This window comes from Rhynchophorus ferrugineus, unplaced genomic scaffold, assembly GCF_030347505.1.
Source record: "Rhynchophorus ferrugineus isolate W39M unplaced genomic scaffold, kcgeb_rfMv2 rfM2, whole genome shotgun sequence".
NCBI classification, from domain to species: domain Eukaryota; kingdom Metazoa; phylum Arthropoda; class Insecta; order Coleoptera; family Curculionidae; genus Rhynchophorus; species Rhynchophorus ferrugineus.
In genome coordinates, this window is record NW_027472581.1 from 77,895,244 (window position 1) to 78,117,769 (window position 222,526).

Sequence of the window (222,526 nt, forward strand, 5' to 3'; positions counted from 1 at the left end):
GTGTTATTTAATGTTATTGGTGCTTGTACGATCTGTTTATAGGTGAACTGCACATGTACAGATTTACTTTCATTAATCCTTATTTTCCAAGCTTGTGTCCAATTATTTATATTGTCACTTGCCTGTTGTAATTTTCGTGAAGCTTCTTCACTATTGTCTCCTACAGCTATAATCGCAGTATCATCAGCAAATGTATCCATCGTGAATTTATTCGAGTGATTGACAATTTACAGTTACAAGAGACCGTCGAGTTTTTTCCCCCTTATCCAGGATGACCAGCTAGAACCAAATGGTCTTTTGTTGATGTCGCTTCGTGTTCAGGATAGAAAGGATTTGTGGGCGACAGAGACCCTGGAATACGATTAGGATTGTCGTATGTGGTTTAACTACCGTGGTTTGTGGATCGGTAGGGATTTGATCAGGTAGGTTTCGTATTCTGAGGCGCCAAGAGAGAACCTCGCACTAAGAATGCTCGTGAAGCTTTTCACGAACGGGATGCCTGATTCTAGGTGTGTATTCACGTTACTCATAAATCATGGGGCATTGAATAAAGCGCGGGCTTTTTTTGGACTGTAACGGATCGCTTGTTCGCCAAGTTTGGAGAGTGTAATAATCAGACTGTTTAACCTAGGGTCAAAAGGATTTGACTTGGCTTTCTTCTTGAGAAAAACGACAAACGCATGTTTCCTATTTTTTGGGAAAGACTTTAGCGTCAAGATGGAGTTAATAATATTGGCAAGCTCTGAAAGTTACTTGCTGGTGAGATTTTTCTAATGGTTTAGTGTGATTCCATCTGGGCCTGGAGCTTTTTCGAAGATAGATGTTTTATTGAGAGCTGGAGGTCTCTAGGAGAAACTATGCACTTTAGAAGATGATGTGATCGGGGTTTTTATAGGTCCAGCTCCATCCTTAGGCCCTTGATTGAGGGCGGGACTTGGATATTTTCTCTTTTAGTGTTGATAATTCTATAATTCTGTACAAACCTTTTGTCTCCGAGGGAATACCATACTATTTGCAAAAACTAATTCAGATTTTAGATGATTTTACCTAAACTTGTTGTAACTCTCTAACCATAGTTCCAACAATACCGCTTAAAATTAAATAATCTCAGTTAATACTGTTTTAATGAGTTTCCCTCTTAATATCGTTTCAAATATAATAATTAGGGATTTGTCTTCCAATTTACAATTTCTCTGCCGGCATATTTTAATAATTTTGAATATTCGGCTCCCCCATGTCCTCAAATAGCTTCCGAGTTTTAAAATAATTAATCAGACTCGTGGGTTAGAAATGATGTTTAAACACTATAACCTCGCTACATTCGCATCTCTTAATGTTTAGTTCATTGCAATTCGAACTAAGAACGACAGTTAAAAACGGTTTAAATACTTACTCATCTAAACAAACCAGATTGATCGATGATGAAATTAAAAATACAGTAACTTTTTGTTGATACATTGCCACCTGATGGACCTGTTGTGATTTGGCATCGCTCCATATGAAACAATTCTGCTTTTTATGATAGTCAACAATGCGCACCAAAATTCCGACATTGCATAACAAATAGTCATGTTGTTAATAAAGTTTCAACATTCTGAAATAGTGCCACATATCGCAATATATAGTAACAGTGCAGTGCAGTAACTTATCGTGTTAATTTGACATCAAAACCTGTATACTAGCGATTCCTTCTTCCTGAAAGTCTAATACTAAATTTATTCACAATGTTGATATATGTTAGCTACAACAATTAAAGATAGAAAAATATATATATTTCAAATATGTTATAATAAAGTTTTTATAAACTTTATAATATATGATGAATGTTAAGTTGTTTTATAGCAGCTAAGGAATGAAATGTTATTCCTGTTACAGTGAACGATGTGTATTAAGATCCAGATATAAGATTAATTAGTGTCCAATTAATCCCAAACCTAATTAATGTTTGATGCATTTGAATTACATATAGTTTCAAAACACGCCAGAATATTCACACACAATTTAACTATATTAGTTTAGTAGGTTCTGGTAACTTCATCCTCCAGTTAAGTATATGGTTGTCGAGCATTCTGTTCATGTAATCTCACTTGGTGTTTTATCACAGACCGTTTAATATCTTCGTTGACAATTGGTAGCCCTTTTTATTGACATCTTTACGTCTAATATACCATGGTTTGTTAACAATGCTTTGAACAGCATCCCGTGTTTTGTTGTGTTCGCACACGGATTTATTTCAGAAACAATTATCACTGCCAGAAAATATATTTATATGTCAAATCCGCATGTGTTTGCAGACTTCCCAGAATTTCATTTTATTCCACTTAATAATGTTTATTGACAGCTATTTGTGTACTACTTACAGTGGTATCAACATGGTTACTTGTAGCCAGTAGTGATATTTCATCAGCAAATATGACCATTGTTACCCCTTTATATGTCGATATCATTGATATAGAGTAAATACAATATTGGTCCAAGAGTACTACTTGGTGGTACACCCGCATAGATGGGTTTAAAATTTGAATATTGGTCACCGTATCTTATTATGTAATGATGATTATAAATGTAGGATTAGAGAATCATAGGATTAGAATATGTCATAATATGTCATACCATATTAAGGGCTTAGTTCACGTCTAGAAACACATTTTCTTTTATATAGAGTTTTCCAGAATTCAAAATTGGTAAGCCTGAATTAGTTGTGTCGAATAAAAATGCAAATTTTATTAGACTTATACTTGGCAGATATTTAAATACTGATTTAAGTTTAGATAGTATCTCTAAATCTTTTTGAAATGAATTTCATTAACAATTTCTTTTGGAGTTGTCGGATTTATAACTCTGTTATTATTATCATTTCATTCATTATTATTTGAACTAGCTATATGATTCTTGGATGCTATACCATATATTTCTTTGTTGGTTCTTTATTGAGCATAGTACAACTATTTTCACGGTATAACTAAACAATCCAATATCATATACTATTCAAATTGTTAAAAGCGGTTAATAGATGGCTGTGAATGTCAAGTTGCCACTTGATGTACTCAATAAATTCAATATTCTTTTACAAATTTAGTTAAAAGTTGGATTATTTTCACCCGTCGTTGGTATATTAAATACCATAAATTGTTTCAATTAAACAAGAAATTAAATTAAATCTCAACCAATAACCATCGTAAAATGAAACAATCTATGAATATATTCAATTTATTTTTTAATGGGTTGGCACACATTAAAAAAAAAAATATGTATTAGGGATTTTTGATCAGGGTATCTTATTCTGAAATGACGATTATAAATGTAGGATTAGAGAATCATAGGATTAGAAAATGTCATATTATATTAAGGGCTTGGTTCACGTCTAGAAAAAGAGCTAAAATTTTTCTTTTATATAGAGTTTTCCAGAATTCAAAATTGGTGAGCCTGAATGATTTGTGTTAAATAAAAGTGCAAATTTTATTAGACTTATTCTTGGCAGATGTTTAAGTACTAATTTAAGTTTAGATCGTATCTTTAAACCTTTTTGAAATGAATTTCAGTAACAATTTCCTTTGATGTTGTCGGATTTATAATTCTCTGCCTTTATTATCATTTCATTCATTATTATTTGAACTAGCTATGTGATTCTTGGATGTTATGCCATATATTTCATTGTTGGTTCTTTATTGAGCATAGTAAAACTATTTTCACGGTATAATTGAAGAATCCAATATCATATCCTATTCAAATTGTTAAAAGCGGTTAATAAGATGGCAGTGAATGTCAAGTTGCCACCTGATGTACTCAATAAATTCAATATTCTTTTACAAATTGGTTAAAACAATACATCTTAGTTAAAAGTTGGGTAATTTTCACCTGTCCGTGGTACATTAAATACCATAAATTGCTTCAATTAAACAATAAATTAAATTCAAACTCAGCCAATAACCATCGTAAAATGAAACAATCAATCGATATATTAAATTTATTTTTTTAATGATGGGTTGGCACACATTAAAAAAAACAAATATGTATTAGGGATTTTTGTACAACAATAAAATGATAATAAATAGAATCACAAAATGTACACAAATCGTAATTTAACAACTACAACTTAAATAATACCTTAATAATTAAAAAAGAAAATGCAAATTATTGTTCTGTAACTTACAAACCGTACTATTTATCGATAAGTACATTTCTTATTGTTATTCATATGTTAAAAATCATGCGTGTATAAATTGATTCTTCGTCCGAATTGAATAAGTCGAGAAAACATTTTCGTTTTGTTTCGTTACACTACAGCAATACAGGATTTTGATTCTCTTATTCATGATTTGATATGTTCCCGAAAAGCAAGTATGGAATATCGCTCTCGAACGCTGGATCTTCTCGCTTATTCAATGGACGAAGCACAGAAAGAAAGGGCAATAAGTACTGACTATTATGTGTGTCATATCAGTGATTTCTACATTTTTTTTGCGCTAAATCATCTACGTAGAGATAGTGACTAATCGTTATTTAGCTCATATATTTATACAACAATATTTATCCTCTTTGGTAAAAAATTATAGTTAATGAGCAATAAATTAAGTATGTAAACAAATTTACAATAGTACAAATTACAATTTTACTACCTACAGAGCCAAACAGGATATATCTTTCGTTGTTCAGCGTTAAATATACAATTTTTTTAGTTTGTTTATATCTTTTGACAAATAGTTTCCACTACTCATTTAGTAAACAGTAACTGGATAAATCATTATAGTTTTCTATAGCTTCTAAAATTTAGATTTACTTTGTGTGTTCCGTGTGTGTCTCCCTCTCCCTTTTCAACACTTTCTCTATCGTGTTTCGTTCAATAACAGCTCAGATCCCTATTTATTTTTACGTTTCTTCTATCGTTGTCCGACAATTTAACGTGTAACGGTGGGGCTCTCGACGTGTCCCTTCCAACTCTCGCCACCACCTCGTTTACAAAACAACTGAACTCTTACGCATATAAAAAAATATTAATATATAGTTAGCTGTTTTTTTTCTTTCATTTAAATCCCTATATTTCAAGTAGTTGTCGTAAAAAAGTATTTCTAAAAGTTTCATTATAGCATTAGAGGACATCAGCAGCGACCCCTGACGAGGAGCGCCGATGCGTTGTTAGTTTAGGTCGTTTGAAATCTGGTCCTAAGTTCAGCCCGACTCTCTTCTATTATGTACAACGCGATGGAGGCGTTCGTCGAACCCTTTCGTCCTTGTCGGGTTGAAATTACGACCAGACCCAACATCTACATGGTACTAATACCACTTCAACTGTATAAGTATATATATATATATTTATATATCTAAGCCTACACATACGAATATAAACAGTAATAAATCTTAACTAACACCTAAAATAAAACTAGCGATTGTGGAACTGAAAAAATGGGGTGAAATAAACCAATAAGATAACATCCAAGCATTATTACCCTTAACAGTAATACGTATAAATTAAATAAATTCACGTTCGCATATCTCAGGAACTAATAGTAAAATGGAACAAAATAATTATCTATTATTTAGTCTCATAATTATGATATCACAATTCCTATATTGCAATAATATTGTTACATCTAGCTATGCCCTCGAATATATTAAACACAAAAATCCTCTTGCTGTGTTAGTTACCCAAAATTGAATCGTACGTCATCAGAGGATATCCTCGATACAATAAAAAAGACAAATACCGTCTACCGTCGCGCGTTCAACTAGAATATGTGTAAATATAATCCAGCTATCTCGACGACGAGGTCACAACATCTTTAAAAAAAAAACCTTCGTCGCCCGTTTTTTATGGCCATCCACCACCTGTTGCCGTCTCTGGATGACTTTTGCCCAATTTTAAGCTACAATGCGGGTTATTCTAAACATTGACCGTAGAGGCAAAAGGTTGCTGATGGCTGGTGATAGCACCGACTAATGAAAACACCACAAATATTGTCACTATCATAAGCAAAGATGAGAAATTAAAGGCCAATCCAACAGGATCTCTTGAAGAACACATTTAATTCATTTTAGGATCAGTTAATTGTAGTCTACTTAACAAAAACAGCGTTTGGAAGTGATACTTGATGATACTGCGGTTTTAACTAGTAACAATTGTTCATCAAAAGTCAGTAATGCTACTTGTTATCGTTAAATAGACTAGTAGTAAAAAACCGTTTAAAGCCAAAGAACATGTATGCACATTAAAATATTCATTATTATACAATAAATATGTCGCAAGATATTTTTTTAACGGGAGCTGATCAGATGATATCATCCGAGCTTCCCTCATAGTCCAACACTCATATTCCTAGAGTCCTAGAGTCATTAAATATACACGAACTTATATCAGGATCAGGATGATTAGGGAGATTATAGATATAAGGATATACATACAGAAGGAACTAGTACTTTATAAACATCGTATAAAATAATACCTAACGAAGTAAAAAGTAAAAAATAAAATGACACCCTTAAGTTTAAAGAGCATTGTCACTAAAAAAGCAGCAGTTAGGTATGTAGTCAGACATACTTTTTATAAAATTTTGATAAAAGTAAAGCGAATTCATTGTGTTCCTTTGCAATTAGGCAAAAATTCGTTGTAAAATAATAATAATACGAATTATTCTAGATATACAGATATTAAAATATGTAGATAACTATAGTACTATATTGATTTACTAAGAATAAAGATTCAATAAACATATTAGGTTGAAGATATTTTCTCTTAGGAATTGTCTCTCAATAGACAAATTGTTAAACAAATAAATTGATAAATGCTGCTTAGATGCCCTATTCGGCTTTAACAATGTTTATGAATTGTTTGAAAACTTATTTTTAGTTACTATATATAGTTAAAATGAATTATGTTAAAACTATAATAAATGTATACAGGCTTGAATTGATCATTAAAAATGAGAAGCAGATTAATCTTTTTCGTTGGTTTATTTCTTGATTATTAAAATACTAGTAAATTGTAATCTGTTATTCAATCCTAGTTGTTGGGAAGCAATTCCTATTAAACATAACATCATCATAACAATATTAAATATATAATTAAAGTAACAATACCGCAAAAATATAGTACTATGTTAGGTAGCAAGGAACATTTTAATTAAAAAAAAGAATAAATTTCAGTTCATCTAATAATTAATAAAACATAATTTAACTGAAATTAAGTACATCAATTTTTGATCGTTGCTTAAGTCCCACGGTAATTAAATATACGTTATATAATAGAGGATGGGGAGCAAGGGGGATTAGGTAAGCAGGGTAAAGGAAGAATAGTACACATTTAGGAACTAGTACTTTACAAACATCGTATAAAATAGCAACTAACCGAGAGAAAAAAGGGGAAAATTATTACACTTAACATGGCGCGACATGGACGCCGGAGAAATCAGAATATTAGCTAACAGTTCCTAAGGGTATTGGTACACACAGTCAGACTTATTTTCCATGTAATTTTGTTAATAACAAACACCAAAATTGACCAACGCGTAGCAGACGATCGAAGTGAACTCCTGCTAAAAAACGTCCGAAGCACTGTATCTAACAACCGGGGGTTCAGTCGCCTGGGGGAAGGGTTTGGGCGTTTTGCCGTCTCTTTTTACCACTAACAGTACTACCGCCGCCAGATGCACTATTCGATTGACGAAGACGTTGAGCGGCGCGACCATTTGAAGCCATACTGGACATCTGACGTGCCGATTGGATATCAGATGGACTGCTTGCCGGAAGAGATGAACGACGGCTGTCCCTGTTCGATACCACCAGTCCGTCATAGCCCATCGGTTGTGGAGGAGAGTTGCCGCAATGATAGTTAAAATTGCAGCATAGTTCCCCATCCTGCGAACACACAGATTAATATGATTAGTATTCAGGCGTCCGTCAACCGGCCAAAATAAAACTGTGCGTGATATTTGCAAATAAATAGAATCGCATGTGAAATGATGATTTGCCGTATCAGTTAATATCAACCTTTGTGTGATGTTATAAACTAGGTTAAAATTTGTCAGTTTTCTTTACCACTAGGTGACGAAAAGTTCAAACATCTCTTACTAAAAATATAACTCAGTCACTTTAGTCATTGAATTAAAATATATATAGACATGAAAAGGTATCTTTAAATATCTTTCTTGATGCTTTAATAAATGCATAAATATTATTCTTTTTTTTTTGTTAGATAATTTTCGTTAAATTTTTTAAGGAAATTTAAGGATTCTAACTTTGTGCAAACTTACTTCATTATATGATTAGAAACAAATTTTAATCAAAAGAATTCGTTCTCTAGATAGAGCCTACTCCATCGATCTAGATAATACAGAGAACAACATATCTTTCCGATAAATTGAACGACTTAATCATGCATTATAATATTTTCATCAAGACATATATTTCACCTATTGTAAACACACTTTGCTGTGTCTTATTTAATCAACAGTGAATTTTTGTTTCTTCTTCATACGAAAGATACAATATTACATTAAATGAAATTGTTTTATTGAACAACCTGTCGTGTAATATTTTTTAATGAAAAATAACATACAAATATATAATTTAGTTAATAAATATATCAAATTGGCTAAACTCGATATTGATGACCAAGTCCAAAAGCTTAGAATAGTGACTTTGACGGTATTTAGTGGATCATTGGGAAAATTAGAACGAATATCACAACAAATACGAACCAACAATATAGTACATTAAGCACAAAATGTAGCCGAAAGTATCAACCAGTAATACGTTCAAATATCTCCGACATCATATAGTAGACCAAACAATTTTCTCTCATTAAATGCATAACATTACCTATGCTCAAAAATATATTAGATGCTTGTATGATAATGTACTGTGATCATTTAGTTCGCTGAATGCATAAAAATTACTAGTGGAGTTGTAACACCGTATCCCTCATAACTTTTGAAAATGTTATAACAAGAATGTTGTCATTCAAGAATATCATTTTATAGTCTATCCAAAGTAGCAACTAACTAAATTCATCTCAATTTAGGACGTCAAAACGCCACACTATTTTTAATTTTGATTTTTAGATCATACTAGCTTTTATATATTACAACATTCTAATGCAAATAAAATAATGTAACAAAAATCTATTACTCACTAGTGCTGGTCTTTTTTGGAACTTTTTTCGCTCGCATTACATCTTACGTTTAAGTAAGTAAAATTAAGCAATAAATCCGCAATATTTACAAGGCTCCTAATGGCATTTTTAGTCAATTCGTTTATTAGGCAGTCTCCCTTATTTTTGTCTTTCCCATTGCATATAAAACATTTGAAATCAACTGCTAAATTTTCTAAAAGCTCTTTGAGATTTTGAACTGGGTTTTCGCCTAACAAGTATTCCAATTAATTGCTTGGAACTTTTATTCGCACACATAGAGCAACATCAACATATGCGTCTAAAAGTATTTGGAAATAGCTTTATTCAAATCAAATAAAAAATAATTTTGAACGTTCCATGATTAGACTCTGTATACATTGAACAACTCAATAATATTTAATAGAAAACTATTAGTTTTTGCAAAAAAAATGTCAAAATCGTCGAACTTAACAGTTAGACTTGGTTGTTTAACATATTTTGTTCAACAAAAGGGAAGCACTTCGGTTATATTACACGTGCATTATCTGGGTTTTATCCGATGTTTTTTTACTTTTACAACTGCATTTGATATTTATTATTTTATTTTATGTGCTAAAATCTTCGCTCTGTAAATATGGAAACTATTATTTGTATGTTAAACTTGATGAATTATGTTTGTTGCAAATGTTATCACATATATATTGTAAAAACCATAATTAATGGTATTTATGAGTACCCAGGCATATAAATCTATCACTTATAAAATGTACAATTGCAAAAGACTCATTTAATAGAGAATCTTTATTAACGAAAGGGTAAAATATATAACTATTTAGCTATTCGTAGAAAAAAACTTAATCATACCAAATAAACAAATCAGATTTGATGGAAGTACTCACCAGAAAATGATAACTAACTAAACTATACGTATTAATATTTTGGTGTGTTAAAAATTATATAGCATATTATAAAGTCTGAAACAAACCTCGGATGCTACAAATATGCACAACAACAAATTGAACTTTTTTGATGAAGCTCGTTTTCACTGTGAGAATCTGAAAACACAGTATTTGATGTTGCTGGACTGTTTTTATTTGATTATGTTGAGCAAATGTGGTACTGAAAGAATTCCTAAATAGGTTACATACTTACACTAAACTATCTTTACAACTATTGTCGTGTTTAAAAATCAAAATATTTAGTTTAGGTGAATAAAAATAGACGCAAAACTGACTAGAAAATATGCAGGTAAAATGTAGTTAGGTAAAATTAAAATATAAAAAAATTAAGTGATACAATTAAACTGTCAAGTAAGAAGAAAAATACTTTCATCTCATGTATATTATATAGTTAGTCAAGTTTTTTTTGAGATTATTTTTGAAGTATTTGGTTGTTTCTGATACACCATTGTCCGATACAAAATATGTTAATTGAGCCTGGTAGTTAGACAGAAATTCCTCATAATAAAGGCATAATTAAGTTCCTCACAATTAAATTCACGACGAAAAGGTGGTAAATATGCTTGGGGTGTCATTGTATAGGAAATTAATTTGTATATAAAATAAAATACACCAGCTACGTTGAGTTAAATTAAGATATGGCATTGTTATAATTTTTGTTAGGTTATTTATTCGCTGTTTCATTTTTTTACAACTATTACTTTTTTTGAACTAATTTATCTTTGTTAAATGCTTATTTAAATAATTTTTATGCGTTTTCATATCGATTCTTCTATTATATGTCATTGTATAGGAAATTAATTTGTATATAAAATAAAATACACCAGCTACGTTGAGTTAAATTAAGATATGGCATTGTTATAATTTTTGTTAGGTTATTTATTCGCTGTTTCATTTTTTTACAACTATTACTTCTTTTTGAACTAATTTATCTTTGTTAAATGCTTATTTAAATAATTTTTATGCGTTTTCATATCGATTCTTCTATTATATCTAGAAGTAAATACCTAAATTTCGTATGAAACAATTAAAAAGTAATTAATCATCATTTCACATCGATCCAAACCTAAAAGAAAGTGAATAAACGTGCTTTAAATTCGGGTGCGTCCGATCCAACGGTCTTCAATTGTTTTATTCATGCTGAAAACGGTCCCACCGTCACGGGCAACACGACATAAATTTTGGTAAACAGTAAAAACATCGATCGAATATCTGTAAGGAATGTAACGATCCGACACTATCTCTACAACCAAAACAAGTAACCGAAATCAAATAGAATTAAACGAAAATAAGAAGAGCACCAAGCAAAACCTATCTAGAAAATAGAAGAAACTAAAGGAACCAAAAAATAGCTATGTCTCTAGATCTAGGAAGCATGCTAAATATTCATAGCAGTACACATCTATAGAAGTGCTCTTAATGTTCGTCATTCACTGTGTGGTTTGTTCAGAGTGTAAATGTTGTTCGAACGCTACAACCGAAACGGCAGGCAACCCAAAATACATTTTGGTCGTAACATTTTTATGCCACCTACCTAACTTCTTTTAACCTTATATAATTGTTTACTTGATTTTTTATGAAAAACACATATTATTTTTATTTAATAGATTAAACAAATTGCATTACAAAATTACTAACAAGTTCTATTATTTATTATATTAAAAACATTCCAAAATGTATTTATATAAATATTATTTTATATTTGTTGCAACAATAGTGTAATAATAATATTTTATAAAACAGTATTATTTTTTCTTTTAAATCTGCTTCAAACCTAATAATAATAAATAAGATATTGCTATTATTACTTGGTGTTTGTAGATATGTATCTACAAAATAAAAACTACTTAATTACTAAAATTAAACGTTGAACACAATTCTCTTTTCTATAGTTGATCAATTAATATAAATATAAACCAAGACTTAAGTAAATTGCACGAAAATTAATTGAAATTCAGGTTAAAATTTTGTTGTTTGTTGATAAAACTCACTAAATTATTTAATAGCATACACATTACATGCTAATTGTGAAGTTAGGTAAGTATATAGTGTCTACGGTTAGTGTTTTAAAGTTTGTCATCAAAATAAAAGCCTAGACGATCGAATTGATTACTTAAAGATAATTGATATTTAATAAAAGATAACGTCTAGGATCTCATTTGGCGACTTAAAAATTCAAAAATACGACCAATATAGGACTAATCAGGCATATGGCAATAAAACGTTCTCGATATTCTGCAACACCGGTGGATCTTAAATATAAACGATACAATAATGAAATATTTTGTTTTTCATTTGTAATTTTAAGTAAAAAAAAACTACTATGAAAGACACATTTATGAACCATTAATTCATTTTAAAAATATCATTAGTTTAAAAGGGAATATGAAAAATATAGAATACTGTGTGTTTTATTATTGTAAATTGGATGAATTTTTATTTCATGATTATTAAATGCATCTTGAGATAACGCTAAAAGGCAACAAATTTCCTAAAAACTAGTGATTGGACTACCCAAGTATAGGGAACTTCTTGAGGCTGAAATATTTCTCAAATTTACACATTGGTACTTTATTAAAGCTGTCGTCTAGCCGTTGTTAGTTATTTTTTGTTAACTATTTATTTTCTTTCAAAATGTTGAAAATGTGGACACAAAATCTAATAAAACCAATATATATAAGAACAGTTTCATATCAATAATTACTTCAAGGAAAAGCTTCCTTTTGTTAAGTTTATTCGTCTCAAAAGCAAAACATTTGCCATATTTTAAAAGGATTTTTTTCTTAACTGAGTATGAAAAGAAAGGAAGTATTCACATAATAAGATTTTCTGTGGATTCCAACTCTAATTTGCAAGTTTAATTTTATAAACAATACAATACATTACTTATTTTACCACCTGATATTAATGGTGTCTACATAATTATGCTTTAACCTGGATAACTTTATATACATATTGTCAATGATCATAAAATTTAGAAAAGCAATTATTGAAAAAAACTAAAAACTAACAAATAATCAAATAGTACCAACAAGTCCTACCAAATAGATAAGAAAAAGAAGGATAATAACACAGAGTATATGTCGCAATAATTATAGTCGATCAGTATATATTTTTTCAGCCAAAAGAATCCATATATTTTAGAAAAAACAATGAAAAAATTGGAACATGATTATATAACTGATAATTCAAATTTTTTAAGGCTGTCGTGTATATTTAAAAATCGCCGAGTGTTGAGAGAACAAGAACAAAAAGACTCATTAAAATTTGACCACGACCATCTTTGTCGATAGGTCTTGTCTTAGGTCAGGCACTACTAGAGGTGTGTAATGTCAGAGAGTGTGTAACAGAGTGATGTGATTACCGATGTACACAACACGCGGTATTGCTCACCAATTCTGCGCAGAACGGCACCTGTAAGGGAATGGAGTGTTAATTGTTAGTTTGCTAGCCTATGCCTAGCGATTAGTAGCCAACCTTGGCCATCTGCACCAAATTTAACACGCAAAAACGATGCACTATGCAGCTATCTAAATGGACTAACAACTATGTTCGTCTGAATATTACACTTCTATATTCAACCCTGTAATTGAGCTCGTAGAAAGTATATATACAGTAACTGGCAACCTATATCAATTAACCTAAACTAGAGTAATAAATTTTTATATAATTCCATCTCCAAGAAAATATCCTCATAAATTCCTCATTTGTGCTTAGTTTAAATTACGCTTATTAATAATTAAGTCAAACATTTTCAATTCGATTCAATAAGAAATTATGGTTTAAAATTATACATTTCAGTGGTAATTATCCTCCAACATTCGAATATAATAGCGCCTATCAGACCTGTACTTTCGAAGCAACATTTAACATTCAAAATTTGTATCTCCGGCAACAATTTTAACAATAATTTGATATACTTATCAGTATTAGTTTCATGCATCCGCCGATAAATATATTTCAAGCATCTGTCATCAAGAAATCAATCAGATGACGAGATACAAACTAATTTTTTACATTTAAAATAAAATTGAATGAAATAGTTAACAGTTCAAATAACAGACAGTAACCGAAAGTTATTGAAGAAGACTTTTGGAAGTTTGCGAACAAAAAATATTTTATATAGAAAATATATTTTACGACGCATGATTCTGAGCACTCATATTGACTATTAAATCTGATAAATATACTTGATGAGGAAGCAACAGTGCATACCTGCATTGTTTTGAGGGAAAATAATATTTCCTTCAATAAATGCGGGCGATTTTTACTTACACCATTTATGATCCTGCTTAACTGTTTCTATCTCGTTGGTAAACTATGATTAAGACATATGTTGTTAATTGCAATAATATCTGAATAATTAGCATAGTTTATATGAGAGCAGACACTATATAGTCCTTTCAATAAAATAGCTAATGCACGTCATCAACACCGTCGAACACATTACCAAATTCAGTTTTAAACTCAGACCATTTCTCTTTCTCTTTACGTGTTAGCATTATTCTTGTTAGAAAGCGACAGAATGCAGTCTGGTGCGTTTGAACATGTAACTAAATCGGTCTATAAAATTCGATTTGTGTTGGTACTGCTCGACACCGTTGTCATTTGTCAATATAAATATAATAAGGCAACTCTAACCCACAAACTATTATGGCCGTTTAATTGCCTGTAGTTTACATACTTCAATAAATATGCGTTAGATGTACTATAATGTTAAAATACATTATATTTTAAAACGTTATCTTTGTTTCATTATTTTATTTACATTGGTATTTTGTTGTCACAGTTAAAATAAATGAAAATTTAAATTCGAAGCGGCAACGTTGCATTATAAATTTCGGTAACGTGCATCGGATGTTTTATTGGAGAGACTATATATAATTTTTTTGGTTTTGAGAGCTTATACATCACATATTGTGGTTATATACATTAAAAATAACATCGAAGTAGTTAAAAGCATTGCTTCTTTAATAGCTGTAGCCAAATTGAAAGCATCAAAAAATATGTTGAATCAATTTTCATAACAAAAAAAATGACTATTTTTTAATTTACTTTGCCCGAAATTAAAGCGCGCTCCAAATCTGCAGGAGGTGTAGTTGTTTTGGTCGCACTGGACGGTTTGAATGGGTACAGGTCTTATTTCTACATTATTTTAATAATCTTGTATTATGATTAAATAGTATATCATGTATCAATGGTGTCAGGGCCCCTAAGGTAATTAACAAGTGTAAAAAGTTAGGTAATCCCTAAGTAACATAAGTCCAATATCAAATATCAGGTTTCTTGTAAATCAAATAGTTAAATGGGTTGGACTGCACCAGGTTAAGGGTAAGTGACATATATTTAATTGAACAATGTGATTTTATCAAATTTTTACAGCCTGATGCGTATGTTATGGCAGAAGTTTCAGACATTGCGAACAATAACAATTGAAAAGTCCCCAGCCTACCATAGTAAAACACATTTTTTTGGCAAAATTAGTTTTTTATTTAACATAATTTCCTTCAAGGGTGATACACTGATTATAGCGATTCTCCAACTTTTCGATACCATTTTTGTAGTACGATTTGTCCATTGCTTCAAAATAAGCATCAGTTTCGGCTATCACCTCTTCATTCGACGAAAATTTCTTCCCAGCGAATATTTTTTGAGATCCGAGAACAGGAAGTAGTCGTTGGGGGGCTGATCTAGGGAATACGGTGGATGGGAAAGCAATTCGAAGCCCAATTCATGGATTTTTTCCATCGTTTTCACTGAACTGTAACACGGTGCATTGTCTTGGTGAAGCAGAACTTTCTTTTTCTTTAAATGAGGTCATTTTTCAGCGATTTCGTCCATCAAATAGTCCAATAACGCTATGTAATAGTAGCTGTGACGGTCCTTCGTTTTTCAAGGTAGTCAATGAAAGTTATTCCATGCGTATCCCAAAATATAGACGCCAAAACCTTACCAGCCGACTGTTGCGTTTTCCGACGCTTTGGTGCGGATTCATTGTGTGCAGTCCATTCGGATAACTGTCGATTGGACTTTGGAGTGAATCGAAGCTAAAACTCGGGTTTATTAGGCTTGATCATCTTCAAACACTGCTCCGAATCATCACGTCGTCGTTGTTTTTGGTTAAAAGTGAGCTCGCGCGGCACCCACTTTGCGCAGAGCTTTCTCATACCCAAATATTCGTGAATGATATGATGTACACCTTCAGTTGATATTTTTAGGGTCTCTGCTATTTCATTCAGTTTCATTTTACTGTAATTCAAAATCATTTTTGTAGATTTTTTAAATGTTTTCGTGGGTAAAAGCCTCTTTTGGGTGTCCACTGCGTTCACCATCTTCGGTGCTCATTTCATCACGTCTAAGCTTATAATACCAATCCTTGATGGTTGATTTTCCAGGGGAAGTGTCCAGAAACTCGGCATCAAGCCAAATTTATACACGTATCTTTTGAGGGTTAAGGCTAACTAAAAAACATATGGATTTAATTCTAGTAGCGCTATCTATATGTCAGGCTGGGGACTTACTTACATACAGATAATATATGAACTAAATTTTGTCATTGAAGTCAAGCAAAGTACACGATACTAAGCAGGTATCTAGTTGAATTACTCATAAGAAAACTTGATATGTAAAAATTAGTCTAAAGGTAGATTTTGCAAACTAATTGAATATTAAAAGCTAATTTGAAACAACTTAGAGCTGCATCATCAAATGTATATAATTTAAACTTTTTTGTGTTGGAGTAAATAACACTGTTGATAGCATTTGAGTTTGGGCCTAATATATTTTGTTTATTGTGTATATGAGTCTGTAATAAATTTGTTCAGCTATCTAAAATTAATATTTTTGTAGCCCTGTCAAATACATTTGCCTCTGTATCTTAAAATTATCACAAGAATTTTTTTAGTATGCTATGACTTCAATGAAGTCATGTGCAGTTCAGTTTCCAAGTGCCGATTGTACTATTATTACTTCATCTTTAGAGTGATTACCTACATTTATTAACTGTCTTGCTAAGTGTTATGCTGATAATATTTTTACTTAATGTTCTTCAATACCCTACCATATTTCAAGGTTAATGTGTTTGGAATACTCACTCTCTACAATTCTATAAAAGTTCTAGTATTCTTCTTAAAATTACCACTTTAGGTACAATCACCATCCACGAATCGATTATGTTAATTTAGGTCATTTGCCTTGATAAACCCCAGTTAAATTTTTTCAATTATCTTTTCTTTCCGTTGGTTACACAAAACCTTTTTTTTACTGTGAAATATAAGATGAATAATAGAAATAAAATCGAAGCGCGCTGAAAAGCTCAAATGTTGGATTGCGGAAATAATGGTTAGGAAACGGTAACTGACGACAATTTTTCTTGGCTCTTCTGATGAGTGTTTGAGTTAAAATAGAGAATTTTTATTTTTTTTGTATTTATTTATGGTAAAAGCAAAGATTGGTTCGTCTACCAAAGTACTAACATAAATATATATAAAGAATAATACATATATTTAGTTTATTATATTTTGACTTATGTTATATAGTCATATATCAGATATTTTTAATTAATTGGTTCTGATGGGTAATTGATTTGTAAATAAACATCAGTTATATTTACCTTAAATCATATTGAAATACACAATGTTATAATTAGACACTCTCAAAACATTAATTCTATTCCATTGACCAATTTATGAAACGTTTTGAAATATTATATTCAAGCTCGTTATGCAGCATTATATAATTGTGAGACTAGAAGAGTGATATAGCATAAAATTCTCTACATATTATTCTAGAAATTGGATATTCAGTAATTAGAGTCAAAGGAATAACCAACCAATACTGATGTCATACATATACATATTATATTAATTTAAAATGTTAAATTTACACTTTTATCGCTATATTTATTCAATTAACATTACAGACTTCACTGTAATTTATTAATATTTCAGCACTATATTATTTAATGAACATATTATTGAACCCAAAACACTTTCTAATGACATATCTTTTATGAAATGGAAAAAGAAAGTTTTATAAAATAAAGCGTATTACTGCCAACATTTATCAAATATATAAGTTCGCTCCTGTCACTTATATATATGTCCCGTACTTACCTGGCTTCGGCCACTAACCTCAGTTCATTACTACCCAAATTGTTAACATTGCAACTATTTAGTTAGTTTTGTTAATTAGTATTCAGTAAAATGCTACGAACATAGTTGTTAGTTCAGGTTATTAATTAAAACCTTCCACAAAATTTGCTCAATTTATTGCTAACATCTTAAATAAAGATGAGAGTTATGTCTTGAATTTAAAGTACCATTTTCAAAAGCTAAACGAATAATAAACTATTTTGTAAAAGGCTGTAATTGTTCCTAATATGTTAGACATAATGGGATATGAATCGAATGTAATGACTAGCAACATTGAGACTAACGATTAGCCATAGTTATGCATCAAGCAAATAAGTTAGATAAACCACTTTACTAAAACCAAAATACAGAGACTTATTAAACATTTGTTAATACATTCCCATTCCATTAAATATTTCTTTATATGCTAAACATTTTAAATTCAACAAATTATATTAAACATAAAAAGGTACATAAAAACTTTGTATTAATATTTATGTAAATGATATATGTCATATATAGATAAATGAAGATATATTAGGAAGAGCAGTATAGTATTACAATTAATTAAATAGTAATATATTGTAATTACGCTTTAACATGTAATATGAAATAAAACTTTTGAGCAATCTTAAAAATGAAAAATTAAAATCAACATCACACAACAAGATAACAAACTCATGTTGCCATCAGCTATCTAACAGTTGTGTTGATAAGGTACTAGCGCTATTTAACATATCAATACATTATGCAATATTATCACATACGTTCAAAATTATATGCATATTTAGTTCTATACAGATCATTCTCCAAAAATGATAGTACGAGCTTTTATATCACATCTCAAAGAAATATGTAGGGGCATTTTAAATCAGTGTAAAACAATTACGAAATTACTGAAACGCTTGTTACCGTGTATTGATAATTAAGCTGAATAGTTAAATGTTTTGATATTAAACAAATAGAACTAGCGTCATTTTTTAGTCTGTAAATATAGAAAGTTAATAATAACAGTTGAAAAAGAAGGCCCATACTATTCTCTCCTATGGATTGTCCAATCAAACATAGCAGCAAGGAAGAATATTTGCGTGCCTTAATACAATGGTAATAGATTTATTATCTGAGAAGACTAAAACGCTAAACATCTAATGTATGGATCAGGATTGATAGAATAAAAGGGTAGAGGTTTAGTCAGAACGACGAAGACAGAAAAAAATTACAATAATTGGGCTAGTAACAATAAATAAAAGGCTGAAATTTTCTTTGATTACTTAAAAACTGTATATAAACCCGTCCTGCGCTATCTAAAGTTAAAGGAAATAAAATTATCGACTCTCTAAATTCCCCAATTCCAAATGCATTAATCCCAAGGGAGTAATACTGTCAAAGGAGTTACATAAATGATAATAATGGAAATTAACAGTAAAAAGCTCCTAGATATAATCTAATACGTACAAAAATTCTACAAGAACTCTCAGAAAAGCCTATAAATTTAACAACATATAAGGCAATTACTTCCCTACTTTTTGTAAAGTAGCTGAACTTCTTACTATTTCTGTAATAAAATGAAACAGCGCTGTATCACTCTAGAATCCACAACGAGTTAAATTAAATGTGTGAAGAAATTGGAGTACCAGAGTAACTGAATGTATTTTAAATCGATTAAACGCAGGTAATGCCAGTAAAGTTCGTAGGCTAAAATGTTTACTACCCTCCTATCTGATTAATACACATATATAGACTTACAGACAGAATATTTTCCTAAGGATAATAACAAATATATTGTATATTTCTAAGATCTGCATTTTGGTTTTAACAAATGTGCTTGTTAAAATTATTAACGAACAAAAAAAAATTAACGATATACCTTTGAACCACAGCAGTAATTGTCATAAATAGCGTCAAATAAAAAGTATTTGATAACAACTCATGACCGATCTCGCGCGCGTTTTACCTCCTGTTGCTTACCTTGCATTTGCAGGTTGTGCATGGGTCTTGCGGGTCCAGGAAATCCGATCCGGACTGGTACAACACACCTTTGAAGGTGCAGTTCCTACCAAGGCCTAAGGAATAGTTGCCTCCTATCGAGCACAGGTCGCCGCAATGGGGACAACAATCACCGGGAGATTGAATAGGGTTCGAACATATCAGGGGTGGACATTTCATTTCAAAACAGTCCAATTCACCATAGAAGCACTCGCAGGTTTGACACTGGTAGGACCACCTGGAAATTAAAATATATAATGGTTTTACAAAGTATAGCAACGTATTTTGTTTATAAAAATCAATTGTTGTTCGCTAGTCTCGTTAAAACTCAAAAACGGCTTGACAAATTGTAATCATCTCTATTTTGTTTTGTCCCTCTTAATACAGGGGGTAATAATCCCAAAATTAGTAATTTATTCCGCGCCATGGATTATAACCATAACATAACTGAAACTGTATTTTCATAGCAGCTTATAATAGATGGGGCAAAAGTCCCGCTACCATTTTGATCGCTTTAACCATTGTGTTGTGTAGATGTCCAAAAGAACGAGCAGAAATAGTGACAATATTTATCAAAAATAAAGTTCCTTTATTGACACTCAGCGGAAATTGCGTCAAAAATATTCGTGCAGTACCTCACAAAACAACATTTTATCGTTTACATGCGAATTTTCGACAGTACGGTACGACAGCAAACAGGCCTCGTTCTGCAAGACAACGGACGTCTCGTAACCCTTAAAATGTGTCTCTGGTGCGCGATAGTGTTGCAGAGTCTTCATAAACATCAATTCGGAGACATGGTTCCCAGTTACACATTGCTGCACGCAGCTTAAAGCGAATTTTGAGAACTGATTTGAATATGTTCCCGTACAAAATTGAATTAGTCCAAAAATTGCTACCGAGAGATTGTGATCAACGTATTGAGTACAGTAATGCAATACTAAAGCTGTCTCGTGAAACTGAATATTTTTCGTCTAAATTGATAATGAGCGATTAATCCCAATTTCTTCTCAGTGGCAACGCCAATAAAAAGTACAGTCGGTTTTGGGTATCACAGAATCCTCAATTAATTCATGAAATATTATTACAAAACAAACAAAAACAACGGTATGATGTGGTATTCATGCTGGAAGCATCAATGGTCACTATTTTTCTGAAAATGACCAGGGTGTTGCAGTTACTGTTACTGCTGAACGGTACCAAGACATGATTCGAAACTGTCTTGTGCCTGAAATGGAATAGTAAGAACTAGAGGACATATAGTTTAAGCAACATTGGGCCACAGCACACACAGCTCGTTTAAGAATTCAACTATTGAATGACCTTTTTCCACGAAGACTAATTTCGCGAAGTGGCGATTTAGCATGGCCAGTCATATTTCCGGATTTAACAACACCAGACTTTTTCTTATGGGGTTTTTTTTAAATCAAAAGTGTGAATTAGCAATGGCGTTTTCAGTTGTGGTATTCATCATTTCTGAAAATGACCAGGGTGTTGAAATGAAAGAGCAAGGACTAGAGCACATGTTGTTTCAGCATGATGCCTAATTTCACACGAAACATTTTTCAGCACGAAGACTAATTTTGCGAAGTGGAAATTTAGCATGGTCAGCCAGATCTCCGGATTTATCCAGACTTTTTCTTATCGGATTTTTTAAACCCAAACGATTCAACATCATAAAGACAATATTCGTCATGAAATGGAAGAAATTCAGCCTCAGATGTTGCAGGATATCATGAAAAGGCCTTAAAAGAGCTGAAAGTTGCATAGCGAATCGCGGTCACCTTTTAGCCGATATAATTTGACAATTGTAATGAAAAAAAAAATGTCAAGACTAAGTAAACCTTTATGAACACCAAATTTACATATCTTTTCTTTCAGCAAAGTTATAGGTAATCAAAATGGTAGCGGGACTTTTACCCCACGTTATAGTACACTATACGTTGCTGATACCACTATTAGTCTCGCTGCAAAACTATACCCACGATTATTCCGCTTCAGTCTCAGCGTGAATAACTGTCCTGATCTAACGTATAACTTCTTGGGTTTAAAATTATCGCTATAATATATGAGAGTATTTTGAACTGGGTTTTGTCCAATAAGTCTTGCAACTGATTGTTTGATATGATCACCATAGATTTCTAAAAATATTTAATAGACTTCGATAATAGATATTTTTAATCAAACAACGAACTTAATAAATACTAAAGATGTAACTATGAAATCAACAATACTCTCAAGCATATAAATAAAATAAACAGGGAGTGTTATTGTATATTAAAGAGCATCGGGTACATTTGTAATTAACTTCATGTTAATGCCTCACCAACAGACTTAACTTTCCAGTATGTCATTTCGAAGTGTGAAAAAAGAGTGTTTTAGAAGATTTACTTTCTTACTTCTATTTGAAGAAAAAAGTCGGCTGAAGTTCATCGAATGCTGTGTGCAGCTTATGAATAGCATGCTCCATCAGCTTCAACATACGAATTCTAGTTTAAACTTTTTAAACCGATATTTAACTATAAATCTACAAATTATAAATATCCTTTAAAACTAATTTTTAAACCTAGTAATTCTGGCATTCATCTTTTTTGTCGTACACATCATTCTGTTGGGAATCAGAGTAGCAGCATCACCGTGAGTTTTTAAAATTTTTTGATAGGCTTCGGTAGCAGATTTCTTCAAATCAAACAACCATAGTAGTAAATGTCGAAGATATAATTTGAGTTTTCCATGCATCTATACACACTGAATAACTCAATTCACTAAATAATACTAAAGGGAAAATTGTTATGTTATTTAGAAAAATGTTAAAGCCATCGAATTTAAGATTTAATTAATTATTATATTGTTTATATTTCCACCAATAGATATCGCTTATTAAAATACATGCAAGAAACTAATATTTCACTCTCTGCTCATTAGCTTGTTTTTTTATTAGTTTCCTATTTCAATTAATGTCTATATTATTTTATTCATTGTAGATACATGATAATATAGGAATGTAACTCATATGTACCTTCGAAATCGATAATTAACTAGATATTGATATACTCTGATCAATGTAATTATTTTGTTGTCGGCTTTTCGTATACACCTAGCTCTTAATATTATTTCATTCGTTAAAATATTATTCTAAGATTAAAAACCAAGGAAAGCATTATTTTGTATCCTCTGTAGTATTTCCATTATTCCAACAGTAGTTGGAACATTTGCCGACGACACAGTTCATGGCATCATAGCAAAAGATACATCTATGTCTAAAGCTGCACAAAAGGTACAAATAGCAGTTAATAAGATCTACAAATGGACTAGAGACTGGTAAATACAGCTTAACATTTCCAAATCTGTCCATGTTAATTTTGCGTCGCGGTGAAATGACAAAAACCTACTTATATCGCTTGACGGAAGCGCGATGCCTCAAGCAGAATTAGTTAAAAACCTTGGCATACATTTCGTTAGAAGGTTAAATTGGAAATATCATGTTAAATAAACAGCAGAATAAATTAGTCTCAAAATCAAGTAACTGTACTGGTTAGTCGGAAGATACTATCAAATTGACCTAAAATGAAAGAAAATGGTTTAGAACCATTCATAGAGCCAATTTGGACTTGCCGGGTTCAAATATGGGGTTGCAGTAAAATGTCCAATGCCACTAATATTTGTCGTTACGTAACTAACGAAGAGATGCACGATGACCTCGAAATAAAATGTATATACGATGTGATTTAAGCAATACAATAGCTACTGGACAACACGCAGGAATTCAAAAGATTGAAGCCAACCAAACCACACGAACTAATATAGTGTAGAATTGTATTCTTAACTTTAGCTGCAGTGGTTTAGTATTATTTTAATCTGGGAAACACATACTGATACATTAATCCCTTACTCGCCTTGATTATGTATCGATGCAAGTACAGCAGAACTGTAGTAACAAACAGATTAGAAAATTAAGACTGTACTAAGCATATCTAATAAGAAGTAATTAATAATAAATTTAAAAGAATATATTTTTTCATATATCTGACAAGGCGTTGGAACACCATTTTAGTCGTTACTTTTGAACCTGGAATTTTTACAATTATATGTCAATTTGTAATTATTGTATTACTACTTTTTTATTCGCTTTTTGTCTATATTTTAAAACTATTCCTGTATTCTGTGCTCTTTATTAATTTAACTATTATATATCTAACCATAAACAGACAATATAGATAACATTTTAAAATAATTTACCTTTCTCCATGCATAAAAATCACATCGTTCAATTCCTGGTGCTTGCAAGTGTAACGAGAGTCACACTGCGGACAGCAGCTGTCTGTCGACGACTTCTTGCAGTCGCACTTCGGTTTCTCGCAGGTTACCACGCCTTTGTTACACGTACAACTGTGACACGGATCATTTTTAGACTGCACGGTGATCCCGTGGGCAATCTCCCGTTCCTCGAAGATGCAGCTGTAGCGACAATCGATGGAGCCAGCAGGACAGGCGCACTCAAAACCACCATCTGTGTTCACGCACTGAGCCGTTGAATGGCAGGTATGCTTCGATTCTTCGCATTCGTCAATATCTACAAAGAAGTCGATATTAAATTCAACCACGTACCTGTTATAGACTATAAATCTTGTGTATCAATATGCCAATACAACAACTTACCAATACATGATGTTCCTAAATTGTTATCGCTAGTTGGCCCTTCATATCCTGGTTTACACTGACAGTAGTACCATCCTATCATGTTGACACAGATGGAGGAATTGGTACACCGATGAGCATTAGTAGCACACTCATCCAAATCTCTTTCACAAGCACTTCCTGTATAACCTCCTGGACAAGAGCATTGGCCAGGTTTGACGCAAACACCACCGTTCAAACAACCTGGCGTACATATTGCTACAAAACGTGTAAATTTATTTAATAATAATACCTAGACAACAATATTCAGATATATATTAGACAATTTGGTAGACATTAAAATATAACACTGTTTATATAATATCAATAATATTAAGTTAAAGCCACGACATTGGATTGTTCAATAATGAATGAAATTTCATCCCAACCGTTCTTTGCAATCGTTGTCGAAATTATCACTTTTAAATCATTGAAATCAAAACCGAGTTGGGATATTACGGATTATTAGCATCACCATAATTTCCTGAAAGCGTTTGATGAGCTTCGACAGTAGATTTCGCTAAATCAAACAACATAATAATAGATGTCGAAAATGCTATATTGAACTTTTCGTGATTAGTGTATGTATACGATGAATAACTTATTAATACTATATGCAAAATTGTTATCTTATGTACAGAAATGTCAAAACCATCGAGTTTAATAGCTAGAGTAGGTTGATTAATTAGTTACATTAATATTTCCAATTTTCGCCAATAGATATCATTGAATAAAATAAGTGTGTATATTGAATAAGCATGAGAGCACATGTAAAATTTTATGAGTTAACACTATATATTAATCCAATTGTTTGGTTCCAAAACAAGTTCGTATTTAAAAAACGATCAAGAAAGGAAAATGATTTGAATATAAACTTAATGTCGTCAAATTTAATACCAATTTGATTGACATTTTCGAAAAAGGACCAGTTTACGGAAGAAACAATCATTTTCTATCTAAGTAAAATTTGTGTGAGCTGAAAATCGTCGTTAAAACGCCTAAATTAAAATAAGAATTATATCAGGACCCAACTTTTTAGCTTTCCCTAATTTCTAGTTTTTTTCATCCAACAAAAGGAAACTTATAAGTAAGATGGTCGGAAGTGGTGTTTATTGAAATATTATGCCTATAAATTAGCTTTAAAGGATTTTCGTTAATTTCAAGCTTTATTTTGAAAAATCGGTACAATGTATTTTATTCACAGTACTGTCCATCAAGAGCGATTTTCCAGTCAATTTACAGACTCCATCTCGAAAGAACGATGTATGTTTTGAGGCTATTCACTAATCGATCATTTTTTTGTTACCTTCATAAGAAACATTTGGATATTTCCAAGTATGTTTTCACCGGTTTTGCAACAAGTGATCGAGTAGAATAACATTGTTGTGTCTTTGCTCGTATTCCGGCAATTTTTCGCGAAGTGTTCGACTCAATCCCCATGGCTAGCTCCATTAGGTTTTGGCAGCTCATGTTATATCACATCAAGTTGATCGCGTCAAATACAGAGCATTAGCTTGGAATCATTAATATTCTGATCAGATGGACCCCACGATTTTTTTTTTTGGTTTGGATTATCGAATGGATCCACTTTATCATTAGAAACGTTAGTAGAAGTAGCAGTTGCAGTGAAGTAGTTAGTAGTAGTTGAAGTAGCATTTCACACATGACGAAACTTTTTCAATTCATTTCTCACTTCACTTCGTACAATACGAAATATCCAAACTTTTGGCTCATTCTCATATCCTTCAAGCGATTGAAAATTATTTCTTGTATAACTAACTAACTTGTTTCTTGTAATAACAATACTGAATATTCTTCAGAACGCTCTTTATATTTGGTGTTAAAATCACTATCATTTAAACGTCTAAACCAATATTCACATGTTGTAATCGATGAAGCATGATTACCATAAGCTTCACACAGCCTTCATGGCCATATTCGTCCATCTTCTTCAAATTGAAGAAGAAAAGAAAAACTTTCCGCAAATAATATTTACTAGATACAAATACAGACATGAAAATATTTTTTTAACGCACTGAAAACATTTCTTGTTCACACTTCGACAAAATGACACATGAAACTGAAAATTGAAGCTTCCATCATGAGACTGGTCCTAAATGTATCCGATGAGATTTAAAATAGAGTAACACCATTTGTTGTAGATCTTTTTAAATTAATATATAGGCCTGGTAATTTGGGAGAAATTATATTGAAAAATGATTAATTTTAGCAAACTTATTAATCAACCTACTTTATAAAGAAATTAAAGATACTTTTAAAACTAGCATTCAAATTTGTTTAAAAACGAAATTTCATCTCTTCAAACTTTTCAAATAAATAAATATATATACCAATTAGCAAAAACATATTTTCCTACAATAGATAATAACAGAGCGACACATTATGTGTCTATTAAGAACAATAAGAACAACATTAAATTTAATATAAATATATAAATAAGTAGATATTTATATAATTATCGATAACCATGAATATAAAACATATTCCAATAAACTTTATCAATAATAATTGTAATAAATAATGTATCCAACAATTTTCAAACAGGTAACACAAAAGCTAATGTCGTCAAAAATACTTACGAGTACAATGATATCCATCACCATCATATCCATCTCTGCACTGGCATTTATAACTACCCTCTGTGTTAACACAGTCAGCATTAAGATCACAATTGTGATGGCCGGTGGAACACTCGTCCAACTCTGCACAATTGAAGCGATCGACACGGACGTATCCATCGAGGCACTGACATTCATAAGAGCCTTGAGTGTTGACACAAATAGTGTTCGAGTGACAATGGTGTCCCTCGCGTCCTCCTTCTTGCTGGCACTCATCTATATCTAAACATAATCAAAATTATTAAATCAGTAATGTTAGCTAGAGAAATGAGCAATATTTTTATTGGTGTTCTAAATCGTTGTGATCTGAAAGTAAACCTAAATTATTATCGAGGCTAAAAATGAGGCAGTTATAGAATCCTTTAAAGATGTGTTATTAAACGAGGACATGGAGATGTCGGAAAAAATAGTAGTAAATAATACAGTGATCAATAACACAGATCTTCAAAAACTTTGCTATGCTAAAAAGCGAAAATAAGGTGGAGAGAATTCAAGTACGTCAAAATTTTTAATACAATCCAGTACGATATAGTACAGTGGTGTCTTTTCATAGATTCGTCAAAAAGCCTTAAAGCAGTTGGGCTTCGCAACAGCGGTTTTATTTTGTTTCCATTTCTGTAGGTAATTACGTAGACTTCAAAGAAACCAACGAGCATTTGGAATTGGTTTCTGCAAATTAAAATATGAAAACATAGAAAGACATATAAAGATATGGAAACATTTTCAGGCAATTATAAATACCCTAAATATAAAAAATCCAAAAGCATATCAAACCTTAAGTTGCCTAATGAGCCTAAAAATAGTGCTTTCTTCTTCATTCACAGTGAAGAGTTTGGTGAATTATTTTACCCGGAAATTAAAAAGACGGAAAAATATAGTAAGAAAAATAGAGAGTCTCCATGAGATGAAACTGCCGTTGTACTCTTCAAGGATACCTTTTAGATTTTTTTGAAGAAAAGGTTTTAGTGTATGCTAGTGAACGTATATTAGACAAAAAATGCATATCGTTAACGATTTGTAAATAAAATGCTGTTTTTGAAGTCTAATTTATTTGATTTTAATATAATAGCTCTTTCAAGATAGTTACCCATTTTCGGATTCAGCATACCCAAAAACATAAAGATTACGACACAAAACCTAAACACCCCTTACAATCATTTTGCAGATCTTTCAAACTACACAATATATGCAACTTTAGAATTGACAACTCTTAAATAATTTCTAATATGATGAACTACTAATCTACTTTCTGAAACCTTAATATTAGTAATTTCCTATGAACCTAAAGTTGTATGAATTAGATTATATACAGCAAATTGTCTTAAAAATCATATTTAGTGTTCTTTGTAAAAAATTATAAAACTGTGAATGACTTTCTTCAATTGTCATATCTAGTGTAGGTCTTGTAAAAGAAACACAATGTTTTTCCAATACATGAACTTAATAAATTATATCTCGCGCTCTAAGAGCCTAATCGGATTGCAATAGATGACATCAGAAAGCTGACACTTCTTATTAAAACAAAACAAAGTTGACAACAACATATTTGACAGTTTTGTGAACGGTTGACTCACGCTAGCAAACAGAAAACACGCTATATTTTATAATTCCTCTTGGATAAAATAAAGACGAAAACACAATCCGAGAAGATTTGCTGAGCGATTAGTGGTATTGATAATCAATTAAATACAATGAATTGTGACCACACTATTACTATTATTGCCTGTACTGGGACCAACTGGACGGTTTGAACTAAACAATCATCCATCAGAGATTAATTTTGGTTATTAGAACAGGAGCTGTGTTTCATCAGCCCAAAGCCAGGCCACATACATTCATCCTGTATCAGAATAAGTAGCGATAACAAAAATCTCAATTGGTCTTTGCAAATAGTATAGTATTCCCCAGGAGACAAAAGATTTTTACAGAATTATGGAACTCTCAACAGTAAATGAGAAAAGACCCAACTCCCGCCATGAATCAAGGACCCGAGGATGGAGCTGGACGTAGATATTCGAAGACTTCTTCTTTCTCCAGACTCCCTCGAGTAACTGTGTCGTCTCTTCACGGGCTCGGCAGAAGCTGCTGAAGCATGATTGGAACGTTCTTATGTATTCGCCTTATTGACCGGAACTAGCACCAAGTAATTACCACCTCTTCTTGTCCATGGTAAACTATTTTTCTGGTGAAAAATTAGCATATAGAGAAACTTGTGATGTTGTTGACGGTCCCAGTTTTTGACAATAACGAGAATAAAAGAGGCATAGTGGAATAATCTTCAAAATGGCAACAAATTATCCAACAAAATGGCGAATATTTAACCTAAATTGGATAATTCCAGATATCTTAAATAAAGTTGTCAGAGTCATGCAAAAATAATGGATTTCTTTTTACTACACCTATTATGACATTCTGAACCACTATCGACATTATTACTTCTTCCCTTATAACCCACTGAATTAGTCTCTTGAAAATGTCAATACTAAGTTCATAGGGTTTTCAAATAGACAATTATGCATATGGTAAATATCGCAAACATTTTTAACATATTTAATAACATAAGACATACGGTATTATTTAGTCAAGACATTAAAAAACAGTTCAATCTAAAAAGAAAACTATATAAATGGTCTTCACCATCATTATTCATCACCATCTAGTAACATTATAGCAAACAAACGGGAATGATTAGATATAAATACACACAATGATCAGATGGAAACATATAAAGCAACAAAAATATGTGTAATGATAAATGATAAGAGTTAGTAATGATAAGAAAAAGTTAAGTTACCCAGGCAAAGTTTTCCATCTCCTCGGAATCCTTGGTCGCACTGGCAAGCGTAAGTTGTTTGTAAGTTGCGACAGGTGGCGTTAGCATGACAATTATGACCCATAGCGCAGTAGTCACTACCTGTTAGAATGGTTAGTTATGGTAGAATTGGTTAGTAAAAGCAACATATACACATTAATGCTTAAGTTAGTAGAACGTTCATTATGTACAACGTATATCATTTAGAAAGTATATTAAGTATATTTATCCATTGATCAGTCATCATCAACACGCTAATAATTATACTTACTATAAAGAGTACTTAATAAAATAAATATAGCATATAGCATAACTAATAATATATAATATAATTGTTAAATATTAACTTCTTCTTCCGTCCTCTTAGTTTAGACTAAAAGACTCATGATAATATAGAGGTAGAGCTAGATGCAGGTTCGCAATATTGTAATCTTTCTTAGTTTGGAAGAAAGGTAATTATATCCTTGATATTTGCAGAAGTAAGGTGTGTTACGTTAATTTGTGTTAAGATATAAGGTTAAGTTAATAGTAAGAATAGATGAAACAATGAACTGTACATAAAAATTCTGTCATCTAGTACCCTATTTGCATTCTTTAAATTACTAAATAAAGTATTGAAAGTACTTTATACTTTGCTACGTTCTCAAGAACTAAAATCATTTACGATAAGTATTTTTTCTATATATTACTATATAATAATAAAAAACTAACATGACATTCAACGTGTCACATTTTCATTCGAGAATAAATTGCAAGTTGATTCTATAAATTCTTAATTTGGCTCATTCATCACTATACAACATACCAAAATCATGTACAAAAAAGGTGGAACAAGGCTGTATATCTATTAATTATTTTAATAACTGTTAATCACAATATATCTGCGTTAATTAAAGTGACATATTTTAACCAGAAACTGAGTATGTTCTAATTTTCCACAAATATGCTTCAGAATATGTACCTGTTATATTTTTAACACGTAGTTTTAGTTAATTAAATTATATTGCAAGTTAAATATTTTCATTTAAGCGCCGTTCAATTAAAAACGTCCATTCGGGTTATTAAGTTCGATGCAGTGAAATAAGGAATTCAACCCCTAGTTTGATATAACGTCTAAACTTTATAAATAGACCATAAAAATGGGTTATAAGCAAACATCGCGAGTAATTAAGAAAGAAATATAGCCCTACATAATTCGAACTGAATAAATAGCATAGAGCGCATACTTATGTATAGTTAGGCATGGCATTATATCATTATTTTTATGGGTATTAATGTATTATTAACTAAAACTATATGACATATGACTTCATATTTGTGTCGATTTCATCCTCGCCGTCCTCTATTATAGAACAACTTTCTTCTATCCAATTAGAAGCTGATGCTATAGCCCTTTATGTGACACTATACTAGACTATGTATAATTCAATTTAGTCTCCAGCAAAGACATTTTTTTAGATATTTGCCTCTATTATTAACATACCTTACTCAAAGAATAATATATTCATTCCAATGATATCTTGTTTTATAGTAATATTTTGTTGGTTTGGACAAGTATAATTTGCCAATGTGTTCTGACTAAATGCTTGTATATTACTGGGAGGCTGAATTTCAAGAGCTGTAAGAGCATTAAATACATTTTCCAGTATTTATCGCAATTTTAAGGGAATCAATTGATTCTATATTATTTAGGTAATGATGGTTTAAAATAATTCATAAATAATGAAGTTTGAGTAAGCGCATGTAGAAAGTGTCCACAAATTCGAGCGATTTCGTCGGATCATTTCATGTAAATAGTGTTCAACTTGTACAATTCAACATCTCTTCTAGGTGTTTTAAAACTGTTAAACTCGTATTTAACTCAAATCAGATTCACCGATATGGAAATGCTAGCTATTACAAAAAATTTAAAAATCACAAAAGTTTAGAAAACATTTAAACAGTTTTCAAATTTAGTTGTGACCCGTACCGGTGCTCGCCAAAGAGTTTTCTTTCAACATAGTAGTGGGTGCAACTATAGTATTTCAAAACGCAATCCAAAAAGGGATAGCACGCCTGCTATCTTTTCTGATCTGCCCTTCTAGCGGACTTCCCATCTCCATCAAATTCTTATTTTACAAGATGTTAATTCGGTCCATACTCCTCTACGGATCTAATGTATACTTCAAGTTTGTTACACCCAGCCAGGTGAAACGGCTACAAGTTTTCCAAAATAAGCTCTTCAGGAGAATATTAAATGCTCCATGGTTTGTCAGAAATAATCAAATTCATAGGGAAACTGACAATCCAGAAATCAAGCACTTCATATTTCAATCATTTCACAAACAACAACTCAGCTCAAGTTCCTCTGAAAACGCGCTTGTTTCCGAGCTGTCGACATGCTGGGAGTTTAGCATCAGGTCACCGCTAAGCTCCCCCCTTTTTCAGGCTGAAACGACCTCATCCGTCTCTACAGTCATAACTTTTGCCCTCTTACGACAGTATTCAGTCGTGAGCTAACTCAGGTTTGCGAATCAATAGAATCGCCGGGTCCTCGTGCCCAATAACGGCTGCCCGATCAGCGGGTGCCATATCCCCAAATTTAATGCAGTAGCAGTAGCGATCCACAGGGGTCAACTGTGAGGCGGTTTCGGTTTAGTGTATTAGTAAGCCCAGAGGCAGTCCCACATAACCCACTCCAACTTGTCACTCCAGGGCAAGTCTCCGCGACCAGGTATGCGTCATGTATTCCACCGCTGGGTTTTAGGTCAGAACAAAAAAATTATATCAAAAGAGACATGCCATTCAATATGATGCTTAAAACTTCTTGGCTGATCTAATGTTCACTGACGATGCAGATGTTAAAGCTTGTAGAATGGTGTGTAAACTCACAAACTTCTGTGGCGAAATCGAATTGCAAATTGCAAGGAAGAAAATATAATCATTAAGGGCATCGAAAACGATTTGAAAAATAGGATACCAATATTGTCCGAAGACATAACAGCTACCGCCGATCGCCAAATGAACCGAGATTTAGTGAATAATGTTCGAAGTTCTGTGACTCCAACAGCATTGATTGAAAAATAGATACTCTCCCCAAGTTATGGATTGATAGTTCTATATATATCCTGTATGGATTGATAATGCTGACAAAAAAACACTTTTTATAATTTTCTCTATAAACTTGTCATGCAAAAACAAAAAAATACTGCCAATCGAACCAGCAAAGCTAACGAATTCCCTTTACTTTTTCATTTACGTATATTGTATAAGTTGATATATATTTTAATCAAGATCAGAAAATTATATATGTATTAAGTAATCTTCTCTAACCAACTTCAAAAATACAAATTCTATTTATCACAGCAAAAGTATATTTTCATTCATTAAATATGAAAACTGATCTAACATGAATTAGTTTAACAAGGTAAACTGCATCAATATCAATTAACAGATATAATGGAAAAGATTCGTTGAATCTGTAGGTAACGAAACTTCACAATTAGCGTCCATGATTGATGATGACAGAACAATGAAGATAAATAGAATGTTAATTCGAACAGATAGACTTGCTTCAATTGAGACGCCTTTCAAAAAATGATTAGAATGGAAGTTAGGATATGTTAATAAATTAAATACGACGAACATTACAATACCATGATAAGTGAAAAGGGTTTAGAATTGTGTTCTTTCGTTTTCCACCGCCATAACGTAATCATCACGCAACTTTATCCGAAATAAATTGAATTCATAAATAACGTCGTGTTCTTTCGTTTACCTTCCGATCGTTAATCATATTTACTCGAAATAAATGTCACAAAAACGTAAATAGTTCCAAATGTCAATAGACACACGGAATAATGATTGCTTAATAAAATATATAACCGAGAATAGGCTACAAAACTATAACGAAATTACCAGTTCGTTGTGTTTTATAATATTAAGGACATATAAATCAACTTAAGTTAATTTAATTTTAAATACTTTAGAATTAAATTTGAAAATATATCTAAGAGCACTTAATTAAGGTAAAATAGTATAAACATTATTAATTTTAAATGCTACAAAAAACTGCTCTATTTTGAAGCCAATAACAGAAAAAGTTTGAAAAAATTATTACATTTAGTCGCGCATTGAAGGAAAACCTCTATTTACCCCGCCCTATTCACCTAAGTTAGCTCCGTAAGACTTTTGGCTGTTCCCTCAGCTGAAAAACAACAGTAAACAAAATAATATGAACACCTGACATATACATGTTATTTCAAATTTATTGATATGATGTTGGGCTACGATTTACTTTTCAAACATCTGAAATCCTTGTACCTTAACAATTGCCAGTTTACTCCCCAATCTCTGCTCGAAAATTCACCATAACGGTTAACTTTGGTTATTACAACAGGAGCTGTATTTCATCAGCCCAAAGCCAGGCCACATACATCCATCGTGTATCAGAATAAATAACGATAACAGCAATCTCAATTGGCCTTTGCAAATAGTATAGTATTCCCCAGGAGACAAAAAGGTTTTTACAGAATTATGGAATTCTCAACAGTAAAAGAGGAAAGACCCAAGTCCCACCATGAATCAAGGACCCGAGGATGGAGCTGGACGTAGATATTCGAAGACCTCTTCTTTCTCCAGGCTCCCTCGAGTAACTGTGTCGTCTCTTCACGGGCTCGGCAGAAGCTGCTGAAGCATGATTGGAACGTTCTTATGCATTCGCCTTATTGACCGGAACTAGCACCAAGTAATTACCACCTTTTCTTGTCCATGGTAAACTATTTTTCTGGTGCTCTACAAAAAACTGCTCTATTTTGAAGCCAATAACAGAAAAAGTTTGAAAAAATTATTACAGTTAGTCGCGCATTGAAGGAAAACCTCTATTTACCCCGCCCTATTCACCTAAGTTAGCTCCGTAAGACTTTTGGCTGTTCCCTCAGCTGAAAAACAACAGTAAACAAAATAATATGAACACCTGACATATACATGTTATTTCAAATTTATTGATATGATGTTGGGCTACGATTTACTTTTCAAACATGTGAAATCCTTGTACCTTAACAATTGCCAATTTACTCCCCCAATCTCTGCTCGAAAATTCACCATAACGGTTCCATTATGTTGAGGCCTGGCAAATATATTGGTCAGTGGAGATATAATAAATTTTTCGAATGTATGGGCACATAATCATCCTGGAATAGGCTAGTCTTTGACAGCAATATGTTAGTCATAGTAATAACTTCATCAATGGGTATATCGAGATATTGATTCGCAGTAATCCGGCCAGTGATGTGAGTGGGAATATGAATGAAATAATAACGAAACCTCTCTCATGCTTGAGTTTAGAAATTCTATACTATTTCTCTTTGCTAATGATGTTTTACCATATTTTGTGTATGTCGTTATTACAATGGACGCTGAAACTCATGAAACATTAAACAATCCAGCTACTTTCATTAAAGACGCACCCGCTAAGCGATCTTAGTAGTTAACAACAAAGAGCAAATAATAGGTAATTAGAGATGTGAACAGGAAAACTAAGGAACAACATAAACTACATCCAGAGTGACTCAATTTATACAAATTTTTGTGATAGTTATTTCCAGAGTAAAGGAAGTACATCGTTCAAGAAGACTTGGATGTATCATTGTAATATGTTGATGTTGTCGTTGATGATGTTGATGTTAAACAACCAAAAATTGATTGGACAGTAACTAATGACACAATAACTTACTTAATTAAATTAATTGACAATTTCAATCTTTATTGCTGATACTGATGCCTAAGCAATTAGTAATATATATATATATATATATATATATATATATATATATATATATATATATATATATATATATATATATATATATTATTATATATATATTATATATTATTATATATATTATTATTATATATATAATACAATTATTATATATAATTACAATTGAGTTAATATAAATATAAGGAATCAAAATTGGCATCAACAATGCAGAAGAAATATGTTAATTATACCTTTTGACCAGCAAAGACTTAGATATTCATTTATATTATAACATATTAATTACAATTCAGTTATTGTAAATATAACAAATAAAAATTGGCATTAATAATTCATAAGAAATAATTATACTTTTAGTTCCATTTCTAATATATTAATTACAATTGTGTTAATATAAATAAAAGGAATCAACATTGGCATCAAAATTGCATAAGAAATAGTTGTACATTTTGTCGAGCATAGACTTGGATATTAATTTATATTATAATATATTAATTACAATTCAGTTAATATAAATATAATGAATAAAAATTGGCGTTAATAATTCATTAAAAAAAATTATACTTTTAGTCCAGCACAAACTTGAAAATTCTTTTATAATATATTTATTACGATTCATTTAATATAAATATAACGAATCAAAATTGATATGAATAATTCATAAGGAATAATTATATATTTTGTCCGACACAGACTTGGAAAATTAACCTTTAATATATTAATTACAATTTAGTTAATATAAATATAAGGAATCAAAATAGGCATCAATGCATAAGAAATATGTTAATTATACATTTTGTCCAGCACAGACTTGGATATTATATTATAGATTATATTATATTTTGTATAATTGATATTATACATAACATAAAAATAACGAATAAAAATTGGCACCAAAAATTCATAATAAATATTTATCTACAAATATGAGAAATAATTTTTATTCCCAAATTAAGAATATATTATATCCGGTATTGTAATGTTCATCGACTATAGTGTTAAACATTCTTAATTACTGGTTTATATCTTTCATATGATTACATATGATTGACCAACAAAAATACTTACCTTGACATATTTTACAACAGCTACCAGATACGGATAATTGTTGTTCGACGGGACAGCTCAAAACTGGACAATCCTTTGGATCCAGGACCTTACAATCCATCGACCCATCTATGCAAGTACAGTCTTTGCATTTCTCGATCGTCACTACATCTCCATGATCATACATTTTACCGTTGAAGAAACATTCTTCTACAAATCAGAAAAACAATGTCAGTTAATTAATAGAACTAACTAGTTCACTATATTTAAAAAATTATATAATTAATTTGCATTTGTTTCAGTTGGTCATAATAAGTAAATGAGAAATTGTTGAGAATTGAAACGAAATTCCTAAATAGAATATCGTTGCTATATAAAATTTAGTACAAAAATAGTTCAATAAATGTTTGAAGAAAGTAGGAAAAATATAATGAACAAATATGTCATTTACCGCAAAAAAAACTAAACAAGTATTATTTTGTTCAAAGAGTGAGTGACAAATAAATTGCTAATAATACGAGAACCTTTAAAACCGAAGCATAAAATAATTTGGAATACATTCATAACAATCAATGGAGAATGCATCACTAAAATCAGATAGTGAAAGATGAAAAATGTTTTTCAAAATTACAACTTCCAATAAATAAATAAAAACAACTCTAATATCAGAAGAGTTGGAGATCGTCAATAATAAGTTCTGTTACACTTAACAGTTAATAGATAAGAGCGATACTATTTCTTTTATAGTTTAGTTCATTACCTTGTAATTCTGAATATAAATTGCTAATTAAAAAAACATTTCTGGAATTGTATCTTAATTTACTGAAACGTTCACTTTTAAAATGTGGTTAAAATAGGGTTAACCTTATCAGGCTACATTATGCAAAAATACTCATTTGCTATTTTAACCCTGTTGTACACATTCATGAATTTTAAAGCAGATAAACCTATTTTAAAGTAGAAAACGTAATAGAACTTAACAAATAAAAGTAATAAGTATTTTATAGACTAATTTAATTACTAATATGATCAAAAATTTTTATATTAAATTTTTTTTTATTTTAAAATTATTTATATTCTAAAATGTCAAGGAAGTTTAATATCAATAACTTACTTAAACACGTTTCACAACATTGTCCTTCAAGTCTAACTGGATGCTTGCAATCTGGTATGGCACATTTTACAGGATGACATTTTATTTCTCCTTCCTAAACCAAAACAAGAATTATTACTATAACGTATATACAGAAATGACTTATAGACAAAAATATATACAATTTAATGATTATTACATAACGCATGGGTTGAAAAGTCCCGGGCGTAACAAGGAAACGTGTTTTTATTTGTGCACAATTGGTTTTGTTCATCAACGTAATCACCATCAAGAGCCATTCGGTCCAGCGCCGCTCTAACATTTCAATACCACTTTTGTATCGTTCTACATCTATCTCTATAAGAACTATCTATATCTCTATATTGTAACTATCTCTTGCCTCAAAATAGGATTGTCACCAGTCCAGTGAAGTGATGGATCCGTGTTTCATCCATTATCACATATCGATGCAAAAATTCCGGTTTGGTAAGTTTAAACATGTCTCTGCTCAGAATCGTCAACATGTTGTTGTTTTGGTCAACAATGAGCAAACGCGGCACCAATTTTAAACAGCTTTCTCACAGTCACATGCTCACGCAATATAAAGCCAATACATTTTTTTGATATCTTACGACATTAACTCATGCAACTTCATATTTCGATCATTCAAAAGGATTATTTTGGAATTTTTTGATGTTTTCTGGTGTTACCACCTAAGTTCCGGAAGTAATATGATATTAAAACACGAAATTCTTTTTGATTCATTGTTTTGAAAATAACAACAGTAATGTCACTCTTACCACAATAACTCACAAACTTGTGGGTAGAATATTATGAAATTTTAACAGCTTTCTTTTAAAATTTAGTATTAAGTAAAAAGGCGGCGAATGAAATAAAACTAGCGCCATCTATATGTTATGCCCGGGACTTATTTTTATATTAGGTATTCCCATTCTTATACTAAAACTAATTTTTATACGTTTTACCAATCACAGCTATTCTGAAAGTTTTCTTTAAATTATTAGAATTTTATTTATTATGTATACAGTCTAAGGTAGTCGGAATTTATGAAATGCTTCATCATAATCCCAGCTATTTAGTCTGCCTTTAAAATTGATGATTTTGATACCTATAATATGAAAGTCTCAGTAAAAGACAATAATAAGTTCGAAGATGATCAGTTGTAAGGGTTACTGAATCCAAATGTGGACTCCAGATAAACCCCATGATTTAGGAAGCATTATGCAAGGCATTTAAGTATTCAAAATTCATTCATATCAAACTAACCACATCCCACCATGGTTTTTTAACAAAAAAATTATAGAAGTTTTTCATTTTATATTGTATATTACTTTGTGGTGAAAACTAGATCAACTGTGATAATTCGTTTTGAAATGTGCACTTTGATGGAATTATCGAAAAGGATACGAGCTGCAATAATATCAAATGAAACCATAATTGTTGAAATGTACCAAAGTCAGTTGAATACTATTAATGAAGAATTGCTGCAAAAAAGACTAGTAAAGCGAGAACAGATTTAAGACTTTACTCTTGCGTTACAAAGTTCGGCTGCAGGTCTTAGGAGTTTTGAAAATTACTTTACTGAATTTTAAATAGAAATGTTCAGCACACTCAGCATATATACACAGTATATTTACTGAATTTGGCGCCTTCTGATTAAATCATTTTTGTCCTGGAAAAATCCCTGGCGTAACAAAGAAAACGGGTGTTCTTTTTGTTCAAAATTGATTTTATTCATCAACGCAATAATCCCCATCAAGAGCCACATGATCATTCCAGCGCCGCTCTAACATTTTAATACCACTTTTGTAGAAGGATTTATCTCTTGTCTCCAAATAGGCTTTAGTTTCAGCAATAAACACTCGAGCATTTTTTTGTGATCTGCGAACAGCCGGTAGTTGCCGAGAGCCAAATCTGGCGAATACGGTGGATGTGGGAGCAACTAGAAGATCAATTGATGCAGTGTTGTCATTATTTTGATAGACTTGTGACACGCTGCGTTGTCTTGATGAAGCATTTTTTTTCTTTGTCATATGAGCTCGTTTCTTTACAATTTCGGCTTTCAAATGCTCCAATAACGCTATATAATATTCACTATTAATGGTATTTCCGTTTTCAAGATAGGCGATGAGTATTACACCACGCACATCCAAAAATACCGAGGCCATAACATTACCAGCCGATTGATGTACATTCGGGCGTTTTGGACGAAGTTCACCGATGCAAAAATTCCAGTTTGTTATGTTTAAACATGGCCTAGCACTGCTCATAATTATCAACACATTTTTGTTTTCGGTGAGTCACATGCTCATGCAATATAAAACTAACAAGTTCTTTTGATATCTTTACAATATTTACGCTAACCCACGCAACTTCACTTTTCGATGATTCAAAATTATTTTGTGATATTTTTTGATGTTTTCTGGTGTTACCACCTCATTTGGACATCAACTCCATCATCGGTGTCTCTACGACCACGTTTGAAGTCAGAAAACCAACGTTTTATTGTTGCTTCTGATGGAACGGTGTCCTTGTAACAGTTTTCAAGTCATTGCTTTGCATGAACGGTATTTTCCCATCGAGAAGTAGTGTAAAATTAAAACACGAAATTGTTTTGGATCCATTGTTTCGAAAATAACAAAATAGTGTCACTCACAAATACTCACAAACTTATGAGTAGAATATCATGAAATGTTAACAGCTCTCTTTTGAAGGTTAGTGTCAACTGAAAAAACGGCGAATACAATAAAACTAGCTATGACTATATGTTAGGGACTTAACAGCCTTTGTGGTAGGACCATCGATTTTGGTAGATACGTTATGAAGAGAATCAAAACCCAAACTATTCCATCCACTTTTATAGAAAATCATGCCAGATATTTTGAGTAAGTCAAGCAAATTCTTCTCTATAAATGCCTCTTTATAATAATTAATACACAATAATTATACATAATAATTAATTCATAATTTATAGTATACGTTACTTATATGTTAAAATATATAATACCAACAGTAGATGTTAAATAAAGAGCCATAAAAATATTTACGGCTGATATAATCCCGAGATATAACATAGGATAATGTCATATAAAATTATGGTTCTATATTTCTGTTGCTGCTGACTTTTATTCCTTATATACTGGAAAATGATAATACTGTTTTATTATTTCCGATTAAATTTATAACATAAATTTATAACGGAATAATCTAGAAACAACAATAAAACTATTTCGTTTTATAACAGTATTTTTTCTTTACAAAGTATTTGGATTAAGATTCTTTAAAATATTTTTCCAGACAATCTAAATGTTTAGGATATTTGATATAGATGTGAATACGTTTCGGAGCAACATATTTGTTATTACAATTAGTTTTCAATTTTAACAATACCTTGATGCTTGAGTCTCTAGGTATCTATTAATGATACAAATATTGTTGTAATTTTATGGCAGTTTAGATGTTTTATAACGTTGATTTAATGTATTAAAGCATTATTTTGTATTGTGTGCTGTTGATACGACATATGAACATAAAATCGTCTATAAAGGATATTCTGACAAACTTGCTTCAAATAATAATAAAATATTCATGATAATAGAAGAAAGCACCCAATATTGATAAATAAAATAAAAGTGATCATCACCATTTTAAAATACCAATAAAAGTAGACTAAGCCGAAATAAAGCATAATTAAGATAATAGATCGAATAATATGGATTTACTTATTATAATTTTACTGACTAACGTAATTCGAACTTTTAAGATTTTACAATAAATTATATGAAATTATTTTATATTATGTAGCTAGTAACTAATAATATCGAATACCTTATTCGCTTATCTCAATTATGATCAACAAGAAAATATACTTGATAAAATTTGATATACGAGTCGTTTATAGAAATTAAAAAGGCATTTGCCAATTTTCTTATCTTTAAATCCATTAAAAAGAGCATCTATAAGTTGCAGTAACTTTGTATTTCCATTGATATAGCACTAAAGAAACTAATTTTATATATGACACCGTTATTATGCACTGATATCATAAGTGGTTAGACTAGGTTGGGAGCAAATAAATAGCACAAAATAATTTTACGACACACAAGTGTTTAGAGACGTAATTAATATAATTTATTGTATTCGTCTTAGGGATGCCTAAAAAATAACAATATGTATATATAAGATATTTTTGACTTATATTATTTTGACCGATATATCGATATTTTCTGCAGACAATATTTTTCCATATATTTAAAAAAAAATTAAAGATATTTCCAACATAAAAGTGGTACTTAATTTTTAAAGGCGATATTCCATTATTTGACTGACTTTATACGTTTTTATATGGTCTAGTTGAAAAACGCTTCTCTTCTTTTATATGGATAGCTACCAAATTTCACGTCAGTACATTAATTTTTCATAAAGCCTTAAATTTACGAAAATATCCACAAAAGTAGTTCACGGTCCTATAATAATTTTGTGTGAATTTTCACTCATTGCAATTTTGCATTTGCAATGGTAAAATATAACTATTATAGTCATAAGTAGACTACTTTCTAGGTGTATGGTTATAACAACATCTTACCTTACAGGAACATATATCACAATTTCTTTGCCATGTTGATCCGTCAGCGTGTATCGTGTCATTCAGTCGACATGATTTTTGACAGTCACAATCTTCCACCATCGTTAGTCTCATCTCAGCGTTTGCTAACTAGAAGAACCCATTATGTAGAACAATATTACGGGATGTGCATTGAGTATTGAACATTACTTGTATTAAATTAAAAAAAGGTATTAATACATTACCAGTTTTCTAGTAATAGTTGGTATCAATAAATTACTTAACGAAAGTTATAAAATATACAGTGATTAAAAATAGCAATACGTAAAAATCGTAGTAATGTTCATTACATATTTATTCTGGCAGACCAAACAATTAACAGGGAATAATATAATAGAAGTCTATAAATAAATTTTAAAGATTTGCGGCGGATGGTGTTACTGTGTATTAAATAGTATCAAACGTAACAAAATGTCTTTTCAGTGTGTTGAGAATGTCCGAACTTGTGCCGAGTTTACAATTCAAGAACGTTTACAGAAGCAGCTCGATCATACGATCAAGTGGTTCAAATTTTGGAGGTTGCAAATCAACCCCCTAAAAACCCAGGACATCATTTTATATAAGAAGCGTTACGCCCTGCGCGTCTCGCAACTTAAGTTCGACATCGCAACAAATACATGGCTGGATAACGTCACGTACCTAGGTCTCCACTTCGACCGATAGTTGAGTTGGCATTACCAAATCCAAAAAACAATCCAGAAAGGTTCAGGGATAACAAACCTGCTATCTTCTCTGATGTGCCCTTCTAGCAGACTTCTCATCTCCATCAAATGCTTATTTTACAAGATGTTAATTCATAATCAATAATCAATCATGATCAAACTCAGCTCAAGTTCTTTTGAAAACGCGCTTGATTGTGAGCTGATCGACATGCTGGGAGAACTCTGTGAGCAACGCTTCACTCTTATGAAGGCATCAAAAAATTGGCGGATTTATGGATAGCCTCAAAAGATACAACGATCTCTTGGGATAGAATTGCCTAAAAATATATTAATTTGAGTGAAGTTATTTGTTCCAGGATGTCCTAATTAAAGACAATTCTTTTTCCTTCCGCAACGTCCTATTCGCCTATTTTATCTATATCGAGCTTTTAAATATTTTAGATTAAGTTCAAAAGGATCGGCTTGAAAGAAATTTAAATCCGATTACAGAATTCGAATTCAGCAACTGAACGTTTTTGTATGTTTTTAATTAAAAAAGAAGAGCTTTCGGTTAAATGAGAATAAAGCTGAACAATCCCTTCTTGTGTATAAAATAGAGAACCATTATATGTTAACCGAAAACCAAAAATATCGCTATTGTCACAAAAAGTTAGCTACATAAAACTTGATGTGCTTAAATGTTTAGAACAGGATTTCTATTTTTCTGAGAATGGTGTTTATCGAAGCAATAATCATTATAACTCGAGATGCAAGATAATAAAACCATTATTTTCTAAATTTATAGAGCAAATATAATATTATAACCCCTATGTAGTTCAAAGTCTGTCATTTATTAAATCAACAGTTTTAATAACATATAAACTAAGCCAGTCAAATATACTAGTATAGATTTAAATTTAATTAACTTATAAAATAAAACTACATGATAAATACTTTTTAAAATATCTTTAGCAGAATTATTATAAATTACGATAAATGTTCGTTATAAGTATGTATAATTAATATCAATAATTTATATCCTAATTAAATAATTAGTTATTATTGCTTTAATTATCAATTAAAATATAAAATCCTTCAACTAAAGTTTTATAATCTATAGACTGAAATTTGGCAACAGTCGTTTTATCGTACCTTTTGAGACAACTCTAAAAGTTTTCGTTCTAAGCTCTGTACAGCGTTTTGAACAACTAAAAATTGGCCACACGTGGGACACGTGACGTCTAGTTGGGGACACACAGCCAAAACTCCATGGGAGCCTTCAATTAGCCTCAAGTCTTGTAGAAAACCCTGGAAATAAGAAGAAACTCATTTTAAAATTATTATTTTGCGTAATATCTATATAATAAGAATCCCTTATCACTAAAATAAATTGCCCGAATATAATTTCAATTAGTTAAATAAATTGCATATTATTAAAGTACTTAATTCTAAATTATCTGAATCTAGACATATTGAATCCCTTCTTGGTTATGTATTTTGATGGCGAAGAACCGGCATAATAGTAACTTATATAGTGTCGTAAAAATGAGCATAAGTAAAATCTAACTTTCAATATGATTTTAAAATATCAAGTCAAGAAAATAGCTGCAACTTTATATCGAATAATGGGGTCATAGATCTTTTACAATGTTAGCTTTAACTCATTTGATTGATGCCTTTCATAATCAGTGATCTTCAGGTTAACTTCACCATTTTATTATATTTTAGCATAGCTTATTTCGTAATATATCATATAATTTGATATCATATAAATCGGTCTATTTTAGAATGCAATGAAACAAGTTTCGTGTGAGTTATTAATAAAATCCTTCCTTGGTCAATTTGACCACGTACGCCACAGCTTCTCATCGTGAAATGGAATCGAGTGGGTCAATTTTCAATGATACTATCGCATAGATTCGACAGAATTCAAAAATTATCCTGGGTTATAGATCAGCGAGTTCTTGATAGCCAATTCATGTCAAGGGATGACCATTTCCTTAAATTGTTCATGGAAAATATTCACTGTAGCATCTGTTTTGGCACAGAACTATCAGTTACCATAGTTCGATTACTGTCATTATTGGCAGGATGAGAAAGTATGAACCAATGAGATCACGGACTCAAAATCTAGTTTGATACTAGTGAAACTTATGTAGGTTGACGTTGATTCATATACAGCAATTGTACTTATTACCACAAACATCCATCCAAGAATGTCCTGTTTCCCAAATTGTTCAGCCGAAATTAGGGTGAATTAAATTAGGGTTAATTCTTAAAGTTTCCACAAATTGGAATACATTAACCATAGTAGAGACTACTGGAAAAGAGACTACTAGATATCGGAGACTATATAGTTATATATTAAGGAGATATTTTCGATAGATTTTGGTCATCTCTTCTGAATTTATTGATTTATTGGTGAATGGCATATTGTGATCATATCGGTATGAATTTTTTCTTTTCTTTAGGTGAACAGAGAGAGGAAACATCATGGAGGAAATCAATGTTTATGTCTTTAAAACTTCTATAAAATCTTTAACAAAATTAAGTGCTGTAAAAAGAAATCCACTACTTTTGAATTAAACTCAAGGCTTTATTTCGTAGACCTAGAATTATCTGATTTGCAGCCTTTTTCAACTGGTCTTAAATGTTTAACATCTGAAAAATAGTGAATATATAATGGTAGGACACAGCAGTTTCCACAATTTCGACAATTGACCTTCAACAGTGCGTAGTGTAGTTTTGACAATGTTATTATTGAAACGGAATCAAGAAAACAAAAAAGGCCCAACATTAGTTACATTTTCAGCTACATGTATTGCTTCATCGAAGATTATCGAATTTTATGCCGTAAAATTCAGCGAATTTTTTCTTTGTAGATTTTTAATTCCATCTAGTGTAAATTAAATAGTATTAAAGTTATCTACTGGAAAAATATTCATTACTTTTCCTCAAATGGACTTACCGCATGAAAAATTAATCGTCAAAAAAGTTAAACAAACAATAATAAGAGTGATTAATGTTTAAAAAGCTCCTGGTTATAATTGTATTACCGGTAAAATTTTACAAGAACTACCAGAAAATGGCATAAAATAATTAACATTTATATTTAATGTTATGCTACGAATTAATTACTTTCCTGGCATCTGGAAAGTAGCTAAAATATTAATGATTCCCAAACCAGGAAAAATACCAGAAGATATCACCTCGTACCAGCCTATATATTTATTACCGATAATCTCGAAAGTTTTTGAGAAACTTTATATAAAGAAGCTAAACTATATAATAGAAAAAAGAAAAATTATTCCATAACATCAGTTTGGGTTTCGCAATAAGGTTGATACTATAGAACAAGTGCATAGACGTAAACAAATTAAACATGGAATTAAATGCCAAAAGATATTGTTCGGCTGCTTTCCTAGACATATATTAGGTATTTGACAAAGTATGGCATACGGGCCTCATCCGGACTATCAGTTACTAAAATCGTATCTCATTGATTTAACTGTAAAACAATATATTCAGGAGTTCCGCAAGGCAGTGTACTGGGTCCAATGCTATATTTTCTATATGGAGCCGATCTACCCACTACAAAAATAACTGGCAATACAATACCACAATAACCTGGAGCAAATAAACTGTGGTTAAAGACATGGCACATTAAAGCCAGTGAAAAAATATCCACCCATATAACTTTTACCTTGCGTAGAAGAACATGTCCACCAATAAATATCAATTTCGGTATGCTTTTAGATTGACGCCTGATCTGGGAGAAGCACATAGTCACTAAACGAAAATAACTTGGACTTGATTTATATCAAATGTATTTGCTCATCAGACGCAAATCCAAGTTATGATTAGATACAAGGTATTGCTTTATGAGTCTATACTCAAGCCTATTTGATCATATGGAATCCAACTATGGGGTACCGCTAGCAAATCTAATATATTCATCATTAAACGGTTCCAAAATAAAGTGTTGCATACCATTGTTGATGCTCCGTACTATGTTTCAAATGACACGATAAAACGCGATATTCATTTAGAACTTATAATGAGTGTAATAAGTGTTTCGAAAGAGTGTCAGTGCATTCCAAGGTTCTTGCTAATCAGCTAAATAGGCGACGTGATTATGAAGTGCGTAGACTCAAACGTTTAGCAACATCTGATTTGATTATTAGATATATATACACTCTGGAATAAGATATTGAATAAGATTAATTAATTTAAATAGTATTTTATAAAGGAGATCACTTAATGAAGTGATTTTCTACATGATATATATATATATATATATATATATATATATATATATATATATATATATATAAATACTTTCCCTCTTAGTGGATCTACTACGTCACATGTCTTTAGAGGATTTAGTATTGACAAAAATAGTTTCACATTATACAAAATGGGAATATATATATTCGAATTTTCGAAGTTCCTTCCTTGGTTAGGTTAACCAGGATTTTAGTAAAATGTACCAAAACCATAAGAAAATATTTTATAAAAAATTAACATTGGGAAATTCAATTATTTCTTTCTTTAATTCTCCGACGAAAAATGACAAAACTATAGCCAATAATGCACCATACTTTGAAATAAATGTCAATGCCTTGATCATAAATATATATTACTAGATAAATTACATATACTATGTAAGAAATAAGAGACGAATACAAATTACATTTCTTCTTGACGAACGATAGTGACTCACGCTCATTACAAACAGCATAAACTTAGTGGGAACCCCTTTTGCAGGGAATTGTTAGATTGATCTGGCCCCTTGTATTTTTTCAAATATAGGGAACAAGAAACATTCCGCATAATTTTCCCATTGCTTGGGGTATGACTTCAAGTCTCGTTGCAATCAGTATATAGAAACGATTTTTTCAATCAGATTTATTAGTAACTGCAAGTTGTCTAAATTAGCTAAATCACTTTTAACTTTCTTGAATCAGATCATTTTCTTTCCCCTTCTTTAGTTATATAACCACGAGAATCATTTTGTGTAAAATTATTTAAGAAATTATAAATTATTAACATATTTACGTATATATATTTACATATATAAGATTAACGTACAAATTATCCATTTCAAGATTAATTTTAATACTAGTGCGATAAAAAAAATCATAAGAGGTAAAATAGTATGTTCATTAATGGACCCAAAGCGGTGTTTAGAATTTAGGGAATATTCATAATGAATAAAAGCAACATCTAAAAATATTTTTTACAAAAAAATTGAACCGGCTTCAAAAAATAAATAAGGAACTCACTAAAAATTAAATCAAACTTAAATCTTTAACACAAGAAAACATTTAGAATAAAATATCTACATAGTAATCGTGTAAAGATTACATAGTAATCTTGTCAATAAAGATGTAATACCGCTAACAAATATATAATTTACGAAGATACTTTGTGTTGCTTTGTGTGAGATCTTTAGTTATAGGTTAAAGTAATAAAAGTACGAAACTGTGAACTCAAAACCGCCCTGCAATAGAACCGTGAAATATTTTTTTGAAAATTTTCTAATAAATGGCATTATGTGATGAAATAATTTATAGTTTATAAGTAACCATACTAATTTCACAAGTTTTGTTTAATATTATAAATTATTTTACTGATACTAAGATACGAACGAATTTTTCATCATAATTGAAATACCAATGTTACATCATTGTGTCAGTAAGTCACTGTGTATTGTAGGACGTTACGGTGAACTTACTAAATCGATAAAAATCAGAATTATTACAAGAAAACATTATAGTTAATTAAAATTAATCTTAATTGATGCGTTAACGTTAAACATTGAAAAAAAAACTTGGTGTTTTTTAAGCACAAATGTTTAAAAAATTTATTTTTGCAACATAATTACGTTCAGTCCTATATAAAATTCGTGAAAAAATCTCTCCCACTTTCTTAGTGCCTTAAAAAAGATGTTCTGCTCAATGCTAGATGACATTTCTGTACAGTCTTAACATTCTTATTCAAGACACCCGAAAACGAAGTGATTTTTCGATAATCTTGAATTATGAAAGTATACATTAATGGTAAGAAACATTATAATCTACAGCAGAGGCTCCAAGATTTATTTAGATCCCTTATATCTTAAAAAATTCCAATAAATATTAATTTTTAAAAGACAAATAAACTTATGGTACTCAAACTAATTAAATATAAGTTAAAACTATCATTACATTAACTTAAATAAATTTTTTGATAGAAAAAATATTCGTAAAAAGCGTAAAAAGCCTTAAAACATTAATTATTTTCTAAATTAATATTACTTACATATAGATAGAATTTACAACAAAAAATCGTATTTTTAATTAATCTATGTTTAATTATTAAATTTCTTAATCCTCAAATTGATTAAATTGTATATATAAAATGTAAATAACATATATACATATAATGAAACTAAAATAAAAAAAATCCATTAACGCAAAATGAAACAATATAAAATTCGTAAAACTGTTAGATCGAAGTTTCGTGCCTAATATTTATTCTTACTCGGACCATATTTTCAGAATTATTAAAAAAATATATTCTAAGAAAACTGGGAATGCAAATATCACGTTTGTATTAAATTTTCGCTTTTTTTAGAAATGCAACCAATAACTATATGAAATTTAGTATATTAGTTTTCATAATAAGAAAAATTGAAGAGCTCTTATTCAAGAGTAGTATATAATAAAATATGTAAAACGGACATAAAAGTTAAATAACTCTTGGACAAGAATGAAACAAAATTAAAAGTGTTTGAATAATTTGTGTCCTATTTGAAATACCGGTTCTGAAAAGGATAATAAGAAAGTCGTATCTTATACCAATATAAGTCGAAATCCTTATACTTCACTGCCTGTTAATTATTCAATCCAATATGAAGGAAACTGACAATATATGAAGTCTTTCTTGGTCAACAAAAAGTATTTGAAAAGTTTCCATGTTTAACAGTTTATGTGAGACAGTAAAATTAGGGATCAACAGTGAACCAAAAAAGAATGATGCATAATAAGAAGTTTGACACCCAACAAGAAATACTGTGCATAAAATTCTAATAGACTCCAAAAAGGATTTTTCTACCACCAATACACATATAGTAACTTAATGGAGCAATGTTTGGATGTTTTCCCAAAAATTGGTGACTGTTTTGAATATCTTCGTTCCACATTGGAAGCAATGATTAATATACGGGGAAATGAGGCATTTAAAGTGTTTGGGAATTATGAAAGCTCTTAACTGTGAACTTGTAGTAACTAATGAATTCAAGACTGTTGGTTGCCCAAGGAGCATTACAATTCTGAAGATGAAGTTATCTTGACTTGTTCATGAATACTTCAGAATCAAGGCATAAAGAGATGACAACAATAATCAAATATGGCTTCACCCAAACAACCGAAATACATAATATTAAGGTAATTTGATTTTAAACATTTTCAGAAACATTTCTTCAGAATCGTACTAATCATCAGTCAGATCGGTCATCAATGGACTCAGAAAAGGAGAAGGGAAACTCAAAAAAACATTAACCCTGTCTACATTTCTAATTTTTTTTAATAAAGAAGCTTTATTTCTGATAGCTTAAATTAGGTATGTATCTTATGCATATTTTGCAACTGTGTAGGGTAAGGTTTTTAATAAAAGGTGATATTATTGATCAAGCATGTATATATAGCGTACCTTAAAGAAATAATGTTTATGTCTTTGACCAAGCCATATCTGATAATGATCACTGACATTTCGATCGGGCTGTCCAGGCCTAAGGACTCTCTTATACAGTGGATGGCAGTCGACGAGGACCTCCACTTGAGAGCCGCTAACGGTCACCGCCAGATGGTGCCACATGTTGTCCGCTAGCCGATAATGGAATGTTTCCATGTAGATGCGCCTATCTTGGAGCGATGTGTAATGCAGTCGAATCTCATTCCTACGTCCACTGGATTGAACCTGTAAGAAATGGGTGTTACAATAAATATTTCAATGGAAGACATCAAAACTTTCAAAAGCACTGTCTTAAGCATTTTACATTACATAGCATCATTAAATTACCTGAAGGTTAGGCAAGATGTATGGAATCAAATGGCCAATATTTTGAATAAATAAATGTGGCCATTTTCTTGAAAATTATGTAGTTTTTTTCCGAAAGAAAAAACGGTACTGACATTTCGATACATTTGGTAATAGTTCAAATGGCCAAAACAACGACCGAAATGAAACATTGTACCACAACACAATGTTAAATCTCTCATAAAAATACTATTCGTACAACTTACCTCTAAAAACCGTAAAGGTCCATTGGAAACACTAAAAATTGTACCCGTATTTTCTACTTCCTGCCGCAACCATGTACCAATCGTAAATTCCGAGCCATGTCTGAGCAGGGTAGCAGCTTCCTGAAAGGCGTCAGGTGGTAGCCTTAAATCATGCCTGATTCCTGTAACCAAACGTACAAATATAATTGACCATCAAACAAATATGTTAATGACCAAATAATTCAACTATGTAATTAATATATCATATCAAAGGAGATTTTGTAATTTCTTAAATAATTATCATTTTAACAGAAATTATCATGATATCTAACACGTCGGGTTTTATTAGGATTTTTTATTCCCTCAATCAAAGAGTCTGTATTTAATATGAATGGAAAACAACTAATATATATTTATTACACTAATAAGACTATTTGAAACATCAGGAGGAACATTGAACAAGTTGAAGTTATAATCTAGATTCTTAATTATATTCTCCTATCATTTTTCACAATATTTTTTAAAACTAAATTCAATATACTTTTTGTTAAAATAATATTCATATTATTCATATTCAAATAATTATTAATTAATATTATTAAACAGTGTCAGAATTATATCCAAATATCATTTCTTATCTAGCTATATTCTGAGTATTAACGGAATACTTCAATGATACCGACGTTTAATGGTCTTTGAGCTGATGAAGTAAGATTGCTAGCCCCCTCCAATAACTTCAGGATTGGCAATGAAACAAGCAATATCTACTAGCAATTAATCTTTGTTTCTAATAGTCATGTTAAAGATAAAGGGTCAGAAGGATTAGCATGGCTGTTTAATAGAGAATACTTAAATAAATATTGTTGAAAATATTACAATGAATTTAAAAATATTGAATATGAAAAGGTTTACGTTATTATGTGGACTAGTAGATTCAGTATTTTGATAATTAATTTGAATTTATATGATTAATAAAAAAATACATCCAAATATACTAAAAAACTTAATTTTGAATTTAATAGAAGTTAAATCAATTAAAGCTTTTAAAAAGAATTTTAAAGTAACATTATTGTCTAATCCGAACGATAAAATCCCCTGTTTAAGAGAATAAAATTGCATGGCTGGTCTAACGTGTTGCTGGTTCGTTATATTGTGACTAAAAAAAAGACGTAACTTAAGAAAAAGTATTTCTATGCCTATATATATCAAAATTCGTCCATTCAAGACAAAATGACCTAATCTAATGGAATTTATTAAAAATCGTTGCAGTTTAATGGGTACAGATACTAAAAACGTAGTGAAATTATTCAAATTATGAACTTGGTTGGTCCCCATATCCCAGCTTATTAGATTTTGGGTGGTAAAATTAAACTTCCTAGAGCATAGCCCAAATTACTAATACCCTCCAATATCATATGGACTGTTTTCCAAAAATTAAAAGATCATTCTATAGCCTGTATAATATAGTGTATGAAGGCAAAATTTATAATAAGAGAGAATATTATTACAAATGAAACATGTCCGATGTAACGTAGAAAATATTTTTATTGTATGTTTCCATGGGAAAAGAACGATAAAAAAATTAGTTTTATTCATGTGAAAATTATCAAGTGAACTTTCGTGATAGTTTCATTCGATTTGGATTTTTGATTCCCAAGCGCTGAAATGTTCATAAATATTTAATTAGTCAAAGCTTTTGTCAACTAATTTAAAAATATCATTTTTGGGAAGTACATACTGATGTATTAATCTCGTACTCGCCATGCTTGGGTATCAAAGTAATTACAACAGAAAAGTAGTAATAAATTATTTGTAAGATGTAATTAATAAAAAAAAATATTTTTAACAAAAAAATTGCACCTACTTCAAAAATTATATAAGAAACCCACTAAAAATTATAAAATAATAAAAAAAACTATGTACTACACATATTTTATATTCGACTATATACACAAAATTTAGCTTAATACCTACCTAAACCTTACCTTACCATTTACAATATTGTTTGAACTATTAATTTAGATTTGATTTGTTGGAAATTTAATTTTTTGTATGTATCACAAAATTATATTATTTTTATATTAATTTGAAATATTATTGTAAATAGATAAATAGGTTTAGGTAGGTATTAAGCTAAATTGTGTATATATTAGAATATAAAATAAGTGTAGTACATAGGTTAAATAAGATTTTTTGTTTATTTTTATTTAGTCATTACAACAACTATTAAATATATATTTTATTTTATGTTTTTCTTTGTGCAAATATTCCAGTTTAATTATTTTTTAATTTTTGTTAGTTCATTATTTATTTTTTGAAGTTGAAGTGAATTTTTTTAATAAAAATATTTTAATTTTCTCTATTTAGTATTAAATATTTACTAAATGAATTACACAGTTATTTACTTTAATATTACAATGGGTAGGACAAGTAAAGGGGCAGCCCGTATGAGGAAAAATGAGAATAAGGAAACAATGACTGAAGTTAAGGAGTGCTTCAGGCCCCCGGATTCGCTACTTAGTCTAGGCGATTTGATAAATATTTTAACTAAACAACGCGCGACCTCCGCGAGCTAAACGCTTTAACAATTACATCATAGAAGCACTTGTGTACAATATTTCTATCAAACTGAACAGCTTTTGCACTGAACGATTCCAATTTTCCGTACCATCAGCTAGACAATAACATTATACACAAATATCTGATTATTATAGATAAAAAATATGTGAAAACATTGTACATGCCTTTGAAATTTGAGCGTTACCCTCGATGTCGCCCCCTTCCTCACAACAGATCCTGATTTAGTTTCAATGGGACCACCTCGGAAGATCACTCTTTTCAATAAAAAAAGAATGTTGAGAATCGCCCTACAAATGACGGAGAAATCGGCGAACATACATTAAAAAAGAATATATAGCCCAGCATAAAACCTCCTCTTTTTCGAAGTCGGTTAAAAAGAAAAACTAAGCCGAATTAATTAACAATATCGGCGATATTTCATGATTTATTATGGAATCTCTCCCCCGACACACACAATTTAACCATTCCCGATATTACGGAGCAGGAACCATTGTGTGCTTTATGGCAGACATTAACATTTCCTGACCTCTTGATCCGAATAATAACCAAACGAAACTGAACACGGACGACGTTCATCCAGACGTAAACGCCTCGAGCGGGGTTGTTTTATTTTTACTTCGACACCTTCCCGGAAAACCGACCCCGACGACCACCCACCCCCGCCCCTTTCTCGCCACTCGATCCCCGAAAACCATCAATTAAAGGGTGGTGTTTGTTCTGCTCGAACGAGGGTGTAACAGCTCGTTACCTTTTGAATTTTGAACGAAAGCGCCGACGGAATTTAACAGTGGTAAAGGCCCAACATCAACAAATTGGCCTTTATTAATGATGTATATATTTTACAGATCAAAGCTAATAAATTATCTATGTTCTTGACTACTTGGTCGAACAATTTCCTGGCTGTTTTCTGAACTAGAAGACTGTTTTTACTGATTAAACTGCTGATATTAAAAAAGCATACACGGTTTTGGATTTGGATAAGACAAATTGTGGGACTGAACCCAAATCAGCAGCCCATTTTTTGAGTTGATTCTAGTTTTCAAAATGTTCAATAAATTCATTATTTTTCTATTTTTAGCCATTGACGGTCACTTAATTAATTAAAATGTTATGTTTTTGCTGATAATACTGCTGACATTGAAAAATAATATATGTTTTGGACCAGGATAAAATAAATTGAATTGAATTGACTGAATCCAAATCAGCAGAATAAATTCATTATTACAGTAACAGGTAAATTGAAAAGTCCATATGTTTTTTAGTTAGCCCTAACCTCAAAAGATGCGCGTATAAATTTGATGGCTGTCGGATAATTAGTTTGTGAATTATAGCATTTTAAGTGAAGCAACTTTTGTTATTGTGAAAAAAGTGGATAAAAAGGAATTTCGCGTGTTGTTAAAATATTGCTTTTTGAAGGGAAAAATTACAGTTGAAGCAAAAACTTGACTTGATGCCGAGATTCCGGACACTGGCCCATGAAAATCAACCATCAAATATCGGTATGTTAAGTTTAGACGTGGTGAAATGAGAACCAAAGACGGTGAACGCACTTGACGCCCAAAAGAGGTTGTTACCGACAAAAACATTTAAAAAATCCACAAAATTATTTTGAATGGCCGTAAATTGAAACTGAGTGAAATAGCAGACACTCTAAAGATATCAACTGAACGTGTACATTCACGAATATTTGGGAATGAGAAAGCTCTGTGTAAAGTGGGTGCCGCGCGAGCTCACTTTTGATCAAAAACAACGACGAATTGATGATTGGGAGCAATGTTTGAAGATGATCAATCAAAATAAACCCGAGTTTTTGCGTCGATATGTGACAATGGAAGAAACATGGCTCCATCATCGAACTCCAATCGACAGTCATCCAAGTGAACTGCACATGATGAACCCGCTCCAAAGCGTGGGAAAACGCAACAGTCGGCTGGCAAGGTTATGGCGTCTGTATTTTGGGATGCGCTTGGAATAATTTGTATTAACTACCTTGAAAAAGGAAGGACCATCAACATACTGGCGTTATTGGACCGTTTGAAGGACGAAATCGCCGAAACTGCTGCTTCACCAAGACAATGCACCGTGTCTCAAGTCAGTGAAAACGGTGGCAAAAATCCATGAATTTAGCTTCGAATTGTTTCCTCATCCACCGTATTCTCCACATCTGGCGGCCAGCTGTTCCATCACATCTCCTGTTCTCAGATCTCAAAAGAATGCTGACTGGGAAGAAATTTTCGTCGAATGAAGAGGTGATTGCCGAAAATGAAACCTATTTTGAAGCAACGGACACATCGTACTACAAAAATGGTATCGAAAACTTGGAGGGATGCTATAATCAGTGTATCACCCTTGAAGCGAATTATGTTGAATAGAAAAAAACTAATTTTGCCAAAAAAATGTGTGTTACTATGGTAGGCCAGGGACTTTTCAATTGACCTGTTAATTGATGATAACGCCTTAGTCCCAATATCCTTGGTATCTTGCCCTTATCCCACGTCTCGTCCAAGTTTTGTGGAAAAAAATGAAGATGTGAATGCAGAAAATGTATTTCGAGAGATGTTCGAGCTGAAATCTTGTGGTAATTTTGCAAACAACAAATTACCAAGCACGTAATCAGGTAATTTGTGGTTATCAATAATCTTATGAAGAAAACTTTGAAGATATGCCCATGATGCCGCTTCACCAGGCATTAAACATTTTGCAAACTTTAAACTAGACATTTGATTCCGAACAGATCCATCAAATATTCCTTAAAGCATATATTGTACTTGTACCTGGACAACTTGGCAATGGATCACTGTCAGTACGTAGAACTTCGCCCGTCTTCACACTAATCATATGTCAATATATTTATACTGCTAATTTTTACATTTTTTAACAGACTTCAAAAAGGGAAGAGGTTCTATGTTCGGTTCTATATATTTTTTAACGTATGTTTGCCGATTTCTCCGTCAATTATGGACCGATTTTCATATGAAAATTTATTTTTATTCGATAGAGGGCATTTCCGAGGTGGTCCCAATGGAACCAAGTTAGGTTCTAATGGGAGAAGGGGGGTAAATCGAGAGAAAGCCACAAATTTCAAAAGCATGTACATTGTCTTCACATATTTTTTATACAAAATAATCAGATATTGGTGTATAATGTTATTGCTGAACTGATGTGACGAGAAATCGGAAGTAGTTCAGTGTAAAAGTCAGTTTTTTTTAACCTCTAACCATATCATATGATACGTCGTGGAAATATTGTAGGCAACTCTTTCTATGGTGTAATAGTTAGAACGTTAAGCTCACACGCGGAAGTCACAGATTCGATTCCCAACAGAGCAGCAACTTTTTGGATTCTAGTTTGATTGGAACATGTGTCAAATCGCCTAGTTAGCGAAACCCAAAGCCTGAAAGCCTCCTTATTTCCAATTATTTCAATCTTTATTCCTATTTTTGCTCATACGAGCTGTACTTTTACTATCTATTGTAATTCTTAATAAAATAATTGCCCAATTCATTGAGTAAATACCTAACTCTACAGCATTATATTTAGTCCTCATCTTTTGCTGGTTGAATAATTGTTATCGTTATAATAAATAATAATAAACAATTTATAGAAATATGGTAACATACCTTCTAATAGATACGCTGGTTTGCCTTTGAGATATCCGGGGGCCATGGAGACCCCCGGCCACGATACATTAGACAGCCCCATTGCGGCTAGTAAGTCCAGAGATTGAAGTGGAGGACCTGGCGAGCCGGCTAGGGATCCCAACGGGGCCAAGCCGGTAGCTGCAACAAAAATAAACCGTATTACCATTAAATATTCATCTCCATGCCACTTATTTATTTAGAAATAATGAAATTATCTTCAATTCGACCTAAAACTAACATTTATCATAAGACATTATCGAACTCTATTAATAAAAACAACTGAAAACTAATTATTTTATAATAGTTTTTGTTATTTTTACACAGATTTTGTGATTTATTTAGTACTAGGTAGGTTGTAGATGTAGACACATTACATACTAGTCCAATTATAAATGAATAATTAACATGATATTTTAACTTAGAATAACTGGTGTCCTAATTGTAATTGTTTGCTGACAACAGATAACAGATATTTTCATATAATCCTTCGAACAGATTGTAGATGCCTTAACATGATCCTTCGATCCAAATTAAAATATATTGAAGACGGACCTCCTCTAAAAAGGAGGTCCGTTATAATTAGCGTTGGGAACTATCGACTGAAAATAGTCGAAACAGTCGAGAGTCAAAAAACTAGCGACTGAAAATGGTAATTACTATTTTCAGTCAAATGCACGATTCGACCGGTTTGTTCAATTCGTGATGTCAGACGAAGATGTACGAACCCTTTCCTATATAAGTTGTGAGAGAGGAAAAGACGGAGATAATTGCTTGAAGGGGTTAATTTTATATGTGCTTATATTTTCCAACGGTAGTTTAAGCGAGTCGGAGATGTACATATTCCTTCACGTACTAACTGCTGTATATTAAAATAGTAAAAATGTCTGAATACTATTAACATGCAATTAATAATTTCATTTTAAACGAAGTAGAATTACTTTTACATTTGAATGTTCTGTAGATCTGTAAAAAGAAATGGATTTTTTTTTTATGAAATGGAATAATACCCCACAAATGTTTTATCGTATTTTAATATGTTAATTGCTAATTACAAATAATATACTATAATAACTGTAGACAATATAATAGAACTTAAACAAAACCTAAAATCTAAAGATGTACAATAACCATAAATACTAAATAAAAATTAAACGTATACCTAATCATAGAAAAAAACTAATTCAGGGCATAATTAATAATTATCGGACAATAAATACTAGAACTTTTTAAAATAATGTAACCCTATTACATTAGCAATCTTAAAAAATATCGTTCCAAAGTGCTGCTATATTAATATACAATATGTTGTTATTTACATAGGTTACATTTAAGCATAAATAGACACACAGACAGAACTAGAACGTTCAAAATCAGTCGAATGAAACTAGTCGATAGTAAATAGTAATAAAATCAGTCAGACCCAAAATAGCGACTGAAAAACAGTCGATAGCAAAAAGTAGTCAATTAATAAACAGTCGATAGTCGATTTCAGTCGATAGTTCCCAACACTAGTTATAATATTTTTATTAAAACAAGACGCAAAAATATTCATTCACCATTTTATCAAGAATTACTAAGCATTTTAACTGAGTTAGGAAGCAAATATAATATTAAAAAATCATTATATTTAAAACAAAACCATATTGAGTCATACATTAAAATGTATAGTGATGATATATTAGGATTTAATAATAATGACCCAATAATAATGACCTAAGGTAATATTAATGAAAATTAAGGAATGTTCTCGATTTCTCGATATTAAACATTTTATTTATAATATAAAATTAAAGCAATATTATTGTTTATATATCATATAACTATAATACTATATTTAATATTTTAAATGCCTTTTATATTGTTCATTTTTATGAACAGGGGATATTACTGAACATTTTATTTTGTTATTTTGTTGTCCTATAGTTACAGAAAGATTTTTTTGTATATATATATATATATATATATATATATATATATATATATATATATATTGTGATCTCCGCTACTGATTTATTCTCTGTTGTTGTTTACGTTTTCAACAGGGGATGAAGGAGATCCCAAGGGATGTAGTCCCTCAATTACCCTCTCTAACTATACAGAATTTAATTAAACGATGAATTTCATATTACGCTGAACGCGCACAGATTAGGAATGTTTAATCTCTGAGGGCTAATTGATGAGTTGATGCTGTAAATGTGACGACTTTTTAATAGGGATAAGCGATAATGGAATTTTAAATAATAAAGGGACACGTGCTGGCTTAACAAGAGAAAGAACGAGAAAGCTCAGCGTATGAGCACTTCATTCATTTTATTGAATATTTTGTCAGTAAGAATCTCAGCGTAATATGTGAAAAGTTGCAGGGCTTTCTTAATACTTAATATATTTTTTTCAAATATAATATCATTTATTTATATTCCCTTAGTAGATTCTTAATTAGGCATTAAATTATTACTATAATTCATTCGTATTTGGACCAATTCATAAGCAAGACGAGTTGCGCTTTACTACCAACTTAAAAGTAAATTAGAAAAATTTAATCTAATTTAATTACAATTTATCCACGTTCGTGTTGTCTGATTCGCTTCGATTCTGCAAAAATCTGATTTAAGGCAGATTGTCCAGTAGTTGTATTGCCCCCACGTTGTTTCGATTCAGTAGCCTTCTATAGTATTTTACGTCGAAATCTTGGATAACTCCGCGGTTTCATTTGATTTAGAGATATTTTTGATTTTGAGATTTGTATCGCATAAGTCCAAATAGGCTTTATTACGGCCTAAATAATATAATATCTTTGATATTAAATCGAATTGGAATTGTCTTCCTACTAATGAGTTCTGTTGTTTAATTTTGGTGTAATCTTCTCAGATTTTTTCTGACATGGCTTTTCCAATTTAATATAGCGTTGAGTTAGATGCCGAGGAATTTCGCCGATAGGAATATAGAAAATATAACTTTTTTAATGCTCAAAATACACATAGATCGTTTTCGGGCTACTAAACTTTGTTTTTCATTCTTCACTCTATTCGTGGCTCTTTTGTAATTTGTAAATTTTACAAAATATACAAACAAACAATATATTTTGAAGTAAACTAAATATAAAACTGCTAAAACCAAAAAGTCAAAAACTATATTTGTACCAAAAAATCTTTCTGTAACTATAGGACAACAAAATAATAAAATAAAATGTTCAGTAATATCCCCTGTTTATAAAAATGAACAATATTAATTTAAAATATTAAATATAGTATTATAGTTATATGATATATAAACAATAATATTACTTTAATTTTATCAACTACGACAGTAAATTAACAATATTAGATAACTCTTAAACAATATATTCAAACATTTCTTATGGTTACCAGGTTTTAACAACCCATGAAACATTATATTCTTCTTCTCATCCGATGAAATATCTATTATAATTCTGCGATCTATGATAAAAAAATTTTTTAATATGGAGTCATATTTCACCAGAATTATGCAATAAACTATATTCTGATTGATAAACTATATTCATGAAGATCATGTAGAAATGAATCGGATTGGTTTTGGATACGTCGACAAGTCTCATACCAACTACAAATACTGCTATCAAACTATATAAATTCAAATATTACAATCCAAAAATGTATGTATAAAACAACATCACCTTACAATGAATAATGAACTTCAATGATTAAAATATGTAATCACCACAAAAACATTTATACTATATATTCTATTCTTAATATCAATACATATTAACATTTCCATTAGTGGTTAACATTTTCTCGATGGGATAAAACTGACATTAAAAACCTCATTCAATATATAGACAATGATAAATGATTTTCAGAAAAAAACGACATTGAAAAAATTGATATAAAACGTTTGATTTAGTTTGCTTAATAATAACAGTAATTATGCAAATTTAATATTAAAGTTAACTTTAATAACTAGAAAATTATATTGTGTTATCCATTTGAAGTTACAACTTCATTGTATTTTGACAATGTTTCATTACAAATATCAATAAAAAACCCGGTTCAATCATTCTGTTATTTGCCGGTTGGTTCACTTCATTCATTGTGGATGTTGTTGATCAATATATAGTTTAAGTTGACATTAGCAACCTATAGTAAATTATACCACGTTGATCCCATCAAGTACTTAAAACTGCTCTGACACTATAATCAAAAAACTTGAAACAGCCATTAGCAAATATATCTTCATGTTTAATATGGCCATTTTTGATACGATAACATGTTCTGTAAACATTGTGAAACAATATTAGAAACAATTAATAAAGTAACTAATTCCAACTTCAGTAAAATTTTCATCCATTTCACCAGCATCTTTCACCCATGTAATGTCCAAGCCATTGTAATCTGCATCTATGGATTTATTTATCAATTATGCACTGGCTATCTAAACCAATTACTTCATTTCTAATCCGATCTCATAGAGAAACATGTAGCGTCACTTGGTCCGCTCCAACAGTTTTACCACACCTTACAACGGCGTTCGTATTTCATCCAGTATTGGATATTTAGCCAAATTGGCTCATTGTGTGACTTTATCAAGGTTCCGTCTATTTCGTGAATATTGCCGTTGGTAGATTTACTTCTGTTACTCAATCTCCTATTTTAAAATAGTCGCACTAAATGTATCTAAATTATTATTTATAATAAGAAGTGGGACAAAACTCCCGCTACCAATTTCCATCCACACCATCTTGGTTATATGACGTTTAGCTCAATCTTGCTTTAACCATTGTGTTGTGTAGACGTCCAAATTTTATTGTGGATAAATATACGCCACAAGAACGAGCAAAAATAGTGACAATATTTATTGAAAATAATCGTTCCATTACTGGCTTGCAGCGGAAATTGCGTTAAAAATATTCTAATCGTCCAGCACAATTTTCGACGGTATGACAGCAGTCAGGCCTCGTTCTGGAAGACATCTGACGTCTCGTAACGCTGAAAATATGGCTCTAAATGTTAAAAGACATGATTCGAAATTTTCTGGTGCCGAAGATGGAAGAGTAAAGACTAGAGGACATGTGGTTTCAGCAAGATAAGACCACAACATACAGAGAGCTTTCAACAATTCAATTATTGAATGACGTTTTTCCATAAAGACTAATTTCGCGAAATGGCGATTTAGCATGGCCAGCCAGATCTCCGGATTTAACAGCACCAGACTTTTTCTTATGGGTTTTGTGAATGTGAATGGGAATTCGTCACAAAATCGAAGAAATTCAGCCTCAGATGTTGAAAGATGACATAAAAAAATGCCTTAAAAAGAACCGATAGTTTCATAGCGAATCGCAGTCACCATTTAGCCGATATAACTTTCCAATCATAAAGAACAAAAATATAAAGACCAAGTAAACTTTCCTATGAAAACCAAACTTACTTATCTTTTCCTTGAGCAAAGTTATAGACGATCAAAATGGTAGCGGGACTTTTGCTCCACATTGTATGTATGATAACTAGTATTGTAAATATTTAAATGCAAACGTTTCACAGCATATTCAACTCAGCAATAAAATAGCATATTCAACTCAGTAAGAGATAAATACTTGTCCATGTTAGGAACATATGTTGTAACTTTATGTAATACAAATACTGGCACAACAATCAAATGAATTTCAAGGGTAAGTGAAGCATTTCGAATTTAAAATATGGTTTACCTAAAATAACATTGCCTCTATAACCAAACAATTAATTATTTCAAAAACCGGATTTAATTTGATGACCGTCGTCAATTAGCATTAGTCCGTTTTCGGTCAACATTATACGCCCAAGTATGCTCAAGAGTTCATTATGTTACATTGCATTCGGTATCGTTTTCCGCCATATCGATCTATAAGCTTCTGAGTACGACACAGACCGTATGTCACACCCTTGGCGAAAAAGGGTCAACACAAAACCTACGTTTTACAGCGAGCTATTACCGGCCTGCAAACATTGACGGAGTTTCAAACAGACATTTCATTTAATTGACGAGAAACAACCATTAAAATTTAATGATGCACAACAAAGATTAAAACAACAATAAAAGTTGCAAGTTCTTTCAGTTGAATCAAATTTCTTAATAAAATAATGTTATATTACAAAGTTCAAATGAGATGATAAACTTTATGGGGTTATTATACAACCAACGAGTTAAATTTTAAGATTATAATAAAATACCCAAGAGTTACTTGGCAAAATGGATTATCAGATCATTAAAGTTCATCAATTTTAAGGACATTAAGTTAAATTTCAAAAAGTCAATTTTTAAACTCTCTTTTTCCTTGCAGAGTATTAAAGCGCGTTGAATAAAGTTACTTTGTTGCAGTGTGAGTTTTTAATAAAATGTATCAGATAGATACCGTCAAGGTACATAAACGTCAGGCAGGAAAAATGAATCCTCAAGGCCGGAGAAATAAAATTTACTCCTGTCTTGACAGACAAATGAGAATTAACACACTCATAATAAACACACGAAAAGAAACAAAATTCCACCACCAAAGACAAGGACAAATAGATCCGAGCTAAAGTAAGATTGTTCAGCATGCATGGTGAGATTGCAGAACATAGATATAGGAAAATAGCTTATGTCTCGACTAAGGCAGATAAGTAAGCTACATGTTGAGACGAATAAAATTATTCTCATGTACAATATCAAAACAAACAGTGGGAATTCTGTGAATGGAAAAACTACCTAAAAACATAAAAAATATCCTTATTATTGGCAATACTAATTTAAAAAAGAATGATGGATTGACTGATCAAGAATCTGGAATGTTTACAACTGGTGCTAATACTTAAATAGTATTAGTAGCCCATCAGCTCAAATAAAACAGTTGCAACAACAAGTAGCGACCTTGAGCTGTAGAGGATTACAGACACAAAGTAAAAGTCACAGCCGAAGCAGATCTAATTTACACAAAATGGGTCTCCAATGAAGGAGGTAAATATTGTTAGATTTATTTTAGGTATGGAAATAAATATACATCAGATAAATATAAATCTTAAAATGGAAGTGATAAAATTAAAGCACCAATGATATAAGCAATAATCGTCTCTTATTTGTGAGAGATAGAAAGACAAGAATGCGCTTCTTCTTTGATAGTGAAGCTGACATTTTGATAATACCGCTCAGTCCCAGAATATATAAACTGTATGATGTAAACTATATTGCGATGTCAACATACGGAACAAAAATCCTAAGCGTAGACTTAACATTATGCGGAGACCGCATTGACCATTCACAGCAGCGAAAGTAAATATTGGGTGCTAACTCAAGTAAGTTATGACGCTTAAGCATATTATATTAAATGAAGGGCTTTTACCAGAAAGTTGACAATAGGCCATCGAGCCAAACACTATATATATTATTTATTAATGTTTAATATTTATACGGATAAATTTATTTTGGAAAAAAATTTTCCCCGTACCACTATATTTTTATTTTTAAAGCATTGTTTATCCCTAAGCACTACTTTTTCCAATTATTCTGATAGCTGTCGAAAGTTTTAAGCACTATCTTTCTTTAAACATTAGAGATTAAATTTCCTATGGATGCTGTCTTATTAGCTAGTAAATAAGTAACACAAATACAACATAACGCTATATAAGTTATTGCAAAGCCCTCAAAATTGACTAACCTAATTCTTTTAGTCACAAGTTTTAATAAATTAATAAACTTCTATATATAATCAGAAGCACATATTATTAAACACAATTTAAAAACTATAGTAATACATATCATAGTGAACAAAAAATATTTAATTTACCTAATAATAAAAATTAGTTACTAACAATTTAACACAAATCAATCTTGGGCTAGTTACTACAACAATTATTCAATAAAAACGCACTGAACGCTAGTCAGAATCTTGAAACTAGCCAAGGTACCATTGACAACAATTTCTCAGAACTAATCTTCTATCTCAGAAAATAAATTTGTTCACGTATATCCTCTAAAGCATTAATTGAAATTATTACTTTGGCCATTTGGACTAACTGGGATATTAGTTCTAAAGGCTAATTCACAGTAAAACTAGTTTTCATCGATAAGACACTGATTCTCACACAGCTAAAAAAATATAGTAGGAATAATGAGAATATCTGCCCTGTTAACCAGATTTAGCATCGTGTTTCATTTCCAGGTGTATACATACCTCCAAAAATTGTTCAATTCATAAAATGGTTGACATCAAGGAAAGAAACTATTTTTTTGCCAAACTACGACTGTTCTAACACACTAAACTTTTTTAATCATCTTTTTGATATTTACGAATATTGTAAAAATAATAAAATACAAATTTTGTTATAGTTTTATATTGATGAGATCATATCAACCTTCTCGAAAAAAGGTAGTTAAAACGTAAAAAAAAAAACGTAAGCGTTAAACAGGTGTTAAAAGTATCGTTTCTAGAAGCCCCAGCACTAAAAGCCATTTTAAAGACTTTTTCGAAAATAAGTTAAATTTTAAAATATACTCTCACGGTCATATTCTTGAATAGTTAAGTTTTGAAAATATGAAAAAGCTTTCTTCGCATTTCTAAATTAGAATAATAATAGTAAAAATAATTAGATATAGATAATAAAAATACAAAAATCTATAGCACAAAATTCAATAAACAGTATGTAAAACGAAAGAGTCATTACACAGAATCCACCCTCCATGAAAACAGAATATCTTATCTGTACCAATATATCTGAAACTTATTTAAGTTAGTGCCCCGTTATATGATGACGAATAGTATTCTTCTAGCTATAAATCAATCCAAGAAACTGAAAAAAGTTATTACTCGGAGTTCTGTGCCATACTAGACAAATGATTTGAATTTAGTGAGAGCTTTTTTGCAGAGAAAAAAAAAGCAAAATGTCCCCTATTTTTAGAAGGAGAAATTTTTGTATCGATTATTTAGTCATTCACATATATGACAATAACAATTTTACTTCCTTAATATGTGTATCCTATTACGACAGTTAAAACGTTTGATGATCTAATATGACTTATTAAAATGTAGGGTTTGAATATACAATATTTTTGAATTATAGAACATGCTAAACTAAGAAATAATCATAAAAATTGTCACTTGATGCCAAGAGGCTCTGTTTTAGTTTATAATTATTCAACACTAAAAATCTCGGTGCGATATATGATTATTCCACATTACCACTCTCACAAATTACTATTCTATTTAATAACCGTACAAAAATTTCAAATATATACCGAATATGACGTATGAAGTTTCTTTGTTTCTTGAACATGTTAGTGATTTATTTTCTACAATATACATTGACAATAAATGAATGCTGTACCAAAATTTTTGAAAAAGATTATCCAATCCATTTTTTTCATTTAAATTTTCCAAAAATATTAACAGGGCGATAAAAAAGTATGCCATATTGTTAAGATTATCTGAATCTCAGTCGAACAAGTGTAGAATATTTTATGAGTCTCCATATTTTCAACGAATATATCATATTTCCAAGAATGAAAAATATCCCGAAGAAAATAAATATATTTTAACCATTAGCTTACTACTGTAGAGTTAATGGATTAAATATAAAAAATTTTTATTCATTTTCTATTATACAAAAATAATATAAATTTAATATAAATGTAACACAATTATACATAAAACCTTAAAGTAAAGAACCAATACAAACAGATGTATCTAAAGACACAGAAACAACAATAATATGTAATATTTTGTGAAATATCACTAACAATTCATCATCCCATAATATATTAATACAATGCAATATTTACATAGATTTTAAATGAAGAAATGTAATATATACAGTAGAGGTAATAAATGCCTGAGTCATCTCAGTTATATGATACTCTACTGACATTGTAGGTAGAAGCCAGGTGGGGTCAAAATATTAGATTAAGACACCAATAAATTCGCGTTAATCACGTTATTTCACCATTATGTCCACCTAGATAGTATTATAGTACAATTAATGTAAAAATTGTTCGGAATTGTTAAATGAAACTGAAAAAATGTATTCACCAATATGTGTTTGTCTCCCAAAGTACGATCTTCAATATCAGCGGTGAATTATCTATAATAACTTCACTTACCTCAAAATATCTCCATTAAAAAGTTAATTTTAGTTTAACTCAGCACACGAAATTTGAATTAAAAATATTACCTTCCCGTAAATTTTCCTAAAAAGGTAAAAAAAAGTTTTTGTACAAAAGCAAAAAAAATTACCAAGAAATGGATTAAAATTAAGTTACTTTTTTTACACAATATCTATATATGTTTCATGTGCAATCGATAAAAACATTAAAAAAAGAACTTTTTTTTAAATATAATGAATTTAGTAAACAGCAACGTAAGTAAAATGATGATAATCATTTCTTCATATAATAAAATTCGTAAATTCTATTTTGAATACAACACTTTAGAATACTACTATATATTCAAAATTATCCAGAGCGTATCGAAACATTTATTAGCGTTCTGTAAAAAGTGATTTAAACAGACAACTACGATAACATTTAATTAACAATCATACTGAGGTTCAGATATTTGCAAGTAGACAAGTATCACCAAACACGACAGTCATTATCGTAATTGAAAATCTATGTGTCATTGACATTGCCGCCCCTGGTGACTCAAAAATACTTGAAAGAAGAGACGAAGGATGAGACGAATACAATCTGGATTTAAAAATGGATGTAATCACGGTAGATTAAATATAAAACAGTAACGAACTTGTAAAAACGTTTCGATCTTATATTATCTAGTTTAATACTGATATAAATAGAAGACATAAATCACATAAATCTGATATTTAATGATAACTTAGGGCTATAGGTGTTATCTAAGCTAAGTTTTATAGATTTATTTAAGTTTCAGAAGCTGTAAAGATAATTGGGTATACTTAAAAGGTAAATTCTACCCCATCCAGATATTGCTACTTCCAATGAACATCGCCTGTCAGGACAGAAGTTGTAAAAAATCACTCCATGCATTTTTCTATCCAATAATATTTTTAATAATATTTTTTTAAAAATTTACTTTAATCAAAAATAACGGGACTGATACCCACTCCTTTCATCCACTTTCCTTGGTATAGTTTAGTGCAGTTTAGCCAAAAGTATCGTAGCTGAAGCTGTAGGATTACGAGGTAAAACGGACTGGAAAGGTGCTTAAAAACTTTTAGCCATAATTTCGAAATTAACAAACACTCAAGCTTTTGAAAACACCCCTAGTTGTTGTGAACTAACACATTCTTCCCGAATTTGGACAGAAGCTTGCAGTTTAGGGTTTATGGCAACCAAAAGAGGATTGTGCTAGCTCAGTTTCTCAGCCGTAGCTGATCAGATGAGACAACGATGAGATAGAACTAGATATTACATCTCGCGCAACGTGCAACAACGCAATAGCCAGATTATATATTCGAAATAAAAGCACCATCCTTGTTTATATTAGGACCGAATTGCGTAACAAATGATGTCCCTAGAGGTAGGGGTTTGGTCTATGTTAGAACAGATTTAAACCCTCGGTGTCGTTTTCGATCGTCGATGAAAAAGTCGCCAGTACTTCCAGTAAAATAAAATAGCCTTTCAATAAAAAGTAGTTCATTTTATTTTAAATATAACTAATAAACCACTGTGACCAAAGATAATAAGACTATTGAAATAAAATACATACAATATATATCCATATTAATTTCACTGAAACTGAAAAAAAAACAGTTCTCTTGACAAAATCAACAAGGAAAGTATTTTGAGGTCTAACAAAGAAATCAAGACGTTCAAGGACTGGTGTTCAGGAAACATTCTTATTAGTTGAGTCGTATAAGTGTATAAGTCTCTATAATTAAGGTTTCAGCAATAACCGGAAAATCAGAAAAAATGGCAAGTAATCTCTTCTCTTCATATACTGTCTTTCCTTCACAGTTTCATGAAGACTTGAACATACGTCCAGTATCTCCTACTGCAACCAACATCTTCATGGAACAATATCAGAACAAGACACTAGTCAGCACCATACTAAAGTCTTCCCACAGGAGGATATATCAAACTCTTCCTAACGCCAAAGGTATAAGTGTCCACTGTGACTGTAACAATGTTTGTACACAACAAATTGAGAGGATGATAAGTATATGGATAAAATAATATCAACAATGTATATGGGAATATGGGACACACGATCCAGTCAGCTTTGCTTAAACATTGGATGGACTGGCTCGGTACATAATTTGATAAATTCGTGGTTTATTTTTTCTTAGATTTGAGACTTATAATTAACACGGTAAAAAGAATTGTATTTATTACAAATGTTATTTCTTAAAATAACTTGAAATACTTCTCTTATTGTCGATTTTTTTCGCGATTTTTAACAAAATTGATTAATTAATTTAATATTTTTCGTTATAAATAATAAACAGTAATGAAAAACAATAGAAAGTGCACTTTTGAAGCTAGGCAAGCCCTGTAATAGTTATTCAAAATACTTTAATCAAAACTTCTTTTACTTCGTATCTACGATCTTACCATAACATGTAAAAGCTTTTATCCAATTCCTTAAGTTGCATTTTGTTTTGACTGAAACTGTCCAACAGCGCTCAAAAGCAAACAACATCTTCCACAAGCAATTTCATTATATTATATTCCGACTCGCTTCAGAGATAGTTTAAAGTTGCTTAAAGTGATTGATTTCATTGCATCATGGTGTAAAAATAACGTTTACGTCTAAATTAGATCAATCATACTAAATGGATGGAGTATTTTTAGTTTAATTATCCTTAATGGACGCGATAAATATAATTATAGAGGAATAGGAACTATAGAGTTTTCTAGCAACCAAGTTTAGTTTTACTCTGCGTAATTTTACAGTTACAAATATATATAAAATAGTATATAGTTGTGGAATATTTTACGTACTCTACTGTATCCTTTCTAAAATACAGCAGATACGATAATAGAGATATTTAAATGACATTCTTTAATATTTACTTACTCAAATTAACTAATATATAATATACTCTACAAAGAAGGAAATATTCCAATATCGCATGAAACATAAAAACTATAATAATTGAATTATTATATATAGAATAAGTGGAGAGGGTTGAATTCCTAAATTTATTTGTATGGTAATGCAATGTACTTTAATTATAAAGTCCATTACATAAAAAAAGAAAAGAAAATGAGATATTCTCATAGTCGCATATATTATTCTGTAGATCAACCACAATATTTGATAAGGTTTAAGATAAAAATCTAATCAACTAATCAAAGTTCTTTGCAATGCAATACTAACATTTCTTAAACAATTTAATAATTTCTTTAAAAAAATTAAATTAACTACATTAGTTCTAATTCACTCGGAATAAAATACTCACATTTTCGAATCCCAAAAGTTACATAGAATTTTATAAAACTGTTTATTAATATTATAATTTAAGAACGAGAATCAAAATTTAACCCTCTTGCTTTCTCTATAATTAACAAGAATATATATGAGAAGTGCGCGACTATTTCTGCCATTAAAAATCTATGTGGAAATATTACATAACAAAAATAAAAATAAAAGTTATCATTAGATATACATCATACAACGGTTCCAAAGTGTTGCAAGTGTTGCGTTCCATTGCCGATACTCCGTAATATGTTTCAAATGAAGTGATACAAGGCGATATTCCTCTAGGACCAATAATAAATGTAATTCAAGGTTTGTATGAAGTACTTCGAAAGAGTGTCAGTGCATCCCAATGTACTCGCTACTCAGCTAAATATGCGAAGTGACAGTAAAATGCGTAGACTAAAACGTCTAACACCATCTGATCTGATTATTGGACATATATAGACTTTAGAATAAGCATTAGAACAACACTAATTAATTAAAATGAAAAACTGAAATTAAAATAAAGTGATTTTCTATAAGCCGTTTTTTTATAATATAAACATAACAAATACTTATTGGGCAGATTGTGGAACTACTAAAAGTAATAAAAAGAAACTACCACAAAATCCAAATAGTTAATAATGATATCAATAAAAACTATTACATCTTATCATACAACCCTCGTAAGCATACTGTATAATAATTCACAAAATTGAAAGTATTCTTAAACAAATCTCATCAATACTATTTTTTATTAAAGCGAAACAGTTCGTTCGTTATTTCTAAACAAATTGTACATTCATGGAGTTCTTGATTAATGCCACAACTTTTAAACCATTTGTTAAGTCGAATATCTGCGAGAAAAGCTACAAAAACAGACAAAGTATATTAGACGTTTTACAAATAACGACATTTGTTATCCTTATGTAACAAAACGAAATAACGAATTTAAGACAAAATCAATATCATGAATCACCATTAATATTTCCTTTTACTTCGTTATATGAAGGCAAGAAATACGTTTTTTTTTCTGCAAAATAAATCTCTATATCTCGAAGACTTAATAAGCTCATTTAAAAAGAACTTAGATATGTTCAAAGAGATCTAACAGTATTTTTGATAAAATTATTTAATTCCATTCTATAGATTGATATACATTTTCGGAATTTTTATTTTAGTGATACTCGATCTTATTCATCATATCAACTAAGCCTTCAGCAAAAGCTAACTGATTTTTTGAATCATACTAAAATGAGGACATTGAAACGAAGAAAGGGGACATGGAATTGAAATATAAAATAGAACAGTACAACCTAGTCCGATATGGACCTATCTATATGGAAAGTAATATAAATAAGTTACAATATTTCAAAAGTTCAGATTCAGGAAGTAACAGAGTCATTTTCTCAGATTAGAAAATATGAGACCACAGAGTTAAACCATCTTGATTTCAATTTGGTCTTTATAATAATTTATAAATCATAAGTAATACGTTTGGTTTCATCACAATGAACAATATCAGTTGTTAATTTATATTTTGAATTATTTAAAAACATATTATCATTAATTATATCAATTTCAGACGATAAATATATCAAAGTCTTCGACGATTTGAATAAAAATTATCGCCCAATCTCCACAAAGACTTATCGAAAACCATATCGAAAACCAAGAAATATGCTGGCTTCATTGGCGTTGGGTATTTCGTATACGAGAACAAACCAATTTAATTGGTGTGTTATAAAACATCAAGAATAATCATTACACTTTAGACAATACAGACAAGAAAGAAAAATAAAATAATTTTTCAGTGCAAAATGACATCTATCTCGATGGTAGGTTAAATTGGAAACACCATGTCAGATAAAAAGCAGAGCATATTATACTCAGAGTCAAGCAACTCTATGGGTTAGTCGAAAGATACTCTCAACTTGACCTAAAATCAAAGAGAATGGTTTATCAGTCAATCATAAAACCAATTTGGACCAATGGGGGGCAAATATGGGGTTGCACTAGAACATAAAACCAACTAGTAATCCAACGCAGCCAAAACAAAGTTATAAAATTAATTGACAATGCATACCTAACCTACAAAGAGCTGCATGATGACCTTGAATGATACAAGATTTCGCTTCAAAACATGAAACAAGATTGCTAAATCACAGCAACGACGAAGCACTCAGGAAATCAGAATACTGAAGCGAACCAAACCTCACGGACTTGTATAGCGTATAAGTGTTATTGTTAATTTTAGCTTAAGTAGTTTATTTTTATTTTAATTAGGGATATACATACTGATGTATTAATCTAGTACTACACTTGCTTGTCTATTAATGTTTAAGGTAAAATGATTTGGTTCGGTGAATGGAGGTAAAACGAAATGAAACAGTGGTGTTTACATTATGTGGCCGTTATTTATTGGCAATATAAAAAAATGTAGAAAATACAAAATAGATGAAACGGATGGCAGCGGTGTTGCCTGGTAACGAGGCTTAGGCAGTCAAAACCAAACGAAGGTCGGTTACTGAATGATTGGAAATACCCTTCAATAACGTCCCAGATAAACGTCTCGGGGTTCTAGTTGGCACTGCTTTGGTTGGCTCCCCGCCCGTGTTCAGCATCCTGGATTATATTTCTGGGTATTTTCTAGACCTTTATTCCACTATGTAAAATTCTACATGTCTTAAGGTCGCTACAAATGCAAATACAATAGAATAGAACAGCAATAACAAATTAATTTGTAAATTAAGATTGTACTGAGCATATCTAATCTAAGATGTAATAAATAAAAACGTGTCGCTGTTTACTATTGAGTATATTCTACGAAGATGTATGTGTTGTTCTTCAGCATATACTCGTGGAACTGATTGTTATTCATCTAATTCGAAAAAAACAATATTTTGTAAATTTAATATACAAATTATTCCTTAGTATATTAAAATCAAGAAACACTTAATACCATATAGGAAATAATAAACAAAAATCTTTATATAAATAGTCTACAAAGTAATCCTGCTATAAAAAGGATTAAACTTACACCTTTAGTGAGTTTAGATGTTTCCAAGTAGAGAAATGTTAATTTATATATGCATAGAACTAGTAAATAAATACTTCTACATCTCCTATAATTTTAGCTAAACTGAAGGCTATAACAATTAATGCAAAATCTATGGTGCCATTAATGTTCTTCCTGGCTGGCAAATACCACTACTGTCCGGTTATTTTAAGCCCTAGTAATTTGATGAATTTATTTAAGCTCTTCTGAATTCATACGAGATTAACAAGTAAAACAACACACTAAATAGCATAGTCGAATCTTTGTTATTTATATTATTATATAATCCTATAAATAAAAACCAAGAATAAACTTTATGATGAGACAGATTATAGCTTCATTTTTCCGTTAATAAAGGAAACAAAGTTTAGTCGATATTTACAGGATTTTTTTTACAGAAATTTATTTTTTATTGATATTTATAGAGTGTTTTACTTTTTCTTCATTTTCCTTTAAATTTCGAATATCCAAGTCTTATTTATGATAATGTGCTGATAAAAATATGATGACATTTTATTGTTTCCCTGATTACAGCTGATCAAGTGAAGCAGGTCCATCACAACCATTGAGGGAGTTATGCGTTTATCTGAATAAGTTAGAAAGATTTGATTCGTCATAAGTGGCAGAAAACATCTGAAATTGTAATGGATTATATGATATCATAGTTTCAGATGGAGTATGTATTGAATATATTTACACAGTATGATTTTTCATTGTATAAACACTAAAAAAACATAAAAAATAAAAAAAGTAAAAATAGTAGTTGTATTAGAATACATTCACAGCTTTCCAATAATATACACAAAGACTTTGTTACAGCAAAGCGTACAGATTAATATAATAAAAATCAACAAATTTCGGGCCAAAAATACCTTTACGTTTCCGTCTTTAATTGTGAAAGGTAATGACGAATATCTCTGCAAAAGTGAAATACCCTCAATAAAATCTAAATAAATACTTAGTTATTAAAGAGTTAGCAAAGTTATTTTTGTCCAATCGATATTTGGTCCTATAACATCAGTTCTAAAGTCTAATATTTAAGCTATAATAGTAGGTAATTATTTAAGTTACTGTTTATTTAATACATTATTTTATTATTTATAGTTAATAATTACAAAATTTCCTATAGATATAATCCAAACTCCAAAACTATATCTCATTATCCATAATATTCTATTAATATATGATGAATTTAATTTCTAGGCGTAATAACAGAAAATAAATGTATCATACTGTTTAATTAAGAATTAGCAGTAATTAGCCGTAATTAAATAAACGGAAACAGTTCAATTTTGGCAAATTAATAATCCATTTTTTGTTATAGTTTTTTTGATATTTTATTTACGTAATATGTCCTATATAGTCCAATGTGCTATTAAGGTAATTGGTTCTGTCTCTAGGTTAATAGCCACGAAAACTATGTAAAGTTCCGAGGAACGTTGCTTTTTGGTGTTAAATAATCAATAAGCCACAATAATTGAGGTTAACGGAACATTTCGTGTATATAGTTTTCCAAATATTTAATCAACATATTATAAGGACTATGAATTATTTTTAATGATATCTATATTCATGTAATACTCTATCATTCGATGTTTCTTCCCTATTACCCTAAAAAGTCCTGAAGTTGACAGCATATATACAATCGTGACAGTCCTGTTAAACCAAAAAGTTCAAACAACTGGAATACTTCAATAAAATCTCAATGTCAAACTCAACAGCATTTTAATTAAAATTCTCTAGGTCTAATTTAAAATACCACAAATAGCTTATTATTTATATCAAAAATTGAAGCTAAGAGACTGAATAGTTACGTTTAATAGATTTTTTACCAATGTTAATATAACGAAAAACTTCAACATTAAGAGTAAATAATTCCTGGGACGTGTCCTAACTGAGAGTGGAAAACGGATACTCTACGATTTTCTTAAGAGTAAAAAATAAAGAGGTTTGTATTATGAAGCATCAATATAAAACACACTTCAGGATACTTCATTCAAAATATATATTTATAAAATGTATTAAAACAAACTAAATTTTAAATGACATGAATCGCCTAAATTTCAGAGTCATTCTTTCAGCATTATGAAATACAAACCAATGTATCCGATATGAAAATTCAAATACTACCATAAAATAAAATAATAAACGTGTCATATTATAATGTCATCTTAATTAGCTTTCGATTATTTTATTCAAAATAGATTAAAAACATACACAGACATAGAAATATATTTGGCATTGATAATCAAAATACATGCAACCACCTTATAATTCTATAACTTCTTATATTCCGGTTCAGACTGTAAAGCAGTGTAATTACAATTGCAATCAAATATAATTGAAAGACATGCCTTTACTTTCATATTTTCCAGTACTTAAGGATATGAATTGTTAAACTATCCTGCAGACAATATCAAGAACTGAAGCTTTATTACTATAAAGATACTGATGATGTTTTTATATATTTTAAAGTCTCCTCTTGACCCACGAGGATTTATCTGAACTAATGATAATTTTTATTTCAACATTTACAATCATAAAGCCAATTTGGATATATGGGCTGCAAATATGGGGATGCACTAAAAATTCAAATCAACTAGTCATCCAACGCTCTCAAAACAAAATTCTTCGATTATTTACCAATGCCTATCGCTACGTAACCAACAAAGAACTGCACGATGACCTGCAAATCAAATTGATTTGCGAAGAAGAAGAACTTATATAAATTTATATAAAATTTACGCCTTTAGAGTAAAGTATAGCTTAAGTTATTATAATTTTATAATTGAGGAATACATATTGATGTATTTATCTCGCACTTGTCTTGCTTGTGAATTAATCCAAGTAGAAATGAATTGTAGTAATAAATTAATTTACAATTAAGATTGTACTAAGCATATCTAATAAAGATGTAAAGAAAGTTTGGTTTGTCCACAAAATCCTCATTTCTACATAATCTGATAATGGGTGTAAAAAAGAAGTTATATATACAATACCATTTAAAAGAAAACACACTTAGTTTAAGTAAGATGGAGCAGATCTATTAAAACAAAAAAGAAGAAATTAATTGTAAGATAAATAGTATGTGTTTATTTATTTGATACAATCTAAAAGATCTATTTCTCTTTGAGTTGTTAAAAACTATTACAGATTAGACATATCTTTAGGGTAGATTAAAAATGTTAATGGAATAGGAAGTTACGTGATTTAAAGAAAAAACATTTTTCTCAACTCACCTATTTCCGTGATGTTTAAGATGTGTAATAAAATAAACCTGTTTCATAAAGTAGTTTATCTATCAAATTAACCAATTTCTCAAATGACTCGTAATAAAGTTATATAACTTACTACTGCTTATTAAGGTAACTTATACAGTATTATTAGAATTATAATACAGTTTATTACAAGCTTACTATCATTACTAGTAACTTTAAATTTAACATAACTTAATTAACAACTTTATACATAGGACAAAGTAGTGTTATGGAGAAGGAAAAAAATGATTACAGACAGATATAGGGTGCGGCAAAAATCCCGCTACCAATTTGATTGCACGCCGTTATGGATATGTGACATTTAGTTCGGTTTCGCTTTAACCACACGCTTTGTCCAAATTTTATTGTGGATAAATACGCCACAAGAACGAGCAGAAATAGTGACAATATTTTTTGAAAATAATCGTTCCAATATTGCCACTCAGCGGAAATTGCGTCAAAAATATCCTAATTGTTCAGTGCCTCACAAAACCACAATTTATCGTTTACATACAAATTTTTGACAGTACAGTACGACAGCAGACAGGCCTGGAAGATAATGTACGTATCGTAATGCTAAAAATGTGTCTCTGGTACGCGATAGTGTTGCAGAGTCTCCAGAAACATCAATTCGGAGACGTGATTCCCAGTTAACCATTTCTGCGCTCAGTTTAAAGCGAATTTTGAAAATTGATTTGAAAATGTTCCCGCGCAAAATTTAATTATTCTAATAATTGCTACCGATAGATCCTGATCACCGAGCTTAGTACCGTAATGCAATCCTAAAATCTGGTGAAATTGAAGATTTTTCGTCTAAATTGATAATGAGCGATGAAGCGCATTTTGTTCTAAGTGGCAATGTCAATAAACAGAACAGTCGGTTTGGGGAACACAGAATCCTCATTATTCATTCCTCATTTTTTTTTGAAAATGACCAAGGTGTTGCTGTTATTGTTACTGCTGAACTGTACCAAGACATGATTCGAAATTTGCTTGTAACTGAAAAGCAAGAGAAGAGCAAGGACTAGAAGACATGTGGTTTCAGCAAGATGGGAACAACTCGTTCAACAATTCATTTATTGAATGACGTTTTTCCATGAAGAGTAACTTCGCGAATTGGCGATTTAGCATGACCAGCCAGATCTCCGAGTTTAACAGGACAAGACTTTTTCTTATGGGATTTTTTAAAATCAAAAGTTTATGTGAATAAGCCACAAACGATTCAACAACTTAAAGGCAATATTCGTCACCGTTACTACTAAACCGAGATTGAATTATTGTTTTGGGGCTATTTGAATCATGAAGTTCAAACAATTATATTAAAACAATAAATTAAGTGAAATTTTTGCTTACAATCTGTTGAGTTTAAAGTGGCAAACCAATATAGAAAGTAATTCAACAATCTGTCAAAGATAGGAAGAGAAATAAGTATTTGTTATGTTTATACTATATATCTCTATGGCATATGGAAAATCATTTAATTCAGTGATCTCCTGTACAAAATAGTATTTTAATTAATTAATTAGTCTTATTTTAAAGCTTATTCTACGCACAGTTTTAGTCTACGCACTTCACTGTCGCATCGCATATTTAGCTGATTAGGGAGTACATTGGGATGCAATGACAATCTTTCGAAGTACTTCACAAAAGACATGTTAAATTATAGTCGTTATTGGTTCTAAAGGAATATCGCGTTGTATTACTACATTTGAAACGTACGGAGCATCAACAATGGCACGCAACACCTTTAACCACACGCTTTGTCCAAATTTTATTGTGGATAAATACGCCACAAGAACGAGCAGAAATAGTGACAATATTTTTTGAAAATAATCGTTCCAATATTGCCACTCAGCGGAAATTGCGTCAAAAATATCCTAATTGTTCAGTGCCTCACAAAACCACAATTTATCGTTTACATACAAATTTTTGACAGTACAGTACGACAGCAGACAGGCCTGGAAGATAATGTACGTATCGTAACGCTAAAAATGTGTCTCTGGTACGCGATAGTGTTGCAGAGTCTCCAGAAACATCCATTCGGAGACGTGATTCCCAGTTACCCATTTCTGCGCTCAGTTTAAAGCGAATTTTGAAAATTGATTCGAAAATATTCCCGTTCAAAATTTAATTAGTCTAATAATTGCTACCGAGAGATCCTGATCACCGAGCTTAGTACCGTAATGCAATCCTAAAATCTGGTGAAATTGAAGATTTTTCGTCTAAATTGATAATGAGCGATGAAGCGCATTTTGTTCTAAGTGGCAATGTCAATAAACAGAACAGTCGGTTTGGGGAACACAGAATCCTCATTATTCATTCCTCTTTTTTTTTGAAAATGACCAAGGTGTTGATGTTACTGTTACTGCTGAACTGTACCAAGACATGATTCGAAATTTTCTTGTAACTGAAAAGCAAGAGAAGAGCAAGGACTAGAAGACATGTGGTTTCAGCAAGATGGGAACAACTCGTTCAACAATTCAATTATTGAATGACGTTTTTCCATGAAGACTAACTTCGCGAATTGGCGATTTAGCATGACCAGCCAGATGTTCGAATTTAACAGCACAAGACTTTTTCTTATGGGATTTTTTAAAATCAAAAGTTTATGTGAATAAGCCACAAACGATTCAACAACTTAAAGGCAATATTCGTCACCGTTACTACTAAACCGAGATGGTTTGAATTATTGTTTTGGGGCTATTTGAATCATGAAGTTCAAGCAATTATATTAAAACAATAAGTTAAGTGAAATTTTTGCTTACAATCTGTTGAGTTTAAAGTGGCAAACCAATATAGAAAGTAATTCAACAATCTGTCAAAGATAGGAAGGGAAATAAGTGTTTGTTATGTTTATACTATGTATCTATATGGCATGTAGAAAGTCACTTCATTCAGTGATCTCCTGCATAAAATACTATTTTAATTAATTAATTAGTCTTATTTTAAAGCTTATTCTACGCACAGTTTTAGTCTACGCACTTCACTGTCGCTTCGCATATTTAGCTGATTGGGCAGTACATTGGGATGCAGTGACACTCTTCGTCACAAAGGACATGTTAAATTATACTCGTTATTGGTTCTAAAGGAATATCGCGTTGTATTACTTCATTTAAAACGTACAGAGCATCAACAATGGCACGCAACACCTTATTTTGGAATTTTTTTAGTTTTTTAAATTTGGTAGAGTTTAAGTCCAAGTTCGTTTGACGAATATGTGCTTCTTCCAAGTTAAGCATCGATCTAGGTGCATACCAAGATATTTAGCATCCTCTGCTTGCGGGAGTTGAGAATTATTGATATAGACTGGTGGACATATTTTCCTACGCGTATTTAATTTAGGTGTATTTGTAGGTTAAATGATATTCTGTCTGAATCTTCATAGGAGGGTAAGAATGCCGTGTCGTCTGCTTATGTTGCCACAGTGGTTATTTTTTTTAGGTAGATCAGCTGTTTACAGAAGATATAGTACTGGACCTTGTGGAACTCTTGAATATATTACGTGTCATTATGTTCATCATCTTGTTTTACAGTAAAATGACGATCTGGGAAGTCAGGTTTTAATAGCTCATAATCCGGATGAGGCAGAATTTTCTTTAATTTAACCTACAATCCCTTATGCCATATTTTATTAAAGGCCTGAGAAATGTCTAGGAACGCAGCTGAAAAATATATTTTGGCGTCCATGTTTATTTTGTTAACAAGTCTATATAGGTGTGAGTTCATCTTGTTCCTAGATTCTGCTATTCTATCAATAATGTCACAGTAATTTTACATAAGTCTTTGAAAATATAAATTTTGTTTGACTTTTCCTTTGTATAATATGCAATAGTTCTCAGGATATTTTTATATACTTTTAATTTCTAAAATAATTTGTAATATAATAAACCAATAATATAATATATATATATATATATATATATATATATATATATATATATATATATATATATATATATATATATATATATATATATATATATATATATTGTATATTATATTAATATTTCACAATAAATCTGTATACTTTTATATATAGTATATATTGTCTATATATACATTTTATGCTTTAAGCTTAAGCTTTTTTAAGTTTGTCTTGAGAATTTTGATTTAGTTTTTTATTTCAATTTTATTGCTCAATAAAATGTGACATCAGGGGTCATGAAGTCATGACGTCACGTGAGGCATCTGCATGATAAAATCTGTTTAAGGACCAATCACATGCCTTCACAAGAAAATATTTTCTTTATATGTATCTATAATGCATATTTATTCAAACTATCCAATCGAATTACTATAATGGCGATCAGAGCACCATTTAGTTATTGAACGCGAAATTATTCTCCATTGAGTTTAAAACGTCTTAAATTAGTTCTCGTTACTTCCATGTCTCTTAATGTAATATTGGGATACTTAGAGCCTGCAGAATTTTTGCCGTAGTTTACATGTTCATTCATAGGTTTAAAAAAAAAGTTTAATGTCCTTTTAATTGGAAAAGATTGATATGCATGTTATAAACGGTCGAATTATACAGTTTTCCGTCTGCCATTAAACCTTTCCATGGCAAAAATAACCCTTTTCCTTTTTTGATATCGATCATCGTTTAATTGTGCCGAAAATAGGCGTCTGCTGCAGCTCAGACGGCTAGGGTTCGCGTGCTGGAACTGGAAAATACCGGTGTCTTAGCAATCCACCCCTCACCTGCCCCACCGCCGCCCACGGGCCGCCATCACTTTCCATTATACGGTGGTATTTTCTACCCTAGACAGTTTTCCTTTACCTGGGCATTAGGGAACAACAACCGACTTTAATCATGAAATAGAACGTGAAATTTCGTTACTGCTGGAATTTCGCATCGCTTCTTGGAAGGTGAATACTGTACGCGGTGGTAATGGGTTGTAGCGCAGTTTCGTATCTGTTAAATATAATACAGCGATGAAGGAACGTAATCTATTCTACGTCTAATTAATAGTTTCAGTTTATTTTTAATTATTTGTTACAATGTTACTAGTCGTTACCGACTAACCTACAATTTGTCTTTGCAATAACCTAAATCTAGGTAAATATTAGCGTTGGGAACTATCGACTGAAAACAGTCGCAATAGTCGATAGTCGCAAAACAGTTGAAACAGTCGATATTCAATAAAAAAAGTAATTACTATTTTCAGTCAAATGTACGGTTCGACTGTTTTGTTCGATTCGTGATGTCAGGTGAAGATGTACGAACCATTTCCTGTATAAATTGTGAGAAAGGAAGGGACGGAGATAATTGATTGGACCAGTTAATTTTATATGTGATTATATTTTCCAACCGTAGTATAAGCGAGACGAAGATGTACATATTCTTTCACGTACTAATTTTAAAAAAGAAAGGAAAAAAGCAATTACTGAATACTATTAACATGCAATTAATAATTTCATTCTAAACGAAGTAGAATTACTTGTAAATTTGAATGTTCTGTGGATCTGTCAAAAGGATCGGAATTTTTCTATCAAATTGAATAATACCCCAAAACTGTTTTATCGCATTTTAATATGTTAATTGCTATTTTTAAATAATATACCATAATAACTATAGACAAAATAATAGGACTTAAAACCTAACAACTAAAGATGTACAATAAGCATAAATACTAAATAAAAATTAAACATATACACATAATCATAGAAAAAAAACTAATTCATGATATAATTCAAAATGACCGCACAATAACTACTAGAACTTCTTTAATTATATTGAACGGAAATATTTTTAACAAAAATTGAGAGAGTAATCGAAATATTACCTATTTTTGCCATAAAAATAGTCAAAACTATTTTACTATATATTATTCACAATTTTATTACATTAACAATCTAGAAAAATATCGTTCCAAAATGCTACTATATTAATATACAACATATTATTGTTTACTTTACAAGTACACTACCAAAAAAATCATAAAACTATATATATATATATATATATATATATATATATATATATATATATATATATATATAAATCCATGTAAGCATAAATTGGGTACATTTTTGTCAAGGTCGCAACTAGGACAGAGCCAGAACGTTAAAAATCAGTCGAATGAAACTAGTATAATCAAAAGTAGTAACTAAAAGTACACGACCGAAATAGTCGTTAGTAAATAGTAACAAAATCAGTCGGGCCGAAAATAGCGACTGAAAACAGTCGACTGAAACAATCAATGGTAAAAGGTAATACAATCAGTCTAACCAAAAATAGCGACTGAAACAGTCGATCGTAAAAAGTAGCCAATTACTAAACAGTCGATAGTCAATTGCACTTGTTAGTTCCCAACACTAGTAAATATCTAGGAGGGCCCATCGGCTCTCTATCTTAGTCTCTAGTGTAATAATATTTATCTATCAACACTGCTGATTTTTTTATTAAACGCACCTTACTACACTACACTATACAATATCAAAAGAAATGTGTAGCATCACATTGAACTGTATATCTCTTATTAAATATTTCCCCATAAATGCAACATTAGCTCAGACTCATGCAGCTAACGGAACTATTATAAGATACCTGAAGAAGTTCAATTTCTTTAGAGAAACATGATCTAAATCTACATAAAATTAGTACCAGTGTATAGTGGTCACTAGCAGAACGAGAATCGCACAGTTTTAACATCTAAGATACGTTTTATAAATCATATAATGTAATATATATGTAAAATTAGAAAGATATAAGTATAATAACAAATAAACAGAAAACGTATACACATAACCATATTTCATTCTTAGCTTTGCTACAATCTTGAACTTATTTAACATAAAAATATATCCTTTGTTCAATAACAATGTACAAAATTAGTATCATAAAATGATATTTTACAAATAATTCATATCTCATACAATTAATTTCGCATTATCTGCCGCTAATTTTGCCTATGAAATAATTATAATAACAAAATGTGAATACCAAATTAACCTAAAAGTGACTTTTCACCACAACTATGGTAAACAAGGCGTATATAGAAAAGGACGCGTAGTTGTAAAATCTGTCAGGCCAGATTAGAACAAGTGCGCATGTGCAGTTCTAGCCAATCGAGACTTGTATAGGCATGGATGTGTAGGTTTTTTATTGTCGTTTCTTATGTAATACCGGCCCAGAGTATCCGGTCATCTGTACCAACGTTTAATACAATATAATACAGCTATTTAGTAATGTTTTATTTAGATATCAATAAATACAGTTAGAGCTAAAATATTTTAATTAAATAATTATATAATATGTTGCAAAAAAGCAAAAAATGAAGTAAATGTTTAAAACAAGAAAATACAAAAGAAAAATTTATAGTCTCTTACATATCCTATCAGCAACATAAACACATCCGAGAAAAGAAATATGCACGAAGTTAAGAACATAGAAAACACAGTTTTATAGAGCGGCAATTTCTCTATCTCGCCGAATTCAATTATTTTAAGAAGATACTGGCAGAGACAGTTCCAAGTACCTATAAAAAATGCGAACGTTATCCAGAAGTATGTCGTGCATTTCATCGATTTCCGTAATAAAATGCGTTTGGAAAGTTTCAGAGAAATAAACATTTGCCAAGTCTTATATAACTGTTATAAAACATGATGATCTATATAGGCGGAGTTGCGATATTAATATTAATACTTTTCTGTGTATTACAGGTATATATTGAGGTTTATGTCTCAATAGTTTACTGGATTTATTACCGAGATTCTCTGTAATATTTAATAAATTGGGTAAAGTCTTCTAATTAAGAACTTGTTCTTTTAAATCCACTTAAATTCACAAAATGCCCACACCACTATATTATCTTATAAATTGTTAATTGGTATAATGTAGTCAATGATAAGTGTTTCCGTGTTTTGCTTGTCTTTGTAATCTCTAATCAGAGCTTTATTTCGTTAGGGCATTTTATTCATCCACGTGAAAATACAAATCAAATACGTGAAAATATCGAGTAACGAGAATGATTATGATCTTGCTAAATAGCTTCTACGATTCATCGGCATTAGATCATCCCCACCATCAGAACATACCTTAATAATAGTCATAATAGCCTAAATAATAAAATAAATGTCGATCCTTTGTGACAGTGAAGTTATTGATGACAGTGACAATGGTACTTGGTTTTGGAAAACAAAATTGTTATTTTAACTATTTTTTGCTCAACTGTTCCATACTGGCATACGGGTTTGCATGTTAAACTAAAGAAACTTCTCCCTCATCCGGACTATCAGTTACTAAAATCGTATCTCACTGATAGACATTTTATTGTAAATCAAGGCGATGAACATACCGAATTAAATACCATATATTCAGGAGTTCCGCAAGATATGTACTGGGTCCAGTACTGTATCTTCTGTATACGGCCGATCTGCCCACCACAAAAATAACTACTGTGGCAACATATGCAGACGATACAGCAATCTTAGCATCCCAAGAAGATCCAGTCACAGCATCAATAAACCTATAAACATACCTGGAGCAAATACAATTATGGTTGAAGACATGGCGCATTAAAGCCAATGAAACAAAATCCACGCATATAACGTTTACCCTGCGTAGAAGAACATGTCCACCAGTGAATATCAATCATCGTCATCTCCCCCAAGCAGAGCATGTTAAATATCTTGGCCTAACTTGGAAGAAGCACATACTCTCTAAACGGAAACAAATGGGACTAAATTTATATCAAATATATTGGCTCATCGGGCGCAAATCCAAGTTATCATTAGATAACAAGGTATTGTTGTATGAGTCTATACTCAAGCCTATTTGGGCATATGGAATCCTACTATGGGGTACCGCTAGCAAATCTAATATATCCATCACTCATCAACGGTTCCAAAATAAATTGTTAACTGCCATTGCTGATGCTCCGTACTATATTTAAAATAAAGTGATACAACGCGATATTCCTCTAGAACCTATAACGAGTGTAATTCAACGTGTTTGTGTGAAGTACTTGGGAAGAGAGTTAGTGCATCCCAATGTACCCGCTAATCAGCTAAATATTCGACGTGATAGTGTAGTGCGTAGACTAAAACGTTTAACTCCACCTGATCTGATTACTGGACATATGTAGACTTTAGAATAAGCTTTAGAATAAGACTAATTAATTAAGATAATATTTTATACAGAAAATTGCTTAATGAAATGATTTTCTACATGCCATGTATATATAATATAGACATAAAAAATACTTATTACCATTAGGGCAGATTGTGGACTCACGAAGAGTAATAAAAAAAATATTCCATACTGTTTCACAATATAAATAAATGCAAACCTTCGCTGGATGTTCACAAATATTGCAAAACCAAAATTAGTCCAATCGGTCCAGTCGTTCTCGAGTTTTAGCGAGACAACGAACAACTATTTATATATGTAAATACATATTCTCTATGATATTGACCCATGTCCTTTTCCAACCAGCTTGCCCTTCTTCCATATCATATCATCCATTTAAATGATTGATGATGATGATGAAACCATATAATTCTGTGAAGAATTCGTTTACCTTTCGTTTGACAGAAATTTTCAAACCATCGTAATATGTGCCACCATTCGTCGAAACAGGATCATCCCCACTATTAGAAAATATATTAAGTATCTTTCAATGCCACTGATCAAGCCCCGCACACAACATTTCATGACATTCCTGATTTTTTAGCAACATATCTATCATGTCATTATAGTTATTCTACTTATACTGTCCTATAATAAATAAATAAGTCCAGTCCATACACGAGAGGGTTGTTTCACATGCCGACTTCTTTATACCATCTCCTGAGGGGATATCATCAACAAATCTAGGCGATTTGAGAGACTGTAGAAACTGTCTTACTCGAGACAATACTGACAGTTGATGTTGGGTTTCCCAGTGAAATTAATCATATCCATAAAAAGAAATACGGTCATTTGATTTGATTGAGTAGTTGTTTCATCTAATCTCTGCTTAATATCAATTTAGGGTAACTGTTCGCTATGTAGATTCTTCCACTGAATCTTATACGATTGGGTTTGAATACCTACTTCAAACTACACAAAGCGTTCCAAGGACTTGAAAGACAAGAACACAATGTATTTTCTTTTTCGATTTGTTTGCATAATATGTTGAAAACTATTTAGGCATTTTTATATCTATATGTCAAGTAAAATATGTATCAATATTTTATAGGTTTTATATTCATCTTGTACAAATTTTTAATTTTTAAATTTTATACATCTATAGGGGATGAACAAAATAATATAAACACCTGACATATACACAAGATTTATTTATCAATAAGGTGTGGGGCCAATATTCGGTTTTAAAATAGCTGCAATTTTTCTCAGAACAGATTCAGAATAGTTTCCAATGGAAGGTTGTCCCATTCTTGTCCCAAAACATCCGCCAATTACTTCATTGATGTGGGAAGTGGAAATCTACTTCTCACTCTTTGCTGCAAAACTCCCCATAATAGTTCAATTATGTTAAGGTCTGATCTTATTCTGATGCTCCTCAAACAAAGACAGCCTTTTTGGAAGTGTATATGGGCTTATTATCTTCTTGGATTATAGCAGTGTTCAGCGGTAATATGCTAGTGATGTTCATAATTGAGGATGTCGAGATATTTTGTCAAGTGATAAGAATGGGAAGACAGCTGAATATCATGAAAATGCCACCCAAATTATTACGTAATCTCCCCCATGCCTGACTGTAAGCTATTCCATACATAAATCAAAAGTTCAATCAAAAAAGTTCAATCAGATTCTGTTCTTTTTCTGCCTTAGATGCAATGCATTTTACTATCGTTAAATCCTTCAAAAAATTGTTGAAATTAAAGGTGATTTAAATTGAACTTTAATCTCATTCGTCTCAAAACAATACTATCATAACTATATATCGAATAGAACCCAAGCAAGCTATAAGGAAAGCTACAGAATAACATGAGCTGTGTTTTAAGGAAGTCCCAAGTCTAAGTTCCGACTTCTGGATGAATAAAAGATAAATAGCTTTACACAACCATTAAAGCAGTTTTAACAGATTATTGAAGCACACGTCTTTCGAACTCAAGTTGATACTTGTTTTCGCATAAACTTTAACTTCACTATCTTGCGAAAAAGTTTTATAGTTATGAATCATACTCATTATTTGATCATAAAAAACTAACTACACACCAAATTTATCATCTATCTATATAATTTAATGTAAAAATAAACCGTCTATTAATCTTGATATTAAAACAAAAATAGTTACTTCATTAAAAGTTCCTTCATTGATAAAATGTGATAATAAAATCTGATTTACTACAAAAAGATCATATATCAAGATAAAAGGAATAGGAAAAGAGAGAATGAGTCTCATGTAAATGTATAGCAATAAAAAATTAATAAGAATTTAATTAAAATTAAGTTATTAAGTTATTTTATTAGATTAAAAAATGTAATTATTCTATGAAAAGATGTAGTATATTTTAGCAATTCAGGTACAAGTATTGATTTATTTTAATTCTGACTATATAATAATGCGATAAAAATGTTATTTAAAGAGAAAACAGATCTGGGCAACATTTTGAGTTTACAATCGAAAAAGAACTTTATATTTTACAAACGGATATAAAGTCAATTAATAGGCAAGGTAAAGAGCATTTCGTAATACTAATGTTGGGAAACTAAAAAATATTATGAATTGAAAGGATTATATATTAAATAACGTATATATTGCATATACAGACATTTTTTCAAAAAAGTATTGAAATATACTCAATTCTTAGTATTGATATTATCTTATTAGGTATATTTTAGCGTTTTCGTCACAGCATTAAAGTATCATGCTGTTATAGTATTATCGAGAATAATTTTCTTCAATTCTATGATATTCTTCGATCGAAGAAAGTTGAAATTTTGCCATATCCGATGATTTTTCATCTCTTTCAGTCTGATTTCCATGACATGAATCTTTGCTTTGATGTAGCTGTATGTGTTACTTCGCTACATACGTTCTTTACGCTCTAACCATGTCAACCTTTATATCAATAAATAATCAGTCTTTAAATACAATTTTTGGAAAGCACTATTTTTTCTTTCTAAGGCTAAGTTTCATTCTAAGAAGCCTGTAAAAAATAGTTGTTTATAAAAGAAAACGTTGTAAAAAACTGTACGATTACAGTTTTTTACATATACATATATATATATATATATATATATATATATATATATATATATATATTTATATATATATATATATATATATATATATATATATATATATATATATTATATATATATATATATATATATATATATATATATATATATATATATATATATATTTATATATATATATATATATATATATATATATATATATATATATATTATATATATATATATATATATATATATATATATATATATATATATATATATATATATATATATATATATATATATATATATATATATATGTATATGACCCAAATTTCCATCTATCTTGTTAATTTAATTATTTTAAGATATTAGTTTATCAAGACAGTTTCGATTGTCTAAAAAGAAACAAAAAAAGGAAATTTTATACTTCGAATTCAGCCATCGTAAAAAGAACGCAGAACAATATAAAGCCGAAATTCGGGTTAATAGTCAAATACATTAAAATAACAAGCTCTCCGTAAAATCGAACAGTTACGGTACAATGTTTGTGACAGCTTATTACCAGAGCGGCCGGTTCCCATTTGGATTGCTCCAGTTGGATTATTAACAGTGGATTCGAATCTTTTTCGTGTTTCGGACTTGGCCACGTGCCATTATCGATCTCCTAGTCCCAGGTGAAAAAGAAAAATCGTTATGGAAAGACAGAGAGAAACACTATGCCGGTAACAGGCAGCGTTGTTGCTAGTTGTTTTGCTCTGTTTAAATTTCTCAAAAGATATTACGAAATGAAAAGATCTCAGTAATTGTTCTTTTTTGTAATGATGTGTCATATCATATCACCAAATATATATATATATATATATATATATATATATATATATATATTAGAAATTTTACAATTTTGGCTCTGCTTCTAACTTTGGCCAAAATTGTAAAATGGTCTTATGAATATGCAATTTCATTCCAATTCACATTCCAAGCAATATTCGGCATGCTAATTACGTTGTCGATTACCAAACTACATTATCTCTCATAGTTTCCGAGATATAGACTATCGAAATTTTACAATTTTGGCTCTGCTTCTAACTTTGGCCAAAATTGTAAAATGGTCTTATGAATATGCAATTTCGTTCCAATTCACATTCCAAGCAATATTCGGCATGCTAATTACGTTGTCGATTACCAAATTACATTATCTCTTATAGTTTCCGAGATATAGACTATCGAAATTTTACAATTTTGGCTCTGCTTCTAACTTTGGCCAAAATTGTAAAATGGTCTTATGAATATGCAATTTCATTCCAATTCACATTCCAAGCAATATTCGGCATGCTAATTACGTTGTCGATTACCAAACTACATTATCTCTTATAGTTTCCGAGATATAGACTATCGAAATTTTACAATTTTGGCTCTGCTTCTAACTTTGGCCAAAATTGTAAAATGGTCTTATGAATATGCAATTTCATTCCAATTCACATTCCAAGCAATATTCGGCATGCTAATTACGTTGTCGATTACCAAACTACATTATCTCTTATAGTTTCCGAGATATAGACTATCGAAATTTTACAATTTTGGCTTTGCTTCTAACTTTGGCCAAAATTGTAAAATGGTCTGATGAATAAGCGATTTCGTTCCAATTCACATTCCAAGCAATATTCGGCATGCTAATTACGTTGTCGATTACCAAATTACATTATCTCTTATAGTTTCCGAGATATAGACTATCGAAATTTTACAATTTTGATTCTGCTTCTAACTTTGGCCAAAATTGTAAAATGGTCTGATGAATAAGCGATTTCGTTCCAATTCACATTCCAAGCAATATTCAGCATGCTAATTACGTTGCCGGTTACCAAATTGCATTATAGTTTCCGAGATATGTACGAGTAGTACGTTTTTTTTTAAATAGATTGATTGAAAAAATTGAAAGAATTAATTTTCGAAATATTCATTATTTTACTATTTTTAGGTATTAATCAAACAGTATAAATAAAAGATTAAACTGTGTTTTTTTTATACTGCCTGGGATCTTTTTCACACATTAGGTTCCAGCAGTTATGGGTCATCATGCCTTCGTCCCAAAATCAGTTTCTAAGTTTCTACAGACAGACATAATATTTCTATTATTTTGGGTGGTACAACCCGAGAGTTGAACATCTTAAGGTCACGCTGGTTTCAAGACTTATAGGTAAAGCAAAAGCTTATTATATAGTGACAAGGTTAAATATCTAGCCAATAACTAGTAAATTGTTTTGTGCTTCAACCTAACTTCTTCACATTTTTTTTAACACCTGAGTTTAACATCAAGAGTCATGCCAAGATATTTGGGTATATTTCAATAAGGGATCCATTACTACTTGCTGATATATAAATACTGGCTTGTGCTTGATTATTTTGAATGAGTATCGTTTTGGACTTATTTTTTGATATAATCAATATAGGCATTACTAATATTGGTTTAATTTCATATAGATATGAAATATCAAATAATTTTTAATTTATAATAATGATAGGCATTCAAGTAAGTTAAAAATTACGATATTAGTGTAAAACAGTTTCATATAATTCTAGCTTATAGTTCGGTTGACTTTTAGATATTTTCAAATACAAAATATAGAACTGCTGAAATATTGCATTTTTTTGGAGAAGTTATATTATAGATATATTATGGATATATTAAACAAAAGCTAAATCAGATAAGGAAGAATACATTCTAAGGTGATTTCTTTGTTACTTAGTCGTGATTTGGTTGTTAGAGGTAGTAGTTTGTAGCTAACATTCATAGTTCAGAAATAGTGTCAAACCATCGATCGAGTGATTTGTAATCATTGGTACTTCAGATGTTTCTCATATTTGGTCTATTCATATAAGAACTTCCGAATTGGATCAAAGGTCCAAGTATAATAATAATTTACTTTACCAATGTAATCTATGAACAAAATTTCACCTAACTCGTTTCAAAATCGAAGTACCGGGGTTTATAATCATAGTGGTAAATCCTAGTCATAATCATAGCCGTGATATGAAAAGCAAATTTTTCTTTCTCTCTCCAGCAATTAATGTATTAAGTACTTGTATAAAAATAAAACACTTCAATAATCTATCAGTCTGATTTCCATGACATGAATCTTTGCTTTGATGTAGCTGTATGTGTTACTTCGCTACATACGTTCTTTACGCTCTAATCATGTCAACCTTTATATCAATAAATAATCAATCTTTAAATACAATTTTTGGAAAGCACTATTTTTTCTTTCTAAGGCTAAGTTTCATTCTAAGAAGCCTGTAAAAAATAGTTGTTTATAAAAGGAAACGTTGTAAAAAACTGTACGATTACAGTTTTTTACATATACATATATATATATATATATATATATATATATATATATATATATATATATATATATATATATATATATATATATATATATATATATATATATATATATATATATATATATATATATATATATATATATATATATATATATATATATATATATATATATATATATATATATATATATATATATATATTATATATATATATATATATATATATATATATATATATATATATATATATATATATATATATATATATATATATATATATATATATATATATATATATATATATATATATATAAATATATAAATATATATATATATATATAATATATAATATATATATATATATATATATATATATATATATATATGTACATATATATATTTATCTAGTTGGATTATTAACAGTGGATTCAAATCTTTTTCGTGTTTCGGACTTGGCCACGTGCCATTATCGATCTCCTAGTCCCAGGTGAAAAAGAAAAATCGTTATGGAAAGACAGAGAGAAACACTATGCCGGTAACAGGCAGCGTTGTTGCTAGTTGTTTTGCTCTGTTTAAATTTCTCAAAAGATATTACGAAATGAAAAGATCTCAGTAATTGTTCTTTTTTGTAATGATGTGTCATATCATATCACCAAATATATATATATATATATATATATATATATATATATATATATATATTAGAAATTTTACAATTTTGGCTCTGCTTCTAACTTTGGCCAAAATTGTAAAATGGTCTTATGAATATGCAATTTCATTCCAATTCACATTCCAAGCAATATTCGGCATGCTAATTACGTTGTCGATTACCAAACTACATTATCTCTTATAGTTTCCGAGATATAGACTATCGAAATTTTACAATTTTGGCTCTGCTTCTAACTTTGGCCAAAATTGTAAAATGGTCTTATGAATATGCAATTTCGTTCCAATTCACATTCCAAGCAATATTCGGCATGCTAATTACGTTGTCGATTACCAAATTACATTATCTCTTATAGTTTCCGAGATATAGACTATCGAAATTTTACAATTTTGGCTCTGCTTCTAACTTTGGCCAAAATTGTAAAATGGTCTTATGAATATGCAATTTCATTCCAATTCACATTCCAAGCAATATTCGGCATGCTAATTACGTTGTCGATTACCAAACTACATTATCTCTTATAGTTTCCGAGATATAGACTATCGAAATTTTACAATTTTGGCTCTGCTTCTAACTTTGGCCAAAATTGTAAAATGGTCTTATGAATATGCAATTTCATTCCAATTCACATTCCAAGCAATATTCGGCATGCTAATTACGTTGTCGATTACCAAACTACATTATCTCTTATAGTTTCCGAGATATAGACTATCGAAATTTTACAATTTTGGCTCTGCTTCTAACTTTGGCCAAAATTGTAAAATGGTCTGATGAATAAGCGATTTCGTTCCAATTCACATTCCAAGCAATATTCGGCATGCTAATTACGTTGTCGATTACCAAATTACATTATCTCTTATAGTTTCCGAGATATAGACTATCGAAATTTTACAATTTTGATTCTGCTTCTAACTTTGGCCAAAATTGTAAAATGGTCTGATGAATAAGCGATTTCGTTCCAATTCACATTCCAAGCAATATTCAGCATGCTAATTACGTTGCCGGTTACCAAATTGCATTATAGTTTCCGAGATATGTACGAGTAGTACGTTTTTTTTTAAATAGATTGATTGAAAAAATTGAAAGAATTAATTTTCGAAATATTCATTATTTTACTATTTTTAGGTATTAATCAAACAGTATAAATAAAAGATTAAACTGTGTTTTTTTTATACTGCCTAGGATCTTTTTCACACATTAGGTTCCAGCAGTTATGGGTCATCATGCCTTCGTCCCAAAATCAGTTTCTAAGTTTCTACAGACAGACATAATATTTCTATTATTTTGGGTGGTACAACCCGAGAGTTGAACATCTTAAGGTCACGCAGGTTTCAAGACTTATAGGTAAAGCAAAAGCTTATTATATAGTGACAAGGTTAAATATCTAGCCAATAACTAGTAAATTGTTTTGTGCTTCAACCTAACTTCTTCACATTTTTTTTAACACCTGAGTTTAACATCAAGAGTCATGCCAAGATATTTGGGTATATTTCAATAAGGGATCCATTACTACTTGCTGATATATAAATACTGGCTTGTGCTTGATTATTTTGAATGAGTATCGTTTTGGATTTGTTTTTCGATATAATCAATATAGGCATTACTAATATTGGTTTAATTTCATATAGATATGAAATATCAAATAATTTTTAATTTATAATAATGATAGGCATTCAAGTAAGTTAAAAATTACGATATTAGTGTAAAACAGTTTCATATAATTCTAGCTTATAGTTCGGTTGACTTTTAGATATTTTCAAATACAAAATATAGAACTGCTGAAATATTGCATTTTTTTGGAGAAGTTATATTATAGATATATTATGGATATATTAAACAAAAGCTAAATCAGATAAGGAAGAATACATTCTAAGGTGATTTCTTTGTTACTTAGTCGTGATTTGGTTGTTAGAGGTAGTAGTTTGTAGCTAACATTCATAGTTCAGAAATAGTGTCAAACCATCGATCGAGTGATTTGTAATCATTGGTACTTCAGATGTTTCTCATATTTGGTCTATTCATATAAGAACTTCCGAATTGGATCAAAGGTACAAGTATAATAATAATTTACTTTACCAATGTAATCCATGAATAAAATTCTACCTAACTCGTTTTAAAACCGAAGTACTGGGGTTTACAATCATAGTGGTAAATCCTAGTCATAATCATAGTCATGATATGAAAAGCAAATTTTTCTTTCTCTCTCCAGCAATCAATGTATTAAGTACTTAAACCCTTCAATAATCTATCCTAATTGTAAATTTCGACTGTTTTAACATTTCTCTGTAAAAATATACATAAATATTTTTTGCTCTTGGTTTCCTACAAATGAAAAAAAAATCAATGCTGCAAAACAATAACTTCGATAAGTACTTCAGCGTATAAAGACCCTAATTATAGAATACTCCAAAATTGCACTTTCGACAAAAAGCAAGTCCATCAAACACTCACATCATATTCATGTTATATCATGATACACAAAAAACATTTGAAAATAAAATATGTAGATAATAATCATTGTAATAACTAAATAGTTCCTAATATTCATTATTCTGTTTAATGAATATAGTACAATAGAAACAATGTTTGAAAATAAGGAATGCATCGGCCCCGGGGTCCTCTATCTAGCCTAGGAGATTTGACAAATGTTAACAACTAACTAAACTAGAACCTAACCCGCGACCTCCGTCTGGACGCTAAACGCTTTAATCATTACACCATAGAAGCAGTAGTCTGCAGCATTTCCACGAGGTCTTATATGCAACAGTTAGTGCTTAAAAATCAATGTGAATGGCTTTTACACTGAATGACTTCCGATTTTATGCCGTATCAGCTCAGTGATGACATTATACATAACTAAATATCTAATTATTTGAGATAAAAAATATGTGAAAACTTTGTAGGTGCCTTTGAAATTAGAGCGATTCTCTCGATTGCCCCCCTTGCCCCTCCAGATCCTGACTTGGTTCCAAAGGGACCACTTCGGAAGTGCACTCTTTCTAATAAAATTTAGAAAATCGGACGGAGAAATCGCCGAACATACCTTAAAAATTATACAGCCGAACATAGAACCCCCTACTTCCTCGAAGTCGGTTAATGAAAACTAAGTTACAACTATTTCTTATAAAGTAGAAAACTTTTACAATCTATCGTATATTCGAAGATGTAACATTTAATGTAATAATCAATAAATGTGACAATGTAATCACACAAAAAGAAATTTCTTAAGAATTTAACATAATGCGAAGAAATATTTAAAATCACATAATCTTTAAAATCATATCTCGCTCTATATCTAGTTTAGTATTCAAGTATTTAGTACCGCTAATACCAGGCGATTTATATTTTAAGGCCTCCCAACACTTGACGGTTAGGCACGAATTCTAATTTATTTCATACATTACGACAAGCTGATAGAAGACAGGTCCTATTAAACAGATACCGAATCGACCGAATATCCATCAGAACCAGCAATTGCAGAGCGGAATTATTGCCAACGGTATCTGTTCCAGTCGCTCGGTTGCATAATAAACCCGAGATATAATAGTTGACAATCAACGATGCTGCTCTACCCTGGAAAAATGCCCGCCCGACGTTTACACAGCTTTTGAGTTATATACTGGAAGTTTATTTCTGTTTCGTCGCGGTATCCAACTTCATTTGTCCCGAGGCTATGACAATATAGAATTTCGCTAATATGATATATAAGCTAAGAAATGGGTTTAAAACACAAAACTATTAATTTACTTAACAAAACATTTTATTTTATGGAAAGAAGAGGGGACTTCTTAAAGTGCTATACAAAATGACACATAGGGTTTTTATCTATCACTACATGACCTGGTGAACTTACAACTAGTTTTCAAATTTCTTCCGACAATAGCAATAGCTATTTCGTCGATATTCGGTGATATAAACGTCCTGGGGTACTCACCGGCGAGTGTTTTGTCAGATCTGCTGACAATATTATATCTGTCAGATGCTACTTTGATTATTTTAACTAAATTGTTGTCTTTTGAAGAAGCGTCCAAAAATTGATGATCTGCATTTGATAGTGGTAACGTTTTTTTCTAATTATTTAATTATTACACTGTTACTAGGCGTTTCCGACTAACCTACAATTTGCCTTTATGATAACTTATGTCTAGATATATAACTATGAGAACCCATCGGCCCTATCTCAATCTCTGGTGAAATAATGTATGTACAGACTACTACTGTATTTTTTATTACATGCACGTCACTACACAACACTATACAAGTTCAGATGGTTTGATTCTTTTGAGTCTATGTCCTGTTCTGGTGGTATCCAAAAGCTGCAATACTTCAATATTCTCATGAGAATGGAGTATTTCCTCGTACCCCCTTGGAATTCTCTTGATTTCTTGACTGACTCTGGGAATCTGAAGGTGTTAATGTAGATAATCAGTCCTATAGTATTTGGGTGCGTCCACATACCTCTCAGGACTTTGTTTTGAAACATTTGTATTTTGTTTATTTTACTCTTTGCAGAACATCCCCAAAATTGAATTCCGTATGTCCATATAGGTTTCAATATTTGCTTATATAATAACAAATTATTATGTACCGATAATTGTGATTATCTTCCAATTAGCAAGTAGATTTTCCTGTATTTCAATTCTAGTTCTTTTTCATTTTCATTTCTTCTTTATATGTTCATTCCAACGAAGTTTTGCATCTAGATTCATTCCGAGATATTTAGCGTTGTTACTATATGAAATGCTAGTATTATTTAATGTTATTGGTGCTTGTACGGTCTTATTGTAGGTGAACTGCAGATGCACAGATTTACTTTCATTAATTTTTATTTTCCAAGCTTGTGTTTAATTATTTATATTGTCACTTGCCTGTTGACATTTTTGTGAGGTTTCTTCACTATTGTCTCTGACAACTATAATCGCAGTATCATCAGCAAATGTAGCCATCATAATATTCTCCATTTGTGGTATATCACAAGTGTAACGTTAGTGATAACGTGTTTAAGATTTTATCAACTTATTTATGATACAAATTTAAATATGATCTAAACACTTTTATTGTATAATACCTTGAAAGTGGTCACGAAATTGTCCTGTACAATAAGTGTGGAGCCAAACGACGTCATTTTGAAACAACTACTATTTTTGGAATAAGAATGGGTTAGAATAATTTTCCATATTAGAAACTAACGAGAACAATAGATCTGGAATTCCCGACCAGATGTGCTAATTTTGCTTTTCCATCGGCACAATATAACCCAGTAGATCACTGTTTTTTAATGTCTTACGACATTGATAATATACTATCGTTTTCTCAATTGTAACTGATGTGATGTCATCAAAATCTATTTCCGGATCGTAGCTGCTCATTCCTGCTTCATTCCTGCGGCATATGTCAATGTCGTTGTATCGTGTCCGCTGTTGTTATGATAGGTTTGTATGAACTCTAACTATGCTGTAATCTAAACCTATTAACTCGAGTTCCCATCACTCTCAAATGTAATTGTGAAACAATTATTATAATTTTCTGTCTTTGGCTAAAGCGGTTAGTTCATGAGGTGTTGCTCGTCACATATTTGATTGACTTCAACGATCTAAGTCAGGTTTTCTTCTTGGCATTGTTAATAGTTATTTTTAAAAATGTTCTCGCCGCATTGAATTTGTGACTAAATAATGACAAATATGAAATATATTTACATAGTATGTTTTGTCATTAACACTCACTATATATATATATATATATATATATATATATATATATATATATATATATATTTATATATATATATTAACTCTATTTTTGGTATTACTCTACCACAATTAGAATACGATTTGAAATTACCATTAGCACAAACTCATATAATATTTGACAGATATGTCATTATATTTCACTTGATCTGAATCATAGAGATATGGATTTAACTTAATAGGAAATTTTGGACAAATGTTTCGCGACATCCAACATATAGATGTCGCTACTTTTAACTTATTACTTGCTTCAATCGCTACACTATAAGCCGCGACGAAATCTGATTGGCTCACTTCGTTTCTATGGTACCTTTGTTATTTATTTATTTTGAGCGCCATTTTTAGTATGGCTGTCATAAGAAATAATGCGTTTAGAGATTAAATTATTAGTTCATTAGTATATAAAATTCGGTAGTACAAAAAGTAAAGTGAATCATTGATCTAGGAAGTTTTGTGTATGCAGATAGTAAAGAAATGCAGAATCGTTTTCGTTCGAAGAAGTATTTGGATGTTATTAAACAATGGTTGATAATGTTAAAAATCCTAAACCTAATGAATTAAGTATTAAAGAAATATATGATCGTTACATCACGTTTTGTTTTTGTAAATTGGGGTAAGTTTATTCATAAATATTCAAACATCAAATATAGATTTTTTTAATTTTAGAAAATACTCCCCTTTCAAAAGAAGCTATGCAACAATAATTGCATATCCAATAAAATAAATAGTAGCTCCAGAATGCAAATATATTAAGAGTAGGTCAACTAATATTCAATACACAAGGAATATTGCTGTAAAATTTATTGCTCAAGTAAGAACAAATTTGTTAAAGTGACATCAATTTAACAACTACCTTGAGGGGTTCTTTTCATTAAAGAAAAAAAGTTTAATTATACATATAAATATATTGGCTTAAGGGTATTTAACCAAAATAGTTTTTTTTTTCGACCCAGCTAATGGATACAGGAATACACATCCTCGGCTAGTATTTTTTAGAAGTGATTTGAATCGCTTAACATAAGTTAATTTTTTTCATCTCATTGGCCTTTAGAAAATTGTGAAGAGGAAGGACATGAGGACTCTTTAAATAATTACAATAACGTGGGATGACTCTATAACTTAAATTCCAGATGTTCCTATATGAATAGACAAGCCAAGGAAATATCTTGTGCCCCAGAAAATTATATCATTGTACTGTCAGTAGGGCACTTTTAACATCTTCTTTTAATTAATATTTAATTTTTAAACTCTTACTTTACCCGCGATATTGCCACGTCGATAATATAACATATTTTTGTGAAATATCTTTAAAAAATGTAAATTCAAAACCTTTTATTTTAATTTTACACACGAAGTAATTTTCCATATAGAATATTACAAATAATAAGGTGTGCTATACACTTTTGATTAAACTCATAATAGATATCTAATAGATTAAATTGATGGCACTAAACAAATATGAAAAAGGGAAAAGACGGAAGAGATAATTTCGAATGTCTTAGAGTCTTACACATATATTTATTGTTATCGGTTATATTTATATTTATTTACTTTTACATATATTTATATTTAATTGAATTTTATTTAATAAATTTATTTGAGAAAAAAATTGTTCTTGATTTAAATTTCATCGGTCAACTAAATATAACCTAAAAGCTGTCACGTGCCTAGCATTACTAGTGAGCCAATCAAATGTCTTCACACTAAAATATTTTTCTTAGAGGTGCCTCTAATGGAGATTTAAATTAACCAATCAAATTACTTGAATGGCCAATTATGCCACCTCTTGATGTTGGGCAAACCAAAACTTTGCGCCAGAGTCCCCTATTGAGTTGCATCTCTATTACTCTATGATCTTAATATTATAGAATTCATGTACCTACAGTAATGAAAAAATAGCTACAGTATGAAATAAAAATCGTGTTAAAGTGTTAAACGGTCAGATCCAAGAAATGATACTTCAATGTTGAATATATTGCATATTCTAATCGCTGATTGATAAAAGTGCCAGATATTTTTAATCAGTATTTATTTTTTGTCAAAAAACAAATTTCCGAAAACACCCTTAAAATTTTAACAACCAACAATAATGTCGATCCTTTGTGATAGTGATAGTTTCACACCATATTTTCTACAGGAAAACTAAATTTGTGTTTTCAATAATTTTATCGCAATTATTCCATATCTTCTCGCCATACAACCCGTCCCTAAACTTCCATAAATATTTTAAAACCGCAATATATAACAGCAATTTATTTTTAGGTATATAAAAGGCAGAAGAAAAAGCCGGTAAAATTAGTTTTGAGTGTTGCCTGTACCTTCGTCTGTTAGTTTGACTTTTTTTCATATAGACTTGTTTCTCAAGTTTTAGTGATTTAAAATTCCAATAGTTTATGGATGAAGCTAAACTAATGCAATCTACCTTTGGTGGACGTTCACGTTCAACTTCAAGCTTCTGTTGAAATTCTTACAGACTATGTTAATTCATAGCCACTTTCAATTTTGATGGCCTTATACCCTGAACTATGAGGCTTATGTCGTAAGTCTACTGAGCGTGTTTTTTACACGTGGATAGTTCCAAATTGGAATAATGCATGGCTAAAGATCACCTTCAATCCACCTCTTGTGGCCTTACAGCTTCAGCTTCAGTATTTTGCCCGAACTCTATTTAACAAAACCAAGGAAACCTTTGAATAATTGCGGAACGATTATCCATCCAACGTCAACCTGTCTTCTTTTATTGATAATTATGATGATTCCGGTTAATTAAATGAACTCAAAAAGAACAGACTTATGATCTCCCCAGAATACCATCTACTGGGCCAGTTAAGAAATGTGAAAAGGGTTTAAGATACAAGTCTATTAATTTACTTTAAAAAAACTATTTAATTTTATGGAAGGAAGAGGCGATATGTTGAACGGCTGTACAAAACTGCAGTGATGCCTTTTAGCTATTATAAATCAGATAAAAACCTATATATATAAGACCTATATAGTATATCTATCGGAAATCAATACGCAGTGTAGTCCATTGCCAACATATATCATTAAAAACAGAAGAAATTTTAGGTAACATTTAAAATTGTTAGTTACTATAACGACTGTAATTCATTATTGCATGAAATGCTTGTATAACGTAAGTGGAATGTTTTAGGAAACCTTCTAATTGGCCCGTTGAATAAAACAAACTATTCAAATTATATGCTGTTCCCCAGAGTGTTAGAACTGTTACAAAATAGTTTCTATTGATTAGTACTTGGGGTACTGCACTGGTTAGCCCGAAAATAGTCTCAACCCGACCCAAACTTCAAAGAGGTTCGTTTATCAGTCTGCTATAAAACTTATCTGAACTTATGAGGTTGCACTAAAACATCAAAACCAACTTTCAACCTAATAATACCAAAATAATATTCTTCTATTAATTAACAATGTTTTTCGGAACGTAACTAACAAAAAACTACAAGATTACCTCGGATTTAGAAAATTACCCAAGATTTCACATTAAAATATGAAATAAAGTTACTAAATCACAGCAACGTAAAAGCTATACAGCTACTTGACAACAAGCAGGAAATCAGACGATGGCAGGGAACCAAACCAGATGAACTTGTATAGTGTATAAGCCTTTAATTTCAACTTTAGGTTAAATAGTTTAATTTAATTTATTTTGGGAATTACATACTGCATATGTATATTTTTTACCCACACCTGTCCTGCCTATATATTGTTGCAAGTACAACTAAACAAAAATAATACATATTTTTTATAAATTAAGACGTAACGTAATTAGTAAAAAATCTGTTTGAAGGGGATTGGATTGAATCGGATCGGAGGACGATCAATCATTCAGGGTGACTTTCAAAATAAGGCAAAAGATAATATAAAAGGACACAAATAATAATCACCCATTCATCACTCATCATGCATTAACTTTCATTAACATTCACTTTACTCCTTATACCTTTATTTAATAAAAGCGCCTTTTGTACTACTAAGTAATGTAAGAATATTCAAAATAACAGTGAACACACGTCATAAAGATGTTTGATGTATTGCCTAACGTAAATTGCAAATTCGTTTTAGAATCGGACAATGTTTTCCTAGTATCCATAGAAAGCTTAGAGATATGCAGCTCTCTGAGGGCTGTAGACCATCCTTTCATATACTGTTAGGTAATAAAGGATTTAAATAGTGTAATTGTGTACATTGCTTTTTTAAAGAATATAACCTTCAAAAGCATATAAAAAAATCAACGAAAAGGTACTAGTTAAATTTGTGTATTTATATGAGACATGGCTATTTCAGAATGGGACCAATATACTTGGTTACTCATGACAAGATTATAATAAAAATAGTGTTAAGACAACAAAAGCTGATGCAGAAAGGTAAACGCTGCAATATCAACTGATCACGTTTTAATTGTCATAAAATGTATTGATAATTCATTGCAGATATATTGTTCTTCATGCTAGAAACAGGAATGGTTAATAACACCTTCGGTTAGGTTGAACTGGATCAGACACATTGAAGAAGAAAGTAACAAACGATGGAAACGTGAACAAATATATAGATTGGAAGTTAAGAGATTAATTATTCACTTGAATGATACTTTCTGAAAAGTGGATTACGATTCAATACTGACAATTCCCAAGACAGCGTGATGAGAATGGAAACAACTAAAGGTATGTATATAATTATTGTAGATCGTGAATGATTTATGTACACAGATATGTATGTAATTGGTCAAAATATACAAGAACACCTGGTTAAAATGTGCGAGGAGAGAAAGAATTGGAGATATAGCAAATGTATTAGGGAGAATGTAGTGATTAATTCTTGTTTTATCAACAAAGATATATATAAACAGTAACAGAACAATCTAAGGAGATATACATGATAATTAATAAATAAAATTTTTGGATGATATCAAAATTATTTGACAATTTTGACATTTCTTTACGTCTCATCCTCTCCAACTTTGTTATACCCCTGGCACTCCCAACTTACTTGTATTCCTTCTTGACGTCTTCGTACAGAATGTTAGTGTTAGTCTATAAAGTGCTTTATACATTTTCTGTTTGTTATTTGTTCTCTTTTTGCCGTATAATTAGTCAACTACAAGTAGTTGATGTAGTTATGCAACCAGTAATTTATTGTACTCGAACGTCTATAGTATAAAATAATTAATTACAACTGCTAGATAATGCAACATTTCGGCTTAATTGCTTTGACTTTCGATAAAAGGCACCCCGTAAAATATGTTTCATGTCATGTAACGTAGGAAAACTGAGCATTAATTAATAATCTAGTAGATAATTCAACAATGTAGACCCTTCATGAAAATTTTAAAGTATCAAACAGGTCCGAACTATTTAGGTTAAACGGTATATAACATATTTCCCTTTCTTAGTTATAAATAGAACGAACTTTATCTGATTATTTATGAGGATTTTCCGCCTGGTTAGACGTAAAGATATATCGCTCCGTCGGTAAATTCGGTTGTCTACTGTTTTAACATAAAGCACAACCATCGAGATAAAATGATTTATGTTCAACATTTAACGAAAAATTTGAATTGCATAACTGTATCAATAAAAAATGCGTCCGTATGAATGTATATTTGTATAAGGCAAAATTGCTTTAAAATGTTGATGAAATTGTTATGTTTGAAATTTTCCGCCATTTATGTCATTAAGTATCAACTCAAAAACAAATAGTTTGACAACTAACGCTTTAAGGTTAGTAAAAATAGTGCATGTAAAACATTGTTGAACAATATTTCACAAATAATACTCAATTTTTGTACATAATATGGTCAAGATATTTATTAGGTAAGAAGTTGAAATAACAACTGAATTTTAGATCGTATTTTCGACCAAAGTCATTCTAATACACGAGTTTTGTCTCATGATTATTAAAAAACTAATGCATGCTCAACGTATTATTATTTGGCATTGATTTTGAACTAGAGTAATAGTATATGAACTTCGTAAAGATGAACTTCTGGCTTCTTTGAAAATGAGGCTCATCAGGTCGATTTTCTATCAGTTTTTGGTATCCGATTTTAGAACATGATAACTGTGTTCTCTCTTTATATTCTTTTCTAATTGCTACACATATAACTTTATCTTATATAGTTTATCATTCATGTCATAGTTTATCGAAATATCATTTTAAACTCCACCTTTTTAGTGCGTTTGGCTCATCCAAGTGCTTGCATTGCTTCAATTAAATAGCAAACGTGGCTGAAAGCAACTATATACTTCTGATGTTTTTACGAAATTTGATCTCAATAATAAAAGCTACGTCTTCCATCGAAAAGGTAGATTACGATCAAATATGTAGCATAACTTGTAGTATGAATGACTATAGCATCACCAACTTCCATCGGTTCGTAACAAAACACCCTGTTCAGATTCTACATTAATATTTTCCTCTTTGGAAAAATATCTTCAACATAGCTATATAAGTTACTTTTAACCGAACTGCATAATTTTGGTGCACTTGCATGAAGTTTTCATCCCACAGATATTAAATTTTCGCATATTCAAATGTTCATATCTGGCAAAAGCATACCCGCTCACTAAGATGGAAATAATCACTCTTGGACCATTCGTATCATTAATTACACATATTATAAGATAATACCAATACCAAAACACTACAGTATTTCTCCTTCATCGTACACCATATTAACCGGTGTCTTCTGGACACTGCCCCAGGAAAATCAACCATCAAGGATTGATATGTTACGTTTAGACGTGGTGAAATGAGCAGCGAAGACGGTAAACGCAGTGGACGCCCAAAAGAGGTTGTTACCGACGAAAACATTTAAAAAATCCACAAAATGATTTTGAATAACCGTAAATTGAAATTGAATGAAATAGCAGACACTTTAAAGATATCAACTGAACTTGTACATCATATCATTCACGAATATTTGGGTATAAGAAAGTTCTTTGCGAAGTGGGTGCCGCGCGACCTCACTTTTGACCAAAAACAATGACTAGTTGATGATTCGGAGCAGTGTTTGAAGATGATCAAGCGTAATAAACCTGAGTCTTTGCGTCGATATGTGACAATAGATGAAACATGGCCATCATTTCGCTCAGAAGTCAATCACAACAGTCAAATGGCAAGTTTATGACGTCTGTATTTTGGGATGGAATATTTGCGCATGGAATAATTTTCATTGACTACTTTGAAAAAGGAAGGGCGGTCGACAGCGACTATTACATAACGTTATTGGACCGTTTCAAGGACGGAATCGCCGTAAAACGGCTGCATTTGAAGAAAAAGAAAGCGCTGCTTCACCAAGATAATGCACCGTGTCACAAGTCGGTGAAAACAATGACAAAACTCCATGAATTAGGCTTCGAATTGCTTACTCACCCACCGTATTTTCCAGATCTGGTTCCCAGTGACTATTTCCTGTTCTCAGATCCCAAAGAAATTTTCGTCAAATAAAGAGATGATCGCAAAGGACAAAAGTGGTATCGAAAAGTTGAGGGTCGCTATAATCAGTGTGTAACCCTTGAAGGGAATTATGTTGAATAAAAAAACTAATTTTTCCAAGAAAATGTGTTTTACTATGGTCGGTCGGGGACTTTTCAGTTGACCTGTTATAACAATAAACTTAAATGTTAGAAGATAGAGACTATAACAGAAAATTCTAAGATGTCACAAGCGCAACAGCAAAATTAATGGTTGCGTATTCATAAAAAAAAGTATAAAATAAATCAGTAGTGAAATATCGTAAAAACACGTAAATAATACGTAAATTAAGTAAATAGTACGGACGGAATAGTGAATAATAATAATGTATTATATATTTCAATAAAAGTAACCAATCAATTTCAATAACCAATTTTCAGAATTACATATATGTTAACAATGAAACATCATAAATTATAAGTTGCATACGCACATTAAATTGTAACACGAAGTAGATATTGTAACTGAAGTTCATAAATCCCAAATAATATATAGAATAGTTAATTATAACAATAATATTATGTAGAATAATATAAAGAGACTAAACATCTATTTCACCCTGCAAATCGTGTGATTATTGACAACTGACGGTAAGAGCGTGTGTATTTCCTCTGTAATCCGATTACTCGACAGCGATCTATGTTTCCATTTCCTTGTCCGTTCGAACGTGTTGATATGCTGCAACGAAACACTGACATCACCATAACATTAAAGTTGCGGCCTCCAAAATCGATTCGATCTCGAAACTGAATCTTAAATAAGTCCGATTTTTAAATATTTATCCCAGATATCCCAAGAAAAGCAAACACCGGCGGGAATACTTGACTGTAGATATTAATCTTGATTCCCAACTGTTGTTACTACGAGGAATGCGTGTAGATATTTTTGGATTTAGCGGGATTTTTTGATGATCTAGGGAATACCCTCATCATAATTAAACTTAACATACGAGGGTTTATCAAATAATTATCTAAATAAAAAGTACGAATGGATATTGGTTAAAATTAGCATTGGGAACTATCGACTGAAAACAGTCGGAACAGTCGATAGTCGCAAAACATTCGAAACAGTCGATAATCAAAAAAATAGCGACTGAAAATAGTAATTACTATTTTTAATCAAATGCATGGTTCGACTGTTTTTTTTTTCTATTCGTAGTGTCAGACGAAGATTCGAGACGCAGGTATTCTTGTCTGTATAAATTGTGAGGGTGTTTTTATTTTCCAAGGGTAGTATGAGCGAGACAGAGATGTATATATATATATATTCATTGGCGTGATAACTTTTTTCTATAATTACTAATTTCTGTTAACATGTAATAAATATTATAATTTTAAAGGAACTAGGATTACTTTTATACTGAATGTTCTGTGGATTTGTAAAAAGGAATGGAATAAAAACACCACAAATGTTTTATCGTGTTTTAATATATTAATTGCTATTTTTAAATAACATAGTATAATAAAAATAAATAGAACAATACAACTTAAACAAAACCTAAAAACTAAAGATGTTCAATACTTTTAGTTCTAAAATATTCATAACGAACCTAAAAATGTACAATAACTACCAGACCCTTTTTAAACAAAAGTTTTATTTATTTTTGAACGGAAATATTTTTAAATTACTCTTCAGGAATATTATCATATTCAACTTTTCTTCCGATTTCTTTGATTGTTAATTATTTGGCCAGATTTTGAAAAAAACTCGTTCCGAGGGGACAGATTTTGCGGGTATAGAGGAATATTTTACATGTAACTAAATTCAATGAGTTTTCTAAACGTCCAATAAATGGCATTTCCAAATACTGCTTAATCTGTAAAGTACTTGCTGCAGTACTTGAAGTAATTATTTCTTTCATTCTAGCCATTTTTTTTATCAAAATATCTCCAGATGTCAATACATTCTTGATCAGTAGTTGTATCTTGAAATTGAATTATAGAACTATATTTGTATTTTTTTTAGTTAGTTAGAAGTTAGTTAGAAGAACTTTTTGTGTCACCTCAGCATTATTTTGAATATCAAATACTGCTTTTTTTAATCTAGGATCTAAAAATGTGGATTTCCCGCATATCGTGTTCTAAAATTGCCAGTCTAATTGCCACTGATGACATCTAATAGACAATTTTGTATCTATTTTCCCCATTCACTTGTTAAAATCCTGGATTTGATGGAATATTGCAGTCCTCTTATTAATGGTATAATTAAAGATATCGTCATTCGATATATTATATATTCGTGTCATAATTTCAATGGGCTTTAAAAGTTGAAACACATTCTGTTAAGATAGTCCATTCGTCAACAAATATAAACTATGGTGCTATTCTTAATAACCATCAAAATAAATTGTTGAATATTAAAGTAGAGTTTCCCTATCAGAAAATGTATTTATTACAACCTAATTTTGGTTTTCAAGATTTTAGAAAAAACCACATATATTACATAAAAATCTATATAAGCATAAATTCGACGCATTACTTTCAAGGTCGCGGCTAGGACGACACAGCCACATTGTTAAAAATCAATCGAATGAACTAGTAGAACCGAAAATAGTAACCAAAAATAGCGACTGAAACAGTCGATAGTAAAAAGGAGGCAATTACTAAACAGTCGATAGTCGATTTCAATCGATTGTTCCCAACACTTGTTAAAATGAATCTTAACACCATAAATTTTTTCCATAAAATTTCATAATATTTTTCCAGTTGCTGTGCAATAATGGAAGTTTCAAATATATTTTAATTTATACTTAAACCACTATATATTGTATATGTTTTACCATGTCCTCAGTAACTTATATAAAAGTAAAATTTTGAAACTAAAAAACGTATACACATTTTTTTAAGGCAAACAGTGTTGCCATGCGATTTAAAAAATTAATAAGATAAAAACATTAATTATCAAGATAGATAATACTCAACTTCAGTTGAGTATTAGCACGTTTTCCTCGTTTTCAATCTAACCCATTTGATGTAAATGTCTTTAATAAATTAATTCGCGAACTTCTAAGCTGTTTGGCTTTTTGGTACTTTGAACTGTATTTTCATCAAATAAAACTTTGTGTTTGATCCAAAAGTATCTAAAAGTGTTTGATGGGCTACGACAGCCAATTTATTTAAAAACAACAATTTTCAACGTTCTATATACATTGAACACAACAATACAATAAATTTCAATTCACTGTATTCAACATTAACTGTAACTTCTGTAACTGTAGCTGTATATGTAATATATATATATATATATATATATATATATATATATATATATATATATATATATATATATATATATATATATATATATATATATATATATATATATATATATATATATAAAATTCGTTCAAAATCAAAAATGTTGGTACATCAACTTTGAGTTTTAGTGTATTTTGTCTTTGACCTATAACAAAATTCTAATCTAAATAAAATAATACTAAATACAGTACATAAATCAGGTAATATATAAACTAATAATATAGTTAATTATACAGCCTGAATAGTTCATAGGTTAGAGTTATAACCTCTTATTACGATTGTTTTCAAGAATTTTGCATACGTTTGACAACCGGATGACTTTGAGAGGCTAGTTCGGTTACACGTTCGAACTTATCAGAGCATTGTGTCTCTTTTTAACTAGAATAAAATAAAAATATAGGAAAATATTGTCTTAAACTGAAACAAACTTACATATTGCGCCAGGCAATACATTAAATATCTTGATGACGTATGTACAAAACAACTTTGAATAGACTCTATAAATTTATGTATATAAGCCATCCGGTCTTACCCAGCCTGGTTACTGGCGTGACTTGGAATATTTTCTTTGTCGGATTTTGCACTCTTGCCTAGGACAATCACAAATATTAAACAATCACAAACATAAATTTACGACTATGCCCCAGCAGGATTCGAACCCGCGACTATCGCAACAGTAGGTGGACTGTTCTGTCGCCTTTACCGCTGCGCCAAACAAGCCGACTATAACTTTTTTGATAACACTGATCATTATTTGTCATTGACATGAAAATCCTCAGTTTTAAATCTTTGATACCTGATAACAGTTTACGGTGGACTGTGGCTAAATTTATGATGAATCAAAATAGAAGGGAAAAGAACAAAAGAAAGCACAGGTAATCCTAAAAGATAGTGTTACTTATCTCCTATAAAAAATAATAAATTTAAATAAAATAAATGAACTAAATTTTATCAGTTATTTAACATTTCCTTTATTCAACTAGAACTTAAGTTTTAAGACCTAGATTTCGGGCAATAGTTTACTCTGTGAGATCTAAAATCGATAAAAAACTAATATAATAAATTAAAAGGTTGTTAAACAGTTAATACAATGTTTTAAATATGGAGCGCTTCTTGAATGAATGAATAGAAATAGAATAGAATAAATCGAACATATAGATGACACTACTTTGAATTTATTACTTGATTGAATCATTATGTTAAGACATTTTATCGGTTCATTTCTTTTCTATGATGGGTTTCTTATTATTTTGAGCGCGATTTTATGCATACAATTCCATTTAAGAATTTTCCAAATCTTATTTAAAAAATAGATCACTTAAAATTCCCAAATTATTTGGATTAAACATTGTAACATTGTAAACAGTAAACATTGTGTATATATATATATATATATATATATATATATATATATATATATATATATATATATATATATATATATATATATATTTATATATATATATATATATATATATATATATATATATATTTATATATATATATATATATATATATATATATATATATATATATATATATATATATATATATATATATATTTATATATATATATATATATATATATATATATATATATATATATATATTTATATATATATATATATATATATATATATATATATATATATATATATATAAGCCTTTGTGTATATACACGCATAGACTATCTTATAAAGTGAAAGTATTTTTCACCTTATTACCAACAAATGGGCTGTAGTTGTAAAAATACTAGCGAGAGTATAAATCCCAAATATTGCATTGCATTTTAAACATATATGCATAGCTTATTAAAGTAGCATCAATTTTTAACAGGTTAATTTATTTAAAGTAGTATAATTTGTAATATATTAACAAAAGTATCTAAATAAATATATTGTAGCATACCTAATAAAGACAGTTTGGATTTTTGTTTTGGATCTACAAGAAATATTATGGTGTCAAAAATATACATGCCCCAACACATATTAAAAGAAGAGGTTACATGCAATATTGGTTTATAATACGTTATAGATAACTCTGTAGACCAAGTTGAGGTAAAATGAATAGAGGCAAGATAATACCTCTCATGCTACACTTAGCAACTCCGTCAAGATTGTTTTATTATATTATAAATACGTCTTTAAGCTATCTGCATAAGGAACGGAAGGATGAGAAATTTGTTTCGAAAAACTTTACTTTATTTTACTTTTATTTATCAATTAAATGTGACATCAGGGCAATAATACAATTAAACAATCAAATCAATTCAGCAATAGATATCGCCGCTCAAAATACAAGTAAGCAGCTCTGCAGAAATAGCACCATCTATGAGTGGTCTCAAGACGAAAATGTCAATGTTCAACGACAAATTATTTTAGTAGGAAATTAGAGGTTGCATAATCATAGGGCAATTGGAAAAGAGTCGAAGACCTTGCAGTCCTACCGAATATAACAGGACGATGTTATAAAATCGGCGGCGGTATCACACCTGCGAGTGAATATCCAGACACCGCAGCCGGTGTCGATACGTCTTATTTTCGTAAGTACTAAATTTAACGCGTCATGTAACAACGAAAGGCCACGGCACGGGTGGTCGATCCCGAGTCAAGATCCTTCCTACGGATTTACCGGTTGCCGAGAGAGCCTCCCGAATAATCCCAAGTCAATGGAGTCAAGTTCACATTCATTTGTCGTCGGCCGACGTCCGACCCCGATTTCCGTGCGCGGGGACGGACCGGCCCGGCTTCAAAGCCCCCCTTGACGGCCCGAATAAATTATGCCCGTCAAAGAAATCCGCCGGCGTATATATATATATGCGTGTATGTGTATATGCGAATTTAAAAATAGAGTTATTTAAAAATACACCGACGATGGGTAGGCGTCTTGTGGTCTGATACGATTTTTATATCAAGGTGTGCGCGTAACGGTGTTGTCAAACTGCCCCAAATAGTACGAGGCCTTCCCACAAACTTAGCCTACAAGTAATAATCCCTTGTTTTATATATAACTATTTAAACGGAAACTAAATATATTATTTGGTTATTCAATAATATGCATACGGAAACAATCACGTGAAAATAAATGTCAATCTTTTGTTGTTACATTTTAGAACCTCATTTTTACCAACTAGGGTTTATCTGGATTGGCAATACTGCAGAAAAAGCAAACTTTATCCAACAATCCCCAAAAAGCCATTCCGTATAAAATGCTGGTCCAAACTGCCTTTACGGAGCACAGGTACATCTCCGAGACTGCTCCACTACTACTAGTACCAAGTGTGTAAATCAAAAAAAGTGCGTGCATTATTCAATGCCCCATGGTTTATGAAGAACACAAATACCCATCTAGAATCAGGCATTCCGTTCGTGAGAAGCTTGACGAATATGGTTAGTGTGAGGTTCTCCCTTGACGCCTTACAACATCAAAATAAGCTGGTAAAATCCTTACCCATCCATAAATATCGATAGTTAAAACAAATACGGGAAACCCAGACGTATCCCAGGATCGCTGACGACCTGGACCCGAAGCGATATCAGTAGAAGACCATTTGGTTCTAGCTGGTCACTACCGAAAAAGAAGAAAAACTGTTTAACATGGGCTCCGAACAACGCTCCTCGGTATTAAGCCTGCCCAGAAGATGTCCGATCTTACACAGCCTGGTTACTTACAATCACAAACATAAATTTACAATCATGCCCCAACAAGGTTCAAGCCCGCGACTATCGCAACACTAGGAGGACCTTTCTATTTCCTTGACCACTGAGCCAACCATGCCGGCCGCGGCCAATTTTTAAGGAACAATTATTTATCTATATATTAATCGGCTTAGTGAAAATGTTGCCTCCCTTTTTAAGGAAAATGAGTACACCGGGAGGAGTAATATTTGACGCGGTTAAAGCTTATATAGAGAAAGAATTTTTAGACCTAACATTGTTGGGCAATATGTCCTACAAATAAGTAAATTACAACAAAACGAAATACCAAGAGAAGCAGAAAAGTAGAATGTAATAGAATAACGAATATAGAACCGCAGAAGGCAAATTAAAGATAGAATATTATATAAAATTATAGCTAGAGATATATAACTTTACTGATAGATAAAAAATAGAACAGCTATTGTTCTAAAGATCAAATTGTGGACTAAATAAATAAAGAACGATACAATTTTATTTAAAATTGTAAGAACAAAATTAGTGTTTTATCAAATAAGCCAATAAAATTTTTTCAATTTAATGTTATTTTATATATATATTTAGGTATAAGAAATGTATAAGAGATAAAAATAATATTAGTACATAAATGAGTAGTGAATATATAGTAGATATAATGAAACTAACTACATAATTTGCCTAGATGGAGCACATGGGACAAATAGAAAAAATTATGAATTATTAACTTAGTTTGGTGAATATTTTGAACCGCTGATAAATATCCATATGCTTAACGATTAATTCAATAAAATATGTAACTATCTGACAATTTATTCTTTGAATTTTTTATCAATTATTTTAGTTAGTTACTTGAGAATTGTAAATTCGTTTTAGAATCAGACAATGTTTTCCTTCTCATTTTATTCTAGTTAAAGAGAGACACAATGCAGTCTGATTAGTTCGAACACGTACACGAATGCGCCTGTTAAAGTCGTCCGGTTGTCAGACGTACGCAAAATTATTCAAAATATTAGTTATAAATACTACAGGTTATATACCGGCAAACGTTATTTTAGCGCTCTGATTATTTTTATCAATTTTAAATCGCTCGTAATCGATCGTAATTATTGTTGATATTATATATTATAAGTATGGAAATTAACAGTTCAGTGACTGACTTCGGCAGTGACTTGGAAAGTGAAAGTGACTAAAGGAAATTTTGTGAACACTCAGGATATGTGATAATGCTGTGCGATGCTGGAAATTTCTGAGACAGAGTGATGAGAGTAGAAACAACTAAAGGTTTGCACATAATTAATAGAATACAGCAGTAGAAAATGGTAATGTAGAGCTGAAAGATTTGTACGCATAGATATTATTGTAACACACCATCGAAGGAAACAAGAACTAAACGTAAAAAGGTAAATATGCTCTCGAGTGAGAGTAAAATTCATTACTTCGATATATAATTGTTAATTAGATGGATTAGGCCTCCAGTGGGATACCACTACATAAAAAACGCGCCTAGAGCTCTACCTCATGGGTGGTGTGGAAGAGTTAAATGTAAATATAATAAAACAACTCTAAAAACTATTATACCTGTATTCTTAATTGTAGTTTTAAGTCCTTCGATAATATATACATTAGATATACTATAATGTTAAAATAAACTAAATATGTTTGATAACATTTTTGTTCAATTATTTTATTTTGATCAGAATACTGTTGTATGCCAAATCCAAATTGAACTAAAAGTCAAAGTTAATGTGACAACATTGCGACGTTTGACGTCACAAATTTCGATGACGCACATACAAATAAACTTTGAATGGATTATATATACTTAAATTTAGCCCTGAAGTTGTTAATTTCGAAAATACTCTTACTCATAATACTTTTGTTATAATGTTTTATCGTGTAGTAATTTAAACTTATTAATACTTTGTTGATTATTAAATGTTAATAGAAATTAGATTTAGTTAAATGTCATTTAAAAATGTTTACTGATTGTTGATTCTTGATATAGTTTGCATATATTTTAATATACAGACATTTGTTACTGTAATTAACAATATATATCAAATATATTTCTGATCTTATATTGAAAATATTGTCAAAACAAGTTTTAGTAATATTAACATATAATTTTGAAATTATTCTCTTTATTGTGAGAGAAACATGATTAACTAATACATTGTGGTCGAATTTCGACTTCAGGGGATCGATCACTAGTTCCAATTAGTGATCAAATGCTCGGAAGTAAATTAAACTTAATAATTTTTTATGCAACAGTTCATTGTAATACCCTTGAGAGGGTTTTGGAATTCGAATTGATCTGAGGAAGATAGTTTCACTTATTCATTTCACTTATGTTAAATATATGCACGAGCTATTTTCTATCAAAACCATTGTCGAAATACAGAAGAACTTCATTCTCCTCTATTTTTCATTTTCGTTGTCATATTCACAATGACTAACGTAAAAAATAATACGTGAATGTTATTGAATTCCATGAAGTCACAGAAGAGCAAAGCTAAAGGGAGAACGAATGAATTTCTAGCAAAGTATCTCTTTGTCGTCTAGGAAAAATAAGGTATTGCTGTTCATACACTGGCTTCTGTTCTATAACTCATATATTATCTATGTTTTATGTGGCTATTAAAATATTTCATAATAATAGACTATAAAGGGCTTCCCAAAAAATGACCAATTTTCGACCAGTGCGTTAAAATGGTTAATTGGCTCAAATAAATTTCTACAAATATTTTAAACTATAGCACACAAAACTTCCCAACAAAATCCCTATGACAAAATGGCAATGACAAAATATATGTTGAAAGAACGATATTGATGTGGCTGAAATCGTGAAAAAATCCATGGTCTCATGCAAGTGGATGACGTTGCTTCTGTTACTTACTTTTGCTGGTCATTTTTACTGATGTCAAAAGGTAGTAGCCATATAGAGTCGGTTATTTATAACTATAGTTATTTTTCGACCAATCCACAGTTCAGATTGATCATTTGTTATCATTTGTTGATTAGTATTAACTGGTCCTCTAAACTTCAACAGTTCATAATACACGACATCAAGCTGGTCTCACCAGAAACAGAGTCTAGTCTCGCGGTAGGCTTCGCCAGGTGATAAACAATTTTGAAATTTGTGGAATTTTTTTAATTAAAATAATTTTGTATCACTGTTTACTATTCACCGCAAACATTACTTCATTTATCACACATTTAAAGCAGAATTTCGGTAAGATTTTTTCGGTTTTCAAATTGACTCATCATTGAATACCTCTTGCCATCTTCTGGACATTTCCCATCGCAAATCATTCAGAAAAAAATTAAAAACCTATAGTATATGGCTAGGGTTATGTTCTCTTTCAGCAAAACGATGGTTTGCATAATTTTAAAATTGTTCTTCATCATACTCTCCAGAGTTGAACCTTAACGAACTAATTCCATTATTAGCCAAATCTAAAAGTTTAAGAAGTTAGGAATAGTACCTGATATTTCTTATCCGAAATGTTAATTTAATAATTTAATTGTCAAAAAATCATGTTACTTTCATATTATGCCAATTCAGTTGGTTAACACATTATTAGACTTCATATTTGAAAGTTGAAATTATTACACAATGTTGCAAGATCCTCATAAAAATATGACAAAAAATACGACGAATAAACTAAGCCACTCTCACTATCTTCCAAGAAAATGTCAACCCTTGTCGATTAAAACGGACGAACCAAACGGAAACGATAAAAATAATTCGCGCTTAGTTGCACAAAACGACAACACTTAAAACTAACGATCTAACGAACGCTTCTGGCTAGTATCTAACTAAATTGTTTACCCATATAAATTTTACGTTAACAATGTTTGTTATAACACTAGGTAAAATATAAACGAATAATTCTAAAAGCGTTTGTTTGAATACGCGCGTAAACTTCTTTGATATGGGATTAAGTAATTGGAAACAGGCACGGAGACGTGGAAGACGGTTTATAATAATAAATTGCACAAATAATTAGCAGGCAAACGTTGACAGATATAATAATCAAGTATTAACCGATTATAGCGCGAATATTATTATACGTTTAACGTTCATTTGTTAAATCAATATGTAGAACGAATTATATGAATGTGGAGATCGATCTATTATAATTGATATTAGGCTACAAATGGTATAACTTGATTTATCGAATAGGCGAAACAATATACATGCTAATAATAGATTGGGCAGAAGTATTGTAGTTTACAAATTTGAAATAATCGATTTTTTCAAAGTTTAACCCATTTGGAACATGCTTTTTTCAAAATCTAAATTATTTTCGGAGATATAGCTATTTTACTGACGCGCTATCTAATAACAGCATCTCAAAACTAAATATTTAACGCGTTTTTCGCAAAAGTACTTCTTTCTAGACGGTTAGCATATCAAGTTATACTCAAACAATTTATTTGAAATATGGTGTGAGCCTTCTCAATATATTATTCTGTTGTATTTGGAATTTTGCTACTTTTTGATACCTCTTAAAGGCTTATCCCTAGTAATACTTATTGAATGAAACCATAATATAGAGTTCGAGAGGTACATTCACATTCTAGATATAAAAGTAGCTTCACTGATTTATTCAAATGTTCTTGCTCTTTGAAAATGTAAATTCCGAAAGCTCGTTTTCGTGATATTTTACTTTTGAATTGGTTAAAAACAAGCTCACTAATATTTGCTTAGTCTATGAGTTGGTTTGTTCGCTTTCATTTCGAAAATGTCGAAACTGAACATCGACCTGATAGATCATTTGTTGAAGAAACGATGATATTCTTAAACAGATCAAAGTAGACCGATGTTTCACCTTGCCAAATAGCTACGGAGCTAACCTCGACCATAAAGTAATTTTGAAACATATGGACATGTTAGACAAATGAATGACGAGCAACAGTTCTGTAACTAATTCTAGGTAACGTTAAATCCTAATCTAGTCTTAAAATATTGATGACAACGTAAACAGATTCTCGGAATGTGGGCTCTTGATTGATGATAAAAAATAAGTATTTTTTTGAAGACATAATTGATCCAAGACTAAATTGTAACAAACAATTAGTTATAGTGTCACTTGAACCCCCCAATAATATATTATAAGCCAACTTTCCAAATAGTTCAAGGCTAAGGTAAAAGAGACTCGTATACAATAACGTTAACAGCTTTGGTCCAAAAGTTCTTTAGTATAGAAATTTCTACATAATAGTAATCAAATTACCTGGCAGTTTATGATATTTGCTATATATAACGTAAAATGCCGGTTATATTTTAACAAAATCATCATCATCATTTTTTATCTTGCGCTAAAGCTCACTGAGGCTTCTTTCTGGATTTTTTGCTATGATTATCCTGTATGCCATCGAAATAGTTTAATATCGAAAATTCCGGTTTTTCTTTTTAATTTTAATTGACAAGATGACAACATTTAAAACATGTTTGAACTTTTGATATACTAACCATCCGAGGTTAATTATTACCAAATACATCCAAAATAACGTTTAGTAAAATCTTCTTGATTGTTTTCTGGTCCCTACCTTGCCCTAGAAAAGAAGAGTCAGGTTTAAACCATATAACCATTTAAAACCATTTAAACTATATATATATATATATATATATATATATATATATATCTATATATATATATATATAGTGAAGAACATCCTTGATGATGAAATGATGATGATAATAGCGAATGATGAGAAAGAAAAGATTCCCATTTTGTTTAAAGCCGCCTCTGAATATCCTTTTGTTTCATTGTTATTGCAGTTAACATTCTAAAACATAAAAAATCAGCTAAATATTACTCACACTGCCTAGTGAGATATTCTTAGTTAAAAACCAGACTAATAGCCATATTTGTTATCCATTACTAAATTATTAATATTAACAATCACATACAAAGTAAAACCATTAATATTAACAAGTATAGAGATAAATAAATAAATATTTTATGATTCAAATTGTCCTTTTTTGCGCAATTATTTTGTTGTTATTATTTTAAATAATTAATAAATTAATATTTTATAATAATTCTCAACTAACCTAATTTTCGATAGATTTGCTAACACGAACGACATAATTGCTTTAACGTTTTCGATGTTTTCGACATATATGTTAACAATTTCAATGATAACTGATACAGAGTTTAGTAGACGTCGTATGGTTGCAGAAAATGGGGAAGAGTGTGACCGTCTGTTATTTGAAACTAAAAATAGAGAACAGTCACTGTGTAATCCTATGATAACGACAAGAAAGGTAATAGAAGAAAGTATTCGACAGCTGGTCAATTGTCAATGACAATACCATAGAAACCATCTAAGATAGTCAATTATGTAAAATAAAATATCCGGTGTACCACAACTTACGTCATTTATTCCAATATCAGATCAAGACATTATTTAGAGCTACTTTTATTAACTATACTATGAAAAGTGGAGTATTGTTATCAAAGCAGTATATTGTATATGTATAAAACCCTTAATATAACAGGTCAATTTTTTTAGTTAGCCCTAATACTCCAAAGATGCGTGTATAAATTTGACAGCTATCGGATCATTAGTTTGTGAATTATTGCATTTTGAGTGAAGCAACTTTTGTTATTGTGAAAAAAATGGATAAAAAATTAATTTCGCGTGTTGATAAAATATTGCTTTTTGAAGGGAAAAAATACAGTTGAAGAAAAAACTTGGCTTGATTTCGAGTTTCCGGATACTGATCCAGGAAAATCAAGCATCAAGGATTGGTATGCTAAAAAGGTATCTACAAAATGATTTTGAATGGCCGCAAATTGAAATTAAATAAAATAGCAGATACTCTAAAGATATCAACTGAACGTGTATATCACATCATTCACAAATGTGAGTCGTGCCGCGCGAGTTCACTTTTGACCAAAACAATGACGAGTTGATGATTCGGAACAGTGTTTGAAAATAATCAGGCGTAATAAGTCCAAGTTTTCGCATCGATATGTGACAAGGGATGAAACACGGCTCCATCATTTCACTCCGAAGTCCAATCGACAGTCATCCGTATGGACTACACACGATGAACCCTCTCTAAAGCGTGGGGAAAAGCAACTGTCGGCTGGCACGGTTATATATTTTGAGATAATTTTTATTGACTACCTTGTAAAAAGAAATACCATCAACAGTGACTATTACATAGTATTATTAGACCGTTTGAAGGACGAAATCAGCGAAAAACGGCCGCATTTGAAGAAAAGGAAAGTGTTGCTTCACCAAGACAATGCACCGTGTCACAAGTCAATGAAAACGATGGCAAAAATCCATGAATTTGGCTTCGAATTGCTTCCTCATCCACCGTATTCTCCAGATCTGTCCCCATCGACTATTTCCTGTTCTTAGATCTCAAAAGATCGCTGGGAAGAAATATTCGTCGCATGAAGAGGTGATCGCCGAAACTGAGGCCTATTTTGAAACAGAGGAAAAGTTGTACTACAAAAATGGTATCGAAAAGTTGGAGTGTCGCTATAATCAGTGTTTCACCATTGAAGGGAATTATGTTGAACAAAAAAAAAATTTTGCCAAAAAAATGTGTTTTACTATGGTAGGCCGAGTACTTTTCAATTTTCCTATTATAAGCTTCAATGGTTTGCAGTCATAGTAAAACTATAGAACAACCTGCTACAAGTTGCTCATTATTATTAGGAAATTATTATTAAAAGAATAAGAGCTGTTACTATCAAATCTATCGCTACAACTCTTTATATAACATTATATAACTTTATATAACATTATAAAACTTCTTTTAAAAACGATTTAGCTTTTTAACAGCAGCAGATCTTTTAATAGCTTCTTAAAAAAGGGAGAGATTAAAAAAGGCAGAGTTGATTAATGATCTGTTTTTGTTAACATAAATGCACTTTTTAAATATGAAACAATTATAATTTTGCGTACTCATGAAAATCGTGTATTTTAGGTTTTTAGTTAAAGGGAAACGATCCCACCGCTGAGTCACCAGCACTTCTTATATAATGCTGGTGATGATTCTAATTCGACAGTAGTTATTCTAACATTTGTATTTTCTCAACTTAAAATTACAAAATTAGAAAAAAAAAACAGAAACATTAAACGTTCTAAAATTATAATCTGTAAATAATAGAAGAAATAGTAATTTCCCCCAAAATAATACTACCACTTTTTACATATACAATTTTTATTTTGTTTTCTCTACGATGAAAGATGAAATAAAAAAATGCTGTAAATAGTTAAAACAATTTTTTGAAAGAAATTTAATCAATGTCTTTCAGTGTAATGTTATGAAAATAACACTTTTCATTACTTTAATTATGAACAACATATTGATGAATGAATTTAGAGAGAAAATTCCGTTTAAAATAGCTTAGTAAAGTTTTACAATAAGAATAATGGCATATTTTCATAAAAAAAATATTTCAAAAATAAACCTTCCCATGCTTAATACTTATTAAGGGAGAGTGGAAGTCGAACAGACGATTTAAAGTAACTGGTAAAACTGAAAATAGAAGTGCAACTTAGTATTTCAAAGTTTAGTAAAAGTACCAACCGATTTTTATATAGATATTACGCTAACAAGAACTATAAAATTTATGGACTGTGATAAACGCTCTGCTTCTCCTTAACCCAACTGCTTAAATATTTGTATTTAATTATTATTATCTACTTGCAAATTAGTTAAAGAATCGATTTTATGGGATAGTTAAAAATGACAAAGTATATGATGGATAGAATATATAGTGTTCTCTAAAATCCTACTAATAGTGGTTCATGAATATTTTGTTTTAAATAAAACCTTAAATCATTGAATATGTATCATAACTAATACAAATTAAATTACCCAGAGCTTCAGTTTTGAGTGTTATACATACTAATTTGCGTAATTAAACGATCTGTTTGGCTTTGACGTAACTAAAGTACTTTTCGCAAATTTGCAGTCCCTTCATATTTTCTCGATGTTATTGTTAGTACTTTTGGACTTAAAATACATTATGCCTTTCCTTATTTTAAACCCTAAATGTGTACTTAACATTACGACTAATTTTTAATTAAGATACCTGAGATGTTGAATTGATAATTAATGAAGTCGCGATATTTTAAATAAATCGTTTTCGAAAATGTTTGTTTTAAAACTATCCAAAAAAAACAGGTCTAAAGAATTTTATAAAATAAACGTTTAATGCTGACACCTTATGATCAGGTACTTGCATGTATACTGATGATTTTTGTTCTATTTCAAAAAAGGAATTTATTAAAAAAAATTGGTTCAATATATAATAATTAATTTTTTTAAAAAACTAATTAACATATACCAGGTCAATCGAAAAGTCCCCGGCCTAATACATAGATGGCGCTACCACGTTAAATCCATATGTTTACCCTGAAAAGATCCATGTATAAATTTGACAGCTGTCGGATCATTGGTTTGTGAATTATAGCATCTTGAGTGAAGCAACTTTTGTTATTGTGAAAAAAAAATGGTTAAAAAGGAATTTCGCGTGTTGATAAAATATTGCATTTCGAAGGGAAAAATACAGTTGAAGCAAAAACTTGTCTTGATGCCGAGTTTTTGGACACTACCCCAGGAAAATCAACCATCGGGAATCGGTATGCTAATTGAATGAATGAATAGCAGACACTCTAAAGATATCAACTAAATGTGTACATAATATCGTTCACGAATATTAGGGTATGGAAAAGCTCTGTGCAAAATGGGTGCCGCGCGAGCTCACTTTTGACCAAAAACAACGACGTGTTGATGATTCGGAGCAGTGTTTGAAGATGATCAAGCGTAATAAACCCGAGTTTTTGCATCGATATGTGACAATGGATGAAACATGGCTCCACAATTCTCCTCCGAAGTCCAATCGACAGTTATCCGAGTAGACTGCACACGATGAACCCACTCCAAAGTGTGGGAAAACGCAATAGTCGGCTGGCAAGGTTATGGCGTCTGCATTTTGGAATACGTATGGAATAATTTTCATTGATTATCTTGCAAGAGCAAGGACCATCAACAACGACTATTACATAGCGTTATTGGACCGTTGGAAGGACGAAATCGCTATAAAACGGTCGCATTTGAAGAAAAATATAATGCTGCTTCACCAAGACAATGCACCGTGTCCGAAGTCATTGAAAACGATGGAAAAAATCTATGAATTGGGTTTCCAATTGCTTCCTCATCCACTCTTTTCTCCAGATCTGGCCCCCAGCGACTATTTCCTTTTCTCGGATCTCGAAAGAATGCTCGCTGGGAAGACATTTTCGTCGAATGAAGAGGTGACCGCCGGAACTGAGGCCTATTTTGAAGCAAAGGACAAATCGTACTACAAAAATGGTATCGAAAAGTTAAAGGGTCGCTATAATAATTTTTCTGTTTGATGACCAACCGCCTCTGAAATATACAAACCAATACTCCAAGAGGTGTTATGATATTCTCTGTATGTATTCAATGTCCATCAATGATTTTCTCTATCATACAAAGGTAGGAATGACAAACTTTGATATTCTTATAGATATAGTTCCAAAGTGTCCAGTGCAGTTAAGTATACCTCAAAATTAATTCAGATTGCTATTATTTTATAGTGCTAAAAACATAATTGTTAATAAAGTTGAACTAGTTATGTAAAAGACTATATGTGTATATGAATATTAAAACAGAAGAAAAAATTAGCATCCCATAAAAAGCACCTGAAATTTGCGGCTCCGCGAAATACCCCGCCATTTATTTTCACTTAATGCCCTGAATTCATTTAAATAAATTAACCAGAGATCGCTCACGTCTCAATATGAATATGCTTAATATACACTGGATGGGGAAAATACGACTGGAAATGTGGAGAATGTCGTTGGCTTATCACAATACTCCGGGGTTAGTAGACGATCAGCTGACACCCTGTCGATGACGTAACGGTCGAGAGACGCGTAACTGTGACAATGGCCGGCGGCGGCAGCGACGGTTGGTGGCGGCAGCGACGGCGGTCGTCTCCGAATTTTATGGCGGGCGTCGGATTTTGGCAGCCGGAGCGGCGCCATTCGTCTCGTCCCGTTTTCCGTCCTTCTCGCTCTCGACGTCTCTCTCTTTTAGCCACCATTTTTCGAAGTTCTTCGACGTTTAAATGTAGAGAATTGGAGTTTAGTTGTAGCTCAAATCTCTTGAATTTATTTATGTGTCATCTCGATGGGAATTTTCGTTGCACAATTTATAATGCAACGGGAAGGAAATTAAATACTAGAATTTTTGCTTATATGAATATAAGGTCTTTCCTATAACGATTCAGACCTATAACTTAATTTTTTTCAATTCGAAGCTTCATTGTGATTATCGTTCATTATTCAAAGTATTTGTCCATCGATAGCGACAAATTTACACATTGTTCAGGCAATTTATGGATTCCGTCTCGAAAGAATGATATATCTTTTGAGACTATTCACGAATGGACCCATTTTTAGTATCTTCATAAGAGGAAAAAAGTAAATCTTCCCGCAAGTGCGATTTACTCGGTAAAAATTCAGACATTTCTAAAGCACTGGAAACATGTTTTGTTCACACTTCGACAAAATTACATATACTGAAAAGCAGGCAGTGAGGCTTCAACATGAAGTTGGATTGAAATGTGCCCGAAGCGATTTAAGACAAAGCAACACCATGTATTGTAAATCTTTTAAAATTAATTTTAAGTCATAACATTTTTAATTGGGTTAAGTGAAATTTAACATATTTCCTACTAACCATTTGCTAGTTGGTCTGTCTTTCAAAACTGTCTGTCATTCGAAGCAGCTCTTACATGAAATAATGAGGACCTACTATTTTTGACAAGTAAAATCGAATATTGTAAAAATAAAAGATAATTCAGTAAAACAAATTAATTTTCAAAATGTTGCTATTTGTGCTGATTATGCTTGTGTATCATCATCATCTTGTATAGTAAGTTAATTTTCAATTACTAATTTACTCGAATTTTAGAAACTGAACTGAAAAATTCTCAAGGCCCTGAGTACATTTAATGAAATTAAGTCAAGTTCAATAATTTAGAAAATTAGACCGCATCGACGATTTAAACGGATTAAAATTAACGTGAAACGAGTTCCAGGTTACAGCATCAAGAGGCAGGTCCACTGTCGGACAGAGCCATGACGTGTGACACATCTATGACATCGTGTCACAGCTGGATAGTCAATTGTCCACGTCCAGGCCATTTCACGTTCGGTCGAGCTCCGTCGACAACGATGCTAATTCATTCTCAGCTGCTTTGCCGGTAAGTCACTCGCAAACGTCATTAATTTCGGACATTTTACGGTGCCCGTTTATTAATAGTGCACCTATCAGGCCACCAGATGTTAACCATTTGTGCTCCAATCTTTCACGTTCACGGATTGTTTTAATAAAGGAGAAAACTATCATCAAAGTTCAAATTTAAGTATTGCACTTTGATAAAATATCAATTAATATATTGTTGTTAATGCAGCGCCAGCTGATGAAAATATCTTTCTATAATTTACATTTGATAATACTTGGTAATCCGAAGGTGCATTTATATATCAAGATCAGAGATAAATTCTTATCAGTGTCATTATTTATTTAAATTTATTTATTCCAATTATTAGCTATTTGATTGTACATATTTGATTTATCTCCTAGGCAAAATAACAGTTTCTCTTTTGAGCTTATAACGATTCACCGAGTCATTTTTTAACATCGTCGAGATCAACGAAGTGGTGCTCTGCAGGTGTATGCCCCATTGATGCGAAAGAGTAGTAGTCAGATAGAGTCAGATCTAGAGAGCATGGCGGATGCGAAAAACATTTTGTTCAAATGATTTTAACATTTCTTTGACTGGTTTTGCTGTATAGACGTTCTGATTCTGCAAAATCAATTTTATTGCGGCTATTGATCATGTATTGTCAGTATCAATTAATATTAAATGTTTCTTCAGGTTAAAATAGTTCATCGTATACGATATCAACCTGGTACTATCAGAATCATGCACATGGGCCGGCTTCGTTAGGTGATAATCATGATGTTTCATCATACGTTACTATTCGATGCAGAAATAGTTTTGATATAGTTTTCTAACTGTTAGTTTTACTAGTTCATGAGGTATTATCCTTCCACCTTTTAGATATTTACCATCGCTCGTAATCGTTCACAAATTGCAACTCGGCTAACATTCAACTTTTGCCAATTATTTTTGGGTTTGTGTTTCTGTATCAAAAAAAATCAGTTATGCATATTAAAAGATTTTCACCCTGCCAACATTGTTGAAATAACAATATTAGGAATGTCGAAATCACGTTTCATATATATTTGATGTATGCTCTCTTAACCATAATGTTATGTGGTTTTTTTGAGTGGTCAAATAATGACTTTAAGTAGCTTTTTTCTTTGATAAAATAAGAGAAGTAATAGGGAAAAAGTAATTTTAACAAAATAAATATATAAAATAGTTTTATGGTTAATGTTAATAGAATAAAGTGACATGTAAATATCAAATTCTAACATCATTTGCTATGGTTAGAGAAATAACTGTTACAAAAACCTGAAAGTAAGGTTTTGGTGATTTTTTGACAGTTTTTGAGTAAACTCAACTCAAGCACGCACATTACATCTAGATCCAGGTACCAGGTATCCGTAACAGGATTCCCCTACCCGGTTCCAGACAAAAATACATCTAGATCAGCAAAAAAACGCTGTAATGGCTCGCGAAAAATCCAAAAAGTGCGAAAATGATTATTAGGAATAGACTTAGAGAATTTAGAATATTGAGGAATAGTAGGAATTGACTAATAGAACTATAGTTTATAAGTGCAATGTAACCTGGTTGATGTTTCAAAATCTGAAAAAGAAACTATATAGCATCAATACGTTACTAGAAAAAAGGAAATGGATGATTTAAAAGGGAAGGGATGAACATTTTAGTAAAATCTAAAAAACATGCTTAAATTTTATTAACTAAATAATAAGTAATAATTAAGAAACAATTATGTTGGCAATACATCTGTTAAATTCTTAAAATTACGAAGATGAGTTAACAAAAATTGCTTTAAACAAAAAATACCTAATATAATATAGTGTACTAAAAAACGGTAATAAATTAATACAATTCTTATTCATTAACGTTAGTCTTCAATAAGAGATATATGACATTTGCAATTGCAAATATTGAAAAAGACATAACTATGAGCGAATTGGCAGAGTTATGATGTGAAATAAATATTTCTGATCCAAAGTAAACTAATGTTAAAATCTCTAAGTCTCAAATTAATATTTAAATATTTTTCCCACAAAATATTTACGTATAGTGTAACAGCCAAGTGCTAGAACAGCCAGTAGTGAAAGTGTATTTCGACAGTATTTAGCACAGTCCTTGTAAGGGTAGAATCTGTATGTTAGTATATTCCTAGAATAAGTGTAGTACTGAATAACATTCATATCCAATGACTAAATATATTAAATAATCAATAGGAAATTAAAATCTATTCTAATTTGTATTGCGTAGTAGTGAAAGTGTATTTCGACAGTATTTAGCACTGTCCTTGTAAGGGTAGAATCTGTATGTTAGTATATTCCTAGAATAAGTGTAGTATTGAACAACATTCATATCCAATGACTAAATGTATTAAATAATCAATAGGAAATTAAAATCTATTCTAATTTGTATTGTCAAAAAGCCAAGTTATGATGATGGCTGCTATTATGATAATTATAATGGCCGTAATAGTGCTCTAATATTAATAATAAGTAAATATATTGTGATTCTAGATGAGTTTGCTAACTTAAGTATATCAAATACTGGAGTATCATAGATCATTTGTTACTATGTTCCTATACCAATTACTTATTGTATATTGTCAGGCATATAGACAAGGTTGTCAGACAAGACATATAGACAACAACATTATAGAATACATGAGTATTAAAGAAACATCTCTTTAAAATTGGCAACTTTTCAAAGCTGTATATTAATCGGTATTAAAACGACAAGCAGAGCAACACGTTTACATTTACCACGGTAAAGGGCAAAATTTTAATTAAAACCGGAGACAAAACCAAAAAACCGAGAGTTGAAGGGTCCATAATTGTGTTGGTAACAGCGGAAAATTCCTGCAGCGTTTATCTCAGTCGAAATAATTTAATTAAAACGCCCCTTTCTTGTTTTGTACCTTCCTCTATTTTACACTAGAGAAGTTCCCCTTCTGGTAAATTTTAATCACTTAATTTCCAGTTTGTCATTAGTTGAAATTCATTCAAGTAGTACTTGTTATTTTTACGTACTTAAGTAGTTGGATTCTTTGACACTCAATTAAACATACCCCAGATACTTTTATTCTTTTTTTTTTCTCGCAAAGGTAACAATTCATTAATAATTTTTAATAAAGCATCTAATACCATGAGTTAGTTTCATAATGTTTTCAGGTCGGAAGATGTAAAATTACGGTATAAAAATTATGGACGGAATTATCAATATTAATTTAAAATATAAAATATAATATAATGGTCAATATAAAATAAAACTAAACAAATCCAATATGAAATATAAAACGGAAAAAGTGATTTACAAGTAGTTATTAACTATCTGGTAATTTTGCCTTGATATTATTTAAGGATAATGTTTAGTTTCAGATCTAAAATTTCGAGCCAAAAGACTAAATAACATTTGATGCATCTGTAGCGACCGCTACAACCCTTTACGCCACCACGCATTCACCTACATCAAAGTCAAAGGTTGGCAACGCTGGTGGATTGGTACCATAGAGTTTCGGCTAAAAAAGATCATCACGACGACGTTTCGCCACAGCACTACCGTACTTCCTTTACCTAACCTAATATCCTGTCCATTATCCCATCGACAACATCTATCATTCAATATTAAAATACACAAGTTTTATTCAACCAGTGTCTTCAGTTCCCGTGCGAATTCCTTCCACAAAATAATACTGAGTGTTTGAACAAACAATCGCATCGACATCTACACTCCTTCGTGCACTCTACATCAGTTAAAAATACTACACAGTTTTCAAATATAGCTTTAATATATTACATCAAAGAATGTCTTGTCTCTTCAACCACCGGGTAAGTTCGGTGTTGTCAAATGGTTATTATACTACGGCATTTTTGTGTTTACGTAATCTCACCTTGTTTTATTTTCGTAAACAGCTTCATTTCTTCGCTGGCCGTAATTATCCTTAGATATGTCCACATTTCTAATATACTACATAGAGTATTAACAATTCTCCAAAGAACTTTGTTTTCATAAGTTTGGATCATATTGACATTGAATTTATCCATGGAACCTCATAGTTGCATATTTGGCATCGATATTTCCTTATATAATAACAATTGGTTTTTTAGTGATAATTTTGATTATTGTTCAAATAAACTTAATATACTCTTTGCATGCTCTGCTCCACTGTATCCAGTGATCTTTTTTACTTGAGCTTGGCATCCACTGTCGTGTCCAAGAAATTTGCAGTGTTATCACTAGCAGGTAATTTATTTCGTGTCTATGAAATCGATATATATATATATATATATATATATATATATATATATATATATATATATATATTGTATATATATACTAAAACTATATATATATATATATATATATATATATATATATATATATATATATATATATATATATATATATATATAGTTTTAGTCAACTGAGTAATATTATTGACAGTTGCCTTAGAACTGTTACTTGTTCGCTGTATCATCAGATAATATTATATTATTGCATTATTACTCCTTCACAATTTAGGGATATCACTGGTATAAAGTAGACTGTTAGCACAAGAACACTCTTTTGTGGTACAACTGCATACATGGGTTTCAAATCTAAATACTCGTCACCCTATCATATACTGAATACTGGCTCATCTGGCTGGATAATTTGATTGCAAACTTGTATTCGAGGCCATACTTTATCAACAAATATCCATAATACGATGTAATATATGTTAAAATCCGGCCATCAGATTTAAAATTACCTGAATGGTGAACAAGTGAGACGAGCTGATCTGTTTTCTAATAGATAAAAAACCCTCAGTGTCTCTATGTGTCGCTATTTAACAAGCCGTGTCTCCTTTCAATAAAATTAAACAGTTTTTTAGGTTTTTTTTGTTTAGTAGCCTTTCACAAAATAAAACTGGCGCAGTCGGTACGATTCTGGGGAGACCATAAGGCTTTTATCCTTTCAATTCATTCAGTTAACCGAAATCAAATTAATTACCAAGAAAAGAAGAGAGTTTGACGTTGAATTGGCAATTGTTCCGCAGTTATTCAAAGCCTTTATTAGCGTAGTTCGGACAAAATTATCGCAAGCTGAAGCTGTAAGGTCGTAAAAGATGGATTGAAGGTGCTCAACGACTCCTAGTTATAAACTATTCAAACTAACACACATTCAAGGTTAGAAAAATACCCGTAGTCTCTGGATTTCCGGCGAATGCATTACAGTTTAAGGTGTAAGGTCAACAAAAGCGGACTGAAGTTACTGTAAATTAACATATTGTTGGACATATTGTCTATTGGAATTTGAACAGAAGCTTGCAGTTCTGGGTGATTTCCGCTAGTCACTTTCGTATTCATAGGCTATTAGAATATAGAGTCACCAAATACTATAACCAAGAACTATAAGAGGTCCAAGCGTATATCTAGTTTGAAGTTACTTGAATGCTCAACAAGTGAGATGAACTGGTCTGTTTTCTAATAGTCGCACCTTCTTTCCGTAAAATGAAACAGTTCTTTAAGCAAAAATGGCACATATTACAATTGCAATATCGTTGAATAGGGGTGGACATTTTATTATATACATTACATATATGTACAATAGTACATATTATATTGTCAGCTGTTTAACTACTTCGTTACTTATTAGATCATAACCTGGAGCCTTATTTATACTAATTTTTTTCTGAAGTTATTGAGTTTATAACGCTAACTTAATTTTTATTTTAATTAGATAAGGTATCGCATCCGATAGTAGCATGAGATTGGGAAATTTATAAGTACTATTTATAAGTACTATTTTTAAGAACTTAGGAAATAGTTTCTTCTTTTCGCTGTTTTTTTTTACGAACGAACATAAATATATTATTATATATGTTGAAAAATTAATAGATACCATTATAAAAATGTCAAAATGGCAAACTCTGTTCCACCAGCCATATTCAACGAATATCTTCCATTTATAAATAATTGCTCTGATCCATGTTACATGCTTTTAATTATCAAAACTGCTGCATAAATTATATATTACCAGTAACATAACCCTAGCTTCTATAGAGTATGTAACGTGTAGTTTCTCTCAACTTGAATAAATTTCAAATCAAATGATCCTATACATTACGAATTTCATCACTGTTTATCATTGACATGTCTTGACAAAAATTATGCGAACACTAAGGGAGCCAAATCTGGCGAATAAGCAGGTTGACTTGGTTTATTGACGGATTATACTTGTGTACCCAAGTAATCATAAAACAACCTACAAAGTTCTTTTAACACCTATTTAATTAATTTAACTGTGAAATATTGATGATATTCTTACAACAAATTGAAATTAAATTCCTGAAATTTTTAGCTCAACTAGCAACATAATGAGCTCCACTAGCTTATTGAATAATACAAATTTTTTTCATCAAAGTTTTATTTTAATCTAAATATTTGCTTAATACATCAGGTAGGTCATCTTCATGGGTTTATCTTCGTAAATAATTTTGATGGTATCTATTTTAATATCATTCAAAAAATGGAAAAATTTGAAACAAAATGTTCGCTATTGTGTTAATGATGTTATGGTGGAGGATCGACCTCGAAGGGGACCATCTCGTGTGATACTCCGCCGACCAATCCCGGTGCGCGCAAGAAAAAAATTGGTTCTTTGAATCGCTAAGACTGTTAAAGTCGTCTCGTTCTTGTTTTGTCTAAAATGCGACCCATAAATCGATCGCCAAAGAAAGCACGCCATCAGAAATCAGATCAGATCCCTTTTTTTTTGGAAACGGAACGATTCGTTATCGATCGAGACCTTTGGCGAGTGCCGCAAATTATAGGGCTTGCGGAATGCTGCGGCCGCAGGCAGTCGTTTCAAAAGCAAGCACCTGATATTGGACCTCACATCTCGTACGATTTTTCGGCATTTTTTGGGTGTCTACGTGGCTTAATCGCGTGGTAACATCGCTCTCGATTAACCAAAGGGTACCGCTCTCGATTGACTACATTCTTGTTCACCATTCAGATAAAAAAACGATCTTTAAATGATAACTATTTGCATTTTACAAAATTTCCCGTTTTAGAAATCACTTTATGCGATATTGCACATTAAAATTATAATTTTCAGACGATATAAAATTATATCTGTCGTAAATAACTTAATTATGATTGACTTATACGTTTCCCGTAGTTTCCACGCCTTTTAAATATTTTTCAATTGTTCTTGAAAATGTTTATTATACCAATAATTACATAAATTTAGAATCTTACAACATGCATATGATAACTGACAATGACATCAGTAAATCCTGGAAGTATAAGTTTTAAAAGTTTACCAAACCAGTCATAATTATCATTAGAAATATCTTCATTTTAAATATCTAATAGCATATTAATAATGCTCCGAAGAACTTTGTTTTCATACATCAGGATTATATTAATATTGAATTTATTTATGCATATCTCAAAGTTGCATACTTGCCCTCAAAATATAATGATATAACAGTAACTTATTGTGAAGTGATAATTCGGCTTATGTTATCACTAGCACATAATTTATTTCTAATCCATGAAATCCACATATATAGAATTCGTGTTATTTAATTTTATTCGCCATTTTTTGGTCCAATCAATAATACTATCGACAACTGTTAATCTGTTTACTGTGTGTTATTAATCTTTGTTGACAGAATCATCAACAAAAGTTATATTATAGTATTGTGGCTCCATCACATTTGTGAGTTATATCACTGGTAAAAAACACAATGTTGACCGAAGAACACTCTTTTGTGGTACAACTGCATCGATGGGTAGATGATAACATCGCTCTCGACTAACCAAAGGGTACCGCTCTCGATTCGTTAAATTCTAGTTCACCAATCAGATAAACAAAACTATATTTAAATGATAACTATTTGTAATTTAGAAAATTTCCCGTTTTGCAAAACATTTTATGTGATATTGAAATAGTAAAACAACAATTGTCAGATAGTCACAAATTGTATGAGTCCTAAATACCATACTTGTGATTGAGCTATTCCTTACCTGTGGTTTCCACAACTTTTAAATGTTTTTTTTTATTATTTCTATACATGTATTAAACCACTGAGCCCATAAATTAAATCTGTTAACTCTTATAACATGCAAATGACATTAAAACTAATAAATCCTTAGAGCTTATATAAACTACGTCAACAAGATATAAACAGAAAATTACGATTGTTCCATTGAATCCAGAGAAAGAAGTGGGCAAACAATTTTTGGTAAATAAAAAATATTATACAAACTCTACGTTTTTCGATTCATGTCTACTAATTTCTTGATCCAACACTTTAAAAAGTAATATTTCAAAGAGCCTTCAACATAGACCTTGACATTCTTAAAAATATTTATTAAATAAATGAGCTGAAAAAATTAAACTATAGTGCTAAGTAGTAGTGAATTCACGTCATCAAGATGTATAACATGTTGCATACTGCAATTTATAAATTTGTTTTAATAGCAGACTAAATTTTCCTTCTCATTTTATTCCAGTTAAAAAAAAGATACAATGCTGTCTGATACATTCGAACATGTAACCGAATAATGCCTGCAAAAGTCGTTCGGTTGTCAAATGTCTGTAAAACATTAGTGATAATAAGAGGTTATAAACCCGCCAACGTTATTTTCGCGCTTTGCTTGTTTTAATAAATTTCAAATTGCTACTTAATATGTGTGATTGCTCTGGTTGAAAAAGCCGAGGCCAAATAGATAGTAACTCAGAAACAGATTACGTCTCTAACCAATAAATTCGAACAGGAACGAAGTAATGGGGCCCCGTGCTTACTAACAAAATGCGTTAGAGAGGTAAGTATTGATTCTATTAGATATTAAGCTGCTGGGTTCTTTATTGGATATATTTTTATTGTGTTGCAGCTGCACTAAATATTATTATGAACAGTTGTACAGTTTGAATTTGATGGAAATTAATAGCCTTTGTAGATTATATCAAAACTGTTGCTATATTACAGCATAGAAAGCACTTGAGAAACTAAATTTAATATGAACCATGTTTACCATATAATTTTAAAGTGACAACAACAAGGTAAACAAAATAATACATGATAAATATGAATAATTATTTATCTTTAAATTTTTTTTTATTATTTAATTAATAGATTGTTACTAGTCGTTTCCGTCTAACTTACAATTTGTTTTTATGATAACTTATATCTAGGTATATAACTAGGAGGAGCCATCGGCCCTAACTCAGTCTCTGGTGAAATAATGTTTATACATGTCACTGCTGAATTTTTTAATATATGCACCTCACTACACAACACTACACAAGATCAGATGGTTTGATTCTTTTGAGTCTGTGTCCTGTTCTGGTGGTATCCAAAAGTTGCAATATTTCATTATTCGGGTGAGAATGGAGTCTTTCCTCATGACCCCTTGCAATTCTCTTTATTTCTTGACTGATTGTGGGTATCTAAAGGTCTCGATGTAGGTAATCAGTCCTATAGTATTTGAAAAATTTGTATTTTATTTATGTTACCCTTTGCAGAACATCCCCATAATTGAACTCCATATGTCCATATAGGTTTTAGTATCTGCTTATATAATAGCAATTAATTATGTACTGATAATTGTGATTTTCTTCCAATTAGCCAGTATATTTTCCTATATTTCAATTCCAGTTCATTTCTTTTCTTCTTTATATGTTCCTTCCAGCTAAGTTTTGCACCGAGATTCATTCCGAGATAATTAGCGTTGTTGCTATTTGTAATGATAGTATTATTTAATGTTATGGGTACTTGTACGGTCTGTTTATAGGTGAACAGCATATGTACAGATTTACTTTCATTAATTCTTACTTTCCAAACTTGTGTCCAATTATTCATATTGTCACTTGCCTGGTGTAATTTTCGTGAGAGTTCTTCACTATAGTCTCCGACAGCTATAATCGTAGTATCATCAGCAAATGTACTACAGTTAATTATCCTTGTGGTACATCCTTGTGGTACACCTGCTTTAGAATATTTTATTGTAGAGTAAGCTTCTTTTTGTTTGACTCTAAACATTCTCGTTGTAATGTATTATTTTAATAGTTCGATGTGTTGTTTTGGTAACATTTTCTGTAGTTTATGAATAAGGCCTTCATGCCAAACCTTATCGAAAGCTTGTGCTACATCTAAAAATATAGCTGAGCATACTTTTTTTTAATTTCATAGGCTCTTTCAATAACATCTGTTATTCTGTGGACCTAGTCAATTGTTGAGTGCTTGTTAATAAACCCGAACTGGGGCGTTGGTATTAGGCTTTTTCTCTCTATAATCGGTTTTATTATTTTCAACAGAAATTTTTCAAAAACCTTAGATATTACTGGCAGCAGTGATATAGGTCTAGAGGCTTTTATTTCGTTTGCTGACTTCCCAGGTTTTGGGATCATTATAATTTCCACCATCTTCCAAATGTCTGGGACATGTTTTAATCTAAATGCTGTATTGATCAAGTTGGTGAGTTTTATAATTCCCTTTCTTGGTAGTTTTTGCAGTAATTCTCCTGTTATTAAATCGTAACCTGGTGATTTCCTGGGGTTAATGTCAGTTTTAATAACTTTATTAAACTCTTTCGGCATGACTAATTGAATCGTCGAATTTTCAGTTTCTATGTTAGGCAAATTATGTTCAATATTAGTTTCGTTTGGTTTGAAAGTTTTTTCTAGATATTCAGCAAATGCTTCTGCTTTTTGGTATCTTTAAAGTTAAAACGACAAATGTAAAACAAAATATTATTAAGTCATATATAAGTCTTGCAAAAGTTAGTAATACAATAAATGCATATATGATTTCGTTTATTGTATTGCAAATACAATTGCAAATACAAAATACAAATTCAAAATAGAAAATGCAAATATAATTGTTCAGTACTCCATTAAATATAGTTGTCAACCACATTTTAATAATATTTCAAATATATAAGTGTTGCCAAAGTTAGCAATACGATATACTTATCTTGTAATTATATTAAATATAATTATTAAATACTGTTAAACAAACGCTTATTTCCCTTACAATTACAAAATAATAATGAAATGTTATTATCACAACTCTCGAATAAAAGTGGTGCCAAAGTTATTATTAAATAATGTTCAGCAAATGCTTGTTTATCTCTAAACTAAATATTTTACATTAATAATGATTAATTCAATTAATGAATAATTGTGTAAATATTAACATTAAGGAAACACTAATTAATAAACGCTATAAAATATAATAACTGTTAACGATATAAATATTCATTCGGTATCCGTATGCCACGATATCGAAAATTCGCCCGGAATATATTAAAGTATCATTAAGACCTATCTAGCACGACGCTACATAAACCTGAGGACTATGAATACGTAATAAACATCAAGTATCACCTAAATGGCTTGCCAACTTCAGCCCGTTGGAAACCTCCAATCGATATCAAGAGGTTTCGTGACAACAAAAATGCAAAAAAAAACATCCCCCAAATTTGACCTCGAATATTGATTTGCGTTAAACAGTTCAGGTTCAGTTTCTTCAGTTCACTCGATTTTCGGTTTTCGCTTTTCGTATTGCGGTTACCTTTTAGAAATAGATTTATAGAATATAGTTTTGTTGGGTTTTCTTTGCGTTCTAACGTTTTTTAGGTTGAAACAATAGTTTAATATGTATTAAACATAAATATATAGACATTTAACTTCATAGGAAATTTTGGGGAAATGTTTCGCTACTTTTAACATATTATTTGTTTTATTCGCTATGCTAAGAGCCGCAATGGGATCTGATTGGTTCATTTCATCAATTTAGTGATTGTGAAAATAATACCACGAGTTCAAAATATGTACAAATGGAAGTGGATCAAAATCAAATTAATATAGAAGGTAAATTGAAGGAGTCAGACACATTTCTGTTCATAATGGTTACCATTAATTTCTAAACTGTCTTGCTATATTTGTAGTGCCTATTTCCATCGTTCCAGGTACACAACCAGGGTATTCGAAGCAAGCATTATCGACATTTGAAGAAACTCCAGAAGGTAATGGTAAAGTTTGTATTCATTTAGCCAGTATCCCCCTTTCTGCTCTTTCTTACCGTTAATTACTTGACTTTATAACTTCAGTCCAGATGTTGCTATAAGAGCAAACATAGTTTTATATTGTATAGTAGTGTACATCCCAGATTATTTAGTAAAACATTTGCAAAAACAAATTAAGTGTGATTTTTGTTTACATACAATTATGAATAAATCAGTAGACCCACAAATTGAGACTGATTCTATAGAGGCAAAACAATATCTCATGCCCCAGACTCCAACAAATTGCTATTTTATTACACTGTCAGTAGGTCTTTGTATGTCAGTATGTCTTGTAGCGAATTTTATTAAGCGATTTTGCCACGTCGATAATATAACAAAATGTTTGTTAAATGTTTTAAAAAAAGTAAATTTAAAACCCTTAAATTGTACATTCCATAATGATTTTTCGGATAAAATATTTAAAGTACTAACAAGGTGTGCTATATACTTTTGAGTAAAACACGTGAGCGGAATATTAAGAGGGAAAGACTCAAAGTTTGCTTTCAGTATAAGAAAACAAAAAGGCAGAACTCTGATAGAACCTTTAAATTGATGGCATTAAACAAATATGAGAAAGGAAAAAGAGGGAAGAGATAATTTTGATTTGCAATGCAAAAAAGTTTTTTGCTTATGGTTTTATATATATGTATAAAATATTTATATTTTATAGATATATTTATTTTAAATTTATATTTTGTAGATAAATTTACATTACATATTTATATTTATTTTTGTAGATTATATTTATATTTAATAGAATTTTATGTAATATTTTTTTTTTAGAAAAAAATTGTTTTTTATTTAAATTTCACGTGCCAAACATTACTAATGAGCCAATCAAATGTCATCACAGTAAAATATTTTTCTTACAAGTGCCTATAATGGAGATTTAAATTGATGTTGGGCAAAGCAAAACTTTGCGCCAGAGTCCCCTATTGACTTCCATCTCTATTACTCTATGGTATGAAACATATTTTACATTATTCTAACTAAATGTTTAATATAAAATATTGCGTCGAAAGTGCATATTGTCCCGACATGTCCAATCCTCCTAAAATATATGTTATTAGACACTAGCTGAATAACTTTCAGGGAAATGATATTAATGATAGACTTTTTTAGTTTAGTTTCATGAGGGCTCTGCATCAGGAAAATCAATTGTCTGTAAAGATATGGTCGTATGAACTCTGGGTATCTAATTGAAATGAATCACCAAGATACTCTCAAATCACAGTAATTAAACGTAGAGGAGATAGTTACTATGCTAAAGATATTAGGATGACTTATTAGCAATGTTTTATCTGAAAATGTATAAACATGTTTCTCCCTTTCTCGTTCCATTTAACCATAAGTTAGTCCATATTTAAGCACAGATGTTTCATCCATAATATTTATCCAAGATTTAATTCAGTACGGTATGCTTCAATTTTTAACGGTCTTAGAAAAAGGCGAAGATTCTATGTTCGGCTTTATATATTTTTTTTGTATGTTCGCCGATTTCTCCATCAATTGTGGGCCGATTTAATTTTTGTTTCAAAAGAGTGCACTTCCGAAGTGGTCCGATTGGAACCAAATCAGGATATGTTGGGGTGAAAGGAGCAAATCGAGGGAAACGCTCAAATTTCAAAGAAGCGTACAAAGTTTTCGCATATTTTTTATCTAAAATAATCAGATATTTGGGTATATATATGGAAAAGTCATTCAGCTTGCTATTTAAACACTAATTGTAGCATATAAGACCTCGTAGATATATTATAGACAACTATTTCTATGTTATAATGGTTAAAGCGTTTACCTTGAAAACGGAACTAACGGATTCGATTCCCGGTGAGAAATTTTTCTCATTTTTTCGTTATTGCTATTCCTCATACGGGCTGTACCTTTACTTAGCCCATCCAGTTTTACATTAAATAAAATAACTGTGAAATTTATTGAACAACTATCTAACACTAAAAAGAGAACAAAAAAATTGAACCAAAATCAAAAAATAAATAAGGAGCTCACAAAAAATTAAAAAATAATTAAACTTAGATTGTTAGCGCAAAAAAAACCATTTTAATATAAAATATGTACATAATAATCATTGTAATAACTATATAAAAATAAACAAGAACCTTATTTAACCTATCTACTACACATATTTTATATTCAACTATATATACAAAGTTTAGCTTAATTCCTCCCTAAATCTATTTATCTATTTACAAAATAATTTTAACCACTCAGTTGGTAGTATATCGTTTTAAACTCCGTTCAATTTTTTTTTTCTTAAAAATATTTTTTCAATAATACTTATCTTTTTATAGTATTTTTTTCATAACTGTACAAGATTGGATCTTTGAATCGCAATCCTGATCCAAATGATATTTCACCAACTAGCTTAGTCTGGAATTTTAGTCTCAATGGAAATGATTCAACAGCAGGTAGTAGTTAATATTATCGATAACAACCATTAATTAAGAGATTAAAACGCAAATTAAATTGATATACATAATGTTTCTTTAGAGGGCGCCCAAGAAATAATAATTCTGTATATTGCTAAAGAAATAATTAAACGGTTAAACTTATGTTATAATGAGAACTTATGAGGTACATGTTATGATACTATTCCGACTGATTCTAATTTGAACGTTTAAAAAGTGGTGATCACTGACAAGCAACACCGTGTGAGAAACAAAATACTCAACAAATTGAACTAGTAAAAGAAGTAACGCTAGAGCTACGAACTAATTAAGCAAAATATGATTAACATTTCTTAGGTGTGATCACAAATACATTACAAATCATAAACATTTCACTCACCAAGCAATAAAAGAAGAGTTTCTTAAATAACTGACCACGAAAATTAAAAATATATTATGAATGAATGCACCATCACCTTAATATTCGATGAAGGGGTATCCACTACAGTCGCAAGAGCTAGCTATTTTCAAAGTAACTTTATAGATTCTTTGGAGTTGATTAATCCCTGTACATTGCCTTTTATTTTTAAGACAATTTTCTCTATGCTCTTCTATTACAGATATTTTTCCTATTTAATATTCCATCATCATATAATCTTTCTTTTCTTGCTGTCATTTATAATGTCAATATTTTTGTAATATCTTTTTGGTTACTACTCAAAACATGTCCTATCCACTTTATTCTAATCTATGTTAAATTTTTAGCTATATCTACTTTATGTACTCATTTTTAGTAAACTAATTAGTAAATATCCTAGACTCATTCTTTAGTGTTTATTATCCATCGTTATTCGCGGGGATTGCGTTCCGATAAATTGTCAGCGGTAGATGAAACCGCGGTTGACGAAGGATCCAGACACGTACGGATTTAGTAGAGACAACCAGGTAATTTTGTGAGATTTATAGTTGCATTGATTTATCCATTTATTAATCTATGAATTCTATGAATATATGTACGTAAATATAAAATTTAATTTTACTTACCTTTTAGTTGCTGATAAAAACATAAAATACCTATACTATAAAAGAAAAGGATTGTTGACTGTTTCACTATTTTCTAAATATCTATGCTTCTTTATACGGTTGTAGTAAACCATCTAGACCATTATTAAACTTCATACTTCGTTCCAGTGAAGGATGATCCAGGTCCAAAACCATATATTGCGGTTCATAAGCAGATGACAAAATTTTATTTAATTTTTAAAATTAAGTTAAGGGCATAGTTTTTCCAACCAATTCTAGAGAAGTGTCATCTTCATAATTTGATTCATTATCTGTATTGCATTCCATTGTCACTGACGGCTAAAACTTCAACATCTGTTGACTGATGATCTTCTAAACCTAAAAGTATTTGATACATAAGTTGTAAAATGTTAGTGACTTCGGCTTCCTTGTCCGGCAATGCTGAGGATAACAACTTCCGGCATTAGATTTTTCCAGCATGCATTTATGGTAGATGGTTTTATTAAACAATATTATAAATATTAATTATTAATAATAAACGATTTATACAATATTAAATTTAATTAAACTGTTTAGAATTTCCGATAACAGTCAACGAAGGATCTACTTCCATGCGTTTTAAGACGCGACTAAGAGTGCGCCTTAGATAATATCCTTTAAATGTTGCTATTATACCCTGCTCAGCAACCATTAGCTGTTGTGTTGTAGGGTAAACATTGTATTGTCACATTAGGGTCGATCAAATGATTTAAGGTCTCCGGATGTGCAGCGAGCAAAATGTCAATAAGCAAAAGTACCTTAAATAATAATGATTTTGACGCCAAATACTGTTTAACACTAGGCACAAAACAATTAGTAAATCTGTCTGTCAGTAGCGTCATCGTAACCCAAGCATTAGGATTTGCTTGTAAGTCCTTATTTTTATTTTTCAAGAACCAAAAGAGTAAATAAGCACTGGGTTCACTATAAAATTACCTGACGCGTTACAACAAAACAAGAGTTAATCGGTCTCGCACTAGCTCATCACTTTATTTCACTATCCTGATTCCATAGTTGCTATATTATTAATCTTGTCTACTTGTGTATTTGAATTTTCTAACTTTTAATGACGCACCCCCTAATTCAATCAACGATGTGTTGTTGCCATGAAAGGAAACGCCCTTTTGATTGATCAATAATGCCTAGATTTAGACACAACAATGTTGGCTCTTAATAACAAGAACTAAAAAAAGTGTTATAAATTTTCTTATTGTCAAGAAATGTTAAGAATATCAAATTATGTTTAATTTCATACAATAGAGTACAGTTATACACTTTAATTTTGATTTTATAGTATTGTGTATAATGCCTGTAAATTCCTGATCTATCAACATTTAATTAGTTCAGAAGTTTTTCTTGTGGTTGACATGGATATTCATCCAATAGCACTTTCAATCCTCTATCTTCCCATTTTTGTTCGAACATTCTCTGCTCTGTTCATTTTTGTTTTATTCTCATGTTTTCCAAAAAAAAAATTATATGATTGAATTGTGTTCGTTTAAAATGCTAATCAATGGTATATGTACTAATTTTATCGAAGCATTTAGTAAAATTATTTTTCCTTGACTGTAAAACTCTTGAGATTTCTGGACGATGTTTGGACCAAGTGATTTTCATTGACGACTTTTGAAGCCATTTTTACATCATTATATAAGATAATTTTGTAGAGATTGGAACAAATGGTAGTCGTACAAATTGAGTCAAGGTCTGGTCTATGATCTAGTGCAGGTACTGATCGAAATATTCTAATCAATCTTCGTAACTATTTTCTGATCGATGTTTTTTTACGCAGTGATATCGCGCGAAGAAATATGTCGACTTTCTTGGATAGGTTTACAAATTTCATTGTTTCTTCAACAATTTCAACGTTAGTCAACAAGGTTTATCTTTAACGTCAACCTTTACAGAACAGAAATGAGTAAAAACTAAAATACTGATGTTCACCTAAGCGCTCATCAAAATTGCCTTCTGAAATGTCAATTTTTAAAGCATAATAACTTTTTTCTGAATAAACGAATTACACTACTTTTAGAACTGAAATATTCCATGGAATATTACCTTTCAACCTTGCTATCAAAATACTTCATTGATTAAATGTTGTTAATGTGCGATTTTAAAACAACTTAAGGGATTATTCTAGTCTAGAGCATTGAGAGAGCCGCTTTTTACATATTCTGAAAGCTTGCCCCATTCATAATAAACCTATAAGGGGATTTTTCGGAGTTATCATTTTAGTGACGTGGCGTCTAAACTGCGTCATTCAAAAACGAAACTTTTTTCTCTGAAAACTATTTTCTTAGAGACGGTTCACATGACATTTACTGATATGAATATCATCTACTGTTATGATATCATTATATCGTGAAGTTCTACTAACAAAATTTGAGTTTTTGTTATTCATAAAAAGATATGACAACAGAACAAAAGATAAAAAAGTCCGGGTTTTTCGAATAGCCGTAATTTGGTTTAAAAAGAGCTGTTTGACTTTATTATTATAAATGAAGCAATCTATTGTCAAACAGCGAGAACTTATGCATACTTCCAATATAGAATTCCAGGTATATATTGATATTTTAATAACGAACTATATCTGTGTTAAAAATACAAAAGACACTCTATAAAGGGAAATAGTTTAGCCTATTTTTTCAACCGTTTTAATGATTTAATATGTGGCCCCTTAGAAATAGTGGGAGCTTTACACTCACGCAACCGTATGTGTCCGATACATTATGCATAAGCCGCACATAAAAATAGTACTTAATGTTTTACTTATTGTCGTGTATTTGGCGACTACGCCAGGTAATAGGACGATTCAGCTGCAGGTAGTAGTTAATAAATACTATCGATAACAACCATTAACTATGAGTTTAAAACGCTATAAGTTCATATATAGAATAATTTGTTTTTATGAAATTTGTTCAGTATGAAATTAAAAAATAATATATCTGTATATATTCCAAAATATAATAAATAAACGATTAAGCTTATGTGATGATGAAAAATTTCTAGTGCACGATATATGTCGCGATTAACCGTTTTTAAATAAATGAACAAACAATGTTATATTAGGTCAGACACGTCCAATGATTATGTAAGCTAAATTTAGTATGCTAAAAATTTAACTAAACATCATTACCTTCCTTGTATTAACTTGAAATTTCAAAAATTATGTCACCGAAAAGAAGCAAACACTTTTAGGGTCAAATGATGATGCCGTTTTATTATATTTCGGCTGTTGATCTTAATTTACACCATTGAAAACTAAATACCTATTTCCATTAAATAGTGTTTAACTTTTTCTAGTTGTCTCTAATTCACCTTTTTCTTCGGCTCTCATCTATGTGATTTTCTTTGTAATACCTTTTCGGCAACTTCCTAAAATGCCCTATCCACTTTACACTCTGCTGTTTTATATTACAATTCAATTTGATTGTGCATTATTATTGTTCAGTGTTTTATATATTCATATTTTAGTTATTTTTATATATTTTTGCTTTACAACAGTCCCTTGTTTGTTTTCTTAACTATTAACTCCTCCTAACCCTCCTGGTCGCATATTACTTATCAGTTACAAATCAGTTTTCTGATTTTTCTTTTATAATTATTCAGTGACCATTTACTATAACTGATCTAATATTAATACTCGCTGGTCCAGAAACTGATTTTTATTGCATTTTATTATGTTACAACAAACATAATATAATATAGAAATACAGATATACAATCAATAGAATATAGCTACAACAGTTACAAAGCCCATATTATACAGTTAGAGGAATCTGCCAGAAAGAAAAGATCATTTTCACTGAACATTATTTGAAAATACCGATAAAAGATTTACCGATTAAATTATTTAAATTAATTTTGCAATTGTAAGTTTATTTGTAAATAATTTTTATTAATATAAAAGAATTAAACACGATTCTTAAGCCTTCAATAAGAACGTTAATAATAACCCATAAAATTAGTAAATAAAAATAATCTGCTAGTCGTCTACTATCTAATGCGTAGATAAAATAGATATGGAGATTGAATAAAATAGACATCAATATGATATATCAGTGGTTTAAAAGTTTGGCCAGTGACTGAAACCTTCAAATGAACGATTTCCCGCTGCTACTTTGGTGCGTAAACAGTACTGCCAGCAATCCGCTATCCTTCAATCCAATCCAACAAATTCCTGTCTTTTGCATAATATTGCAAATATAATGTAAACAGCTCCTACATACCGTCCAGAGATCCACAACAGAAATAATATTATTATGGTTAAGAAAGAGCTTGAAAAGGCAACTCTCATTGATGACGATTTATCATCCCAAGTGTCCCGATAATCATATCAACAACGGACTTTATTGAATTTAAAATTCTTAACTAGTTTTAAAGAACAAAGTCTAAACATCTGGAACATCTAAACAGCAAGCAAATGGAGTGCAAGAAATGGTTGCACCCCAAACAAATTTCAGAAATAACATAAAAAAATGTGCTTATATTTCAGAGCGTTTTGGCTAGAAATTACTATAATGTCTTGTTACATATTAAATATAGTTAAACAAAGAATATCCACTGTATCCTTAACATCTTATTATTTCCCATATACAAGTTATTTTTGATTTATATGTACCTACGTAATAACACTGTATATAGTAAATAAAATGATAAAAACGTTAAAACAATTAAAAACTCTTACTTATACATATCTGTAAAGATTATCAGCAGGGAAATATATATTCTTGCGTTTCGTGTCATAGAGATTGGAGGTAAACTCACCAGATGACTTCGAGGTGTCAAAATGACCAATAAAATTTAGTGTCTGTCTAGATATATCGAGACCGAAAATGTACACTAACCTCGTCCCCATGACATGGCAAATTAATGGTCTTTCAGAGTCGCACCCAAATAATTATTTTTCATCAAGTTAATCTAAGCTTAGGTGGCGTTTAACACGGAAAGTCATACACATTACGCCTCTCAGTATATGATATCATAATCCTAATATTACATATATATATATATATATATATATATATATATATATATTTGTGTGCCTGTGATTGTGTTTGTGAAAATGTATATAATATAAGAACACTTACCTCTATTCAAAATCAATAAGTTTCTTCAATAATTTGAACAATATTTGAGGAAATATAACTTGAATCTTACCTGAAACAAAAAAAATAAACATTAGATCTATTGAATTGCTCCTACATTTATTTTCATTTTAATTTATGATACTGAAACAAAATATTTAAATACAATTTTAACAAAATAACTGGAGATAAAATTTTAAAAGATCTCTGCAACCCCTACCCTATCTCTAATCTAAAAAGTAGTGTAGTGCTCTGTAAAATAATCCATTTACAATTAGTAAAGTTAATTGGAAATTTGACATGTTATTATTTACAATTTAATCTGTTATCTTCGTTTAATTTTTCTATCAATTATTATATCATCAAGTAACCAACATGTAAAAAAGCCCTAGCCATTTAATTAACTAGTATGAGCAATATTTTGACTGATATTAAAACTTCGAGTAATGTTTAGGTTCCGCAAGTTGTGAGGATTGATTTTGTCCATCGCTACATCACAATGCATAAGAGTTGGATTTACTACCCTGATATTCATTCAGAAAAAGAGTACTCCAGTTCTAAAATGGATTATTTCAATTGTAATAAAAATCAACTAGGAATGTATTAGCCATTTTTTCTTAGTCCTTTAAGTCCTTTAACTCAGAAATATTAAATACAGCTACAAATTTATCGCGAAGGGGCTATACACTATCCACCCTATTCAGGAGATTTAACTCCCTCTCTATTTTAATACCTAAAATATTATTTTTAACAGTTTTATAGATATCTCTATTCAAAGATGGATTTCGTAAGTGGGAAGGCCACTGGAACAAATATGTTCAAATGAAAATTATTAAAATTGAATAATAAATCAGCCGCATCTATTTGCGAAAATGCGAAACATCAATAAAATAATAGTTTTAATTTTATATTATTGAGTTATTCAGCTCGTAGAGATGCTAATCGTGAAACGCTCAAAATAATATTCTCAACATTCTTTATTTTTTACTTTTAACATTTTTATTAAAAAAGCTTACAAACAGATTAAAAATTGATGAGTCAACTGTTTTAAGGTGTGGTAATGCATGGGAAGAATACAAAAGAAGGGAAAATGGATACCACACGAATAGACTGAAAATGTAATTTTGAACAGTTTCAACATCACGACTTCATAGTTTGCCAGCCAAAAAAAAAGTTTTCTGTCACGAATTATGACTGGCCATGAAAAATAGATCAACTAAGCGCAAAAAGTCATGGATTAGTCCATCTACATCGATACTGAAACGAAATATTCATGGGCATAAAATCTTCCTGTACATATGGTAAGATCATTAGGTTCAGTGTAGTACGAGGTACTAAACCCAAATTGAAACTATTATTACAGATATCTACCGATGTCAGTTGAACAAAATGAACGACGTATTGTTGCAAAATGTACCAATAAAGGTGAGTAACAGATCTAAAGTCATTGTACTGCATAACATTAGGCCACATTTGGCAAGAGTTGTAAAAGAGGAATTCTTGCGGCTCAACTGGCAAGTTCTGCTGCACCCATAGTACTCACCAAACATAGCGCCTTCTTATTATAGCTTGTTCAGGTCGATGTAGCATGGCTTAACTAGGAGGAAAGTTCGAAACGTTGAGGAAATGCGGAAAGAAGTCAACGATTGGATACTACTAAATTAACATCATTTTCTCCATATGCCATGGCCATGATGTCAGAAAGAACGGAGGACGATTAGAAAATGAAGGAAAATATTTTGATTTATATATATTATATCAATGTTTCTTTCAACAATGATCAGAATACATGCAAGTACCTATTATTTCTACTTTGTGTCAAAATAATAAAATCAAAAGATAACATTTATTGAACAACCAAAAATAATCTTGTTTTCTAGTTATATTTTAATATAATCAAACTTCAAATCTATTACACTGGGTGACAATTTTGTTTCCTATAACCTAAAATAAAACAACTTTTTGTCAAATTATACCTGCTGAAGATTTTTATCAAATTTATTGTTTTATAATTTTTCTTATTGCCAACAAAAATACCTTCGTTTAATTTGCGCGTCACTTAATTTAGAGAAAACGGTCCAAAAATCTTGTACCACAATTATACCTGGCCTCAACAAAATATTTCATTATACCAAGTAAGGAAGGAAAAATTACATTTTCTTGTGAAATAAGAGGTTCATATTTATCGTTCCAATCTTCAACTTCATAGTGGCTTTTTGTGCCTTTACTGTCTTACAAATAGAGGAAGGAACAATATTTTGTAAAACTTCCCTATAGTCCAACCAATGTAGCAACAACTTTTAAATTAGCACAAATTTTCCAGTTATATTCTTTGTATTTGATTAAGTCTAAAATTAATTTCAGTTCAATTAGTCAAAAAACTACGACCAAAAATCAATACATAGAATATAATAAAAATTAAACAAAATCTAAAAACTAAAACTTTACAGTAGACATAAATACTAAATAAAAATTGAACATATAACCTAATCATAGAAAAAAATTCCATGACATAACTAAAAATGATGGCACAATAACTACCAGAGCTTTTTTAAATAAAATAAATGCTTTATTTATTATAGAACAGAAATATTTTTCAATCGCTATTCCGAAATGTAATATACATGTTCATCTTTTCTCTCATAATGAGATTTATTAAATTGTTAATAATTTGACCAGATTTTGAACAAATTTATTACAAGGGGATAGGTAATATAAATCAAGTAATATCATTCTTTGAGCATGCTTGAAAAATATCGTTCAAAAATGCTGCTATATTAATATACAATATATTGTTATTTACAAGCAAACTACCAAAAAAATCGTAAAACTATTAAGTAAAACTATTACTTATAAATCTATATAAGCCTAAAGTCGGCATATGTTTAAAGTCGCGGCTAGGGCGACAGCCAAAATGTTAAAAATCAGTCAATTGAAACTAGCAGAATCGAAAATAGTAACTAAAAGTACACGACACCACACGACTGAAACAGTCGAAAGATTGTGTCATACAGTGTATGGTCAAAGAGAGAAGATATAAGAAAGGAGAAAATAAGATACATTGCTTCTATTATAATGCCAATCAAGCCATATGTCCAGCGCTTCCGTCCTACACAGACAAACACCGAAAGGATACTTGTCAAGACATCCATCACTCTGCTTGAGATGCATCAGTTTCATTTGTCTCCTATCGTCGTGCGCTGAAAGGATCACCCCCAAAGACCAAAACCCTCGGAGACGTTCACTTATTTATTGTTAATATAAACTGTACGAACTCTCCCCTCGATTACGTACAGTCACGTATAATGGGGTGAAAAGTGCAGCCCCAATGCTAACGCTTCCTGCTATCTGTGATGGTAAGACCGGTCGATGGGAATTGATTTTTTCTTTCGGCGGATCCCAAGGAGTGAGGGTGGGGAAGGACTGCGCCAGACGAAGACAAAGATTTCAATTACGGATATTAGTCAGCCCAATGGGCAAGGTCCGAATTCTAATAAGAATGTTAAAGTGCATTTGGTTAGGAATAATGTATTACTGCGTGAAATTATATTTTAATATTTTTAATGTATTTTATATATTCTTTTTTTACTCTTTATGACTCCACAATCTACCCTATGGGCAATAAGTATTTCTTATGTCTATCTTATATTTACATGGTATGCAGAAAATCACTTCATTAAACGATCTTCTGTATAAGATATTATCTTAATTAATTAGACTTATTCTAAAGTCTACATGCGTCCAGTAATCAGATCAGGTGGTGTTACACGTTTTAGTCTACGCACTTCACTATCACGTCGCATGCACTGACACTCTTTCGAAGTACTTCACACAAACACGTTAAATTACACTCGTTATTGGTTCTAGAGGAATATCGCGTTGTATCACTTTATTTGAAATATAGTACGGAGCATCAACAATGGCACGCAACAATATATTCTATAATAAATTAATTCTTTATCTAGATTACTAACTCTATTTTATAGTCATTTTTTGTATTTATTTACACCCCAAAAATGCAAAAGTACCAATTAGCTCTAGTTTTAGCTTGTACCTTAACCATTTTTTTCACTAAAAAAGACATTTATCAAGAAAAATTGGTAATCAAAATATTTTCTACCACTTTTTCAAATCTTTCCAGCAATATAGCGATATTGTATTGAAAGAACTATGTTGTCTGGCAACGATCCAATCATAGATAAATTTTTGCGCTTCTTCAATATTTTAGATGATGTTATGTCTGGTAACTACGTTGAATGTGCGTCTCTTGAGCTGTAACAGTTTGCCATTTCCAGCCCCTCCAACGAATGGCATAAGTTTGTCATACCAGAAGGTGATTTTACCTCTGTTTCTCGCTATTGCTACTGATTAATCAAATGATAAATTATCGGACAGTTTTTACAGTGTTTTAGCTAGGTATTAGTTGAATAAGTCTTGCAATTTCTTTCGAATTAACATCAAAATCAACACATTTATGACATGGGATATGATGCACCTTGACAGCATATTTCTTCCAATCAAACAACAATAATAATGGAAGTGTGAAATAGTATGTGTTAGATATATAATGTTTTATAAAAGCCTACATCATATACATAGTTGCTATTTTTATTTAATCCTATAGAATAGTATTGAATCTATAGAATCAGATTTGCTGGAATTACCGTAAAAGAAGAAAAATTCAACAATCTTTCAACAACATATAACTTTGATTTAAAAAGAAATAGATGGTTGATCGAATGGATTTAGGCAATTGATCCCATTTGAGATTTTAAATTATTTCCGGAAAAGATGAAACTTCTGAGCAAAACGTAATAGAAAAAGTAACATATTTTGTAAAATTATGTCAACTTCTACAAACATTGCAGGAGCCACCTAAAAGTGCTTATTTGATTAGTTGTAGATCCTACCACCTGGCAGATGTTTAATAACCTAAAACGTATTACAAATAGTATACAATATTATGTAAATTTAGATTTTTATTTAACTTGTTTAATCTTTAAATTAATTTCAACTATAAGTATTTCACGAATAATGTTCATACTAGAACTAATATATTGTTTTCATTGTCACATGTCACTTTTTAATATTCTCATTTTATTTTAGAATATAGAAAAGTCTGAATATTTCCTGATAAATTTTGCACATTATAAAAAGATTGCGCCCAATTTTGCTAAATTGAAATTGAAGAATTAATCCAGTAATACTTCAAATCTCTTCAAAATTCCATTATCTTTTTCCTTCACAATCTATTTATTCCATTTATTCCACGAACTGCTTTCTAAATAACTGTACAAGACCTCTAGCTGTATTTTTATATGAAATTCACCTTTTTATTTTCTAAATTCAAATTTTAATTTCAAATTATCGTGATATAAAACAAATTTTCAACTATTGCATCTTACAAACTAGAGCTAATATTTTTTAACAGCACAAGACCTCCAAGATTTTTTTATAATAAATGAAATGACGATCTATGTTATGTTATAAGTATATTAAATCAAATAAAACCAAAATTGAATATAAATAAAATACATAAATTTAAATAAACTACACAAAGTGAAAAATTATAGGATTCATTTTATAACGAAATAATATTCTTTGACATTGACACTGATTTTTTTTCCAAAATCTAATTTTAATTGCTAATGGTTAGTATATTATTATTTTTTAAGACATAATTCATTCTATTGTTTGTCTATCTAATGAAAACTGTCGGGTATCCTTACAAAGGTTGAAATATATCTCTCTCAAATAAAAAAATCATTATAAATTTTACTGATCTTGGATCAAGCTCAGGATTTCTTCAGACTAGCCAATTTTTTAATTTATATTTAAAATCATGTTTCCAATTTAATACCTTATCTACATAAATGTTGAATTTTTTCGCCATTCCCCAAGTGATATAATTAGAGCAACTAATAATATTACAAAATTAAATCATTATTTAAATACAAAATTTAACAAATTAGGTGGAGAAATTATTCGTAAATTCTACAGCGTTGAGCTATAAATCTTAGTCACCTATGTTATAAAATCACTTTATTTCACATAGCATTTTTAAAATTTCAAAGTCTACGTTCTTTTTAACTGAATTTGAAAAAGGAGAAGGTTCAATAATCGGCTGTATAGGTTCGCCGATTTCTCCGTTAATTGTGAGCCGATTTTCAAAATTATTTTTTTATTCGAAGGAGTGTACTTGCGATGTGGTCCCATTGGAACCAAATCAGAATCTGTTGGGGGAAGGGCGGGAAGTCGATGGAAACGCTCAAATTTCAAAGGCACGTACAAAGTTTTGACATATCTTTTATCTAAAATAATCAGATTTTAGGGTATAATGATATTGCTGAGGTAATGTAACGGAAAATTGGAATTCATTCAGCTTGCTTTTTAATCACTAACTATAGCATATAAGACCTCCTAGAAATATTGTACATAACTGCTTCTATGATGTAATAGTTTAGCTCAATAACTTTTGGTTGTTGTTTAGTAGAAGCATTTATCAAATCACCTAGGTTAGTTAGCGGACCCCGAGGACACCTTATTTTCAATTATTGTTCCTTTATTCCTACTTTTCCTCACACGGACTGCACATTTATGTGGCCTACCCATTGCAATATTAAACAGAATAACTGCGTAATTTACTGAATAAATATCTAACACTAAAAAGAGAAAAATAAAATATTTTTTACAAAAAAATTGAACCGACTTCAAAAAATAAATGACGAGCTCACTAAAAGTTAAAAAATAATCAAACTTAGATTTTAACACACAAAAAAAACATTTTTGATATAAAATATGTATATAATAATCGTTGTAGCAACTATATAAAAATAATCAAAAACGCTGTATAACCTATCTACTATAAGTATTTTATATTCTACTATATACACATAATTTAGCTTAATACTTTGAAGTAGGTGCCGAACCCAAACAATAAAAAAATAATAATATCACTAAAATTGTTTAATTTTATATAGTTATTACAACGATTATTATTCGATTAGTTATTAGTTAAAAACCTAACTTTCATTATTTTTTAATTTTTAGTGAGCTCTTTATTCATTTTTTATTATCCATCCTTTATTGTTTGAAGTCGGTTCAATTTTTTGTTAAAAATATTTTATATTAAAGTGTCATCAGTTTATAATACTACTGGATGATTGAAGAATATAATTTTATTGAGTATATTTACTTTATTTTGGAAATAATAGAACATATTAGAAAAGGTGTTTCGTTGATTTTCTTTAAAGCCAAGATAGATGTTATCTCCGCTTACATATCAGTAAAATAATACTTATAAAAATTTATGCTAATTTAAACGACTAGCAATTTAAAACGAATATATTTCAGTGGCAGAAGTTCTCCATATAGTGTAATTTCCTCAAAATTAATTCAGTTTCTAAATATTTCATTGTAATGCGGTTACCCTGGATTACTGTTGAAAATATCCTTTCGCAATATAGCTATCAGTTTGAAAAAGCCATAATTCAATCTAACAACATAAATTAGCAACGAATATACCGTAATGAACATATTATCCTAAATAACCCGCTAGGTTCTAAAATTTATAATTAAAAAAAACGGAATATCTCCATGTGAGTTCATCAAAATCCTTTTGATATATCAAAATATTAACTAAGTTTTTATAGAGCTCGGTATATCAAGGTTGGGATGATGATTTCTTGACCAATCCAATCTTCTTGGCATTGTGCAATCTGTCAATTATCCATGTTGGTGGTCTGGCGAGTTCGAAAAACTGCGTGTTTCTCGGAATTTCCGGTGATTTCTCGATTTCGCAGTCTTGGTTTACTGTCTTTCTCATAATAAACAAAACCGGCATTTTGTTCTTTATTGAGATATGCATCAATATCAAACAAACAAATCTTTATAAGGGGAGGTAATTTATTTTCAATTATAACTTATTTATAACCTCAAATATTAGATGTACGCATAAATACTCGCTGGTTGGCAACAGATGGCTCCATTTGTAACACATTAAGTAACAATAGGACGGAGCAACGTCTGATGAATACGGTTCTTTACATTCAATTTGATTGATGATTAAACATCTCGAGCTATTCAAAAATATGTTGTTTCTTAATTAAAAATAAAGTAATAAAATGTAAGGTTTGATGATCAGTCTTATTATGAATATAATTGCAAGAATATCTATGGTGCACAGTGTATGTTTTGTAATGTTCTGTATATCATTCAAAATGAATTCACGTAACATGAATTATAATTTTAGTGATTTTATATTTTAATTTATATTCCTCAACATTACCTAACACCCCTAATGTAACAAGTGAATTGAAAAGTCCCCGGCTTGGCGCTACTAGAATTAAATCCATATGAGTTTTAGTTAGCCCTAACCCTCAAAAGATGCGTGTATAAATTTGACAGCTGTCGGATCATTAGTTTGTGAATTAGAGCATTTTGAGAGAAGCAACTTTTGTTATTGTGAAAAAATTGATAAAAAGGAATTTCGCGTGTTGATTAAATATTGCCAAAAATCCATGAGTTGGGTTTCGAATTGCTTCCTCATCTACCGTATTCTCCAGATCTAGCCACCAGCGACTTTTTCCAGTTCTCAGATCTCAAAACAATGCTTGCTGGTAAGAAATTTTCGTCGAATGAAGAGAACACTAATTAAATTAGATTTTGAATTCTTAGATCCGAGTTTTAAGAACAATATGAAGGAAATTTACAAGATAAATGTAGCTATTAGTTGTAATAAGTCAGCCATGTACTTTTTAAATAAATAGCCGCTTATTTTCAAATTATATTGTTCATATATTCAAAGTTCAAACTCTTTGGATATCAAAACAGTATTACTATAAGTAAGTTTCTATAAATTATAAATATAATTTTAATATAATTCAATTTAAATATTCCAATAACTCTCAAAATATCAGCAATATCTGAAATATAGAGCTTTTATTTAAATTTCCGCTAAAACACGGTTTAAAATCTTAATCAACGATCATAGAGAATTAAAGCATCGTAAAAATATTTATCATTTGACGTGATTAGACTTCACACTGGGAAAATGAGTGCTATACACAATAAGAGCGAGATTGGAGTGGTCATGGAGACTCTGTAGCCTTGGATCGCTGTGTCACAATAAAAAAAGCATGTAAATATTGAAGGGATCCTGATGAACCCTGAAGGAACTCGTGCCCGAACGATAAACAGCAGTAATTTGCGAGATGATTTTTTTCTTTTAATTTGTTTACTGTTTTTTTATTTTTTTATTTTTTCCTTTGCATGTCGTTACATTAATTTGGTAGTTTCGTCTTGATTTTCGGTCTGTCCCTTGGAGAAATGTAGAAAATTGAACATATTTTAAATTATGTGGTTTCATTTGATTTTTTTCTATGACCTACTAAAACATTAGGGGTTATTTGCTTTTGCTTTTATGTTTACAAAAATATTTAATTTGATTTGCGATGTATTATTTGTTGTATAGTGATGGTAAACATACGGATAGACAAAAATTGGTTATGGCCTTTAAATGAATAATCTTTAATATCTTTGAAATTTTACAAATGATTCTTCAAAGGCTTGTGAATAAACAAGCAGAGCAATGCAAAAAGTCGACTATTCGAACTGATTAGCTGTCTAGATAAGATTTTTGACTCTATCACTTGCTTTTATTGATTTTTCGTTATTTTTGAATGTATATACAAAATTTTACTTTCGACAGCTTTGTAACTTGAAAAATTATTTTAAAAGCTCCCGATATTTTACGGTAGTTCTATTAGTTGGGTGTAAAAATCGGGATTGTATTCACTAAGATGATGCCATTTCTCCACTGCATTTCAAGGTAGTAATCGATGCAGTTATGCACAAAGTATTTTAAGAGAAATTACTTTTAATAGAAAGCTCCAAAATTCTTGACCGATCTAATGGCGTTATATTTTCTAATTCATATACAAATGAAGAAAAACCAAAAGTTATGACAACTAACAAATTATGCCAGTAATTCTGCCTGCCATCAAATGCAGGTGCTTTCCTATTTTTATGAATGTAAGTATGAAAAAGAGGAAATATTTCAAATTAAGACTAAAATCTAAATCAACTATTTTGCCAATTCTTGGTTATGGCTCCGAGACGTAGACCTTGTTACAGTCCAATCCTCATAACAACTAGTGACAAACAATATATTGAGAAAAAAAGAACAAATTGTTCAATACACAAGAAATAAATTATATTAAACTGTAAAAACTGCTATTAGTTGAAAATTTAATATTTTTTTAATAAACAATACAATTCTGCAAAGCAAAATATTAGATGCTAGAATTCGAAACCTTTGAGAAAGGATGGCGTAAGCAGCGTTCCCTTGTTTTTCCAAAAAAGTATTCCGCACAAAATAGTTATAGCTAAGCTGCCATTCCAGTTCCTGTCAGATTTTCGGTCATTTAAAATGTTTCTGTGAATTTTTTTTTGTTTACTTCAATATTATATTTTACTTTAGTTGCCAAGGTCTATTTGGACGTAGTTTGTGTGTTTTATAGGTAGTTATTTTAATTTCCATGAAAAAGAACGAACGAATTTATTGATTTACGCTTTTTTAATCATCTCAAGAATCATAGACAAAACCATAAATTTACAGCCTTATCCCGGCGTGATTACAACGTGCGATTATCGTAGCAGGAAGCAGTAGGATCTTCCTGTCCATTTGGCCACTACAGCTACAAAGTGGGTTTTTATTAACAGTAGGAAAAGTCCACAAACCTTGAAAATGAAAAACGAAACGAAAAAGGGAATTGGAAAAAAAATAACAAAATTTCTTGAAAATCTTGATAGCAACCGCATGTAAGAATTGCATAAAATGAGTGGGTTGACTTGACAGTTGACACTTATATAAACGACTAGGCCAACTAGGATCGGTCGGATGGGAATACGCTGTATTATAGGAGTTAAGAAATCTATTGTCAACGTTTATATACTTCAGTTTATTGGTATATTGATTATGTAACTGTTCCTTAGTTAGTACTTGGACAACAGCTGAAGCTTGGACGCAAACTCGAGTGTTTCTTATGATTGAAGGACATCGAAAGACTGGTGCCTGAAGGCTGAGCTATTAGGATGCCCAAATATAACAATATCTAACCAATCAATGTAAAATTTATTTATATAAAGAAAACCAAAGCAACCAACTGGACAAATAAGAAAATTGCTTTAATGACGAAAGAAACTTATATGCTGAGAATAAAAATATTTTCATTAAAATTACAAAAATAATAGTTTATTGCACACAGAATTTAAATTAATACATCACTGAATAAGTTGGAACTTTTTTTTAGAAATTCGAATTTACTACTCTAACAACATGTATTTAACAGTGGTACAATCATTCTAACGGCCCTACCCTAACTTTCGAATTCTTTCTTGTAGACCAATTAGTCACTCATTTCGGCTTTGACTTACTGCTACTCAACTAAATCAAGGTTTCATTCACTATTAGATAACAGGCAAAGAAATTACCCCTATTCCATTTGAACAACTCCGGTGTTAAAAAGTAAGTTATTCATGCTTAAATTTTTGAATTAAATTTCTCATTGATCTCCACGATGTAATATCATCATAATACGAGGGTGGTTCAAATAGGATAGAGACAAACGCTGTAAATGGTGCGCATGTATGCCTTGAAGGTCGTGGCTTAAGTATGTGATAGCTGTGTCCCTTACGAACAGTGTGGCATAGTTTTGGTCGGCAGCGCATTTTTCACGCGCGTGCTACGACCATGAGTGAACGTCAAGTGCCGACCGCCATCCATTGAAGGTATCCACGAATACCTGCAATATCGCAAAATAACGGCGTGATGGGTTCCTACACTGTTGAACTTCGAGCAAAAATTTAAGCGATTGAAAGTTTGACGCCGCTTGCTGACGCAATACAACGCGGAGGAGGACGGTTTCTTTAACGCGAATCTGCACTGCAGGCGAGACATGGGTACCCTATTACACTCCCGAAAGCAATATGTCATCTAAAAAGTGGAGGAAGAAGGGGGCCCCTTCCCCCTTCTGCCAGTCAAAGCGAAGACAACCAGGTTCGCGGGTAAGGTTCTGTGTACGGTGTTTTGGGACCGGCGGGGCTTGCTGTACGTCAATTTCCTGCGCACCCAACATACCATTAATGCTGTATACTACTCTAACCTTCTGAAAATACACGTGAAATCCACTTATCGCTTAAAACGGATGAGAATTCCAGCACGAAGTGCAATTCTTCTCCAGGATAACACGCGCCCTCATACCGTGCGTCTCACGCTTGATACAATATCGGAATTAGTGTGGACGGCACTGGAACACCCCCCCTCCTTCAGTCTAGATTTATTACCACTGGAAAAAGCCCTCGGAGGTAAAAGATTCAACACCGACGATGAGGTAGAGGAGTCGCGCGCACATGGCTGTCCGAGTTGCCCAAGGAATTCTTTGATACCGGCATCAAAAAACTTCCGGAAAGATGCACAAAATGCGTAACTAGTGGGGCGAAATACTTAGAAAAACTGTACATTTTTGTATATTTTTTCAATAGAAAATAAACGTGTCAGAGTATTTCTCTCGATCATATTTGAACCACCCTCGTATTTATCTAGGTACAATTTGATTTCAGAGCTATTTTAGTACTTTATGTTTGTGATGAATTGTATTTACATTTATCATACAGAAAACATATTAATCTTGTTTGTATATATCACTACTTCAAGTTAATTGATATTATAATGAATGAACAAAATAATACTAACACCTGGCCAATTCACAACGTTTATTTATTAATACATATTGGGGCGCCACTTGCTTTTATAGGAACAATTATTCTCGCAAAAGATTCTTAAAGTATCTCAAGGAATTTTGTTCTATTTTGATACCAAAACATCCGCCAATTGCTTCAGTAACGCTAGAGCTAAAAATCTACCCCTCATTATCTGCCATAAAACTCCCCATAGTTACCCAATTATTTTGAGATATAGCGATTGTGCTAGCCAGGGAACATGTTTGAATATGTCTTGATGCTCCTCAAAGAAAATCTGAGCCTTTTTGGTTCTGTGGCCATATTACCTTCTTGAAATATAGCCTCGTTTGGCAGCAATATGTTTACTAGTTATAGTAAGTTCTTACTATTAATGATGTCGAGATATTGAATCCGAGCTCCCGCCTTAATATTTTTTCCTAAATAGTATTACTCCAGTGAATGTGGAGTTCCGCTGACACTTTTACCACTACACAATATAGTTTAATGTTCGTCGGTTTCTATTAGTTAACTTAAGCTTTCACTCACTATTCCCCTTAGCCGCTGATGTTTTACCATGTTTTTGTACACTGTCGCTCTTGAAATATTAAACAGTCATTCAGAAATCACAAATTTCATCTGCCTCTTGCTGGCTTGGCATATAAACTGAGCAATACAAACGTCTTGCGCGTTATTTACACTGAAGAAGTGTCGGCAGCATACAAAATGATCAGTACAATCCGAGTATGGTATTCCTATTATTTTGTCTATCTTCTGTAGTACTATTAATTAACAATAATAAATGAAACTCATCCATATTAAAACACATACCAACAGGAATGCAATTTTAGTTCGCGGTGAAATAAACATGACGTTATTATAAGTTAGAACGGAACTATGAAAACATCAAATCAATTTACAGTTAAGAGAAATACTATGAAAATGATATACTATATGTAAAATAACAAGCAAAGTTATAATGCTGTTTCGCTGTACGTCAAACTAATTAAGACTAATTTATTCGTTCTTGTCATGTTGCTATCCGAATAAATTCAACTGGCCCATTTTTTTTTCTCAGCCAATGCGAATTTTCCGAGAAACACGAGTCGCTAGACGAACCGTCTGCGAGCGCTAGCAAATAGAATTCAGCCTGGAAAATTTCGTGTCGTCCTATCATTAGGAAGCCACGAACTGCCACGTAAAGAGTAATGGTTACTTCGAGCGCTCAGGAAGAATTTTTAAGCAGTCCGTTGTCCTGTTTGTTTTCTTTTTTTTTTAGAAGTGCAGCAATCAGAGAACATTTTCCTGTTAGGTGTGGAATCAAAAATAAAAAGAACGTTTTAAGTCAACTAAGAAATTCTCAAGATTAACTTTTAATTTATCTGCATATTTATTACTTAGGTTAAAAATTGTTTTATAATCACTGCTCCATATACTATACAAATATTAACTGGTTATATACACTGTGGTCAGTTTTTCATCTTACAAAGGTATTTCCTGGAAAATATTGATACAATACATACTAATTAATGCATTCCATTTTTCTGACACTGTATCGGTAGTCAAAAGAATGATATTATTATGGCAGTGATCCAATCAACGATGAATTTTAGCATTTCGAAACCCTGTGGCAACCAAGCCATACTTCCTCGGACTGAACAAGTGGTACTTAAAAGGCACTATATCTAGTGAAGACGCTGGGTGCCTTGCAACTCTTGTAACATGTGGCCGAGCCTTGTCATGTAAGAGGAATATCTTGCATCTGCTACTGGCTGTTGATGAACTTTTCTTGCAGCAATACGTTGTTCGGTTTTTCAAATAACGTAGTAGGCGTCTGCAGTAACCTAGCCGATTCTACCATAATAGAGCACAGCAGGACTTTACGGCCATAAATATTCCGCTTCGTCATCGACGTCTTTTGGATGAACACTTGACTTTTGAGCTTGGAGTAGAAACACTTTTTGTCATTTGTGACAATGCGCCCCAGAAAACTGTTTTACCTGGCAAGCAATGAAACCGCGATATTGAAACGTTTCAATCAATACTGAAAACTTTCCTACCATGTAAATGTTTAAAAGCTTTATAAGAGTTTGAGCTGTGTTTTCATCCAGAAAATCCTACAATTTTTGTTTTCGAACTTTTTCATTCCATCAAAAGCACAATACCACTTTAAATCGGTGAAACCAAAACTGAAACACCCAGTTGATAATTGTCTCTAAATTGTCTTATTAAGACTCTATATTAAACTGTTTTTGTTGCTGCACTAATAGATGTTAACGATATTTAATAATCTTATTTATAGAGACAAATAAAACCATTTATTTTTATACAATTATACAATAGATTTTTCTATGTAAATTGATAATTGGGATTTATTGCCTTATTATTAGTGGATATAATAATTTATATTTTAATTGACGTGATATAAAATCAATACAATTTTTTTCTTTTTCCTATTCTAAAAACTAGTGTAAACATTTGAAAAAATATTGCACCAATATATAACACAAAAATTGTTAACCATGTTCATTATTAACTACGTATGAATTATCGGTACTGTATGATACACGTTTTTCCATAACTCTCTGGTCTGACTAAAAACATTTTAATGGTTAACTTTCAGCTGGCGATATTTTGTTAAAAAATGTAATATTTTGTCCATATTTTACTCAATATATCTCAACATACCTCTTAGTATCTTTAAGGTTTCAGTTATATCATGTAACTTTACTTTATGATATTCCAAAAAGATCTTGTGGATTATCCAGCCAGAATCTTCAACACATTCAGCATTCATACAACCCCCTAAATTCAACATTTATAAACCTTCAGGCTTTAATAATATTTCACTACTAATATAACTTGTGAACTAATAATTAGAACAACATATTATTTGACACGTTAATGATAACATGTGCGTCTTTAAGTAATACTGCCAATGAGTCTTAATAACAATAGCAACTATTGCTATTGCAGGAGAGCTTGCAGATTAATAATCTACAGATCGATAGATTCAAAATAGAAATGGAGTGGATTCGATGGAACAATGGAAATACAATACTACGTTCAAGTACTTTCGATTTTTTTAACTAGGAATATAAAAGGTTGTCGAAAATTTGAATTATCTATATGACAAGATGATACTTCATTTTCTTAACAAGTTTCTTGTTGTAATATTTAGTTTGTGAGCTTAAAATTTATTTAATTGACTATTTCTAAAGTTATTGTTTCTTATATCGCCATAGAATATAGATCACAGAGGCTTCTTTGCTGCTATTTCGTAATTATGATAATATACGAATGTCATAAGCGTAGTTTTGTTAACTAAAAGGATACAATTTAATTTAAGTGAAATAATAAGCAACAGTTTAAATACAATACAGTCAATTATGGTCAGTGAAGAAGGTCTTACTATAACTAGCATAATGCTATCAAATACTATTATATACCAAACCAAACATTTTCTCCAGCCAAAACAATCGCCAAACCTTAAAATAATTGAAGCATTATGGGGAGCTTTAGAGAGGAAACATAGGAGTAAGTTTCCTTTTCCGGTATCATTGAAGCAATTGACGGCTATTTTGGTACAAGAAAAATAAAATATTTCATTGAAAACTATTCAGCCTCTCTACAAATAAATTCCATGAAGAATTTAATAGGATTAATTAAGATAAAACTTGACTACTTGCTATTGCACTATCATATCTATACTTTATCACTGTTGTCTGTTGTTATCACCACTTCATATTTTTTAAATAACCTTGCCACAATTATAATTAATATATGCCATAAATAAAACGCAAAAGAATTATATATTTCCTCTCCAAATAAACAATAGATTTACATTTTGCTTAGTATTCGTAACAATTGTTTCCAGTGAGTGTTAATGAGTTTTAATCTCCCTAATAGGCTCAAAACATAACCCCATTGCGGAACATATTCAATTGTTATCAATTTTGTCCGACAAAAAAATCATATTACCATTCATTAATCAATAACAATAAAATGTCTAAGCATATACTTATAAGTCTTAATATTTTTCATCACAATGTTATAGAAGTTTGAATAATTGTATTATATTTTAAAACGTAAATTGTTCATATATTAGAGTTACCTTTAATATTTCGGGATTACGCTAAATTAATGCCCTGGTATGACACATAGATGGCGCTACTGGAATAAAAACCATATGTTTTTTAGTTAGCTCTAACCCTCAAAAGGTGCGTGTATAAATTTGACAGTCGTCGGATCATTAGTTTGTGAATTATAGCATTTTGAGTGAAGCATCTTTTGTTATTGTGAAAAAAATTGATAAAAAACGAATTTCGTGTGTTGATAAAATATTGCTTTTTGAAGGGAAAAATAGAGTTGAACCAAAAACTTGGCTTGATGCCGAGTTGCCGGACTACTGCCCCAGGAGAATCAACTATCAAGGATTGGTATGCTAAGTTTAGACGTGGTAAAATGAGCACTGAAGACGGTGAACGCAGTGGACCGACCGAGTTACCGATGGAAACATTTTAAAAAATCTACAAAATAATTTTTAATGACTATGAATTGAAATTAAATGAAATAGCAGACACTCTAAAGATATCAGCTGAACGTGTAGATCATATCATTCACGAATATTTGGGTATGAGAAAGCTTTATGCAAAGTGAGTGCTGCGCGAGTTCATCTTTGACCAAAAACAATTACGAGTTGATAATTCGGAGCAGTGTTTGAATTGCTCCATCATTTCACTTCGAAGTCCGACAGTGATCCTAGTGGACTGCACACGATGAACCCGCTCCAAAGCGTGGGAAAACGCAACATTCGTCTGGCAATTTTATGGCGTCTATATTTTGGGATGCACATGAAATAATTTTCATTGACTAAAAATAATGCGCACCAAGACAACGCACCGTGCCACAAGTCAGAGAAAACGATAGCCAAAATCCATGAATTGGGCTTCAAACTGCTTCCTCATCCACCGTTTCTTCCAGATCTAGCCACTAGCGACTATTTCCTGTTCTCATATCTCAAAAGAATGCTTGCTGAGAAAAATTTTCGTCGAATGAAGAGGTAATCGTCGAAACTGAGGTCTATTTTGAAACAAAGGACAAATTGTACTACAAAAATGGTATCAAAAAGTTAGAGGGTCGCTATAATCAGTATATCACCCTTGAAGGGAATTATGTTGAATAAAAAAAACTAAATTTGCCAAAAAAATGTGTTTTACTATGGTAGGCATGGGACTTTTCAATTGACCTGTTACCTATAAACACACTAACATTTCACAGACTTAAGCTTTAATAAATAATCCAGTGACATAAGCCTTAGTTGATGGTTAATGACGCTCATGAAGATTGTGCCTGAACTGATACGTGACTAATGAGACTAATGCCTAATTTATAGCCAATGAACGACCTCTAGTGAGAGTGAATGAGGGACCTCTACAACAAGGTTTTGAGTTCATAATGTGTATTTTACAAATAAATAATATAAAAACATAATTGCTTTTAATATCAAATCGTGATATATATGTTAAGATGCAAATGGAGCCAATCCAACTAGCATCGCCAGATGAGAGTGAAAAAGCCACAGTGTATCGGACAGTATAATATAGATCACAATGCGGCTAATTTATTTTACCAGTTAGCAAGTGTTTATCTGGTTCAAACTCAAATCAGAGCATAATAAATTCATCGCTAGGAAAAACCTGAATGAGTTTGCTATTTATGCTGAGAAAAAATGAGAAATATGTCGCGTTCCTTGAATTTGCACATGTCCAGAGAAGCACATCCAGTCCCCACTGACTCGGGCGACGAAGAGAGATGGCCCCTCGCGGTCTCGCTTTCTCTCGCGCTCGTATGCGCGCAGTGTTGATCAGTAAAAATAGACCAGTCTAATTTAATTCGGCTGTTTTGATCGTTACATAAAAAAATATGAAACAGTTGATGCTCAAACCGTCTAGACAACGTCTCGATCCTTTCGTTTCGACTATTTTCAGACCGCCCGTGTCATACCAAGTCAAAATATCACCGGTGGCACTCTTTACATGCTCTCGTTCAGTTCGGGCGACCCTGCCTTTTTGTTCCATTTTATTCGGTAGGTAATTGTGGATTAAGTCGCGCCAAAGGTCACGTTCATCGTTCTACTCGGGATCAATTTTATCTAGTGTTCGATGTTCTACGATGTTCTCAAGCTTTTCCAGGTCGAAATTATTTAATTGTCACGAAGTGGTACTAAGCAGAAGAGGCAAAAGTGGGAAAGAGGTGGTTAAAAAATATTTTAATGCATTTTTATATTCACAAAAATATGTTATCAAATTAATTTATTGTTAAAACATTTCAAATCTCTACTAAGTTTTATTATCAAGCCTATATATGTTATTTGTTTAAAAGGATTTTTTTGAACTGGAAGCTTTATTGTGAAAAACCAGTACAATCTATTTTATTCAAAGTATTGTCCACCCATAGCTGCTACTTTTGCTCATATTTCAAGGATTTTTTTTTCAAATAACGATGTATCTCTTGAGGCTATTCACGAATCGACTTATTTTTTGGTATCTTCATAACACGGAACGATCAGAACAAATAGTAAACAGAAGGATCATGGTCTGGAGAATACAGCGGGTGCGGTAGCATTTCCCATTTTAAAGTTTCCACCGATTTTACAACATGTAGTCGAGCGTTGTCATGCTGAAGAATAGCATTGTTTTGTCTTTGCTGGTATTTTGACCGTTTTTCGCATAATAGTGGGCTCAAACGCATCAATTATAGTCCATAGCGATTTCCATTGATAGTTTTATTACGTTTTAGCAATTCGTAGTAAATCATATCAAACTAATCCGACCAAATACAAAGCCAATTTCCAACTCTGCATATTCTTCTTTCGTTTTACAGGAACCGCCATCGAATATTGCCTTCAAATCCTAGTCCACATAATAACAAGCTTTTAGATCATTCCTATTCCTTCAGCGATTGGAAATGGTTTCTTGTATTACTCCCAACAATTCTGCATATTATGTTTGCATTTTAAATAAATGATCATCGAGTAATGCTTTAAAATCCCTATTTTCATTTACCCACCACTTTTTCACACACATATTAAAATCGACACAGCATTGTTACCATAAGCTTCACACAGTATTCGATGACCTTCAACCACCTATTTCTTCAAATTGAGATAAAAACTTAAACGTCACGCATATGCGACTTAATCCGTACAAATTCAGATATTTTCAACACATTGAAGACACTTTTTACTCACACTTCGACGCATACTGAAAAGTGAATCCTGTCAATGAGGATTCAACATAAAGTTGGTTACTAATGTACATGACGCGATTTAATACACAATGATATCGTCTGTTCTTAAACCTGCAAAATTAATTTATAGGCCTGACATTATATATTAAAAAATAAAAATAGAATATTATATTTTACACTCCTTTTTTTGTCATTTAGTACATTAAATATATAAACAGTTTTTGAACCTAGTCGTTTATTTTTTATACTTAAATGGCAAACTCAAAATCAATCAAAACTCAGGTGGCATTGTGTAATCAGTATATCGTATTAGGAATTATATCATAATTGATGTCTTTATAGTAATGTTAGTAAATTGATTATCAACGGTTTCCAGACATTTATATGCGATAGAAAAGCTCTAAATGGAGCGAAGATGCAATTTAGAACCGTCTTAACCTTTTTCTGTGTTGTATTGTGACTATGGATGAAAAGTGGATCTACTACAAATCCATACCTAGTCATGGATTAGTCCAGGAAGACACATCAACACGGAAGCGGAATATTCATTGCCATACAATATTACTGTTCATATAAAATGGAATCGAATAGGTGTAGTATATTACTAGCTGCTAAAACAAAATGGAATTGTTACTAGAGATATAGAGCAACAAGGACCAACAACAGCAGATAAGAGACGCTAAATCATCTTCTTACTTGCTTGACCACACGCTGTAATAATTGTAAATTATATACTCAACTGAGAAGCAGCTCGACTGAGAAGTCCTGGCGCATTCAACGTTCTCACCAACGAGAGAGGCAGTAGTTAACAAAATTTATAGGTCGTATTTATTACCGTTAGTCTTTAAAAAGCAAAATGAATGGCTTTTGCACTGAACGACTTCCGATTTTTCAGATCAGTCAGATCAGCTCAACAATTACATTATACCCAAATATCTGATTATTTTAAATATAAAATATGTGAAAACTTTGTACGTGCATTTGAGATTTGAGGGTTTCCCTCAATTTCCCCCCTTCCTCCAACAGATCATGATTTGATTCCAATGGACTCTTTCTAATAAAAAAAGGATTTTAAAAATCGACCTACAATTGACGAGAAATCGGCGAACATACATTAAAAAAACAAATAATATAAAGCACGGTATAGAACCTCCTCCTTTTTCGAAATCTTTTAACCGACTTCAAAAAAGGAAGAAGTTCCTAGAAGAAGTAAATACGTTAAATTCTAAGTTTCGAATCCAGAAGAAATACTTTATTTATGTAACACCCACATAAACAGGCAATAAGTACAATCAAATTTTATATTTATCTTTATTATTAATTTTAAAATAAGGATTTTGTTTCATCGCAAACCATCATTATACATTAGAAAAACTATTAGAAAAGTTATAATGTTAAATAACAAAAATGTTCATTTTTAGATATTTTAAACCCCGTGTGCATCTTCAAACCAAGCTGGAATCAAGGCGTTATTCAAATATCAATTAACACCAGAGCAAAAAATCTATTTCACACGCTACCTTGAACATCGCTAGATCTATCACATTCCAACAGTTTTATTTTCTAGTTAGAAACGCTTTTTTAACTACAGAAGACAATAGCGCTAATACGATGTAACCTAGGCGATTTTTTTTGTATATTCGGCAATTTTATCGTGAATGCCGACATTTTTTCTGGCGCACGTCAGTCGAAATGCTGATGTCGTGAAACAGGCGTGCCATTTTAATTGAACAATTTCGTCAGGTCATATGAAATTGATCGATTAATCCTTAGCCGTCGACATTGTCACGTATTCTTGTTTTAATAAAATGTTAGTACTCTCGGTGTATTAAAAACTCACGTAAAACCCTTTCATTACCAAAAAGAACGATTTATACTACTGTGATTTTTTTTATCAAATGTATATGGTTAAATGTAATATGGTTTTTCACATTCAGCATGGCTTTCCAGCAATTTTCTTCTGAAAAAAATTAACAGACCAAATGTGCATGCACATTTCGAAAATCTATACCTAGTTGTGTTATTATTTGCTAATTCTATGGTTAAATTTGGGCTTACTTATTAAATTGTCACATGTACAAAACGTTATTTTTTTATCCGTAATATAGGAAATGAAAAAATTATAGCGAAGCCCTAACTTCACAAATTGAATTTACGAATATATATTAATCCAGTAATTAACTGTTAGTAGGATATATATTACTTAGTACAAAATTCATTGAAAAACGTAAAATATGAATAAAATGATATCCTCGATGTGATAATATCATCAAAATTGCCGGCTTGATGGCGCAGTAGTTAAAGTGAAAGGGCGGTCCTCTTAATGTTGCGACAGTCCAGATAAACCTTCGCTGGTAAAAAAGAGACTTCAACAAGAATCAAAATTACGGGAATAGTGTAATTTACAATGGTCACAGAATAGCAGAGAATGTAAAATGTAAATAGTTACCTAATACTAGTGGATTAGTTTTTAGTAACAAAATGGTCAATGACACCAATTTTGGTTTCTAAAATTTAAAAAGAAACCAAAATTAGTGCCATTGACCATTTTGTTACTAAAAACTAAAAATTATGATGTGTAAACATGCACATTTGATAATAAGATATAAAGAATATATTGTTATTGACACTTTTGCAGACAATACAAAGTATGCGAGAAACAAAGATGCTACTAAATGAAAAATATAGAGTAAAAATCCAAACGCAAAGGAAATAAGTCAATAACACGTGAATATACACAAGTGAATATATCGATAATGCTACTGCATATTAGATACATATACCATATTAATTATGTGCAATTTTTTTGTTAATCCTTTCAGCCCTTCAGTCAAAAGTTTTATTCATATTATTTTCAGTTATGTAGTGAAGGAAAATGTATAATAATAAATTTAAGCAAGATAATTAGCATCTATTGATGGTTGGTTTGGTTTTATGTTCAATTAAGTTTTTTAACAATTAATTTCACTAATTGTCCTAAAATAATTATAAGTAAAATGAATTTATGTTCGAAGAGTTTCAATAATTTGTGATCGAAAAAACTACAGTATTTCCAACCAGATTAAATATTAAAATGCTTTCTGTGTTTAAATTTTTTTAAAAGTTAAACAATACCATTAAAGATATATTACGTTCAACCCACAACAACCGTTGATTTCTCCAGTGTTTTTGCTAACATCCGTATTTTCGGTTAAAAAACACTAAGATTATTCTTGTGCTCCTAATAAGCGATAGAACGAAAAGGTAATGATTAGCGTTGAAACTTTCGAATGAAATTGATTATCGACTGTTTATTAATTGACTACTTTTTACTATTGACTGCTTCAGTCGCTATTTCTGGTTCGACTGATTTTACTAGTTTTTACTAGTAACTATTTCAGTCGACTAATTTCAGTCGCTATTTGCAGTCCGACTGATTGTATTACTATTTATTATCGACTGTTTCAAGTCGTGTACTTTTAGTTACTATTTTCGGTTCTACTAGTTTCATTCGAATGATTTTTAACGTTCTGGCTGTCGTCATAGTAGCGACCTTGACAAAAACATGCCGAATTTAGGCTTTTATATATTTATGTCATGTATATAGTTTTATGAATTTTTTGGTAATTTGCTTGTAAATAATTATATATTGTATATTAATATAGCAGCATTTTGGAAGGCTATTTTTCAATATATTTTTTTAAAAATATATTTTAAAGTCTCCTTTTACCAACTATGGGTTTATCTGGACTGGGCCTAAAGTTTAACGTGGGCTCCGAACCACGGTCCTCAGCATTAAGCCTACCGACTGGCGAGTGACCAACTTTAGAAATCATCCCAGAAGACACCCGGTTTTACCCAGCCTGGTTACTGGCGTGACTGGGATCATTTTCCTTGCCGGATTTTACACTCTCGCCTAGAACATTCACAAATTTTAAACAATCACAAACATAAATTTACGACCGTGCCCCAGCAAGAATCTAACCTTTACCACTGCGCCACCAAGTCGGCTTTCAATATTATTAATGTAGCGTAAGACAGTGAATTGTTTTTACAATCTATTTTTATTATTTTACAACTCTTCGGTATAATGATGCACTCAACAAAACGTTCTATGGTTTGAGAATATTTTCAAAGATAATCCTCAACTTCTGCTACCTACAAACCTCGAATTAAAAAATCAATATTTGATATTACAAGCAATGTTGGGGCGATACAAGAAATTATCACAAAAGGGATATTTTCCATTCTAACCTAAAAAAATATAAATACAGTACTACAACTTGAAATTCAAGACACAAATACTGACGAAGAATATATTACACCTTAAGACATTTTGATAAAATACTAGCTAGTATGAAAGAAATAATTACACCAGGTACTACAACGACTTTACAAATTAAGCAGTATTTGGAAATGGGCAAAAGAACCCATTAGATTTTTGACAAGTAATTGCTATGTTCAGTCGCTAGTTTTTTGATTATAGACTTTTTCAATTGCTTTGTTTTGCGACTATCGACTGATTCAATTATTTCCAGTTAATAGTTCCCAACGCTAGTGATAATGATATTGTATGGGATTAAGTACATGTTGGTTTTCAAGCTTTCGCAACATTCTTAACTGTGTATTTGATATAATTACTGTTACTACTTCTAATGCCAAATACCACCAAATAGAAAGATACGATATATTACTGATGTATGCCTAAATTATCTTGCAAATTCTTTGCTTAGTATTATTGTTCTGCATTTGTTTCTCATGGTCAGATCTAACAAAAAGTCAAAATATATTATCATTTAATTTTTATTACATTACTATCACAAATATGGTTTATATTAGAGGCACTAAAAAAAGAGTAAATAGTAAAAATTATAGAATTTGAGTATATAAACTTATATATATATATATATATATATATATATATATATATATATATATATATATATATATTTGATCAAATATAAAAACCAAATAAATAAATAATCAAAATATCATTTAGATAAATATAATTACTTTATTTATTTTTTAGTTATAGACAGCACTCAAAAGAAAACTCAAAATATTCAACATTCAGTGTATTTTCAATAGGAGTAGTTATATTGTTGTTTTTGTTACATATAAGAAACCATTCTGTGCTTCCTATTAACTAAGTAACAGTTTGTGTTTGTTTGCCTTTTCAAGAAACATCCTATATCTATTCAAGTAAGGTCTAAAGTAAATAACATCAAACACACAGTGACAATGTGAGATACATCAGAGAAATATAGGTAGTAATTTTAATTTTTTCAACAAATCTATTAGAATATTGATTAAAGTGTCGCTATTTTCCAGTAGATAGTGTTACCTGGTTAGAATCAGACCCAAATGATTTATCATTAAATTATTAAAACAAAAAAAAGTTAAACTAGAATCTACTCCACTAGCGGAAGCACTTTGAAATTTTTGCGGCCGTACCTTACCATGTTACTGTTGACGGCTTAAATCGTCAAGGCCTGCTAGATAAACCCAGTTATAATTTTGCATTAACAACAATATAGAAGAATATACTATACATCGAACCAAACTAGCTGAGTGTAGATATTTTAAGCTGCATAAACCAGGCAGAACCATCACTGTCAGATTGCAGTTGATGATTTTGATCCCAGCTTTCAAAAATAAATATATACAGTATACAATATAAAGTGCTTTAGTATCACGACAATCTATACCTAATTTTTTTTTTAATCTATAGAAAAAGTTCTATATCATCCAAATTAACCAAAGTTCACCCCTTCTCATTATGACTTCTTGATTTTTTTTTAATAAATATATTTTGGGGTCCCCTTTTTAGCAACTAGAGTTTATTTGGACTGAACCTATTGCTTAACATGGACCCCGAAACACGATCTTTGGCAATAAACCTACCGACTGGCGAGTGAGAAACTTGGAGATCGTCCCAGAAGACATCCGGTTATTGAGTGGTTATTGGCGTGGCTGGGATTATTTTCCTTGTCAGATTTTACAGTCTTGACTTTTGTATAATCACAATTATAAACAATCAGAAACAGACATTTACGACCATGCCCCAACAGGGCTCTAGTGCGTCTAGAACCGCCGACTATCAAAATATAAGGAGGAAACAATAAGAGGACTGTCGCCTTGACCACTGCGACAACCAATCCGTAAATCTAACATAAAATGATGATTAATAATTTTATATAAAATATTGTTGATAAATACATAAATTTCCCTCAATATGATGTTCTTTATTAATTTTATTATTTATATTTATAAATTATTTAACTGTCTTATTTAAAATATTTTGAAATCAATTATATTCATCGTAATTTAATAACACTATCTAAAAGCAAATTCAAACGAACCAAGCCGACTAGCTTTGTATTGACTTTCTAACTTTGATTTGTATGGTTTAACCTGAGTAACATTGAAATTTTACCAAAAGTATAAGAATGGTGGCTCTTCAATGATATTCACTCCAACAATATATTTCTTGCGAATTTTATTACGTATAATACAAAAAAAAAACTATTTAACAGTAATTAAACATATTTATTATAGTAACGTGTTATATACAAAATCGTTTGTATGAAAAACATATTAAAATATGTCATCGCCATAATTATTTTGGTATTATTTTATTCCCCTATATAATACTTTGCCATATTAAGACTTACAGTCCCATAAAACAGCCATTATTGCAATTATTCATATATATCGCAATTACCGCCATTAATGTGTCTTGAGCAATAACCCATGGTAAACCATTGGGCTTGAAAATCCAATTAATATCGAACAAATCAATATAAGGGTGCCACTCAGTGGACAGGGTGACCGAACTATCGGTCAAAAAGAGGGTTGCCAAGTATTTATTACCCATACCCATGTCTATATATTTATATCACAACGGTTGAAAAGTATTCGGTCTAATTTTTAGTGATCTAGTTTTCACCAAGATGATTTTTTTTAATTTCCATTATTTTGAATAAGATATGAGCGAATAAGAAAGTCTAAGGAAACTGAATTAACTGAACATTAGAGTAGTAAAAACATTTTTTTAATTTACACTTGTTTTTTATATTTATAATCAGATAAATAGTATTCATAGTATAAAAATGTATATATTTGTATCATTTTTTCAATTTAAATAGGCATTTATTGACCGAAAATTAATTAACCGGTTATGGTTATAAATTGGCTACGCTGTTTAATATTTGCTTATATTGGTACTTCACTTTTAACCAATATATATCATTGATCGAAATACATGCAAGAATCTAATATAACTCATCCACTATTAATCCTGATATTTATATTAGCAGGATCAAAGAACACTCTGAATCAGGGCATGTAAGGGTAATGGTATTTCTTTCGAAAAGCTTCATTCTTTATGTGCTATCTTTTGTTGTCAAATTTTTTAATATGACAAAAACATAAAATTGTAAGTTATGAAATCTGCTCTAGTGATTTTTCAATTTTTTTTCTGGATCTTTTATTGGTCTACGTTCAATGTTAACATATTAATTAATGATGATACAGTTTCCTGAAGCTTACGGTACAACACATACATTTTGAATTCGGTCATTAACTGCCCAAACTGGCAACTTGCCAAAACATATTGTATGTAGTTAAGTGACGGTGAATTAATTGCAACTGAAATAATCATAGGGTAAATGACAATAATTTATAAAATATATATGATTTTGCCGCAAATGTTTTTGTGGCGAGTTTTAATTCATTAAAATTGGGGCTAGTGATGGGTGTTTGGGTGCAAGTTTTAGCTGAACAAACGTGTCAAAGTAGATTGTCCCATTGCCAAACGGTAGATTTATAAAAGTGGTGATTTTATTTGCGAAACAAAGAACCACGATAACATACATTAAGATTCAGTGATGATGAATGAAAAGAATCTTCACTAATTATAAATATACTATCTATCAACAGATGGTAGATAGCAGTAGATAAATATTTAAATGCCTTGGAATTGACAAACAAGGAAGGAAATTAACTGTCTTATAAATCGGAACCCAAGGATATAGATTTTGAAGATTTTAGAATTTTGATGTTTCAATGACAAAAAAAAATATAAATTTTTACATTATTACGCTGATAAAAAATGGATCTATTGTCCAGCGAACCATCAACATCACTCATAGTTCCAACTTTCATTTTAAATAAAATAATTCAAAAAAATTTCCAAATAATTGTTGCAAAATATATTTAAAAAATAATGTTGTAATGAAAATACTGTAATAAACAATAAAATTACTTTTTTATATAAAACAAATACAATAGGATCATGAAACAAAAACAGACTATCATTTCCACCTAATAGATTAAAAGAATAAATATTGTACGTTACCACCATACATAACAATGTTCTATTTCAAAAGATATTCACCAGTTTGAATATGTCAGAACGAATGCTATGGGGTCGGCATAAGGTGAAAACAGGCAGGTGTTGCTACTTCATTTCCTCGCTTAACGCCGTATCAACATCATCCACCCTAACTCACAGTAGGTCCCATTAAAATAAAACAGTTTTATAGATTACATTATTAAAAGAGATTTTTTAATTATCATATATTTCGAACATTTAATAATTTTTATAAATATATGTAACAAAATTAAAAAAACTTCATTAAATTATTAGAATAATATATTCTCTAGAATATTATTAATATACGAATAATTTGTTATATTTGTCAACTTGGTAGGTGTAGTGGCAAGGCAACAGAATCGTCTCCTGCTGCGATAGTTACGAGTTCGAATCCCGCATAAGCATGAATATTAATTTATATTTATGTTAAGTGTATAAGAAGCAAATACATATGTAACAAATAAAGCTATATATTCTTAAAATAATTAATAATAATTCCGATTATCGAAATTAATATTACAAATAAATAGTGAATATTATTAATTAATCAATAATAGAGGGTGTGTCTTGTAAGTGTCTTAATTTTTTTATAATTTATTTGTTACATTCTTATTAGTCGTTGCATACTAACCTACAATTTATCTTTACAATAACTTAAATCAAAGTACATATCTAGGAGGACCCATCGGCCCTATCTTAGTCTCTGTTGTAATAACGTTTATATATTAATATGTTTTTCTATTAAATGTACCTCACTACACTACGTTTGATTCTTGTGAGTCCATGTCCTGTTTTGGAGTTATCCAAGAGTTGTGTTACTTCGACATTGACATGAGAATGAAGTCTGTCCGCATGTATTTTTATCGTGATTTCCTGTATTACAGTCGATATTTGAAGATCTCAATGTAAATAATCAGTCCTGTAGTATCTTGGTCCATTTACAAAACTTCTCAGGACTTTGTTTTCGAAAACTTTGGTTGTAATTATATTAATTTTCGCAGAACATTCATATAATTGAATTCCATATGTTCATACAGGTTTCAATACTTGCATATATAATAACAATTTATTCTGTACTGATAATTGTGATTTTCTTCCAATTAACCAGTACATTTTCCTATATTTTAACTCTACCTCCTTCCTTTTCTTTATTGGATGTTGCGAAGTTTTATGCTTACTGGGATACTTAGCATTGTTTTTATATAGAATGATATTATTTATTGTTATTGGTGCTTGTGTCATCTGATTATACGTGAACTGTACATACACAGATTTACTTTAGTTAATTTTTATTTTCCAACTGCGAGTCAAGAAGTAATTCGCTCCAATACACTTCCTTGTAGTACATCTGCTTTAGCTTCTTTTATTATAAAGTAAGCTTCCTCTTGTTTGACTCTAAACATTGTGGCTGTAATGTAAGACTTCAATAGCTTTATACCACATCGAAGAATATAGATGAATATACCTTTTTACGCGGGCGAGTGCCTTATTGGTTACAAAAAGTAAAAAACAGGACCGACTTGCAGTAATATGGATATTCTTATATTTTAGTGATTTGAGAAATATTTCCTATTATTAACTTATTTTTAAAAACTCATTTAAATATTCTTTTAGAACTACCTCAATCCACTTTCCAAGTAAAGCCAAAGCTACAATAAGTCGCTACAGTGCAAATACATGTGTCGATAGAGTGTTAAATTAATTAAATAACGTAAAAATATATAGGCGTTATTTCAACATAAATATAGATAAAGCAACCGATGGCTCACCCTGTTTTATAAGTTCAGTGAGATTAAAAACATATTGTTGGTATATTAAAAATTTTTTAAGGGAAATTTTATTCTCGGCGTTGGATGGTATGTGAAAAAATTAGTTGAATATGCAGTTAAAGATAAATTAAAAGCGCTTCACTGAGGTATATTACTTCGTCCGATATTACCTTTTCTATTACTCGTTTCAACTTTCTCGATATAGGAGCTCTTGTTACCAAACAGCAAGTTTTTAAATGGCAATATTTAATGTACTTGTATAATGTGACACCTTCAGAGTTCCGTAAATGAATGTTTTCAAAGTTTTCCAAAAGTTCACTTCAGGAAAGGAATACTGATGTTGGACAAACGCTGGACTATCTATGTTAAAATCAATAGAGAATAATAGGAAAATAAAATCACCTATATCCAATATTCGCAGCCTTTCATTGTCATACATGGAATATTTCAATTACTACTACCACTACTAAAAATACAGAATATAGTATGTCCCAAAAATTGTTTATATTAAGATATTTAATGTTAATCCTTAGACTTCATTGCCATATTTCCAACTAGTTCATATTAAATTTAACATTTATTGATTGTGACCCACCAGCCTCTTGAATATTTTACTAAACAAAACACACACAAAAAATGCACAATACATACTTAATTTAAATTACTCATATGGTATGCGTTACAAAAAAAACAAAAATTTAATTGATTTGCGATATTTGATTTTTCTATTGCAAAGAGAAAATAAATATTACGTAAGGTGTGACTTATTTTTTATGATTCAACGATCTCATAGAAACAAAGCTTAATACACACACGCAGATGTATTTGCATTGGCAAAATTTCCTAATTTATTAAGCAGACACTGTTTCTCTTTACTAATGATTAATTACAAAATATAGCAGCAATATTTTATATGTTATTATATATTGTCAATAATAATTGGATAAGTTATTATAATAGTTAAATTAATTATTTCTATATTTTTACATTACATCTCTATATTTTGCAACAATATGTCGTTCAATTTGTTCAATTGATGTCGGAGGACATCAATTATTTCATAATTAATTATTTCTCTATTTTTACATTACATCTCTATATTTTGCAACAATATGTCGTTCAATTTGTTCAATTGATGTCGGAGGACATTTGCAGTAAGTAACGTAACAGTTGCTGATTCCACCAAATGTACAGCGAGACTGAATATTATAGCCCTTCAATGTCAATGTGGATTGCTTTCCTGGACTAAACCATAACTTTTTGCGCTAGGGATCTATTTGGCCAGTTGCAATACGCCACAGAAGAGCTCTTTTTTGACTTTCAAGCAATGAAACTGCGATGTTCAAACGGTCCGAAATTGTATTTTTCTTCCCTTTGAATCATTCCCATGACAAATAAAGCTACGGTAATCGTTAATTCATAAACTACTAGGCTGTCTGAAAGTGCTTTGAGAGTTTGATTTGGATTTTTAACCAATTTATTGTCTTCAAACACTTTTGATCCTCCAGGCCATTTTTGGTGATTGTCAAAACCAAAACCAATATGAATACAACGGAGAAGTATCAGAATACTATATTATATTATATATTATATTATATTATATATTATATTACATGCGCATTGAATGTTTTTCACTATTATCAAATAGAAATATATATTTTGGCGCTAAGCTATATTGGTGGAAGAAAATGAATTCGATAGAGATATTAGATTTATTACAGATAATTCATTTTAAAAACTTTATCTCTAAGATGCTTGTTATTTTTATGTTGGCAACATTGACAGGTACATCGATGTTAAACCTCTGCTGTAAAAAATGTGACCGACTTACGCTTATAAAATGTTCTGATGTATTTTTTTCATAGATAAAAGGACTATTTAAATGCTGCAGTATAACCCTTAAGTGCCAAGCCAACTGTCATAACCATATACTGAAACTATTTGTATTAAGTAATCCGAATATAATAATCTTTAAGAAATACAAATATAGTTCCAAAACAATACCTAGAAGTATGCATGCAGATCACCCAGCTCTTATTTAGAAAATACCAATGTTCTGCATTCAATAATAAATTACCGATGTTTTAAATATTATATTAAAACAATGGGGAATGTGTTTTCTCCGTGTATATTAATGGGCCTTAACCCAAGAAAATCAAGAATCTCTGACTTACATGCTAAGTTTTGGATTCAATAATAATTCAACTCGATGCAAATAGCTGCCATTATAGAATTGAGATAATGACTAATTTTGAAAAACCATTCTATAACATTCTAATATATGTACTATATCGTAAAAACACATTTTTAGATCTATTCTATAATTTAAATTCGCACAAAAATGCGTATCACATGACAGAATACAATTAGTAAACAATGAAGTTGGGCACGAAAGTATCAAGATCATTTATTTTTCGTATTAATGATGAATTCTAAAGTATAGTCTGTTCAAAGTTATTTTATACATACGTCATCTAAATTTGTGACATCAAAACGTAGTAATCTTGCCGCATCAACTCTGACTTTTAGTTCAGTTTGGCATACAACAAAATTCTAATCTAAATAAAATAATTGAACAAAAATGTTATCAAATATAATTTAACATTATAGTACATCCAAGTAGTACAGCCACGATAGTTTATAAGTTAGAACTATAACCACGTATCACCATTGCTCTTAAAATTTTGCATACCTCTGAAAACCGGACGAATTTAACAGGCTCATTCGTTTACGTTTTCACACTAATCGGTCCGCATATATTGCATATATTGCATATATTGTCCGAAAATATTGTCCGATTCTAAAACGAATTTCGAATCCATTAAACATCTTAATGACGTATGTACAAAATTTGTGAGTTGTTCTGTCAAAAAGCTTATTAAAACTATATCAATATATTTGTAAAGTGTAGAAAAACATATGTATATTTTTTACTAATAAAAATAAATATTTTTTCAAACCAAAAATCTTTGTTTTTGATTGCCGGGGTAGTAAAATTGTATATTAAAATTAGTAAATGGATGAGAAGGGATAGCGAATTTTATGAATATTTTTGCTGCTTCCTTCATCTCTATGGAATCCATCAGTAAACAATGACATAATTCGTTATGAATAGTGTTATCATCAAAACGAATATCCTCGAATTCCTAATGATGATATGATTATTTTATCAATACTTTCCTGTCCTGTTCTGTTCCTGTTCTTTACTTACTCTATAAATGTGACATATTATAAATAGAAAAGTTAATATGGCTACATTTACATGTGATATACCACAAACGGAAAATATTACGATGGCTACATTTGCTGATGATACTGCGATTATAGCTGTCGGAGACAATAGTGAAGAAGCCTCATGAAAATTACAACAGGCAAGTGACAATATAAATAATTGGACACAAGCTTGGAAAATAAAAATTAATGAAAGTAAATCTGTACATGTGCAGTTCACCTATAAACAGACCGTACAAGCTCCCATAACATTAAATAATACTCATTCATTCATTTCATATAGCAACAACGCTAAATATCTCGGAATGAACCTCGATGCAAAACTTCGCTGGAAGGAACATATAAAGAAGAAAAGAAAAGAACAGGAATTGAAATATAGGAAAATGTACTGGCTAATTGGAAGAAAATCACAATTATCAGTACATAATAAATTGCTATTATATAAGCAAATATTGAAACCTATATGGGCATACGGAGTTCAATTAAAGGGATGTTCTACAAAGAGTAACATAAATAAAATACAACTTTTTCAGAACAAAGTCCTGAGAGGTATTGTGGATGCACCCAAATACTATAGGACTGATTATCTACATCGAGACCTTCATATACCTACAGTCAGTCAAGAAATCAAGAGAATTGCAAGGGGGCATGAGGGAAGACTCCATTCTCACACGAATATTGAAATATTACAACTATTGGATACCACCAGAACAGGACACAGACCCCAAAGAATCAAACCATCTGATCTTGTGTAGTGTTGTGTAGTGAGGTGCATATATTAAAAAATTCAGCAGTGACATGTATAAACATTATTTGACCAGAAGGACTGAGATAGGGCCGATGGATCCTCCTATTTATATACCTAGATTTAAGTTATCATAAAGACAAATTGTAGGTTAGACGGAAACGACTAGTAACAATATATTAAATAATAATTTAAAAAAACTGATATAGTAACAACGCTAAGTACCTTGGGATGAATCTTGATTCAAGGAATTCAAATCAGAATATAAAAAATGTATTGGTTATTTGTAAGAAAATCTAAATTATCCATACATAATAAGTTGCTGCTTTACAAGCAGATACTAAATCCTATATAAAACTCGTAGCACCTACGAAATTCACTTATGGAGATATTCTACGAGAAGTAATATCAGCATAATAGAGGTATTTCAGAATAAAGTCATGAAAAGTGTTTCGGTTTCCAAATCTCATAGAGGAAATTAATACATTCGTAATAACATGAGGAAAAATTCAACTCCCATATAAACTGAACTAGGATGCGGATTCAAATTCAAAAGAACCAAACCATGTGATATTATATAAATGAGTAGTAAAATTCAGGTAGGTACCTAGTTTTAAGTCACTATACAGACAAATTGTAAGTTAGTAATAAAAAATTTAAGTACACAATAAAAACTATCGGAAACTATCGATATATCGGTCAAAAAAATATCAGCCGAAAACACCGATATTTTTTTTATCTTTATATCCATATTTTTTCTGCATCCCTAAGCAGACATACGCCTCGAAGATTATATTTAATCACATACCCTAAAATTGGCTTTAAAACAATAAATCTGATAATTAAGTAACAATTTATTTACCTATAACAGTAATTTTTCATTCGACTTGTTCTATTGTCCTATTTTATTGTGTCCTAAAATAAGGCCAACCAATCAATAAAGGGGTGTATCAAACACCCGCAAAACTTTCTTATCCGAAAACCCGCACCAGAACTTCGACCGAACTTTATTCCAGTCCGGGCACATAAAATAAAAGTCAACTAGAAGAGAACTGATTATCTTAACTTCAATTCCACAGTAAAATAATTTAAACTTTCTAAGGACGCAGAAGCTTTTATGGAGAATCGCAACAGTAACGAATCAGAAATTCAGTAAGCGCATTTTTTAAGCGCACGCTTTAAAAGATTAAATCCCAATCTCACGAATAGGCGATAGTTCGATGGGCGATCATCTATCCATCCATCATTGGTGTACCCTCTTTCATATTTAAAAGAATAAAACGTCCGAAATTGACAAGCAGCTCGGCTTAGAGGGGAGGGGGAGGTCGGGAATTTACGTGTTCGGCTTTTTGTTTGTATTGTATTAGCTACCCTTGCGTAACGCTCAGTGTATTTTATGGCTGAGGGTTGTATTAGTGCTGTTCCGTCGTTAGAAAACCGATATTAACGAGTAATTATGTTGCTCTTTTAAAAGTTTGCTTAAAACTAAATAAATATTGAAAATTTTATTAAGAGCAAGCATTAGTTCATTATTTAAGACATTTATTCAATTTTGTCTTTAAAACATTCTCTAAATCTGATGAAGCTTAATCAGTAAAATAGGGTCGTTGCAGAATGATCTGAAATTAACGTTTTATGAAAAAAGTACATGCATCTGATGTGATGTCAATTGTAGAAGTTGTCTGACACTTCTTGGAGCAGATTGATCAAGATAACATTGCTTGATTACTCATCCTTGATTCTTCAAAAATTCCATCAACATATTTGAGTTATTTTTAAAAGCTGACTTAGAGCTCGAACAAATCAAGATTCTCAAGAAATCCTCACTCATCTTCTACGAAGCAAATCCAGCAGTATGCTAGATAATACCAAATATCGACATATATCCAAAGTTGAGTAAAAGAATATTTAGTAGTCACTTTTTTGTTCTTTCATTTATATATTGTAATAGAACATTGATTCTACTTCATTCTGCTTTGTTAAATCAAAAAGAATCTAGTGTAATTTTATGCAAAGAAAAAAAACTGAAAACTTTTCAAGAATTTTAACAAGGAAACAGCTTCTACTTTTACAAGAGGATGATGATATCAAACAAATTTTAGAGAAAACTTATAAACATCAGTGAACTGATGACATGATATTTACTATTTTATGATAATGAAAAGTTTTCTTAATAACTAGACTAATCTAGATAAATTATTCATTGTTTTTTAAAATACAAGAAAAATTTATAAATATGTGAATTATATTTTCCACAAGATTTCTTTCAATTTCTTTTGGTATCACCTATATGTTTATTTTTCCAATATTTTAGAACCTCCTTTTTACCAACTAGGATGTATATCAATTGTATCATATATATTCAGATTCAAGAATAATCAACAATAAATGAAATTCAGCTAGCACCAGTTGTTAATAATATAATTTAAAAAAGTCAGTTTGCTAACCTCTAATGTATCTGTTGCTAAATATTAAAAATATATGATAGTATACGTTACTATAAAGAAAGGCAATGACATTTAGAGTAATCAATTCTGGCTATTTTATGTCAGTCTAGTCATTCAGTCATCTTAGTTGTTGACAATATTAGTTTCGTTCTAGCCCAGTCTGGTTTTTACTTTTTTTTATGATCGATCACATTATTTCCCTCACAAGTTGTCCAATATCTTTCGTTGAAAATGTCCATGTTTCATCTTATTATTCATTGTATGTTTAATTAATAGAATAAGATTTCTTACTGACCGTTGTTTAATAGAGAAGATATGCCTGTTTTTACCGTTACATCTCAGTTAATATAATCACAATGGAATATAGTTCCAGATATTCTTTGACAGTTGAGATGCAAAAAATAAAGTTTTATAATATATATATATATATATATATATATATATATATATATATATATATATATATATGCATATGTATTAAAGTCGCCTTTTCGCAACTATGGGTTTATCTGGACTGGTCCTAAAGTTTAACGTGGACTCCGAACCACGGTCCTCAGCATTAAGCAGTCCTAAGCAGTCCTAAGACTACTTACTGGCAAGTGACCAACTTTAAAAATCATCCCAGAAGACATCCGACCTTACCCAGCCTGGTTACTGGCGTTACTGGGATCATTTTCCTTGTCGGATTTTACACTCTTGCCTAGAACATTCACAAATGTTAAACAATCGCAAACATAAATTTACGACCCAGAAGGTTTCGAACCCGTGGCTATCGCAATAGTAGGAGGACTGTCCCATCGCCTTTACCACTGCGCCACCAAGCCGGCAAAATGATTGTACTATTGATTTAATTAAATGAAGCCCGCTTGGTTGGCGCTATGACAGGCGACAGGACGGCCCTGCTACTCTACTGTTGCCCTAATCGCGGGTTCGAATCCTGCTGGGAAATGGTCTAAAATCTATGTTTATGACGATTTAATATTAGTGATTGTCCTAAGCAAGAACGTAAAATCGGACAAAAAAATGCTCCCAATCACGACAGTAACCAGGCAGGGTAAGACCGGATGTCTTCTGGGATGATTTCTAGGTTGATCAGTCGCCAGTAGGTAGACTATACCGTACTTTTCGCACAAACACATAAAAACCCAAATTTGATAACTTGAATAGTATGTTTTTAGTCTTACTGTTCATTTAGCTACTGAAATTTTGATTATATGTACATAACTAAATCACCCTCACAAAACACAATATACACTCTAATTTACTGCACTTAAATCAGCAGAAATAGTACCCATGATATTAAGTTTTGCTGTTCTAGGAAAAAATACAGGAACGTTTCTGAACAACTAATAATTTTAAGAACTCCAAAGATATAAACAATAGGAAATTCAAAAGAACATCACAGATATGTAATGGAGAATAATTTGAAGAAGGCTGCAGTATGTTTATTATGTTGCTTATACAACTGTGCATCTTGATCACCATATGATATTTTTGCTAATAACTGTATTGTCCTTAAGATTTCAACAATTTCATTAGAATTCAAGAAGCTAATGGGTTACATTAAATGGAATATACCGTACTTTTCGCACAAAGAAATAATGCAATATTTCTGAACGATCGAAAATTTTAAGAACTCCAAAGGTACTTCAAAGAATGGGAAAAGGAAAAGGACATTGTAGGTATGTAAAATTTTAAACGATATTTTAAAAAATATCGTTATATCGTTTTCGATATATTTCAAAAAATATCGATAAATCGGACAAAAAATTATCGATATTTTTAGAAAAAAAAATAGTGAAATATTAACCTAATATATATATATATATTTCTAAATTTCTAAAAAAGTAGTGATATTTTTGATAAACTTTAACAACGTACCAACTTGAAAGGTTTATTAAAAATGATATTTAATTTATTCTAAAAGAATATCGAAGAATATCGGCTAAAAAAGATTTTTTTTTAGAAACTATCGATATGACGATATATCGATTTTTTTTCTGCATCCCTAAGCCGGGGTAATTTTGTAAAATAATTATTAATTAAATTAAAAAAAACTTTTATTGATATCAATTAAAATACATATAAAACCAAGGGTCCTGAGTCTTTTAAATCGCACGGATACAATGAAACATGTAAATATATAAATATAAATTTAAAATCGTGGGTCCTTCGAGCGGGACGATCTCTCGACGGCTCAATCCGCATTTAATTACACCTCGCGAGACGATAAATTAAAAGCCATTCCATTTTTTGGCCGTCGCTGATTATTTATCATCGGCACCGGCCACAATATACCAATTTTGCAAACTGTCATTGTATTCGAAATATGATAAATGGCACCGTCGGAGTCCTAATAATTCGAAAAGATCGTCCCCATCAACATAAATCACGGACGGACCTCCCCGATGATATTACGCCCGTTAACTTTTCCTTTTTTTTATTTATTAATATGTTATATCTAGCCGTTGCCAACTAACTTTTATCTCTTTCCTCTACAGTAACTTAAACCCAGGTATTTATCTAGAAAGAATCATTGATCTTTACCACAGAGGAAATAGAGATTTAATTTTATTGGTACTTTTAAAGAACTATTATGTGACGTTCAATATCTACACATCACTACTTTAAACTTATTACTCGTTTTAATTGCTTGTTTTAATAGCCACGAAAGCATTTGATTGGTTCATTTCCTTTCTATGGTGGGTGTTTTTATTTGTTTTGGACATTGCTTATATTTTAACACCATTTAATAATTAAATTATTAGTTATTTAGTTTAGCACCTGAAAACCCAAAAAAAAAACAAGTTGAATTTTACAGGTATCTTCCGCTGCTACGTGCCATCAAAATTATTTGAGTGACTGCTGCTAAAACGTATCAAACGCCACTTAGCAATCAAGAACACAGAGTATCAGCGGTCTGGTTCCTGGATGTCTCCCAACATTTTGACCTGGTATGGTATTTGAGACTAATATAACATACAAGATGAGCAAATTGCTACCACGGAACTATTATCAACTGCTGAAATCATATCTTTTCAAAAGAAAATTTAGTTCTGCATGAAGGAGCACTCTCAACACTTAAATTTATTTCTGCTAGAGTTCCCCAGGGTATGTTAGTGCCTTAAGACAACTCATGTAACTGCTCTACACTGCTTACATCCCAACAACAAAAGAAATAGTACTAAGAACATTTACTGACCACTTCTTTATCATGACAAAAGATATTTCTTTGCCTAAGGCTATAGAAAAAGCGGAAGTAGCCGTCAAGAAGACCTACAAATGGACTAGCGACTGGAATATCTAATTGGAACAATGTTAGGCAAAAAACAGAGAAGATTACACACAAAATCAACAACCGTACTGGTTAGTCGGAAGATATACTCAACTTTACCTAAAATCAAAGAGATTGGTTTATTAGTCAATTATAAAGTAAATCCAAGTTCCAAAACAAAGTTCTACGATTAATTACCGATGCTTATCGCTACGTAACTAACGAAGAGCTGCACGATGACTTGATAAAATGGATTTACGAAGTGATCCAAGATTTCGCTTTAAAATATGGACGATGGTTGCTTAATCACAACAACGTGGAAGAAATACAGCTACTAGACAACACATAGGAAATTAAAAAACTGAAGCTAACCAAAACACCTGAACTGTATGGTATATTTCTAAGTGTTATTCTTAAGTTTAGTATAAGTAGTTTAGATTTATTTTAGTTGGGCAACTATATACGGATGTATTAATCTCGTAGTCTCCTTGCTTGGTAATAATGCAAGTACAACATAACAGTAGTAATAAATGAATTAGCAAATTAAGATTATACTAAACACATATAATGTAAGATGTACTTAATTAAAAAAAATAGTTTAAGTAACAAGTTCAATCCACGAAAAATTTTGATTTAATTGACTTAAATAGCGTAAAATTTTGCTGCCCAACAAAAAACAAATTGGTTAAAGTACCATCAATTAAAAATTTAATAAGTACTTTGAAGTTGCTAATTTCTTTAAGGAAATATATTTTGAATATATATATGAATATTTTAAGTATCCGAATAAATGTATTGGCTTAAGGCTACTTAAGTTCATTTTTGCGCATCTCATTCGCCTTTAGGAATTTGTGAAGAGAATGAACATGAAGGCTTCTTAAATAATTTATATTGTTTAGTTATTAAATAGTTATTAAAACTGACATTAACCCCAGGAAATCACCAGGCCACGATTTAACAACAGAAGAATTATTTTAAAAACTACCAAGAAACGAAAAAGATGGCGGAAATTATAATGATCACAAAACCTGGGAAGTCACCAAACGAAATAAGAGCCTATAAACCTATATCACTGCTGCCAGTAATATCTAAGGTTTTTGAAAAACTCCTCTTGAAAAGAATAAAGCTGATCATAGAGAGAAAAAACCTAATATCAACACACCAGTTTGGGTTTATTAACAAGCACTCAACAATTGACCAGGTCCACAGAATAACAGATGTTAATGAAAAAGCTTACGAAAATAAAATAGTATGCTCAGCTATATTTTTAGATGTAGCACAAGCCTTCGATAAGGTTTGGCATGAAGGCCTTGTTCATAAACTACAGAAAATACTACCAAAACAACACACCGAACTATAAAAATCATACATTAAAACCAGAATATTCAGAGTCAAACAAGAAGAACCTTACTCTACAATAAAAGAAACTAAATCAGGTGTACCACAAGGAAGTGTACTGGGACCAATGCTTTATCTACTCTACACTTGTGATATACCACAAATGGAAAATATTACGATGTCTACATTTGCTGATGATACTGCGATTATAGCTGTCGGAGACAATAGTGAAGAAGCCTCACGAAAATTACAATAGGCAAGTGACAATATATATAATTGGACACAAGCTTGGAAAATAAGAATTAATGAAAGTAAATCTCTCCATGTGCAGTTCATCTATAAACAGACCGTACAAGCACCAATAACATTAAATAATACTATCATTCCATATAGCAACAACGCTAAATATCTTGGAATGAATCTCGATGCAAAACTTCGCTAGAAGGAACATATAAAGAAGAAAAGAAAAGAACTGGAATTGAAATATAGGAAAATGTACTGGCTAATTGGAAGAAAATCACAATTAACAGTATATAATAAATTGCTATTATATAAGCAAATACTAAAACCTATATGGACCATACGAAGTTCAATTATGGGGATGTTCTGCAAAGAGTAACATAAATAAAATACAAATTTTTGAGAACAAAGTCCTGAGAAGTATTGTGGGTGCACCCAAATACTATAGGACTGATTACCTTCATCGAGACCTTCAGATACACACAGTCAGTCAAGAAATCAAGACAATTGCAAGAGGGCATGAGGAAAGACACTGGCTCAAAAGAATCAAACCATCTGATCTTGTATAGAGTTGTGTAGTGAGGTGCATATATTAAAAAATTCAGCAGTGACATGTATAAACATTATTTCACCAGAGACTGACATAGGGCCGATGGGTCCTCCTAGTTATATTCCTATATTTAAGTTATTATAAAGACAATTTGTAGGTGAGACGGAAACTACTAGTAACAATATATTAATCAAATTGTTTAAAAAAAAAATGTTTAGTAACGGGGGATGTATTGCCAAAAGATGAGAAATTGCAACTTGACTCTATACATCCAGTTGCAGATGTTGCTATACCAACAAACAAAATGTTACGTTATACTTTTGACGAAAATAAATTAAATATAATTTTTGTTTGAAACTGAGTAGATGAGCAAGTTGAGACTGATTTTATAGAGACTAGGCAATATTTCATTCCATAGATAAAATTGTTTTATTATACATTGAGCAATATCTTTTATTTTATTCCGCGATATTGCCACGTCGATAATTTAATACATTTTTTGCTAGATATTTTAAAATTAACGTAAATTTTAAACCTCTTAATTGAACTGTACATAATGATCTTAATGACATGGTGGGCATATATATATATATATATATATATATATATATATATATATATATATATATATATATATATATATATATATATATATATATATATATATATATATATATATATATATATATATATATATATATATATATATATATATATATATATATATATATATATTACTTATCGCAGAACTTTCCCATAACTGAATTCCGCATATCCACGTTGTTTTAGTATCTGGTTGTATAGTAGCAACTTTATGTATGGATAATTTAGATCTTCGTCCGAATAACCAATACATTTTTTAATTCGAGTTATTTTCATATATTTTTAGTGTAATTCTTCCGATGAAATTTTGTGCCAAGATTTATCTCAAGATACTTAGCATTGTTACCATATGAGATAATAGCATAATTCATATTTATTGGTATATGAATAGTTTGGTTGTAGGTAAAAAATATATCCTGATCTCGTTGACTTATATGTTCAATTTCTGGTTTCACTTCTTTTATTATTTGCGTGTTTCAGTTTTCTAGTTACTTCTTGACTTTATCTATAATAACAAATATTGCAATATATGTAACATTATTTATTTATGGTATGCCACATGTATAGAACAGGTAAAGAACTCAAAACACTACCTTGCAATACATCTGCTTCTATTTCTTTAATGGCTTAGTAAGCTTCTTCTTATTTACTTCTAAACAGCCTGGCTCCCATATAGGATTTGATTTCAACGTATTGCTTCGGTATCATTTTATGGAGCTGATACACAGGTCATTTATGCTAGACATTATCAAAGGCTTGCAAAATATTCAAGAATATAGCTGACCAAACTATTTCCTCTTCGTAAGCTTTTTCAATGATATGTATGATCCTATGTACCTAGTCAATTTTTGAATGTTTACTCTCAAACCTAACTATTGTACAGGTATTAGGTTCTTTCTATTTGGTTTCAACTAGCGATGGGAACTATCGACTGAAAAGAGTCCATAGTCAAAAGACTAGCTTAAACATAAGCTAAAAACTAAAAATGTACAATAACCATAAATACTAAATAAAATTTAAACATATACCTAATCATAGAAAAAAAAACTAATCCACCACATAATTAAAAATAATTGCACAATAATTACTGTAGCTTTCTTAAATAAAATAAATTCTTAATTTTTTATTGAACAGAAATATTTGTTAATCACTATTCAAAAATATAATATACATGTTCAGCTTTTCTGCCGTGACGAGATTTCTACGATTGTTAATAATTTGGTCAGATTTTGAAAAAAACTTATTCCAAGGGAATAGATGTTGCACGTATAGCAGAATATTTTAAATGTAACTGATATAAATCAAGTAATATCATTTTATGAGCACGCCAAAAATCTAATCGGTATTCTAAACGTCCAATAAGTAGCATTTCCAAATATTGCTTAATTTTTAAAGTTGTTGTAGCACCTGGTGTAATTATTTCTTTCATATTAGCTAGTTTTTTATCCAAATGACTTCAGATTCTATTATTTGTAATATCAAATACTGATTCTTTAAATCGAGGATTGAAGATAGCAGAAGTTGAGGATGCTCTTTCAAAATATTCTCAAACCTTAGAACGTTTAGCTGAATGCATCATTCCACTGAAAAATTATAAAATAATAAAAATAGATTGTAAAAAAGATTTCTCTGTCTTACCTGCTAATAAAATAAATCTTAACTAAAAAGTGTCGCGACCATCATTATTTTCTTATATTTTTTAATAGCTAAGAAAACAAATTGTTAATTATTAAAGAAGAGTTTTCCTGTCAGAATATTTATTTAGTAGAAATACTTAGTATAAATATTGAATATAGTATACACTAAAAAATTAAAAATATTACATAAAAATCTATATAAGCCTAAATTCGGCATATTTTTGTCAAAGTCGCGGCTAGGACGATAATCAGTCGAATGAAACTAGTGGAACCAAAAGCCATTCAGCCATTTTCCAAATATCCGAGTCATATTTTAATCAAAATGCATTAATCAGGTCGAAGTTTTACAATTGGCTTTCTTGGTAAATTTTGGAACACTCTGGCTATTAACTAATAGTATGGTGCTTTTCGTTGGATTGCCGTTAACTTTGAACACTCAATTTTGGCGGAGTTTTTTCCCGTCCACTTTAATTTCGGACGTTAGCGATTGAGGCCGCTCAATATCGTCGTACTTCGAATTAATTAGTCCAAGTATACGACCGCCGACGGGGAAATGAAGAGAAAAAAAGACAAAACGAGCGGGGAAATACGAGGGTGAATATGAAAATGGTACGAGACTCAGGACGTTCTATTTTTTTGTCGCTTTCATGCATATTTATTAACTTGTGGCGATGGGACGGTTTCGTCGATACTATGGAAGGGCGAACTGCTCGGTTGGAATGAAAAAAAAATCCTTTTATCCCTGACAAATCGATCGGAAATCAGGAAAATAAATTGCTGAAGTTTTGAGGAAAATACGAAATACTTCCGGAAAATACATAATCTTGGACATGTTATTTGATTTAATTTCTTTTTTGGTGTAGTTTGATCTCTGGTCTCTGATTCAACTAAAAATTATATTATTTTGTACTGTTTTCTGATGAGTTTTTCACCCTAAAAAGTCTTTTTCGAAAGAAAAATTGGTACAACGTATTAACATCTGGGCTTCATTTGAAAAATGTCGACACTCCCAAGCGTAAGAAGCCGTGGATTATAACAGGAAAGCAATCCACATCTTCTCCAAAGCGAAATATTCATAAATCTAGTTTTAAAATCTAGTTTATAAAATACATATCAAATATAACAATATTGAATATGTAAGCACACTTCATAAACAATTACCATCATGATATGAACCATGTGTCATTATTACTTACTACTGACTAGGTCATTATTACTACTGTAGGCTAGGTACCTGATGTTTTAATTCTTCTTTCGACAGTTCTAGATCTAAAATAAGATCAATACTGAAAGTGTTTAATAAGTTTTGCAGCCTATTGTCTTCAAATCATATAACAAACTATGATCTACTATGATGTGTGTATTAGTTTATGTAAAGAGATGTGAAAGGTCATCGATTTTCATAGTTAGGTTAGGTTATTTCATAGTTGTAATAGTGCATGATACTTCGCGTTTTCACTAATGATATTGCTGATCAAAATACATCTAAGTACCTAATATATTCACTATAATATCCCCTCATTAGACTTTTTTCCTTATTTAAAGGTATCAAAGCCAATAGGTAATTCATAGTTTAACAATAAAAACCAATAACTAAACCTAAACATATTTTAGAGTAAATTTTATTTTCCTACCAAATTTAAGAAAATGTTTCATTTAGAAAAAGCATATATTATTTTAACAATATATTAGTTTAACAAACATGTAACATGTATAAAAATATATGTCTATGTTTTGTATTAATTTCGACATTTTATTACTGGCTGTCCCAACCAAAAAGAAAATGAAAATCTAGGAACCTAAACCAACCGAAATCATTACGAAAAATCGCTATCTATTGTAACTGTTATGTCTGAAGCAGCCCTTCTGAAGATTAACGATCGTTTTACTAATAAAAATGCGACAAAGTGATTTTGCAATATGATGGTGTTTCTGACCCACCGGCCCTATTCACTGAACATTGTCCCTTCCGATTATCAATAATTCCCATCAACGCCACATGGTCTAATCTAGCAGCCCTACAAGATAACTGAAAATGATACAGAGGACTTGAGTCACTTTTTACAGATCAGGTGATGTTAGAAACATAAGAAAATTGATAAATTAGTGATGGATTATTTTTTACTATTTACAATATTATTTTAACTACTAGTAACTAATAACTTTGAAGCCTGGACGAGCAACAAATTATATTTGTTTTGTTTATAAAAACTATATAATTTTAATTTAAATTATATTATTATTTCTATATCATCATTATCTGTATTGTCAAACTGATCAGTTGCTAGTAGATAAAATAATATTGTAAATATGTAAATAGGTTTACGTAGGTATTAAGCTAAATTGTGTGTATGTAGTAGAATATAAAATGCGTGTTGTAGATAGGTTAAATAAGGTATTTGTTTATTTTTATTTAGTTATTATAAGGACTATTATGTACTTATTTTATTTTAAAACGTTTTTGTGTTAATAATCTAAGTTTAATTATCTTTTACTTTTTAGTGAGTTCCTTATTTATTTTCAGTCAGTCACCTATTTTGTTAAAAATATTTTATATTTCAGTTTTTAGTGTTAAATATTTACTCAATAAATTACGCAGTTATTCTATTAAGTATTACAATGGGTAAACAAATATCAGAAATAAGGAAAGCTTCAGCCCCCGGAGCCCGCTCCTTGTCTAGGTGATTTGATAAATGTTCCAACCAAACTAGAACAAAAAAGTCGCTGCCCCTGTTTTGAATCGAACCCGCGACAGCCGCGTGTGAGCTTAACGTTCCAACCGTTACACGGTAGAAATAGTTGCCTGCAGTATTTCTACGACTCATATGATATGGTTAGTGATTAAAAAGCAAACTGAATGCAAAATTTTATAAAATAAATATCTGATTATTTTAGATCAAAAATTATGTGAAAACTTTGTATATGCCTTTGAAATTTGAGGGTTTCCCTCTATTCCTTCAGATTCCGCCATCAGATCCTGATTTAGTTCTAATGGGACCACCTCGGAAGTGCACTTTTTCGAATAAAAAAAGAATTCGGTCCATAATTTATATAGCTATAGTTTACACTAAATGTATACACTTTATATAAGTTCATATGATTTTGTTCGCTTCAATCTCCTGACATCCTGCGCGCTGTCCAGCAGTTGTACTGCTTCCACGTTAGTATGATTTAGTAATCTTCTTTCGTGTTTTAATGCGAAATCTTGGATAACTTCGCAAATCCATTTGATTTCCAGGTCATCGTGCAGTCCTCCGTTGGTTACGTAGCGAGAGACATTGGTAATCAATCGAAGAACCTTGTTTTGACAGCGCTGTATGACTAGTTGATTTGAATTTTTAGTGCAACGCCATATTTGAACCCCATAGGTCCAAATTGGCTTTTTAATTGTATTATAGATCAACCTCTTTGAATTTGAATCAAGTTGAGAGTATCTTCCGACTAACCAGTAGTGTTTTGTTTTTTGTCTAACGTGATGTTTCCAATTTAATCCACCGTCAAGATGGATTCCAAGGTATTTAGCTGATTCTGCTTGAGGAATCGGGGGTCCATAATTGACGGAGAAATCGTGGAACATTTTTTTAAATATTATTTTTATAGTAACAGAAATATAGCACACCAAAGGCTTTCACTATTATTTCTGGTTTATATTTTGTATGTTGATTATAGAACTATGTATCTTATCGTCACAAGATATTTTTTATCAATGACTATATTGTCCTTAAGAAGATTTCAACAACTTCATTCGCAGAAGCTAATGAATTGTAGTACCCTCATAGTAACATATGCACTTTAATTTACTACACTTAAATCAGCAGAAGCAATACTCATAATATCATTTATGTACTTCTAGGTACAAACACTGCAAGATTTCCGAACAACACCTGTTCGTGTCTATATTTTAATATAAATTAAAACTTAACATGTTTAGAATAGATATCAAAACTATTTTGTAAATTTTATAAATATTTTTATTACACTTCTTTATTATTTCCTTGAACTTTACTCGAAAATTACTATGAGTTGATGAACATTGAATGAAATTTTGACAAGGAATTATAGAGGAAGTGTTTGATACTGTCACATTATTGGAGATGATTTTGTGTTTTATTTGTCTTTGAAGAAAATATTTGAATCTAATTTATTGAATACCTATTATTTACTACCTTTCTGTACTCTCTAAGATAAAAGACGATGGACCACAATTATTATTTAGACTCACATCAATGATATATTATTAAATTTCACATCTAAAGATTGTTTCAGTTTAAAATATAAATAATGATAACTCTGATGCTTCTAACATTTAACAGAGAAACGAAAGATAAACAATTAATATTCATGTTCATGCAATGTTCATGTAAAATTTAAATAAAAATTAAACCTATTAAAAACATTAGAAATTATTAGCTGTGTAAACCGAACCAACCGATATTAATAAGAATATATATATATATATATATATATATATATATATATATATATATATTTGGATGTCACATCTGCTAATTTAACTATGTTAATGCACCACGGTTAGTATGACGTTCAAACATTTCTGCGACAGAAAAGAGGGAAATGGAAAAAAAGTGTATATATTTGTGAACAGATTTTAATTTTCAGCCTAATTTCCCATTTTATGGATCCAAACATTCTAGAATATTATTTTTGATATGAAAAACAGCCAAAAATCTGTACAAGAAAGCCTCAAAATCTTTTTCTCATCCAGGATTAAATTTTCAATCAATTTTTACAAATTCCAAATATTAAAATTTCTTCAACCTAATACATATGATTCAAATTTTTGTGAAATCAAATTGATAGACCAATATTATCATTAGTACTGTTATTACATAAGATTCAAACTAATAACTTTTCTTAGTTTTCTCTCATATAATCAAGGTCAATAATAATGCACAATAATATAAACTTTGACGTAATTCAATACGGTATTATGTCTCCGCTGATAGGACATTACTTATTTTCGCACTGCGTAACCTCTAAGCGTGCCTATAAACTGTTGAGGCCACCTGAAATGTGTATCCAGCATTGAGACGAAGCTGACGTCAGGTGTAATGCATTTTTTCGAAAACTAAAGGAAACGTCTGTCTATGACTCGGTGCATAAAAATGTTCTACAAATAAATATAATGAGAGGGCTAAGAAAAACTGTTTACTTATATTACTATTTACTTACTTACATCGATAGCTCATTGAAAATAAACATTGAAATTAAGCACTTCAAGAAAATTGTAACGATTTTAATATTAGTAAATTATGTTATAAATGTATTTTATTTTATGTTAATTTTTTACATCCAAATACATAATTCTACTACCAAATCATCACCGTAGTTCATTACTGCTATGAGTCATTACCAATTATCATTAACAAGATGTATAATAATGCATCTCAAACTAATATTATTCCACCAACTTCCGGATGAATTTTCTACAGATCGATCTATCTGGCCATCTTTTGATATCTGCAAAATGCCAGCAGTAACTGGTAGCGAGATCTGGAGGGTACGATGGGTGGCAAAGCAAGAAAGAGTGGTTTTAATCAGTGACTTGTAACACGGTGTATTATCATGGTGAAACAGTATGTTTATTATTTGGGTATTTTTCTCTGTTGTAATATGTTAATTGATAAATAAAGTTTCACTGTTGATTGTTTTCACAATTTGTATTCCTGTCAATCAAAGTAGTAGCCCAAAAATACAGATATCATAGCACCTCAATTGCAAACTTTTTAATTAATGCACAACAGAAATTAAGGTATATAGTAATGGATCCTTATTTTCTCTCTTAGTGTATTTCGAAGAATTGAACGCATTGAAATGGTCAATGCGTTGTTACTTCTAAACATAACTGAACAAAAGTCTTGAGTAAAAGTAAATATACTATCTTCGTATATTTTTAATATTATGCAACAATTTAATATTATGTAACATTATATTGACGTTATCTAAAACTGTTATATAGACATATTTTTATTATATTTTCGAAAAAAAAAACGGCAATTTTTGACGGCCAGAGCACTCAATGTCATAGGTATTTGTACTACCGCTTTCAAATTCATCATATAACTCCGTCATGATTGATTTTTCTCATGCAGCATTTCCAATATCCTACAAGCCACTATATAACCTGCATAGCATTATTCCTCATCAGTAAAATATGATTAACCAATAAACGAGACTATTATATACACATTATGTTGAAAATAACAAGTAGTTGGACGCCGGTTATTACAGCTTAGTTAGGCTCAACCCGTTCATCACGAACGCCAAAGAAAACATGTACCGCACATTTTAAAAATACTGCAACGACATGGAGGCACACATCTTCAAATCACCGTGGAGAACAAAATAGATCGCGAAAAAAAAATTCCTGCAACTGAATTACGTACCAGTCTAGAGTTACAGGTAACAAGTCCGAAATAAATCATCCCGTAACAGATATACGTGTGTCTTATTCTATCAAATTTCAGTTTCTATAAGTAACATCTAACCGTGCCTCTAAACTGTTACGGCCACCTAAAATTTGTATCCGACAGTGAGAGGAAACTGAGGTCAGGTGTAATGCGTTTTTTCAAAAACTCAAGGAAAAGTCTGCCTATGAATTGATGCATAAAAATGTTCTACAAATAAATATAATGAGAGGACTAAAAAAACCTGTTGATATTTACTTATTTACGTTGATTGCTCAATAAAATTAAACATTGAAATTAAGCATTTCAAGAATGTTTCAACGGATTTAAAATTAGTAAATTATGTTAGAAATGTATTTTATTTTATCTTCATTGTTCTCATTTAAATATATAATTCTACTACCAAATCATCACATAATTCATTATTACCATGAGTAACACTACCACTTATCATTAACAAGATGTATAGAAATACGTCTCAAACTAATATTATTCCACCAACTTCTGGATGAATTTTCTACAGATCGATGGAATGCAAGCAGTAATTGGGAGCGAAATCCGTAGGGTACAATGGGTAGCAAAGCAAGAAAGAATGGTTTTAATCTGTGACTGGTAATACGGCATATTATCTTGGTGAAAGGGTATGTTTATTATTTGCGTATATTTTCTGTTTTGCAATACGTTACTCAATAGATAAATAAAGATTCGCTGTTGATTGTTTTCACAATTTGTATTCCTGACAATCAAAATATTAGCCCTAAAATATAGGTATCACATCACCTCAATTGCGAACTCTTGAATTCGGAATTTAAAGTATATAATAATGGATCCATAGTTTCTCTCTTAGTGTATTTAAACCTAACTGAACATAAGTCTTGACTAAATGTAAATATACTATCTTATATTTTTATTATTATGCAACAATTCAATATTATATAACATTATATTGAGGTTATCTAAAACTGCTATATGGACTTATTTTTATTATATTTAAAAAAAAACGGCAATTTTTGACGGCACTCAATATCATAGATATTTGTACTGCCGCTTTCAAATTCATCATATAACTCCGTCATGATTGATTTTTCTCATGCAACATTTCCAACATGTCTAACAAGCCACTATATAATCTGCATAGCATTATTCCTCATCAGTAAAATATGATTAACCAATAAACGAGACTATTATATACACATTATGTTGAAAATAACAAGTAGTTGGACGCTGGTTATTACAACTTAGTTAGGCTCAACCTGTTCATCACGAACGTCAAAGAAAACATGTACCGCACATTTTAAAAATACTGCAACGACATGAAGGCACACATCTTCAAATAACCGCGGAGAATAAAATAGATCGCGAAAAAAAATTCCTGCAACTGAATTACGTACCAGTCGAGAGTTACAGGTAACAAGTCCGAAATAAATCATCCCGTAACAGATATACGTGTGTCTTATTCTATCTAATTTCAGTTTCTATAAGTGACAACAACAACAATCTGATTCACGGCATCATCCGTTCAATCCACGCCCCTCGAACTGGCCACCGTTCAATTTTTATTTGGCAACCGGGACCCCGCGGGGACCTGCACGGATATCGCTGATGTTAATTTAACAGCATGCGGCGGGGTATGATGCCTTGCCAATATCCAAGCGTTCTAGGACTTCGCCGTCGATTCATCAAAATAAATAAACCGACCTAGTAGAGTTTCGATTTTTGACTTAACTTATATTTAGAACTCTAGGAAATAGTTTGAGTCGGCTGCGCGACGGACGTAGGAAGTTGAATCGGAACGCTTTTGATGTCCAGTCGTGGTTCGGTGTCAACAATCGACATTCCCAAGCTGAAACAACAAAGCGTTCTTACAGAGGACCCTCTCGCAGTTGTTGTTGTTTTCACGTCAATACGCGTACGTTTTGTTTATTATGTTTCTACCCTATTGTTAGATCGCCTTTGCCTCTATCCAATATCTCATGCGAATGATTAGTTATAATTTCAGCTCTTATTACAACTACATTGCACCAAAGAAGTAAATGGTGATTATACGGAATAATCCGATGGTCCTTTTTCAGATAATAAAGCAAAGATGCTAAGAAAATAGTTAATATTAAGTCAAAACCGGAAAATTAGTCTGCTATTGTATTTATTTAATAAATATAAAGAAGGTCTAAATAAAGCATAAGGTTAATTAACTTGAATAGTATCTCAAGCAACATTTGCATAAACAATAAATGAGTAGTATATAAAGAAAGCGTATCAAAAATATTCAATAAATGTATAAGATAAAATTGAACTGAATTATTTAAATTGATTTTTTTATATAAATTTAGAAGAATTAATAACAAAAGTATTGGTCTCATAAATTATTAATAAATTAAAAAATTAAACTAAACCAATAATATGATATAATAATATCTATTAATAACTTAAAATTGACTTATTAAAATAATTAAATAATTAGAAATTGTAAAAAGTAATAAATATCACATAAAACAAATTTTAAAAAAAGTCGAAAAGATCGAAAGTTGGAAAATAGCAACCTTATAATTACCTTAATAACATATCCAGAACAAGATTTGATAGAAGATTTAAATAAAAAGATATTTTACTGTCATGACAGTGATAGTGGTCAAGACGATAAGATATTCTTACCACTGTGGCAAAGGCGGGTTCGAACATAGCCAGGGTACATGTACAATATTTTATTCCTAATTGTTCATAAAGAAAGTGTACTATCCGAAAAGGAACAATAATACTAATCACACTGAAACCAAACCAAATCTCCACTAGGATGATTGTGAGTTAAATTAGTCCCTCGCCATTCCAATCCCACCTTAAAAAGTGAGCCAGTTCAGATAAACCCTAATTGGTAACAAGAAACCTTAAAATATATATCAACCAAATAAAGCAATACTTTACAATAACGTAAAATAACTTCATGTAATGTAAATTTTGTTAGTAATACAAAACGAAAATTTAAATTCATTTTAATTTTACAAATTTTACGAATTTTAATAAAACAAGAACTTGGATAAAGGTAATTTTAAGAGAGACAAAAACATTTATACTATATTAATTTGAAAATAAATCCAAAATATTTCAGAATAATTGAAGTCAAATTAATTTTCAAAGAAACAAGAAGAAAAAGTCAAAAAGGTATTTATACGAAAATATTTACTTAAAGCCCTAATTAGTTATTATATCTTACTAATTAATAAAGAAAAAGTTAGTTATTATAGAGACAATAATAATATTAAAATAATGTATTTAAGGGCTTCTAACGCATATCACATATACTTCTAATTTAACCAAGTATCAGATCAGAAATAATTTTAGAAGACACAAAGATAAAATCAGGAAGATATTAATTAAAAGTATAATTAATTAATACGACCGAAAATCAAATAAAATTAATTTTTAAAACAATATAAACAATAACTTATAAGACAAAAATAATTAACTAATTCTGATTGATTACTAAAAATCGAAATAATAAACTTAAATAGAGAAGAAAATGTTAAAACCGCAAGTATGACTAAATAATAATACTAGAACTCAAAATTAATTTTAACAAAGAGATAAAAATGATCAAAACATATTCATTAAATTACTATTTTTTTACCAGTTTGGCTAATTCGTTGCAGATAAAAAAATCGTTTTAACAGATACAAGATATAAAATAAAAATTAAGAGAACGTATTAATTAAAATATTTCCTTGATCTGAAGTATGGTCCTAACTAATTAATAGCAATAAAACTCAAATAAAGTTAATTTTAACAGAGACAAAAAGAAAATATAAAAAACTATGAATTAAATAATTGTAATATACAGTTTGGCGAATTCGTTGTAGATAAAATATTTTAAGAACTTTTTATAGAATATAAAGAACTTAAAACAAAATAACAAAATAACGTGTCAAAATAGTGCTTATAATGTTAATTCCAGCAAGTGAATTAAATTAGAGATTAATTGGAATTCCAGGACTCAAATAAAATTAATTCTAACAAAGACAAAAAAATATAAAAAAGGTGTTAATTCGTTTACTGTAATGTGGCCAATGAAACAAAATCCACGCATATAACGTTTACCCTGCGTAGAAGAACATGTCCACCAGTGAATATCAATCATCGTCAACTCCCCCAAGCAGAGCAAGTTAAATATCTTGGTATGCACTTAGATCGACGCCTAAGAAACACATACTCTCTCAACGGAAACAACTTGGACTCAAATTATATCAAAAGTATTGACTCATCGGGCGCAAATCCAAGTTATCATTAGATAACAAGGTATTGCTGTATGGCTCAATACTCAAGCCCATTTGGGCATATGGAATCCAACTATGGGGTACCGCTAGCAAATCTAATATATCCATCATTCAACGGTTCCAAAATAAGGTGTTGCGTGGCATTGTTGATGCTACGTACTATATTTCAAATAAAGTGATAAAGCGCGATATTCCTCTAGAACCTATAACAAGTGTAATTCAACGTGTTTGTGTGAAGTACTTCGAAAGAGTGTCAGTGCATCCCAATGTACTCGCTAATCAACTAAATATGCGACGTGATAGTGAAGTGCGTAGACTAAAACCTTTAACACCACCTGATCTGATTGCTGGACATATGTAGACTTTAGAATAAGACTAATTAATTAAGATAATATTTTATACAGAAGATTGCTTAATGAAGTGATTTTCTACATGCCATGTATATATAATATAGACATAAGAAATATTTATTGCCAATAGGGCAGACTGTGGAATCACGAAGAGTAATAAAAAAAATTACTGTAATGTAATTCAAAAAATACCATATGATATAAAAAATTGTAGTAGAAGCGAAACAAAAATATTCAAATAAGTGGCTCTAATATAAATTCTTGAACCAATAAAATTAAATCTTAGAATTATTTTAATTATCAAAAATAAAAATAGAGAAAATAATTAATAAGATTAAATATGACTAACTAAAAATACTCCATTTCAAATAAGGTTAAGAGTTACAAATAACTCACAAAAACTTACAAGATATTTCGAAATAGATAAAAATTATCAAATATAATTAAATTATTAAATAAATTTCTTATATAAATCCATGAATCAATAAAAGTGTCTTCTTGGATATTGGAATAATTTTGAAAAGTCAAATATAAAATAATTCCAACGTTAAATATGACTAATTCATAACAATCTAATTCAAATAAAATTAACTTTAGCAAAGGCCAATAGAAAACATCAAAAAAGAATTTAGTAATTTAGTTACTGTAATGTAAAATATGAATAATTTCTCAGAAGATTAAAAAAACTTAACAGAGACAAGACAAATATACTTAAGTGTTTATAACGTAATCTTGTGATTATGATTCAAAGGAAAATAATTAATTTTATAGAAATAATTAACTCGTGATTATTATAACAAAGGTAACTTATTTTAAAATATAATAAAGAATAAATTAATTAAAATACTTCTATTGTAAAATAAAGCATTAATAATAGATAACAAAATATATTTAAAAATACAAAAAGCCATTTTGATATAATTCATTTTGAAGCAAATAATAAAATTAAGAATGCATTAATTAAAATACCTCCATTGAAAGTATGATTGATTAATAAAATTAGGACTGAAATTAATCTAAAACCTAATCTGAGATCTGAAAATTAAATTTAATAAAAACAAAAAGAAAATATCCAAAGAATTTACTAATTCAATTAGTACAAAGTAAAGTATGACTAATTCATAACAGAGAATTCGATAGCGAAAAAATATTTGAAAATGTATGAGGCAATATTCTTCTATTTCAAAGCCAAATAACTAATTACAAAAAACTATAACTTAAAATCCTAATTAGTTCGAATTCATTCGCTGACGAGAACGGAGGGTCATCGGAACATGTCTCTTTAAAAAATTTGGCGCCAAAAGCCGCAGCGCAGGTAAGTCTGGTACGCATCGCAAAAACGCCGCTGCGTTTTGGAAGTGGGCCGAACCGTCTGTGGCCGGTCTGCAGGAATGATTTAGCGCACTCAGGAAATTTCATCATCGGGGCCCGCCGATGGAATTCGGCCTGGAGCTTCGATCGAAACGGATTCTTCGGTGGGCCGCCGCACCAGTTCCCTCGGGCGCCGCATGTTTTTCGCCTCACCAATTTGTATAATGAGCGGTCTTGCCAAAATGAAATTAACAGAGGACGACAAAAAAAACCGAAACAAAAAAGCCAATATCGACATCGACATCGATTCGTCTTTGTTGCTTACGTGTCTTTGGTCACAAATAGAAATTGTCGGACGATATTTTAACGGTGTAGTTGCTAGGTCGTTTTTTGCATAGAACCAAACTCCAGTTAGTTGACGTCAAATCTATTAAAATTACTTTGATCTCAATCTCCTAAACCTACATATATTATTTTCTCCTAATGGTATCATGCAGCCTGTTCTAACACTACTTGCTCTTAGAGACAATAGAGCAGAAGAAACCAAAAAACTGCAGTACGTAATAATAATAATTAGTATTAGCGTTGGAAACTATCAACCGAAAACAGTCGCTAGTTTTTTGACCATATATATATATATATATATATATATATATATATATATATATATATATATATATATATATATATATATATATATATATATATATATATATAGTAATTACGATTCGACTATTTCGTCTTCAATTCGTGTTGTCAGACGAAGATGTTCGATCCCTTTACTCTAAAAGTTGTGAGAGAGGAAAGGATGGAGATAATTGCTTGGAGCAGTTAATTTTATATATGCTTATATCTTCCAACGGTAGTATAAGCGAGACGGAGATGTACATATTCCTTCACGTAGAGTTTAGAAAAGAAAAGGAAAAAAATTATTGAATACTATTAACATGCAATTAATAATTCCTTTAAAACGAAGTAGAATTACGAAATACTTACTAAACAGTCGATAGTCGTTTTCAGTCGATAGTTACCAAACCCTAATAACAATATAAATAAGTGAAGCGTGATGTAAGGAATAAAAGTCACATACACCCAAACCGTTCATATACATGAATAACACTGCTACCCGATACAGTAACAACGCTAAGTGCCTTGAGATTAATCTTGATGCCAAACTTCCTTAGAAAATGCACGTAAAAAAGAAAAGAAAAGAACTCGAAAAATACAAAAATATGTACAGATTATTTGGAAGAAAATAAAAATTATCTGTACTTAACAATTTTCCGCAGCACAAGGAAATACTAAAACGTATATGGACCTATGGATCACTATTGAATTATGATAGATGTTCTGCGAGAAGTAATATTATCCATAATATTAGAACTTGATGCACCCGGATACTATAGGAATAATTGCTTTAAACCGAGACCTTTGAATTCTGAGTATTATAGATGAAATTAAAAGAGTCGCAAGAAGACTTGAGGAAAAAAATCCATTCCAAGCTGATTCAAGCTGATTGAATTAAACCGTAAGATCTTGTGTACTTGTGTACTAAATGGTAAAAGCACTGAAAAGTACTACCAACTTTATAAAATTTTATTTTATTTTACTAGAGAAATAGTGGATATTCCTGGATAAGTCACTATAAAAACAAATTGTAAGTTAGTGGACACCAACTGGTTATATTAATGTATTATTACTAGATATTAAAAAAAATCATTTAACATTCTTGTAATTGATCAGCCTATATTCGGCGAAGAGTTTATCCACACCTTTTATTTCACGCCTGGCCGTCTTTGATCTACGATCCATTTATAAGATTTATGGAATAGATAATTTTTTTTCTCTGCTGTCTTCTTGTTTCGACCGCAGTTTCTTCTCTCTTCTGAGGCAATTTTCTAATACAGTCATGACAGGTTCGCTTTACATCTGTTTTCCAATTGCGCAATATAAATCTTCATGGGTGTGTGTTTATCCATATTATTTGAATACACGATTTTTTTCTAGTCACTTCTTATCACTTATTCTAATCATATCGCTTGTTTTTTATTTTACTTTATTCACTTCTATATTTCTTACTATCTTATTATTATTCATCCTTCATTTTCTTCAACTACTCTTATTCACCTCAATATAATTCTTAAAAATTGTATTCTACCATCTTTACTTTTTCCTATTATTGTGCATAATATTTCTTAATCGGTTTTATATATCAAACATTTTTGTTTTTTTGTAGATGTTAGTTAATTTTTTAATCTTTATTAATTAGCATAAAGTACTATCAAAAGTGATCACTGTCTTTTATATTTTCCGCCAATAGACAACATTACATGTTCTAATCATTTCTGTATTTTAAGTTCCTTACATATATTCACACCAATTACTAAATCAATGTACTTTTGAAGAACTTGTCATTATTATATTCTTCTTATTTTTTTGCACTGAGCCCTGTGTTATAGTTTTAAGAGCAACTGATCCACTCATTACTAACCATGAAGTAGTTATTGTCAGATAACGTATTAAAAAGTAATTGAAAACTTTTGCCATAAATCTAAGTTAATAAAATAATTAAAATTGTCTTCCACAATTTCTGTTTCTGAAAAATAAATATTATAAATTTTTAAAAATAATATTATATTATATTATATTATCATATTGTCATATTATAATATTACAATATTATTATCAAAACCCAATCAATCAATTTTTTTTAATATGTTTAATTAGTCTGATTCCAGTTTATCCTGAATTTTATTGAACACTAGTAGACCTTAGTATGCCGACATTATCTAAAAAAAGTTTTCTTTTATCATTAGAAAACTGGTATATAGCTGGAACAATTTTTTGTCACAACGCACAATACATAAAAAAATATCACAGTAACCTGTTATTAAAGTATTTCAGTCTTTAAAAACAACTAAATCAATAAATAATGACTGCAAGAATTTATATTACATTGATAAAATAAATAAATAGTAATAATATACGTCTACATAATTTGTCTAGATGATGTAGACCGCTTGTAACAGAATAACAATTTCTAGTCTCTAATACCCTAGAAAATTCTCTTAGAAATAAGATTGTCAATTGTCGATTTTTGACCTTGAATGAAGAATGACGAATGAAGTATTCTTGATAAGAAATCTCAGTTGGTCTCATCAAATAATTATATCGCTAAAACTATATAAAATTATACTCAAAATTATATCGTCCAAAACATCTAGTTATTCAGATCAATAAAAGATACATTTTTAATGGTATTCATAGTAAACGCATTAAAATATAATGAAAAATAGGTTATTATGGGCTAATTATAGATTAATATATTATACGTTCAATTTTAGATTAGTATATTGATTTTGATTAATTAATCAACATAAAAAAATACTTAAAAACCAACTTTATTTGATCGAGATAATATTTGCTTTACGTCATAGTATCCCAATTAATAACAAAATCGCATGTTAAAGATGTAAATGTGAATTCAAAAAAAAATAAACCTAATAATTAATAGCTTAATTTTGCAATTAATGACGTCAAACATATTAAACAAAATCAGTAACTATATCTAACATTTTAGTCAAGATAATATTAAACTTGAAAGGTTTCTTTTTAATCCTTTTAATTCAATTTATAAAAAGTTGATGTAAAAAAACTATAATATTGCCAAAACTAACATAAAATTTTGATAATACATGAAAATGGTAACTGGGAGAAAATGAAACTGTTATGTTATATTTCTGCAAAAAGAGAGTAAACGAAATATGACGACCTAGATGCTATTTGAGATATATATCTCTTACAAACACTAAGATATATATTAAAACTTCAAAATGTGATGACATATATCGCAATTTGTGAAACATCAAACAAAATCACCAACTAACTAAAACAAACCACATCTAAATACAATATAATTTTAAGTTAAAACACTCTTTAAAAAAAACAAACTCATGCAAAGTACCATAGTTAAAATTGTATTATGATCATTGTAGTTAATAGCGAATATGATTAGTACAAAAATCTCTAAAATCAGAAATGGATTTGAAATCGCGATAAGGATATTGCAAAATTGATGATGCAACTCCACTATGACTATATAACCAGGCAACCGGCATCCAGAAGAACAATCGAAAGAAGCGACACCAGAGAGAGAAACCGAGCAAAAACGTCGGACGATAATAATCGATGGTTTCTTGAATTTGGACCGATTTTATTTGACTGCGAATAGAACACAAGCAGCAAAATACACATTCGCACACGCACACACCAGTGACCGGCTAAAAGTGATCGACTACTAGGTTTGTTTTTTTTCCGCTAATCGACGGGTTACCTTTACACGCTGAACGAACTAAAAACGAACATCGTTAAATTAAATTAGAGCGAATTTACCGATGTGGGAACACGTGACTGTCGAAGTGAGAAAAAAGAGGGAAAATCAAAATAAAACCGTCGTTTGGATTTTCGATGGTCCCGTTGTAGCGTGTGACAGAATGCGGTGCACGAATTGTCACGTCGAGGAGGAAGAAGTGGGTGACGGGGTTGAGGAAAGCGGCGGGGGGGTGGACGCGGTGAACGGGATTGGGAGAACGAGGACTCACCTTCAAACAGCCGCAGGCTGCAGAGGATCACCACGAGCGTCCAGGTGGTCAAAGGCAGGGCCATGCTGGGGCGGTCTAGCCGAGAAGGGCGGCTGGCGGCCGAAGGCCCATGGCAGGACGGTGAAGGGGCGACGCACAGGGCGGTATGGGGCGGCACACGACTCACATCGGTCAGAAGCGAGACCGCATCGCGCACAACGATCGACTCCTCGGTCGAAACGACACTGGTCGGATGCCGGCCGACGCATCCTGGTGCTCGCGTTGACGCAGAGCCGGCTGACAGTCGCCGTCCACACAGCGCCGGTGGGGAGCACACCCGGTGGGGATGGTCGACGGGTGGCGGACGGATACCCCCGCGACCCTTACCGAAACCCAGCGCAGACCGACGGTCGGCTCTTTTAAGAGCGGTTCTATACGACGTTTCGTCCATGTTTCGTTACTGATATTTCCTATATCTATTCCTATATATTTCTCATGTGCGTCTATCGCTATATATAACGTACAAAAATATATTTTAGTTTTTATAACAATAGTTTGTTAAATCGATGTATATGAATAATATAATCGATTTTAATGACCGATATATTTTACTTCACATACATTCTGATATTCTCGAACGTAAAATATGTTTTATTACATATTACATTACATATAATCAGTAAAAATTGAATTATTGATATTGGTCTGTTATATTTCCCAAAATTAAATTAAATGAGACTACTTAAGCTAAGGTTAGAAGTAAAATATACGCTATACTAATTCTTGTTTAGCTTCAATCTTCTGACATATCGCGCGTTGTCCAGTAACTGTATTCCTTCCACGTTGCTGATACGTAGCGATAAGTAGTCCTAATTATATACAGATATGTATAACAAATTATAAACAGTTTATAAACAAATTTTCTGAAGGTCACAATTTTTAACTGAAACATTTTTTTAATAATAGTTTTTTAGTGTCTCTTCTGTGTGAACCAACTTTCAAAAATTTTTTTTCTCGTAATGTCGATAACGATTAGTTCAAGCTCTAAGAGCTAGAATGTACTCAAATTTGAGAAACACATTTGAAAGTTAGAGTAGCATTAGGGGTAAGTTTACGGCAGTAATTGGTTAATTTTTACACAACTTATTAATTTTCCATGTACCATTACCATATTGTAGTCCTTGGTTATCTTCATATCTGTAATTTTTGGCTTACCGCTATTCCTTTCGAGCTTTTCGAGCTTCTTTACTGTTCAGAGAGTTACGTCGATTTAATCTGATTATGCGTCGATTGTCAACTTATTGGGCATAACTGAAAGTTGTGCTAGCAGAACAGTTTAAATACTGGAAGTTCCTTCATTAAGCACGCAGCCAAATATACCAAAACCTGAATGGAAATGTCTTATAAACATCCGTCGAAAATTTCTATAAAACTATCGATTTATGACAAAAAAAAACTTTTTCGCCTATTTCCCCCCATAATGTTTTAGTGCAAGGCTATATTTACCCTATTAACCCAAATAAATCAATCTACTTGATTTAAAAACAAGTATATAGGAGGAGTATCTACGACAAATTAGTACAGTCCTATTATATTGAGTCTGATCTGCTCTACTTTCTGAATAAGGTAGTATTTCCTATTCTACCTACCATCAATATGGATGTCGAAATACTTCGCTGATTCTTTTTGAGAAATTAGACTTCCCTCAAATGATATAATTAGGTTTTTGTCATTTCATCGCAATATAAAACAGACATAGAGAGATTTCGAACTATTAAACTGTATTTTACAATCTCTAGTCCATTACTAGACCATATTGTCTGCCACTTGTATTTTTATACAGCTTTAGACAGAGATATATATTTTGAGATATATAATAACGCGGATACAATATACAATAATATCTATAAAAATTAATTTTCACGTGCCTCGCTATTTTATTTTAAACGATTATGAATAATATAATCGAAATAAATCGATATTCTAACATTTCAGAGGTTAAATAAATTTTTTATTATATCTTACATTAGGTATACTTAGTATAAATTAATTTGTTCCCATAGTTTTTTTATATATTTATAAAAATTAGACTATTTAAGCTAATGTTAACAGTAACAAATCCATTATACAAGCTTTTAAGCTAGCTTCAATCTTACTTGCATCGCGTTTTCCAATTGTTGCTGTAATTTAGTAACCTTATTTTGTATTTTGAGGTTTGATATTTTACCCCAATAAGACCAAATGTGTCCCTTCTGCAAAAGTTCTATTTCGTTTGTTGTTAAGATATAAGCACTGTACAGCCTACATACATAGGAGTGATCCGAAGACACTACCCTGCTGATCGATAATTTCAAAACGAAATATCTGCCGTAAATGACAATAGTTCCGCGGTAACAATTTGCTCATCTTTTGGATTAGTCTCAAATAGCCAGTCAGTCATGTAGGAAGTACCTGTAGGATATCTAGATAACTGCTAATAACTGCTGTTACTATATGCACTTGATCGATTGTTAAGTAACAATTTCGAGAATTTGGATATCGCAGATATCAGAAATTAAATATGAAGTATTTAACCGACTTCAAAAAAAGGAGGAGGTTCTATGTTCGGCTGTATATTTTTTTTAATGTATGTTCGCCGATTTCTCCGTCAATTATGGATCGATTTCAAAGTTCTTTTTTTATTCGAGTACACTTCCGATGTGGTCCCATTGGAACCAAGACAGAATCTGGTGGGGAAAGGGGGGTAATTCGAAGGAAAACTTCAAATTTTAAAGGCACGTACAATGTTTTCAGATATTTTTTATTTAAAATATTCAAATATTCCAGTATAATGTTATTGCTGAACTGATGTGATGAAAAATCGGAAGCAGTTCCGTTTAGAAGCCATTCAGATTGCTTTTTATGCACTATCCGTGTCATATGAGAGGTCACAGAAATATTGTAGGCAACTGTTCCTATGGTGTAATAGACAGAACGTTAAGCTCACACGTGGAGGTCGCGTGTTCGATTGCCAACTTGATAGTACCTTCTTTTATTCTAGTTTGATTGGAACATTTGTCAAATAACTAATAAAATTTGTGTATAATAATCATTGTAATAACTAAATAAATATAGACAAAAAACTTATTTAACCTATCTTATCAGAACCATTTCCTCTAACTCATCAGTACCTCATAAAAAACAGCTTCAAAGGCCAGTTAGGTAGTCGCAGTTATGTGACAACAAAAATTATGTTATGAAATATAATTTATTTTAACATTATAGTACATCTAGTGCATATATGGTATATATTATCCCTCTCCCGTTCGAAGTAGCTGATATTCTGACTGACTATCTAATAACTTCGACATTTAGAGAGTAATAATAAACTGCGATTTGAAATTTATTGAAACAAGCAAAGCACCAAAGCAACATTTGCCGGTTTATAACCTGTAATTATTACTACTAATATTTTAAGGAATTATGAAGATAATCAAGCGAATTTTGCAGAGTAATTCGGTTATATGTTCGAACGTATCAGACAGCGCTGTATATCTTTTTAACTAGAATTAAACCAAAAGGAAAATAATGCCTGACTTTAAGAGAAATTTACAAATTGCGATAGTCAATTCGTTAAATATCTTGATGACCTCAGTTCACTGTTATTTTGATTAGACTATATGACTATTATTGTCCATAAATAACACTGTAAAATCAGAAAACGATCAACCATCCCAGTTACGCTAAGCTGGATAAGACCACATATCTTCTCTAAGTTGGTCACTGACCATTCAGTATTAATTAATGCCAAAGAGATCACATTAAACAAGTTGGTCAATTCGTTCTCAAGATGTTATTACAATTTTACTTTCAAAATTGCTCTCAAATTCAGACTCTCTTATTCATTTGAGTTAAACGTGTTTGACGGCATCAATATTCTGAAGTTTGCAAGAAACCAGAAGTCAAGAGACACCAAATATAAATTATACAGTAAGTGGCAAAGTAATTCAAAATGATCTCGAAAAAATATATCTGGCTTAATCGTGTACCGATATATCCATGTGTCATCCATAGTCAGATGCAATTTTTTTTTATTTCGAAATGTTAGATTCAAAAAAACTTAAGAAGTAGTGACATCTACAGATGAGGCCTGATAATTATTGAGTGATGTATTACATAACCGGATTTATACGTAATATGATCCCTTTTTTTTAATTTGTTAATGTTAATTATTTCTACAATAAGCAAATTAAGGTTGTTTTCATTCTTCAGAGCAACTGTTGAATTAGAATTCTGGAATGGCAGAATTAAAAATCATAATATCAATATCAATAAAAATTAATCTGGAATATCCAGTCGGAAAAATGTCCAAAGCAAAGCACCAAACCTTGGGGCTACAGAATGATGCGTTGAATATTCCGAAACCAATAGCTTCACGCAAACTATGCAATACCATTCATCCCTGTTTTCATTCATCATCATCATCATCACATGCATCACCAATTTTTCATGGACGAAGTAATTTAAAATGAACAAAAGCTATATTTGTTATGCTTGTTACTATTTTTTGATCGCAGTAATAATTTGATGGTAAAATACAGAACGAGGTCACAAGGGATTTTTTTCTCTTATCACTTAATTATATAACCATAACCAGAAGATATATGTTATACAAATATTGTGAATTACTTTTGACGATTTTGTACACATTGGGGTCTTTCTTGTTAAACAATATGCAGTAATATGTAATAAGTTAATAAATAATCGCTAGGGGCAGATCTGGAGAATACGGTGAATGAGGAAGCAACTCGAAGCCCAATTCATGGATGTTTGTCATTGTTTTCACTGACTTGTAACACGGTGAATCGTCTTGGTGAAGTAGCACTTTCTTTTTCTTCAAATGCAGCCGCTATGTAATAGTCGCTGTTGATGGTACTTCCTTTTTCAAGGTAGTCAATGAGTCCTTTTTACCCATTTTTTTCACAATAAAAAAATTTGCTTCACTCAAAATGCTATAATTCACAAACTAATGACCCGACAGCTGTTAAATTTATACACGCATCTTTTGAGTGGTAAGGCTAACTAAAAAACTTATGGATTATATGGAAAATTATAAATTATAAATAATAAAAATTATAAAAAATTATAAATAATATTATGGAAAATTATAGTAGCGCCATGTATATGTCAGGCCGGGGACTTTTCAATTAACCTGTTAGCTATTTGTATACAATATTTCTTCTCTATATATCTTGATCTAGCAAGAGTTTATTATACTAAATCTAAGTACCAGTTCCGAAGAAGCCATAAAAGTGAAGGGTACAGATATCAATCATCCTTAGGAAGCAATCGGAAATAATGCCAGTGTTTAAACATTTTGTCGGCCTTTGGTTCTCGCTACCGCTAGTGCTCAGCCCTAGCTACTCTGATCTTGAACATTACTTCAACTTCTTATTCAAATCGCAAACTATTATATGCTCCATTACATTTTATATATTTCGTTACGGCTTAGACTACTTGATTCTGACTTAAACTATTGTACGATTCTTACTATTATTTCAGTGGTGGTAGAGTCTGAACTATTTTGATGAGAAGAAACACTATAGGTCAAATTGTTGCTGAGAATGGAAACATGTTCTACTCATCCTGCGGTGTTTTATAACCAATATATTTGATTATACCCCTAAATGAACTACACGTATAACAAAAATAACTGTACTAAAATATTTTACCATAGTTGTTAGTGTTTTTTACTTTAATCCGATTAATATATTCAATATCATAATGCAAAGCCAACAATCAGAAATATTTAATTGTCCTCTGCATACATACGACAAAATTAAGGAAATTAGTGGGTTATAACGGAGAGCGGAATTAAAAAGGGTCAGATTCAACACACACCTGTTTCAAGTACACCAATAAAAGTGGTTGTTTTAACATGAATTTCCGTTTATTTTTACCCCCTAACATTCAACGAAATGGCAATATAAAGACATAATATGATGTAACTTTATTTAATGAATCGATTACTTCGGTCCATCTATTTTTAGTTTTTGTTAGTTTAGTTTATATCGTTCTAGTTACATGATACTTGTTACTTCTCAATTTTTAACTGACACAAACAGTTATATAGTCTATTCAAAGTTATTTTGTACATATGTCTTTAAACGTTTTAGTTTTAGTTCAGTTTGGCTTTAACATACAACAAAATTATAATCTCTATAAATTAATTAAACTAGAATTTTAATATTATAGTAAATCTAATGCATGTATTATCAAAGAACATAAAAAAGTAAAGAGGTAATGTATTTTGCTTTCATTAGAGAGCATATTTACTTTTTTACATTTAGTTCTTATTTCCTTCTATGGTGTGTTTACTTGTCAAGTCATCTTGATATCATTGTGTTTTTTATTTCTTTTGCTACTACCTGTGTACATCATTCTTGATAAAATTAATCACTGAATTATGCCTAATACATTTAGCATATCTACGAAACAGTTAGTATACATCCTCTCCTCATACATTCTAACTTAATACTCATATTTAATTCTGAACAATTACAATTATATATATGCACACAAATTTTTCACACCTTGCACATTTTCTACAGTGATACTGAATTAGTTATATGCATGCCTTTAGTTGTTTCCACTCTCATCACTCTGTCTCAGGAATTCCCAGTGAAAACAACATTATCACATATCCTGGAAGTTTCCTTTAGTCACTGTTAGTTTCCGAGTCACTATCCAAGTAAATCACTAAACTGTTAATTTCCAATCTATTTAAAACATGTTCACAATTCCACCATTTATCAATTTTTTCCCTGTATATCTTACCGAGTTCATCGAAACCGAAGATGTTATGATCGACAATGCTTCCTTCTCGACCAGCGTATCTATTATAATCATTCTTTGCTACCTCCCATATCAGCTCGATATGATTAAATATGCAGTGATAGTGAATAAGTCGTTATACTATGTGACCATATTGTTCAGTCATTTAATCTATTGTATATCTTTTTTCGGGCTTATTTCTAAGAAAAGCATATTGAGAAAAAAATGCAATAAAATATTACCTTTATATTTACCTAGTAATAATTTGAGATAGTTCAGATTTTAGCATAGCCTCTTCAAAACTCAATTCATGTTTTTAAAGCCATTCCTTCATTACAGCCTTTGTCGATGCTATTTTTGGGATTTTTTCCACCAGTGTGCTATGATATGGTGCATCATCCATAATAATAACTGATGGCCTCCAGGTTCCTTAACAACTGATTTTCAAATAATAACAAAAACATGTTATGGTGATTGATAGAGAAACAGCAACAATAAATATTACAAAAAATATAAAGAAAGCAGTATATTTCATGACTCCTTACAGTGAAACATTTCCAAAAAAACTTACCCAAAAAAAAATTGCGAAAGGAAAGACAACAGCTAAGAACTTAAGAAAATAAAAGAAAATTTAATAAAATAATGAAAGAACTGAAAGAGTTAATCCAAAATGAACAAATCCAAAGCATTCAGTAATACTTAGAAAATCTCACATCAAGTGGCACTACATATTATTCATTGTGGAAGGCAACACGAAAACTCAAAAGGCCCCTGCAGCATAACTGTCCTATTAAAATAGATGAAAATAGTTCGGCTAGAAGCAACAAAGAAAAAGCTGATATCTTCTCAGGGTTTTTAAACCCTTCCCGTCTGAGTTATCTCAAGATGACAAAAGTAAAACTACCAGCTTCCTTTTCATTACCGTCATTTCAAATTGATTTACCACATAAAAAGTTAATCGTCAAAGAAGCTCAACAAATAATAATCAGGGAGATTAATTGTAAAAAAGCACCTGGATATGATCTAATAACTGGAAAAGAATTACAGGAACTATCACAGAAGGGGGTAAAATTATTAACATTCACATTCAATGCTATATTACGAATTAATTATTTTCCTTGCATCTGGAAATAGATTTTCAAATCAGGGAAAACATCAGAAGATGTCATCTCCTACCGGCCTATAAGTTTATTACCAATAGTCTCAAATGTTTTTGAGAATCTGTACATAAAGAATCTCTACTATATAATAGAAAAAAGAAAGGCCATTACAGAACACCACTGTGGGTTTCGCAATAAGTATGGAACAACAGAACAAGTGCATCGACTTATTAACAAAATAAATTCGAATACAACCGATCTACCTACTTGTTTTAGTAACCATAAAATAACCACTGTGGCAACAAGAAGTGATCTTGTTAATTTAACCATAGCTGGAATATCATATCACCACAATAATATAATTCTCCAGGACCTTCTCATACTTGGTGACAATATTTTACGGCAATTTTGAAATAACGCCGATGTATCGAACGAAGCCAAGAAACTGTCCCGGTATGATGCCATCTGACATAAAGTTTTCGCCACCACCTGTTCAGACAGAGTTGAGCGCTCAAGCGAGAACCTCAGGGGTCCCTTCGTGGGACCAAAAGTGGACCTATATCTTTAACACGCGCCAAGACGCCACGTGTGTCGTACAGTTGTTTTGGTTTCGGATTACTTCCTTTTATTGGCAGATCATTACCAGGAGTGGATGAAAGGTATATGTTTAATAACCTCCGTCTTCTTTTCACGGAAATTAGTGATATTTAAGCCGGTTTTGTATCAATTTCTCGTCGGGTATAGATACAGAAGTTACCTAAAGATGTAACGGTATATATTTGAGTATAATAAAATGATATTTCATGGACTGTGAATTAATTTTACAAAATTTATTTGATTATTCGAGATTCAAAGTTAATTGTAAAAAATACGTTTAAAGTTTTCTATACAGTTTGTCCAAAGTAGCAGTGAACTCAAGCCATCTCAATTTAAGATATTAAAACATCACAATCATTGACGCAATTTCCGCTGTTTGGCAATAATGGAACGATTGTTCTTGCGGCGTATTTATTCATAATAAAATTTGGACGTCTACACAACAAAATAGTTAAAGCAATCAAAATGGTAACGGGACGTTTGCCACACCTTATATTACAACATTCTAATGCAAACAAAATAATGAAACAAAAATATTAAAAAATATCATCTAGTTTAACATTCTAGTTCAATATTTGCTACTATTTTGGATACACTTCTGGATCCACATTGACGAAAACGGGAGGACCAAGAGGCTTGAAATCTAATACTGTTAAAAGTTATACGAAGGACGAATTTTTCGTCTAAAATTTTTGTTTAATACAAATAATGTGCCCTACAAATAAGTAAACTCCAATAAAGTGGAATATGCCCAAATCAAGCAACCAGGAGTACCGTTATATCGTCAGATCGGTGACACAAAATATATATCTATATAAATATATAAACAACCCCAGCGCGTAGCCGTGCGGGCTAAGAGTTTAGCTCACCGATAATAACGTTCTAGAATCGAATTTCGCTGGGACTAAAGGTTTATTTATAAATTTATAAAATAAAATGAAAGATAGTGTCCGCAAAAATTAAGTGCGTTTGTAGCTGTTAAATAAAACGTCACTAAATAAATAAATAAAAGAAAATATATTTAAAGAAATATTTTAGGCTCTGGCAAATGCGCCGCCAGCGCCAACTCTTATATGGTAGTTTTTGTACGTAAATCATCTGCGAGCGCGAAGTTCTTAAAATTAAAATCTGGCAACGTCGACCAGAGCAAAATATATGAATATGTCATCTTAATATAGATCAACAAATTTCCGAAATAACAGTAATGGTTTGCGCTCTGTTTACAAGATATGCAGATTATAGCAAGGGGATTTTTCATATTCATAATATAAACTAGCGTTGGGAACTGTCGACTGAAAACATTCGAAACAGTCAATAGTCGCAAAACAGTCGATAGAGTCCATAGTCAAAAAACTAGCGACTGAAAATTCACGGTTCGACTGTTTTTTTTTTAATTCGTGATTTATATGTGATTATATATGCCAAGGGTAGTATAAGCGAGATGGAGATCTATAAATTCCTTCGCGAACTAACTTTAAAAAAGAAAAGGAAAAAAATTATTCCTGAATACTATTATAATAATAATACATAACGTGCAATTTATAATCTAATCATAGAATAGAGAGATTTCTCTATAATATGAATTTAATTTTAAACGAAGCTGGAATATCATATCACCATAGCTGGAATATCATATCACTATAGCTGGAATAACTAATCCATGACAATCCATGACAATTAAAAAGGATCTGAATGAAATAATATAAATGCTTTATTTGTTTTGTTGCACGAAAATATTTTTTAACAAAAATCGAGAAAGTAATCGAAATACTGCCTATTATTACTATAACAACAATGGAAAATATTTTACTATTTATCAATCCCAATTTTAATATTTTTACATCTTATTAACATATTTCATTCACAGATTTCATATCATATCAACAATCCTGAAAAATATCGTACCAAAATGTTATAATATGCAAACTACCAAAAAAAATCATAACACTATATATATTACATATAAATCTATGTAAACATAAAGTGGGTAAATTTTTGTCAAGGTCGCGGCTAGGACGAGAGAGTCAGAACGATAAAAATCAGTCGAATGAAACAATCTCTAGTAAAGAGTAACAAAATCAATCGGATCGAAAATAGCGACTGAGAACAGTCCACTGAAACAGTCACTAGTAAGCTCTGTGCAAAGTGGATGCCGCGCGGGCTCACTTTCAACCAAAAACAAAGACGAGTTGATGATTCGGAGCAATGTTTGAAGATGATCGTGCATAATAAACCAGAGTTTTTGCGTCAATATGTGACAATGGATGAAACATGGCTCCATCATTTCACTCCGAAGTCCAATCGACAGTCATCCGAGTGGACTGCACACGATGAACCCACTCCAAAGCATGGGAAAACGCAACAGTCTGCTGGCAAGGTTATGGCGTCTGTATTTTGGGATGCGCATGGAATAATTTTCATTGACTACCTTGAAAAAGGAAGGACCATCAACAACGACTACTGCATAGCATTATTGGACCGTTTGAAGGACGAAATCACCAAAAACGGGCCGCATTTGATGAGAAATAAAGTGCTGCTTCACCAAGATAATGTACCGTGCCACAAGTCAGTGGAAACGATGGAAAAAATCCTGTTCTCCGATCTCAAAAGAATGCTCGCTGGGAAGAAATTTTCATCTATTGAAGATGTGATCGCCAAAACTGAGGCCTATTTTGAAGCAAAGGAGAAATAGTACTACAAATGTGGTATCGAAAAGTTGGCGAGACGCTATAATCAGTGTATCACCATTGAAGAGAATTATGTTGAATACAAAAACTAATTTTGCGAAAAAATTTGTTTTACTTTTGTAGGCCGGGGACTTTTCGATTGACCTGTTACATTAATTAAAAACATATGAAAAAAACGTTTATATCCGGCACCATATATAATATTTGCACAAGACATCTAATACGAAAGTCTATTAATATGAAACTATAAATATTCCCAGATACATTTTTAATATTATCTAATGGAAACTATATGAATTTTCATGACAAAAGCAGCTCTTCATCAAACGAATTGGGTATTGTTCGGTTACGAAGCCTGTGTTTAAATTGGACCATTTCCATGCAAATATGTGAAACTAGCTCTGCCTCAACGGCAATTTCAGTGAATACAACTGCGCAGCAAATAGGCCAAGTTGAAACTTTGCAAGCGACATAATCGGCGAGTGAGGTCGCATTCAATCCATTCCGCTGTGAACTCGTCCGAATGGGAATATCTCACTTGATTTACGTCTTACACATCCTCGATTATGGATTACATATGTAATTATTAATGTGATTTCGAGGAAAACTTATTTCCGTACTTCAATTTGTTATTATCATATATAATTATTACGATTATTACGAATTAATTACGATATAATTTAGATGATGACAGTAATCAACAGTCACAAAAATATTTGTAATTATATTTGTAATAAAGACAATTCATATTCTTAATTTATTTGATAAAATATCCGCCATAATAAGTTTAATATCATTTTGTTTCTTCGCTGTTTTGCGCCACGGAAATGTTTCAGAACAATAAGCCACTGAGGGCCACTTTAATGAGACAGTTTCAACCTGTGGCTGCAGCTCCCATCTTTCTACATGAACATGTTGCAGAAACTAAGGGTGTAGCATCTTTTGAACCTTACAGCTCCTACTTCAGTTGGAGTGTCTTGATGATGATAGATGGTAAAAGATATTTTTTATTCAACATAATTCCCTTCAAGAATGATTCACTGATTATTGCGACCCTCCAACTTTTCGATACCATTTTTGTAGTACTATTTGTCCTTTGCTTCAAAATAGGTCTCATTTTCGGCGATCACCTCTTCATTCGACGATTCTTCCCCGCGAGCATTCTTTAAACATCTGAGAACAGGAAATAGTCGCTGGGATGGTAGATCTGAAGAATACGGTGGATGAGGAAGCAACTCGAAGCCCAATTCATGGATTTTTGCCATCGTTTTCACTCACTTATGACACGGTGCATTGCCTTGGTGAAGCAGCACTTTATTTTTCTTCAAATGCTGACGTTTTTCAGCAATTTCGTCCTTCCGATAACGATCCAATAATGCTATGTAATAGTCGCTGTTGATGGTCCTTTTTTCTTCAAGGCAGTCAATGAAAATTATTCCATGCGCATCCCATAAGACAGAGGCCATAATCTTGCCAGCCGACTGTTTTGTTTTCCCACCTTTTCGGGCGGGTTCATCGTGTGTAGTCCACTCGGATGACTGTCGATTGGACTTCGGAGTGAAATGATGGAGCAATGTTTCGGGTTTATTACACTTGATCATCTTCTCCTCCGAATCATCAACTCCTCGTTGTTTTTGGTCAAAAGTGAGCTCGCGCGGCACCCACTTTGCACAGAGCTTTCTCATACCCATATATTCGTGAATGATATGATATAAACCTTCAGTTGATATCTTCAGTTTAACGTGTATTGTTATTGTAAATGTATTGTTTTACCAGATTGTAGGAAATACACAATGAAATTCCCTTTGTATTCTAATAAATATAATAAAATATAATTGAACAATTTGGTATGTTACATTAATGGTTATAAATGTTTCGCTTGTATAAATATTTGATTAGAAACAAATTATATCTTTGGTTGAAATTTGTGATTCATAAAAGTAATCATTAAAGATGTCTGTCTATGTATGTATGTCTTTTTCTTATATATATTTTAAAGTCCGCTTTTACCAACTAGTAGTTTATCTGGACTGGACCTACAATTTAACGTAGACTCCGAATCACGGTCCTCTGCATTAAACCTACCGACTGGCGAGTAACAATTCGAAATCATCCCAGAAGGCATCTGGTCTTACCCAGCCTGGCTACTGACGTGACTGGAATCATTTTCCTTATCGGATTTTGCACTTTTGCCAAGGAGAATCACAAATATTAAACAATCACAAACATAAATTTACGACCATGCTCCAGCAGGACTTGAACTCCCAACTATCGCAACAATAAGTTGCAGTAAGTGGACCGTCATGTCGCCATTTTAAACGAGGCTTTTATATTAAATATAAAAAATATTTTAATTTTACAACAGACGTCGTCTACTATTAATTTTTCGTTGGTGATCTTCAGTTATTCAGCAATTCATAACTGAACTTCTTGCGACTAATATCTTTGCCAGGTCTTCATACTTAGCGTTACTTTTATAGATTCCGTCATTCACACAAAATCCAAAAAAAAAGCCCTTATCAATCTCTCAGTGTTTTAATTCATAAAGAACCACTTTCCTTCGGTGTTTACGATTGACAAATGTCAAATTTAAAATGAAAAAATGAAAGAAATGAAATTTTTTGAACGATCGCTTGAATTTAATATGAATTATGACCTAGGACATCCTCAAAACGATTTGTTAAAAAATAGATGCCTTTTTTAATTATATATTTACTTTGATTAAATATTAACGTTCATAATATGTAATATAATGCGAATATATTGATTTTTAACTATCCCTCAGTTGTGTATCAGAACCCCAAAAATAATCCAAAGATTTTAGTGACCAACGAATCAAGGTTAACATGAATTTTATCGCTGAAATGTATTGTATTACATAAATTGGCAATCATTTGCGGTGCTGTCTTCCATTCAATGAACTCACATCATTTCGCGAACACAGTCATTCATTTAGATACATTATGGTAGTATCCATATTTATTTTGATTGTATTCACGGTAGACAATAGCGGATCCAGGATTTAAATTAAACACTAAAAGAGCACACAATATCATTGCTTAACATAGGTTGTGTACTACTCCTTAAAAACTTGAATTAGAATAATTAGTACATTTTGTTTAAGATAAGAAAATACACTGTAGGAAATTAGTGTTGCTAGAACTTTCATTGAATTGAATTGATGTGTTTCAATTTACTAATTAATATATTCTGATAAAATTTGGCACGAACAATAGAAGCTGTACCTCAAAGTTCACGAGTTGAAAAGCGTTTATATAAATTTATTCGCTTTAAGATATCGAAATTATCGCTCAATAACTCTTATATATATCATTTATTTATACATATCATTTCTCAAA

General features: G+C 30.9%; 1 protein-coding gene across 5 annotated transcripts; it reads right to left on the bottom strand.

The window, feature by feature from the left end:
• Positions 1-3,953: 3,953 nt before the first annotated feature.
• LOC143191351 (protein kinase C-binding protein NELL1) lies at positions 3,954-208,245 on the bottom strand. 5 transcript variants are annotated; one of them, XM_076396311.1, is made up of 15 exons: positions 207,992-208,245; positions 57,963-58,121; positions 51,784-51,944; positions 51,191-51,457; positions 44,648-44,803; positions 42,816-42,944; positions 38,231-38,324; positions 37,138-37,326; positions 30,294-30,413; positions 27,461-27,721; positions 24,843-25,079; positions 24,423-24,756; positions 20,166-20,421; positions 13,430-13,479; positions 7,395-7,851 (listed from the first exon to the last, which is right to left on the bottom strand). In XM_076396311.1, the coding sequence occupies exons 1-15, from the start codon at positions 208,053-208,055 to the stop codon at positions 7,530-7,532; spliced, it is 2,799 nt and encodes a 932-aa protein (XP_076252426.1). In that variant the 5' UTR covers positions 208,056-208,245; the 3' UTR covers positions 7,395-7,529. The 5 variants fall into 5 exon arrangements, with proteins under 5 accessions (XP_076252425.1, XP_076252426.1, XP_076252423.1 ...); XM_076396306.1 differs by having other exon boundaries at positions 7,433-7,851; positions 13,459-13,479; positions 207,992-208,211; XM_076396308.1 differs by lacking the exon at positions 30,294-30,413 and having other exon boundaries at positions 207,992-208,212.
• Between the last annotated feature and the right edge of the window lie 14,281 nt (positions 208,246-222,526).

Bases quoted from the DNA above. Each gene is read 5' to 3' on its own strand.
- LOC143191351 (XM_076396311.1), bottom strand. From the start codon at position 208,055: ATGGCCCTGCCTTTGACCACCTGGACGCTCGTGGTGATCCTCTGCAGC. The intron at 27,722-30,293 runs GTAACTTAACTT...GATTATGTTTAG, and splicing joins AGATGGAAAACTTTGCCTGG to ATATAGATGAGTGCCAGCAA. The intron at 24,757-24,842 runs GTAAGTTGTTGT...ACTTCTTTGTAG, and splicing joins TTTAGGAACATCATGTATTG to ATATTGACGAATGCGAAGAA.